The 243527-nt window shown below is 41.8% G+C and overlaps 4 protein-coding genes, 2 long non-coding RNA genes, 2 other non-coding genes and 1 pseudogene across 16 annotated transcripts; 4 read left to right on the forward strand and 5 right to left on the reverse strand.

Moving 5' to 3' along the window:
- Positions 1-14115: 14115 nt before the first annotated feature.
- Positions 14116-109773, reverse strand: INO80D (INO80 complex subunit D). Of its 5 annotated transcripts, none has more exons than XM_005574035.4 (11): positions 109391-109773; positions 88289-88382; positions 87937-88183; positions 82039-82784; positions 72776-72884; positions 49041-49265; positions 40438-40547; positions 38167-38300; positions 30136-30353; positions 27634-27791; positions 14116-25885 (listed from the first exon to the last, which is right to left on the reverse strand). In XM_005574035.4, the coding sequence occupies exons 3-11, from the start codon at positions 88152-88154 to the stop codon at positions 24720-24722; spliced, it is 3084 nt and encodes a 1027-aa protein (XP_005574092.1). In that variant the 5' UTR covers positions 88155-88183; positions 88289-88382; positions 109391-109773; the 3' UTR covers positions 14116-24719. The 5 variants fall into 5 exon arrangements, with proteins under 5 accessions (XP_005574092.1, XP_015288109.1, XP_015288107.1 ...); XM_015432623.4 differs by having other exon boundaries at positions 24179-25885; positions 87937-88092; XM_015432621.4 differs by lacking the exon at positions 109391-109773 and adding an exon at positions 108809-109106 and having other exon boundaries at positions 24179-25885; positions 87937-88092.
- On the forward strand, positions 66958-67370 carry LOC102124187 (large ribosomal subunit protein eL27-like; annotated as a pseudogene).
- A 9337-nt stretch (positions 109774-119110) lies between the features above and the next one.
- On the reverse strand, positions 119111-120027 carry LOC141408218 (uncharacterized). The gene is made up of 2 exons (XR_012421405.1): positions 119911-120027; positions 119111-119174 (listed from the first exon to the last, which is right to left on the reverse strand). It is a non-coding gene; the product is annotated as an uncharacterized lncRNA (long non-coding RNA).
- Positions 120028-130016: 9989 nt separating this feature from the next.
- LOC141408217 (uncharacterized) lies at positions 130017-133516 on the reverse strand. The gene is made up of 2 exons (XR_012421403.1): positions 132884-133516; positions 130017-132015 (listed from the first exon to the last, which is right to left on the reverse strand). It is a non-coding gene; the product is annotated as an uncharacterized lncRNA (long non-coding RNA).
- A 1996-nt stretch (positions 133517-135512) lies between these two features.
- On the reverse strand, positions 135513-170206 carry NDUFS1 (NADH:ubiquinone oxidoreductase core subunit S1). Of its 2 annotated transcripts, XM_045367554.3 has the most exons (19): positions 170122-170206; positions 166566-166630; positions 165397-165488; positions 162906-163013; positions 161805-161881; positions 160541-160622; positions 160319-160449; positions 159692-159877; positions 157384-157518; positions 156513-156627; positions 155193-155338; positions 154439-154567; positions 151301-151430; positions 144595-144755; positions 141881-142035; positions 139591-139766; positions 138521-138655; positions 138350-138422; positions 135513-135834 (listed from the first exon to the last, which is right to left on the reverse strand). In XM_045367554.3, exons 2-19 carry the CDS (start codon positions 166624-166626, stop codon positions 135743-135745), a joined length of 2184 nt encoding a protein of 727 aa, XP_045223489.1. In that variant the 5' UTR covers positions 166627-166630; positions 170122-170206; the 3' UTR covers positions 135513-135742. The 2 variants fall into 2 exon arrangements, with proteins under 2 accessions (XP_045223489.1, XP_045223491.1); XM_045367556.3 differs by lacking the exon at positions 154439-154567.
- Positions 170207-170676: 470 nt separating this feature from the next.
- Positions 170677-173712, forward strand: EEF1B2 (eukaryotic translation elongation factor 1 beta 2). Its single transcript, XM_045367557.2, has 6 exons — positions 170677-170841; positions 171362-171484; positions 172121-172247; positions 172811-172877; positions 173264-173389; positions 173513-173712. Exons 1-6 carry the CDS (start codon positions 170762-170764, stop codon positions 173665-173667), a joined length of 678 nt encoding a protein of 225 aa, XP_045223492.1. The 5' UTR covers positions 170677-170761; the 3' UTR covers positions 173668-173712.
- On the forward strand, positions 172652-172730 carry LOC123568154 (small nucleolar RNA SNORD51). The gene has a single exon (XR_006691374.1). It is a non-coding gene; the product is annotated as a small nucleolar RNA SNORD51 (small nucleolar RNA).
- LOC123568156 (small nucleolar RNA SNORA41) lies at positions 173004-173133 on the forward strand. The gene has a single exon (XR_006691376.2). It is a non-coding gene; the product is annotated as a small nucleolar RNA SNORA41 (small nucleolar RNA).
- Positions 173713-190860: 17148 nt separating the features above from the next.
- On the reverse strand, positions 190861-240004 carry CMKLR2 (chemerin chemokine-like receptor 2). 4 transcript variants are annotated; one of them, XM_045367559.2, is made up of 4 exons: positions 239849-240004; positions 235013-235127; positions 193600-193702; positions 190861-192803 (listed from the first exon to the last, which is right to left on the reverse strand). In XM_045367559.2, the coding sequence occupies exon 4, from the start codon at positions 192773-192775 to the stop codon at positions 191708-191710; it is 1068 nt and encodes a 355-aa protein (XP_045223494.2). In that variant the 5' UTR covers positions 192776-192803; positions 193600-193702; positions 235013-235127; positions 239849-240004; the 3' UTR covers positions 190861-191707. The 4 variants fall into 4 exon arrangements, with proteins under 4 accessions (XP_045223494.2, XP_045223493.2, XP_045223495.2 ...); XM_045367558.2 differs by having other exon boundaries at positions 235013-235131; XM_045367560.2 differs by lacking the exon at positions 193600-193702.
- Positions 240005-243527: the final 3523 nt, after the last annotated feature.

Genomic DNA, 243527 nt, shown 5'->3' on the forward strand with positions numbered 1-243527 from the left:
CCATGGAAACAAGAAGGTGGAGTGAACAGGAACAGATGTCTCTTCCAGTGAGGGAAATGTGGTGGGAGAATGTAGAACTTTTCTTCAATTGCTTAAATTTTCTGAGTGAAATAGGAAGCAACTATATCTGCTAAAGGTGGGGACAAGGTATGAGTTGAGGTCCAAGAAGAGAGGAGAAAGTATGAATGTATCGCATCGTCTAGGAGAGGGAGAAGAGTGAAGGGATGCTTTGCTGGAGGCATTAAGGGTATACTTGAATTTAGTGACCATAAAATCATCTCTCAGACCATATCTCAGACCCTTTATAATTCTTTTTTTTTTTTTTTTTTTTTTTGAGACAGGTTCTTGCTTTGTTGCCCAGGCTGGAGTGCAGTGGTACTGTCTCAGGTCACTGCAACCTCTGCCTCCCAGGCTCAAGCAATTCTCCTACCTCAGCCTCCTGAATAGCTGGAACTACAGGGTGCATGTCACCATGCCTATTAATTTTTGTACTTTTTGTAGAGACGAGGCTTCGCCATGTTGCCCTGGCTGGTCTCAAACTCAGGCTCTAGCAATCCTCCTGCCTCAGCCTCCCGAAGTGCTGAAATTACAGCCATGAACCACTGTGTTCAGTTTATAATTCAAATTTTTAAGGAATAATCTGAAATCAATAAATGGAAACACTGATTTGACTATACTCTAATCTAAGGACCCTAGACTTTTAGAACTAGAAGATACTGGGCCAGGCATAGTGGCTCATGCCTATAATCCCAGCACTTTGGGAGGCCGATGCAGGTGGATCACCTGAGGTCAGGAGTTTGAGACCAGCCTGGCCAACATGGTGAAACCCCATCTCTTCTAAAAATATAAAAATTAGCTGGTCGTGGTGGCACACACCTGTAATCCCAGCTACTCAGGAGGCTGAGACAGGAGAATTGCTTGAACCCGGAAGATGGAGTTTGCAGTGAACCAAGATCACACCATTGCACTCCAGCCTGGGCGACAATAGTGAAACTCTATCCCCCAGCCCCCACAAAAAAAAGAACTAGAAGATACTTTAAATACTATTATTCAACTTCTTTCTTTCACATAGAAAGAAACGGAAGACCAGAGAAGTTAAGACATTTGTTAAACAAGTCTGCAGCAGAACCCAGATCTTTATGATGGGGAAGAAAACTAATACTTGATGTGTGACTCCCAAATGCAGAATACACACCAATGGCTGGAATTTCTAGATTTCATCTAAGTATAAGACTTTCTTAATAGAGCTATCCAGTAATGGGATGGGCTACGTGAGAGGGAGTAAAGATAGAAGGCTTGGCCAGGCGCGGTGGCTCACACCTGTAATCCCAGCACTTTGGGAGGCCGAGGCAGGTGGATCACGAGGTCTGGAGTTCGAGACCAACCTGGGCAATACGGTGAAACCCTGTCTCTACTAAAAATACAAAAATTAGTCGGGTGTGGTGGCACGTGTCTGTAGTCCCAGCTACTCAGGAGGTTGAGGCAGGAGAATAGCTTGAACCCTGGAGGTGGAAGTTGCAGTGAGCTGAGATCATGACACTGCACTCCAGCCTGGGTGTCAGAGTGAGACTCCATCTAAAAAGAAAAAAAAAAGGTTAGAAGACTTCACACATGAAGGATGGTTCTTGCATTACGGGAGTTAGTCTTAATTAACCTTCCAGCTCTGATATTCCACACTTCAAATAGAGATAAACATATTTAAGAATATTGTGCACTGTTTATTAATAATACCGAGGCAGTGTTAGGACTATTAGAATAACGAAATCCCATTAGTTCTTTAAAAGCCTCCCAGGGGGTGGGGATGTAAAAAACAAACAAATAAAAAAAAAAGATTTTTTAAATAAAAGCCTCCTTCCCCTAAATTCTTCAATTACAACTTTGGAAGCATAAGTACTGACTGAAGTTCCTTATTTCCCCTACTCATATGTGCTTATACAGTATAAAATGTCTATAAGACAAGCAGTCAGTGGAGTAGTTGGAAGAGCAGAGAAGCTAGGGTAACAAGCAGAACAGATAATTAGTCCTTGAACAACTGATGAACTTAGGCTCCAAGGGCATTATTCTACAACATTCTTTTTTTTTTGGAGACGGACTCTCGCTCTGTCGCCCAGGCTGGAGTGCAATGGCGCCATCTCGGCTCACTGCAAGCTCCGCCTCCCAGGTTCACGTCATTCTCCAGCCTCAGCCTCCCAAGTAGCTGGGACTACAGGCGCCCGCCACCTCGCCCGGCTAGTTTTTTGTATTTTTTTTAGTAGAGACGGGGTTTCACCGTGTTAGCCAGGATGGTCTTGATCTCCTGACCTCGTGATCCGCCCGTCTCGGCCTCCCAAAGTGCTGGGATTACAGGCTTGAGCCACCGCGCCCGGCCAAGCCCCAAACATTCTTAGTGGTACTAAAACTACTCCAAACATTTTCCTGATAGCAACCAGTGACTGGATAACAAGTTTGCTCCAGAGGAAACACTTTTCAGAAAGGATGAGTAAGTTGCTTCCAATAAAGAGGAATGGCCACAGCTGAGAAGATGCCTTTAAAATACAATCGGGAAAGTACTCTCCAGTCTAATTTGTTTCATAGCATGTTAGTACTTTTAACATTTTTCTGCAGCATACTTGGAAAAAAATTGGAAGAGTAGCAGGGACAGATATAACATGTCCATTGGTAACTGCCATGTGTCCAGCAAGGCTGGCAGATCTGTCCAGTAGAGAAACAACAAGCCTTATAACCTGTTGAACTTAGTTTATTGCTTAGACATCAAACAACAACAACAACTCAAAAAACAAAAACCAAAGAGGCCAGTTCCTCATGTCCTTTGTGCCATAAGGCAACACTGAAACAAAAGTGGCCAGATGACAGCATGGATGATAGCACACTGTAGCTGAGAAGCCTGTGGCATGATGCAGCTAAGCAATTTTATAGCCTACAGCTATTCCCTACGGGTAAAAACAAGGCCTCATACCTCATCAGAATCCAAGAAGCAATGAGAGTGTCTCATGATGGCCTCCATGGAAGATTGGGAGGTGAGGGGAAAAGGCCTTAGGGCATCTCCTCAGAAGCTCTTCATGTTCTGGGACAATCACAGGGCATTCTTCCAAGACTTAGATCAGTTGTGGTTAAGCTTTGCCTATGTGGCCTACATGGAGACTTGCACAGATGACGAGGACATCATGGTGGAGTCATTCCCCTAGGCCATGGTGGAATTAAAGAGTCTCTTGGGAAAGATTATGAAAGAGAGGGAAGAACGACATGCAGAGGTCCGTAAAAATAGCCAAAAGGGCTCTGATTAGCAAGCTGAGTCATAGTTTGTCTACAAGGGAAAGAGGTTACACGGGCAGTATTGGTTCGTTAAGATGGGAATCTACCATGGGCAAAGGGCTAGTGAAAGCCCAACTGGACACAGCGTAACAGGGCACTTTAGACCATTCCTAACATAGGGATCTGGAAATGCTACTTGACATTGTGAGAAACAAACTCACCTGTCCACACCCAAAGAATAGACTCAGAGACCAGGAGAATCGCGAAAGTGAGACTTTTAATGATGGTCTTGCGAGATTGGGTGTCTGATGAGCAGGCACACCCAGTACAGTTTCAACAAGCAATTTGTCCCCTAGTGCGCATGTCCCTTCCCCAGTTCCTCATAGGCTGAGGACAATGGGGTCACAATCTTCCCAGACATCGCCTATTGATTGTTAGGTAGGGGAGTTAGATGGTTTCTTTAGGGTTGTCTTGCTGCATTGTTTTTGCAGCCCACAATGCACTGCAATCCTAGTTAGCTCAGGGCTTCTTCAAGTATTTGACTTATGACCTAAGTAGCTGGGCAGACTGATAAGAATAGACAAAGCAAGCTATTTTGAAGACTAGTAAACTTTCATCTTAGACTAAACTTTGGTTGGGGTGAAGGCAACTAAGGGGTTGACGGGGGAGGGAGGAAGCCGACAAGCAGGTGTTGGCTATCCAAGCAGAGGCCTAGTATAACCTGTTTCTTCTGTAGTTTGCTGACCTAAGCTGATTCAAGGCACTTTGTCTTGGAAATAGACCACTGCATATATCATTTCCTTTAACAGTAAAAAAAAAAAAAAAAAAAACCACATGGGCCGGGCACAGTGGCTCGCACCTGTAATCCCAGCACTTTGGAAGGCTGAGGTGGGTAGATCACTTGAGGTCAGGAGTTCGAGACCAGCCTGGCCAACATGGCAAAACCCCATCTCTACTTAAAAATACAAAAAAATTAGCCAGACGTGGTGGTGCATATCTGTTATCCCAGCTACTAGGGAGGCTGAGGCAGGAGAATTGCTTGAACCCGGGAGGCGGAGGTTGCAGTGAGCCGAGATCCCACCACTGCACTCCAGCCTGGGTGACACAGTGAGACTCTGTCTCCAAAAAAAAGAAAGAAAGAAAAAGGGAACTACTAATCTGGTCTAATTCTCTTAGTCTACAGATGAGGAACCAAAGGTCCAGAAAGGTGAGATGATTTTCCAAGGTTACACTTCTACTGTGAAGAAACGGCTTGAGCTCAACCATTTCCTCATGGTCCAAGGCTGCTTCTAGTGGACTACTTACTTCTAAATTGTGACACGTTTTTGCTTACCAACACAAAACTGCACCAGTTAGAAATTGTTCCAAAGCAAAACTGAAACTTCTGACAATGCTACTATTCTGAAGCTGAAATTATGCCTTTAAAAAAACACTTTTTTTACCAGACTAGTTCAATGACATCAAGAATTGCTACATTCTTAGTTATTTATTTTTTAAAGCATTGTTTTATCCAGATACTTAAGAAAATGTGATTTTAATATTTCATTATTTCATTGCATTTTAAAGCAAGGTTTTAATTTAGTCTTACAACCAAAACACTTTCCAAAAAGAGCATCTCTCATTTGGGCATTTGTGTCAATAAGAAAATACGACTAATTAATATAAATCAGATTTACTGCCAACTTTTCAGGAATACATTTATTTTGTTAAGTAGCCTGTTAATTAAACAGGAATATGATAAGAGAAACAAGTGATAATAATACAAGTAAATAGAGCTCCAAGCTTCATTATCATTTTCAGAGGGAAATGTAGGTAATATCCACAAACATTACATCACATTATACTTTTGATACCAAAATTCAAATACAATTTTGGCACTGCTATTCTATCTGTATATAAAAATTAAGTAAAACAAAAAAGGCGCTAGATGGATGTTCTTAATGATTAATATTCTGTGCATACTTTTTTCTGCACACAGTTTTTAGGAGAGGCAGAACACAGATTAATGAGATGCTGACAATCTAACATATGCTGTGACAAATTGGAGTTATAGAAAAAATTGCCAATTTTGAGTATCAAGATATATTTGAAGGTTCCTCATTCTCCCTCACTCAAAAAAAAATCAAATATATTGTTTGGCTTCTGCTAGCATCATAATGAGCAACAGTTTATCCAGGTTCTGCTATATGCATTGAACCATTATCTCCAGCAATAAGGATTTTTATTTGTATTATTTTTATTTTCTTTGAGACAGGGTCTTGCTCTGTCTCCCAGGCTGGAGTGCAGTGCTGCGATCTCGGCTCACTGCAGCCTCTGGAGCGATATCTGTTAGGAAATGATTGCCTGAGTTTGATCAGCAAGTGAGGAAAACCTGGAACACTGGGAGAAATCAAGATGACCACGGATACTGGTGTGAGTTGGGAGTCTTTCTATTTGTTCAATGAATGAATAAATAAATAAGCAAGTGAATAAAGGCAAAAGTTCACAGTGAGAGCTGGTCAAAAAGGAAAAGATGTTAACTTTGGATTTAGACAAGCTAAATTTATAATGATGGCTGGATATCAAGGTGGGAGTCCTCAGGAAGCAGCAGGAGATGTCAGGCTAAAGTTTGAGAGTAATCAGAGCAGTGGGTACAGGTTTCAAGTTAATCTCCAGGGAGGTCAATGTTTAAGCCAGGGCATAGAAGGATCCTAAACTGGGAGATCATGTACAGGGTGAGAACAACAGAGAAAGCTGAGGAATGATGATGAGGAATTGGAACTGACAAAGAGCCCAGAAAAGGCATAATATGGGAATAAAACAGAGAAAAGAAACAATGCAATGTCATCAGTCTTGACTGGTTCAAGAGAGGCTAAAGAGAATGACATCAAAGGGCATGGATGGCCTCAGAAACAATAGTTGTGGGAAAATCACAAGGTGAAAGCTAAACTGCAATGGGTTGAGGAGTGACGGTCAGTGGAAAGAGCGGGTATAATGTTGACCAGTACAAAGAAAGAACTGCAATTAAAGGAATAAGAAAGGGGAGGGAAGATTTTAGTCTTCAAGAAGAGACATTGGTACTGAGAGTAGTAAGCATTGTGGGACACTATATTTGGCCTCTATGTACTGTGGAGGTGACATATGGTCTGGCCTCTTAGATTTCTACTTTTTATTTATTTATTTTTTTTGAGACAGAGTCTCACTCCGTCATCCAGGCTGGAGTGCAGTGGAGCGATGTTGGCTCACTACAACTTCCGCCTCCTGGGTTCAAACGATTCTCGTGCCTCAGCCTCCAGAGTAGCTGGAATTACAGGCACCCGCCGCTACACCCAGCTAATTTTTGTAATTTTAGTAGAGATAGGGTTTCACCATGTTGGCCAGGCTGGTCTCAAACTCCTGACATCAAGCGATCCACCTGCCTCAGCCTCCCGAAGTGCTGGGATTACAGGTGTGAGCCTCTGTGCCCATCCTCTACTTTTTAGTTTAGCAAAAGTATCTTGAATTTGATGGAGCTTATGTTGAAAAATAGTTTATATTTTTTACTTTTATCTTTTTAAAATTTATCTATTTTTAAGACAGAGTCTCACTCTGTCACCCAGGCTGGAGTGCAGTGGTGCGATCTCGGCTCACTGCAACCTCTGCCTGCCAGGTTCAAGCAATTCTCCTGCCTCAGCCTCCCCAGTAGCTGGGTCTACAGAGGGACATGCACATCTTCTGATAAAGGACTGTCTACTAATTCTTTATACTTATAGTCATATTTTCGTTTCTTTCAGACATGGGATCTTGCTGTTTCCCATGTTGGCCTCAAACTCTTGGGCTCAAAGGGTCCTTCTGCTTCTGCCTGAGTAACTGTGACTACAGGTGCATACCACTGCACCCAGCTCTATATTTTCTTTTTTTTTTTTCTTGCGACAGAATTGCCCAGGCTGGAGTGCAATGGCATAATCTCGGCTCACTCCAACCTCCGCCTCCCGGGTTCAAGCGATTCTCCTGCCTCAGCCTCCCAAGTAGCTGGGATTACAGGCATGTGCCACCACACCTGGCTAATTTTTTGGATGTGTAGTAGAGATGAGGTTTCACCATGTTGGTCAGGCTGGTCTCGAACTCCTCGGCTCAGGTGATCCACCTGCCTCAGCTTCCCAAAGTGTTGGGATTACAGGCATGAGCCACTGCACCTGGCCTATATTTTATTTTCTTGAGTAGTTTCTATCCCAAAGTATCTTCTTTAAGTCAGGATACCATGATATATTTTCTTCCATTAAATGATGCTTTGTAGTATGTAAGATAAAATGTAGGAGAATTTTTTTAAGTTACAAAGCAAAGGCAAATTTATATTTTCTTTTTTTTTTTTTTTTTTTTTTTGAGACGGAGTCTTTGCTCTGTCACCCAGGCTGGGGTGCAGTGGCGCGAACTCGGCTCACTACAAGCTCCGCCTCCTGGGTTTACGCCATTCTCCAACCTCAGCCTCCCGAGTAGCTGGGACTACAGGCTCCCGCCACCTCGCCCGGCTAGTTTTTTTTTTGTACTTTTAGTAGAGACGGGGTTTCACCGTGTTAGCCAGGATGGTCTCGATCTCCTGACCTTGTAATCCGCCCGTCTCGGCCTCCCAAAGTGCTGGGATTACAGGCGTGAGCCACCGCGCCCGGCCCGCTATTTTCTTTTTTTCTTGTTTTGAGATGGAGTTTCGCTCTTGTTGCCCAAGCTGGAGTGCAATGGTGTGATCTCAGCTCATTGGAACCTCCGCCTCTGGGGTTCAAGCGATTCTCCTGCCTCAGCCTCCCGAGTAGCTGGGGATTACAGGCGTGCACCACCATGCCCGGCTAATTTTTGCATTTTTAGTAGAGACAGGGTTTCACCGTGTTAGCCAGAATGGTCTCTATCTCCTGACCTCGTGATCCACCCGCCTAGGCTTCCCAAAGTGCTGGGATTACAGGCATGAGCCACCACGCATGGCTTTATATTTTCAACAGGAGTCCCATAACTGAATGCATCCTAGAATATTTGGAAATTTGGTTAAGAGTAACCACCTATGCTGGTTACCCATATCCTCTTGTATTTAAAAAATCAGCAGCAGACATCCCTTATCATCAGAAATTTCTTCCCAAGCTCTCAGCCTATCTCTATCTTCCTCCTTTGCAGCTAACCTCTGTTCCCTTGTTCATTTCCCCAGGACACTTACTTCTCAAATTAGCCTATGTTGTTTATCTTCAGTCTTTCCCTCTAGTTATAAAAGAAGCATAACTAAAATTTACCTAGTACTTAGTATATGTCAAGGACTATTCTAAGTGCTTTACACAGGTTCTGTTGTTCAACCCTCTCAATGCAAAATGCATTTTACAGATGAGGAAACTGAAGAAGAGAGGGGATAAATGATCTGCCCGAGATCACACAGCTTGGAGTCAAGATTAGAACCTAGGAAGTCTGGCTCCCAAAGCCACAGCCTTAACCAACTGCTATACTGCTTCTCACTAGACCCCCCTCAGTCTCTTCAGAGTACTAACTTCATTCAGTAATATTTACTATGTGCTGATACTGGGAAGCAGGCTGTGCTAGGGACTGAGCTTTTTGGAATTAAGGAAGTAGATACTGGAGCATACCTTCCAGAAGGGGACACAAACAAGAAGTCATTACAATGAGAGTGAGGGGGAGGCAAGAGAACATGCTTAGGCACTTTCAAAGTCAGGGTTGGGGAAGGGGCTGACTTTCCCCCTCAGACAGCGTCGGGGAGGAGAGCTAGCCTGATAGCACTGGAATACTAGCTCCATAATTTGCTAGCTGGGAGACTCTGGAAACATTATTTAAGGTCTCTTTTTGGGCCTAAAATAAAATAAAATAAAATAAAAATAGATAACAGAGCTGTTCCCCCAAATTGTTCTTAGCTTTTTTCCTTGATTGTTTACAGCTGGCTTCAACATTCAATTCTATGCCCACAGCCTCCCCATCTGTACCTCCGGCTTGGGCCTCTCTTCTGAGTGCTAGCGGAAGGGGAGCTGGCCATCTCCCTCTGGCCCCTGATCCCAGCTCACACTATGTGTACTCAGAACCCACTGGCCCTCTCCAAACTGTAAAGTGTTCACAGCCATGCTGCCCACTTCCGTCGCTGGCACACCGCTCTTCCAGAAACCCAGGGGTGAAATATCTTTGGCTCTTTCCTTTCCCCTGCCCCCTACATCTTTATCACTGTTTCCAAGTCGTTTTGATTTCCCCTTTCCTTCACATTTTTACTTCCACAAGTAGGTGCGACTTCATTGTCTAGCCTGACTACTGCAGTAGCCCTCTCTCAAATCATGTCACGGCAATCTTACCTTGATCATGAGGAAAGATTAGATTTCCTGAGTGCCCGCTGATCATCACTCCCATTCCAGCCTTCCACACTCCTTATGCTGTCATGCATTAGCTTCTCTGCTCCTCACCACTCTCCCTCACACTACACTCCAGACAACCTGAACTGCTCAGTGTCCTTACACAAACCACAAGGTATCCTAACTGCTCATGTTGCTTGCTTCACCTGGAACACCTCCTCCATTTCTGAATGTCCAAACACTGCCCATCTATGGATGTCCTGTTCAGATCACTCGACTCAGGGCTGGGTGCAGTGGCTCACGCCTGTCATCTCAGCACTTCAGAGGCTGAGGTGGGCGGATTGCTTGACATCAGGAGTTCGAGATCACTCTCCTCTAGAAAATTTGCTCTCACCTTTGGTTGCAAATTCTGTCTTCCTGACTTGAGCTTACACAGCATTTTATCATTCTACTAGGCAGCTGACGGGGTCTTTCTTGTTTGCACAGATGGTTATGCAACACTCTCCTGCTAGGTGGCAGAATCCTTTGAATGTAGAATCCAGCTGTGATTCATTTTCATGTGTCTCACTGTCCCTAATACAAACTGCCCAGAAAAAATATAACTCAGTGTATACAAATGAATGGAAGGTCAGAAAGACAGAGAAAACTGGAAAGATGGGAGAAACAGCAATAGCATACTACCATGAGGCCGACTGAAATTTCAGGGTGCTAAGTGATGAGCACCATCTTTCCATCACAGGGATTTGAAGTAGGAAAAATAACTGACTATAGTCACATCATGTTAAAGAGGCCTTTTCCAAGAAGACATTTTGTGAAAGGAACAAAATAACATCACTGGTATGGTCTGACGTGTCTCAAATTCATGTGCTGGAAACTTAATCCCCAGTGCAAGTGTTGAGAGGTGGGACATTTTAGGAGAGTTTAAGTCATGAGGGCTGTGCCCTGATGAATGGATTAATGCCACTGTACAAGGGTTTGATGAGGAAGTTTGTCCCTCTTTGCCTTTCTGCCCTCTGCCAGGTGAGAACACAGTATTATTCCCCTATGGAGGACACAGTGTCCAAGGCACCATCTCAGGAGCAGCCCTCACCAGATGCTGGCGCCTTGATCGTGGTCTTCCCAGCCTCTGTAACGGTCAGAAATAAATTTTGGTTCTTTATAAATTACTCAGTCTCTGGTACTGTGATAGCAGCACAAAACAGGCTAAGAAAATCACCTTAATGTTTAGACCCACATATTGATGGAATGCAAGTACAAATTAATGCAAGTACAAATTAATGCATGTAAGGTTTTAAAATAATACAGACTTTAAAAAACAAAAAAGCAAGCAAACAAACAAACAAAAAAGAGAAACAGGCTTCACTTTGTTGTCCAGGATGGTCTTGAAGTCCTGTGCTCAAGCAATTATCCTGCCTCAGCCTCCCAAAGGTGCTAGGATTACAGGTGTGAGCCACCATGCCCAGCCAATACAGGCTTTTAAAAGAATTATTGTTAGGCCACGCATAGTGGCTCACGCCTGTATTCCCAGCACTTTGGGAGGTCGTGGGCAGATCATCTGAGGTCATGAGTTTGAGACCAGCCTGGCCAACATGGCAAAACCCCATCTCTACTAAAAATACAAAAAAATTAGCTGGGCATGGTGGCACACACCTGTAGTCCCAGCTACTCGGGAGGCTAAGGCAGGAGAATTGCTTGAACCCAGGAGGCGGAGGTTACAGTGAGCTGAGATCACGCCAACTGTACTGCACTCTAGCCTGGGAGACAGAACAAGACTCTGTCTCCAAAAAAAAAGAAAAAAATTATTGTTAGATCTTAATGAGGCAGAAGAAAGAACAAGGAGGTGGACATATACTAAAAAAGGGGAATTAATAAAAATATATTATCTTCTAAACTCCAATTTTTGCTTCCACTCACAATCCACAGGATCTCAGCATTACCCCTTTAAAGATGTTGCCTCAACTCAAATATTACACTAACAGGCTTGTCTCCTAAGGCTACTATTTTTTTCTTAATCAAGAATTTAGCCAGCATAATCTCAAAAGTTTGTGCAGAGATTTAGAAAGGAAGCAGCCTTAAGTAGAAAATAACAAAAGAGCTTAAAATCAGCTACCATATAACTGAAGAAACAGAACGATCCATTTCAAGCATTATCCTCTATACCTTGTCAATCTCCAGTACAGAGAAATGGAAAAAGTTCTGTGACTGTGGCCATTTTACTAGTACAGTGGCCATCTGCCTCTAGCCTCAAAATGTCAACTTCTTTTAGAGAAACAAAGCACAACTTTAGAATGTACCTTAAACATGCCTGGGTTAGAGACCAAGGAAAACAAGTTCAATTGCTCCACAAAAATTTTTAAAAAATTGGTGGGCATGGTGACTCACGCTTGTAATCCCAGAAATTTGGGAGCCCAAGGCAGGCTGATCGCTTGAGCCTAGTTGAGACCAGCCTGGGCAACACGGTGAAACTCTGTCTCTACAAAAAAACCCACAAAAACTAGCTGGGGGTGGTGGCACATACCTATGGTCCCAGCTACTTGGGAGGCTGAGGTGGGAAGATCACGTGAGCCCAGGAGGTCGAGGCTGAAGTGAGCTAAGATGGCACCACTGCACTTGCCTAGGTGACAGAGTGAGAATAGCTTGAGCCTGGGAGGTGGAGGTTGCAGTGAGCAGAGATCACACTATTGCACTCCATCCTGGGCTACAGAACGAGACTCTGTCTCAAATAAAAAAAGGTCACTAATTTTTGTATGTGAATTTTTGCCTCTATGTATACAACAAAACCATTTACACTAGAGCTTCCCTCAGCAACAAGAGATAGCATTAGAAAGTTGAAAAACAATTCCAAGTAATAGTTGTTAGTATCTGCGTTAGGCTGTTCTTACATCGCTATAAAGAAATACCTGAAGCTAAGGGTGGCGGCTCATGCCTGTAATCCCAGCACTTTGGGAAGCTGAGGCAAGAGGACTGCTTGAGCCCAGGAGTTCAAGACCAACCTAGGCAACACAGGGAGACTCCGTCTCTACAAAAAAATAAACAAAATTAGCCAGGTGTGGTGGCATGTGCCTGTAGTCCCAGCTACTCAGAAGGCTGAGATGGGAGGATCGCTTGAGCCCAAGATATCGAGGCTGCAGTGAGCCATGATGATGCTACTGCATTCCAGCCTGGGCAAGAGAGTGAGACCACAAGGCGGAAGGTAAAGGGGGAGCAGGCACATCACATGGCAGGAGCAAAAGCAAAAGAGAAGGGTGGGCGGGGGGTGTGTGCCACACACTCTTAAAACAATCAGATCTCGTGAGAACTCAACTATCGGCAGGACAGCACCAAGACATGAGGGATCTGCCCCCATGACCCAAACACCTCCCACCAGGTCTCACCTCCAACATTGTGGATTACATTTCAACTTGAGATTGGGGTGAAAACATTCAAACTACATCAATGCCTTAAAGAACAAGAGTGTCCCAGCACTTTGGGAGGTCAAGGTGGGAGAACTGCTTGAACCCAAGAGTTCAAGACCAGTCTGTGCAATATGGTGAGACCCCATCTCTACAAAAAATAAAAGGAAAATTAAGGGCTGGGCATGGTGGCTTATGCCTATAATACCTACACTTTGGGAGGACTGAGGCAGGAGGATCGCTTGAGCCCAGGAGTTCAAGACCAGCCTGGGCAACATGGCAAGACTCTATCTCTAAAAAACAGATTTAAAAAAAAAAAAAATAGCCAGGTGGGGCGGCACATGCCTGTGGTCCCAGCTACTTAGGAGGCTGAGGTGGGAGGATAGCTCAAGTCAGGGAGGTTGAGGCTGCAGTGAGCCATGATTACACCACTGCACTCCGGCCTGGGTGACAGAGCAAGATGCTGTTTCTAAAAAAAAAAGTTTCTTCCAGTTTTCTATTGCTTTTAAATTTTGGCTATAACACACGAAGTTGTTCTTATATTTGTGAAGCTACGAAAATGAAGACAGAAGAGGCTTCTGATTTAAAGAAATAGAAATTGGCTTGTAAGACTTCCATTATAGCATGTAACAATTTCAGCCGGGCGCGGTGGCTCACGCCTGTAATCCCAGCACTTTGGGAGGCCGAGGTGGGCGGATCACAAGGTCAGGAGATCGAGACCACAGTGAAACCCCGTCTCTACTAAAAATACAAAAAATTAGCCGGGCGCGGTGGCGGGTGCCTGTAGTCCCAGCTACTCGGGAGGCTGAGGCAAGAGAATGGCGTGTACCCAGGAGACGGAGCTTGCAGTGAGCCGAGATCGCACCACTGCACTCCAGCCTGGGGGACAGAGTAAGACTCCATCTCAAAAAAAAAAAAAAAAAAAATTCAAATGCAACTTCTGGTTGAACTTCAAGGCTGGATACCCTATCAAAAATCACTTTGGATAGTATTTGATTGATCCACAGTTATTACAAATATTAATTATTGTTAGTTCAACCATAAAAATCATGAATATATCTGCCTAGAGTTATTGGTGAAATACAAAATATTAAAAAATACTGTATTCAAATAAAGGCAGAAAAATACTTACCCTGGATTTGCAGCTTCCATCAATATCCCAGCAAAGAAAATTAAACTAAAAACAAGGCTACTTCACAGCAAGATTTATTAATACATCCAAAAGAAAGAAAGAAAAATGATTTTGTCACACTATATACAGATAATACATACAGTGTTTCATACACATATTACATCAGTTTTTACACAAGAAAAATATACATAAAAATGTAAACTTTTGTATACAAAAACCCTTAAACAAATTAAACAAGGACCAGATAACAAAAGGAGACCAATTCATTATTATTTCATCAAATTTTTTAAAACAGTAATACAGTACATTCATTGAGATATATATGGAAAATGTGAGCCATCTCTTCTTGTTTAAAGGGAAATTACAAACCAAAAGCCAATCGCCTCCCAAAACGTGGTCTCCCCCAGCAGTGCCGCACCCAATGCCACAAGTATGCCTCTCCACTAGAACTGGGGGCTCTTACCAAAACCTGCCCATCTCCTCATCTTGCTCCTACAGTCTGTGCAGAAACAAGTGGCTCCTAACTTTTGTGCATATAATTAAATTCGCAGCCACTATGAACACAAATACAGAGGAGAGATTCTCAGTTTGTAAGTTCCCTTTAAGCAGCTTTTATATTTTTGTATTTATTTTTAATGCATGGCCTGTTAAACATACTTGTGTGCCAAGGTGAATGAGAACACTGAAAAAGAAGGGCTTTGAGAACCGCTAGTCCTTGCTACCGTGCAGTTTCTTTGTTAGAAGAGATTTTAAAACCGTCCAACCTGTCTCATTTGCTGGTTTCAAATAAGCTACCTCACCTTTGATTTCCCACTGCAACTTGGTTTCGACTTACACTTCAGTACTCTAGTTGTTAGTACCATACAATTGCCAAGAGGCTTTTTGTTAAAGGCTACTTCTGATATCAGGTTCCAGCTAAGCTACTCAGTAAAATGGCTCAAACCCCAGCCTCTCTATTTTAGTCTTCAGGAGTACTCTTACTTTACTGTTTTTTAACATCTTACAATTTAGGATTGTCCATCTAACCCTCCTCTCTCTGCAAGTTCTTGAGATGTAATCTGCTGCCAACTCTTCACAAAATAAAATAATATTTAATAGTTCTTCCTTAATAGTCTTGCATTCAGTGTGTCAAATTGATGTACTAATGAAAAATACCTGAAACCATAGGGAATAAGAATTAAATCTATTTCAAGCACATGCAACTTGGAACTCGCCAAAAAAAAAAAAAAAGAAAGAAAAGAAAGAAAGAAAAAAGAGTTTGGGAGGGCCCTTAACTAAAATGTGCTTAAGACAGCTTCATGAGAGAGCTGCCTTCCTTCAAATTTGAATTTTGAACAAGGCAAAATAACAATTAGGTGATATATTTCCCTGCAGCATGAGAGTAGTTAACTTCCTCCAGGCAAAATGATCTCAATAATCATTATTTATTAATGAAAGGAGGAGGCAAATTGGTGAATTAAGTTGATCTAGGAGATGGTGGATGACATACAGTAATGGAAATATTAGGATCGCTTTATAAGTGAAATAAACAGTCTGGTCTGTGGAACATCTCCACTTCAGAGAGAGGAAAAATGCACAAAGCTCCTCAAGTGAATCTCCTGCTCTTTCTTACTCTCATGGGACAGATGGCATTTTTAAAATGACAGTCTCCCTTTCAGTTAAGAAAAACACAACAATAAAAGGAAAAGGAAGATAAATAAATAGTGTGTGGATGTCTTTAGATGAGACTTTAAATGTTCTTTAAATAACTTTTGATAATGTATTTTAAATCATTACATACAACTGCCACTGCAGTGACAATATTCCAGTAGGGGCAGCATTTTGCTAAATGTAAAAGATTGCCATTTAAAACTCATACATATACATGTGTATATACAGTTATATCAACACTATTTATATACATATATATCTAGAGAGCAATATTTCATTGCCTTTCAATATCTATATATCTACTCCCACAATATATACTAGAGACATACTGTGTGAGTACATATGAAAGCATATGTACACATGCTCTGACATGTATATATACACTGTTGTCTGTGTGTGCATAAGAGCTTTAAAGGCACAATATATAGGGATGCAAGTTTTCTAGAGAGCTGCAGCAAAGTTAATACAGAATGTCACAAACTGAGAAAAGTCAAAAGGAAATATAGCAGAATTCATCACACAGGAATTCATCAAAGCAGTTTCATCATGAGAAAAATGAGTTAGTTACAGAATTCAAGAGGCTTACATGTGACCTTGTATGCTTTCCATTAAAATGTAAATGAAGTTATGATTAAACTACAAAGCAAATAAAAATATGTAAATGACAAATTAATGACAGTAAGTGTGGAAATAAACCTAACACTAATATCAATCATAAAATCATAATTATGTTCTCTTCTAATTTAAGTAAAATGCCCCCACATTATTGAGGTAAAACTTTCAAATTTATTTTATTTGAAGGTTGGCTTTCTGTTTGTTTTTGAGACAAAGATGAATGCCCAATTCTCAAAATTACTATTGATAATATTACCAAAACTTGTGTCTTCTGGGAAAATTTGAGAGATAAAGATCTTTCAAAGAAAACAGAGAAGTCGACGAAATATGCTTAAGCCAAAAGTTTCTGGCTAGAAAAGACAGAATTAAGGAGAAAAAAACCACAATGATGTGTGATTTCTTTTTCTTTTTAAGTGATGAGAGACTGACCAGTAGAAGGTGGTGAAGATGAATAGTGGAACTGGCAAGTAAGAATTGTTCAGACAGGCATTCATTGTGTAATATCCATAAACAAGACTATAATCCAAAGGACTTCCATTTTACTGTTCTGATGATGTACTCTAGACTGTCACCTTCTCTGGCTTACAGAATAATCCAGAACTTTCCATAGACTTTAATCTTGCTTAACAAAGGCTGTTTACCTATTATACACACACATTTTTAAGGGAAATATATGTATATAGCTTTATCTATACACACACATATACATACGTGTATATATAGATTTATACAAATGTATAAATAAACATAATACTTTTCAATCTTTCCATTGACAAGGCAAGTTCACATTCAGCAAAGTGCCACCACATCCCATATACACATCTCTGTACAGATATACACATAAGGGTCTGTTTTCACCCTTCAATCGGGAGAATTTTTTCTAGCAAATCCCATTAACCAGCAACTGAAGGGAGAAATGGCACCAGTACAAACTCCCTTCTTTCATTTGCATGCATATGTACAAGAAATATGCAGATCAAAAAAAATCCCAAAACAAGAGTGAATGAAACCAGGAGATGCTGCAAAAATACAACTGTAGAAAAGAACAGCATATAGAGCTTTCCTAGGTCTTCACTATATCTAAGATGAAGTAAATGATGCTCAAGAGACAACTACAAATTCAGGTATATTATCAGAAGTTGTTTTGACATATTTTGAAGTACATGATTTTTTAAGTATTAAAAATAAATGTCATTGGAACATTTAATAACAACTCTAATTTTGACTATTTTAGACCACCAGATACTCCAGTAATAAATGTATAGCAAAATAACACCTTAAAACTCAAAATAAAGGGGTGTATTTTCTTTTTAATTCCATATGAATCAGGGGTAGCACAATTTTTCCTATAGCTAAAATATGGGGATGGAGCACTCTTAATAAATAACAGCAGAACTGAGTAAAAGTTTTTTGAAAAATTTTGGAAATGAAATCACCCCAGCTTTGAAATATGCACGGTGAAATGATCCCACCAACTCCTTAAACAAAGCAGCCCCTTCCAAAAATTCTTTATGAAAGGCCTATACTTTTTCTTAACTTCACCAAGAAAAGATGATCAACAATATTTTCTTACTCAGAATATAAAGAAATCTATAATAAACATAAAAAAGGTTCAACAGATCTCTGGTCCCATCACCACAGTAGAAAAACACAGCTCATGTCTGGGGCTGTCTGTCTCCCTCTCTTATTTTTATGCTCAAAAGTGAGAGGCTGATCTTAGAACCTCTATTTCTCATGTCATTTTATGAACATAGCATAATATAAGTTAATCCAAAGGTTAACATAAAATGCACATGATATCAGAGCTAGCCTTTTAACATAAGATAACATAATGATTAATTTGGTGTATTTATACAACAGAGACAATGAGAAAGTAACTCCAATACCCTCAACTAAATAAATCATGTTTCTACAATACATTCGGTTACCTTTATCTATTTTTATATAAGCACACATTCATATCTCTCACACACGTGCCCCCAATGTATATTTTTGCATGTGTGTAAAAAATACAGACATATACATGCACACGAGTAATTTAATTCTATTTTAAAGTCACAGTGGGAATTCCTTAGTGAGGAGGGATAAAAAGTTCCTGAATAAGACACTGAGAACATCTAGATTTATTATTTTCTCTATTTTACTTCCCAACTTACAGAATAAACTGTAAATTAAAGAATAAATCCATAGGAAATAAAAGAGGTCTTAAAAACTTAGTTTACAAATTCCAGCTACAGTAGTTGGAGTTTTACTTGATCTATGTATTTCTATGTACCCTGTAACTAAGCTTCTAGCCATCTTATGTAAACCACAGATCATTTACTAAACAACATGATTCTCAACAGTTCTAGGAACAGTTATAAATGGTCTAAAGGTGTTCTACATTTTGAGGCCCCAGGATATCCTTTTATTTTATATATCTGCAAGGTAGCAAAGGATAGCTATACACCTTGACACGGCAGAGATCCAGTGTAAAAAGGTGCTTCACTAGTTTGTTTTGTCAAAAAAAAAAAAAAAAAAAAAAAAGCTCATATATATTTAGCTATTAAACACATAGGCAACATAATTCATTACACTCAATACAGCTTTAGTATAAAACTTATAATTTATGAGGTGATGTTAATAGCATAAATTAATATACCTTTTCTCTTAAAATCTACAATAAGTATTCTGAAAGCTCATTGGGGAAGGAAATTTTTAAATAAAAGTTTTAAAGCTGTGCATGATGGGAAAGGATTCTGTATTCTGAAGCTGAGATGAGAGCCTGGAGGAGAAAGGAAAAAGTTCTATGCAAGACACTGTGGGCTACAAAACCAAAAGTTTCCTCTTTCTTCCGCTCTCTTCAATGATGAGTCACCTTTAGTTTCTTTTAAAACTATTTTCTTATTTTTAAAAACTGCCCTAATTTCCACAAGGAATCCCTGAGACATACTCAATACTATACAGTGAAAAGAACTATCACTGTTGAGAGGAACAGATTCAACCCTTCCAAACAGATGAAGACAATGTCAACAAGTGTCAGACTTCCCATCATTTCAGCACTAATCCACTGGAGCCAACTGTACCTTAATGATGCAGGTTGGAGTCATTTCAGGGCAAATCAGTCTATTCCCCTAAGTAAAAGCAATGGTGTGGCATTTAGCTGCATTGGAGCCTTCTGCACTGCGTGTTGAAAATTTTTCCAAGGGGAACTCTGGGTGCATATAGAGCTTACTTCAGTGGTCCCCAGCTTTAAAAACAAACAAAAACAAGCAAACGAAGAAAAAAGAAACAAGTGAAAGAAGAGGATTCTATGCCTCTTCGGCCGGGATGGGTACAGATCATGTGTGCATGTGCATTCTTCAGGACTGTAGTGGGCAGAGGCAAGCAGGCGGAAGAGAAGATGGAAAGCCGTGCTGCCCTATGGAGCTCACTGAGAGTTAGATAGATTTTTCTCTTATACGAGTATTGTTCTAAACTTTAGGTCACTCAAAACTGCGTTCAAAGTAGCCAAACATCCCCAGTATTGGGGAACATAGGGTAAAAAAAGTCATACCCAATTTGCTTGCTCTCTCTCTGAAACGTCACATTTCCTCTTATTAGCTCTGTATCACAGTGCAGAGAAAAACTAACAAAAAGATAAGGGCTGAAGTGAAAACAGAATTTTTGCTATGTAGAAATAAGGCTCCCTAAGTTTGACGCACAAACAACTGCAGCGTTAATGGCACTGTTTATTAGAAGAGACAGAACTATTCATTAAAGTTTGATGTTTTCTTTCCTAATTCATTAGTCAGGGAGAAATGCTTAACAGATATCCAAACATGTCTTTCACTGGCATTTCATTACAAATTATTGTATTTAAAACGTTACTTTAATCTACTAAACATGATTTTGGTTTCCTCCAGAATATAGGAAAATTTATAAAGATATTAAGACATTATTAAACTGTTTAGCTTTTCTACAGAAAGCCAGTGAAGATTCAGTTAATGTATTGGGAGGGGGGAAACATCTATGTTCTTTCATGTAAATATATATATAACTCTCCACCCCCAAGAAATATATTTTTTTGTCAGGAAAAATATCCTGAGAACAATGTAAATACTGGTAATAAAAGAGATACAAATGAAGACTGTTCAGTATGACTAACTTTTCTTTCAAGGAATCCTCTAAATTGCCTCATTAAACTGGAGAGTTCTTTAGAAGACCATAATATTAGATTTCTATATATACCAGATTAAGAAGAGAATTTTAAAAGAAGTCTAAAAGAAAGATGAAGAAACTGAAAACTAATTTTTAATGAATTTCAAACCTCTTAGTAAGTTTAGTGTTAATATACTCATCTTTTTGCAATACCAACCCATAGCGACCTTCTGAACTAACCTGGAGGAGAGGAGATTGCCTTACACGTGCACTGCCGACTGATGGCGCCCACTGACCATCACCAGCACCCCTAGGATGCCAAGGCACGGGAAAGATGGCGGGCAAGCACCGGCGGACTGACCACATGACATTTACTAGATATGCTCAAATTCTAATCCACTTTATAAAAACAGAATGGTACAGGTCAACGGAAAGGTCAATTCTTTCATGTAAGAAAAGTGTATGGACAGGGCACCTCCGTGCAGCACAAACATGGTTTCCTTCCTCATCAAAGAGCTGTCTTTGCTACTGTGGACTGTGATCACAGATTGAGAACAAGCTCTGATAAGGAAGAGCTTTAGTGTCAGTCACAGAAAATGATGATTCTTAACTTTCAGATGAGAGACTGGGCTTATTTTAAAAATAAATCTTATAAATAATTATTTGGCAAAGATAAAGTATTAGCTTTCTTTAGCCTTAAGACACTAAAGACAGTAACACCAATTTTAAGGAAAAAAAAAACCAATAACCTCACTTTCCAACTTGCTCCCTATGCCTACTATTTGTTTCTGATTATAGTCTTCTCATAGAGGGACACTAGACACACCACACTGCCTGCCAACATGAAATTGCTCAGGAAGTCATTTATAAAGCAGTTATATCACACATGGTAGGTTACCAGAGAAAATAATCCTTTGCTGTCTAAGCTATGTGACGATAATTAGAAAATTTTTCCATTGCATAGTCTGTCACTTGGTGGGTTAAGTATAATTGCTACTTACTATTATGAGTTGTTTACTAGCTACATAACCTACCCAGATGTGCAAATTGCTAAGCCATTTTTACAGAAGAAAAAACAATGTCTTAAGTACTTTAATTAAAATAATATTAATAATTATGTAGAGAGAGTAGAGAAAGCCCATCTTTTCTTCTGATGCTACTGATCACAGCCAGTGAATATCACACATTAGAATGGAATTCAGATTCTCAGAGAACAGAATGTATCCATTAACTGCAGCGACTTTGTAAATTAAATCACAGTAACACAATCTAACTGGCCTTTATAAATAGTCCCAAAGAACTGCAGAAACAGAGTGAAGCTTCTTTGCCACTATTTCTCATGGGTTTAACACTAGAATAACAGCTAGTTTCTACCTATGTGGGACCTTATATAAGATTTGTTTTTGATTCCAGTATTGCCTTATGATAGCATAAGAGCTACCTTAAAAGATACTAATTTTCATATTTCTGGAGTAAAAGACACTTCATTCCTTTCTATACATATTAATAGCAAAGTTACTACTAATAGACAAGAATGGCTCTATTAACTAAAAGAAAAACACAGATCTCTCTGGGCTTATAGATGTTCTCCTCTCTTCCAAAAAGGGACTCATAAGAAACAGCAAGAGCAAAGCAAATTGCAAACTTTGATATCTGTTTTGAACTAGATAAAACAGAGGAGAAGTTTGTTGTTGATAATTCCTCAACCACTTTCCTCAGCTTTCATCACGGGCATCCAAACGAAAATGTATTTACTCAAAGTTTTTGGTGTGAAGCTGTAACTAGCAACATTCCTGATAATTTCATGCCTCCTTACTAGAAAGCAGAGAAGGGCTTTTAAATGCACATAAAACAGAAAATTGCAAACAATAAAATGTGCAACTTACTGCAAACTCAGCTTTGTATCATAACTGAAGAATTTCAAGCAGCTAACATGAGGGACAAAAAGATAGAAAAAGTTCAAATCGACTACCCACGACTTTCCCTTCGCTGTCAAAGGGCTGATGAGGAAGTCAATGTGCTGCTCTGCGACAACCTTTAAATACACAATGGAGACTAAACTGAATTGCTGGGAATGGATAGTTACCTAGTGATGCTTACGATGGGTTGTGAAAATAGTTTAACAAACTAAATGACATTTTTGAGCAGAGGTAACTACTCGTGACCACTTCATTACAGTACATTAAAATAAAAAAGCTTACTAATATAGATTCACAGGTGAGAAATATTCAAATTATCTGTCCTCACCATTCAGAATAGAAATTTATGGTGATACCAAATATAATTTTGCTTTATGACATAAGTTATAATTTAGAAATTTTGCACTCTGCAAAAAAGGCAAAGCTATTAAAAATAAATCTTCCAATCAATTACCATGATTTTAAAAAAACTAAATATATTACAAACATATTTTTGGCCCACAAAAAGAAACATCAATAAATACAAAATAGGGCATATAATGATTTCATACAGTCATGTGACATTTCCCCTCCATAACCTCAGGCACGTGGTATCTGCATAATGCCTACTGATCACCATCATTCCTTTAAAAAGCAGAGAAAGAAAAGCTTTCAAAAGAAGGGACTGGTTAGAACTAGCATGGCATAAAGAGAATACATACAGGAAGTAGGAAAATACATCCAATCGTTACCTATTAGAAAGGAATTAAGATCAAATATTCCCTGACAAATGAATTACTGAACCACATCAATAGGTATGTTCTCTCTACTTAACTTTTAAAATATATATATATGTGAATTAGACTAGACTCAGGTATAAATAGCCAATGGTATCTCAAGGGACAGTGAAACTACTCAGCAAAAGCAGAGTAGAGATGCCTTTAAAATCTAGTTCCACCCTTCTCTGGGGGGAAATAAAAGGTAGGCAAGAAACCTCACAAATTCATTTCATAGTCACGAACTCCCTAAACTACCCAATATGATTTTTAACCCTAAAATCCTGGATTTTAAAAACATTTCCCAAAACTATTTTCAAATTTACTTAAACCCAAGTACTTAAATTATTTTAAAAGTACCAAAGGGCAAATAAAATTTATGTCTAATTTCCATACTCTGCTTTGAAAGAAACTTTAAAATGTGTATCCTTCAGATATCACACATCACTTCACAACTGGTACACTGATTCTACAAGTGTCTGCAACATTTTACAAATCTTACCAAAGAATCACTACTGTAAACATGAAAAATTCAAAAGCAAAAGATGGATCAAGGAGTTCACAGATCCCATCTTTTCAAATCTATCTGACCTATCCTGCTTTTTCACATCAAAATATTTTCTTTAATTACATCTTGCAAATGTATTCCACGAGAGAGAGATTTAGAAACATATGTCTGAAAAGACAAAGTGACCATCAGGTCCCAGAACCCCAGGAGTCTGCAGTCGTCCCACGCAAGCTTTTCAGGACATGCCTACCTCACTGACGGGAATCCAAGCTTTCTATGTTCTGTTTCTTCTTGGGCTAACTTTTAGCAGAAAAAGGTTGTGCTATTCACACGACCAGCCCACCACCCTCCCTATTCAGGAAACTTGAGGAAAAGAAGGACCAACCTTATTAGGATTGTGAGATGTAGGAGAGGAGAAAAGTAAGAGTCTTATACTCATTACAGAGGGGGAAAAAAACAAACAAACAAAACGCAAACTAATGGGACAGCCGCTTCCTGCACTGCACAAAAACACACGCGTGGGCACACGCATACTCACAGGCAGTCAAAAGACACATTTTTTTCTTTTAGTTAAACATGATCACAATTAGGAATGGAATCCTGGCCTCACTGTGGTGTTTAGCAGTTGGTGCTAAGTCAGTCTTGACCTGCCACACACCATTTGCTATCTCTTATACAGGAACTCAATTAATAAGATCATTCTATCTAGAACCACCTATGTAAAAACCTGGCAATAGAATGGAAAGCATTGATCTGAATACTAGGAAATAGTAAAGGGCACTGGTATTCTGAGGTATCTTCCACTTCTAGGACTTGCTGCTAAAAATCAATCCTATCCAGTCACTGTGCTGAACCACTAAGGAAACCACTGGGGCGGAGTGGGCCTGCCAGGAGGGAATGAGCACCAGTGCTAAGAAGCACATGTGAACACTGTAGCGAGGTCCACTGCAGGGCCACTCATTGAACTGGGAAGGGGGGTGCCCCTCTAATCCCCATCTGTTATATCTTCTTTCGGAAAAGGGGAGAGGGGTGCTAAAGAGGAAACAAACATAGAAAACACTGGGTTCCCCACCTGCCTGCAAACACACAGACACCCTCAGTTAGGGGAGGGAAAGGGAGAAGATGCATTATTGGTACTTGTAGCTGTGGCACCTGTTACTGTGAAGCCTGTAGGAGGGGCTATAGAGCTGTGGCTGGGCTGCAGGTCCTTAGGAATGCCACTGTGAGAACTCAGCTGGTGGCCGAAGGCTGCGCTGAACTGAGGGAGTTGCTGCTTGGGAGAGGTGGAGGCCATTAGTTCAGCAGAAGGCCCCATGCCACTGAAGCTGGTCTGTGGTAATCCCGGAAGCACACTGGAGCTGCTGGGGGTCACGGTGGCGAAGGCAGGCTGTGTGGTCTCTGAGTTCGAAGTGGTGGGTGGTGTGGATAGGGAAGTGGAAAGAAGATGTCCATCTGCGCCGAGAAGGTTGCTAAATGGAGAGGGGTCTCCAAGGTTGACGGGGAGATTGCCCCAGTGAGTTCTGGGGTTTACCACGCCTCCAAGTGGCACCTCAAGTTGGGTTGGGAGCAAGTGCTGCGCCATGATGGGCATCTCTGCTGAAAAGGTAGCTGCCATATTATCACCAGAGTACGATGTTGTGTGGGGAGAGGTGATATGGTCACTGTAGGGAGACGGCACATGCTCACTATCATAATGGCTTCCATGGGGCGAGGAGTGGGAGTGATCACTGCTGTATTGCTGTCGTGAGGTGATTAGGTCATCTGCCTTGCTCAGCAGCTGGGCAGGATGTGGCCTCTGGGAGGCATGGCTGCCGTCATGAAGTCCATGAAACTGTCCTGGGAAGGCTCTCTCCCCAAGTGCACTCTGGCTGATCAGAGTGGCAGAAGTAAGGCCAACGTTGGCTGGGGCAGAGAACTGCCCCTGGATCTGCCCTGCCAGGGGTGTAGGTGGGTTTGACAAGGTAGCAGAACGGAGCAGGTTCTCATCCAGCTCTAGACTAGAAAAATTATCATGTACTATACGCCCATTCAATAGCTCCCCTAGGTCTGTGTTCACCTCTCGGCTCAAGGATTGTATTCCTGAAGCTCCAGTACCTGTGGAGAACACCCCTATTCCTCTATCTGACAACTCCTGGACTGGCACACCATCTGACTGGGCAAGGACCCCAATGGTACTCAGGCACTCGAGAGAAGTTACAGCCTGCAAGGCCCGTTCAAGCTCCTCAGCCTCTTCGGTAGTTGGGAGGAGGTCTCCATTCTTCCCTGAGTCAACAAAAGCCATCAATAATCAGTAGAGCTTTTACCAGTCCTACATCACAAAAATCATACATTTGAATTATTTTAAACAATATTCTATTTAAAAAGAGTCCCTCTTGAAAAGAAAAGTTTCCAAGATTTGGATTGGAGGGAAAAAGTGAAATAATGATCTGCAGGACAGGGTCTAAAACGTCAGCTGTCTACGAACTTGAATCACCATCTTCAGTTGATTTACTGAAAACCATCTCAAAAGCCATCTTATCAAAGTACTAAATTCTTAGGAACTCTAAGGATTACAAATGTAAAACTCACGGTAACTATGTGATTATACATGATTTTTACCTAAAATTATATTATTGTCATTAACATAGAAAACATATAATATCAACTTGGATTTGAGACAAAAGGCTGTGTAGCACAGGTCCACCTTGCCTGTTCTACTCCTGACTCTCCCAGCTGGAGGGCAGCTGTGGAAGGTTAAAACACAGAAACTCATGCATCTATTTTAGCACAACACTAAGCACTCAGTTCATTTCATGGGTTATCTTTCAAAATGCTTTTGCTTTACTCTCTAATCCTTCCCCCTCATTCTTTTCCCATTTCTTACTAATTTTCATAAAATGGAAGCCCATGGACCTACTTTGATTTCATTTCTAATATTCAAAAAATCTATTGCTAGGAACTTGATTAATCACCATGGAAATATTTGATTTTTAATGGTGAAAGACACATTCTAAGAGTATAAAAGATTTCCCCTGAAAGCATGGGGGAACTGGCAGATTAAGCAAACTTCATTTTGGAAAAGTGCACTTCAGTTGAAGTACAGGGCGGGGTATAAAACTAGGGCAAGTTCTAAAAGACTTCAAAACTCATGTTCGGCTGGGCGCAGTGGCTCATGCCTGTAATCCCAGCACTTTGGGAGGCCAAGGCAGGTGGATCACCTGAGGTCAAGAGTTCAAGACCAGCCTGACCAACATAGTGAAACCCCGTCTCTACTAAAAATACAAAAATTAGCTGGGTGTGGTGGCAGATACCTGTAATCCCAGCTACTCGGGAGGCTGAGGCAGGAGAATCGCTGGAACATGGGAGGCAGAGGTTGCAATGAGCTGAGATGGCGCCACTACATTCCAGCCTGAGTGACAGAGCAAGACTCCGTCTCAAAAAACAAACAAACAAACAGACTTCATGTTCAAGATGTCTTTGTTCAAAAATAAAGTAAAAGTATTCACAAAGTTGGGCCGGGTGTGGTGGCCCATGTCTGTAATCCCAGCACTTTGGGAGGCCAAGCAGGTGGATCACTTGAGGCCAGGAGTTCAAGACCAGTCTGGCCAACATGGCGAAATCCCACCTCTACTAAAAGTATAAAAATTAGCCAGCCGTGGTGGCACATGCCTGTATCCCAGCTACTCAGGAGGCTGAGGCAGAAGAATCGCTTGACCCCAGGAGGCAGAAGCTGCGGTGAGCCAAGGTCTTGCCACTGCACTCCAGCCTGGGCGACAGAGTGAGACTCTGTCTCCAAAAATAAAAGAAACAAATTATAAACCTAGTCACCAAATTATGAGTTGGTTAAACAAACTGCACATTCCTTATCTTCTGAAAGGGGTAAAATAGCTGCAGTGGTATTATATTTCCTATCTACAGTGAAAGACATTACATGTGAGGAGGAGTATGACAAATACATCTCAAAACACTATTTCTTTTCTTATAAACTTATTTTTAAAACCAGTTTCCTTGAGCCAAAATATTGACTATACCTTCAAAAAAATCAAAATCTTGTAAGTCATCAGGTAGCCGTGGCAGGACGTCTGAAAAGTCCTCCTGGTTCAATTCCAAGTCATGTGGAATGTCAGTGATCTCATTGGCAATGTCGTCCGGCAACTCATCAGCACTCAGCTCTGGCGTGGATGGGCTCCTGGGAAAGAGGACACTGTTGGTCCCATAACTCCCTCTTTATCTTCACATCAATACCACCAAGCCAAGTTCATTCAACATGAAAAGAAGCTAATGTCAGGCAGGGCACAGTGGCTCACGCCTGTAATCCCAGCACTTTGGGAGGCCAAGGTGAGAGGATCACTTGAGGCCATGAGTTTGAGACCAGCCTGGTCAACATGGCAAAACCTTATCTCTACTAAGAATACAAAAATTAACTGGGCGTGGTGGTGCACACCTGTAATCCCAGCTACTCAGGAGGCTAAGGCATGAGAATCGCTTGAACCTAGGAGGCGGAGGTTGCAGTGAGCTGAGATCATGCTACTGCACTCCAGCCTGGGCAACAGGGCAGGACTCTGTCTCAAAAAAAAAACAAAAACAAAATAAAAAAACAAGCTAATGTCTTTTAGGTTTTTTTTTAAAAGGTCAGAAAGCCCTGGCAGGTCTTGAACCCAAGCACAGGGATTAGACAGATGGAAAGTAAGGAAGTAACCACTTGAGCTAAAGCCAATCCTAATGTCTTCTAGGTTTTTTTTTAGACAGAGTTTCGCTCTTGTTGCCCAGGTTGGAGTGCAATGGCGTGATCTCGGCTCACTGCAACCTCCGCTTCCTGGGTTCAAGAGATTTTTCTGTCTCAGCCTTCCAAGTAGTTGGGATTACAAGTGCCCACTACTATGCCAAGCTAATTTTTTTTTTTTTTTTTCAGTAGAGACGGGGTTTCACCATGTTGGCCAGGCTGGTCTCAAATTCCTGATCTCAGGTGATCCACCCACCTCAGCCTCCCAAAGTGTTGGGATTACAGATATGAGCCACCATGCCTGGCCTTTTTTTTTTTTTTTTTTGAGGCGGAGTCTTGCTGTCGCCCAGGCTAGCGTGCAATGGCACGATCTCAGCTCACTGCAACCTCCACCTCCCATGTTCCAGCTATTCTTCTGCCTCAGCCTCCCGAGTAGCTGGGATTACAGATGCCCACTACCACGCCTGGCTAATTTTTGTACTTTTAGTAGAGATGGGGTTTCACCATCTTGGCCAGGCTGGTCTTGAACTCCTGACCTCATGATCCACCTGCCTCTGCCTCCCAAAGTGCTGGGATTACAGGCGTGAGTCACCACACCTGGCCCTAGGTTTTTTATACTCACCAGAATCATGAGAAATTCTTTTTTTTTTTTCTTTTTTTTTTTTTAATTTATTTATTATTATTATACTTTAAGTTGTAGGGTACATGTGCATAACGTGCAGGTTTGTTACATATGTATACTTGTGCCATGTTGGTGTGCTGCACCCATCAACTCGTCATTTACATCAGGTATAACTCCCAATGCAATCCCTCCCCCCTCCCGAAACATGAGAAATTCTAACTTACAGTGTCTCCTCCCCCACTTTAAAAGAAGGAAATCTGAAAGTAGAATCACTGCAAAAATACAGGCCTTACCATATGCAGTCACGTATTTCTGCAACCTTCACCCATGTATTAAGAAGCAACAACAACTACTAGGTAATACTTTTACTTCAAATTTGTACAGTGAATCACAATTTGGTGTATCAAGGGTGTCTTAATGCTTTTTAGAAGAATTTCAAATCTGGTCGAAATAATAATTTTAGAAATGAAATTAGCAACAGGTAAAATTGAAATGCTTAGCTAAAACAAAAGCTTCATTCTCCTGGTCAAAATGTTTAACCCTGCCAAAATAAATAATGCCTCATATTTTTGATGGAATACTTCTGTTGGAACATATATGGAATTTCTGCTAAAATTTTTTAAAGTTAGAGGCCAGGTGCGGTGGCTCATGCCTGTATTCCCAGCGCTTTGGGAGGCCGAGGTGGGTGGATCACTTGAGGTCAAGAGTCTGAGACTAGCCTGGCCAACATGGTGAAACCCTGTCTCTACTAAAAATACAAAAATCAGCTGGGCGTGATGCCACATGACTGTAATCCCAGACTAGGGTGGCTGAGGCAGGAGAATTGCTTGAACCCTGGAGGCAGAGGTTGCAGTGAGCCGAGATCGCGCCACTGCACTTAGCCTGGGCGACAGAGCAAGACTTGGTCTCAAGAAAAAAAAAAATGTTTTTTAAGTTGACAGTATACAATTAAACCCAATTTCAGCATCTGTTCTCTTTATTGTAAGCAAAAGCTTAATTTTAGATCAAATATAGCCAGATACAGGTAAAATCTAAAATTTATACCAAACACTATTTTAAAAATCTAGGCTGATATATTAAATGGCTTCTGTAGCCTAGTGACAGCTTTACAATAACCACATGAAGCTAGATGTTCTGAGAAGAATCAGAAGATGTAAAGAAAAATTAGGTGCCAGTGGCAACACCGACCGGATCTGAGAGGCCTCCACTGGCAGTGAGACGCTGGCGGGCATGCTGAGGTTCCCTTGGGGGACTGCAGGGGGAATGGGTTTTTGGGGTCGACGAGGTCCACGCCTTCTCTTCTTCTTGTGTTTTTTGGTTAGTGCAGGAGGCTTGGTTTTTTTCCTGGGTTTCCTCTGCTGCTGGTGCTGAACTTTACGGGAGTTATCTCCTCTCAAGAAATTATCCTTTGGAATGAATAAATACATTTTTAAACTGAGATTATCTGGGAGAAACCTGACAGCTACCTAAAAATTACTTACATCCCTTAATATTTTATATTAATGCCTAAAACATACTGTATGCCCGAAACTATGTATAACAATAATGAAGACACCAAACTTCATCAATTCCAAGATCTACATTTTAATATCTCTGCAACTGGGAAGCATTTTAAATTGTCGGTATTTTACCATTGTGGTCAGCCTGCTGATGGTCATAATAGCTGCCACTGTCCAAACACACACACACACACACACACACACACACACACACACACACACAGTTCCAGTTCTTTGTCCTGGCATCGTTTCTGAATTAAGGTTATGTACACTGTTGGTACTACGTGTGGAGGAAAATTTTTTGTGAATGTAGAAAGGCACAGAGAGCAGCAGGCATAAAATATTAGTGGAGCACATATTCATTACTGAAGTACTGACCACAATTCTTTTTTTTTTTTCCCCCTGTAAGGAAACAACCAAGTGAAAAAGGAAAATAACCACAAAGTAGATGAAGTTGTTCTATTGCTGAAGTACGCAGAAAATACTCCCTTTCACATGTCAAGCAGCACAGCCAAAACCAGGAACAGTATATAAGATAAAAATCTATGTCTAGATAAGTCTTTTAAAAGCTCTTTAATAAGTCTAAAACAAAAATTCTAAATGATAAGAAAGTACCGCATCACTGGCAACATTTTTTTCTTTCTTAGTGGCATATAAAACAGTGGGATTTGCAATTGATGTCACCTTTAATTAATTCCCTAATAACTCTTATAGCTAAATAAAGATTTTAGACCATAGTAGTTTAAGACTAATAACTATCACTAGCATCAAAAAATGGAAAAGAAAGAATAAAATTGAAGTATAAATTCAGGAAATCTAAAACAGGTTTAATCCTACTCAAATGCTTGAATGTAAACAATTACAGATTAAGTTCCAAATACACAAATTTAAAACAAACCAAAAAAAAGGGGCCACTTCTGGCCAGACACAGTGGCTGATGCCTGTAATCCCAGCACTTTGGGAGGCCGAGGCAGGCAGATCACCTGAGGTCAGGAGTTCAGGACCAGCCTGGCCAACATGGCGAAACTCCGTCTCTAGTAAAAACACAAAAATTAGCTGAGCCTGGTGACACGTACATGTAATCCTAGCCACTTGGGAGGCTGAGGCAGGAGAATCGCTTGAACCTGGGAGGCAGAGGTTGCAGTGAGCCGAGATTAAGCCATTGCACTCCAGCCTGGGCAACAAGAGTGAAAGTGAGTCTCAAAAAAAAAAAAAAAAAAAAGGCTACTTCTCAGACTCTGTAGTTCTTTCTGTCTCAACACTTGAGGTCTACTTGTATTATGTCCACTATTTAACTCAAAAAATGGAGACTGCACAAGGACCAGTACCCGAACATGGTGCTCTGCATCCATTCCAGGCTTTCCCTCCAGCAACAGTGCTGATCTCAGGAGGAAGTTAGGGAGCTCTCACCCAAGAGAAAATAAGTCCTATCTATAAGACTCCCAGTGATCACCTGGGTCAGGTTTTCGGTTCCTGACTGATTCTCCTAAGCTTGTGTGGAGTGGCCTTGTGGCACTCTTGGTACTGTGCCAGATACTTCACACAGAACAGCCCGTGACTGATACCTGCCTTGCTCGCCTCCAGAGAGCCAGAGTCCCCGCTCCCTGAGGCTTTCCTAATGCCAGCTGTTCTTTTACCTAGCTTCAGTGCACAGTGAAATACTACTCACTCCCAACTTTTGTCTCATTCTACCTCCATGTCAAGGCAATGCACTCACCATCTGTCATAGGATCTTACAAACGTGGAATCCCACGTTCTGCCTGACAGCTGGGACTTCCTGCAGCTGGAGTCTCTTACCAATGGCTGTCACATTCTAGTTCTGAATCTTAACCCCTTACATCGGTGTGCCTAACCATTAATGTGGTCAACAATTACTTACTGAGCATCTCTAAGTGCTAGGGATACAGCAGTGAACAAAAAAAAATGCTCCTGTCCTTGTGAAGTTTACATTCTGTAGGAGAATACAGAAAATAAACACACTAATGAATAACTGTTAGGCGGACAAATGTTAGGAAGAAAAATGAGGTAGAGTATGAGGATAAAAATTGACAGAGTAACAGGCAGGTGGAAGACTTCTTTGATGAGGCGACACATGATAAACCTGAATGAAAGGAGTGAGCCATGCCAAAACTTGGGAAAAGGCCAGGTGTGGTGACGCATGCCTTTAATTCCAACACTTTGGGAGGCAGTGGCAAGAGGATGTGATGGGAAGCCATTAACAGGTTTTGATTATGGAGCTAATATGATCAGATGTATAGTCTAAAGGGCCTGCTCTAAAGGCTAATTACTACAGAATTCCCTTTCTATGACATTCTGGAAAATGTGAAATTATAGGGGCAGAAAATAGATCAGTAGGGATGGAGTAAAGGGATGACTACAAACGGGGTAGTATAAGAGAATCTGGGGAGCTGTTCTGTATCTTGATTTAGGTGGTGGTTATACAACTGTATGCATCTACAAAACTCCTAAGAGTGTACACTAAAAAGTGAATTCAATTCAAAGAAAGTAGAACATATACACACCCAGCCTACTCTGGCTGCTATGTAAACAACATACCCCCTGTGACAGGGGCATATGGTAAGAAAGGAGATCAATTAGGAGACTACTACAATAACCCAGGCAAAGATAACGATAGCCTCGACTAGAATGGTAGCAGTGAAACTGATAAAACGTGTTTGGATTCAGAATATAATATGAAAATAGAGGCTGGGCACAGTGGTTCAGGCCTGTAATCCTAGCACTTTGAGAGGCCAAGGTGGGCAGACTACTTGAGGTCAGGAGTTCAAGACCAACCTGGCCAGCATGGTGAAATCCCGTGTCTACGAAAAAATACAAAAATTAACTGGGCATAGTGGCACGTGCCTGTAGTCCCAGCTACTCGGGAGGTTACTGTGGAAGACTTGCTTGAACCCGGGATACAGAGGTTGCAGTGAGCCAAGATTGCACCACTGCACTCAAACCTGGATGGGTGACAAAGAGACACTCTGTCTCAATAAAAGAAGAAAAAAAAAAAAAGGCAGAGCCAAGAGATTTACACATAGTTTTCATCTCCCAGTGTCAGTCTCTCACAGGACTACTGATGGGGTACAAGTGCTTGTTACAGTCTCTTACGTAATTTTTAATCTAAAACAAAAATAGCTCAAACTAGTGCCAGATTCTTTAACTGTCTTCAGAGAGAAAACCATTTTCAAAAATTTGTATTGTAAATACTTTAAAAAATTTTGATTAGTATAATTGTGATTGTCATATTATTATATAAGATATATATTATTTTATGACTAATTTACATTATACTAATTCAGTCTTAGGTTTGCCTCATTGAATTTGCCTAAGTAGGAAAGTTTAGCCGAAAAGAATAAAACTGCGTTCAATTTCTCTAAAAGCGTTCACATAATAATTTTTATAGGAGGCCGGGCACGGTGGCGCACGCCTGTAATCCCAGCACTTTGGGAGGCCGAGGCGGATGAATCATGAGGTCAGGAGATCGAGACCATCCTGGCTAACATGGTGAAACCCCATCTCTATTAAAAATACAAAACTTAGCCAGGTGTGGTGGCGGGCGCCTGTAGTCCCAGCTACTTGGGAGGCTGAGGCAGAAGAATGGCGTGAACCCAGGAGGCAGAGCTTGCAGTGAGCTGAGATGGCGCCACTGCACTCCAGCCTGAGCAACAGAGCGAGACTCCGTCTCAAAAAAAAAAAAATTGTTATAGGAACCAAAAATTCACTCATAATAAGTTCCTAAAGCAGACACTGAAGTACAGTTTTTCTACTTAACAGTATCTTCCTACTCTTAGAAGTATGCTGGAATGGCAGAACTTTAAAATGAAAATATGCGGTCTCAAAAAAAATAAATAAATAAAAAAGAAAATATGTGGCTGGGATCATTTATTTCGTGATTTGAAAGCTACAGGGCCCCCATTACCACGGGTCTGTGAAATCATCAATGAAGGTCCACAAAAGTGGTTCAAAAAGCATATAGAAATTATTCCTTAGCTATGACAAAGCCTGAATAAGCTAAAAAAAAAAAAAAAAAAAAAAAAAAAAGCCTATATTCACTGGGCATGGTGGCTCATGCCTGTAATCCCAGCACTTTGGGAGGCCAAGTCGGGAGGATCACCTGGGGTCAGGAGTTCAAAACCATCCTGGCCAACATGGAGAAACCCTTTCTCTACTAAAAAAACAAAAATTAGCCAGCACAGTGGCATGCGCCTGTAATCCCAGCTACTCAGGAGGTTGAGGTGCAAGAATCACTTGAACCCAGGGGGCGGAGGTTGCAGTGAGCCGAGATTGCACCACTGCACTACAGCCTGGGTGACAGAGTAAAACTCCATCTCACACACACACAAAAAAGCCTGTATTTTAAATGTTTTTATATTAAAGTGGGAAAATAATTATTCAACATTTGTAATATGTAATCGTAATATGTACTTTAGTATACAAATTTTTCAAAACATATGGTCTGTAAAAGAAACCTAAAAACTAAAGAAGTTCTTGGTGAAAAAGCCAGTTGGTCAGGTTTGGCTCTGTGTCCCCACCCAAATCTCATCATGTAGCTCCCATAATTCCCATGTGTTGTTGGAGGGAGACAGTGGGAGATGATTGAATTATGGGGGCATGTCTTTCCCGTGTTGTTCTTGTAACAGTGAATGGGTCTCACAGATCTGATGGCTTTAAAAATGGGAGTTGCCCTGCACAAGCTCTCTTTTTGCCTGCCACCGTCCACGTAAGATGTGACTTGCTCCTCCTTGCCTTCTGCCGTGATTGTGAGGCCTCCCCAGACATGTGGAACTGTTAGTCCAATTAAACTCCCCCCCTTTTTTTTTAATTGCCCAGTCTCAGGTATGTCTTTATCAGCAGCATGAAAACAGACTAATAGAGCAAATTAGTACCAGTAGAGTGGGGTGATGCTGAAAAGATACCCAAAAATGTGGAACCAACTTTGGAGCTGGGTAACAGGCAGAGATTGGAACAGTCTGGAGGGCTCAAAAGAAGACAGAAAAACATGGGAAAGTTTGGAACTCACTGGAGACTTGTTGAATGGCATTGACAAAAAATGCTGATAATGATATGGACAATGAAATCCAGGCTGAGGTGGTCTCAGATGGAGATGAGGAACTTGGTGAGAACTGGAGCAAAGGTGACTCTTGTTATGTTTTAGCAAAGAGACTGGCAACATTTTGCCCCTGCCCTAAAGATTTATGGAACTTTGAACTTGAGAGAGATAATTTAGGGTATCTGGCAGAAGAAATTTCTAAGCAGCAAAGCATTCAACAGGTGACTTGGGTGATGTTAAAAGCATTCAGTTTTAAAAGGGAAACAGAGCATAAAAGTTTGGAAAATTTGCAGCCTGTCAATGCAATAGAAAAGAGAATCCTATTTTCTGAGGAGAAATCAGAAACCTGGAGGCCTAGGAGGAAAAGATGGTTTCATGGGCCAAACCTAGGGCTCCCTTGCTCTGTGCAGCCTAGGGACTTGGTACCCTGTGTTCCAATCGCTCCAGCCATGGCTAAAAGGGAGCAAAGCAGAGCTCGGGCTGTTGCTTCAGAGGGTGGAAGCCCCAAGCCTTAGCAGCTTCCACACAGTGTTGAGCCTGCGAGTGCACAGAAGTCAAGAACTGAGGTTTGGGAACTTCCACCTAGATTACAGAAGATGTACAGAAACAGGCTGGGCATGGTGGCTCATGCTTATAATCTCAGAACTTTAGGAGGCTGAGGCGAGCGGATCACCTGAGGTCAGGAGTTCCAGACCACCCCGGCCAATATGGTTAAACCCTGTCTCTGCTAAAACTACACACAAATTAGTCAAGTATGGTGGCACATGCCTGTAAGCCCAACTACTTGGGAGGCTGAGGAATGAGAACTGCTTAAACCTCGAAAGCAGAGGTTGCTGTGAGCCAAGATCAAACCACTGCACTGCAGCCTGGGTGACAGAGTGAGACTCTGTCTCCCCCCCCCAAAAAAAGATGTATACAAATGCCTGGATGCCCAGGCAGAAGTTTGCTGTAGGGGTGGGGCCCTCCAGGGGAACCTCTGCTAGGGTAGTGCAGAAGGAAAATGTGGGGTGGGAGCCCCCACACAGAGTCCCTCCTGGGACACCACCTACTGGAGCTGTGAGAAGAGGGCCACCATCCTTTCGACCCCAGAATGGTAGATCTACTGACAGCTTGCACCGTGCACCTGGAAAAGTTGCGGATACTCAATGCCAGCCCGTGAAAACAGTCAGGAAGGGGGCTATACCCTGCAAAGTCATAGGGGCGGAGCTGCCCAAGACTATGGGAACCTACATTTTGCATCAGCTTGACCTAGATGTGAGACATGAAGTCAAAGGAGATCGTTTTGGAGCTTTATGATATGACTCTCCACTGGATTTTTAGACTTGCATGGAGCCTGTAGCCCCTTTGCTTTGGCCAGTTTCTCCCATTTGGAACAGCTGTATCTACCCAATGGCTATACCCCCATTGTATCTAGGAAGTAACTAACTTGCTTTTGATTTTACAGGCTTATAGGCAGAAGAGACTCGCCTTGTCTCAGATGAGACCTTGGACTGTGGACTTTTGAATTAATGCTGAAATGAGTTGAGACTTTGGAGGACTGTTGGGAAGGCATGATTCGTATTGAAATGTGATATGGGATTTGGGAGGTGCCAGGGTGGAATGATATGGTTTGGCTCTGTGTCCCAACCCAAATCTCATCTTGTAGCTCCCATAATTCCCACGTGTTGTAGGAGGGACCTGGTGGGAGATGACTGAATTATGGGGCAGGTCTTTCCTGCGTTGTTCTTTAATAGTAATGGGTCTCATGAGACCTGATGACTTTACAAATGGGAGTTGCCCTGCACGAGCTCTCTTTTTGCCTGCCGCCGTCCATGTAAGATGTGACTTACTCCTCCTTGCCTTCCACCATGATTTTGAGGCCTCCCCAGCCATGCAGAACTGTGAGTCCAATTAAACCTTTCTTTTGTAAATTGTCCAGTCTCAGGTATGTCTTTATCAGAGGTGTGAAAACAGACTAATACACCAGTGAGTCACACACATTGAGACTGAGGTCCAAAAAGCCTGAATCCTTAGTCCCTAGTTATACACCAAGCTGGCGGCAAAGCCAGGATCACAGGTTCCAACTATTAAGTCCTGGTCTAATACCCATTCCCTCACCCTGAGAATCCCTGAAAATTGTAACATGCCTATAGAGGGCAGGAAGCATCTCACTTTCTAGTACATAAGATACCTAGGATATGTACATAAGATACCTAATACTGAAAGTATCTTGCAGTAACTGCCTGATGGATGAACACAATAAAAAGGAACTTCCTTTAAATGATTATATTTAATTTAGATATTCCTCGAATTCAAATCCGTCTCTCCTCCAAATTATTCTGAATTAATTAGGATTTATGATACTAGCATTAACTAAAGCAATTAATTACGTTCAACAGATTTCTAGAAAGACTGGGCCTTTGAAATTTTATGAACTATTCACAACATTTGTAGAACTGTATATAAGAAAGCAAAAACTTAGAGACATAGGAACAAAGAATATTTAGAAATTCTGCTCTGTATAAGAAACATATTTTAAGGGAATAAAATGTATCTTAAGGGAATAAAAATCCTGTCTCAAAACTTGTTTCAGTGATTTATATACATACACAGTTTGTGCTAAGTCACAAAATATTTCCTACAGTGGATAGCTACGAAAAGTTTGAAAGCCTCTGTTGCAGAACTTACCATTTTTTTGGCATGTTCTTCACACAGAGGTGTCTGATGTGTAATGTCAAAAACTGGCACAGAGCACTGCTGTCCATCTGCAAACTTGGCTGTACAACTTGAGAAGAGCTGCTGAGAGTGGTTCAAGAGGATATCTGGGTTTTTTTTAAGTTAGGAATAAAACACACTGAAACTCTAATTTTTCAATTTCTATATAAAATTTGCTTGTTCCCTTACGTTTAATAAGCACAAACTTTACTATCCATAATAAATATAAATATTACCCGTATCAGCACTAGCTCCACTACTGATATGGGAAAATAATAGTAGAATTTATCAGATGACAACTCTGAAGGGCTCTGTTTTGCTAATGGGATCCTGGCACCAGTCTCCTTAACGACCATTCTGAACCAAATTGTGTTATTTGGAAAAGCAGGGCCATTTCCTTCTTAACAGGTGAACTCCACTTAAAGTTCCACTCAAAGTTTTTGCTTTTCGTTTTGAGATGAAGTCTTGCTCTGTTACCCAGGCTGGAGTGCAATGGCACAATCTCGGCTCACTGCCACCTCCACCTCCTGGGTTCAAGCAAGCGATTCTCCTGTCTCAGCCTCCCGAGTAGCTGGGATTACAGGCATGTGTCACCACATCCGGATAATTTATCATATTTTTAGTAGAGACAGGGTTTCACCATGTTGGTCAGGCTGGTCTCCAACTCCTGATCTCAAGTGATCCACCCGCCTCAGCCTCCCAAAGTGCTGGGATTACAGGTGTGAGCCACCACGCCCAGCCCAGACAAGGTATTTTTTAGAGATTATGATTATTCACCACAAGCTGCCTAGCAGGTAGCCCAAGGATCCTGGATCAGCTTAGCCATATATCATCTTTTCTATCTGAATGCAGTATTCTCTTACCCACAACCATATGAAGTCTACACATATTCACTAAGAGTATTATGTAAAATACAAAATTGAGATTATAGGCGTAAGCCACCGTGCCTGGCCAATGGTTTTCTTTTTTTAAACAGCTCTTAAAAGGAAAAGTTTCTGCCTATGATACTTACAAAGAATAAAAATTTAAAGACATAATTATTAAAAACTCATCTTTCCAAATTTGAATATTTTGCTTCACATTTCCAGCACCAAACTCAAACTCACAACTTATGAAAAATTACTTTTAAATCAAAACTTTACTATTGGCCAGGCATAGTGGCTCACACCTATACTCTCAGCACTGTGGGAGGCCAAGGTGGGCGGATTTATTGAGCCTCAGGAGTTCAGGATCAGCCTGGGGAACAAAAAAGTATGAAAATTAGTCGGGCATGGTGGTGCATGCCTGTAGTCCCAGGTACTCAGGAGGCTGTGATCACCTGAGCCCAGGGAGGTCAAGACTGCATGGAGCTGTGATTGTGTCATACACTCCAGCCTGGGTGACAGAGTGAGACCCTGCCTCTAAACAAACAAACCTGAGCTTTACATCATCAATATTTTTAAGCACTCCCTGCTTTTAGCTACTACATTTCCTTAAGACTTACCTTATATCTATTAAGTACCTTTGTGTTTTTCCTTTATGTTTTTTAGGTATAACTATAAAGCCTTTATTACATAGAAAGAGCTGCTGAAAAAGCTGTTCCAAGAACAGAAAAGAGGGCAAAAATTAAATAGATGGTAAAGATAACTAATTGCTGCTATTTTTAAATGCTACCTAATTTTAAATATTCAATAAAAGTCACAGCAATAAGATTTCATCACTAACCTAAAGCTTCTTAACATATGTTTTCCTCAATTATACTTTAAAAGAGATCTTCTTTCCTAGTCAGTGATGTTTGTTACCTTTCATTCATTTCAAATCAGCACTGTACTCATTAAAAGGAGTAAACTAATCTTACAGGAAAAAGTACTATAAAAGTGTAAAACTGTGTAACTGTCTTAGAAGACTAAAAACAGATTTTAATAATGTGATTTGATTTTGTCCATCAATGAGTGTTATAGCTCCTTCTTAGAAGCTACCAAGAACCACCTGAGGGATCAGAATTCTATTAACAAAATATAATTAAGTGACAGACACTGGAGGAACCTGCTATTTGCTAACAATTTTGCTTATTTTTTGTGATTTTTGAATAAAACAGGAACAATTATTCAGAGGATGTCATGAAAATTATAAGTTACATAAAATTATTTTAAACATTAAATAGTTATGGTTTCAAAAGTAATTCACTTGATTTAAAAATGAAATATATAGCCCCAAATTAGGATGCACTTTTTCAATGCACATTCCATTTAGTTGAAAGGATACGTTGGAAACAATGTCTGGTGAATGGAAGGGCTTTGTTAGTGCACTGTTCACCCTTCACGGTTCCACTGCATGCTGCTGGTTCCACCTCCCTCAACTTGGTCCGGCTTATGCTAAGGAGAGAAAACCACAAAATTAATTTTTAAAAAATGCTTTAAGAATCCAGGGTAATTTTTTAACATGATGTCACAGCTCTGTAACACTCTCATTATAGTATTTATAACATCTACAGCCACTAAATAAAATGCAAATGTGAGTTAAAGAAACACGGTATTACAATTACCAGTTGTGTTATTTCCCTAATCTTCTGACATTCAAAGTAAATAATTACATCACAATATGTTTCAAGTATGTCTGTTTTTTTTTTTTTTTTAAGTGATGTTTTATTTCCCTTTTCTTCACAAAGAGGCAGTAGAGAAAAGTGATGAAGAACATGAGAGAAGAATCAGAAAGACCTAGTTCTAAATCTCAGCTCTGCCTCTTACTAGCTGTGTGACTACGGGCATGTTGGTAGGCCTCATTTAAGCCTCAATTTTCTCATCTGTGAAGTAGAGACAATAAGGTACCTTGAGCTGGCAGGGTTGTTGGAAGCATAAAAAGATTAAGCACATCTAAACCACTTATATACAGTATATAGTATTACACAGTAAACAGTCAGTGGTTGTTAGTCATGACTATGATTATCACCACTATTAGGAATTGATTGCCTCATGCTGCTAAACCCATAAATCTGCAAAAAACTCTTCATCTCAAACATGGGGAAGAGGATACTGAGATGCAGAAATGGCTGAGTGGCTTTTATCCTCCAAGGTGAACTCACTTTAGATCCATTTTTTAAAATTTTCTATTATATGTGCAATCCTTGTTTCATTAAATTTTATCTCCACTTTGTACACTTAATGTTTAAATATTTCAACTTATTTAAAATCTTATGAATAAGCAATGTATTCACATGAATCCATAAAAAAAATGAAAGAACGCTACGCAGTGAAGAAGCGACTTCTCGCCCTTGCCCCCTAATTTGCCAGCCCCCACTCCCTCTATAATATGTATTCATTTTATTAGTTTGCAGATCCTTCCAGTTTCTTTACACAAACATATAAAAACACAAATAAGTAACATTTAAATTCTCAGAAGTGGGCCAGGTGCAGTGGTTCACACCTGTAATCCCAGCACTTTGGGAGACAGAGGAGGGCTCCCAAAATCAAAAAGGATCACTTGAGCCCAGGAGTTTGAGACCAGTCTGGGCAACACAGGGAGACCCCCATCTCTATTAAAAAAAGAAAAGAAAAAAGACAATTCTTAGAAGTACAAAACCTATCCTATCTACGTGACTCTATAAAGCATCACAAACCATTAGGCCTTTACAAGTCTGAGTATGAAGAAAAAAATCTACTTAACGTACCAAGTTCAAGTCAGATATCACAAACAAAAAATCTTTTGAGCTGTTTGTTTCTAGTATCTTTCTCAGGGTTTCAAAGGAATGATTTACACTAATTAGGTTAAGGCCACACAGAATCTAAATTACATATGAATTCACACAAAATATAAATAATACTTCTACCATAGTTATTAATTTCACACAAACACTGTTTATATGTCCATGGTGCTGCCTTAAAACCTGCCTTAACTAAGATTTCTGCAAGATTTGTCAGGATTATAAGAGTAGGGAAGTGGATCATAGAACTAAACAGTTTATTCCTAATAGTTTATCATTTATTTAAAAAGTTTGCATTAAATTTAGCCCTATAAAAAGAATATATAATTTCAAATAAATAAACCCTTACTATTCTGGCAGCTAAGCTCAAATTCTCTTGGTCTAGATTTAAACAGAAGGGTCTCTATATTAAAGGGATACTTCTCTTTTTTTATTTTGAGACAGAGTTTTGCTCTGTTGCCCAGGCTGGAGTGCAATGGTGTGATCTTGGCTGACTGCAACCCCCGCCTCCGGGGTTCAGGTGATTCCCCTGACTCAGCCTCCTGAGTAGCTGGGATTACAGGTGCCTGCCACCACGCCTGGTTAATTTTTTGTATTTTTAGTAGGGATGGGGTTTCACTAAGTTGGCCGGGCTGGTCTTTAACTCCTGACCTCAGGTGATCCACCCACCTCAGCCTCCCAAAATGCTGGGATTACAGGCATGAGCCACCCACCCTGCCTAAAGGGATAATTTTCATTAAACACTCTAATAAACTGCTCAGCTATCTTCAAAGACTAGTGTACAATACATTCCCTTATTTTCTTTATTCTAAACTTGCAAAATAACTATTGATTTCATTTTTTAAAATTGCCTTATGTTTCAGCAACCCCATGGACAAATAAAGGTAAAAATGGCCAGACACGGTGGCTCACATCAGTAAATCCCAGAACTTTGGGAGGCTGAGGTGGGTGGATCACGAGGTCAGAAGTTCAAGATCAGCCTGGCCAACATAGTGAAACCTCGTATCTACTAAAAATATAAAAAATTTAGCCGGGCGTGGTGGCGGGCACCTGTAATCCCAGCTACTTGGGAGGCTGAGGCAGAAGAATCACTTGAACCCGGGAGGTGGAGGTTGCAGTGAGCCGAGATCGCACCATTGCACTCCGGCCTGGGTGACAGAGCAGAACTCCACCTCAGAAAAAAAAAAAAAAAAAAAAATGTAAAAATGCTTGATGTAATGTTAGATATATTTTATTATCCAAATAAGCCCAAGAAAACAAAGGGAATTACCAAAACTTTTTCATGTTTTTCACATTTAAAAAATCTACTACAGGATTCCCCTTGACGTACTCTATTGCATCCCCCATAAATGATGTTTTCATACAAACAACATTAGTCACTGTATGATTGTGAGCTGCAAGATACTTAATTTTGGTTCACATACTTGAAGCTATTTCAATGGCTTATTCCACTTACTCATCAATAAATACGACAAAGTTATTTGATAGGAAAAACTAACATTATTTAGCTTGTATACAAACTATATCTTATTTTACTGAGAAGGAGTCTCCCTCTGTCACCCAGGCTGGAATGCAATGGTGCAATCTCAGCTCACTGCAAGTTCTGCCTTCCAGGTTCAAGCAATTCTCCCACAGCAGCCTCCTGAGTAGCTGGGACTACAGGTGCATGCCACCACGCCCAGCCACCATGCCTGGCCAACAAACTGTATTTTAAAGGATCCAGGCCGGGCGCGGTGGCTCATGTCTGTAATCTCAGCACTTTGGGAGGCCAAGGCAGGCAGACTACCTTAGGTCAGTTGTTCGAGACCAGCTTGGCCAACATGGTGAAACCCTGTCTCTACTAAAAATACAGAACAATTAGCCAGATGTGGTTGAAGGGTGCCTGTAATCCCAGCTACTCGGGAGGCTGAGGCAGGAGAATCACTTGAGCCCGGGAGGCGAAGATTGCAGGGAGCTGAGACAGCGCCATTGCATTCCAGCCTGGGCAACAAGAGTAAAACTCCATCTCAAAAAACTGAAAAATTAATAAACGGTCCACATTAGAAGGCAGCCATTAAACTTTTAATTTCTAAAATATGTAATGCCAACCTTTTATATATCTTTTTTTTGAAACTGGGACTTTGATACCAAAAATATCAAATAGAGGGCAGCATGCAACTAAAAGTTGACTTTCGTGACCCTAGAATATAATGTAATATAAAAAGCTGCCGGCCAGGCACAGTGGCTCATGCCTGTAATCCTACCACTTTGGGAGGCCTGTGGAGGGCAGATCAGGTCAGGAGTTCATGACCAGCCTAGCCAACATAGTGAAACCCTGTCTCTACTAAAAATACAAAAAATTAGCCAGGCATAGTGGCGTGTGCCTGTAGTCCCAGCTACTCAGGAGGCTGAGGGAGAAGAATCGCTTGAACCCAGGAGGCGGAGGTTGTGGTGGGCTAAGATTGTGTCACTGCACTACAGCCTGGGCAACAGAGTGAGACTCATCTTTAAAAAAAAAAAAAAAGGCTGCCAATCACCAAAGAATGATTATGATACATTGTTACATGATTATCAGCCATACATTGGCCCATAAACTTTTCACTAATCATGGGTAACACAACCAAATATCATTCAATCAATCTGAAAACTGTAACAGGGTCCATCTTGGTGCTTGTTTGTTGTGGCAGTTATCATTCATGTTTTTTAAATATCGCTGACGTCACTTTGGAAGATGTTCTGAAAATAACCAGCTAAGAATCGTAGATATATACAGTTTTCCATACAAATGCCAAATTTTTCCAAACTCATTGTATAGTCTTTTACATCTCTGACAAGATCATAATAATATATTAGACTCAGCGTACATATTTACATACAAATTGGTTCATGCTGGACAATTCTACTAAAAGTATACACCTGAAAGCATTATATCATATAAATGTTAGATATCATTATTTTATAACCTGTGTCAAACTGAGTAAATTCCTTCAACAAATAGAGAACAGACCTTCATTTATTCAATTATATTCACTCATTCATCAATACTGGAGATTTAGGAACAAACTTGTTCCTGCTCTCATGGAAATTACTGTCTAGCATGAGAGACAGACATTAATATAGGTATAAAATTCTACAATTAAACAGAATACAGAGCACAGTAGGCATACATAGTAGAGGGAACCTATCATAGTCCAGGGAATCAGGGAATGTATCTCTAAGAAGATAAGTCTCTGAGTAAGCTGAGACCTGAAGGATGTTCTAGAACAGATACTAGATCCAGAGGACTGAGAGGTCTAGGAGTCAGGCAAGATGATTTGGGTGTAAGGGAAGAGTAGGCTGCAGCCATTACATATGGTATGTTAGATACTTCAAACAACTGCAACCTGTTCCACTTTTGGAAAACTCTTAAGGGCACAGTGCATCCATGTGAGATATGCAACTGAAAATTAAGTCACTTTATTACAACAAATGAAAAGCAAAATACACAACACTAAAAATATCAAAAAAAGGCATATAAGTAATATGACCAACAGCTACAAAATAAAGGTTATATTTTAACACTTTGTTTTATTTATTTATCTTTTTCTTGTTGTTTGAGACGGAGTCTTGCTCTGTCACCTAGGCTGGAATATGGTGTTCACAATCTCGGCTCACTGCACCTCTGCCTCCTGGGTTCAAGCGATTCTCCTGCCTCAGCCTCCTGAGTAGCTGGGACTACAGGCGCCTACCACCATGCCCAGCTAATTTTTGTGTTTTTAGTGGAGACAAGGTTTCACTATATTGGCCAGGCTGGTCTCAAATGCCCGACCTTGTGACCTGCCCACCTCACCCTCCTAAAGTGCTGGGATTACAGGCGTGAGCCATAGCACCCGGCCAATACTTCGTTTTAAAACCTTCTTATTTCCTCAACTGCCTTATGATCGTTACATAAAAATGAGACCATACAAACTAAGAATTTTTTTGTTTTATCAATAATCCCACCATCTAGAATATTTTGGTACATAAATTCCTAAATTTTTTCTCTCTATATATACTAAAAGTTGTCATATGAAAATATAGTAACTGGCCAAGCACGGTAGCTCACACCTGTAATCCCAGCACTTTGGGAGACCAAGGCAGGTGGATCACCTGAGGTCAGGAATTCCAGATCAGCCTGGACAACATGGCGAAACTCCATTTCCACTAAAAACACAAAAATTAGCTGGGCGTGGTAGTGAGCGCCTGTAATCCCAGCTACTCAGGAGGCTGAGGCAGAAGAATCACTTGAACCTGGGAGGCAGGGGCAGCTGAGATCGCACCATTGCACCACAGCCTAGACAAGAAGAACGAAACTCCGTCTCAAAAAAAAAAAAAAAAGAAAGAAAATGTAATAACTAAAAAGTGTGAAATAGGCTGGTCCATGTGCAGTGGTGTTTACAAGTAATTTATCACAACCAGTTACAGATTTCTTTCTTCCTTCTCCACTCCCACTGCTTCACTTGACTAGCCTTAAAAGAAAAAACATTTTTTAAAATGTGTGAAATAATAAAAAATAGCTGGGTGCAGTAGCTCACACCTGTAATCCCAGCACTTTGGGAGGCCAAGGAGGGCGGATCACAAGGTCAGGAGATTGAGACCATCCTGGTTAACACGGTGAAACTCTGTTTCTACTAAAAACACAAAAAATCAGCGGGGGGTAGTGGTGGACACCTATAGTGCCAGTCACTCGGGAGGCTGAGGCAGGAGAATGGCACGAACCCAGGAGGCGGAGCTTGCAGTGAGCTGAGATCCCACCACTGCACTCCAGCCTGGGCAACAGTGAGACTCTGTCTCAAAAAAAAAAAAAATAAATAAATAAATAATAAGTAATAAACTCAACAAAGAAGCTGGCCTTCTATCAGGAGGTTGAGGCTGTAGTGACCCATGATCACGCCACTGCATTCTAGCCTGGGCGACAGACGGAGACCTTGTCTGAACAACAACGAAAAGAATCAGAATTGAACTTTACTTCCTTAAAGTAAGACAATATTTTGAATTTTTTTTTTTGGAAAGCAGTCCCACTCTATAGCCCAGGCTGGAGCACAGTGGCATGATCTCTGCCCGCTGCAACCTCCTCCTCCCGGGCTAAAGCCATCCTCCCACCTCACCATCCCTAGTAGCTGGGACTACAGGCACACGCCACCACACCTGGCTAATTTTTGTATTTTTTAGTAGAGATGGGGTCTCACCACGTTGTCCAGACTAATCTCAAATTCCTGACCTCGAGTGATCTACCCACCTCAGCCTACCAAACTGCTGGGATTACAGGTGTGAGCCACTGCGCCCAGCCATGTTTTGAAATTTTAAAATTCAATTTAGTGTTTTAAATGTGTATTTCAGTTAAAAGTAATAACCAGGAGGGGCAGTGGCTCATGCCTGTGATCCCAGCACTTTGGGAGGCCAAGGTAGGCAGATCGCCTGAGGTCAGGAGTTCAAGACCAGCCCGGCCAACATGGTGAAAGCCCATCTCTACTAAAAATACAAAATTGGCTTGGCATGATGGCAGGCACCTGTAATCCCAGCTACTTGGGAGGCTGAGGCAGGAGAATCGCTTGAACCAGGGAGGTGGAGGTTGCCATGAGCCAAGATTGTGCCACTGCACTCCAGCCTGGGTTACACAGAAAGGCTCCATCTCAAAAAAATTGGAAAAAAAAAAAAAAAGAAAAATAACCATAATTAAAATATATATAAAAAACAAAATTCTGTTATATAAATATGTATTTATATATACACAACAGATACTACATATATTTATTTATATAGGAGATATTTTATGTTTATATATATATGACAGAATTCTGTAATCAGTTTAGAAAATATAACTTTGGATTTTTGAAACATTTTATATAAACATTTAATATAAACTAAGGTATTACTGTACTAAGGTTTTCACCATTACCACCAAAACGGTAATATGCCAAAATTTCTAAAATATCAGATAACTCTACATTTCCGATATACAGATTTTCATGAATGGAATATTATATAAACATGATGAATCATGTTTTCAAAAGAATCTTGAAGAACACAGGGAAATGGCTACAGTATACTTTTGAGGGAAAACTAGAAAACTCAAACTATTGTCATGAGAATTAATGTAATTAATTAATAATTAAGACTTAATGTCATGAGAAAGTGGTCATAATTCAGTGATAAACGAACAAAAGCATTTATGGAAATAAACGAAAATAATGTAGAGAACATGATCTCAATTTTGCTTTTTAATATAAACACATGGCTCAGTGGAAAATTTATACACACACACACACACACACACACACACACACACAAAGACTAGAAGGAAACAGAATCAAAATGTTAACAGTGCTCATTCTGTCTTGTGAATGACAACATGAAGATTTTTCCCTTCTTATTTGTGTATTTTTAAAATTTTCCACAATAAACAAGTATCTGCATTATAAACAGAAGGAATTTTTTCTTAAAAAAAAAATCAATGTAATAAAATACTTACACAAATAATCTGTGAGGTAATGTAAATATTAACAGAAAACAGACTGAAAAGGCCAGCTACAGTGGCTAACACCTCTAATCCCATTCTAATCCCAACACTTGAGACCAGCCTGGGCAATATAGGGAGACTCTCATCTCTACAAAAAAATTTTTTAATCAGCTGGGTACGCTTTCACGTGCCTATAGTCCCAGCTACTCAGGAGGCTGAGGTGGGAGGATCATTTGAGCTCAGCAGTGAGTTATGATCGCACCACTGCACTCCACCCTGGGCAACAGAGCAAGACCCTGTCTCTAAAAACAAAAAACGAAAACCAACACTGAAAAGAAACTCAAATAACACAAGTAAATAAACATAAAATACTACTTTTGTAGTTAAAAATCTATAAATGTTACTTTTAAATAACATGAAATTTCTAAGCATTGTATTTTTTTTTTAAGCCAGGTAACATTCTCAAATCTTTAATGAATAAATTCTAATCAAACTTCAGCAAACTTTTAGCAATGCTTTAATTTTATTGTTAGCTCATGGCAGTATTATTTTGACACCTGCAGCACTTTAACAAAGCAAGAAAACCAAAACACGATGCTTAAATGTTTGCGACTTAGTGGCCATCTCCCATTGTGCCTCAACTATCCTCTCACAAAATAAAGAAAGCAAACTGAGATGAGTCCCTTAAGAATAGGTTGCTGTGGCTCTAACCTGGTTCGACTGCATGCAGCTCTCCGCAGTTCTTGTATTAACTGACCAGTGCATTCTGGTTCTTTACTGGCCGCCTGCAGCAAAGCTTTCCTAAATGTATGCCGGCATTTCTTTTGACGAGATTCTGCCCGCTCCAGGCGGCACAGGTGCTTATATTTCTGCTGAAAGTAAGTGCAAAGTTGGGTCACCCTGGAGCTCCTACTCTCCGCATCATCATCATCTGACCTGGAAAGTGCAGGGAGAGAAATGAAAAACTGGTTACACATTAGGCTCGTTTTAGACAGGGGAAAAGAGAATTAGGAACTGTGGCCGAATGCACAGGTTTAAAACTTTTGTGGCATGTGAGCACATACTTCACACAATTAAAGTAAGAGAATTCCAATAGAGCTGAAATAAGTACAGTATTTCAACAATAAGGACAGAGTTAATCCAGTGCTTTCAGAAACAGCCTTCTTAGCGTGGCATCGGTAGACGCTTAATATGCCAGTGTCTTCTAAATTTTAAGTGATTACAGACTCTAGAGGAAAAAATTCATTTCTTTACCTTTACTTACTAAAATGTCTGAGTAAATGACATGACAGTTATGAGGAAACAAACAGCATAATTTCATAAAAGACAGGTCATACCAGAAATAGGGCAGCGAATTCTAACAGCTTATTATCTAAGAGCTGCCCTTTTAAACATTCTGGTTTTTAACTACCTTTTTCTTGCTAACCACCTAAAGAAACTTGGTTGTAGGGATAGCATCGATTCTACCACTTTTTTTTTTTTTTTGCGGGGTGGAGATAGTCTCGCTGGAGTGCAGTTCATGTGATCTCGGCTCACTGCAAGCTCCACCTCCCGCCACCACGCCAGCTAATTTTTTTGTATTTTTAGTAGAGACGGCATTTCACCATGTTAGCCAGGATGGTCTCGATCTCCTGACCTCGTGATCCGCCTGTCTCGGCCTCCCAAAGTGCTGGGATTACTGGCGTGAGCCATCGCGCCCAGCTTTCTACCATGTATTTTTTTTTAACTATGGAAGTATCCTAGACAGCATTTAATAAGTCAGGGATTACATACAGGATTTTCCATCACATGCTAATAATGTGATTAACTGGTGTCCTGGCTAAATGCTAGGTGGAAGTGATGCTGAAGGAACATCTAAGCTCAACGAGAAAGAGTGCTGAGGTTAGTTAGCAATGTCTACCACCAGCAAGGTCTAAAAGGCCACTTTTTTATGGAACAAATGTGATCTTACTTTTTACCGTTAGGGATAATGCACTCTGGACTTGAAAACTGACCTGTTATTTTAGCTTCTTTCTCTTCTATCATAAGTAAATACCACACATGTGACACCATGGACCATATATTATCTTACCAATCTTCTGCTATTCATTGCTTGGTTTCTCTTAAGTGATATTATTATTTTTTCCTTCAGCATAGCCTATAACAGCCTACTTTATAAATTTCTACTTAGTATCTCTCCTAAGAAGCACATTCTCATCAGTATAGTTTTTACTACAGATCTACAAATGGAAGGATTTTACTTCAATCTTTTCATTTACTCAACATTCAACATTTACTGTTTATCTATTATGCTCAGCACTACAGAAGAGAGACCAACATTTCCAAGAGTTTGCAATGCAATTTAGACAAGATAAACACTTACCAAAAGTTAAAACAATTCAAAAAAGAATAAAATCAGTAACAAAAACAGTGGGGCAGACAGGCCAATGATTCAAACATCTGACCACAAATCAGAAAAATCTGTGAGCACTTAAAAGTTTCAGACTCCTAGGAGCTACCCGAAATCTACTAAGACAGAAATCTCCATGGTATAGGGCCCAGGATTCTTCATTTTGAATTCTTCCCTGACCTCTGACAGAAGGTCTACACTTGCGAGTTCTCGTAGAGCTAGCAAGTGTGATAAATATCTTTCACACAAGACAGAAAACAGTAAAGTATCACAACAGAGGTCAGGGTAAGGTGTTACTGAAGTTCACTGGAAAGAAAGCTGGAAGGCCTGGATGCAGTGGCTCATGCCTGTAATCCCAGCACTTTGGGAGGCCAAGGTGGGCAGATCACTTGAGGTCAAGAGTTCTACTAACATGGCAAAACCCTGTCTCTACTAAAAATATAAAAAGTACCCAGGTGTAGTGGTGTATTCCTATAATCCCAGCTACTCAGGAGGCTGAGGCAGGAGAACCATTTGAACCTGAGAGGTGGAGGTTGCAGGAAACTGAGACAGCAACAGTGCACTCCATCCTGGGTGACAGAGCAAGATTTTGCCTCAACAAAATAAATAAATAAATAAATAAATAACTCTGCTGGAAGAAAAGAAAGGCTTTGCAGAGGAGGTGACAGCAGAAATGAACCCTGAAGAAAGAGGACCTCACACAAATAGAAAACGTAAGCCAAGATACAGAGATAGGATGGTGAAGGGCAAGAATGTAAGTAGCTTGGTGTGGCTAAGGTAAGGGGTCTATAAGGGAATAATGATAGGTAAGGTTAGCTTTCTAAACTTAAATATCAAATTAAAGAGTTTAACCTTTATTCCATAGGCAAAGCAGGAGACTTGTAATTTTTTAAATTTTGCACTCCTAACTGCTAAGCTTTGTAATTGTTAAGAAAACACAATAACAGAGGTGTGCCATGACAACGATCACAGTCAGCAGCAGATATAAAATCAATGGAAGAAGAGAGAGAAGAGTAAAACTCCGGGAAAGAGATAACAAGGATCCATGCTAGGATGGAAGGAGGAGGACTGGAGAGCGTGAGGCAATCTGCATGCATAAAGACATGTATAAAGACAAGCTTTGTCAGCTGGCAAGGACCAGGGAAGGGACAATAAGCAGGCAGCAGTTTCCACCAGCAAAGACTGGGAAGAAGAACAGTAACATAATGTATAAAACAAGGAACTAAAAATACAAAAAAATTAGCTTGTCATGGTGGTGCATGCCTGTAGTCCCAGCTACTTGGGAGGCTGAGGCAGGAGAATCACTTGAACCCAGGAGGCAGAGGTTGCAGTGAGCCAAGATCACAAGCCACTGCCCTCCAGCCTGGGCGACAGAACAAGACTCCATCTCAAAAACAAAACAAAACAAACAAACAAACAAAACATATAACAGCCATTATCATAATTGAACTAACTCACTTTGGTGACTCAGTATGAAGGATTAGAAAGTCAATGACTCAATGGCTCAGAATCTGCATAACTAGGAAAATAGAAGTCTCATTCATACAAAAAAGGAAAGGCAGGTCTTGAAGGGAAGGCAAAGCTTGGGTCGATAATCAGTTGCCAAAATTGTTACTTTAAAAAGATGCACCTGCGCCCCTGCCACTGCTATCACCACCTCAGTGTCACCTGGCTCCAGTCCCGCTCTTAGGACAGCACTGCCACAGCTGCATGGCCCTGCCTGCCTCCTGTGCTGCGCAGCCACTGCGTGTGCCCCAGATGGCGCTTCACCCCCAGGACTGGCTTAAAATAGCGAAGTGATCATCATCATGGCTGATGAGAGGCAGGACTGGATTGCAGCTCTGACAGACAGAGCAGAGTGCAGAGGCTTGCATAGTGAATTTTAGCTCCAGAACAACTGCAAGAACAAACCAGGAATCCCAAGAGGACCCACAGACCCTCTGAAGGAAGTGGACTGCTCCTGCAGGACCTGGAGACATTCCAAACACTGTGAGTGCCCAAACTGCAGAAGTAGGAAAGGGAGATCCTCTGCTCCGAACACACACCTGCGCTGGGGAAACTGAAGGTCTGGTTTACAGAAGTTTCCGACCTTACCTGGACTTGAGTCAATTTAGAGAGCTGAGCAAAATACAGGGGTAGAGGAAGCAGCGGGAAAGGTTCCGGGAGCTCACTGGTTCCCCAAGCAGGTCATTCCTGCCTGGCATCACAGAGATCTTTTGGGAGGGCAGTCAGAGGCATGGGGAAAATGCCACAGGGAGAAGGAAATCTCCAGCTGAACTTTGTAACAATCTGAACTGGGTGAGAAGCCTCCTGGCCAGAATGTGGGGGAGGCCACAAATCCTGTGTGCAGACTCCACAGGTGGGGAAAGAACCAAAGCCCTTTTCTTTCCCAGCTGGGAGGCAGGTAGCCTGGGGCAAGTTCTCAAGTCCTGCTCACCCACTGCCTGGAAACAGACTGGGCTATTAGGTGGGGCATGGTGGGAGTGAGGCTGGCCCTTCAGATTGTGTGGGAGCTGGGTGAGGTCTATGACTGCTGGCTTTCCCCCACTTCCCTGACAACCTACGTGATTCAGCAGAGGCAGCCATAATCCTCCTAAATACACAACTCCATTGACCTGGGAACCTTTGCCTAGACACATTGTCACCAGGTTATCCAAAGTTAAGACGAAGGAAAGAATCTTAAGAGCTGTGAAACAGAAGCACCAGGTAACCTATAAAGGAAAACCTATGAGATTAACAGCAGATTTCTCAAGAGAAACCCCACAAACTAGAAGGGATTGGGCCCTATCTTCAGCCTCCTTAAACAAAACAATTGTCAGCCAAGAATTTTGTATCCAGCAAAACTAAGCATCACATATGAAGGAAAGATACAGTCGTTTTTAGACAAACAAATGCTGAGAGAATTCACCATTACCAAACCACCACTACAAGAACTGCTAAAAGGAGCTCTAAATCTTGAAACAAATACTGGAAACACATCAAAACAGAATCTCTTTAAAGCACAAATCATATAGGACCTATAAAACAAAAATACACGTTAGAAAGTGAAACAAAAAACCAAAAACCAAAGCACACAGGCAACAAAGAGCACAATGAAAGCAATGGTACCTCATATTTCAATACTAACATTGAATGTAAATAGCCTAAATGCTCCACTTAAAAGATACAGAACCACAGAATGGATAAGAACCCACCAACCAACTATCTGCTGCCTTCAGGAGACTCACCTAACATATAAAGACTCACATAAACTTAAAGGCACAGAAAAAGGCATTTCATGCAAATGAACACCAAAAGCAAGCAGGGGTAGCTATTCTTATATCAGACAAAACAAACTTTAAAGCAACAGCAGTTAAAAGAGACAAAGAGGGATATTATATAATAGTAAAAGGCCTTGTCCAACAACTGCAGAATACACACGTTCTATTCAACAGCACACGGAACTTTCTCCAAGATAGAACCATATGCTAGGCCACTAAACGAGCCTCAGTAAATTTAAGAAAATTGAAATTATATCAAGCACTCTCTCAGACCACAGTGGAATAAAACTGGGAATCAACTCCAAAGCGAACCTTCAAAACCACGCAAATACGGGAAATTAAATAACCTGCTCCTGAAAGAGCATTGGGACAAAACCAAAATCAAGATGGAAATTTAAAAATTCTTCAAATTGAACAACAATAATGACACAACCTATCAAAACCTCTTGGATACAGCAAAGGCAGTGCTAAGAGGAAAGTTCATAGCCCTAAACGCCTATATCAAAAAGACTGGAAGAGCACAAACTGACATTCTAAGGTCACACACATCAAGGAAGCAGAGAAACAAGAACAAACTAAACCCAAACCCAGCAGAAGAAAGGAAATAACCAATATCAGAGCAGAACTAAACGAAACTGAAACAAACAAACAAAATACAAAAGATAAGTGAAACAAAAAGCTGGTTCTTTGAAAAGATAAATAAAATTGATAGGCCATTAGCAAGATTAACCAAGAAATGAAGAGAGAAAATCCAAATAACCTCAATAAGGAACAAAACAGGAGATGTTACAACTGATACCACTGAAATACAAAAGATCATTCAAGGCTACTATGAACACCTTTATGTACATAAACTAGAAAACCTAGAAGAGATAGATAAATGATAAATTCCTGGAAAAATACAACACTCCTAGCTTAAATCAAGAAGAATTAGATACCCTGAGCAGACCAATAACAAGCAGCAAGATTAAAATGGTAATTTAAAAATTACCAACAAAAACCATTCCAGGACCAGAATTATTCACAGCAGAATTCTACCAGACATTCAAAGAAGAATTAGTACCAATCCTTTTGACACTATTCCACAAGATAGAGAAAGAAGGAACCCTCCCTAATTCATTCTATGAAGCCAGCATCACCCTAATACCAAAACCAGGACATAACCAAAAAAGAAAACCACAGACCGATATCCCTGATGAACACAGATGCTAAAACCCTTAACAAAATATTAGCTAACCGAATCCAACAACTTATCAAAAAGATAATTCACCATGTCAAGTGAGTTTCATACCAGGGATGCAGAGATGGTTTAACATAAGCAAGTCAAGAAATATGATACACCACATAAACAGAATTAAAAACAAAAATCACCTGATCATCTCAATATATGCAGAAAAAGCATTTGAAAAAATCCAGCACCCCTTTATGATTAAAACTTTCAGCAAAATTGGCATACATGGGACATACCTCAATATAATAAAAGCCATCTATAACCCACAGCCAACAAAATACTGAATGGGGAAAAGTTTAAAGCATTCCCTCTGAGAACTGTAACAAGACAAGGATGCCCACTCTCACTACTCCTCTTCAACATAGTACTGGAAGTCCTAGCTGGAGCAATTAGATAAGAGAAAGAAATAAAGGGCATCCAAATCAGTAAAGAGGAAGTCAAACTGTCACTGTTTGCCGACGATCTGATCGTTTACCCTTGAAATCCATTAAGACTACAGAAAGCTCCTAGAACTGATAGAAGAATTCAGCAAAGTGTCTGGATACAAGATTAACATATGTAATCAGTAGCTCTTCTATATAGCAACAGCGACCAAGCAGAGAATCAAATCAAGAACTCAATCCGTTTTATAATAGCTGCAAAATAAAATAATAATAATAAAATACTTAGGATTATACCTAACAAAGGAGGCGAAAGACCTCTACAAGGAAAACTACAAAACGCTGCTGAAAGAAATCATGGATGACACAAACAAATGGAAACACATCCCATGCTCATGGATGGGTAGAATCAATATTGTGAAAATGACCATACTGCCAAAAGCAATCTACAAATTCAACATATTCCCAATCAAAATACCACCTCATTCTTCACAAAATTAGAAAAAACAATTCTAAAATTCCTAAGGAACCAAAAAAGAGCCCACATAGCCAACACAAGACTAAGCAAAAACAACAAATCTGGAAGCATCACACTACCTGATTTCCAACTATACTATAAGGCCACAGTCACCAAAAAAGCATGGTATTGGTATAAAAATAGGTACATAGACCAATGGAACAGAATAGAGAACCCAGAAATAAACTCAAATATTTACATCCAACTAATCTTTGACAAAGCAAACAAAAACATAAAGTGGAAAAAGAACACCCTTTCAACAAATGGTGCTGGGATAATTGGCTAGCCACGTGTAGGAGAATGAAACTGGATCCTCATCTCTCACCTTATACAAAAATCAACTCAAGGTCAATTAAGGACTTAAATCTAACACCTGAAACTATAAAAATTCTAACATTGGAAAAACACTTCTAGATATTGGCTTAGGCAAGGAGTTCATGACAAGAACCCAAAAGCAAATGCAGTAAAAGCAAAGATAAATAGCTGGGACATAATTAAACTAAAGAGCTTTTGCACAGCAAAAGGAACAGTCAGCAGAGTAAACAGACAACCCACAGAGTGGGAGAAACTCTTCACAATCTATATATCTGACAAAGGATATATAGATATTGATATATAGATATAACAATATATAGATATTGTTAATATCCAGAATTGACAACGAACTCAAATCAGTAAGAGGAAAACAAACAATCCCAATAAAAAGTGGGCTATGTTCAGCTGGGCGCAGTGGCTCGTGCCTGTAAGTCCAGCATTTTGGGAGGCCAAGGCAGGCGGATCACGAGGTCAAGAGATCGAGACCATCCTGGCTAACACGGTGAAACCCTGTCTCTACTAAAAATACAAAAAATTAGCCAGGCATGGTGGTGGGCGCCTGTAGTCCCAGCTACTTGGGAGGCTGATGCAGGAGAATGGCGTGAACCCAGGAGGCAGAGCTTGCAGTAAACCGAGATGGCGCCACTGCACTCCAGCCTGGGCAACAGAGTGAGACTCCATCTCAAAAAAAAAAAAAAAAAAAAAAAAAAAAAGTGGGCTAAGGACATGAATAGACAATTCTCAAAAGAAGTTGAACAAATGGGCAATAAACATATGGAAAAATGCTCAACATCACTAATTGCAAATTTGATTTGCAGGGAAATGCAAATTAAAACCACAATGCGATACCATCTTACTCCTGCAAGAATGGCCATAATCAAAAAATCAAAAATCAGTAGATGTCGGCATGGATGTGGTGATCAGGGAATACTTCTACACTGCTGGTGGGAATGTAACTAGTACAGCCACTATGGAAAACAGTGTGGAGATTCCTTAAAGAACTAAAAGAAGAACTCCCATTTGACCCAGCAGTCCCACTACCAGGTATCTACCCAGAGGAAAAGAAGTCATTATGCGAAAAAGATACTTGCACACACATTTATAGTAGCACAATTCGCAACTGCAAAATCATGGAACCAACCCAAATGCCCATCAGTCAACAAGTGGATAAAGAAAACTGTGGTGTGTGTATATATATGTGTGTGTGTGTGTGTGTGTGTGTGTGTGTGTGTGTGTGTGTGTGTGTGTGTGTGTGTGATGGAATACTACTCAGCCATAAAAAGGAATGAATTAATGGCATTTGCAGTGACCTGAATGAGACTGGAGACTATTATTCTAAGTGAAGTAACTCAGAAATGGAAACCCAAACATCCTATGTTCTCACTGATATGTGAGAGCTAAGCTATGAGGACCCAAAGGCATAAGCAAGATACACTGGACTCTGGGGACTTGGGGGGAAGGGAGGAAGAGGAACAAGGGATAAAAGACTACAAATAGGGTGCAGTGAATACTGATCAGGTGATGGGTTCACCAAGATCTCACAAATCGCCACTGAAGAGCTTACTCATGTAACCAAATACCACCTGGACCCCAATAACCTATGGAAAACGGAAAAAATAAAAATAAAAAAGATGCTATTACTGTAGAATGGAAGGACTAAATCAGTGCTTCTCAAGTTAAGTGCGGAAAGACGCACTTGAATGCTGAGGCATGTTACATGATTACACAATTTTCTAAAGCTTATTCATAATTTCCACACTTATTCTATCACAGACCAGTAATAAGCAGTTTGTAGACTGACACAGGTCCACAGGCCAACCCTTGCAAGGACATAATTTAGGGCCGGGCGCGGTGGCTCACGCCTGTAATCCCAGCACTTTGGGAGGCCGAGGCGGGCAGATCACAAGGTCAGGAGATCGAGACCACGGTGAAACCCCGTCTCTACTAAAAATACAAAAAATTAGCCGGGCACGGTGGCGGGCGCCTGTAGTCCCAGCTACTCAGGAGGCTGAGGCAGGAGAATGGCGTAAACCCAGGAGGCGGAGCTTGCAGTGAGCCGAGATCGCGCGCCACTGCACTCCAGCCTGGGCGACAGAGCGAGACTACGTCTCAAAAAACAAAAAACAAAAAACAAAACAAAAAAAAAGGACATAATTTAGAACATCTCCAGGATGCTTCCCACTTCTAAGATCAATGACAACGATATTTCAAACCTGGTTGCTGATGAAGAGTAGGAAACAGAAGAGAAAGGCCAGTTTCCCTTCATTTAGCAGTGACAAAACCTGGTACCTAGTGCATTCTCAGTATGTGTTTGTTTCCTTCCTTCTTTAACTTTCCATATCTGTGAAATGAGATACACCTAGCCTACCCCCCAAGATTGTTAAGAAAAAGGAGAGAAATGATACCTGTGAAGTGACAATATAAATACAGATATTGTTATTACTAAAATGTTATTAACAACCCTACAGAGCAGCAAATTCTACACCTGATATTCTAAGATTCCAGGCTTGTCCATAATCTCAAGGCATGACATGAACTTCTCCAAATGAAATTCATTTTAATTTACTTTATAAGACAACCAAACAGCAAAATGGTAATACCTCTAATAAAAACAGGAGAATCAGAAAGAGGCATACATATTAAGAAAAATATTGGCCGGGCGCGGTGGCTCAAGCCTGTAATCTCTGCACTTTGGGAGGCCGAGACGGGCGGATCACGAGGTCAGGAGATCGAGACCATCCTGGCTAACACGGTGAAACCCCGTCTCTACTAAAAAATACAAAAAACTAGCCGGGCGAGGTGGCGGGCGCCTGTAGTCCCAGCTACTAGGGAGGCTGAGGCAGGAGAATGGCGTGAAACTGGGAGGTGGAGCTTGCAGTGAGCCGAGATGGTGCCACTGCACTCCAGCCTGGGCGACAGAGCGAGACTCCCTCTCAAAAAAAAAAAAAAAAAAAAGAATGAGTTTAGTTTTAGAAATGCTGAATTTAAGGTATTGACCAAATACGTGATGAGAAATATCCAACAAGCAGTTCAAACTCAAAAGATTTATCGTTAGACATGAGTAAAAGATTTAGGAGTCATTCAGGCCGGGCGCGGTGGCCCACACCAGTAATCCCAGCACTTTGGGTGGGCGAGGTGGGAGGATCAGGAGGTCAGGAAATCGAGACCATCCTGGCTAACACTGTGAAACCCTGTCTCTACTAAAATAACTGGGCATGGCGGCAGGCGCCTATAGTCCCAGCTACTCCAGAGGCTGAGGCAGGAGAATGGCGTGAACCCGGGAGGCGGAGCTTGCAGTGAGCCAAGATCATGCCACTGCACTCCAGCCTGGGTGACAGTGCAAGACTCCGTCTCAAAAAAAAAAAAAAAAAAAAAAAAAAAAACAGATTTGGGAGTCATTCACAAAAAGGTAACAAGTAAACCCAGTTAGAATGGCTATCATTAAAAAGACATAAAATAACAGATAATGGCTACGAAGTGGAGAAACGGGAACTCTTATACACTGTTGGTGGGAATCTAAATTAGTACAACCTCTATGGAAAACAGTATAAAGATTTCTCAAAGTAAAAATATAACTATAGGCCGGGCGCGGTGGCTCACGCCTGTAATCCCAGAGCTTTGGGAGGCCGAGGCGGGCGGATCACAAGGTCAGGAGATCGAGACCACGGTGAAACCCTGTCTCTACTAAAAATACAAAAAATTAGCCGGGCGCGGTTGTGGGCGCCTGTAGTCCCAGCTACTCAGGAGGCTGAGGCAGGAGAATGGCGTGAACCCGGGAGGTGGAGCTTGCAGTGAGCCGAGATCGCGCCACTGCACTCCAGCCTGGGCGACAGAGCGAGACTCCGTCTCAAAAAAATATATATATATATATAACTATAGAACTACCATTCAATCCAGCAATCCCATTACCAGGTATCTACTCAAAGGAAAATAAGTCAATGTATCAAAATTATATCAGCACTCATATGTTTATAACAGCACTATTCAGAATCACAAAGAATAGAATCAACCTAAGTGTCCATCAGTGGACAAATGGATAAAGAAAATGTGTTGCATGTATACACAATAGAATGCTATTGAGCCCAAAAAAAGAACAAAATCATGTCTTTTGCAGCAACATATGTAGAACTGGAGGCTTATCATAAGTGAAACAAGCCAGGCACAGAAAGACAAGTATCACATGTTCTCACTCATAAGTGGGTACTAAAAAACATGTTCACATAGACGTAGAGAGTGGAGTGATAGACAATGAAGACTCAGAAGGGTGACGGGGTGGAAGAGGGGAGGATGATGACAAACTGGTTAATAGGTACAACGTATGTCATTCAGGTGATTGGTACCCTAAAAGCCCTGACTTGATCACTACACTATCTATGCATAACAAAACTGCACATGGCTGGGCGCGGTGGCTCATGCCTATAATCCCAACACTTTGGGAGGCCAAGGCGGGAGGATCACCTGAGGTCAGGAGTTCAAGACCAGTCTGACCAACATGGAGAAACCCTGTCTCTACTAAAAAAAATACAAAATTAGCCTGGCGTGGTGGCGCATGCCTGTAATCCTAGCTACTCAGGAGGCTGAGGCAGGAGAATTGCTTGAACCCGGGAGGTTGCGATGAGCCGAGATTGTGCCATTTCACTCCAGCCTGGGCAACAACAGTGAAACTCCATCTCAAAGACAAAACAAAACAAAACTGCATATGTACCCCATAAATGTGTACAAATAATATGGAAATAAAATTATTAGTCATCTGTTTTATTCTATTTTGATCTGTGTATTAGAATATTTGTGGTATAGCCAGGTGCGGTGGCTCACACCTGTAATCCCAGCACTTTGGGAGGCTCAGGCAGGTGGATCATGATTTCAGGAGATCAAGACCATCCTGGCTAACACAGTGAAACACCGTCTCCACTAAAAAAATACAAAAAATTAGCAGGGCGTGGTGGCGGGCACCTGTAGTCCCAGCTACTCAGGAGGCTGAGGCAGGAGAATGGCGAGAACCCAGGAGGCGGAGCTTGCAGTGAGCTGAGATTGGGCTACTGCACTCCAGCCTGGGCGACAGAGCAAGATCATCTCAAAAAAAAAAAAAAAAAAAAGAATATTTGGAATATTTGAGGTATAAAGATGAATAAATTGTGTTCTTCTTTGACCTTGAGGGTAAAAAAAGTTACCTGATAAAACTTCTAAAAGAAAAAAAGACAAAGAAACACTTGACAGCATATGGTAGTTTAGATATACGAAGAGAACTTACCCTTCTAAAGCAACTACATACTAGGTAAAATATATTTATGAATGCATTGTTGGTCCCAATAGGAAGTAGAGGAGATCTCTTCCCCTAACTGCTCATCAAAAAGTAAATAAATGATAAATAGAAAAAACCTGGGCCAGGCACAGTGGCTCACACCTGTAATCCTAACACTTTGGGAGACCTAGGTGGGAGGATAGCTTAAGCCCAGGAGTTCGAGAGTGGCCTGGGCAACATGGCAAAACCCATTCCTACAACAAAATGCAAAAATAGCCAGGCGCGGTGGTGCACACCTGTAGTCCCAGCTACTTAGGAGGCTGAGGTTGGAGGACAGCTTGACCCTGGAAGGTCACTCCAGCCTGGGTAACAGAGTGAGACCCTGTCTCAGAAAACAAACAAACAAACAAACAAATGAACTCAAAACTGAAGCTAAAGGTAGAAGCAGAGAGAAAAAGAGAGGAGGTAGGCTGATTTCAAAGTACTTGCTGATATAAATTATCATCCTAACAAGTTAACGTAGCTAAATTTGAGTTTCCAGGATAAGTCCAAAACCTATAAAACCAAGGATTACCATGCAAATAAGTAGGTAAGCCACTTTGTGTGACAAAAAGAAAAAACATGATAAATGACAGACTCATACTTACAAGGACCCAAAAGGTGGGACTTATGACACACAAAAGTTGTGTAAGAAAGGTATAAAGGGGCTGGGTGCGGTGGCTCACGCTGGTAATCCCAGCACTTTGGGAGGCTGAGGCGGGCAGATCACCTGAAGTCGGAAGTTCAAGACCAGCCTCACCAACACGGAGAAACCCTGTCTCTACTAAAAACACAAAATTAGCCAGGCATGGTGGTACATGCCTGTAATCCCAGCTACTTGGGAGGCTGAGACAGAAGAATCACTTGAACCCGGGAGGCAGAGGTTGCGGTGAGTCGAGATTGCGCCATTGCACTCCAGCCTGGGTGACAAGAGCAAAACTCCATCTCAAAAAAAAAAAAAAAAGAAATGTATAAATGATGTTCCAGCTATGGCTTAGTCTCTTGGTTCTGGGCTCAGTGGCACGGCCTCAAAATTTTATTTAATAAATAAACTCTTAAAAATAAAAAATTATTTTAAACCAAAATTTCATGGATGTTTTACCCAAAATAAAGGAAACAAGGCAATTATGTCCATCCTCACTCTTTCTATTCAATAATTTACTGAAAATCTTAGCCAGTACATAAGGCCAGAAAAAGCAATGCGAGGCATAAAGATTGGAAGGAAGTAAAACTGTCATTCACCATGACGTGATTGTTTACAGAAAAAATCATAAAGAATTTACCCAGAAAAGTTAGAATAAGTAAATTATCAAAATTGCAATACATATTGACAATTCAACCTAACAACAAATTATTTCTACATATAAGTGGCAAACAAATGAAAAATAAAATCATAAAAAAAATCGGTTTACAACAGCATTGAAAGCAAAATACTTTGAAATAAATTTAATAAAATATATGCAAGACTGTCACACCAAAAATTTAACTCTAATGAAGACAATTTTAAAAAACCTAAACTAGGCCGGGCGCGGTGGCTCAAGCCTGTAATCCCAGCACTTTGGGAGGCCGAGACGGGTGGATCACGAGGTCAGGCGATCGAGACCATCCTGGCTAACACAGTGAAACCCCGTCTCTACTAAGAAATATAAAAAACTAGCCGAGCGAGGTGGCGGGCGCCTGTAGTCCCAGCTACTCGGGAGGCTGAGGCAGGAGAATGGCGTGGACCCGGGAGGCAGAGCTTGCAGTGAGCTGAGATCCGGCCACTGCACTCCAGCCTGGGCTACAGAGCGAGACTCCGTCTCCAAAAAAAAAAAAAAAAAAAAAAAAAAAACTAAACTAAACTAGAGCAGTATTCCATATTCATGGATTGAAGACTTAATATTGTTAAAATGTAAATTCTCCACAAATCAACTTATAATAAAAACCACAATCACAATAGTATTGTTAGTGGAAAATGACAATTTGATTCTAAAATTTGTGTGTAAATAAAAAATACCTAGAAGAGTCAAAATAATTGTGAAAAATGACTATGTTGTAGGATTCAAACCACTGAATTTCTACAGGTACTCTATAACCACAATTAACTAAGTAAATAAGTCTGGAAGTAGTCTAAAAATTTAAAAATTAATCAATAGAACAGAAAAGACTTCAGAAATAGGTTCACACCTAATATGCTTAATTAATTTGTCACAAAGGCACCACAGCAAATAAATAGGAAATAAAAGTATTTTCAACAAGTACTTTTGCAACAACTAGATAGCCATATAAAAGAATAAACTTTGGTCAGGGGCAGTGGCTTATGCCTGTAATCCTAACACTTTGGGAAGCCGAGGTGGGCAGATCACCTGAGGTCAGGAGTTCGAGATGAGCCTGACCAACATGGAGAAATGCCGTCTCTACTAAAAATGCAAAATCAGCTGGGTGTAGTGGCTCATGCTTGTAATCCCAGCTACTCAGGAGGCTGAGACAGGAGAATCACTTGAACCCACGAGGTGGAGGTTGCAGTGAGCCAAGGTCGAGCCATTGCACTCCAACCTGGGCAACAAGAGCAAAACTCCATCTCAAAAAATAAAAATAAAAAACTTTGACCCCAACCACAGTACACACAAAAAATTATATAAAATGGGTCACAGACATAAATGTTAAAGATAAGTTAAACCTACAAAGTTTCTAAATACAACAGAGGTGAAAAACCTCCACAACTTTAGAATGGTCAAAGATTTTTAAAGTGGTATACAGAAAGTAGTAATCATAAAAGGAAAAAATGTAATAAACTGGATTTTTTTAGTATTAACAACTTGTACTCATCAAAAAAATATTATTAACAGGCCAGGTGAGGTGGTTCATGCCGATAAGCTCAACACCTTGGGAGGCTGGGGTGAGAGGATCACTTAGGGCCAGGAGTTTCAGCCTGGGTAACATAGCAAGACCTTGTCTCTATTATTTTAAAAATAATAATAATAATCTTCAAAAATAAAAAAGATATCCTTAACAAAATAAAAACTCAAGTCACAGACTAAAAAAAACACTCTCAAAACATATATGTAGGCCAGGAATGGTGACTCATGCCTGTATTTGCAGCACTTTCAGAGGCTAAAGCAGGAGGATCATTTAAGGCCAGGAATGTGAGACCAGCCTGGGCAACATAGAAAAACCTTGTCTCTACAAAAAATAAAATAGGAGGCTGAGGCAGGAGGATCACTTAAGCTCATGACTTTGAGTCTGCAGTGAGCTATGACTGTACCACTGCACTCCAGCTTCAGCAACAGAGTGAGACCCTGTCTCTAAAAAACAACAAAAATATATATGTACCAAAGACTTGTACCCAAAATATATAATTAACTATGACAAATCAATAATTTTTAAAAAATGTATTAGAAAGGGGGCACAAGTCTTGAAAAAATCATTTCCCAGAAAAGATCTTTGAATGGCCAATAAACACATGAAACGTAAACAGCAGCAAAATGCCAAGTGAAATGACAATAAGAAACCATTTCACACCTCATTAGAATACCTAAAACTAAAAAGACTGACACCACCAAATGTTGGAGAGGATATTGAGAAAATAGAATTCTTATACATTGCTGGTACAAGTATAAAATTGCACAAACACTTCAAAAACTATTAAACTTCTTGTGAGGTTAAATATCCATCTGGAGTATACTCCATGTTGCCATTGAAAAGAATATATATTCTACTATTCACACACAAATAGGCTGAAAGTAAAGAGACAGAAAAGGATATACGTGCAAACAGCAGCTAGAAAAGAGCTGGAGTAGCCATGCTAACATCAAGACAAAGTAGACTTCAAAACAAAAAAATGCCACTAGAGATGAAGAGGGGATATTTTATAATGATGAAAGTATCAATACTTAAGAAAAATACAGTAATTACAAACATACATGTACCTAACAAGAGAGTCCCAAAATACATGAAGCAAAAACTGACAGAATTGAAGAAAGAATCAGACAATTTAACAGTAATAGTTGGGAGACTGCAATATCCTACTCCAAATAACAGAATAAAATTGAAGATCAGCAAGGAAATTGAAAAACTGAACACCATAAAACAACTAGATCTAAAAACATTCCACCCAACAGCAGAATACGCATTCTTCTCAAGTGCAATATAAAAGATTCTCTACAAGAGCATAAAACAAGTCTCAATAAATTTGAAAGGACTAAAATTATATAAACTATGTTCTCCAACAACAAAAGGCCGCATATTGTACAGTTTATATGTGAATATATATGAAATATAAGCGGTCAATAAAATTGACAACCCTTTAACCTACACTAACCAAGAAAAAAAGAAAAGTAATAAATTAGAAATAAAAGAATATACATTATCTAACTTAAAGAAAGAAAAATGAGGCCGGGCAGGGTGGCTCACCCCTGTAATTCCAGCACTTTGGCAGGCCGAGGTGGGCAGATCACCTGAGGTCAGGAGTTCAAAACCAGCCTAGCCAACAAGGTGAAACTCCATCTCTACTAAATATACAAAAATTAGTCAGGTATGTGGGGCGCATGCCTGTAATCCCACTACTCGGGAGGCTGAGGCAGGAGAATCGCTTGAACCCAGGAGGTGGAGGTTGCACTGAGCCAAGATTGCACCACTGCACTCCAGCCTGGGCGACAGATTAAGACTCTGTCTCAAAAAAAAAAAAAACGAAGAAAGAAAAAATATTATAATGGAATGTCATTTTTAAAAACTGTATGCCAAAAACTTAGATAAAAAATGGACAAGTTCCTAGAGAGGCACAAGCTTCTGAATCTAACTCAAGAAAAAACATAAATAAACATATAACAAAGAGTAATCACAAAACTTCCCACAAAAAAAAGCCCAGGGCCAGGCGTGGTGACTCACACCTGTAATCCCAGCACTTTGGGAGGCCAAGGCAGGCAGATTACTTGATGTCAGGAGTTCAAGACCAGCCTGGCCAACATGGTAAAACCCCATATCTACTAAAAATACAAAAATTAGCCGGGCGTGGTGGTGCATGCCTGTAATTCCAGCTACTCAGGGAGCTGAGGCAGGAGAATCACTGGAACTCAGGAGGTATAGTGAGCCTAAATCGCACCACTGCACTCCAGCCTGGGTGACAGAGTGAGACTCTGTCTCAAAAAAATAAAGCCCAAGACCAGATGGCTTCACTAGTGAATTATACTAAAACATTTAAAGAAGAATTAACATGTTAGACATAAATGCAATAATAGCCTTCCTTTCTGTTGTAGCCCTCAGTGGTTGCTGTCAAAATGGGCAAGTGCATGAAACCTGGGAAAGTGGTGCTGGTCCTGGCCAGCACTATTCTGGCTGAACACAAAGCTGTCATCATAAAGAACATTAATGATGGCACCTCAGACTGCCCCTACATCCAGGCTCTCGTGGTTGGAATTGATCGCTATCCCTGCAAAGTGACAGCTGCCATGGGCAAAAAGAAGATTACTAGGAGGTCAAAGATCGAGTCTTTTGTGAAGGCTTATAACTACATCGTCTTAACGCCTACAACGTACTCTGTGGATATCCCCTTACACAAAACTGTCATCCACAAGGATGTCTTCAGAGATCCTGCTCTTAAACACAAGGCCCAATGGGAGGGCAAGGTCAACTCAAAGAGAGATATAAGACGGGCAAGAACAAGCGGTTCTTCCAGAGGGTACAGTTTTAGATGTTTGTTTCTGTCTTAAAAATTAAATAAATAAATGCCGTACTATAAACAATAACATTAAATTCAAATGGTCCAAACGCTCCAAATAAAAAGCAGACACTGTCAGAGTAGAGAAATTAAATGGGCAGGAATGAAAGGAAACTGTTATAGGTTCTTACTCGTGAAGTGGTTTAACACTTGAAGGTAGACTGTGGTAATTAAAAATGTATAAAAAAACCCTACAACAGCCACTACAAAAACAAAGCATATGAGTACAGGTAATAAGCTATGAAAGAGATAAAATACAATCATAAAAAATAATTTAAAAAACAGGGAGAAAAGAACAAAGAATAGACAAGACAAATACAAAAGACAGTAAATTTAAACCCAATAGTATCAATAATCATATTAAATTTAAGTTGTCTAAATATTCCAAATAAAAAGCAGAGATTGTCAGAGGAGATAGAAAAGCAAGATCCAGTAATACATTGCCAACAAGAAACTCACTTGAAATATAAAGATGCAAACAGGTTAAAGGCAAAAGGACTAAAAAAGATACCAAGCTTTCACTAATCAAAAGAAAGATGGAGTGGCTATGTTAATGCTACATAAGGAAAGATCTTAGAGAAAACACTGTTACTGGGATATAGAGGACCATTTTATAATAATAAGGAGGCTACTTCATCAGAACAATCTTAAACAATTATGCATCTAATAACAGAAATACAAAATATGGGAAATAAACAATGACAGGCTCAAAAGGAGAAATAACCAAATTCACAAAGAAAGATTTCAAGATCCTTTTCTCAGTAATTGATATAATGACTTGACAAACATCACCACAGATGTAGAAGACATGAACACTATTAACCAACTTGACCTAATTTACATTTATAGAATACTATATTCAAATGTGGTTTCTGATCACAGAATTAAACTAGAAATCAGTATCTGGGAAACCCCAAAATACTCAAAAACTAAATATCATTTCTAAATAGCCCATGGATCAAACAACAAATCAAAAGGGATATTTACAAAGCATTTTGGGGCTGGGCACAGTGGCTCATGTCTGTAATCCTGGCACTTTGGGAGGCCAAGGCGGGAGGATCACTTGAGCCCAGGAGTTTGGGACCCCATCTTCACAAGAAAATAAAAAATTAAAATTAGCCAGGTGTCTCAGTCACTCAAGAGGCTGGCATGGGAGGATCTCTTAAGCCAGGAGGTCAAGGCTGCAGTGAGCCGTAATCATGCCACTGCACTCCAGCCTGGGTGACAGAGTGAAACCTTGTCTCAAAAAAAAAGTATTTTTAACTGAGTAAAAATGAAAATGTCTTATTAAAATTTGTGGGACACAGCTCCAACCAGTGTTTACAGGGAAGTGTATAACATGAAGAGTCAATATTAGAAAACAATCAAGATCTCAGTCAACTGTTTTAAGCTGTCACCTTAAAAACTACAAAAAGACAAGCAAATTAAACTCAAAACAAGCAGAAGGAAATAATAGTAATTAGAATACAAAGCAATGAAATTAAAAACAACAATAAAGAGAATCAAAGAAAGGAAAAGCAAGTTAAAAGGTGGCTCACGTCTGTAATCCTAACACTTTGGGAGGCCGAAGCAGGTGGATCACCTGAGGTCAGGAATTTGAGACCAGCTTGGCCAACAAGGCGAAACCCCGTCTCTACTAAAAACACAAAAATTAGCCAGGCGTGGTGGCGGGTGCCTATAATCCCAGCTACTCGGGAGGCTGAGGCAGGAGAATCACTTGAACTTGGGGGGTGGAAGCTGCCATGAGCTGAGATCGTGCCATTGCACTCCAGCATGGACGACAAAGCGAGACTCCATCTCAAAAAAAAAAAAAAATCCTTTAGGGCTGGATACAGCAGCTTATGCCTGTACTCCCAATACTTTGGAAGGTCAACGCAGGAGGACTCCTTGAGGCAAGGAGTTTGAGACCAGCCTTGGCAACATAGTAAGACCCTATCTCCACAAAAATTTTAAAATGGTAGCCTGCACCTGTCGTCCCAGCTACTCAGGAGGCTGAGGCAGGAGGATCACTTGAGTCCAGAGAGTCAAGGCTGCAGTGAGCTATGATCTCACCACTACACTCCAGCCTGGGTAATAGGGTAAGACCCTGACTCAAGACAAACAAACAAAAAAATTCCTTATGGTACAATCCTGCATTAGCAAAAAACTCACAAAAAGGTTCTTTAGGCACAAACTTGGTGGCCAGACCACTGGCAGTTTTTCTTTCAAAAACTCAATGAACTAATTGAGGCATTTGGAATGGCAACACCCTCTTGAAGATATAATGAACAGCATAGGTAGGGCCAATTTTCCTTTTTTTTTTTTGAGATGGAGTCTAGCTCTGTCACCCAGGCTGGAGTGCAGTGGCGCAATCTCGGCTCACTGCAACCTCCGCCTCCCGGGTTCAAGCAATTCTCCTGCCTCAGCCTCCTGAGTAGCTGGGATTAAGGCGTGCACCACCATACCCGACTAATTTTTGTATTTTTAGTAGAGATGGGGTTCCATCATGTTGGTCAGGCTGGTCTCGAACTCCTGACATGATCCACCCACCTCGGCCTCCCAAAGTGCTGGGATTACAGGCATGAGCCACTGCGCTCAGCCAGGTAGGGCCAATTTTCTACAGCTCTCCATTTTCTACTACACTTAAACACAGCAAGGTACAACAAATGACAGGTAGGTGCAACAAGAAATTGGAATAAAGACAGAAGTTTAAAATACAGGTCAGGTCAGGCATGTTGGCTCATGCCTATAATCCCGACACTTTGGGAGGCTAAGGCAGGAGGATCCCTTGAGACCAGAAGTTCAAGACCAACTTGGGTAACATAACAGGACCCCATCTCTACAAAAAATTTAAAAATTAGCCAACTGTGGTGGTGCACACCTGTAGTTCCAGCCACTCGGGAGGCTGTAGGGGGAGGATCGTTTGAGCCTTGGAGTTCAAGACTGCAGTGAGCTATGATCATGCCACTGCACTCTACCCTGGGCAACAGAGCAAGACTCCCATCTCAAAAAATAAATGAATGAATTAATTCATTAATTAAAATACAGGACAGAGATTCCTCTTAAGAGAGCAGAGTGGCGGATACAAATGTGGAGTTACAGGAATAGACGCGTGGGTAAACCAACATGTTTGCCCAACATTAAAAATATAGAGTGCTTCATGACTGGAGCATAATAAGAGCCCAATAAGAATGTGCTGAATAAGTAAATGAACAAATGAATGAAAAATGAATGACTGAGTGAAGGAAAAGAATGAAGGGAAAAAGATGAAAACAACAGCTGGGCACGAAGTAAGGATAAGTATCTGTTAAAAAAAAAAAAAAAAAAAGGGAGGAAAACAGAGTAAAGGAAAAGAACCAGGAGAGCAGAGTATCATAGTAATCAAAGAGGAAGCAAGTTATGAAAGTGGCCAAGAAAGTAACATGCTACAGAGATAAAGAAAAATGAGGATGGCCACAAATCTAAAACAACAAAAGAAGTATTTGATAACTCTGCAAGAATAGAAGGCAGAATAGAATATACATTGTTCCCAATCAGTAGCATATACTGCCTATACTGATGTCAAGGTTACCTTAAGAATTAAATTAAGAATGATAACTACCATTTATTAATAATTTCCCATGTAACAGGTTTTTGCTGGATTTGTAAAATTAACCCAAAACATCACAAGTCAAATTAAGTTGATACGAATTACCATTAGGAAGTATGACTGATGGTATCTGTAACTGAAAAGCTTAAGCTCAATTGACTCTGTTGTGCTGTATCTGAAAGAACCTGCTAATGGTAAGGAAACAGTCTTGAATGACACATAAAATGGAACCCCAGCGTACGTAAGAAAAAAAAGGTGTAACATTCTCCAATACTATCTAGGGAGTAAGTAAGGCAGGAACAACTAGGTGGGAGATAAATCCCAAGAGTGGAATAGATGCATCATGTTATTATAATTTAAGACACTGACCATTACTAAAATCCAACTAACCCTACTTGCTCTAATTCCATATCCAAATAAGCTTCTGATAATTTGCTTCCTGTGCAGTTTTGTTCAGTGACCATTTGTACTACTTGATGATTATATTTCTCAGCTAAGCTGGCATTTTAGTGTACAGATTAGTCTCTAGTCAATCAATTCCCTAAGCCTAATCACATCTAGGTGTACTAACAAATCATATTTTTAATCCTATAAATTCAAAAACCATCACAGATAGCTGGTCTCCCTCTACATTGCTGAATATTCAAACCACAACATTTTAAATAAATAGTTAGCTGAGTGAGTGAGTCATATTTTGGCCCCACAGACAAGGATCTATCTTGGTATTGTCAAACTGCACCAAGTGAATCTGTAGAATGCTAAAAGCAGTCTCCTAAAAAAATTGGTTTTCTTACTATCATTGAAGGGGATGTGCATTCAACTTCTACAGATCTTAGACAAAGGCTTCTTTTCCGAAGACATAACATGGGGAAAAAAAACGAAGACAGCTGTCAGTATACCCAAACAGCTTTCCAATAAGGAAGGTACAAAGAAAACCCCTCAGGAGATTTATCCTAAAAAAAAAACAACATTGTAGCACAGTAGAAATAAAGAATGTATCAATGTTGCAGAAGATAGAAGTGAAGTAAAAAAGCACTATTTCTACTACTGTGGAGATATAGCCAAGGAAGATACAGAGAGGCAAGACAGTAGGACTCCACGTAGCCCTCCAAGAGACCACGTGCAAGTTCCTCAACCTATGTGGGCCTTGCTTTCCTCTTCTGTAAAATGAGGAAACTGGATCAATTAATCTCTAAGGTTCTTTTCAATTATAGGTTCTATTATAATTAATTCCTTTAATGATGAGCGGGAAAGGTACAGAAACAAATTTACCAAGAAAATTTAAGAGTAGCTTTGCTCAAACAATATAGTACATTTCCTCCCAAGTGGAATCTATTTTACTTCCAATTTCTTAGAGTGAAATCTATTTTACTTCCAACTTTTTTTTTTACCTTTATTTTATAATAAAACTAGATCTAATAACATAAAAGTATCAGCATATATAGCGAGAAATATCAATCTGCTACAGCGGTCATTCAAGAAGGAAAATAGGGCCGGGCGTGGTAGCTCATGCCTGTAATCCTAGCACTTTGGGAGGCCTAGGCGGAGAGATCACTTGAGGTCAGGAGTTTGAAACCAGCCTGGCCAACATGGTGAAACCCCGTCTCTACTAAAAATACAAAAAAATTAGTCAGGAGTGGTAGCGGGCGCCTATAATCCCAGCTACTTGGGAGGCTGATGAAGGAGAATTGCTTGAACCCAGGAGGCAGAGGTGGCAGTAAGCCAAGATCACGCCACTACACTCCAGCCTGGGTGACAGAGCGAGACCCCATCTCAAAAAAAAAGAATAAAAACAGAACCGAAGACTTACGCATGTCTTTGATATCTGAGGGTTTCCCGGATGGACCATGCAACCTGGTAGGGCGAGGCCTGCTCTGAGTCCTCTGGTTCCTCTCCGCTCTCTTCAGACCAGTCCAAACCTGGGGTAGACAGGAGATATTGCATTGCAAATTAGAAAACATTTACTTTTATTCAAAATTTGAATTAAAAAGCTACACAAAATAACATAACCCAACACACCTATCGCAAGTACTATCGTGGTGTGAATAAATGCCTCCTGATGAATTTCATTTCTGTTCATACAAAGATAATCGATTTGTTTTTGGTTTTGTTTTTGATGGAGTCTCACTCTGTTGCCCAGGCTGGAGTGCAGTGGCACGATCTTGGCTCACTGCAACCTCTGCCTCCCGGGTTCAGCGATTCTCCTGCCTCAGCCTCCCGAGTAGCCAGGACTACAGGTGTGCACCACCACGCCCAGCTAATTTTTGTATTTTTAGTAGAGACACGGTTTCACCATATTGGCCAGGCTGGTCTCGAACTCCTGACCTCGTGATCTACCCACCCCGGCCTCCCAAAGTGCTGGGATTACAGGCATGAGCCACCGTGCCCAGCCACACAATCGGGTTTTTTAAATGACATTACAACAAAAAGGTTAAGCTGTATTCCACAGATGAACTTCTTTTGTCAGACACTTCACTAATAGGGTAGAAACAACACAAGCAAAGAAAGAGTTCAGGTCACAAAAAGGTAGTATTTCTTTTTTTTTTCTTGAGATGGGATCTTGCTCTGTCACTTAGGCTGGAGTACAGTGGAGTGATCTCGGCTCACTGCAACCTTGGCCTCTCAGGTTCAAGCGATTCTCTTGCCTCAGCCTCCCAAGTAGCTGGTATTACAGGTGAGTACCACCACACCTGGCTAATTTTTGTATTTTCAGTAGAGACGGGGTTTCACCATGTTGGCCAGGCTGGTCTCAAACTCCTGACCTTAAGTGATCTACCCGCCTTGGCCTCCCAAAGTGCTGGGATTACAGGCGTGAGCCACCGCGTCCGGCCAAAATTTCTTTAAGTATCAAAACTTCATACACTAAAATGATGTCAGAAAAACATAAAATACAAACAAGAGGGTGAGAAAAGCAGCTCAATATACGTTCAGGCAAGAAAAAGGTTAATACCCGCTTCTGAAAGGTTTTATGAAACAACAACAAAAAGAAAAACGTCAAAAAGGACAGATGGAGTCACTCTACATTTCAACCAAGAAGGGCCCTACGATAAAGTGTCAAAGGCAGAAACACTCCAACCTCCTCTCCCAAACCATTCCCTGGTTCTTACCTTCCATGGGAAGATGGAAGGGTGGGATGGTAATGTTCTATTACTAATGAGGTTTGGGATTTCTTTCAATTATTTTAAACAAAAAATGTCAGACTTTGTGCTCCGTTACATAAAACAAGGTTAGAAGGAAAAGTGGATAAACATAGTGTATACTAATATTTTGTTAAAGGGTCTCACTCTGTTGCCCAGGCTGGAGCATACTGGTGCAATCTCAGCTCACTACAGCCTTGACCACCTGGGCTCAAGTGATGCTCCCACCTCAGCCTCCAGAGTAGCTGGCACTACAGGCAGCACTACCATGGCCAACTAATCTTTGTACTTTTTGTAGAGACAGGGTTTTGCCATGTTGACTAGGCTGCTCTCGAACTCCTGAGCTCAAGTGATCTACCTGCCTTAGCCTCCCAACGTCCCGCAATTACATGCATGAGCCACTGTGCCCAGCCAAATGCTATAATTTTTAATGACTGAATAATTTTTAGCTCCTGACATAAAAGTTTTACCCTTTTAAAAGTCTTGTGTCTTGGCCAGGTGTACTGGCTCATGCTTGTAATCCCAGCAGTTTGGGATGCTGAGCCAGGAGGACCACTTCAGGCAAGGAGTTAGAGACCAGCCTGGGTAACACAGCAAGACCCCGACTCTACAACAAACTTAAAAATTAGCCAGGCTGAGTGGTGCATGACTGCAGTCCTAACTATTCAGGAGACTGAGGCAGGAGGATCAATTGGCCCTTGAGCCCAGGAGGTTGAGGCTGCAGTGAGCCATGATCATGCCACTGCATTTCAGCCTGGTGACAGAGCAAGGCCCTGTCTCTAAAAGTTTAAAAAAAAAAAAAAAAGAAGTTTTATATCTTGAAGAGGTCTTAATAAAGACTGATGTTGCACAGCCTAAAGTGTAACAGTATGTGGGACTATGTAAGTTTAACATATTCATACCTCTATGAAACTTACTAGACACCTTGATAACTAGTATTTTATTTATATCTTCCTTCTTGAGAAACTCAAAAATTAAGAGTATCCTCATTAGACAGTTACATTAAAAAGGACTTCACAGATTGCTTCCATAGTTTAAATGAGTTTACATGTGCCAAATAGGGAAATTAAGGTTAATTAAAATGCAAATTATAAATGCTTAAGATTAAATAACACATTGCAATTGGCATAAAGAAACTTCAAATCTAATTCTAAGATGACTATCTAAAATGTCAGGTCACCTTTAAAAATGAGTTACTTTCTCTCAACTGAAATAATTAATAATTTGTAGGGGGAAAAGGTAAAAAAGCAATTAAATGATCACAACAGCATCAACTTCAGTGTGTTGAAAGGTAAAGTTCTTCAAAGTGGCATTTAAGGCACCAGTAAAAAACAGAACATGAGTTATCTTTTATTTGTTTCAATAGAATAATTTCTACTAAGACACCTATACTTTCTCTGAAGAAGTCAAGATCTAAGTCATAAAAACTAAGATGGAAGTGTTTTTCCTGCTGTGAAACTAACTGTCCAATAAAGCAAACCTTTGATCTTGGCTTCATTATCACTAGTTTTAATGTAACTAACTCATATAACTAGCCCAGACAGGACTATAAAAGCTACTAATAAGACTGAGTTTTTATTTAAGTACTCTTTGCTGACATGAATACAGACTATACTTTGTCATAAGGTTATAGAGTATATGCATTGCTATTTCTGGTTTCCCCAAAATAACCTTTGCTTTGAAATCTTAGGCCCTCCAATATGTTTGCATTTTTAAAAATTTAAAAGGGCGTCCGGGCATAGGGGCTCACGCCTGTAATCCCAGCACTGTCGGAGGCCGAGGCAAGTGGATCACCTGAGGTCAAGAGTTCAAGACCAGCCTGGCCAACACAGTGAAACCCCATCTCTATTAAAAATACAAAAAATTAGCCGGGTGTAGTGGCGTGCACCTGTAATCCTAGCTATTCAGGAGGCTGAGGCAAGAGAATCACTTGAACCTGGGAGGCAGAGGCTGCAATGAGCTGAGATCGTGCCACAGCACTCCAGCTTGGGCAACACAGCGAGACTCCATCTCAAAAAAAGAAAGAAAAAAAAATGTAAAAGGCTGAAAACTTTTTCTGTATGTTTTTATTCTGTTTAAAAATGATTTAAAAATTGCTGGGCACAGTGGCGCATGCCTGTAATCCCAGCACTTTGGGAAGCAGAGGCAGGCAGATCACAAGATCAGGGGCTCAAGACCAGCCTGACCAATATAGTGAAACTCTGTCTCTACTAAAAATGCAAAAGATTAGTTGGATGTGGTGGCATGCGCCTGTAGTCCCAGCTACTGAGAAGGCTGAGGCAGGAGAATCGCTTGAATCCGGGAGGCAGAGGTTGCAGTGAGCTGAGACCTCACCATTGCACTACAGACTGGGTGTCAGAGCAGGACTCCGTCTCAAAAAAAAAAAAAAAAAATTAAAAAATCAGCCCCTAAGATGACATAAAATTTCATCATTTCAAAAGCTAAAAAATTATCAGCATCCAGAAATAAATGAAATTATAAATAAAAATTTAGTAGATGATGCCGGTAAGTGTTGGAATTAGAGGCAAACTTTTAAAAAAATTGTTAGATCTCTGCCTCAAAACTAATGTCTAAATGTTCCAGCTAGATAGCTAAAATGCAAATAATGAAATGATAAAAGGACTAAAAGAAAATATGGGTGAATAGGTTTACACATTTTTGTGATGAAGAGAATCCAAACAAGGCAGCAAGCAAATCAAAACCCAGCCTCAAAAGAAAGAAATCTTAAAGAAGAGAATACATTAAAATTTTAACTTTTAAATCCCTACAATGGATATTTCTTTTCTTTTCTTTTTAAGAGACAGGGGTCTCAGCTCTGTCACAGTGGCATGATTATAGCTCACTGCCAGCCATAAGCTCTTGGACTTAAGGGCTCCTTCCGCCTCAGCCTCCCAAGTAGCAGAGATTACAAGTTTGCAACTGTGCCTGGCTATAACAGATACCCTGGAGCAAAAAACAAAGGAGACGAGGGAGAGACTTTCCAACAAATATAATATATGTACAAAAAGCTCTTACCAATCAATAGAAAATAAATATACGGATGGAAGAAGTGAAAGTCAAAATAAACAAAATGTCCAAAAATCATATGAACAAATACTCAACTGTATTATTAATCCAAAATAGCAGTTCTGAAAGTATGGTCCACAGATCACCAGAAGTCCTTGAAATATTCTTGGAGTATATAGGTCAACACTATTTTCTTTCTAAAAAGTTTTTTTTTAATTTAAATTTTAAAAAAGAGAAAGAATCTCACTATGTTTCCCAGGCTGGTCCCGAACTCCTGGGCTTAAGTGATCCTCCTGTCTTGGCCTCCCCAAAGTGCTAAGATTATTGGCATGAGCCACCTCACCTGGCCTCAAAACTATTTTCAACAAAATAATATTAAGACATTATTTGCCTTTTTCACTGTGTTGACACTTACACGGATGGTATAAAAGCAATGATGGGTAAAACTACAGGCTCCTTAATTACCATGAATCAAGGCAGTGGCATCAGACTTACTAGGAGTCACAGTATTCCTGATACCACACCTCACAGTTGTAAAGGATTTTTATTTGAGAATATTCTTGTTCATTAAAGATTATTTATTTTTATTAAATCGCCCCCGAGCACATGTCTTGATACTATTCTGTGTGTGTAAATGTGAATCTGCTGCAGAGGAAGGAAGTATGACAGCGACAGCTGTCCTGAGGAAGAGGACTTGCACAACTGTTTTCATTGCAACCTGACCAAACTGCTTTTTCTCATTCATCATCATTTTTTCGTTTTTGAGATGGAGTCTCACTCTGTAGCCCAGGCTGGAGTACAGAGGTGCGATCTTGGCTCACTGCAACCTCTGCTTTCCGGGTCCCAGTTCAAGCAATTCTCCTGCCTCAGACTCCCGAGTCGTTGGGATTACAGGCACGCTCCACCATGCCCAGCTAAGTTTTTGTATTTTTAGTAGAAACGGTGTTTCACCATGTTGGCCAGGCTGGACTTGAACTCCTGATCTAATGATCTGCCCACCTCAGCCTCCCAAAGTATTGGAATTACAGGCGTGAGCCACCACACCCAGCCTTCATCATCATCTTTATTTGAAAGAGAATCTGACAGGCCAGGCACGGTGACTTATGCCTGTAATCCCACCAGCACTTTGGGAGGCCACGACAGGAGGAGCAGCCTGGGCAACATAGTGAGACCCCATCGCTATCAAAAATTTGAAAAAAAGTTAGCCAGTTGTAGTGGTATGTGCCTGTGGTCCCAGTGACTTGGGAAGCTGAGGTCAGGGGATCGCTTGAGCCCAGTAGGTCAAGGCAGCAGTAAGCCATGATCGTGCCACTGCACTCCAGCCTGGACAACACAGCAAGACCCTGTCTCCAAAAAAAAATTATATTTTAAATTTCTCAGTTTTAGCTTCTAATACAGTATAAATAGATACAACCCATATACAAGAGCTTTATGGTGTCCTTATTAATTTTTAAGTGAAAAGGATCCTAAAACCAAATATTTGAGAAACACTAAGATATGTAAATTTAAGCAGATTTTCTATCTAATTTGCAAAGGCAATAACATAATAATACTACCCAGGGCTGATAAAAGATTTAGAGAAACTGGTTTTTTCACACACTGCTTAAAGAAGATAAGCTGACAAAATAATTCTGAAGAAAAATTTGGCAACATATATCAAAACTTTTTTTGTTTTTTTTAAAAGCTAAAGCTTTGAATCAGCAATTCCACTTTTAGGCTGAATTAACAATCTATTTGAAGAAAAAAATTAAAGATGTGGCAATAATTGTTTTACTTTAAGGCTATATACATCTACGACAGTTTACAAGGACATAAACTGGATACAACTTAAATGGAAGACAGAATTCAGTCATGATAAATTACACTGTATATTAAAAATTACCAACTTGAAAATACATTAGTATGAAAAATTTTAAAACAGGTTACGAAACAGCATGTATAGTAAGAACCCAATTTTATATATTGGAAAGAATATATCAAGGTATTAACAAATGGGTATTAATATGGCTTGGAGTGTTTTATTATTTTTGTTTATAAATTTTTTAACTTTTGTATTTTAATCACAAAAAGTCACAGATGGTTAAACAACAGGTTAAACAACAAAAAGCTGTAAGAAAAGTCACCACTCCCATCTCCTATAAAATACACCCTGTTCAATTCCATCCTCCCTAGGGTAGCTGATGTTAACAGCCTGGAAATATATATCCTTTTATACTTTTACCTTTGCTCACACCAATCAGGCAAACAGTCATATACTTAATCAATAAATATACTGATATCCCCTGTTTATTTACTTTGTTTATGTTTACCAAAATGGGATAATAATTACCTCTTGATTTTTTTTTCTACTTTTTAACATACCATGGACACATCCTGGTCAAAAGATACAGATATCATTTTCCTTTTTTTTTTTGAGACGGAGTTTCGCTCTTGTTGCCCACGCTGGAGTGCAATGGCACAATCTCGGCTCACTGCAACCTCCACTTCCTGGGTTCAAGCAATTTTCCTGCCTCAGCCTCCCAAGTAGCTGGGATTACAGGCACGCACCACCATGCACCAGGCTAATTTTTGTATTTTTAGTAGAGATAGGGTGTTGCCATATTGGCCAGGCTGGTCTCGAACTCCTGACCTCAGGTGATTCACCGGCCTCAGCCTCTCAAAGTGCTGGGATTACAGGCATGAGCCACCACGCCCGGCCTCATTCATTCTTTTTAATAGCTGTATAATATTTCTTTCTTTTCTTTTCTCTTTTTTTTATATAATGAGATGAGGTCTTACTGTGTCGCCCAGATTGATCTTGAACTTCTGAGCTCAAGTGATCCTCCCACCTCGGCCTCCCAAAGTGCTAAGATTACAGGTATGAGCCATTGCACCCAGTCTGCTACATAATATTTCATAAAACACATATGAACCATAGTTTAGTCAAGGTTTCCTATCAATAATTGTTGCTTTGCAGGTTTTTAATGCTGCGAACAATGTTTCAGTGAACATCCTTGCACATACATCCTTACATTTTGATTTTTTTAATCCACAGGATAGTGCCCCAAAAGTGAGTCCACTGGCTACAAATATATTTTGTTTGTTTGTTTGTTTGTTTGAGACAGGGTCTCACTCTGTCACCCAGGCTGGAGTGCAGTGGCGCAATCTCGACTCACTGCAGCCTCCACCTCCCGGGTTCAAGCAATTCTCCCACCTCAGCCTCTCAAGTAGCTGGGACTTCAGGTGCGCGCCACCACACCTGGCTATTTTTTTGCACTTTAGTAGAGACAGGGTTTCACCATGTTGGCCAGGCTGGTCTCAAATTCCTGACCTCAAGTGATCTGCCCACCTCAGCCTCCCAAAGTGCTGGGATTACAGGCATGAGCCACTAAGCCCAGCCTATACATACATTTTAAATTAGTAGATATTGCTAAATTACTCACCAGCAATGTACGAGATACCATATCCCGACCCTGACCAACAATGGATATCATTTTTGCCAATCTGGTAATTCATTGTCGCTTTAATTTGTATTTCCTGCCTGCTGAGAGGATTGAGGTATTCATTTGTTTACTGACTATTCACATCTCTTCATGTTCTATCTTTGCTCATATTTCTATTGCTGTCACATTATGCAAATAATTTTTCCTGAAGTGAAAATCATAGCTCATATTGCATTTGAGAATAAATTTCTTTTTTTTTTTTTTTTGAGACGGAGTCTCACGCTGTTGCCCAGGCTGGAGTGCAGTGGCGCGATCTTGGCTCACTGCAAGCTCCGCCTCCTGGGTTCACGCCATTCTCCTGCCTCAGCCTCCTGAGTAGCTGGGACTACAGGCGCCCGCCACCGCGCCCGGCTAATTTTTTGTATTTTTAGTAGAGACGGGGTTTCACTGTGGTCTCGATCTCCTGACCTTGTGATCCGCCCGCCTCGGCCTCCCAAAGTGCTGGGATTACAGGCTTGAGCCACCGCGTCCGGCCTTGAGAATAAATTTCAACTGAATTAAAGGTTTAAATGATAAAAACCAATCCAACTATTAATAGAAAACATAGAATATCTGTATAAACTTGGAATCGAGGAAGTTTTCTTCAGCAAGACAGGAAATTCAGAAGCAACAAAAGAAAAACAGACATGTGACTACATTAAATTACAAGTTTTCCCTGTATTTTCTCACTTTTAAATCATTAACAGGTACTGCCTTGCGAATTTTTTAAACAGGAAAAAATGTTTTAAAACTGTCAGCAGATATCAACAATGCTATGATCATTCCTAGAATAAGACACGCAAAGAACTTCACTGGATGCACAGGTGCTAAACTCATAAAAGCATACAACCAAACACAACTGTCTTTTAATGCTGCTATCACTACAAATAAAAGCTATGTGTGGAATTCTAAATTCCCAACTCCTATTTCTGTATCCTGTTCAGCAAGTATTACGCCCTCCAGTGTTGGCCCTCTGTATCCATGGGATCCACATTTGTGGATTCAGCCAATCGCTGATCAGAAATATTTGAGAAAAAAGATTACATTTGTACTGACCATATACAGACTTTTTTTCTTGTCATTATTCCTAAACAATACAGTATAACAACTGTTTTCATAGCATTTACATTATATTAGGTATTATAAATAATCTAGAGATGATTTAAAGAATATGGGAGGATGTGCATAGGTTATGTGCAAATACTATGCTGTTTTATATCAGGAACTTGAGCATCCTCAAATTTTGGTACCTGAGGGAAGTCCAGGAACCAATCCACCACACATGTAGAGGGATGACTGTGTTTATTTTAAGGTGGTCTACCTAAATACAGAATCTTCCATTGCACCGCTCTGCCCCATTGTGATTCCACCCCCATCACATATGGGGTGATTATGAAAGGGAAGCTCCACACAACAGAACACATTCTGTCATATTATGTATCTATGATACGATAAAATAGATAACTCACCTAAATGGGGAAACAGATCAGTGTCCAACTGATGTTTCTGGGTGCACAGTTTCACCAGTCTCTGCAGTCGGCTTATACATGAGAAGTGTGGAGAGAAGGCTGTGGCTTTCATGAGGATCCGGTCAGTCCTGGGTGGGTCCACAGTGGGAGCCCTACTGGATGGCAGGAGGGGCAGAGGCCTCTTGTGAGACAACTGCCGTGCTTGTGCTATAGTGTGTGTGGTGGGTGCCACTCCCTGCATTGGTAGGCTGGTGTTCTGAGGTTGAGGTGACTTGCAGACTGAACCCTGCGGTGGCGCTGGAGGTTTTAAAGAAGTGGATAAAGGTGACAGGTGGGAGTGCTGCTGCGGAGGCTGCTGCTGTGAAGGTGCAGGAGGGGGACTAAAGTGCTCTTGTCGAACTTTTAAAATCTCTGTCTCTCTCTGGCGCTGCCGATTCTGGGCCAACTTGCTCTGCAACTTCTTTCTCACAGTTGCCCCTTTCTTTAGGTCATCATCCTCCTCGTTGAAAGCAAATGGGTCTTCCAACTCAGTTTCCAGGTAGTGGAGAGGGACCCTTGCCCCAGGTGGAGAGAGGGACATTCCATCCAGTCCGTTGGGCATCTTCAAGGCCAACGTGGGCACTGTCAGGCTAAAGGCCATGGTATCCATCTGGTGCCTGACCTTCACCTCATCTATAGGATCATTCTTTTTCTTCCTCTCTTTTTTCGGGATAAAGCCAAGTACCTGCAGGTGGCTGTTGCAGTACCTTTAAAATACACACATACATGGGAAGATATTCATGATACATATTTTTTAAAGTAGAACATAAAACTACATATGAATCCTAATACGTTACAAACTGCATCACTATAGTGACTCTTGGCAGCCAGCGACTTAACATGCAAACCTCTACTACTTTCAAGCAATCCTCAAAGTCAGTGTAATTTTGATGAGGCAAATATGTGAACTGTACATGCACAGGGGTGGCCAGACAGAAGCAAGTCATTCAGTGACTGAGTGGCCCTGGATAACTGCTCAGCTATTGCTTCTCACATGGCTTTGTTATTCTCTATTCATAGCATACAAAGTAACTCATCAAGAGTCTAAAACATCACTTAAAATTCTCTTATAGAGAAAAAGATATATATTTTCTAAGGCCATTAAGGTATTTGGAGATTCACAAAGCTCTCATGACATAAAACCCTCAAGAATGTCAAGTGTCTACTGTGCTTTAGACACATATATACAGAGAGAGAGAAAGAGACAGAAGGAAAGAGAGAATGAAACAAGAAAGTAAAAGATGACTCATGGGGTTATAGGTGAAATGTCTTTTTCAGTAGCCAGATGTAAGTACACGAATTATCTCCTGTAGTATCTACCTGCTGTAGGCACTAAAATAATGCCCTTAATGCACACGAGGAAACTAAGCTTTATAGAAATTGATTAACTTGTCTGAGACTCTTTCCAGCTGAATCAAAGTTCATGAAGACTCTCATTAGTCTTCAACAACGAGCAAGTATATTGTTTGGGTGATTGGTGCACCAGAATCTCACAAATCACCACTAAAGAACTTATTCATGTAACCAAATACCACCTGTACCTCAGTAACTTATGCAAAAATAAAATAAAAATAATTTTTTAAAATGCTTGAGAGAATTCACCAGTGATGCCATCTTGACATGGACTTTTCCTGTGGAAACTTAAAAAAAAAAAAAAAAAAATGAGCAAAATTAAGTTCAAAACCGCTATTTCGAATTCTCTGTCTGAGAGATCACATATCTCTGTTTTTCCAGAATTGGTCCTTGGTGCCTTATTTATTTCATTTGTTGATATCATGTTTTCCTGGATGGTCTTGATGCTTGTAAATTTTCATCTGTGTGGATATTGAAAAGGTAGGTATTTATTGTGGTCTTCATACTCTTCATGCTATTTTTAAAACCTATAAAAGGGCCAGGTGCAGTGACTCACACCTGTAATCCCAGCACTTTGGGAGGCCAAGGCAAGTGGATCACCTGAGGCCAGGAGTTCGAGACCAGTTTGGCCAACACGGCAAAACCCCATCTCTACTAAAAATACAAAAATCAGCCGGATATGATGGTAGATACCTGTAATCCCAGCTACTCGGGAGACTCAGGCACAAGAATCGCTTGAACCCAGGGGCAGAGGTTGCAGTGAGCTGAGACTGCACCACTGCATTCCAGCCTGGGAGACAGAGTAAGACTCTGTCTCAAAAACAAACAAACAAACAAAAAAAACCCACTACTCCATGCTTAAATAAATTTGGAAAATGCTGGCTTAAACAAAATTAAAGAAGGATTTTGCTTTTTGTTACTGATGTGCAACTACTCAAAGCACTTTGTATATCGTACATTATGAAGATCCAAGAGGAAAATGTACCCATCTGGCAGTGTTTCCCAAAGTTATTTGAAAATGAAACCCAGGGCCAGCACTTTGGGAGGCCAAGGCAAGAGGATCCCTTGAGGCCAGGAGTTCAAGATTGGCCTGAGCAACATAGCAAGACCCTGTCTCAGTTAAAAAAAAAAAAAAAAAAATCCAAGAAAACAGAACCAGCCGGGCAAGGTGGCTCATGCCTATAATCCCAGCACTTTGGGAGGCCGAGGCGGGTGGATCACTTGAGGTCAGTAGTTTGAGACCAGCCTGGCCAACGTGACGAAACACCATCTCTACTAAAAATACAAAAATTAGTGGGGTGTGGTGGCGAGCACCTGTAATTCCAGCTACTTGTGAGGCTGAGGCAGGAAAATCCCTTGAACCCATGAGGTGGAGGCTGCAGTGAGCTGAGACTGTGCCACTGCACTCCAGCCTGGGCAACAGAGTGAGACTCAGCCTCAAAAAACAAAAACAAAAACAAAAGAGAACCTATTTTTATTGTAGCATATAGGTGATAGCTCTACAAACACAGTTTGGGAAAAGACCACTAAAGTAAAAAATGTCAATCCTCAAATTCACTGGGCTTCATCATAAAAATGTTTTTTTAGTAATTGCTAAAAATACAGATTCACCAAATAGTCAGAAAATCTCACATACACACAGAATATGTGTATTTTGTTGCTTCATCTTAGAAATACATCTATCAGATGCACTCTTTAAGACAGGCCTCTTAAGAAAAAGCTTTCTTTGTCATGTGCAGTCACTGAAAAAGAGAAAAAGGTTTCTAGCCAGCAAAGAGAATCTACACTGTGTGTGTGCGCGCACGCACACATGTCCTTCCCTAGCAGGTTTGAGGTAGGTCCCATACACATCTTAAAACAGAACAGATTCACAAAGCAATGGCCAGCAAAGAAAGAGGCAGCTGGGATAATTGCACTAACCAAAAAGTTTTCCAAGAACAGGAAAAAATTTAATAAAGAATAAATTTGGCCTGACATGGTGGCTCATGTCTATAATCCCAACACTTTGGGAGGCCAAATCAGGGGGATTGCTTGAAGCCAGGAGTTCGAAAGAAGCCTAGGCAACCTAGTAAGGCTCCATCTCCACAAAAATTTTTCAAAACTCAGCCAGCCACGTGGCTTGTGCCTGTAGTCCTAGCTACTCGGGAGACTGAGGCAAGAGGATCATTCGAAGCCCGAAGTTCAAGGCTGTAGCGAGCTACAATCATGCCACTGCACTCCAGCCTGGGCAGCAGAATGAGACCCCATCTCAAAGAAAAAAAAGAAAAGAAATACAAATTTATAACTTAGTACTTACGGCTGAGCGAAGTGGCTCATGCCTGTAACCCCATCACTTTGGCAGGCAGAAGCGGGCGGATCACTTGAGGTCAGGAGTTCAAGACCATCCTGGCCAACATGGTGAAACCCCATCTCTACTAAAAATACAAAAATTAGCCAGGCGTGGTAGTGTGCACCTGTAATCCCAGCTACTGGGGAGGCTGGTGCAGGAGAATTGCTTGAACGCAGGAGGCAGAGTTCGCAGTGAGCCGAGATCACACCACTGCACTCCAGCCTGGGCAACAGAGTGAGACGCCATCAAAAAATAGCACTTACTAAGCACAGCTTCTCTTGAGATAGAAACATGAAAGTCCTTTCCCTTATCTTGTTCTCAAAAGAGCAAACTATTTCAAAGACAAAGGTGAATACAGTTGCGTCAGAGAATATTTTGAAGAAATTCATAAGGACTCTCACTTGAATTCTCGTTTTTTTTTTTTTTTTTTGGATATGGGGTCTTGTTCAATTGCCCAAGCTGGAGTACAGGGGCACAATTACTGCTCACTGCAGCCTCGACCTCCTGGGCTAAATCAATCCTCCCATCTCAGCCTCCCAAGTAGCTGGGATTCCAGGCATGTACCACCACACCTGGCTAATTTTTGTATTTTTTGTAGAGATGGGGTTTTGTCATGTTGCTCAGGCTGGTCTTGAACTCCTAAGCTCAAGCGATCCACCGCCTTGAGCTCCAAAAGTGCTGGGATTACAGGTGTGAGCCATCACACTCAGTGCTTGCTGCTATTAAGATAATTCCTGCTTTGGCTCAACTGAAAATAAATCCAACACTGACAACTGTAACCATGATAAGCTGATTTTAAGATAAAATTTTAGAAATGTGTTTACAATGGGGCTTGATATAAAAAAAAAATTAATCCAAGCTCATCCATTCTTCAAGTTAAAAAAAGGCAGCAGTAAGAAATTACCATTTTCAGTCTGCTAAAAACTAACTAGATAGATATATTTAGCCTAATACACAGGTCCCTTTCTCACCTGAGATTAAAATTTTATTTCTTGCCCCACTAAGCAGCTGTTTCTAACTTTCAGGTATTGTAATCTGAAGCCTTAAGTGCTCATTAGAAATTCTAAAAGAGTATTCCCTAAATCCCCATTAAACTATTTGTACTCATTTTGGTGAGATCTCCACCAACACAAATTATTTATTTCATACTGCAAGCATAAAAAGTATTCATGACATAAAATATCTGATTCCTGTCCAAGCAATTTATGCAAGTCACATTTGCTAATGTATAGAAACATGGATGAAGGTTGTGTGTATGTTTTAAGATTCAAATTTTCTACCTAGAGATAACAAGTATCTTGAAACTTTTGGGAAACAAGCATGTATCTCTCCATGAAGTCCCTCAATGATCTATATAGTTTCTGGAGAACTGAAGAAAAAGAGGCACGGAGAAGAGATTATATATGAAAGATAGTGTAAATTTTCCTAACAATACGAAAGATGAATAACCAGTATAAGACTCCTTTAAACACAATTCCAGTCAGCAAAGCATAAACTCATCATTCTAGTGGCAAAACGGACCCTTAATGTGAAAATAGTGTTTCCAAATTATGGTAAACATACTCTATTTGGAACACTTTTTAATCAAAAAAGGTAAGGTTATAAAACATGCCAAACACTGGTGAGAAGTCTGATAGAAAATAAATCTAAATGAGCCAAGTAGTTTTAAAAAAATGTTTTTAAGTATATATCCTTTACTAACTTCTAGGCATAGATTTTAAACTCCAAAATTACTATCATTAATTACAACACCTAATTAGTTCTTAAAATTTTCTCTCATTTAGGCAAATGAGAAAACTAGGTAGAGAATCAGGAATTACTTTATAAGGCCACAAACCAAACAAATCCGTTTTAAGACTTCAAGCAGCAACTTTGAGGGAAAAAAAAATCTTTTAAAAATTCTAGAAGTCCATGAAATCAATTAAAAAGAAGACACTGAAACATATTTTAAGTAATCCCCCAAATGTATTACTCTATTTTTAAAAACTGCCATATGTCATCTTTAAAAGTATTCCATAGTTTACTTAGATTACCCCCAGAATTCAATATTTATATAAGTGGAGGAAGGGAGGGAGGGAGAAATGAGGAACAGGAGAAAAGAGAAGAAAAAACAAGAAAAGAAAAAATTCCAAGCCTGTTAATGAAATCAAGGATTGAGTCTCATGATTAGCCCTTACCTACGATCCTCTGATTTGGGGATGGGGTTGGTGCAGCGTTGGCTGTTATACTTGGCCACATATTCACATTGCTTGAAGGGGGCAGTCTTGTCCTCCAGAACGTGTCTGATACAGAAGGCGTAGCCGTTGAGTCGCCTCTGCTTGCACAGTTTGGGGCTATATGAGCACAAGGGCTTATTGTCAACCTCAGAGAAGTGTATATGTTTCCCTTCATACATCACGTGACTCTATTCCTTGTGAACATCAGCTAAAAGGCCACCACAAAAAAAGAAACCCAAATGATAAATCAGAGAGTATAAGGCAGATTTAAGTTGAAAATTTCACTGAGGGACTTCTGGCCCCACAGCCATACCTGATTTTAAATCTTCTGCACCATAGCAATGTTAAGAGAGCCCCCAAGGATACCACAGTTTGGAATGCCGCAGAATCAAGATGAAGCAGATTGTCTACAAAAATATCAAAAGGCCTAGTTAACAAACAGAAATCAGCAAAGCTAGTTCACCCAGGAAGCAAAATACTATGGTATCACCCTTACTAATGCAATGGATTCTTCACTGTAAATCAACATCCCAATAATGAGGTTAAATAAGAAAATAAGACATTATGAAACATTAAGTTGGCCGGGTGCCATGGCTCATGCCTGTAATCCCAGCACTTTGGGAGGCCAAGGTGGGTGGATCACCTGAGGTCAGGAGTTCGAGACCAGCCTGGCCAACATGGCGAAACCCCATTTCTACTAAAAATACAAAAATTAGCCAGGCATGGTGGCAGGCACCTGTAATCCCAGCGACTTGGGAGGCTGAGGCAGGAGAATCACTTGAACCCGGGAGACAGAGGTTGCAGTGAGCCGAGATCACACCCCTGGACTCCAGCCTGGGTGACAGAGTGAGGATCTATCTCAAAAACAAAACAAGACAAAAAATTAAGTTACCTTATCCCCCCAAATTGAACTAAATAACATTTGCTCTGGTTAAGTTTTACAAATACCTCAAAGCAGCAGAACTCTTCCACCAAATGAATGTCACAGGCAGTAGGTCTCTTTTTCATTACTGATGTTTGCATGCTATACTTATTTTCAGAACCCACATCCCTTTACAATGCCAGCAGAATAAATGGTAGACCTCAAACTTCTCTCAGAAATTCTACTTTTTTTGATATGATGGTAAAATATTTGGCAATTTATAAATGTTTCTATGAAATACAAAATAAAGCAAATTTCTGCCATTAAAAAATGTTCTTTCCCTTATATTTCCCTACACCTATCCCATCCAATCTCAATAAACTTCTCAGGCCCAAAGACTAGTCACTTGACCATACTTACATCATTCAGTTCAGAGTTCTGCACCATGTGGTGCTTCCAATCACACTAAGTAGTATAATAATCATGGCTTATGAGTCTTTTCAGAGTCAGTAAGAAAATGGAAGGAGGGAATTACACAATACTCACTACCAAACTACACACAAAAGGCCCAATGGTAGGATTTATATATTACAACACCATCTAGTCTATCATGAAACTGTGTCTATTTTGCCAAGTCAGGATCTTAGTGAGCTGATGGAGTCTCGCCCATCCTCTTCTGCACTTCCAGCCATCGAGATGGCTGATGGAACAGCTCAGATATTAGCTACTGAAAAAGTCCAGAAATACTCTCTCCTTTACCAGTGAATGACAAGATACATAAACGCTGGAGGTGTCAGAAGACACGGTTGTTCAAGTCTAAAATCTGCCACTTGCTGTGTTACCTTGAATCAATCATTTAACCTATCTGAATGTCAGTTTTCTCATCTGTAAAACAGGGATAATAATAGTAGCTATGTTATCATCAGGATGCTGGAAGGATCAAGAGATATAAAATACACAACATACTAAGTATCATCCCTAGTATATGGTAAACACTGGAGAAACAAATTACAATTCATAAGTATTCATTCTTGTAATACATGACTACATTCCACCTGCCAGTAATAAAAGTAGAGAATTTGTATTCTTCTCAAGAAATACTTCACTTACTGTAGCAGAAAAAAAAAAAACTCGAAAAATTACCTTAGTTAATAAAAATCACATTTTCTCTTCTGGAAGGAAAAAAATCACATTCATTACTAAGTAAATCTAATCACACATTAATGTAAAAAATAAGAGCTTTCTCTTTTCACCTTATGAGAATATAAGAAAAAAAAATTGGACGAGAAATTTAAATTTAGGTGCTAGGAAACTGGACACTCACATGCAAAAGACTGAAACTAGACCCCCACCTTTCACCCCATATGAAAATCAACTTAAAATGGATCAAAGACCTAATTGTAAGACCTGAAACTGTAAAACTACTAGAAGAAAACACAGGGGACACTGATGTGGGGAAAGATTTTATGAGTTAAGATCTGAAAAGTATAGACAACAAGATAAAAATAAACAAATGGGATTATATCAAACTAAAAAGCTTCTGCACAGCAAAGGAACGAACAACAGCACAGACAATCTATGGAATGGGAGAAAATATCTGCAAACTATTGAACCAATAAAGGATTAACATCCAGAATATATATAAGAAACAAACATCTCAAAAGAAAAAAATGCCAACAATTCAATTTTTAAATGGGCAAATGATCTGAACAGACATTTCTCAAAAGAAGGCATACAAATGGCTAACAAATACATGAAAAAATGCTGAACATCACTAATTATCAGGGAAATACAAATCAAAATTGGGGTAAGGCACCCTCTTACCCCGCTTAGGATGGCTATTATCAAATAGACAAAAAATAACAAATGCTGGTGAGGAAGCAGCAAAAAGGGAACTCTTGTACACCAGGAATGTGAACCAGTATAGCCACTATAAAGAACAGTATGAGCCGGGCACAGTGGCTCACGCCTGTCATCCCAGCACTTTGGGAAGCCAGGACAAGTGGATCACTTGAGGTCAGGAGTTCGGGACCAGCCTAGTCAACATGACAAAACCCTGTTTCTACTAAAAATACAAAAATTAGCTGGGTTTGGTAGCATGCGCCTGTAGTCTCGGCTACTCGGGGCTGAGGCAGGAGGATCGCCTGAACCCAGGAGGTCAAGGCTTCAGTGAGCTGAGATCGCACCACTGCACTCCAGCCTGGGACAGAGCGAGACTATGTCTTTAAAAAAAAAAGAAAGAAAGTAACAGTATGAAGGTTCCTCAAAGAACTACAAATAGAACTACCCACTACTAGGCATTTTTCCAAAGAAAAGGAAATAACACATCAAAGAGATATCTGTACTCTCATGTTTATCAAAGCACTATTGATGATACCCAAGATATGGAATCAAACTAGGTGTCCCACAACAGATGAATGGATAAAGAAAATGTGGTATATATACACAATGGAATACTATTCAGCCATTAAAAAGAATGAAATTCTCGGGCACCGGGCACAGTGGCTCATACCTGTAATCCTAGCACTTGGGGAGGCCAAGGCAGGCAGATCACCTGAGGTCAGGAGTTTGAGACCAGCCTGGCCAACATGACGAAACCCTTCTCTACTAAAAATACACAACTTAGCTGAGGGTGGTGGCACTCTGTAATCCCAGCTACACAGGAGGCTGAGGCAGGAGAATCACTTGAACCCGGGAGGCGGAGGTTGCAGTGAGCCGAGATCGCACTACTGCACTCCAGCAGGGGCGACAGAGCAAGACTCCATTCCCGCCAAAAAAAAAAGAAAAAATTCTCTTGTTCACAGCAATATGGATAGAACTAGAAGACATTATCTTAAGTGAAATAAATGACGTATGCAAAATTAAACACACATGTTTTCACTTATGTAGTCACTTAAAAAAGTTGATCTCCTAGAAGTAAAAAGCAGGCCGGGCGTGGTGGCTTATGCCTGTAATCCCAGCATTTTGGAGGCCAAGGCAGGTGGATCATTTGAGCTTAGGAGTTCAAGACCAGCCTGGCCAACATGGTGAAATACTGTCTCTACTAAAATACAAAAAGTAGCCAGGTGTGGTGGCGGGCGCCTGTAATCCCAGCTACTGGGGAGGCTAAGGAGAGTCGCTTGAACCCAGGAGGTGGAGGTTGCAGTGTGCTGAGTTGGCGCCACTGCACTCCAGCCTGGGCAACAGAGTGCAACTGTCTCCAAAAAAAAAAGAAGTAAAAAGTAGAACACAGACTACAAGATAAAGACTGGGAAAGGTAGGGGAAAGAAGAGAATAGGAAGAGATTTGTTAAAGGATACAAAATTATGGCTAGATGGGAGGAATAAGCCCTAATGTTCTCTAGCACTGTAGGATGGCTCTAGTTAACCATAATTATTACATAGTTTTGAATAGCTAGAAGGAGGATATTGAATGTTCCCAATACACAAAAAAATGATGTTTGAGATGACAGATATTCTAATTACCCTGCTGATCACTATACATTATATGAATCAAAACATCACTATATACCACACGAATATGTACAATTATTTTGTGTCCATTAAAATTTTTTAAATTTGAAAATTATAAAACATAAACATTTAAATTTAGCTGCCCTGGATGTTTGGGACAGGAAATATTTCAAAGTAAATCCATGCCATTTTTCATTTTTCACCATCTTTGCTCTACTCACCCACAAGCCAAACACACACGTATCTTTCACAAATTAGTTCAAAGAAACCTATAAGAACTTCAAGAAAAAAGAGGAATCTACATGTCTGTAGGTATGAGAGGATTTTACAAATCATAGAAAGAAATCTGAGGGTAGGGATAGAAGGATATGAAGTTGCAGTATGCCGAGATGGTGCCACTGCACTCTAGCCTGGGCAACAGAAGGAAACCCTGTTTCAAAACAACAACAACAAATGCAACTCAACTGATGCATTTTGTGATGAATTCAACCTTGTCTGACACAAATATTTGAACTATTGCTTTTTTGGTTTGAATTTGTCAACTGAGTCTTTGCCCGTACTTTTGTTCTCAACTTTTGAGGCACTGTGTTGTGTTTTATTTTTATTTTTTTATTTTGAGGACAGGGTCTCACTTTGTTGCCAGGCTGGATTGCAGTGGCATGATCATAGCTCACTGCAACCTCAAACTTCTGGGCTCAAGAGATCCTCCTGCCTCAGCCTCTCAAGTAGCCAGTACTACAAGTGCGTGCCACCATATCTGGCTAATTTTTTAATTTTTTTGTAGAGTCTGGGTCTTGCTATGCTGCCCAGGCTGGTCTCAAACTCCTGCACTCAAGATATCCTTCCGCTTTGGCCTTCCAAAGTGCTGGGATTACAGGCATGAGCCACTGTGCCTAGCCACATTATGTTTTAGATCACATGTCAGCAAACTAAACTATTTCTTACAGGACAAATGTGGCCCACTGTCTGTTTTTGTAAGTAAAGTTTTATTGGAACACAGCCATGCTCATTCATTTACATACTGTCCATGGCTGCTTCTGTGCTATAGTGGTAAAATTTAGTAGTTGCAACAGATATCATATGGCCACAAAGATAAACTATTTACTAACATGTTATTTGCTGATCCCTTTTAGATGCAACTCTTGTTGGGTTTGACTTTTTGCCCAATCTGAATCATTTTACTTTTGAGCAATTTTTTTTCTTTTCTTTTCTTTTTGAGGCCGACAGTGTCTCACTCTTGTCACCCAGGCTGGAGTGTAGTGGCACGATCACCACTCACTGCAGCCTCAACCTCCAGGGCTTAAGCAATCCTACCTCAGTCTACTGGGTAGCTGGGACTACAGGTACATACCATTACACATGGCTAATTTTCTGTAGTTTTTGTAGAGGCGAGCTTTCACCATGTTGCCTAGGCTGGTCCTGAACTCCTGGTCTCAAGCGATCCCCCTGCCTGGGCCTCCCAAAGTGCTGGGATTACAGGAGTGAGTCACCCTGCCTGGTCCAAGTCATTTTCTTTTAATAAATGAGTTTATCCAATTTATAATTTTATATTTATGACCTGTTTCATCCTAATCCTATTATATTTTGTATTGCCTTTAGCCTTTATACATTTCACTATATTCAGTACAAAGGTTTTAACTGTGTAGTTCTACTTATACGTGGATTTTTTTTCTCCTCTGCTACCCTGACAGTAAGACCAACCCTTCTCTTTTTCCTCCATCTAATGTGAAGACTTTTATGATGATCCACTTCCAATTAATACTAAATATATTTTCCTTATGGTTTTCTTAATAACATTTTCTTTTCTGTAGCTTACTGTTTGTAATATTATAACACCTATACAAAATATGTGTTAATCTGTTTATGTTTTCAGCAAGGCTCCTAGTTAACAGTAGGCTATCAGTTAAGTTCTTGGGTAGTCAAAAGTTCTAATATGGTCGTGTGTGGTGGCTCATGCCTGTAATTCTAGCACTTTGGGAGGCCGAGACGAGTGGATCACCTGGGGTCAGGAGTTCGAGACCAGCTGGCCAACATGGTGAAACCCCATCTCTACTAAAAATACAAAAATTAGCCGGGCATGGTGGCAGGCGCCTGTAATCCCAGCTACTCGAGAGGCTGAAGAAGGAGAATTGCTTGAACCTGGGAGGTGGAGTTTGCAGTGAGCCACTGCACTTCAGCCTGCACAATGAGAGCGAGACTCCATCTCAAAAAAAAAAAAAAAAAAAGTTATAATGTGGATTTTCAACATGTGGGGTTGGTACCTCTACTCTCAAGTTGTTCAAGGGTCAACTGTAGTCTGTTTTCTTAGAAGAATTACAGTCTATCTCCTTTAGATAACACTTTTTTACTCCACACTAAGAAAATTAGTATACTTATCAGCATTACTGCAATTGATCCCATGTTATAAATACTGAGAAAAATTTCCAGACTTGCAACGACCTACGCAGCCCTAACTCTCAAGGCTTTTTCCTGTTGTTGTTCTTAGTTCTACATTTAAATTTATTCAATGCAAAATAATTTTTTTAACTTAGTCTTCCATTCACTTCTTGATTTAATAGTTTATAACACAGTCTCCTCTCTTTTCTTTCCCTGCCAAGAGCTGATTTGTGGAAACTATAAGCCATGATTTTTCCATTTGAAAATACATGTTGGCCGGGTATGGTGGTGCACGCCTATAATCCCAGCACCTTGGGAGGCTGAGGCATGTAGACTGCTTGAGCTCAGGAGTTCAAAGCCAGCCTGGGTAACAGTGCGAAACCCTATTTCTATAAAGAATACAAAAATTAGGCCAGGTGCAGAGGCTCACGCCTGTAATCCCAGCGCTTCGGGAGGCCAAGGTGAGGTGGGTGGATCACTTGAGGTCAGGAGTTCAAGACCAGCCTGGCCAACATGGGGAAAACACCACCTCTGTTAAAAACAAAACAAAACAAAAATTAGCTGGGTGTGGTGGCACATGCCTGTAGTCCTAGTTACTTGGGAGGCTGAGATGAAAGGATTGCTTGGGCCTGAGAGGTCGAGGCTACAGTGTGCCAAAACTGCACCACCGCACTCCAGCCTGGGCAACAGAATGAGACCCTGTCTCAAAAAAAGAAAAGAAAACAAAAGATGTCAATTGGTGTTATACTTAACAGCTTGTCTGGACATAAAATTCTTGGGTTGTACATTTTTTAATCTACTGACTTTGTATATATTGTTTCATGTTCAAAAAGCCTGAGGCCAGTCTCTTGATTTTCTAGGGGATTTGATTTTTTTTCTTTCTTCTTTTTTTTTTTTTTTTTTTTTTTGCATTTTGACCTAACAGTAAAAGTCTATTTAAAGACTAGACACTGTTCTAAAATTTTAAATATTTTTCTTTTTGAGATAGAGTTTCACTCTTGTTGCCCAGGCTGGAGTGCAATGGCGCGATCTTGGCTCACTGCAACCTCCATCTCCTGGATTCAAGCGATTCTCCAGCTTCAGCCTCCTGAGTAGCTGGGATTACAGGCGCATGCCACCATGCCCGGGTAATTTTAGTATTTTTAGTAGAGATGGGGTTTCATCATATTGGTCAGGCTGGTCTCGAACTCGTAACCTCAGGTGATCTGCCCGCCTCGGCCTCCCAAAGTGCTGGGATTACAGGCATGAGCCACCACGCCTTTTTTTTTTTTTTTTTTTTTTAAAAAGAGATGAGGTCTCACTATAATATCCAAGCTGGATTGAACTCCTGGGCTCAAGCGATCCTCCACTGTAGCTGGGACTACAGGTGCATGTTACCACATCTGCCTTCAAATCTTCTTTTCTTGTGGGAAACTCTTCCTTAATGTGTTGACATTGCTTTCTGCTTGATTTATTCTGCCGACAGCCTCAGGGGTATCAATTATTGGCATGCTAGATTTACTGTATTCCCTATCTATCACTCTCTCTAGTCTTTCTTCATTTTTATTTGTTCCATTTTGGGTTGCTCAAATTTCTCAAGCTTGCCTCCGTCACCCCCAGCTACAGTTGATATTTGCTGCTTTGAATGTTTCTGCAATGTTACTTTTCTCTTATTTTGTACCCTGATTCCAACAGCTCACTCTTATATCCTTCTGTTGTCTTTTATTTCTTGAGCTTTTATAGCTCATTTTTAAACTCTAGTTTCAGAGGAGCTATGTCTCACCCCCACCTTCCACCATAGGAACTATTTTTTCACTTTCCCTTGAGGCTTGACTCCATGCTGGACTATGTTCCCTAACTCACAGGAGCCCACATGGCATAGATTTGGGGGTGGGGTGATAATTTAGGCTTTATTTCTCTTCACATGACCAAGATCAGCAGCTGAAAGGCTGCTTGCTGCCAGTTTCTCCTCCACTCTGAACTTCCTACAAAACTGGTAGGACTGCACGGTTTGTAACTCAGCCCAACCCCTCCTGCCACACAGGGAGCCCAACATACAGATCCAACTTTGCCATCCTTGCACGGGGATTACTGGTTTTGTCCTCGGGGTGTGTTACTTTCTTGGGAGAAAGTTTCTTCCTTTACTTTGCCTGGGTCTATAGAGGAAATCATCCTGTCTTGGCATCTTCTCTTGCCCTGGTTCAGTTTTCACTGCACTTAATAGTACTAATTCATATATTTTGGGTTTTTTGAGGGAGTTTTTGTTGTTTTTTTTTTGAGACAGAGTCTCGCTCTGTCACCCAGGCTGGAGTGCAATGGTTTGATCTCGGCTCACTGCAACCTCCACCCCCTGGTTCAAGCCATTCTCCTGCCTCAGCCTCCTGAGTAGCTGGGATTATAGGTGCCCACCACCACGCCCGGCTAATTTTTTTGTATTCTTAGTAGAGACGGGATTTCGCCATGTTGGCCAGGCTGGTCTCGAACTCCTATCCTCAGATGATCCATCCAGTTCGGCCTCCCAAAGTGCTAGGATTACAGGCATGAGCCACCGTGCCTGGCCATAATTCATATATTTTGGTTACAAGGTTACCGTAATTGTCAAAGCTTCAGTTTAGTTTCTGTTTCTAATTCTCCCTATTTTTAAAGTTGGTTTGGAGAAGGAAGAATAGAGATGTCAGTATTTGCTATCATTAACCACAAATATCTTTTAAAATTTTGAATAGTAAAATATTCCACAATAATATCAAAACCATAAAGCATACTTACTATAGAATTTTTTTACAACAAATACATTAATAATAATTTGTAATGATTTTGAAATCTAACTTTCTTCTTTCTTTTTTTTTCTTTTTTAAGAGACAGAGTCTTGCTCTCTTGTCAAGCCTAGAGTGTACAGTGGCACAATCATAGCTAACTGCAACCTCAAGCTCCTGGGCTCAAGTGATCCTTTTACCTTAGCCTCCCAAGTAGCTGGGACTACAGGCATGCATCACTGTGCCCAACTAACTTTTTAATTTATTTTAGACATGGAGTCTCACTACATTGCCCAGGCTGGTCTCGAACTCCTAGCCTCCAGTGATCCTCCTGCTTCACCTCCCAAAGTGCTGGGATTACAGGCATGAGCCACCACAACCAGCCTAAATTTCTTCTAATTGAGTATTACTGTAGTATCAAAATCACTGTTCTGTAAACTGGAAACCGATGAATATCTGGTCTTCTCTACGTTAATAAACTTCTCCTTTTTAAATAAAGAAGTTATGACAAACGCACTAAGGCAGTTCTCAGAAAAAAATCCTACATATTTTTCACTCTTTACCCCTAGCCTTCCACAGCTGGCATTTTTTACCCTGATTTTACTAAAGATGATGTTCACATAACTTTCACTCTTTGGCATTCAGTGCAAGATATAAATAAGAATGGAAACATACAATATATAAAGCCCATGTAATCTTAATCAAATGTCTTTTAGACCCTGATATATAAATATTATCGCATTTTCTTTCTTTCTTTCTTTCCTTTCCTTCTTTTTTTCTGAGAAAGGGTCTTGCTCTGCCACCCAGGCCGGAGTGCAGTGGTGTGATTACGCCTTACTGAAACCTTGACCTCCCTGGCTCAAGTGATCCTTCCACCTCAACCTCCCAGGGAGCTGGGGCCACAGGAATATGCCACCATGCCCAGCTAATTTTTCATATCTTTAGTAGATATGGGGTTTCACCGTGTTGCCCAGGATGGTCTCAAACCTCTAGGCTCAAGCCATTCACCAGCATCGGCCTCCCAAAGTGCTAGGATTATAGGCCTAAACCACTACGCTCAGCCTATCACATTTCCTAATTCATGCAACCAAAAGGCTAAAACTAAGCAACTATCTTTTTTTGTTTTTGTTTTTAGAAAAGGGGGGTGTCTCACTATGTTGCCCAGCCGGTCTCAAACTCCTGGTCTCAGTGAGCCTCCTGCCTCAGCCTCCCAAACTGCTGGGATTACAGGCGTAAACCACCACGTCCAGCCAAGCTCTACTTTTTAATACATGATGAATATCACTTTAAAAGGGAAGAAAAAAAAACTTAGCCAAACTAAATTTATTAATAATTCTAGCAAATATCATCCTCAGCAGTGGAGACAACTTGCTTAGCATATAAACAGACCTATGCTCCCTTAAAGGAGAAAATGCAGGTAATTAAGCACTGTAGAGCAGCAGCAGAATATACACTGTTATTACCAAAAAATGGAAATAACCATTACTGAGAATAGAAAATATTCAAGTCTCACAGAAGAAATATTTCAACAGCATAAATATCCATATACTAGAATTCAAAAGTAGGAAATAGCTGGGCACGGAGGCTCATTCCTGTTATCCCAACACTTTGGGAGGCCAAGACAGGCGGGTCATCTGAGGTCAGGAGTTCAAGACCAACCTGGCCAACGTGGTGAAACCCCATCTCTACAAACATACAAAAATTAGCCAGGCATGATGGTGGGTGTAATCCCAGCTACTAGGGAGGCTGAGGTAGCAGAATCGCTTGAACCCGGGAAGCGGAGGTTGCAGTGAGCTGAGACCACGCCATTGCACTCCAACCTGGGCCACAGAGCGAAACTTTGTCTCAAAAAAAAAAAAAAAAAAAACAGTAGGAAATATGATTAGGTTTAGGTTTAATAAAAATCCGCCTTGGGGCTAGGCACAGTGCCTCATGCCTGTAATCTCAGCACTCTGGGAGACTGAGGTGGGAGGATCAACTGAGGTCAGGAGTTCAAGACCAACCTGACCAACATGGAGAAACCCTGTCTCTACTAAAACTACGAAATTATCCGGGCGTGGTGGCACGTGCCTGTAATCCCAGCTACTTGGGAGGCTGAGGCAGGAGAATCGCTTAAACCCAGGAGGCAGAGGTTGCTGTGAGCCGAGATTGCGCCACTGCACTCTAGCCTGGGCAACAAGAGCAAAACTCCGTCTCAAAAAAAAAAATTTTTTTAAATCCTCTTTGATATTATACACCGAGTTTAATAGGAAAATTGAACAATTCATTTCCATAGCTTCTTACTTCTTACAAATACAGAGGAATAAGACATTATCAAGTAGAAAAGTAAGGAAGATACACTTTTAACAAAAGCAGCCAGCAGCCCTTTCAGTCTTCCAATGACCACCACAAAACAATTTGACAAAAATATGAACATTATTCTCTTTGGGACTACCACTTTATCACCTCCATGTGGAATCTATGTCATTGCTGTTCTTTTGATTCTCCTAGTTAAGAAACATGTTCATTTCACTGCCACACTATTTTTCTCTAATTGCCATCTGTAATTTCATATCCTACCACTTTTAAAGAGCCTAGATCTACGAAATACCTTATAATTTTTTTTTTTTTTTTTTTTTTTGAGAGACAAAATCTCACTCTGTTGCCCAGGCTGGAATGCAGTGGCACAATCCCGGCTCACTGCAACCTCTGTTGCCCTTTTTCAAATGATTCTCCTGCCTCAGCCTCCCAAGTGGCTGGAATTACAGACATGTGCCACCACGCCCGGCTAATTTTTGTATTTTTAGTAGACATGAGGGGTTTCAACATGTTGGCCAGGGTGTTCTCAAACTCCTGACCTCAAGTGATCCACCCACCCTGGCCTCCCAAAGTGCTGGAATTACAGGCATGAGCCATCGTGCCCAGTCCATACCTTATAATTTTTTTTAAACTGGCGTGAGATGCCAGGTGCAGTGGCTCATACCTGTAATCTCAGCACCTTGGGAAGCTGAAGAGAGCAGATCACTTGAGGTCAGGAGTTCGAGACCAGCCTGGCCAACATGGTGAAACCCAGTCTCTACAAAATACAAATATTAGCTGGGAGTGGTGGTGCATGCTTGTAATCCAGGTACTCCAGAGGCTGAGACAGGAGAACTGCTTGTACTCGGGAGGTGGAGGTTGCAGTGAGCCAAGATCGCACCACTGCACTCCAGCCTGGGCGACAGAGTGAGACTCCATACCAAAAAAAACAAAAAAACAAAAAAACAAAAAACCCTAGTGTGAGACTGGGCACAGTGGCTCACACCGTAATACCAGAATGTTGGGAGGCCACGGCAGAAGGATTACTTGAGCCCAGGAGTTCAACACCAGCCTGGGCAATGTAGTGAAACCCTTGTCTTTACAATAAACAAAATAAAATAAATAAAACTAACATCAGCCTACTAAATTATCAGAATGTTTGTTTTCTAATATACTTAATGCAAATGAAAAGAATATTTACTTATCCCAGAAAGAGTGGATCCTGTTAAAATCATATTTAGAGTATCATAAACTCTTAAAAACATTTTTCCATGTTATATCTTTTTTAAATGAGTTTTAATTCAACTTGATGAAGCATAAAAATGTAATGAGATACTAAACAGATGGCTATATTGATTTTAAGAACCTAACATCTATATTATAAATGTAAAAAATAATAAAATCAGACTGAGGAATGATGAAAATCTATCAACTGGTGTAACTGGAAGAGAGAGAAGCAGTGAGAAAACTGCTTATCACTCAAAAATATAAACAACATTCATTATAATCAAGTTCAAACCAGAATATTTTAAAATAATGCTTATTGAATGTCTAGTATGTGCCATATACTGTACTCAGAGACAGCACTGTACAAATAAGTTTGCATTAGGAATTTCAATGAACTTTACACTAGGTCCTTCCCTGCTCTATTAGAAAGGTAAGGATAGTTTATGCAGCAAAAGAGATCACTCATTGGCTCTGCCAGGTATCAGAGAGGGGGCTCAAATCTGGTTCTGCTAATTACTAAGTATAAGACCTTGGGCAAGTTATTTAGGCTTCAGTCTTCTCATCTGTAAAGGGAAGATTGTAATTGTATGTACCTCATTGAGTTGCTTAGGATAATTAAATTAGGTATTTCATGAACTGTAACCCCAGCATATAGTAATCACTTAATATTAACTACCATTAGAAGCCGGGCGCGGTGGCTCGCGCCTGTAATCCCAGCCCTTTGGGAGGCCAAGGCGGGTAGATCACGAGGTCAGGAGATCGAGACCATCCTGTTTAACACGGTGAAACCCCGTCTCTACTAAAAATACAAAAATAAAATAAAATTAGCTGGGCGTGGTGGCAGGCACCTGTAGTCCCAGCTACTCGGGAGGCTAAGGCAGGAGAATGGTGTGAACCCGGGAGGCGGAGCTTGCAGTGAGCCGAGATCGCGCCACTGCACTCCAGCCTGGGCAACCTGGGCAACAGAGAGAGACTCCGTCTCAAAAAAAAAAAAACTACCGTTAGAAGCAGTTAAGTAGTGGTTTATTTGTATTATCATTTTGATCTAGAATCTGTAGGACTAAAACACATTCTCTAGCTGTTAGTGGTTTTCTGAATAGTTTCCTATAATCCTCATTAAAAATCTAATATCAAAAATATTTCCTACATTCTGTAGAGCACTTAAATACTAATGTTCTTGGGATGGAAAACACTAGCAGAATGAGCACAGTTTGACTGATCTGGGTACAGTATTTATTAGTTCAGTTAATAATCCTTCACAACAAATGCTTTCTGAGTTCTTATCCATGTCACAGTCACTCTCTGTTGTTACAGAAACCCTGCATTACAGGACAAGAGGAAAGAAGAAAAACTAAGTTGCAGCTCTACTCCTCAAAGTTCTTTTGTTCTAAAAATCTGAAACTAATGGCCTCTTTGTTACTGAATTCCACATACACTTTTCCGTCTTCAGCTAACTGGACCTCTCTGCGGCATCTGACACTGCTGACCACTTTCTCTTTCTTGAAAATCTCTCCTTTCTGACCAGTCAGTGGGTTCTTTTCTCTTGGCCCCCTTGCTTCCATGCCAGTATACTCCAAAGTTCATTTAATCTTACTTTACAGGGGTGCAAGATGAAATGCCTACATGGGCTGGAAGAGTAGGCCAGGGGCATTCTTTGGCAAACTTTGCTCAAATTATTTCAGCAAGTTGTTGCAAAGTTTAAAAAAATAAAAAAGGTAGACCCAGAACTTCCAGCTCTTTCGTGTTTTTAAAAAAAGATAGGGCCGGGCACAGCGGCTCAGGCCTGTAATCCCAACACTTTGGGAGACCAAGGCAGGTGAATCACCTGAGGTCAGGAGTTCAAGACCAGCCCGGCCAACATGGTGAAACCCCGTCTCTACTAAAAATACAAAAATTAGCCGGCGTGGTGGCACGTGCCTATAGTCCCAGTTACTCAGGAGGCTGAGGCAGCCGGGCATGGTGACTCACACCTGTAATCCCAGCACTTTGGGAGGCCAAGGCAGGTGGATCATGAGGTCAGGAGTTCAAGACAAGCCTGGCCAAGATGGTGAAACCCTGTCTCTACTAAAAACACAAAAATTACCAGGTGCAGTGGTGGGCTCCTGTAATCCCAGCTACTCGGGAGGCTGGGGCAGAGAACTGCTTGAATCTGGGAAGCAGAGATTGCAGTGAGCCAATCGCACCACTGCACTCTAGGCTGGGCGACAGAGTGAGATTTTGTTTCAAAAAAGAAAAGAAAAAGACATGTAACCCTAAGTTATTTTATAAATCTGTTTCCTCATATATGAAAAGGCACTGATGAAAAATCAGAGACCATCCCAAAAAGGGTAGGTCAAACAAAACATTTCTATAGGCTTACTTTTATCTTTTTTTTTTTTTTTTTTTTTTTTGAGACAAGTTCTCCCTTTGCCGCCCAGGCTGAAGCGCAGTGGTGTGATCAAGGTTCACTGCAACCTTGACCTCCTGAGTTCAAGTGATCCTCTCACCTCAGCCTCCTGAGTAGCTGGGACTACAAAAATGCACTACCACACCTGGCTAATTTTGTATTTTTTGTAGAGACAGGGTTTCACCATGTTGCCCAGGCTGGTCTCAAACTCCTGAACTCAAGTGATCTGCCCACCTTGGCCTCCCAAAGTGCTGGGACTACAGTTGTGAGCCATGGTAACAAGCCTACCCCAGGTTTCAAACCAAATGTATACAACTGCATATGTGGATTTTTCTGGAGAAGTGTCTAACACTAAGAACCACTGACTAGCCCAAATTTATCTCCTTCTGCCATTTCAGCTGCCATCTGTGAGGATGAGTCCCAGCTTTACATCCAGTCCACCTGAGATCGCCTTACCTCCTTAACCTGCCTCTGCCGCCACCTCCTCTTAATTGCCATTGCCACCACCTTAGTTCAAACCCTCTTCAAATCTCTTGTCAGGAGCTGCTTCACTAGTCTAATTACAGTCTTGTTCTCTTTTTTCCTACTCTGTACAACTCAAATCCTCTAAATCTCAAGTAATTTATGTGGCCAAAGGCTTTCAGGGTGTGCCTGTAACATAAAAGAAATCCAAACTCCTTACCCTAACACAGAAACTCCTTAGGTCCTAGCCAGACTGACCTTTCCCTCTCACTATTTATTCCCCTCCTCCTCCAACTCCAGGGCGGTAACAGAACCATAATTTGCAACACAGGATAGTCTTTTGTCCCTAAACTGTGATTCCTACTTACAGGTCACACCTTCTGGAATGCCTAACTCCTCCCATTCGCTTAGGACAGAAACTTCCCCTGTAAAGCCCTCACTTTAAAACCTAGCCTGCCCTTTAGGCCAGAATAGAAGAATATTCCTCCAGGCTAAGCTATCACTTAACATTCACATTGACATTGTAAATGTCAGCTTATTTTTCTTCTCCAATAGACTAAAAACTCCTCAAGGGCAGAGAATGTGTCTTTGTATTGCAAAGCTCAGAGCTACAACAAAGAAGCTAATCTGTTAAATGAATGAACCGGCAGCTGCTCCTACCAATCAAGTCACGTAAACATGCCCAGGACTCTAAAGTGAGCCTATCAAGGCCACAAACTGCTCAGTGCCTTCAAAACCACGCAACACTATGGTTCGTGGGGACTCCCAAGAATACTTCAAAACCTGAAAGAGGGGAACAAAGAGTGAAGCAAACCCACCTTAAGCTCCTTTGCCCTTGGTGTACTTACCATACCTTTATATTGGCCAGTTCCAAATTCAAACAGCAGAGACTACACTAACACGAAGCCGCTGAAACTGAACATACTGCACAATTTTTTACTGGCAAAAATAGATTTATTTGCCCCATTAAAGTAATTATAATATTCTTTCTGTACTCAAATACTTATTAGTATTATTAATATATACTGAGGCAAGAACTCATTAAAAATTCACATCAAGAATATTAAAAATCTTAAAAAAAAAAAAGTTATGTACCAGAAAAAGTTATGCACCAAGAAAATATAAAGGTTATGCTCCAGGAACCATTCTAAAGGCTTTATGTTCAATTCCTCATTGAGTCTTCACAGCAACCCTATGAAGTAGGTACTATTATTATCCCCTTTTACAGATGAAGAAAACTGAGACTTAATCAGATTAAGTAATTGTCATGATCCACCTAGGGAGACTGAGGCGGGCAGATCCCTTGCATCCAGGAGTTTGAGACCAGCCTGGGCAACATGGGGAAACCCCGTCTCTACCAAAAATACAAAAATTAGCCTTGTATGGTGGCACACACCTGTAGTCCTTGCTGACTACAGGCACACTTGAGGAGGATCACTGGAGCCCAGGAGGTTGAGGCTGCAGTGAGCTGTAATCATGCCACTGTACTCCAGGCTGGACAACACAGTGAGCCCCTGACTCAAAAAAAAAAAAGAAAGAAAAGTGGGCTAGTGGAATTAACATTTAATTAATACTATTATGGGCCAAACACATGGCTATCTCATCTAACCCTTATATCGAAGAATTTTATTCCCATTTTCAGTTAAAGAAACCAAAGATTAAGTAAATTGCCCAGCGAAGGACTGGGATCAGAACTCAAAAAGCCCAGTCTAAAGGTGTCACTGTAGGATGTCATGCTACAAATAAAATTTCACCAAAAACTCGTCTTTTTTTTTTTTTTTTTTTTTTTTTTGAGACGGAGTTTCGCTCTTGTTGCCCAGGCTGGAGTGCAATGGTGCAATCTCGGCTCACTGCAACCTCCGCCTCCCAGGTCCAAGCGATTCTCCTGCCTCAGCCTCCCGCGTAGCTGGGGTTACAGGCATACGCCACCACACCCAGCTAATTTTAATTTCGTATTTTTGGTAAAGACGGGGTTTCTCCATGTTGGTCAGGCTGGTCTCGAACTCCCGACTGCCTCAGCCTCCCAAAGTGCTGGGATTACAGGCGTGAGCCATAAAGTGCTGGGATTACAAGCGTGAGCCATCGCGCCCAGCCTAAAAACTCATCTTAAATCACATTCTGTGAAAGGATGAGAACCAAGTAGTCTGTCACCTTACGTGCAAGGAGGGAACAGAGTGAGGCTTAAGGTTTTAAATTGAGTATTTCCTCAGTATCTCAAACTAGCCAGGAGCATTGTCAAAAATCAGCCTTTACAGTCAGGACCTCTGGGACAAACTCTTGCTTGAAGGAGTGAGGAGACTCTGCTGCTGTTTGTTTTGCCTAGCACAGAGCTGCATGTATAAGTTAAACTGACTTAGCATTGGGGACAATTTGCTGCCTCCAACCCAGTCTCACCTATTCAACCATTGTTTTACCAGTTACCGGGTGTGGGGGAGGGGGGAAGAGAATTGTCTGAGAATATTGTTCTAACTGTAATCAAATATAAATGACTTTTCATTAGCCATAACCACCGTACCAAACCTGGAGAGTGAGAGCTGCTAACCCTCAAAGAACATCTCAGGTATGAACAAATAGTTTAGCATTTTTTTGAAATGTCAATTTTGGGTGCTCTCAGAAATGTTTAATTCCTTCTAAACTAAAATTTTTTATTTCTCTAAAAACAGTAGCAACATAATTTGCTGAGAAAACGTCAGAATGGGGTATACAAATTTTCTCCTAAAAATCTTCCAGAGGAAAGAAAACTTGATTATTTCAGACTTGTAATTATACTAACCATTTACTTTTTAAACTAACATTTAATAGTAAACAAGCATATTCCCTTAGTAATTTAAAGTTAATTCAGTATTTGACCTGAAAATCTTTTATTAATTTCAAATGGAATGTAACTTTTAAAAGTATCAAACCTGTCATTCCTTCAGGAAATAAAGTAGCCCATTAGGAAATCAGGTTAGGAAATTAATACATGTTTGAGATAGGGTGGGAAAAAGTACAAAACTTTTTTGGTATTTGTACATATATAGTTTTGGAAAGCTTAGGAATGTGAAATCAACAATACACCTTTGAATACCAAATAATGAGGCAATAATTTTTTTCAAACCTTAAAATGTCCCAAGAAAAACGACTAAGAATGATTTTTTTCCATTCAGTATATGCTCTAAAAATAAGGACAAACTATAATAGAAGTAACGATTTTTGGCACACGTTTATGAAAATGTCCAAGTCAATAAGCAATTTCAATTAATCAACAAACTTAAAACAACCATTACATGTAATTTGCATTTTTGTATCAGATCCATACAATCTCAAATATCAAGATTTTCTTAAGCTCAATGCTAAATGACCGGGTATCTACCATTGTGGAGAAAAAGAATTTGATCTCAGGCAGACCAAAGGAAACGAAAGGCACACACCTAGAAGAATCACATGAGTCTCACTTCGAAGCCTCACAGAAGTCAGCACTGAAAGTCGTGGGTTACCCATTGCCCTGCAAGTGGCAGCTTTTCACTAACAGTGCTGGGGGTACTGAGCGGGCAGAATGTGGGACATCTCCTGCCAGCAAACTCCAGCCTGCTACCAAGCAGGACACCGCACACAAACACAACACTCTGCCCTAAGCTCACCAAAAAAAAAAAAAAAAAAAAGGAAAAAGCCAACAATTAAACGATGCAAAATAACCTCTCCAAACACGCCCACAATGGGGGCTGGCAGTGGGGGGTGGAAGGGTTCATTAACATTTCAATTTCAACACTCAACAACAACAAGGAGGTAAGCATAGCCACGGGAAACATCCTGTCCCTGAAAGCGGAAAATTGACATTTGAAAATTTATGTTTATTACTTTTAACGTTCAGAGCTCAGGGCACCAAAATAGAGCTAAAATTGAATCAATTTAAACAGAAAACATACGTGTGTGTGTGTGTGAAAATATGTATGTGTATATATATGCATATGAAATATATACATACACATATATATTTTATATTTTTTTCCGTTTAAATGTTATACATACACACAACCCCCGCCAAAACCAAAGTAGTTTTCCGAGGTTCCGAGGGCTCTTCCACAGACCCTTCGGAGTTATGGCAATAACAAGTTTAGGTTTCCTTAAAATCTCCATTATTCTATTTCTAGGTCGAATATAAGAATGTCACATAAATCTAAATAGTGATTATCAGAATAAATGAACTACTGATCCTTAAACTGTAGACCTTGTTTCGGGAGCTGCCCTGCCCACTTCCTCTCCCTCCTCCCAATCCCGGAGGCTTCCAAGCCATCTGACAACCACGTCTCCCCCTTGGGATCTGTTCCGGTGTTGGTTTTACCGGACAGTGACCAAAAAGGAGGGGAAACTCCTACATCTGGGGACTGCTCCAGAAACCCTGCCTGATCCTGCCCCTCTCACTGACAGTCTCCTCGCTGCTCCCTACATCTTCCTCTCCGCCGGAGCTGTCCAGAAGGGGGATTTTGGACCCAAAGGAATCGGGATGAAAGGGGGTGGGTACTCAAGCTGAAAATAACACCCCCAGTTGGTGGGGTAAGGGCTAAAAAAGGCAATAGGGAAAGACTGGCCGGCAGAAACACCACCTGAGTTTACCTCCTCCTTCCCACCCCAAAAACCCCAGTCACTAATAAAGCTAAGAAACCCCTTGCAAACTTTTCCAAACCGGAAGAGAAGGCCCTCTCCCCAACCTGGGGGGCTCTAGGGGGAACAGGCTGGAGTTAGCAGCCCCGAACGGGCTCGCGGGGAGTTGGGTGGGGCGCGGGCGAGGGGTGCAGGGGCGGAGTACCTTCTTCAATGGACAGGAACTGGCAAAGAGTTTCAAAATAGCCGAGTGCGCTCCCCCACGCCCTGGGGGGGTCCCGGGCGCTAGGACCAGGGCTCCCCGGAGAGACAGCGGCCCCCAATTCCGACCTAAAAGGAAACTTTCTGGGCCGCGGCTGCACCTGACTCCTCACCGCCCCTCCACCCGACCCCACGCCCGCCAGGCCGCCCGCCCCGCCCCGCCCCGGCCTGGCCGTCCGGAGCGCGGAGGAGGGGGATAAATAAATTCAACTCTTACCGGAATCTGGGGGGCGTCTGCGAGAGACCGGGGGAAAGGGGGGCCGGGCGCTCATTCCCCACTCCCCACTCCTAGGCCCTGACGCCCCTGTCCCGGCAGCCCGGGCCTGCCGCCCCGCGGGAGAGCCTCCGGGCCGGCGCGGGATTCGGCCCCGCAGCGCCGCTGTCCCACCTGGAGGCCCCGGGGGACTCGAGGGGGCGCGCGGAGGCCCGGGGTGCGGGGGCAGGGCGCGGCCCCCGTGGGGCCTACCGGCCCGAGGCCTACCGGCGCCCCCCCATCTCGCCGCACACCCCCACCTGGCCCGCGCAGGCCGCACCGCTCGCCCCACTCCGGCTCCGGCTGGACCCCTGCCCGCCCGCCGTCGCCGCCCGCGGGCGCCCCGGAGGCCCTCAGGCCCCCGGCCTCCACCACCCGGGCGCCGGCCCCACTCACCCTTTCATTCTCCGCCCGGGGCCTGGCGTGGGCCGGCGAATCCCCGGCCTCACGTAAGCGCGCTCGCCGCCCGCCCAGCCTGCGCGGCCCAGCCCGCCGCCCTACGGGAGCCCGGGGATGTGGGCCGGGCCTGGGGCCGCCTCTGCTTACCTTTCAGTTGCTTTTTTTTTTCTCCTTCCCCCCTGTTCCCTCGGCTGGGCTGACAGATCAGAGTGAGAGGCGCTGGCAATGGACTAGGAAGCTCGGCTGCCGCTGCTACTGCTCCCCCCTGGGCTCCGGCGAGAGCCTTTCCCTGTCAAGCAAGAGGGGTGAGGATCATATTTTTATTTTGGAAACTAAAAAGTGCTCCCAGGGTCGGTGATTATTAAGGGGAAATCCCTGAATATACTCTCCAGCCAAGAAGGCAGGGCTGCCGGGGCTGTACAAGAAGAGGCAGCAGCCTCCTACAGCACCACTACAGGCACTGCGAGGACATAACACCAGAGAGCTGCTCCTCTGCCCTCCGAAACGACAACTTTCCTACCATCTTGGAGGCAGAGCAAAGGGGGGCCAGGGGGAAAAGTGCACCCGCTCCCGATAAAGTACAAATTTTTACTCCTCATCTCTGGGAAAAAGTCCACACTGGCAGTCTACACCGGCGCCTGGGGGAGAAAGCAGGGAAGAAACTGGGGGTGCATGAGAAACGTTTTCATTTGCTCCAGGGGGAAAAATGTTTCTGCATCTTCTGATGGAAAGAAATCATTACAAGACACAGGTTTTCCGGTGATTACTGTATTCTGTTTTCTATTTCTAATTTTTTTCATGTTAGTGACAGTGATATTTTAATATTTTTTCAGGCCAATAATAATCTTTCTCCATTACAGGGCTAAGTTCTGTGGCTGGTGGTCAGTTTGTAAATTTGTACTTAAAGAGACTTAATAGTAACTTCATTTATTTGTCTAGTTGTTATTGTATATATAAATATTTACATGTTTTCATATATTGCATATGAAAATTTGTTACATGTTACTCTCAAAACTGAGATTGCTGTAAGACAATTGTAAAAAACATGTCTTTCGTCTCTGTCTCAAAGCAATGTAAATAAAACCTATGGACTGTCCAGAAAGGCATGATACAGTGTGTCATTTTCCACAGTGCAAATAAAGGCAGATATCACTGGGGATTTACAAACGACCCCTGTTTCTGGAAATTCTGTTATGAAGAAAGGATACAGTAAACCTGGAAAGAGATTTTAAAGACAGCTTTAGATTTTTCTTTAAGTAAAATAGTTTATTAAGAATTATATCCAGGCATTTAATTTTTTTATTTATTTAGATTCTTTAAACTCTAGCTAGATTTTGGTGTATTACACATGTTGCTGTCTGCTTTTTGTGTCACAGAATTGAGAAATGTGGCTATTTTTGTTAGTTAGTTCAGAACTTCCAATGTGCTGCCAGCATGTATGAGTGACTTTTTGTATATTGCAGTGGATGTCATGAATTTACTTTTTTAAATGAGCAAAGCTTAATAGATAAATGGGATCAGAGTTAAACAATGCTGTTAGCATAGAGGTGAGAGGGACAAAGGATACCCATTTGCATCAATTCCAATAGAACGCTTGTTGGAGGATAATGAATTGCAGAGACATTTTTCAATTTTTGTGAAGAAAGAGAAAAATAATAGAAAATGAATGGACTATCTTTGTATGTTCTACTGGGGATGATGATTTAAATCTTGTATTGAAAGTTACTTTTCTGACACATGTTGACTAACCTGGCAGGAATGAATTTGTTATATTAGTGCCCTGAATCAGTAGAATATTTAATTTCTTTGTAAAATTTATTACTCAGCATTTAGAAGTAACTTCCAAATTTAGAAATTGTCCTAATTTAAAAGCGAGTTGATGTAATGCATATATCGAATATTTATTAGTTTCTAGCTGAACCTTTATCATATAACTTTGAATATAGTACTTACCTAAATATTCTGGATTTTCTTCTGTGGTTTTTTTCCTCTCTGTTTGGTGGAAAAGTTAAGTAAAATTAACTGATTCTTACCATCTTCGAAAACTCAGTTGTGAAGTTATGTTCTATTTACAATATATTTTTTAAACATTTAGACATCAAACACATTAGTTATCACAAGGAAAATTACTTTCCTTCTAGTGAAATTGAAAAACGTGTTTTCTAACAACTTATTTTTCTTTATATAAGACATGACTTTATAGATATGTTTTGAATTTTTCAGGAAATTAAAATGTGTTTGGCCAGATTCCATGGCTTATGTCTGTAATCCCAGCACTTTGGAAGGCCTAGGTGAGAGTATTGCTTAACCCCAGGAGTTTGAGACCAGCCTGGGCAACCAAGCAAGACCCTTTCTCCAAAAATTAAAATTAAAATAAAATGTGCTTGTTTGCATTAAGCTGGCTACACCCTTTTTTGCAATACCCCTTGTGACCAAAGAAACCAGTGGATAGGGCTATGCTGCATCAGCTTAGCATTTCAGTGCTTTCCTCTTTATAAAGTTTGACTTCTGCTTAGCTATAATCTATGATACTTATCCATCAATTGAGCGAAATATTCAAGACTTGAGGCCAGGCACGGTGGCTCACGCCTGTAATCCCAGCACTTTGGGAGGCCGAGGTGGGTGGATCACTGAGGTCGGGAGTTCGAGACCAGCCTGGCCAACATGATGAAACCCTATCTCTACTAAAAATATAAAAATTGGCCGGGCACAGTGGCTCACGCCTGTAATCCCAGCACTTTGGGAGGCCGAGGCGGGTGGATCATGAGGCCAGGAGATCGAGACCATCCTGGTTAACACGGTGAAACCCCGTCTCTACTAAAGATACAGAAAATTGGCCGGGCGTGGTGGCGGGCGCCTGTAGTCCCAGCTACTCGGGAGGCTGAGGCAGGAGAATAGCGTGAACCTGGGAGGCAGAGCTTGCAGTGAGCTGAGATCACACCATTGCACTCCAGTCTGGGCGACAGAGTGAGACTCCGTCTCAAAAAAAAAAAAAAAAAAAAAGATACAAAACTTAGCTGGGTGTGGTGGCAGGCGCCTGTAATCCCAGCTACTCTGGAGGCTGAGACAGGAGAATCACTTGAACTGGAAGGCGGAGGTTGCAGTGAGCTGAGATCGCACCATTGCACTCCAGCCTGGGCGACAAGAGAAACTCTCAAAAAAAAAAAATTGCTATGTCTGATTTGTAGAATCTGCAAATGCTAACAAAACTGATACGATTTTTATTGTTTTTTTTTTTTTAATTTTTTAATTAATTTATTTTTTTTTGAGACGGAGTGTCACCACATTGGCCAGGCTGGTCTTGAACTCCTGACCTCAGGTGATCCGCCGGTCTCTGCCTCCCAAAGTGCTGAGATTACAGGCGTGAGCCACCACACCCGGGCTAAAACTACTGATACAATTTGAGGAAGCTATTTTTTTTTCCCAATAAAGTTTCCACTACTCAGATTTGGCTACATTATTGAGCACTTAATGCATCTTGATAACCTTGTTGGATGCTTTTATCTATGTTTTCTTATTTAATTCCTGTAAGAGCTCCAAAAAGTATTACATTTTTCTTTTCTTTAAAAAAAAAATACAGATGGGATAATTGTCTTTCCTGTCAGGGATCATGTACCTTCTTGGCCCAAAAGCTTTCCAGTAAGATTCTCAATTCTCCTGGTTTAGAGTGTCCAAGGTGCCTGTCACAATTCTGTGCACTATGCCTGAAGTGCTAGGTTCCTGCTCTACGCTCTTTGCCAAAAACAAACTGAGTAGCCAACTGTTGGAGCCCCCTTCCTTCATTGGTGGCAACCAGTCGCTTATTTCACATGCATGAAGTCTAGCACCTAATCTATCAGTTGTTTTGAGGAATGCAAATAAATAACAAAAATAACAAACGCATTATGATTAACAGAGACTTTATTCCTGATCCTGAAAATGAGCACTATACGTTATAAATCATTAACTTACTCTATTATGCCTTCATTTCACAAATAGCCGTTTGGCCTTTAGTTGAAGTAGGAAATGCTTGCCTTAATTTTTTTTTTTTTTTTTGAGACCAAGTCTCGCTCTGCCCAGGCTGGAGTGCAGTGGCGCGATCTCGGCTCACTGCAACCTCCGCCTCTGGAGTTCAAGCTATTCTCCTGCCTCAGCCTCCTGAGTAGCTGGGATTACAGGTACCCACCACCACACCCGGCAAATTTTTATATTTTTAGTAGAGATGGGGTTTCACCCTGTTGGCCAGACTGGTCTCAAACTCCTGACCTCGGCCTCCCAAAGTGTTGGGATTACAGGTGTAAGCCACTGCACTCGGGCAATACTTTTTTTAAAATTATTTTTATTATTATTTTTTACATAGAGATGGTGTCTTGCTATATTGCCCAAGCTAGTCTGAAACTCCTGAACTCAGGCGATCCTCCTCCCTCAGCCTCCCAAAAGTGCTGAGATTACAGGTGTGAGTCACCTTGCCCAACAACCTTAATAATTTTAATATCATTAGAATCTTTAATTGATCTACCTTTTGGTATTACTTATTTTAGTTTTCTTTCTTTCTTTCTTTTTTTTAAGACAGAGTCTCACTCTGTTGCCAGGCTGGAGTGCAGTAGCGTGATTGCAGCTCACTGCAACCTATGAATCCCAGGTTCAAGCGATTTTCCTGCTTCAGCCTCCTGAGTATCTGGGACTACAGGTATGCACCACCACGCCCAGCTAGTTTTTGTATTTTTAATAGAGAGGGGTTTCACCATGTTGGCCAGGATGGTCTCCATCTTGATCTCATGATCTACCCCCCTCGGCCTCCCAAAGTGCTGGAATTACAGGCATGAACCACTGCACGCTGCCTAATTATTTTCTAAAAATTGACCACATTACTATGTATACTAAAAAGTTATTAAGAAAATATCAGCCAGGCACGGTGGCTCATGCCTGTAATCTCAATACTTTGGGAGGCCAAGGTGGGCGGATCACCTGAGGTTAGGAGTTCAAGACCAGCCTGGCCAACATGGTGAAAACCCATCTCTACTAAAAATACAAAAATTAGCCTTCCAGCTACTAGGAAGGCTGAGGCAGAAGAACCTCTTGAACCCAGGAGGCGGAGGTTGCAGTGAGCTGAGATCGCACCACTGCACTCCAGCCTGGGCAACAGAGCAATACTGTTTCAAAAAATTAAAAATAAAAAAACTCCAGGGAGCCGGGCACGTTGGCTCACGCCTGTAATCCCAGCACTTTGGCAGGCCGAGGCGGGTGGATCACGAGGTCAGGAGATCGAGACCATCCTGGCTAACACGGTGAAAACCCTGTCTCTACTAAAAATACAAAAAATTAGCTGGGCGTGGTGGCAGGTACCTGTAGTCCCAGCTGCTCAGGAGGCTGAGGTAAGAGAATGGCATGAACCTGAGAGGCGGAGCTTGCAGTGACCCGAGACCGCACCACTGCACTCCAGCCCGGGCAACAGAGTGAGACTCTGTCTCAAAAAAAAAAAAAATTAAAATAAAAAAACTCCCAAGGAGATGAGGGAATAGAAATGGGGTATGTACATAGCCTGAAAGTTTTCAAAGCCACACTATTATGATGGCCATAGACTCAAATTTTTTTCACTTTAAAGCCTTTCTGTTTTGCAAACATTTGTTGGTAATGTTTCTACCTAAAACAAAGATTTTGGTTTTATTGTGGTTACAAGAAAGTATTTCTGAGATAAACACTGTATTTAGCCAACATACACATCATAGCTTTAGACTGACTATGAAATTTCTTTTCAAAGATTCAAGGCTCTGGGCATGGTGGCTCACACCTGTAGTCCCAAAACTTTAGGAGGCTGAGGAGGGAGGATCACTTGAGCCCAGAAGTTGGAGGTCACAGTGAGCTGTGATCACACTACGGCACTCCAGCCTGGGCAACAGAGTGAGAGCCTGTCTCAAAAAAAAAGGCCGGCGTGGTGGCTCACATCTGTAATCCCAACACTTTGAGAGGCCGAGGCGGGTGAATCATGAGGTCAGGAGTTTGAGACCAGCCTGGCCAACATGGTGAAACCTTGTCTCTACTAAAAATACAAAAAATTAGCTGGACATAGTGGCGGGCGCCTGTAATCCCAGCTACTCAGGAGGCTGAGGGAAGAGAATCGCTTGATCCTGGGAGGTGGAGGTTGCAGTGAGCCAAGATCACACCACTGCACTCCAGCCCAAACAACAGATGAGACTCCGTCTCAAAAATAATAATAATAAAATATATATATATACACACACACACACACACACTTATTATGTATATATATTTATATATTCAGCTGTAGTCAAAATAAACATGAGCATTGATCAGGTAATCTCCCTAATGCTAACATCTAACCTGAGGCAGTTAGACCTCTGATTTCATACCAGAAGCCAAGAAGTGGGTTTTTGGTTTTGTTTTTTTTTTTTTGAGACGGAGTCTCACTCTGTCGCCCAGGCTGGAGTGCTCAGCTCACTGCAGCCTTCACCTCCTGAGTTCACGCGATTCTCCTGCCTCAGCCTCCCAAGTAGCTGGGACTACAGGTGCCCGCCAATACACCCAGTTAATTTTTTGTATTTTTAGTAGAGACGGGGTTTCACCATGTTGGTCGGGCTGATCTCGAACTCCTGACCTCGTGATTCGCCTGCCTCAGCCTCCCAAAGTGCTGGGATTACAGGTGTGAGCCACCGAGCCTGGCCTGGTTTTGTTTTTAAACCCCCACAAAGGCCAAAAGATACCCTCCAGGAACCAGATGGTCAGTGTTGTGCTGCCTTTTCATCATAGTAAAGGCGGAAAATGTGACATTGTAGACACTGTATACTATAGGCATTCTTGGGCTATTTTACTGACTCCTAACCTTGGAAAAAGTAAAACAGCTCCCCAACTGAAGTCATGTTTTCAGTAATAATTAGTAAAAAGAAACACCCCAAAGCAGTATGAACAATTGGGTGGTGGAATCAGAAGTGATAGTCAGCCTTTTCCATCTAATGAAAAAAACTGTCCCAAAAGTGGTGGTTAGCTAAAACATAGAAGTAAGGCGAGAAATCCATTGAGACCTCAGAATAATAGGCAGAGGTTAACACAAAGGTGACAGTGTTCATTTCTGCTGCATTCCTAGCTAAGAAAGCTTTTGTAGACCCGCTGGGAATTTAACCACTATTTCCATGGGAAAATAAATTCCAGGTTCCAAACAACTAATTTACAGTGATGTTCATGGGAACACAGCCCATTAATAAGTTTGGACTTCCTGTGCTATAACATCTTCGCCATGTTGTTGTTATAGACTGCCAGAGTTTGATGGTAAGAATGGGAAAATGCAGGGAAAATCCTCGCATTCAAACAAAAAAGAGTAACTATGAACACAACCCAAATAGCCTGACTTAAACTCAGGTCAAGGGAAAGATTATCAAAGATATTAAATGGCAAAGCCAGTTCTAGTACCCCAGGAAGGAAAAAAAGACCTCAGTAACTGAAAATTGTACTATTTACTCCATATACATTGAAGTTTTGCTGCTGTTGTTTTGAGATGAAGTCTTGCTCTTGTTGCCCAGGCTGGAGTGCAATGGTGCAATCTTGGCTCACTGCAACCTCCACCTCCAGGGTTCAAGCGATTCTCCTGCCTCAGCCTCTCGAGTCACTGATACTACAGGCGCCTGCCACCACGCCCGGCTAATTTGAATTTTATTTATGCATACCTGGGTGCCATATGATAGTATTATAGGTATTTGCATTTTCTTCTATTCTTAAAGAAAAAACAGGCCGGGCACGGTGGCTCACGCCTGTAATCCCAGCACTTTGGGAGGCCGAGGCGGGCGGATCACAAGGTCAGGAGATCGAGACCACGGTGAAACCCCGTCTCTACTAAAAATACAAAAAAAAAAAATTAGCCGGGCGCGGTTGTGGGCGCCTGTAGTCCCAGCTACTCGGGAGGCTGAGGCAGGAGAATGGCGTGAACCCAGGAGGCGGAGCTTGCAGTGAGCCGAGATCGCGCCACTGCACTCCAGCCTGGGCTGGGCGACAGAGTGAGACTCCGTCTCAAAAAAAAAAAAAAAAAAAAAAAAGAAAAAACAGATAAGAGTCTACTAAAAATTACTAGATCTCATCCTTCTACTAGGTTAATGTTCTTTTTGCACCACACATCTAGTCATGGCCATTCTTGTTCTCATGCCTGTATTCTTGTTTTGGTGCTCTCTGTTCTCAGCTCTGCCAATTAAATCCCACTCTGCTCTGATGACTTGCTCACAGTCTTGTCCCTGAAGCCTTCTGATGCCAAGCTGTCTATACTGACCTTATTGTTACTCTAATACCTTGAGTTGTTTTCTAGCTTTTGTTAGTTTTGGGGGGTTTTTTCTACATGTGCAACAGGAGCTGTAGTGATTAATAGCTTGATCTCTGGAGTCAAGGCCATCTGATTTGGAAACTTGGCTCTACCATTTTCCTACTGTATAATCCTGGGCAAGCTCCTCATGTAGTCTGTTTTATGCTGCTATAACAGAATGCCACAGACTGAGAAATTTATAAAGAAGAGAAATTTATTTCTTACACTTCTGGAGACAGGAAGTCCAAGAGCATGGCGCTGACATCTGACAATTGTCTTTTTGTTGTGTTATCCCATGGCAGAAGGCAGAAGGTCAAGAGAGCACATGTGTGAGGGGGGAAAGTGGGGAGGAAGGAGAGGAAGGTGGCAGAACTTATCCTTTTATCAGGAACCCACTCCCACAATAACTCACCTACTTCTGTGATAACAGCATGAATCCATTCAGTAGGGCAGAGCTCTTATGACCTGATCACCTCATAAAGGTCCCACCTCTCAACCTCATTGCTTTGGGGATTAAGTTTCCAACATATAAACCTCGGGAGACACATTCAGACCATAGCACTTCTTACCCTCTCAGTTTCCTCATTTGTAAAACTAGAGATAATAATAGTACCTGCCTCACTGGGGTATTCTGAGGATTAAATGGCATAGTGGGTAAAGCACAAGGTTCCAGCATTTTAGTAGAGGTGGGGTTTCACCATGTAAGGATGGTCTCGATCTCCTGACCTTATGATCCGCCTGCTTTGGCCTCCCACAAAGTGCTGGGATTACAGGCGTGAGCTGCCGCGCGCAGCCCCAGATAGTCTTAAATACCCAGATAACTGATAGAATTTTAAGTTTAGCTGAGATTTTGGTGCCCTTCAGACTCAATCAAGGTCTTAAAATACAAAAAGGGGTTCAGAAAGAGTACATAGAGAATACACCACAAGCCAGGCACAGTGGCTCATGTTTGCAATCCTAGCACTTTGGGAGGCCAAGGTGGGAGGATCACTTGAGGCCAGGAGTTTGAGACCAGCTTGGCCAACATAGTGAGACCATGTATCTACAAAAAATTTTAAAAATTAGCCAGTTGGCAGGCCAAAGCAGGCAGATCACCTGACGTCAAGAGTTCGTGACCAGCCTGGCCACCGTGGTGAAACCCCGTCTTACAACATAGCCAGGTGTAGTGGTGCACACCTGTGATCCCAGCTGCTCGAGAGGCTGAGGCAGGAGAATCGCTTGAACCTGGGAGGCGGAGATTGCTGTGGGCCTAGATCACACTACTGCACTGCAGCCTGGGCAATAGAGGAGACTCTGCCTCCAGTATATATATACACACCTATACACACACATACACACACACGTATATACACATACATATATACATATATATGTATATGTGTGTGTGTATATATATGTATATGTATGTGTGTGTATACATGTGTGTGTATGTGTGTGTATATTTTGTGTGTGTGTGTGTGTGTGTGTGTGTATATATATATATGCCACTTGTGGTGGCATGAGCCTATAGTCCCAGCTATTTGGGAGGCTGAGGCAGGAGAATCACTTGGACTGAAAATTTACAGAAGTGCCTGTAAATTACTTACAGTGTGCTAGGCACAGGTGGTAAAGATATTGGGGAAACAGCTCCTGTCTGCGAGTGTCTTCGGTCTGGCAAGAGACAAAAGAATTATTGCTTTAGGGTTATTTATTTTTATATAGATCCTTTTGAAATGTAAGCTTTTATAAACACAAGCTTTTAAAAAATACAAGCTCCATGAAGGCTAGAGATTTTGTCTTTTTTTGTTTTGTTTTGTCTGGTTTGTTCATTTGGCCTCTTGAACAGTGCCTGGGATGAAATATACACCATATATATTTGTTGGATTAATGAATATTTGAGATTTTGGATTCTTTACTATTTGATAATTAAGATATGGCTTTTAGATGGTTAAATGAGAAGGAGTCTGAGGAGTCAAGCTTGGACTTTCTAACAAACTTCACTGCAGAAGTCCAAGATGATTAGCAAAATATCTGTACAATTGAAGTTATTTCAGCCACCCTCAAGAATTATATTCCAATTGGCCATACTCTAATCTAGTTTAAAAATCTGGGAGTGGTATTAAGTATTCTTTTTCTTTTCTATTGACCTATTTCTGTTGTGCATTTCTATTGCCAAAAATACTCAAAACGTGTGCATATCCTAGGTTATTTTAAGATTACTAGCTCTACAGGTCAAAAAATTTAAAAATAGAATATAAGAGAATCACCTGGAATAAAAAGCAAACATACAAGATGAAAAAATATATATGGTTGCCATTATTGCCTTTTGTGTGGAAACTCTAGCATATTTGAGCAAACATCTTTGAGTATTCCCTTTTCATATTTTGAAGGATATGATCAGATATACCATCTGCTCCTCTGGGTAACTTGGCAGCTGTTGACTGCATTCCCTGAGTTCTGTTGTCACCATCAGTGGTTCTAGAACATAAGAACAAAAAAAGATTGTAAGAATAGCTTTCATAATCCAAGTGTCCTTTAAATCATAGAGAAAAAAAAATAAGAACCTATATTGACCAACTGGGAAAAACTAAATGAATATTTACATAATCATAAGTCATTTTAATTTTCTCTAAGGCTATTACTACGATATATCTAAATATTTTAAATGTATATATAAAGCAAGAGCAATTAAGTAATTTAATACCAACAGAATTTATACTTCAAATAGGGGGGAAAATGGATCATCTCATTTTGTGGTAAGATATACAGATGCTTCCTGTTGCCCTGTCCAGAATGATGTTAACATTAACCTCAGAGGAGGCCGTTAAGCCAGCACTGAGCTAGCCAGTAACCATTATGTCTCTCTCTATTGAGGAGGAGGGGAAGAATGATATTACCTAAATTTATGAGCTGCAAACTGAATACTTCATACAATGATCATCAATGATATGATAAGTTATCGTTCAATTTCTACAGTTTGTGTCCTTCTCTCTGAAATTAAGCTAAGAAAAAAAATTGTAGGGAAATAACAGACTCCCGTTTGCATTATTAGAAAGCTCACGTAACTGCGCTATGCAGGCCATTTGTCATTTTTTTTTTTTTCTGTTAGAAGGGAGTTTTTATTTTCTCTGAATCAAACTATTAGAGTAATACATTACTGAGTTCATTTTTGCTTCTATCTCTTTATCTTGAGTTGAGTTCCGAAAACTTGGAACATGTTCATTCTTTTAAGCTGTCTGAAAGGATTTTGTGTATTTATGGTTTTACATGCCGAGCTATTTTCCTCAGAAATTCTGACATCAAATGTGTGAATTTTTTCTCACACCAATTCTCCAACTTTCTGGACACCAACGGGGTATCCTACAATTCAATTCAATTCTGACATTAAGGACCCAGCATTAGCAGCAGCCTCCACAGGTTTTAGAGGGTCCTCAATTCCAATGCCATTCGCAAGTATCGGGTCCCCAGGTTACCCACACACACTTCTTGGCTACAAAGTCAGGGAGTTCCCACAACTTTCCCCCTTCAGTTTGATTATTTGCTACAATGACTCACAGAACTCAGAAGCACTCTTATATTAATATTTACTGGCTGTTTATAAAAGATACAACTTGTGAACAGCCAAACAGAAGAGATGCAGAGAGCAAGATATTGGCAGGGGTGCTGGAAGCCCCACGCCCTCTCCGGGCACACGACCCTCCTAGCACTTTGATGTGTTCACCAACCCAGAAGCTCCCTAAACCTGTTGGTAGGAGTTTTTATGGAGGTTTTGTCGAATCAGCATGACCAATTATTAACTCAGTCTTCAGCCCTTCTCCCTTCCCCACATATTGAGGGGATGGGCTGAAAGTTCCAGGCTTCTCATCAAGGCCTAGTCTTTCTGGTGACCAGGCCCCATCCTGAAGCTATCTAGGGCCCCAGCAAGAAACCTCAGTAGACCAAAGATGCTTCTATCAACCAGGAAATTCAAAGAGATTAAGGAGCTCTGTGTCGGAAACTGGGGACGGAGACCAAATGTTAGAACAAACAACGCTCCTATCATCCCTATTGCTCAAGAAATTGCAGTTTTAAGAGCTCTGTGTCAAAAAGCAGGGACAAAGTGCAAATAGATAGATAAATATATATATATATATATATATATATATATATATATATATATTTCTTACTATACCACACATGCTAACTCCTTATTCTGAAATAAAAGCAAAAAGCAAACACCAAACCAAAAACGAAAAGCCTCCACAATGTACAGGTGTTTTGAGGTCACATCATGATAAACCTATTGCGAATTGGAAATATTAAGTGAAAAATGCATTTAATGTACCTAATTCACCAAACATCATAGCTTAGCCTAGCCTCCCTTAAATGAGCTTGGAACACTTACAATAGCCTACAATTTGGCAGAATCATCAAACACAAAGTCATTTTACAATGAAGTGTTGGCTGGACGCAGAGACTCATGCCTATAATCCCATCACTTGGATACTGAGGCAGGAAGATTGGGTCGGGCACGGTGGTTCACGCCTGTAATCCCAGCACTTTGGGAGACTGAGGCAGGTGGATCACCTGAGGTCAGAAGTTCGAGACCAGCCTGGCCAACATGGTGAAACCACGTCTCTACAAAAAATACAAAAATTAGCTGGGCATGGTGGTGGGCACCTGTAATCTCCCAGCTACTCGGGAGGCTGAACCCAGAGACTTGCTTGAACCCGGGAGGCGGAAGTTGCAGTGAGCCAAGATCGTGTCATTGCACTCCAGCCTGGGCAACAGATCAAGACTTCGTCTCAAAAAAAAAAAAAATGGACAATTTAGTACAGATGGCCCCTGATTTACTATGATTTGATTTAGGATTTTTCAACTTTACCATGGTAACCATACAACTATTCTGTCTTTCAGTACAGAACTCAATGAATCATCCGGGCGTGGTGGCTCACGCCTGTAATCCCAGCACTTTGGGAGGCCGAGGTGAGCAGATCATGAGGTCAGGAGATCGAGACCATCCTCACTAACACGGTGAAAATACGTCTCTACTAAAAATACAAAAAATTAGCCGGGCAAGGTGGCGCGTGCCTGTAGTCCCAGCTACTCGGGAGGCTGAGGCAGGAGAATGGCATGAACCTGGGGGGCGGAGCCTGCAGTGAGCCAAGATCGAGCCACTGCACTCCAGTTTGGGTGACAGAGCAAGACTCCGTCCCAAGAAACAAAAAAGAACTCAATGAGTCACTTTTTTTCTTTTTCTTTTTTTTTCTTTTTTGACAGAGTCGTGCTGTGTTGTCCAGGCTGGAGTACAGACCTTGACTCACTGCAGTCTCGACCTCCCAGGCTCAAGTGATCCTCCCACTTCAGCTTCCTAAGCAGTGAGTAGCTGGGACCACAGGTGCTCCACTATGCCTGGCTAATTTTTTGTTTTTTTGTAGAGACAGGGTCTCAATATGTTGCCCAGGCTGGTCTCGAGCTCCTGGGCTCAAGCAATCCTGCCAAGTAGCTAGGATTATAGACATGTGCCACCACGCCCAGCATATATTTACGTTCATTAATCTGTACTATTGCATCGAAATTATTATAATGTTGAGGCATGTTAAGGTTTTTGTTTTTGTTTTGATTTTGTTTTTGTTTTGTTTTTGTTTTGAGACAGTTTCACTCTTGTTGCCCAGGCTGGAGTGCAATGGCACAGTCTTGGCTCACCACAACCTCCGCCTCCCGGGTGCAAGCGATTCTCCTGCCTCAGCCTCCCGAGTAGCTGGGATTACAGGCACATGCCACCACGTCCGGCTAATTTTGTATTTTTAGTAGAGACGGGGTTTCTTCTTGTTGGTCAGGTTGTTCCTGACCTCAAGTGATCCACCTGCCTCGGCTTCCCAAAGTGCTGGGATTACAGGCATGAGCCACCTTGCCGACTGCATGTTAAGTCTTTTGAAGCAGTCCGGACGCGGTGGCTCACGCCTGTAATCCTAGCACTTTGGGAGGCCGAGGTGGGTGGATTGCCTGAGCTCGGGAGTTCAAGACCAGTCTGGGCAACACGGTGAATCCCATCTCTACTAAAATACAAAAAATTAGCTGGGCGTGGCGGTGTGTGCCTGTAATCCCAGCTACTGGGAAGACTGAGGCAGGAGAATCTCTTGAATCCAGAGCTTGCAGTGAGCCGAGATTGCGCCACTGCACTCCAGCCTGGGTGACAGAGTGAGACTCCATCTCAAAAAAAAAAAAAAAAAAAAAAAAAAGTCTTTTGAAGCACACTAACTACTAACTCTTCCAAAATTAAGCTATCTTTTTTTTTTTTTTTTTTTTTTTTTTTTTTTTTTTTTTGAGACGGAGTCTCGCTCTGTCGCCCAGGCTGGAGTGCAGTGGCCGGATCTCAGCTCACTGCAAGCTCCGCCTCCCGGGTTCACGCCATTCTCCTGCCTCAGCCTCCCGAGTAGTTGGAACTACAGGCGCCCGCCACCGCGCCCGGCTAGGTTTTTGTATTTTTTTTTAGTAGAGACGGGGTTTCACCGTGTTAGCCAGGATGGTCTCGATCTCCTGACCTCGTGATCCGCCCGTCTCGGCCTCCCAAAGTGCTGGAATTACAGGCTTGAGCCACCGCGCCCGGCCAAAATTAAGCTATCTTAAAGGGAAATAGAATTATTAAAATGAAAACAGTAAGCAACATAACTGTTACTATTTCAGCTAAGAATCTTAAAGCACATTAGACACTTTTCATCTTAACAATTGGAAAAAACAAGTACTAGCAAGTGAATTGCTTAAGATTACATAGACTGGCCCAATTCTAGAGAGAAATAATTCAAGTATATTTTATTGTCATCTTGTTAAGTACAGACATATTCAGATTTCACCAGTTTCCCACTAATGTTCTTTTTCTTTTTTCTTTTCTTTGTTTCTTTTCTTTTCTTTTTTTGAAACAGTATCTCCCTCTGTTGCCCAAGCTGGAGTGCAGTGGCACAATCACAGCTCACTGTAGCCTTGAACTCCTAGACACAAGTGATCCTCCTACCTCAGCCTCTCAAGTAATTGGGACTGCTGACTTGAACCACCATACCTGGCTATTTTTTATTTTTTAGTACAGATGGGGTCTTGCTGTGTTGCCCAGGCTGGTCTTGAACTCCTTGATTCAAACGATCCCCTTGCTTCAGCCTCCCAAAGTCCTAGGATTACAGGCATGAGCCACTACGTTCGACCTACTGTCCTTTTTCTCTTTCGGAGAGTTCATCTTTCCTTGTCTTTCATGACCTTGACATTTTTGAAGAGTTCTAGTCAGTTACTTGGTACACTGTCTCTGAGTTTGGGCTTGTCTTATGTTTTCCCATGATTAGATGAGTTAATACATTTTTGGCAAGAATCTCAGACATAATGTCCTATCAGGGAGTACATGATGTCAAAATGTGTTATTACAGACAGTTTGTGTAGTTTTGTTTTCTTTCTTTCTTTCTCCCCCCTTTTTTTTTGGAGACTGCATCTTGCTCTGTTGCCCAGGCTGGAGTGCAGTGGGGCAGTGACAGCTCACTGCAGCCTCCACCTCGTGGGTTCAAGTGATCCTCCCACCTCAGCCTCTTGAATAGCCGGGACTACAGTCATGCATAACCACACCTAGCTAATGTTTTATTTCTTGTAGAGATGGGTTGCACTATGTTGCACATGCTGAGTTTGAACTCCTGGGCTTAAGCCATCCTGCCGTCTCAGCTTCCCAATGTGCTGGGATTACAGGTGTGAGCCACTGGGCCTGGCCACCAGTCGTATAGTTTTATATTGCTGCTGTAACAAATTACCTCAAGCCTAGCAGCTTACAACAACACCCATTTACTATCTTATCTCAAATCAGCATCTTCATAGGTTAGATGCAGATTAATGAGTTTGTTTCCACTTGCTGTTCTAACAAATTACCACTAATTGAGTAACTTAAAATAAAACAAATTTTTTGTCTTACAGGTCAGGAGGACAGAAATCTGAAATGGGTTATACTGGGTTAAAATTAAGATCTCAAAAGGCCTGCATCCCTTCTGGGGGCTATGGGAGAATCCATTCCCTTGCTTTTTCCAGCTTCTAGAAGCTAACTGCATTCCTTGGCTCATGTTCCCTTTTTCCATCTTTAAAGCCAACAGCATAGAATCTTCCAATCTGCTACCTCTGATCCTCCTGCCTCACTCTCATACAGATGTTTCTGATTACATTGGGCCCACACAGATACTCCAGGATCATCTCCCCATTTTAAGATCCTTACTTTAATCACATCTACAGAAATCCGTCTTGCCAGCTGAGGTAACATATTCACAGGTTTAGGGAATTAGAACATGGGCACTTTTGGGAGCCATTATTCTGCCTACCACATGAATATATTTAGACTAATAAGACAATCAGTCCACATAAATCAGGCAAAGGTAAAATGTCCCTTAAATAACATGTTTCTTTTTACTCTTCCTTCTTATTCCAGTGAGTAGCTTTTTTTTTTTTTCCAAGGCAGTCTTGCTATGTCATCTAGGCTGGAGTGCAGTGATGCGATCTTGGCTCATTGCAACCACCGCCTCCCGGGTTCAAGCAATTCTCCTGCCTCAGCCTCCTGAGTAGCTGGGGCTACAGGCATGAGCCACCGTGCCTGGCTATTTTTTGTGTGTGCATTTTTAGTAGAGATGGGGTTTCACCATGTTGACCAGGCTGGTCTCGAACTCCACTTCAGGTATCTGCCCACCTCCGCCTCCCAAAGTGCTGGGATTACAGGCGTGAGCTACCACTCCCGGCCGTGGGTAACTTTTTTAAAATCTGCAATATATTTGCACATTTATCTAGCTCCATAAAAGTAATGTCATTAATCTTCCATTGGTAGCATATTGACTTTCATTTGTCCTCCAGCAACAGTGAAGAACTCTTGTTAATCCATCTGTCTGTCAGCTCAGATTTTTACCAGTTGTAAAAGCAACAATTACAATTTGGCATGATGCATTACTCTGCTGTCCAGAGAGCTCAGTTTATATGACCTGTATTCAGATCATTGGTTGGGAATTACATTGCCAGACCTAAATGAAAAAAAAGTAAACATTCTCTTCATATTCTTGGCTGTAAGTGTGCTTTTACTTTTTATTCATTTATTCGTTGAACAAGTGCTTATTGAATATCTGTGCAAGGTACTGCAGTAGGTATTGGTGATATAAGGTCGTAATTCAAAATATGGGGATATTGCTTTTAGTAGCTTAACCTTAAGTGGTAACTCAAGTACTATCTCATATTTATATACTTACTTTCTTTTTTCTTCTTTTTTTTTTTTTTTTTTTTTCTTTTTGAGACAGTCTCACTCAGTTGGCCAGGCTGGAGTGCAGTGGCGTGATCTCGGCTCACTGCAGCCTCCACCTCCTGAGTTCCAGCAATTCTCCTGCCTCAGCCTCCAAAATAGCTGGGACCACAGGCGTGTGGCACCACATCCAGTTAATTTTTGTTTTTTTATTTTTTGAGATGGAGTTTCGCTCTTGTTGCCCAGGCTGGAGTGCAATGTCGCAATCTTGGCTCATTGCAACATTCACCTCCCAGGTTCAAGCAATTCTCCTGCCTCAGCCTCCCGAGTAGCTGGGATTACAGGCATGCACCACCATGCCCAGCTAATTTTGTATTTTTAGTAGAGACGGGGTTTCTCCATGTTGAGGCTGGTCTCAAACTCCTGACCTCAGGTGATCCGCCTGCCTCAGCCTCCCAAATTGCTGGGATTACAAGTGTGAGCCGCTGTGCCTGGCCTATATACTTACTTTCTGTCTGGGAGGTAGTTTCTAAAATCAAGGTTTTCTCATTATTACTGTTGACTGACTGGAAATAAAATTTTTGATATAAAATATTATGTGTAAAAAACAAAATATATTATGTGTAAAAAGTCATTTAATGCTTTATATTCTAGTACTGAATTACAGATTGGTTGCATACTAATTCACAGAATACTCAGTGTTCGCTTTCTTTCTTTCTTTTTTGTTTAGAGACAGCGTCTTGCTGTGTTGCCCAGGCTGGTCTCAAACTCCTGGGCTCAAGTGATGCTCCCGCCTTGCCTCCCAAAGTGCTGGTATTACAGGCTTGAGGCACTGTGTCCCTCCTCATACTTTTTAAAAGATGAAATTCTTAGAAGGAATTTTTTTTTTTTTTCTTCTTCTAGACAGTCTTGCTCTTGTTGCCCAGGCTGGAATGCAGTGGCGTGATCTGGGCTCACTGCAACCTCCACCTCCCGGGTTCAAGCGATTCTCTTCCCTTAGCTTCCCAAGTAGCTGGAACTACAAGTGTGTGCCACCATGCCCGGCTAATTTTTGTATTTCTAGTAGAGACAGGGTTTCACCATGTTGGCCGGGCTGGTCTCAAACTCCTGACCTTTGGTGATCCGCCTGCCTTGGCCTCCCAAAGTGCTGGGATTACCAGCATGAGCCACCACGCCTGGCCCAGAAGAATTTTTTTAAGTGTCATGCAATAAAAACAACTAACATTTATTAAGCACTTACTCCTGCCCAGAACTTTACACAGATTATTTAGTCTTCCAAAGACCTCTGTGAGGTAGGTGTTGTTATTATCAACATCCCCATTTCGTAGGTATTAGTAATAGAGATGACATAGCTGGGGAGTGGTAGAGCCAGAATTTAAATCTGGGGAACTGATCCCATTACTTCCTCCCTTAACACACACATCAGTGTGTACAATATCTCATAATGTTGCCACTCAGTAAATAGTGTAGGATATAATGATTGCTCCAAATCCTGCTCATAGATTGATCATTTTGCCCAATTTTGAAATATCATTGAAAAACGATAACTTCAATGGGTTGTAAAACATGCAGGTATGGAAATTTCAGAAAGAGCCTAAGTGCTACACAGACTTAGTAAGTCAAAGTCCTGTTAAACATACATACAATAACTAGCACCCAGGACATTGCTGACTCAAGTTCATCATTGCTGCTGTTGAAATCACCTCTTTAATTTGATGACGTGACTCAGGGAGAATGCAGCTTCAGCACAGTTATTCAGAGTAAGGTGACTATATTCTAGTGCCTGTTTTACCATTAGCAATTACTTTCCCATAATTGAGAAAGATTGCTGTCAATTTAGTTATTATTTTTCCAGTTCTTAGAAAATTCCTGAAGAAAATACTTGGGTGTGCTGGGCGCGGTGGCTCAAGCCTGTAATCCCAGCACTTTGGGAGGCCGAGACGGGCGGATCACGAGGTCGGGAGATCGAGACCATCCTGGCTAACACGGTGAAACCCCGTCTCTACTAAAAAAATACAAAAAACTAGCTGGGCGAGGTGGTGGGCGCCTGTAGTCCCAGCTACTCAGGAGGCTGAGGCAGGAGAATGGCGTGAACCCGGGAGGCGGAGCTTGCAGTGAGCTGAGATCCGGCCACTGCACTCCAGCCTGGGCGACAGAGCGAGACTCCGTCTCAAAAAAAAAAAAAAAAAAAAAAGAAAAGAAAATACTTGGGTAAATAAATTTTGGCTGCCTAGTGATGATTCTTTTTTTTTTTTTAAGATGGAGTTTCGCTCTTGTCACCCAGGCTGGAGTGCAATGGCATGACCTCAGCTCACTGCAACCTTGGCTTCCTGGGTTCAAATGATTCTCCTGCCTTAGCCTCCCAAGTAGCATGCCTGCCACCATGCCCAGCTAATTTTTTGTATTTTTAGTAGAGACAGGGTGTCACCATGTTGGCCAGGCTGGTCTCAAACACCTGACTTCAGGTGACCCACCCGCCTTGGCCTCCCAAAGTGCTGGGATTACAGGCATGAGCCACCGTGCCCGGCCACATACCTGGCTAATTTTTAAATTTTTTGTAGAGACAGGGTCTCACTGTGTTGCCCAGGCTGGTCTCAAACTCCTAGCCTCAAGTGATCCTCCCACCTTGGCCTCCCAAAGTGTTAGGATTACAGGCAGTAAGCCACCATGCCTAGTCCTAGATTCTTAAAAGTATATTCCATTCATACCTAATCAGAAAGAATGGTTTTCATGTTTGCTTTATTTCTATATTTGAATACTTAAATATTTCATTCATAGAAACATGTAATGTTTTCTAATCCAGGACACTCAAGTTTATAATATTTCCATGATGAAGTTCATGGAAATATTATAATATATATATATTTATAATATATATAAAAAATATATATATTTTTTTTTTTGTGACAGAGTCTCACTCTGTCGCCCAGGCTGGAGTGCAGCGGTATGATCTCAGCTCACTGCAACCTCTGCCTCCTGGGTTCAAGTGATTCTCCTGTCTCAGCCTCCTGAGTAGCTGGGATTACAGGCATGCACCACCACGTCCGGCTAGTTTTGTATTTTTAGTAGAGATGGGGTTTCTCCATGTTAGTCAGGCTGGTCTCCAATTCTCGACCTCAGGTGATCTGCCTGCCTTGCCTTGCAAAGTGCTGGGATTACAGGCATGAGCCACCGCACTTGGCCACAATATGTTGTTTTTTAAAATTACAAAGCAATATATTGTAAAATTTTTCAAATGTTTGATCAAGGTATAAAATTCATTTCCTTATACTATACCACGTTAATTGATCCAGGGGTAATCACAATTAAGTTTTTATTGTATCTGCTGAGATACTTTCTATACACACATAAGCATATACATATATACACACATTATTGTACACTTAATTTATGTCCTTAATACATTCTGAAGCTCTTTCCATATTAGCATGTTGAGATCTAGCTCATTAGTTTAAACATCTGCATGTTTCATTTTGAGTATACAATTTTTTAAGCAGTTCCCTATTGATGGATATTTACATATTTTTGTTTTGTCTGACATGACAAACATTGCAAATGTACATCTTTTGTCTCATGATGAATCATGCCTTGAGTCTTACTCATATCTGATTTAGATGAGACTTTGGACTTTGACTTTAAAGTTGATGCTGGAACAAGTTAAGACATTTTGGGGGCTATTGGGATGGAATGAATTTATTTTGCATGTGAGGACATGAATCTGGGGAGCCCAAGGTGTGGAATGCTATGTTTTGAATGTGTTGTCTCCAAAATTCATGTGTTGGAAACTTAACCCCAATGCAACAGGGTTGAGAGGTGGGGCCTTTTGGGAGATGATTAGGTCACAAGGACTCTGGCCTCAAATTTGATTGATGCCATTATAAAAAGGGCTTGTGGGAACATGTTGGTTCTCCCTTGCCCTTCCATCTTCTGCTATGGGAGGACAGCAAGGCCCTTCCCAGATGCTGGCACCTTATCATGGATGTCCTGGCCTCCAGAATTGTAAGAAGTAAATTTCTTTTCTTTCTTTCTTTCTTTTTTTTTTTTTTTTTAATGAAGAAGTATTTTATTATTTTGCTGCAAAGCTGTTGCTTCACTGTATAAAAGTAGCACCAGCAAATGCAGTGTATTGCAAAATTAAGATAGTGTTGTTATTCATCTGACATTGTACAAGCAATAAAAACTTCTTCACTCCCAGTTATTTCCAATGGAAAGATCATTAAGTATTTAATCCCAAATCCAGGTATGGACATACACAAGTTACAATATTATATGAGGCTTAAAAATAACAATGTTATCTTTTAATTATGTAATTTTTATAACTAATTTTTACCATGGATAATTTCATGAATTCTGATTACTAAAGCTTAGTCTAAGAATGATAGGATATTGTGAAACAGACACATATTATGTTTATCTACAATCATTAGAAAGTTAAAATGCATTTTCTTTCATTAGCAGTGTTAACAGTAGTTTTTTTTCCCATCGGTAATGCTAAAAGTTGCTATTCTAAGTCTTCTATCCACTACTAATTTAAGACAACTCTGCTGCGTTGCGTTATTTCACACTAGTTTATTTAGGGGTTCCATTTTCACTCCTCAATAGATTTTTACGTATTTCTCATACGCTTCTTCACTCATAAGTTCATCTAGTTATGAAGGGTTACTCAGTGTCATCTTGATCAGCCAACCATCTTCCTAACAAGATTTGTTTACAAGTCCTGGATTTTCTGCAAGAGCTTCATTAATTTCAGTTACTTTTGATAAAGGAGAACAGAGTTCACTAGCAGCTCTCACACTTTCCAAAGCACCAAACTCATCTTGTTTGTTCAATTTTGTCCCAACTTCAGGCAGACTACAGTAAACATCTCCCAACCCTTCCCAAGAGCAGAGCGGGTCCCATGCGCAGCAGCCGGACGGCGCCCATCCCAAGCTGCCAGGGCCTCAGTGGGCAGAGCGCAACTCGCAGCGCCATGTCCCAGGGGTGCGGGGGTCGCAGCACTACACCTCAGCCACCCGCGCGGGGAGCCGCAGCGGGGCGGGCAGAAGTAAATTTCTTTATAAATTACCCAGTCTGGGCCTGGTGTGTTGGCTCACATCTGTTACTCCAGAACTTTGGGAGGACAAGGTGGGAGAGCGCCTGGGCCCAGGGGTTTGAGATGAGCCTGGGCAACATAGTGAGACCCGTCTCTATAAAACGTTTTTAAAAATTGGCTGGGCGCGGCGGCTTGTGCCTGTAATCCCAGCACTTTAGGAGGCCGAGGCGGGCGGATCACGAGGTCAGGAGTTCGAGACCAGCCTGACCAACATGGTGAATCCCCGTCTCTACTAAAATTACAAAAATTAGCCGGGCATGGTGGCACACGCCTGTAATCCTAGCTACTCAGGAGACTGAGGTAGAACTGCTTGAACCTGGGAGGTGGAGGTTGCAGTGAGCTGAAATTGTGCCACTGCACGCCAGCCTGGGCGACAGACTCAGACTGTCTCAGACAAAAAAAAAAAAAAAAAAAAAAGATTAAAAATTAGTGGGGCATGGTGGCTCACACCCATAGTTCCAGCTGTTCAGGAGGCTGAGGCAGGAGAATTGCTTGACCAGGGAGGTTGAGGCTGCAGTGAGCTGTGATCATGCCACTGAACTCCAGCCTGGGTGACAGAGTTGCCTCAGTCAGTCAGTCAATCAATCAATCAATCACCCAATCTGTGATATTCTGTTTTAACAGCAGAAACAAAGACAACTAGCCATGCCCACTGTGTTATGTACATACCTCTATTAGAATATGTTATGTCATTACTATAATTGATGCCTACGTATCTCTTTTAGTATACTGTTGGCTTCTTGAGGACATTAGCTAAATTGTATTTCTCTTTGTAGTCTTGGGTAATTAATGTACTTGACACACAGTAGATACTCTGCAATTTTTTTTGTGTGTGTGAGATGGGGTCTCACTCTGTCGCCAGGCTGGAGTGTAGTGGCACGATCTGGGATCACTGCAACCTCCGCCTCCCAGGTTTAAGCAATTCTCTGACTCAGCCTCCAGAGTAGCTGGGACTACAGGTGCCTGCCACCATGCCCGGCTAATTTTTGTATTTTTAGTAGAGACAGGGTTTCACTATCTTGGCCAGGCTGGTCTTGAACTCCTGGCCTTGTGAGAGCCACTGCGCCCAGCTGATATTCTGTAAATGTTTAATAGATGTTGGAGCTGAATTTCAGGCTTTGTAATGTCACACAATCAGGCGTCAGAAGAGCTGATCCAAACCCAATATCTGCCCCTAACTTGCCTCTTATTCTTTCTGGCCTCTATTTCCACAATTATAAAATGCAGGTATAATACTAGATTTTTTTTTGTATAGTCCTTTACAGATCCAAAATTATGATTTTAAGAAGGAAATTAATAAGTTATTCATCTCAGTATCTCTTTAGGTACCAATATTATAAATTAATCACCAGTCTCAGACTATACATTGCCATTTTCAACATATGCTTTTAGTGTGAGTTATTTAAAAATATTAAGATATCAGATATTTTGAATATCAGCAATAGGTAAGTCAATCTCTAAACATTTTCAGTAGTAAAAAACACAAAAAGACACTTTAAGCAGAGGGTATTTGGTTTTGGAATCCTTGTTCTCTTAAAATCTATGATCTGAAATCTAGTCAGTTTTCTCATTAACATCCTTGTCCCTTGGGCTAAATTATTCAGCAAACTAATTAAAGTGCTATATAACTATTAAAATATTTTAAAATATTGGTTATTTAAAACTTATTCGGGGCTGGGTACAGTGGCTCATACCTGTAATCCCAGCACTTTGGGAGGCTGAGGCAGGCAGATCACTTGAACTCAGGAGTTCAAGACCAGCCTGTGCAACATGGTGAAACCTTGTCTCTACAAAAAATACAAAAATTAGCCAGGTGTGGTGGCATGTGCCTGTAGTCCCAGCCACTTGGGAGGCTGAGGTGGGAGGATGGCTTGAGCCCAGGAGATGGAGGTTGCAGTGTGCTGAGATCATGCCGTGCATTGCACTCCAGTCTGGGTAGCAGAGCCAGAATCTTATTAAGGAATTCTGACATCTTCATCTTTTTATAAAAGGTGGCCAGATTGGGCGTGCTGGCTCACGTCTGTAATCCCATCACTTTGGGAGGCCGAGGCAGGTGGATCACCTGAGGTCAGGGGTTCAAGACCAGCCTGACCAATATGGTGAAACCCCATCTCTACTAAAAATACAAAAATTGACTGGGCATGCAGAGCTCACACCTGTAATCCCGGCACTCTGGGAGGCTGAGGCGGATGGATCACCTGAGGTCAGGAGTTTGAGACCATCCTGCCCAACATGGTGAAACCCCACCTCTACTAAAAACACAAAAATCAGCTGGGCGTGGTGGTGCGCGCCTGTAGTCCCAGCTCCTCGGGAGGCTGAGGCAGGAAGATCGCTTGAACCCAGGAGGCGGAGGTTGCAGTGAGCAGAGATCGTGCCACTGCACTCCAGCCTGGCGACACAGTGAGACTCTGTCTCAGATAAAACAAACAAAAAGGAATGCACTTCTTAATCAGCTGGAGATTATTTTAGGCATGGCTTTCCCTCATAGTCTATGAAATTTTCCTATAATGATCATCCTCAGTTAGCACATGGGGCATTTACTATCACGGCACAATCACGGCTCACTGTAGCCTCAACCTCCTGGGTCAGGTGATCCTCCCACCTCAGCCTTCCAAGTAGCTGGGACTATAGGTGTACACCACCACACCCAGCTAATTTTTGTAATTTTTGTAGAGATGGGTTTTACCATGTTGCCCAGACTGGTCTCCAACTCCTGGGCTCAAGCAATCCACCCACCTCGGTCCCTCAAAGTGTTGGGATTACAGGCGTGAGCCCACCACACCCAGCCTTAGATTGAAAAAAAAAAAAATCTACCTTTAATTATCTTCTAATTGTAAAATTTTTACTTCCTTTAAAAAAAAAATTCTCAGTGATCCTTATTCTGATTCCTTTTCGTTTTGACAATTAAAACTTATGAAAGCTGGTTGTTTTGTCTCCTATTACTGAAATAATTTAGTTGATTTAACACTACAGATGGTGTTAGGATAATGAATACAGAACATCAATGAGAATCTAAATTATGTCTCTTGAGACCTCCCTCATTCCAGAGGAGATCTCATAAGTATACATGCATACATGTATAACTTATACAAAAAAAAAAAGCCACATAAATCACCATAACATTACAGAAGCAGATTCGAGAGAAAATAGAAAAATGTGTTCACCATTAAACTCAATACTAATTTTTAGAAGTAACAACCTATAGAATCAATATTAATGAGAGGAAATAATATGCTGCAGTTAAGAACAACAGACTTGGGAGTAAATAAGAAGTAGGTTTCAGTCAGTGACTTTTGCTGCATGGCCTTGGGCAAGCTATTTAATATACCCAGGCTTCAGTCTTCACCAGAAAAATGAGATAATATTACTATCTCACAGGGTTGTAGCAAGAACAAAAGAAGATAATACATGTAAAACCAGAGTGCTCAGCAAACATCATAAAGCTAAATTATCATTAGCCATTGTTACTATGATTATTATTAAATTATCCCAGATACATGTCTGAGCATGATTATATATTTTTCCTATTTACCCAGCTTGACAAAGTGCTTAAATCTTTTCTTTAGCACTAGAAAAAAGTGGGTATTAACTGGAACTCTTTTCATTTCATCCATTTTATAGACATAAATTATTTACGAAGATAAGTCAACAACTCATACTTTAAGGATTTCTTTATATGCATCACAAAGGTTATCAATGCTTTTAAGAGCATCTGCATAAAGTTTTATTATTTAACCTTTACACACAATACATGTTTTTCAAACTGCGAAGTTGATAACTAATATCATTTTCAAATAGGCATAGTATAACCTTAAATATTACATGATTCAGATTTTTTTTTTTTTTACAAAGAAATAAACCTGTAAAGGATCACTGCACTATAGTTGTTCATCAATTATCTGCGGCAAAACTGGGATCCTAGTAGATACTTCAGCATATGGATGGTTCCTCTACTGCCTGGGCACCCTCTGTGACAGCTTTGACACATTTGGCCATTGTCTGTGAGGCTCTGCTAATTGAATCTGAAAGATATTAATAAAATGCCATTTCAATAATACAACTTTTTAAAAGGCACATACTAAAACTTTAATGCTGCACATATTCAGGAGGAGAAAAAGATTATAAGGCCCTATGCAAGTATATATAATTATATATAACCAACAGATTCCAACGATAAACCCCTTACTGGCCAAATGCTTTCAATAACTATCCCTGGAAACAATCAAATAACTATAGAACAGCTAGACAGTGCACCAGTATGCAGCCATTAAAAAATTATTAAAAAGTATTAAAAACATAGGAAGGGCCGGGCATGGTGGCTCAGGCCTGTAATCCCAGCACTTTGGGAGGCCGAGGCGGGCAGATCACGAGGTAAGGAGATCGAGACCATCCTGGCTAATATGGTGAAACCCCATCTCTACTAAAAACAAAAAATTTGCCGGGCGTGGTGGCGGGCGCCTATAGTCCCAGCTACTCCGGAGGCTGAGGCATGAGAATGGCGTGAACTCGGGAGGCGGAGCTTGCAGTGAGCCGAGATCGCACCACTGCACTCCAGCCTGGGTGACACAGCAAGATTCTGTCTCAAAAAAATAAAAAAAAAATAAATAAAATATAGGAAAAATATGTACAATACTATAATTGAAAAAAGGTTACAAAACAGCATATGTACTAAAATACATTGAATTGTGTACTTCATGAGTAAATTTTAGGGTATGTGAATTATATTTCAATAAAGCTATCAACCCGAACCCCCAAGTGAATAATCTCACTTCCAGCCTGGTCTGAAACTCCTGGATTCAAGCCATCTGCCCTCCTCAGCCTCCCAAAATGCTGGAATCACAGGCATGAGCCACTGCACCTGGCCTAATCTTTTTGTTTAAATAAAAAATATATAGGCCAGGGGTGGTGGCTCACGCCTGTTGTCCCAGCACTTTGGGAGGCTGAGGTGGGTGGATTGCTTGAGTCCAGGAGTTTGAGATCTGCCTGGGTAACATGGTGAAACCCTGTCTCTACAAAAAATACAAAAATTAGCTGGATGTGGTGGTATGCGCCTACAGTCCTAGCTACTCAGGAGGCTGAGGTGGGAGGATCGCTTCAGCCCAGGAGGCAATGGTTGCAGTGAGCCAAGATTGCGCCACTGCTCTCCAGCCTGGGTGACAGAATAAAATGTCATCTCAAAAATTATACATACACATGTACACGTATATAGTAATAATTACATATAAATAACAATATATAATTATTAATATACTATTATATGTATATAATGTATATGTATGTCCCTGGAGGAAGAGTGACTAAAATGTTAAAAAAATTATAGTTATTTTTTGATAGTGGGAACGTAGTGATTTTTTTTTTTTTTTTTTTTTTTTGAGACGGAGTCTCACGCTGTTGCCCAGGCTGGAGTGCAGTGGCGCGATCTCGGCTCACTGCAAGCTCCGCCTCCCGGGTTCCCGCCATTCTCCTGCCTCAGCCTCCTGAGCAGCTGGGACTACAGGCGCCCGCCACCGCGCCCGGCTAATTTTTTTTTTGTATTTTTAGTAGAGACGGGGTTTCACTGTGGTCTCAATCTCCTGACCTTGTGATCCGCCCGCCTCGGCCTCCCAAAGTGCTGGGATTACAGGCTTGAGCCACCGCGCCCGGCCTTTTTTTTTTTTTTTTTTTTAAGCTTTTAGGTTCAGGGGTACATGTGAAGGTTTTTTACACAGGTAAACTCATGTCACGGGGATTTGTTGTACAGAATATTTCATCACTGAGGAATTAAGCCCAGTACCCAAGACTTATCTTTTCTGCACCTCTCCCTCCTCCCACTCTCCATCCTCATGTTGACTACAGTGTCTGTTGTTTCCTTCTTTGTGTTCATAAGTTTGCAGATAAGTATTGTAGAAGTGATTTTTTGTTGTGCTTTTGAGCATAGCTATTATTTTACAATGAAGGTAATCTTTATCATCTAACTAAAATACCTATTAAAAAAATCTTAGATACAAACTATATAAAAACATTAAAAGAGTTCTATGTGCTTTTAGAAAATTAGTTAAAATAATCTATCAACTATTAAATACCTCATAGCCTAGATGCTGTATCAACTGTTCTAAGAATCTGCAATAAACAAGTTTCAGTTTGTCTGCGTTCCTTAAAAACATTCCTAACACTTTACATCAGGAGCAGTGTTTAACATGTTTCACATTTAAATGTTTTGATTCTTCCACCTATAATTCTCCGAAAAATCTTCAGGTATTTGCCACTTTGGAAAATTCACCCTAAATTGCTACACAGTGACTTTCCTTACAACAGCAAAATTTTATATTTAAAATCTATTAATTGTTTGGATTTTCAAACTTTGCTTACATTTCAGAAACAAAAAAAACTAGAGTAGAATCAGAAAACATGCTTACGTTAGTTACAATGTTTAAAAACCTTCAAAGATTAAGAATTGCAAACACTATCAATCACAAATTGGAATTATAACACCAAATGAGGTGATCTGATTACTCCTTACCTTTCATATTTGGCAGAGTCATGTTGACAATTACATACCTGTCATGTAGAAGTCTTTTATAGTTAGCTGAGGTGGAACAAGTGGGTCAGCAAGAAGCTGCTGGTTCACTAGCTGCACAAAAAACAAGAGACCAACAATAATGTGAAAAACTAGTACTGTTACACCAGTAGACACAACATTATGAAAACTGCTCATAGGCAAGCTGTTACCTTTGAGAGCTCATTTGCTTGCTGGAAGTAATTAGCTCCTTCAATATCATCATATCGAACAAGATTAGGAGAGACTTCTTCCAATCTGTTCCTTACTTGATCCAGAGTATCATATGGAAGAGTTATTCCAGCAATCTACAACATGTCAGGTCCCCCAAAACAACAAAAAGCTTTAATACTTTAAAATGTCAAATAATAGATAACTGTAACTATGGTGAAATAATGCAGCACTACTGAAAAACCTATTGGTGTCCATTAATAGACATATATTTATGAAGGAAGCAGTTAAACAGGGAACACAAATTAGTGACTCCATGAAATAATTAAAGAGACAATGCTATGCTAAATCCAATGTTTCTGCTAACCTGTTATTAACAATACACAAAGTTTACGATGCATTATTATTTTAAAAGTCAGGATGCTTACTTTTACATCAATAAAGAACAGACCTATTTTCAGGCAAAAGACAAGTCAACAATTTTCAACAATAAAAGCACCAATTTCAGGCCAGGTGCAGTGGTTCACACCTGTAATCCCAACACTTTGGGAGACCGAGGTGGGAGGACTGCTTGAGGCCAGGAGTTCGAGACCAGCCTGGCCAACATGGCGAAACCCCATCTCTACTAAAAATACAAAAATTAGCAGGGCTTGGTGGTACATGTCTGTAATCCCAGTTACTCGGGAAGTTGAGGCAGAAGAATTGCTTGACACCGGGGGATGGAGGTTGCAGTAAGCCGAGATCACGCCACTGCACTCCAGCCTGGGCAATAGAGGAAAACTGTCTCAAAAATAAATAAAATAAAATAAAATAAAGGCACCAATTTCAAATTCCTTTATTTTTTAAGAGACAGGGTCCTACTCTGTCCCTCAGGCTGGAGTGCAGCGATGCAATGAGAGCTCACTGTAACCTTGGAATTCCTGTTTCTGAATACATGTTTCCTATAGAAATTATTCAAATCATCTCTGCATTTCAGATAGGCATCTTCCTTGACTTTGAAAATCATTCTCAGAGGCTAAAATATCAAATATCCCTTTAGTAGCACCACTAAGAAATGACTCAGAAATTATACCTCAGAGAGTGCTCTTATAATTTTCCAGTCTTCTCTTGCCAAGCCAGGAGGTGTCACTGCTACCTTAGTCTGCTGAGCTCTACCCTCAGTGTTGACATATGTAGCAGACTTCTCTGTGTAAGCAGCTCCTGGGAGAATAACATCAGCTATGGGAGCCCCAACATCACCATGATGTCCTGTACAAAGATGGAAAATGGCAAACCAAAATTTTATTAAAAACTGATTTTCTACTGTACATGAAGACAGTATATATCATTTTAAATCCCATTTTGTAAAGCCACAAAAGTTTTTAAAACTAAAATAAAGCAGTAGTGAAGTAATAAAAAATTAAAGCCCACCTCACTCCTAATTCAACTTCTTTCCCAAATAAAATTATTATTATTATTTTGAGATGAAGTCTCGCTCTGTGGCCCAGGCTGAAGTGCAGTGGTGCAATCTCAGCACACTGCAAGCTCCGCCTCCTGGGTTCATGCCATTCTCCTGCCTCAGCCTCCCGAGTAGCTGGGACTACAGGCGCCCGCCACCACGCCCAGCTAATTTTTTGTATTTTTAGCAGAGATGGGGTTTCACCATGTTAACCAGGATGGTCTTGATCTCCTGACCTCGTGATCCGCCCACCTCAGTCTCCCAAAGTGCTGGGATTACAGGCATGAGCCCCAAAGAAAATTATTGTTAAAGCATTTGGGGGGCCAGGCGTGGTGGCTCATGCCTGTGATCCCAGCACTTTGGGAGGCCAAGGCAGGCAGATGACTTGAGGCCAGGAGTTTGTGACCAGCCTGGCCAACATGGTGAAACCCCATCTCTACTAAAAATACAAAAAAATTAGCCCAATGAGGTGGTATGTGCCTGTAATCCCAGCTACTCAAGAGGCTGAGGCAGGAGAATCATTTGAATCCATGAGGCAGAAGCTGCAGTGAGCTGAGATCACGCCACTGCACTCCAGCCTGGGTGACAGAGTGAGACTCTGTCTCAAAAAAAATTCTTTTAAAAAGAAAAAAAAATATCTTCTCAGACTATTTTATGCAAATACAAACATGTATAATACCATACACACATATAAAATAGGCAAATAAGTATACTGATGCTTACAAAGTAGAAATGCTTGCAAAGTAGAACTGCTCAGATCTACCAGTTTGTGAAATTTGGTAAAGTAGACTGAAATGGGGGGGGATGCAAAGACAGGAATATGACAGTAATACTGAAAAAGGCATAAAAAATTACAGAAAAATTTGGAAACACTACCACCCATTAATAACAACTAGCAGAAGAAAGAAGTTATTTTATTCAGAAAAGAAGACCTTTAGAAACATCTGAATCAAATGTAAGAAAGTTGTAGAATAATACATAGTTTAATATAATTTGTGCACATTTGTGTATGCGTATGAAGATGTTATGAAGTACATATATCAAAATTGTCATCAATGATTATTTCTTAAAGGACTAAAAACAGGATTTTAGTTTGTTTATATTTTTATTTAAAATAACATTTTTTTGTTGCTCTATCACCCAGGCTGGAGCACAGTGGCGTGATCATGGCTCACTGCAGCCTCAACCTGCTGAGCTCAAGTGATCATCCCACTTCAACCTCCTAAGTAGCTGGGATCATAGACATGCAGCATTATGCCTAGCTAATTTTTAATTTTTTGTAGAAACAGGGTCTCCCTACGTTGCCCAGACTGGTCTAGAACTCCTTGGCTCAACGAATCCTCCTGCCTCAACCTCGCAAAGTGCTGGGATTACAGCATGAGCCACAGCACCCAAGGAACAAGATTCAGTTCATATATTTTTGTTTAACTTTTTTTTTTTTTGAGAGGGCGTTTCACTCTTATTGCCTAGGGTGGAGTACAATGGCATGATCTTGGCTGACTGCAATCTCTGCCTCCCAGGTTCAAGCAGTTCTCCTGTCTCAGCCTCCCGAGTAGCTGGGATTATAGGCACCCGCCACCACGCTTGGCTAATTTTTATATTTTTAGTAGAGACAGAGTTTTACCATGTTGGTTAGGCTGGTATTGAACTCCTGACTTCAGGTGATCCACCCGCCTTGGCCTCCCAAGGTGCTGGGATTACAGGTATGAGCCACCGCACCCAGCAGGTAATAATTCTTAAAAGCAGTATCAATTATGTAACTAATAACACTTGCGGTTTGTTTAAAAAAAAAAAGAAGGGGGAGTAGGGGGAGGCAAAATTCTCAAATGGAAAACATTCAATTCACTAAATATATTACTAAATGGTTTCTAACATACACAATGTACTACCCTCTTTTGTTTCCAGTGTCACAGGTGATACTTACCTTGATAAATAATGAAACAATCCTTTGGCAAATCCTGTCGTGTGATACAACCTCCATCTGCTCCCAGGAGAAACAGCACCTTGGGAGGGTTCTTCCGAATTGCTTCCACCCCAGGTTTATAGCCAAGGTCCAAAGCAGCTACTTGACTTGCAATCCTGCAAAACAATTACGGAATTTTACCATAACTGCAGTGTTTTCAATGTAAAAAATTAAATGTGATTCTTGGAATAATTTCCTTTCAACAATGTCAAAAAACCCATTTTATTTTATTTTTTTATCGGAGATAGAGTCTCACTTTGTTGCCCAGGCTGGAGTGCGTGGCATGATCTTGGCTCACTGTAACCTCTGCCTCCTGGATTCAAGCGATTCTCCTTCCTCACACTCCCAAGTTGCTGGGACTATAGGCACGTGCCACCACACCCAGCTAATTTTTGTATTTTCAGTAGAGAATGGGGTTTCATCATGTTGGCCAGGCTGGTCTTGAACTCTTGACCTCAGGTGATCCACCCACCTTGGCCTCCCAAAGTGCTGGGATTACAGGCATAAGCCACCACACCTGGCCAAAAAATCCCACTTTTACCCATTTAAAATAGATGCCAAAACCAGAAACAGCAGTCTTTTACTGTTTTGCAAATGGCAACCAAAGAAATGTCAGATTCTTAGGACACTCTGTCTCTCTATGACATAGCATTGAATGAAATAATTCTAGAAATTTTATGCCAACTGTAATTGCTTTAAGTCTGATTCCTATTCAATACAGTATGACATAAAACATGATAAGCCATACATATTCATAAGAGAAAAATCAGATGATTTCAAAAATCAAAAGGGAGAAACTGAAAAACCACTCATTAAACTATAATTCAGAGAAAACCATAATGAGAAAACCAAAACCTTACGGAAATTTTTTCTATGATATACATTACTTTTATAAGCAGAAAATAATTTTTTAAAGAAGAGGTCTAGAATAAATATACTTTGAATAGCAGGATTGTTGTTTTGGTATAGCTTGCTATTTGTTAACTATCTAGAAATAGTAGCCATTCTGAAGACCTAAAACAAGTTGGAAGCATGCTTTGAAAGGCTCAGGAATGGTTATCCTGTGTGCCCTAACAGTTTTACTTCTAGAAATATTTCCTACGAAGATAATTTCAAGTGCAAATGTATCTGTGTATCACTGTATTATCTAAGAAGTTAAAAACTACTATCAACATACATGTTAAAAAGAAGAAAATGGCTAAAAAATTTTATAGTATATTCATGATATCAATCAGCTATTATTGTTTTTTATTTACAAACAATTTCTAGAAAAAAACTTCTGACCATAGTAGGAAATTCTTATTTGGCAACTAAAACCTATTAAAACCAGGATACAAAATTGTATCCACAGTATAATTTCACCTATGTAACTAAAAAATATTACATAGCTGCTAGGCACAGTGGCTCATATCTGTAATCCTAGCACTTTGAGAGGCCAAGGAGGGGGCGATCACCTGAGGTCAGGAGTTTGAGACCAGCCTGGCGAACATGGTGAAACCCCGTCTCTATTAAAAATACAAAAAATTAGCCTGGCATAGTGGCACGTGCCTATAGTCCCAGATACTCAGGAGGCTGAGGCAGGAGAATTGCTTGAACTTGGGAGGTGGAGGTTGCAGTAAGCCGAGATCGTGCCATTGCATTCCAGCCTGGGTGACAGAGCAATACTCCATCTCAAAAATAATAATAATAATAATAATAATAATAAATAAAAAAATTAGCCAGGTGTGGTGGCACATGCCAATAATCCCAGCTACTTGGGAGGCTGAGGCAGACGGATCACTTGAACCTGGGAGGTGGAGGCTGCAGCAAGCCAAGATCGTGCCACTGTACTTCAGTCTGGGCAATAGAGTGAGACTCTGGTCTCAAAAAACTAAAATAAAATATTACATAGGGTAAAAAGAAAAACTAGAAGAAAATGAATGAAAATAGCAATAATAATTATCTACACATTGTAGAATAAGGATCAGCTCCATTTCTGCACGTTTGTCTCTTTTCAACTTACCTAAATTAAACCTGCATTATTGATGTGGTTAGAAATAAAGGCCAGGTACAGTGCCTCACGCTTATAATCCCAGCAGTTTGGGAGGCTGAGGCGGAAGGAGCGCCTGAGCCCAGGAGTTTGAGATCAACCTAGGCAACATAGTGAGACCTCATCTCTACAAAAACAAAAAATTAGCTGGGTGTGCAGCATGCACCTGTAGTTTTAGCCATTTAATACTTGGGAGGCAGGAGTGGGAGGATCACTGGAACTCAGGAAGTCAGGGCTACAGTGGACTATGAATACGCCACTGCACTGAGACCCTGTCTCAAAACAAAAAAACAAATAATTAAAAAGAAAAAAAAGAGAAATCCTTCAGCTGAGTTCTCATATTAGCTTACATTTTTATCATTTAAATTAAAGAACTTGTTGTAATTTTTGAACCAAGGTATAACTAATATAACAATTTATAAAGTACTTCACTTTTTTTCTCAACACTTACTCTATTTCAAATATTTTTAATATTTCTTATCATCTTGGGCTCTTCTCACAGAGTAAAGGTCTATATTTCACATGTGTAACTGGGATAATGTTGCTAAATGTTGTTTGTAAATTAAATTTAACAGTGTATCAGGAACACATACATATATACAAAATTACTTGAATTTATAGTATATAAAGCAATTACTCAACAAACCTATGAAGGATATTCATAACTTTCCAATCGCCAGTAACACCACTAGTCATCCGAATCTTTTGTGCAATGCTAGAGACAGCTGCAAGAATTGCTGCTCCATCATTTCTTTGGAGTGCAGAACTGCCTAAAACCACCATTGGTTTTTTAGCTTCCTTTAGGACCTATTAAAAAAAAAAAAAAAAAACTTTGATTTTAAAATATTACAAGTAAGCTGAACATCTAACCACATTTGCCTCAACAATATACGTTGCCCTAATTCTTAGGTCTAACATGAAGGTTTTCAATTTGCTAGCCCAACATATAGACACACATATACAACCAGATTTAGTTTAATCCAAAGCATCTTGCCAATGCTACTGTGAAATGCCTGAGTGAGTATCAGCTAAGACATGTTTTCTAAAAGTATTTATTCAAATAGTATAAATACTATTTTTTTATTTTGAATAAAAAGTATTTTATTCAAAATAAAAAGTATTTTATTCAAAATAAAAAGCTTAGCAAATTATCCTGTGGTCAGAATAACTATGGGCAGGTTCCAGAAAAATTGGGGAACTTCTCTTCAGAGATTCAGATGGTATTAAAGAATAGGAAAAACCATGCTTAATATCACGTCTACTATCTTCCATCTACTTACCATGCCACAGACAGGGAGGAGGAGGCAGGGAAAGCAATGATCACTAGAGCACAATGTTAAATACCTACAATTTTAAGCCTTTGTTTTAAACCATAGTAACTCTGAACGACAAAAACTGGGAGAATGCATCCCAAGAGTAAAGGAAACTACAGATTTCACAGAAGATGGCAAATAAGATGTAAAGTTATAGGTTGGGTGCGGTGGTTCACGCCTGTAATCCCAACACTTTGGGAGGCTGAGGTGGGTGGATCACTTGAGGACAGGAGTTTGAGACCAGCCTGGCCAACATGGCGAAACCCCGTCTCTACTAAAAATACAAAAAAATTTACCAGGTGCGGTGGTATGTACCTGTAGCCCCAGCTACTCAGGAGGCTGAGGCACGATAATTGCTTGAACCTGGGAGACGGAGGCTGTAGTGAGCCAAGATTGTGCCATTGTGCTCCAGCCTGGGCAACAGAGTGAGACTGTTGACGAAACGAAACAAAACGTGTAGAGTTATAGAATACACATCTCATTTTCCCACTCATCCTTTGTGTCACTCTTCAGTAAATAGCTGGCCACAAAGAATCAGCATGGAAATTATGCTGAGATATTATAAAGAGGAATACATTAATAGGAACTTGCCAAGGAAATGTGAATAGTTGAGAGAAATAGTTTTTAATAGTCTCAAAGATACTGAAATATAACACACTCTTTCTCACTTAAAAACTCAAAGAAGCAACACTATAGAGAATATTATATCGTAAGGAGATTTTAATCACCGAATTCAGGAAAGAACTGGAAGAGAAACAAATAATAGAGATAAATACCAGTCCAGAAACAATAAAAAACTAAATAGGCCAGGTGCAGTGGCTCACGCTTGTAATCACAACACTTTGGGAGGACAAAGTGGGTGGATGACTTGAGTCCACGGGTTCAAGTGCAGCCTGGGCAACGTGGCAAAACCTCGTCTCTACAAAAAATTGGCCAGGCATGGTGGTGTGCACCTGTGGTCCCAGTGGCGGCTGCAGTGAGCCAAGACAGCACCATTGCACTCCAGCATGGGTGATAGCCAGACCATCTCAAAAACAAAAAACAAAAAAACAAAAAACAAAAAGAAAGGAAAAGAAAGAAAACATGATTAAATACAGGGACAGGAAAGACAGGGTACAGGATACAAAATAAATGGAAAAAGAAAAAAAAACACAGATATGAAAAGCCAGGCAAGGTTGGCTCATGCTTGTAATCCCAACACTTTAGGAGGCTGAGGTGGGAGAATCACTTGAGGCCAGGAGTTTGAGGCTAGACTGGGCATCACAATAAGCCCCATCTATACAAAAAAATATAAAAATTAGCTGGGTACGGTGGTGTAGGCATGCAGACCCAGCTACAGGGGAGGCTTAGGTGGGAGGACTGCTTAAGCCCAGGAGTTTGAGGCTACAGTCAGCTACAATTCTGCCATTGCACTACAGCCTAGGCAATAGAGTGAGACCTTAAAAATATATATATAGAAAAGAAGATTCAACATCTGCATTATTAAGAGTTCTTTTTTTTTTTTCTTTTTAGACAGGGACTTACTCTGTTGCCCAGGCTGGAGCACAGTGGCATGATCTCAGTTCACTGTAGCCTCCACCTCTCAGGTTCAAGCTATTATTTTGCCTCAGCCTCCCGAGTAGCTGGGATTACTGGCACGTGCCACCATGCCCAGCTAGTTCGTTTTTTTTTTTGTATTTTTTAGTGGAGACAGGGTTTCACCGTGTTGCCCAGGCTGGTCTTGCTCCTGACTTCAGGTGATTTGCCTGCCTTGGGCTCCCAAAGTGCTGGGATTACAGGTGTGAGCCACCACATTAAGAGTTCTTTTTTGTTTGTCTGTTTGTTTTTGAGACGGAGTCTCGCTCTGTCGCCCAGGCTGGAGTGCAGTGGCCGGATCTCAGCTCACTGCAAGCTCCGCCTCCCGGGTTCACGCCATTCTCCTGCCTCAGCCTCCCGAGTAGCTGGGACTACAGGGGTCCGCCACATCGTCCGGCTGGTTTTTTGTATTTTTTAGTAGAGACGGGGTTTCACCGTGTTAGCCAGGATGGTCTCAATCTCCTGACCTCGTGATCCACCCGTCTCGGCCTCCCAAAGTGCTGGAATTACAGGCTTGAGCCACCGCGCCCGGCCTTTTTTTTTTTTTTTTTTTTGAGACAGAGTCTCGCTCAGTCGCCCGAGCTGGAGTGCAGTGGCACGATCTTGGCTCACTGCAAGCTCTGCCTGCCGGGTTCACACCATTCTCCTGCCTCAGCCTCCCGAGTAGCTGGGACTACAGGCGCCCGCCACTACGCCCAGCTAATTTTTTTTTATTTTTTAGTAGAGACGGGGTTTCACCATGTTGGCCAGGATGGTCTCGATCTCCTGACCTCGTGATCCGCCCGTCTCGGCCTCCCAAAGCGCTGAGATTACAGGCGTGAGCCACCGCGCCCGGCCCACATCAAAAATATAGCCAGGCGTGGTGGCGGGCGCCCGTAGTCCCAGCTACTCGGGAGGCTGAGGCAGGAGAATGGCATAAACCCGGGAGGCGGAGCTTGCAGTGAGCTGAGATCCGGCCACTGCACTCCAGCCTGGGTGACAGAGCGAGACTCCGTCTCAAAAAAAAAAAAAAAAAAAGAGTTCTTAATGAAGGTTACAGAATTAACGAAAAATATATTTAAATCTGTTATAGAAGAAAATGTTCTCAGGCCAGGCACAGTGGCTCACGCCTGTAATCCCAGCACTCTGGGAGCCCAACATGGGCAGATCACGAGGTCAGAAGACCGAAACCATCCTGGCCAACATGGTGAAACCCTGTCTCTACTAAATAAAAAAATTAGCTGGGCATGGTGGCATGTGCCTGCAGTCGCAGCTACTCGGGAGGCTAAGGCAAGAATCGCTTGAACCTGGGAGACTGCGGCTGCAGTGAGCCGAGATCACGCCACCGTACTGCACTCCAGCCTGGGGACACAGCAAGACTGTTTCAAAAAAAAAAAAAAGAAAAAAAGAAAAGAAAAGGTTCTCTGAAAATAGTAATCACCTACCACATGGGGATGGAAATTAGAGAGGAGAAAGGAAGATTTGTCACTGAATATTTTTAAATATTTTTGATCTTTTAATCATAATTTTTTTTCTACTCAAAATAAACAAGTTGTGCTTTGCTACTTCATCCTCTTGCACATCACCTTCTTCCCTACACCTGAGACTGTTTAAGTGAAGCAACCATCTTGGAACCACAAGGAGAAAGAGACACACAATCACATGTGAGCAAGCAAATGAACTGACAACAGCAAAGCAGGAAGGCAGGCTCTCTAGATATCCTTGGACAACTGCATCAGCTTTTTTTTTTCTTTTTGTTTTTATGAGATGGAGTGTCACTGTCACCCAGGCTGAAGTCCAATGGCGCGAGCTCAGCTCACTGCAACCTCTGCCTCCCGGGTTCAAGTGATTCTCCGGCCCCAGCTTCCCAAGTAGCTGGGATTACAGGCGCGGGCCACCACACCTGGCTAATTTTTGTATTTTTTTTTTTTTTTTGGTAGAGGCGGGGTTTCACCATGGTGGTCAGGCTGGTCTCAAACTCCTGACCTTGTGATCTGCCCGCCTCGGCCTCCCAAAGTGCTTGAATTATAGGCATGAGCCACCGCACCCAGCCTGCATCAGCTTTCAATTGCCTACCTCCAGATCCCTTTGTGTGACAAACAGAAACTCCTTAGTTTTTAGGGGTTTTTTTTCTTTTTTTTTGAGATGGAGTTTCACTCTTGTCACCTAGGCTGGAGTGCAATGGCATCTCAGCTCACTGCAACCTCTGTCTCCTGGGTTCAAGCAATTCTCCAGCCTCAGCCTCCCGAGAAGCTGGGATTACAGGCACCCACCACCACACACAGCTAATTTTTGTATTTTTAGTAGAGATAGGGTTTCGCCATGTCGGCCAGGCTGGTCTCAAACTCCTGACGTCAGGTGATCTGCCCACCTGGGCCTCCCCAAGTGTTAGGATTATAGGCGTGAGCCACCGCACCTGGCCAGAAACAATTTAGTTTTGTTTTTTTGTGTTTTTTTTGAGACAGAGTTTCGCTCCTGTTGCCCAGGCTGGAGTGCAATGGCGCAATCTTGGCTCACCACAACCTCCGCCTCCCAGGTTCAAGGGATTCTCCTGCCTCAGCCTCCTGAGTAGCTGGGATTACAGGCATGCGCCACCACGCCCAGCTAATTATGTATTTTTAATAGAGACTGGGTTTCTCCATGTTGGTCAGGCTGGTCTCAAACTCCCAACCTCGGGTGATCCACCTGCCTCGGCCTCCCAAAGTGCTGGGACTACAGATGTAAGCCACCATGCCCGGCCAGCTCCTTAGTTTTTTAATCAGCTCCACCACTACACATATATTCTAAAATAAAGAGAACCTTGTATCTTTAGACTGAAAGTACATTCTGTCTTATAGTCTTATAGTGAGGTCTTCACCTTTAAGACATATTTTGTTGAAGTTCCTGAATTTCAAGAATGATAATCAGAACCCCAGCACTTTGGGAGGCTGAGGTGGGTGGATCACAAAGTTAGGAGTTGGAGACCGGCCTGGCCAATATGGTGAAACCCCATCTCTACTAAAAATACAAAAATTAGCCAGGTGTGGTGGTGCATGCCTGTAGTCCCAGCTACTCGGGAGGCTGAGGCAGGAGAACGAACCAGGGAGGCAGAAGTTGAAATGAGCCAAGATCATGCCACTGCACTCCAGCCTGGGTGACAGAGCAAGACTTCATCTCCCCACCAACGAAAAAAACAAAGAAGATAATCAGGACAGGGTATGGGGCGGGGCGGAGGAATAAAGTTTACATGCTTCTTCACTGACCTATAAAACTCAGAAAGGGGGGAAAAAAAAGTCTGACCCTGGAATTTCACATCCTGGTAAGCTGTCTCTTCAGGAACAGACACTCTCAAGCAAGCAAGAACTCAAAGAATACAGGCACCCATGAGCCACCTTTGGGAAAAGCAAAACAATAAAGGCGAAAACAAAATGAATTAAAGAAAGAACTCAAATGAAAAAAACATTACCTCAGAAATGAAAATTGAAGGACTGGTAAAATGTTAAGGAATAACTCCTTTTGTAGTAAAGAAAGATTTAATTGAAGTTAAAAGTGCAATTCTTCCAGTTTTACTTTGATTTCTTTTCAGCTAATTTCAAGAAAATTAAACTCTGGTAAATAAAAACTGCATGTACAGTATGATCTCATTTTTGTTTGACTATTCAGCCATCTTGCTTTGCTCTCTGTATAAATGGAGAGATGATTATGTTTTATCAGTACCTGTTTTGGGGTAGTGGGATTTTAGGTAATGTTATACTTTCTTCCTCATGTTCTTTTCTGTATTGGTATAAGTTTTTTGGGGGGTGGGACGGAGTCTCGTTCTGTCTCCCAGGCTGAAGTGCAGTGGCGCGATCTTGGCTCACTGCAACCTCCGCCTCCTGGGTTCAAGCAATTCTCCTGCTTCAGCCTCCCAAGTAGCTGGTACTACAGGCGCATGCCGACACGCCCGGCTAACTTTTTTCTGTATTTTAGTAGAGACAGGGTTTCATCATGTTGCCCAGTCTGGTCTTGAACTCCTGACCTCAGGTGATCCGCCTGCCTTGGACTCCCAAAGTGCTGGGATTACAGGCGTGAGCCACTGCGCCCAGCCTGGTGTACGTTTTAACACTCACATAAGCCAGGCGCGGTGGCTCACGCCTGTAATCCCAGCACTTTGGGAGGCCGAGACGGGCAGATCACGAGGTCAGGAGATCGAGACCATCCTAGCTAACATGGTGAAACCCCATCTCTACTAAAAATACAAAAAATTAGCTGGGCGCAGTGGCGGGCGCCTGTAGTCCCAGCTACTCGGGAGGCTGAGGCAGGAGAATGACATGAACCCGGGAGGCGGAGCTTGCAGTGAGCCGAGATCGCACCACCACACTCCAGCCTGGGCGACAGAGCGAGACTCTGTCTCAAAAAAAAAAACCAAAATACTCACATAGGATTATTACAAAAACAGTTGTTTAAATAATAATAATAATACTAATAATAAATCAACAAGAGTAGATACATATAAGTTGAGAGCACCTGGCTAAATGGATGACTTCCCGAAGCAATGTCTTGAAGAATTTTGGGGGAGTCTCCCAGGTGGTCGTATCTGTAAGTGAGGTCCACTGGACTGCCTATAAGGGCCACTTTTAAGTCATTATGCAGCCAGCTGAAATAAAAACAACATTTTTAGAAGTAAATAACTAAGCTAAGCAGTTGCTGGTCTCATTGATCCTAAGTGATACATCTGTTTACAAAATGTTAAAAGCACAGACAATACATTTAACAGATATGATCTACTATATACCTTTCAAAACAGTGTTACAAAAATGCATGCCAAGGCGATTCAATGCATTAATTTGCTGTGTAGAAATGCTATCTAGACCAGGCACAGTGGCTCACACCTGTAATCCCAACACTTTAGGAGGCTGAGGCGGGTGGATTACTTGAGGTCAGGAGTTCGAAACCAGCCTGACCAACATGGTGAAACCCTGTCTCTTCTAAAAATACAGTATTAGCTGGGCGTGGTGGCACATGCCTGTAGTCCCAGCTACTTGGGAGGCTGAGGCAGGAGAATCGCTTGAACCCAGGAGGCAGAGGTTGCAGTGAGCTGAGATCGGGCCACTGCACTCCAGCCTGGGCAACAAGAGCAAAACTCCGTCTCAAAAAAAAAAAAAAAAAAAAAAGCTATTAAGCCAGCTATAAAAGTTATTTATTTATTTTTCTTTTTGAGAGACAGAGTCTCACTCTGTCGCCCAGGCTGGAGTGCTATGGCGCGATCTCAGCTCACTGCAAACCTCTGCCTCCCGAGTTCAAGCAATTTTCCTGCCTCAGCCTCCTGAGTAGCTGGGATTACAGGCGCCTGCCACTAGGCCCAGCTAATTTTTGTATTTTTAGTGGAAGGCAAGCTTTCACCATGTTGGCCAGGCTGGTCTTGAACTCCTGACCTCAGATGATCCACCTGCCTCAGCTTCCCAAAGGCTGGGATTATAGATGTGAGCCACTGCACCCAGTCTAAAAAAAAATTTTAATTTTAGAATTAATCTGTAATTTTTATTTTGCAGTATTTACATGGCAAGGTCAATTATCTCTTAATTATCCATTAAGGATATTTAAACATTTTCATAATTCATAAAAATATACTATGTTATTCAGATTTATTCTCTACAGCAGGGAACTATAGCTCCAGTTCTTCCAAAAAGTTGTAAGTGCAGTAACTATATAGTCTGGTTTCTCTGAGATAGTGCTGTTTTTACCTGTTATCCTGATATAATTATTAATTCCCTCTTTCACTCTCCTAGTTCAGACAAAAACTATATGGCTACCCTCTTTATCTCTAAGATGTAAATTTAAAAGACAGAAAGCATGCTACAAAATAACTGGTTTGTGTTCTTAAAAAAAAAGAAAAAAGTCAAAAAAGGGACCAGAAGAGCCATGAAACTAATTGTAAACTAATAAAAAAAAAATGAAAACTAATTGTCATATATGACTCCAGAATGGATCCTGAGGAAAGAAAAAAATTGCTATGAAAGAAATTATGAAAAAAAAAAAAAGAAATTTAAATATAAACGGTGACTTATGAAATAATACTGTATCAAAACTAAATTTCTGGCTGGATGCAGTGGCTTATGTCTATTACTCCCAGCATTTTCAGAGGCCGAGGCAGGAGGAACACTTGAGCTCAGGAGTTCAAGACCAGCCTGGGCAACATAGGCAGATCCCATCTCTACAAAAGGTATTTTAAAAAATTAGCTGGGCATGTTGGTGCATGCCTGCAGTCCCAGCTACTCAGGAGGTTGTGGTGGGAGCATCATTTGAGCCCAGGAGGTCAAGGCTGCAGTGAGCTGCAATCATGCTAATATACCTTAGCCTCTGTGACACAGCAAGACCCCTAATACAATACTAGCTGAGCATGTTGGCATACGCCTGTATTCCCAGCTACTTGGGAAGCTGAAGCAGGAAAATTGCTTGAACCCAGGAGGCAGAGGATGCAGTGACCCGAGATCGAGATCTCAAAAACCGAAAAAACTAAATTTATTTTTTTTGAGATGGAATTTTGCTCTTGTTGCCCAGGCTGGAGTACAATGGCGCAATCTTGGCTCGCCACAACTTTCGCCTCCCAGGTTCAAGCAATTCTTCTGCCTCGGCCTCCTGAGCAGCTGGGATTACAGGCATGCGTCACCACGCCCAGCTAATTTTGTATTTTTAGTAGAGATGGGTTTCTCCATGTTGGTCAGGTTGGTCTCAAACTCCCAACCTCAGGTGATCCGCCTGCCTCGGCCTCCCAAGTGGTGGGATTACAGGTGTGAGCCACTGCGCCCAGCCTAAATTTCTTCATTATTTAAGAGAATGCTCCTTGTTCTCAAGAAATCCACACTGAGAATTTAGGTATAAAAGGGCACTATGTCCACGAGAAACTTCCAAATGACTCAGAAAATTAGATTCACACATATCTATATATATATACATATGTAGTGTATGTATATACACACACATACACTATATATATACACACACAGACACTGAGAATCATAATACAAACATGGCAAGACGTTAACATCAGTTAATCTACGTGAACAATATACAAAATGTATACAAAGACCATCTCAAGCGTCTTGAATTATTTCAAAATAAAAAGCTAACAAAATAAATTTAAAAACTGGTAAGGAGAGGAGAAAATGGACCTATTAGAAATCATAGAAACTGGGCGTAGCACTTCACGCCTGTAATCCCAGTACTTTGGGAGGCCAAGGTGGGAGGATGGCCTGAACCCAGGAGTTTGAGACTAGCCTGGCAACATGGCAAGGCACCATCTCTAAAAAATTAAAAAAAAAAAAGACTGGGCACAGTGGCTCACACCTGTAATCCCAGCACTTTGGGAGGTCAAGGTGAGCAGATCACGAGGTCAGGAGAACAAGACCATCCTGGCTAACATGGTGAAACCCTATCTCGAGGTGGAGCTTGCAGAGCCGAGATCGCGCCACTGCACTTCCAACCTGGGTGACAGAGTGAGACTCCATCCCCCTCCAAAAAAAAAAAAAAAAAAAAAAAAATTGTCTTCCAGTTATCTTTTGGAGTCTCACTACCACTAACCTATTAGGAAGATGTCATTTTTCACATATAAAACAAAAAAATTACGTAAATATTTTTAAACCTTGAATAAATACTATTACCAACCTCTTTCGAATTCTAGCATTAAACAGTGGTGCCTCAAAACGTGGATTTGTACCAACCAGAAGTACAACATCTGCCTCTTCCACACCAGCAATTGTAGTATTAAGAAGATAATTGGAACGCAAATCTGTGCTAGAAATACAATATATAAAATGCAAATTTACTTTAAAATTAATACATACAGAGAATCCATGAAATAGTCTATTCATCAAACCCATTGCATTTCCAAACAAAAGATTTTATGAAGTATTTCTAAATTAAATAAACATTTCAGATACTTTTTTTTTTTTTTTTTTTAGACAGAGTCTTACTCTGTCGCCTACTCTGGAATGCAGTGGTGTGATCTTGGCTCACTGCAACCTCCACCTCCCAGATTCAAGCAATTCTCCTGCCTCAGCCTCCCGAATAGCTGGGATTACAGGCGCACACCACCACGCCCGGCTAATTTTTTTCGTACTTTTAGTAGAGACGGGGTTTCGCCATGTTGGCCAGGCTGGTCTCGAACTCCTGCACTCAGGCGATCTGCCTGCCTCAGCCTCCCAGAGTGCTGGGATTACATGCGTGAGCCACCATGCCCGGCCTGAGATACTTAGTGATAAATGGATTCCTCTATTTCCTACAACTTCTGGTTTGATCTTGGTCTATATGTGAAAATAAACTGGGGGATATGTTGGAGAATCCAGATTGTCACATTTTATACATAACTTCTAACTAAAAGAAGAAAGAAAAGCCTAGATCCTAGCTTCATATTTCTCACCCAGCTCCTGCAGTGGGGAAGACCTCTTCAGTGCATAAGGTGTCAGAGTCCACTCTATTAAGTAAATCTTTGAGAGCTACTAGGGCTTCAGCATCCACCAAGCCACCTGCAATTGCTGCCACATCTTTGCCTTGAAAACTCTGCAACTAGAAACAGATGAAAAGGGCATCATCAAGAAACCTACATGCAGCAAAGACCACAGTGAAATGTTCAGAAAATAAAATGGTAATTGTTTTCAAGTATAGAAAAAATTAACAGACTTCTGATTAAAAAGGTTTACAACACGGCCAGGCACGGTGGCTCATGCCTGTAATCCCAGCACTTTGGGAGGCTGAAATGGGGGGATCACCTGCAGTTAGGAGTTCGAGACCAGCCTGGCCAACATGGTAAAACCCCGTCTCTACCAATAATACAAAAATTAGCTGGGCGTGGTGGCATATGCCTGTATTCCCAGCTACTCTGGAGGCTGAGGCAGGAGAACTGCTTGAACCACGGAGGCAAAGGCTGCAGTGACCAAGATCGAGATCACGCCACTGCACTTCAGCCTGGGCGACAACAGTGAAACTCCACCTCAAAAAAACAAAAAAAGTTGTACAACAATTATTAATTAAAGTGAAAAGCTGCAGAGGTGTCATGTGGGGCCACAGTTAATAACATCAGCTTGGAACGAAGCTGTTTTATATTTAGGAACAAAGGCACCTCAAAATGAGGTCTGAAGTGGAACTATAGTTACCTTAAATGCAACCTCCTCTGAAGTATCTGCCTTTCCCTCTAGTGCTTTATGTTGTCTTTCTCTAACAAGAAAACTATTCCCTCCACTCGTACTCTGGCAAGCTCATATTAATTCTCAGATTCTTTAAGAATCACCTTTTTTAGGAAGGCATCTTTTTTTTTTTTTTTTTGAGATGGAGTCTCGCTGTGTCACTCAGACTGGAGTGCAGTGGTGCGGTCTCGGCTCACTGCAACCTCCAAGGAAGTCATCTTGATTTGCCTGTCCTAGTTAGGCATTCCTCCTACATGCTCTCACTCATACTACTCCCTATATAATTACTCATAGCTGCATATAATAATTGCTGAATTGTGCAACTTTCTCCAGTACAAGATTGTAGGATGCAGGAATAACATGTCCGTGGTCTTTATATCCCTTAATCTAGCATAATATCTAGCATATGTCCTCAACAGATGTCTGTAAAATGGAAGATTAAATCATAATCTTGGCAAAAGGAAAAAAGGGAAGAAACATACATCCCCCCTCTTCATGGCAAAGATGTTTCTTGATAATCACAAACACTATTTAACACTATTTATTTCAATTTTTACCATTCCAGCTACACGAGAGAGTGCATCCTCCCAAGAAGTATAGGTTAAAAGCCCTTTTTCATTTCTGATCATCGGCTCGGTAAGTCTTTGACGTTTTAGCCCATCATAGGCAAATCTAGAAAACAGAAATTACATGATTGTGGAATCTTGCTAAAGAAGTAACTATAATTTTCACGTTAAATCAATGAGAAATGTTATTTAAATATAGTACTGGTTAAAGTGTCAAATATCTAAACACCTAGATAGAAGTAATTATTTTAGATATTTTTAGAGATGAACTAATAGATTTTAAGAACTTCACCTAAAACTAAAATACCATCTGAAAGTTTGATTTCTTCCCTTAAATACATACAAAAAAAGTTTGGTTTCTTATACTTTTAGCTAACTGAACAATCTTAAAATTACAACACAAAAAAATCTGACAGCTAAAAAAGGCAAATCATTTTTGTTTACAAAACATGAGTATCTCTAAATATTTTGTCAAAATTACATTGTGCAAACTCTTATATTTAGCTTCTTTCTCAAGCAATCATCCCGCCTTGGCCTCCCAAAGTGCTGGGATTACAGGTGTGAGTCACCACGCCCAGCCTAGCTTCTTTTCTCTAAGGAATAAACCGAAATAAGTTGAGAATATATCGATCTACTTCAATTTCTCCATGTGGGATGGAAAAGTATCTTTCTCAAAGTAAACACAATATCCAGGAATTGACCTAGGACTATTAAAGTCAGTATTATGTTATATAAGCAGCTCAGATTCCAGTAGTCTATATTCAGTAACTAATTTGCAAATATAAAAGATAATTCTTTAAAATTATCATAAAATTTCCTTTAAATAAACTGCAAAAGTTAAGGAAAACAATATAGCATATACCTGGTTTTATCAGAGATCCACTCTTCATTGATGTCCTCATGCATACGTGGCAAAATCCTCATCACTTCTCCAGTTCTTGTGCTAACCACAATATTACTTCCAACTGCATCCATTACATCAATGGATTCTGTCTTTCTGAGAAACACATATGGTGTTTACTATGGTGCTTTTGAGAATAAAGAAAGTTTCTGTTACCTGGTTTACCAAAAACAAATTTTTACAATTAATTCCCTTTCTGAATTACTTTAAAAAATGAAGCTCAGAGGAATTGCAATTAAATAAAAGAACCCCCCACACTTTTTTTTTGCCATGGGGTCTCACTCTGTTGCCCAGGCTACAGTGACATGATCACTGCAGCCTAGAACTCCTGGGCTCAAACTATCCTCTCACCACATTTTAAAAATTTTTTGTAGAGGCAGTGTCTCATTATGTTGACCAGGCTGGTCTTGAACTCCTGGTCTCAAGCAATCCTCCACCTTGGCCTCCTAAAATGCTGGAATTATAGGCGTGAGCCACTGCTCCTGGCACACCCATATTTGAACACGTAAATTCCTGGCACAGTAAGGAAAGCTTTAGAACTATTATCTGACACAGAAGCTAGTTTGAAGGGGTTCCAACTAGGGGACGATTCAAAAAGAGGGGCAGGATTTTTGTCTATGGGAGGTTAAGGAGCTCAAAAAACCTTCCCACTGAAAAGCAAAAGTAAAGCTGGACAAAAATGGCAAAACCCACCATTTCAGCAGTTTAGAAATGTAAATGCATACAAGAATGTGTTAAGCTTTTATGCACTGAAAAACTGGTGGCTGGGCTCGGTGCTGCTCCTATGCTCCTCTCTACCCCCTCAAAATGGAATTTCTTCGAGGCTGGGGCAGGCTGTGAAGACGAGAACTTCTTTGGTACAGATGGAGACAACTCACTTAATTTGGAGCAACAGGCAAACTTGTCTGTGGAGGTGAAGCTTTGGAGGTCATTGTAGCTGAGGATAGCCAAAATTTTACTAGCCTAAGTTTGTAGTGGTAATTGCGGCCAGCATTCCTAGCAGCGGCTGCCACATGTGCAGGTGAAACCAGAGACGGCTCAATCTATTCACAAACTCCTGGATAACACTGAGACCCATAGGGCCCAGTGCAAAGTAATAGCTGGGCAGACTTGAAAACAGCCTGAACTTTGAATATGCTCCTCCATCCACATACAGATTCACTGGCAAAGAACTAACTCGTATTAGGTCGAGGTGTCTGAAGTATAATTATACCTGATTACTAAACTATGCAGACACAGGGGAACTCCTAAGAAGCCTCACTTTTTTTTTTTTTTTTTTTGAGACGGAGTCTCGCTCTGTGACCCAGGCTGGAGTGCAGTGGCCGGATCTCAGCTCACTGCAAGCTCCGCTTCCCGGGTTCACGCCGTTCTCCTGCCTCAGCCTCCCGAGTAGCTGGGACTACAGGCGACCGCTACCTCGCCAGGCTAGTTTTTTGTATTTTTTAATAGAGACGGGGTTTCACCATGTTAGCCAGGATGGTCTTGATCTCCTGACCTCGTGATTCACCCGTCTCGGCCTCCCAAAGTGCTGGGATTACAGGCTTGAGCCACTGCGCCTGGCCCCCAGAAGCCTCACTTAAAAATAAAACCAAGAATATTAAAATACGTTCAAAGAACCAAAGAAAATAATGTTTAAAAACTGGAAGGGATGTATGACAACCACGAATTAGCAAGTAGAGATTCTCAGTAAGGACACAGAAATTATATGGAAACAAAAACCCAAATCCCAAAGTTGAAAAACATAAAGTTTAAAATTGAAAGATAATTTGTTATGCTTTAAGAACCTTAAAAATATTCACACCTCTTGCATCTATCTACTCCATTTCTCGGTTTAATCAGGAGAATGAGAGATATACACAGAAATTTATAAACAGCAATGTTTTTTACAGATTTGTAATCATAAAGAAATATACAAGCTAAATGTCTATTAGCAGAAACTGGTTAAAGAACATGACATTCCTCATAGTTGAAAACTTAATAAACAACAACATGGGAGACTATAAATTTAAAATATCAACACTATTAAACTCCCTGGAAGAACACATAAAAAAATAATTTTGTGGTTGAGTACTTTAGAATTAATTTCCAAGAAAACTACAGTTAATTTGCACAGGTTCGATCCATTCTAACTACTTACCTTCTATTTAAAGGGTTTTACTTAAACAAAAAGTCAACAGACCAAAACAACTGAAACTCAGGAAGAAAATGAACCTTTTGAATAGCAATGAATTAAGGACAAAAAACAAATTGTCATAAAATACAAAGATACCTTGTTTCCCAAGGCCGGGCAGTAAAGGCATAGGGCTTAGAGGTTAGGGCACCTACAGGGCAGATATCAATGATATTCCCAGACAGTTCAGACATGAACATCTTTTCAATGTATGTGCCAACTTGCATATCATTTCCTCTGCCTGTTGTTCCCAAATCATCTACTCCTGCAATCTCACTTGCAAACCTACAAGATAAAAAATGTGCCACCAATGGTTAAGTCCAGCCAAATTATTTCCTTTCTTATTCATGATCACAGAGATGATTTCCAAAACACTAAAAAGAAATGAGTATATTTCCAAAGGTGAGCACAGTCCTAGAATAAAAAATAATGAAATGTTTACATTTAATTGAGGTGTAACTCACATGCAGAAACTTGTACAAATCATATGTGTACAACTCAGCAAGTTATGAGTGAAAGCAAATGCTTATATATTTTAATTTTTAAATCCACCTGAAGTTGGTACTAAATGAAAGTGAACTTATTTTATTGGTATATCAAATACAGCATCCCTCTTCTCCCACCCAACAAAAGTAGCCATTCTTTCCAATGTTATTATTCATCAAATTATGACTATTAAGTATACAATTATATTCTATAATAGAAGAAAAAAGGAAAAAAAGTTACCTGATGCAGCGAGTACACTGTATACATCTTGTCATGATGGTCTTTACCAATGGCCCAATGTTCTTGTCTTCCACAGCACGCTTCCCCTCTAAAAATCGGCTCCTATCATTTCCAAACATCATGGACTGGTCCTTAAGTAGATTATTAAAGAGTCAATCGAATGCTGCTAGTAAAATTAAAACCTGAGACAACCAAAAAGATTGACAGAATTCTACTACATACCTGCAGATCACATTCACCTCCTTGGTCACAAATAGGACAGTCCAGTGGGTGATTCGCTAATAAGAACTCCATCACACCTTCCCTGTATGAAAGTTGTAACATATAAAATGACTCTCAAATATACACACACTGACATAAACTGCTGTCACTCAAAATGACCTACAGACTTTACTTTTTTTTGAGATGGTGTCTCCCTCTGTTGCTCAGGCTGGAGTGCAATGGCACGATCTTGGCTCACTGCAGCCTCCAGTCTCTGCCTCTCGGGTTTAAATGATTCTCTTGACTCAGTCTCCCAAGTATCTAGGATTACAGGTGCCCACCAACCCACCTGGCTAATTTTTGAATTTTCTATAGAGGCAGGGTTTCATCATGTTGGTCAGGCTAGTCTCGAACTTCTGACCTCAAGTGATCCTCCCGCCCTGGCATCCCAAAGTGCTAGAATTGCAGGCATGAGCCACTTTGCCAGGCCCACCTATAGGCCATTTAAACAACCTACCTAGATGTATTTTTTTTTATACAATTAATAGTAATTTTACATTTAGTATCAGAAATGCCAACTATCTATCATTCTGGTAATATTTTTTTAAGAGACGGGGTCTTGCTATGTTGCCCAGGCTGGCCTTGAGCTTCTGGGCTCAAGTGATCCTCCTGAGTATCATTCTGGTAGTATTAAACACACAATCTGGCAAATGCTTAGAGGAGCCTAGAATAAAGTATAACTAGAGAACACAGAAAATTATGATTTTTGGTCAGGTTTGGTAGCTCACGTCTGTAATCCCAGCACTATGGGAGGGAGGTTGAGGCAGGATGATCACTTAAGGCCAAGAGTTCGAGACCAGCCTGGACAATATAGTGAGACCTCGTTGCAAAAAATAAAGAAAATTGTAACTTTTAACAACACCGAATGATCAAAAGTTGCTGAATGGTCCTCAGAAAATATTCACATTAATTCAAAACAAAACCAAACACAAGCAGTCCCGGTACAATATAGCAATAGCTTAATAAGTCCAGATTAACCCTTCATCATAAGTTGAGCAAGTTACTAAACGAGGATTTTTAATGCTGATCCTAAGGCTCAATACCATAAACTCCTGACTGGACCTCCTCTACTATGTAGTACTCACTTCTATTGCTCCTAGAAGCTGAGCACACCAACTTCTTCAGAGTTTGATATTAAATTCTTAATCTATGGGAAGGTCCAAATACCAAAATGTGTAACTTTCTGCTTTATGAAAGGGTACTACGTTGAATAACAATAAAGTACCTGGCTTTCTTGGATTTTTCTGAGTTTGTTAGGATATTCCAGCCCTTCATTACTGGCATGGCACAAGCAGCTACAACCTGGGATTTCAATGAAAAAAAAAAAGTGTGTATTTGTATTTATTTGTAATTATAAGCAACTCAATATATAAAAATGTTAAATTATATAAAAACATTAAATTATATATTTGATAACAGGCAAAGAACAAGGTATTTTTTAAAACTGAATTTTTATTCATAATACTATGACCTGGTACTTTGCATTTATCCCAGAAATAAAACATCCTGGTTTTTAAGTTTATTCTAATAGTCAATGCAATTTTTTATTCTGCTCTGAAACAGAACACCAAAAAACTGCTTTGACTAGCAGACACTATTGAATAAAAAAATTGCATACACCGGCCGGGTGTGGTGGCTCAAGCTTGTAATCTCAGCACTTTGGGAGGCCGAGACGGGCGGATCACGAGGTCAGGAGATCAAGACCACCCTGGCTAACACGGTGAAACCCCGTTTCTACTAAAAATACAAAAAAAACTAGCCGGGTGAGGTGGCGGGCGCCTGTAGTCTCAGCTACTCAGGAGGCTGAGGCAGGAGAATGGCGTAAACCCGGGAGGCGGAGCTTGCAGTAAGCTGAGATCCGGCCACTGCACTCCAGCCTGGGTGACAGAGCAAGATTCCGTCTCAAAAAAAAAAAAAAAAAATTGCATACACCAAAATGAAATTAAACTACTGAAAGTGAACTTCTTCCCTGCAACCCTTTTCTCTACTAAAAATAGCAGGGCATCAGCACTTTTAATGTGCTACTTGGCAACTCTACATCCTGGTTTTATATTATACAGTCATCCGGAAATAATGACAGCTATAAATCACCTTTAATTTCTAGATATGTTACAATTATATGGCACATGTGTTTATAAAGCACTTCCATCTATGTGTTCCCAGTTTTGAAATGAAGACAGTCAATTGTACAAAATAATTAAATTTATAGATAGAAGTAAAGAGGGCTAGGATCTCCACTACAATATTAATTCTAAATAAAGTTTGCTGCAAGATTGAAAGTTTTCTACCTTCTACAGCATGGTGTAGAATTTTAGGTATCAAGTACCTTGGGGGCTTTCTCAATTTCAACAAGGCACATCCTGCAGTTTCCAGCAACAGACAACCTTTCATGATAACAGAATCGAGGGATCTGCATGCCAACCTTCTCACAAGCCTAGAAGTAAAAAAAAAAAAAAAAATTGCATGAGAATAACCTGACATCACTGCTGTTATTGATGAAACACACACATACGGCATCTTATTACTACTATCTATAATAATCTTAATTCATTCTTATTTCAGTCCCTTTCTTTGCCTTTCATTCTAACCTGTCTCCTCTGAAGCTGCCTCAGAGGATCTCAGGATCCTTGGCATGACTTCACCTTATGTGGAAGAAACTGGATAAAGTATCCTTCCACTGTGCTGAAGACCTGACTTCCCATATCCGTTCTGAACCATTGTCCACAATGTCCCCTCAAACTCTGTCCCAGTGGTTTCATACCTGGACTTCTTCTTTGCCTAGCTCCCCTCCTTTGGATTAGAGATTTCACTACACACTATCTAGCTGGCTATCTGTTTTTGGCTCCTATATCTCATCCAGGACTCACCTCCCACTGGGCTGAAGGTTATAACTATGTTCAGATTTCCTCTAGAGTTAATTCCTCCATCCTCAGCCTTCGTTCTAAAGCAATGTCATCAATTTCCAATGTTTAAACTGGTTAGCAAAAATGTGTTCAGTGTTTCCTTTGTGCAGGATGCAGGTACAGTAGTGAACAAGACAGACAGTGTCCCAGCCTTCATCCTAGCTGACATTCCTTATGATGATTATGTCCAAACCTTCATCTGCAGCCGTGTTAGTTCTGCACTTCTCCAAGCTTCAGATTTACAGGACTTTGCATGTGTATGTTCCACAGACAGCTTAAATTCCAATGATTTCTCTCCGCTCTATACACTCCAAAATAACCTAACAAATGCAGAAAACCACAAAAATTCCTCTGGTCTCTTTGAATTCTAAAGAACTACCTGTCTCTGTGTCTCTACTGAAACTTTGTGGGGTTTTTTTTCCTCACCGTTAAAGTAATATTGAGAAGTTCTGTACAACGGGGGAAAAAATTCCTCGGGTCTTCATCATTCCTGAAGGCCTGTCTACATGTCATTCTCCCTTGAATCTACTCTCTTGCTTTCATTCTCATAGCCACTATCTATTTTAGGGCTTTTCATAGTATCCTGTCCCAATAATACAAAATGCTTTTTCCTTGTCTCTTATTCCAGTCTTGCTATTCTCCAAACGATCATCCTCTACAGTCACTGTCACCCTGCTTAAATAGGCAACAGAACTCCTGATGGATCAAAATATAAACTCTTCTGCACAGCAGATACTGTATTTCATGACTGGACCTTCCCTTCCTCAATAACTTGACTTCCTGTGATCTCATCTTCTACTTAGACCTTATGTTTCATCAATATTAAACTAGGTGAAGTTTTCAAAAAATGACAAGTTATCTGCCTTAACTTTTACCATAGGAAATGCAAGCATGTCCTTCTTGTACACATATGAACACACCTATTCATCCTTTAATACTCCTCAGGGATGACCTGAGGCACCCAACATCTCTTTCTACTACCTCCTATCCCTGCCACAACTTTTTGCTGTACCTTGAACATACATTTATTATATCATATTTTGTGCTTTCATGTCTGTGACTGGCAGTCTAGAAATGACTGCTAAAATGAAAAAAGAACATTTAGATCTGTGACAACTTACAAATGGAGTGAAGCATCACTTCTCTATGAACAATTTATTATTTCTGGAGGAATATGAAGAAATATTTAGAGCATGAATTTAAGCACATGCTACCCTCCGCTTACCTGCTTTGTAGGATATATTCCTATGAATATTACTAATCACAGAAAGGTTATATGAAAATGAAAAGCATCAAGCAGGCCCAAACAAATGAAGGATATATTTTCACAAACTTACCTATAGTAACCAATTTAAGTTACTTCAAATTTCTTTTTTTTGAGAGAGAGTCTTGCTCTGTTGCCCAGGCTGGAGTGCAGTGGCACACTCTCAGCTCACTGTAACCTCCGCCTCCTGGGTTCAAGCGATTCTCCCGCCTCAGCCTCCCGAGTAGCTGGGATTACAGGCGCGCATCATGATGCGCAACTAATTTTTTGTATTTTTAGTAGAGACGGGATTTCACCATGCTGGCCAGGCTGGTCTAGAACTCCTGAATGATCCGCCTGCCTCAGTCTCCCAAAGTGCTAGGATTATAGCCATGAGCCACCGCGCTCGGCCTTCAAATTTCTTAATGGGTATTCATTTGGAATGTAAAAGTGAAACAAAAGAACTACCATAATTCACTAAAAATGTCACAGACAAATAAATGATAGTTCACTTTGAAGTGCCAAGATATAAAATGAAATAATTTTAATATAACTTTGCTATGTATAGTTATTTTAAGGAATTATTTACTAATAATCAGTATAAAGGAAATAAATTAGTATTTTTAAAAAAATCAGAACACACACACAAAATAGTTAGAATGTATGCCTACTTGGAGGACGGTCGTTCCCGGTTCCACCATGACAGACTGACCATCAACAAATACTTCAATCAAGTTGCTTGCTGCTGTGGCAGTTGTTCGAACTGACCATCAAAGATATTGAAGTGAAAAACAAATTAACAGTTTATTATAGCAGATGATAACGGATGAATTAACTCTAACTACAAACCTAAATTTTTCATTCCTTGTTATTCCTCTGTATTGCTCTGGATGCAAACTAATGGTTGTCTACTTTTGATAGTAGTTTAAACTGAAACTTCTTTCTTCTTTTTTTTGAGAGGGAGTCTCGCTCTGTCACCCAGGCTGGAGGGCAGTGGCACAATCTTGGCTCACTGCAACCTCCACCTCCCTGGTTCAACTGATTCTCCTGCCTCAGCCTCCCAAGTAGCTGGGATTACAGGCACTCACCACAATGCCTGCTAATTTTTGTATTTTTAGTAGAGACAGGGTTTCACCATATTGGCCAGGCTGGTCTCAAACTCCTGACGTCAAGTAATCCTCCCGCCTTGGCCTCCCAAAGTGCTGGGATTACAGGCATGAGCCACCGCACCCAACTTTAAACTGAAACTGTTAATGCCACTGAAAATATGTTCATGGGAAGATCACTTTTCAAAAACAATGTGATTTTTCCATTTTGGCACTGATGTGTGTAGTTCCTAATACTTTCTATTCCATGATAATTCCCATAAGCTGTTCAAAGTAAAATTATATTTTGAAAATTATTCAACTTAGATAATTTCTTTTTTTTTTTTTTTTTGAGATGGAGTCTCGATCTGCCTCCCAGGCTGGAGTGCAGTGGCGCGATCTTGGCTCTATGCAACCTCCACCTCCCGGGTTTAAGCAATTCTTGAGCCTCAGCCTCCCGAGTAGCTGGGATTACAGGTGTGCGCCACCATGCCCAGCTGATTTTTATATTTTTACTAGCGATGGGGTTTCACCACGTTGGCCAGGCTGATTTTGAATTCCTGGCTTCAAGCAATCCACCTGCCTCAGCCTCCCAAAATGCTGGGATTACAGGCATGAGCCACCACACCCAGCCTGTTGCTATTTTTATTTTTAAAAAGTATGGGTTTAGGTCTTTGATAAACTATTCCACAGACTTATAAATTTACAAAAATAAGGTCTAATATCCACAAATAAAAATTTAAAAAACTACTCACCACATCCTTTAGGAGATTTAGAAAGGCCTACTAAGGCCTTTCTTACAGGTATCCTCAACATATTGCTAAAAATAAAACAAAGAATTATATTATTGTAGGGGAAAAAACAATCACCAACTGGTAATGTTTTATGGCTTTAAATTATTTCACATACATTATGTCATTGAATACTCATAGGTTCTGATATTTTCCCTCCAAGTCTGTAGATGAGAATTCTCTGTCTCAGAGACACTGACTTGTACAATGCCAAAGAACTAACCAGCAGCAGCTATTGTATACATTTGGACTTTCTAATTCTATGCAGAGAGCAGTTTTGCCATTTAAAAAAATTACATAGAAAGGATCAAACTTAAAGCACTACCACACAGTAAAATAAACTGCAAGACTAACAGCGAGCTTATCATTAATGGTTATGTAAAATAAAGTCATCTTTTCTGCTTTCATTTCCTACCAATACCCATTCTATCATTTCATGTTCTAAGCATAGCTGTCTACTAAATGCTCATGAGATATTCTGAGATAGCTCACCAGCCCAAAAGCCTTTGAGGTGTCTTGATTGCTATTTTCTAGTACACTTACCTTACAGATTTCCAATTATGTGTTTATAAGCCCATTCTGCCCTCACTGCATTAATTCCTTGAATTTTTCTATCTTCGTACCTATCCACCAGGCTGGCACAGAGTAAGCTCTTAAACAATGGCTCTCAACTGAGGACATTTGCTCCCCAGGGAATATTTAGCAATGTCTGAACACACTGTAGTCACAAACGAGGGGAAGTTACTGACATCTAGTGGGTAGAGGACAGGGTGCCGGCTATTCTACAATGTACAGGACAGTCCCCAACAATAAAGATAATTATCCAAAGTGTCAACAGTGCTGAAGTTGAGACACTGCTCTAAAAGGCTTGCTGAATTATTGAAATAAATGGGGGTGGATTATATAAACACCAAGACTTAAAAACACACAAAACAGAAAAGTTACCAAAATTTATTTTTTGTTTGTTTGTTTGTTTTTAAGATGGAGTCTCACCCTGTTGCCCAGACTGGAGTGCACTGGTGCGATCTTGGCTCACTGCAACCTCCACCGCCCAGGTTAAAGCAATTCTCCTGCCTCAGCCTCCAGAGTAGCTGAGACTACAGGCATGCACGACCACGCCAGGCTAATTTTTGTATTTTTATTATTTATTTATTTTATTTACTTATTTATTGAGATGGAGTTCTGCTCTGTCGCCCAGGCTGGAGTGCAGTGGTGCGATCTCAGCTCACTGCAACCTCCGCCTCCCAGGTTCAAGCGATTCTCCTGCCTTGGCCTCCTGAGTAGCTGGGACAGGTGTGTGCCACCATGCCAGGCTAATTTTCTGTATTTTTAGTAAAGACGGGGTTTCACCGTGTTAACCATGATGGTCTCCATCTCCTGACCTCATGATCCGCCCGGTTCAGGCTCCCAAAGTGCTGGGATTACAGGCATGAGCCAACATGCCCAGCCTATTTATTCATTTTTGAGACGGAGTCTTGCTGTCACGCAGTCTCACTCTGTTACCCAGGAGTGCAGTGGCGTGATCTCGGCTCACTGCAACCTCCGCCTCCCAGGTTCAAGCGGATTCTCCTGTCTCAGCCTCCTGGGTAGCTGGGATTACACGTGCCTGCCACCACGCCCGGCTAATTTTTGTATTTTCAGTAGAGACAGGGTTTCGACATGTTGGTCAGACTGGTCTCGAACTCCTGACCTCAGGTCATCCACCCGCGTCGACCTCCCAAAGTGTTGGGATTACAGGCGTGAGCCACCGCGCCCGTCTGACAATCAGTTTTAAAGTGCTCTTTATTTGAGCTCTTTTTCTTTAGTAGCAGTACACACTGTGTATATATTTTTATTGTTCTACTTACTGAACTGTAGGTTAGTAATCAATTTTAGTACCTACCAGACTCTAAGCTCCTTGAGGACATTCAGACATTTCCCTTTTTTGAAGACCTAGCACAGTATCCTTATGAAAATAACCACCAAATAGTCTTATCACCAAGTTCTAGAACTAGAGTAGCATCTGTCCTACTAAAAACTACTGATGGCATAAATGTAAACCTAAACTTACTCCATTAGAGCACTGACAGATTTGAAATCAACAATTTTAAAACTTTAATACTTTCTTATCTCCAATACGATATAAAAATAGTACTCACTTTGGATAGGAAATCAACTAGAACTAGGCTGTTGACATCCAGGATCAAGGCATAGCCCAACGTAAGAAATACAGATTTGCAACACTTCGATATGTACTTTGAACAATGATATACCAAGTAGCAATAGAAATAATTATATCTTTAGATGGAAAAATGTTAATGACTAAAATGTCATTTCTAAAAGTAGACTGGATACTTTTCCGTATAGGGACTATACTATTCCACGTTCTCCAACATGGATTCATCCATCTACTTTCTGCCTTCCAAGGTACCACCCTATCCCAATCCACCATCACTCCTTGCCTGGAGTATTTCAATATCTTCTTAACAGGTCACCAGGCTTCCACACTATTCCCACACAGCCCCTCCCCTCTTGACACTGGCAGTGACCTCGGACTGAAATGTTCTTCCCTGGCCCCTCCTTATCCTTCAAATCTTGGCTTCGAAGCCTTTTCTCAGTTTCATTGACCAGCCTATCTAACATTTCCTGACGATTCCCCAGAATATCACCCATTTTATTCTTCTTTACGGACTCATTTCTGGCTCGTAGTAAACGTTCAGTAACTGTTAAGTGAACTGAATCTCTAATTTCTGGTCGTTAATTTGTAGGGACCACTTTCCCGGATTTAAAAAGTGCAGGTGCTCTGGCAGCGTTAAGTCGGTGAAAACAAGAATATTCCGCAAAACAAAAATAACCTGTTTATTCATCAAAAAGTTATTGTTACACTTCTATACTGTCAATTCGTGTGTGAAGCTGTGTCTGATCCAAGACCTCACAGTACAAGCATAGATCCCAATAACTTGTAAACAATATTTTGTTATTCGCAATGCAACCCTGAGCTAACTTTTCAAAAAGTCATTTTTCTCAATTTCCCGTTAGTGAAAGGAATTTAAAAATTCTGTCCAACGTGGTCAATGGACAAAACAAATAAGGACAACAGAAGCGTGAGCCACTGCTAACACAACAGCGACCAAACAATCATGTACTGTACCAGGCGTGTAAAAATCTGGGGGGAAAGGCTCAGTCTTAAGGCTTAAGTCATCGGACACTGGTCCTCTCCCGGGGAATAAAACGGCCTCCTCTGAGAGGGGAATGTCCTGAATTTTCCCTGCAGAGGGAAGGTCACCTACAAGCCCGCATTCGGGCCAGCGCTCCCGAGGGCCCCCTAATCCTCATCTTCCTTTCTGCTCCATCAGACCAGAGACCGTGGCTAAAAGCCCCACTTGCCGGCTCTCAGAGGCTTCCGAGGCGGCGGGGCGGGAGGCGGCTGCCAGTCAAGGACAAGAGAAGACTAAGTCGCGTGGGCCAAAGGAAACAGTCCCGTCAATAAATAAGCCTCTGACCCATGCACCTCACCCTTCCCATCCATACAAGACCTCACCTTCTCCCCGGAGCCGCGGAGACTGTTCTGCTAAACTGTCTGGACCACAACTACCCCCTTGGAGGCCGGGTCGCTTACTCAATATGGCGGCCTCAGCTAACTCTGTCAGCCGGGCCTGGAGAACGGAAAGCCCGGAGGGACTAGAATCCTTGCATTCGATAAGTTTGTCGGCAATTTCCGTCAGCCGACCAGAGGGCGGAGCTGAGGTCGGCCCAGCCCGGAGGCGGGAAGGACAACTTGGACCCGCAGTTCCGCCGGAAGTGGCCGGCAGCCTCGAGGCCGAGCGTCTTCGGTCATCTCCGGCGCTTCTAGGGGCGGTTCCCGTCATCTTCGGGAGCCGTGGAGGTATGAACTTAAGACATGCCCATTTTATTAATTTATTTCCAAACGCAACGAAAGATCCAGGGACAATTTGTGAGCCGTTTAATTCAGGGCCCCCAATTCGTACGTGGAGAAGTGGGAATGCTAACGTACTTTGACCTTTAACCTTCGGTCCGGCGTGGTGGAGGGAAACGCCTCCGTCTCTATATAAGGAATTTTCCGGCTTCTCCGGGCCCTTTTTCCTCTCTTAAGCGCGGGGAGCCCACAACTTGTGCGCTCTCTTTCTGCTGTTTCCCAGCTCTCGGATACAGCCGACACCATGGGTTTCGGAGACCTGAAAAGCCCCGCCGGCCTCCAGGTGCTCAACGATTACCTGGCGGACAAGAGCTACATCGAGGGGTGAGCGGACCGGCTGAGTCGGGGTGGTGGAGGGGTTTCTGGGACCGGGGCCGGGGCCACGTGGCGCAGCGTGTCGGCTGCCGCTGGAGGGAGGGAGACCGGGCCCCAGGGCCCTTTCGAGGATGACGGGAAAGCGCCCCGTGGCCATCTCCCAAGGCCCTCGTGTGGTGCGAGCCCGGCCTCCGGGGAGCGGCTCACGAGCAAAGGAAGGTTAAAATGTGCTTTATTTACACTTAATTCAGCCAGGTGTTTCCACATCGCTGCCCAGTTAATACATGTTAGGTTGTAGATAGAGCAACGTTAGAGATTGCAGTATTTGAGGTCTGCAGACATTTCTCAGGATAGCGCGGTGACCCAAACATATGGTTTGATTTTAAGGAGATAATAAGAAAAGAAAAGCATTAAAGCAATCCTACTGGAGTTAGTGCCCACTAATTAATGTGATGCATAGGCACTGATTATTTATTCGCTGGCGTTTGTTTTTCAAAGGTGTGTGTGAATGTCTCTGTGTCATTGGCAGGTATGTGCCATCACAAGCAGATGTGGCAGTATTTGAAGCCGTGTCCGGGCCACCGCCTGCTGACTTGTGTCATGCCCTACGTTGGTATAATCACATCAAGTCCTACGAAAAGGAAAAGGCCAGGTAAAATCATCTTTGTATCTAGCTGAAGAATAAGACTACTCTCGAAGCTTTATCAGGATGTTCACATGACAAAACTAGACCCAGGCTACTTTAGTTTTGTTGGGGTATTGTAAGCTAAATTTTTCTGTAACCTGAGAAGGCCAAGAGACTGAAGCCCTCCATTTTTTCACAGAACAGGTAGAACATGGACAGCAGCAATTCAACTTTTCCCCACACTGCCCTGCCAATGTGCCTCGACCTTGACCTGGGGGGCCCACCTCTGGGGTGAGAGGGTGGCTCATTCATTCAGTCCTTGGCCATTCTTCTGAAACTGCCAACAAGGGTGGAAGTTTGGGGAAGTGGACTCCAGTTCACTAAGAATGGAACTGAGCATACTTAATGAAATCTCAAACAGAAATGTTCATACTGAAAGAGTAAATCATAGTGAGTATTGAAAATAATGTCTCACATGGTACTAATGCTTGTCGGGTGAGGAGTTGAACATATGATAGTGTTTACCTGGGAGCATGTGAAAGGGTAAATTATTATTGCAAAAGGGATCTAGTGATAAGTAGTGATTAAAACAAGTTATTTTGTATTGTCTGGAAAAGTATGTTATACTAGCTCAATAGTGGTTGAATTTAAATGTTTTTCAAGCCTGCCAGGAGTGAAGAAAGCTTTGGGCAAGTATGGTCCTGCTGATGTGGAAGACACTACAGGAAGTGGAGCTACAGATAGTAAAGATGATGATGATATTGATCTCTTTGGATCTGATGATGAGGAGGTATGGCATCTTCTATAAAGAATATATCGGCCAGACACGGTGGCTCACGCCTGTAATCCCAGCATGTTGGGAGGCTGAGGCGGGTGAATCACGAGGTCAGGAGTTCAAGACCAGCCTGACCAAGATGGTGAAACCCTGTCTGTTCTAAAAATTTAAAAAAATGTGGCGGGTGTCTGTAATCCCAGCTACTCAGGAGGCTAAGGCAGAGAATTGCTTGAACCTGGGAGGCGGAGATTGCAGTAAGCCGAGATCATGCCACTGCACTCCAGCCTGGGCGACAGAGCAAGACTCCGTCTCAAAAAAAAAAAAAGAATACATCGATCAGCAATTTTATCAATGTGGTTAAGCCAAATTGCCTGGATTTGAATCCTGGCTTTAACTTATATGCCTTTTTCAAATTCTGACTGGTTGCATGATGAATAAAATCAAATCACCATCTTTCGGCTGAGTTCGTGATGGATTTGCTTTTTTCTGATTAAGCCAGTCTTTTTTGTGATGACCCCACTAGCTTTAAGCAGAGGACAACCGACTTTCTGAAGTGGATTAATTTTTTTTCTTTACAGGAAAGTGAAGAGGCTAAGAGGCTAAGAGAAGAACGTCTTGCACAATATGAATCAAAGAAAGCCAAAAGTAGGTCATTTGTTTTTAACTTCATTTCATGATAATGTAAGTAATCTTTTTCAAAGCTTGACCTTTAAGTAATTTCCTCCACATTCCTTGAACAGGTCAATATTTTAAAACCTCCTGTAGAAGTTCTTCCACAGCTACTGGTCTGCAGCTGTTCTTATGGTAGCAGTTGTGGCATTCCTCTGTGGGAAAGAAACTGTTAACACAAACACCTCTTTCTTAGCAAAACAGAAAGTGGGCATATGTGTGACAGACACAAGATGTATCTGTAGTTTTGTTTGGCTAAGGAGATAGTCAATCTCAAAACAAATTGAGGTGATTTGTTTGTGTCTTGGAGTAAGGTAACAAAATACAGTTCATTATTTGAATAATGCTGTTTATTTTTTTAGAACCTGCACTTGTTGCCAAGTCTTCCATCTTACTAGATGTGAAACCTTGGGATGATGAGACAGATATGGCAAAATTAGAGGAGTGCGTCAGAAGCATTCAAGCAGACGGCTTAGTCTGGGGCTCATGTGAGTTTAGGCTTTGCCTTTTTTTTTTTTTTTTTTTGAAACTGACATCTGGAATTTGTATACAGCTTCAACCTTCCTCTACAAGACTTTTCTAACTAAGATTTTTCTTAATGCTCTTTTTAGCTAAACTAGTTCCAGTGGGATATGGCATTAAGAAACTTCAAATACAGTGTGTAGTTGAAGATGATAAAGTTGGAACAGATATGCTGGAGGAGCAGATCACTGCTTTTGAGGACTATGTGCAGTCCATGGATGTGGCTGCTTTCAACAAGATCTAAAATCCATCCTGGATCATGGCATTTAAATAAAAGCTTGAAAGATTACCTTTGGCTCTTGAGTATGTTACATAGGAGGGTGGTGTATATATTCCTTTCATTTTGAGGGAAGGAATTAAATGAATATGTGATTCCTAAATAATAAAAATTTGGTTCGGCTTTGTTGTTAGAAAATTGTAGTGCAGGCCAGGTGTGGTGGTTCATGCCTGTAATCCCAGCAATTTGGGAAGCTGAAGTGGGTGGATTGATACCAGGAGGCTAATACCAGCCTGGGCAATGGGGAGAGATCCTGCCCCTACAAAAAAATACAAAAATTAGCTGGGCTTGGTGGTGCACCCCTGTATTCCCAGCTATTGGCAGATTGAGGTGGGAGGATTGCTTGAGCCCAGGAGGTTGGAACTGCAGTGAGCCAAGGTTGTGCGACTGCACTGCAGCCTGGGTGGAGCAAGGTCCAAAGACCAAAAGAACCAAAAGGCTCTTTTGACAGCAAGGTCCTGTCAAAAGAAAAAAAACTGTAGTGCAGCTTTACCCATTTGTGATGTCCTTAGCAATGCCTGATGATGTGATTTGTTGTAACCTGTCATCTTTGCATTGGGAACTTGAAGATGTGAGATGTGTGACGCTACTAGAAAACACCTAACCCAGAGGAGGGAGGGCTTCCCAGAATTTGGCATGAATTATAACTACTTAACAGGTTACAAATTTAAAATGATGACTCATGTTGTAAATAAACCATCTTTTAAGTGTTGGGAATGTGATTTGGAGTATAGCACTGTGTCCTGGGAGGGGGATTATAAAGGTAACTGGTTCCCAGGCTTCCCAGGAAAACTTGACTTTGCTGTGAAGATTCATAGGTGCTGGGTTGTGGAGGTGGAATATTTTACTTGGATTTGGAAATCTGATTGGTCCTCATGCAGCAGGTAAATACTGGGATGAGGGTAGTATGTTGAGTAAAGTGATAGTCAAGTATTGGAAACAGCTTCATCTTGACAGGGAATTTGAGGTCTGGCTAACATTTGATAGTTTTTTTGTTTGTTTTTTGTTTTTTTAATAGTAGTTTTACAAAAGCAGTGCTTGGGAATTGCTGATCTCAAATGATCAAAAAATTTTAGGTCAATTTTTTTTTTTTTTTTTTTTTGGGGGGGGGACCGAAGTCTCGCTCTGTTGCCTGGGCTGGAGTGCAGTGGCACAATCTTGGCTCACTGCAACCTCCGCCTCCCAGGTTCAAGCAATTCTCCTGCCTCAGCCCGCTGAGTAGCTGGAATTACAGGCATATGCCACCACGCCCAGCTAATTTTTATATTTTTATTAGAGATGGGGTTTCACCATTTTGGTCAGGCTGGTCTCGAACTCCTGACCTCAGGTGATCCACCCACCTCGCCCTCCCAAAGCGCTGGGATTACAGGCATAAGCCACCATGCCTGGCCCCTAGGTCAATTTTCTAATAGAACTAGACGGTGCTATTTCCTCTCGGTCTGATTTTATGTTTTGACTGCCATGACTGTGGGAAACTATATTATAAGGAAGATTTATTTAACAGATATATACATTGAATAATATCTCTAAGCAATATCTCCAACCAGCAGCCTAAAATGGGAGACATTTTCAGGTTGTCATTATCATGAGAGCCAGCAGAGGGCAACACTACATTTTAGGGAAAACCAGAGAGCCTGGAAATTCTGAAAACGCCTTAAAAAAAAAAAACAAAACCGCAAACCGTGAATAAACTGAAGTGAATGGTAATACGAATTCGCAATTATTGACATGGTGAAGGGGGTGAGTTCCAAATAGCTTGGCCAAAATGTTAAGTATCAGCAGATAATAATTTGTTTAAAGGTAGTCAAAAAATTTAGAATGGTCATTTCAAACCACAGATGTCTTCAGAATCCTACAGTGATGAATGATGAAGCATACCATTTTGAAATCTTGATTCCATACCCTTGAATAAAAAATATTTTGATGGTTATCTTTTAACTTCATATTTAAAAAATAGATGGCTGGAAGTGGTGGCTCACACTCGTATTCCCAGCACTTTGGGAGGCCGAGGCGGGTGGATCACGAGGTCAGGAGATCTAGGCCATCCTGGCTAACACAGTGGAACCCTGTCTCTACTAAAAATACAAAAAATTTGCCAGGTGTGGTGGTATGCGCCTGTAGTCCCAGCTATTTGGGAGGCTGAGGCAGGAGAATCGCTTGAACCCGGGACGCAGAGGTTGCAGTGAGCTGAGATCGCGCCACTGCACTCCAGCCTGGGTGACAGAAGCGAGACTCCATCTCAAAAGAAAAAAAAATAGGTAATATACCAACAGTTCAAAATTCAAGAGCGAATACAGTGGAGTCTCTCCTGTCCCCTAGGCCTCCAGTTCCACTCCATCAAAGCAGTATTACCAGGTTCTTTCCAGAGCTACTATAAGCTTATGCATAGACTAATTGTAACATACCACATAGACTTCTACACCTTTCATTTTCCTTAGGAAAATGAACACCTTGGGGCTGGGCACGGTGGCTCACGTCTGTAATCCCAACACTTCCGGAGGCCAAGGTGGGCAGATCATGAGGTCAAGAGATCTAGACAATCCTGGCCAACATGGTGAAACCCTGTCTCTACTAAAAATACAAAAATTAGCTGGGCATGGTGGTCCGCACCTGTAGTCGCAGCCACTCGGGAGGCTGAGGCAGGAGAATCACCTGAATCTAGGAGGCGGAGGTTGTAGTGAACTGAGATCTCACCACTGCACTCTGTCTCAAAAAAAAACAAAACGGCCAGGCTCAGTGGCTCATGCCTGTAATCCCAGAGGCAGGTGGATCACGAGGTCAGGAGTTCGAGACCAGCCTGGCCAACATGGTGAAACCCTGTCTGTACTAAAAATAAAAAATAAAAAAAACCAGAAAAGAAAATGAACACCTTGGAGATTATGCCTTGGATATCCCATTAATAGTACATCATTATTTAATAGATGCATAATTCATGTTCTCACTTCATAATTCACTTTCTCATAGTTCATTTAGACAGTCTCTTGTTGATTGGATCCTTAGGTTGCTTTTAATGTTTTGTTATTATGGGCAGTGCTGCAGTAGAAAACCCTGATACTCATTTTCTTGAGAGCCAATATACTGAATGATTTGTTTTGTTTTGTTTTGTTTTGTTTTGTTGAGGTGGAGTCTCACTCTGTTGCCTGGGCTGGAGTGCAGTGGCACAATCTCAGTTCACTGCAACCTCTGCCTCCTGGGTTCAAGCGATTCTCTTGCCTCAGCCTCCCGAGTAGCTGGGATTACAGGCTCCCGGCAGTATGTCCAGCTAATTTTTTGTATTTTTAGTTTGATGGGGTTTCACCATGTTGGCCAGGCTGATCTCGAACTCCTGACCTCGTGATCCGCCCTCCTCGGCCTCCCAAAGTGCTGGGATTACAGGCGTGAGCTGCTGTGCCCAGTCCATGAACTTGTTTTAAACCAATAGCTCAGAAGGCACTGGGTTACAAAAGAGACAGACCTTTTTTTTTTTTTTTTTTTTCCTTTTCCTGTTTCTGGCTTTAGAATGGAAGGAAGTAAAGATAAAAAAGAGCCTACTTTTTTTTCTGCATTCCCCATAAATGATTATAATGACTATGAAAGTTTTTCTTTTCTTTTTTTTTTTGTTTTTTTGAAACAGGGTCTCCTGAATCTGTCATCCAGGCTGGAGTGCAGTGGCACGATCACAGCTCACTGCAGCCTTGAACTCCTAGGCTTAAGCAATTCTACCTCAGCCTCCTGAGTAGCTGGGACTACAGGCACATGCCGCCATACCCAGTTAATTAAAAAAAAAAAAATTTTTAGAGATGGGGTCTTGCTATGTTGCCCAGGCTTTGAACTTCCGGACTCAAGTGATCTTTCCACCTTGGCCTTCCAAAGTACTGGGATTACAGGTGTGAGCCACCGTGTCCAGCCTGAAACAATATTTATCATGTTCAGCATCCCTAGCAGAGGGCTGGGCACACTGTGGGAACTCAAAACTGATTCCTTCCATATTGCTTTGTTAGATGAAACAAAAAAACACAAAAGAAGAGAAGAAAATTAGTATAGGCAGGCAATTCAAACATAAAATTGTTAAAAAATAAAAGTCATTTGTTTGGGGATGAAGCAAATAATCTAAAAGTTCAGAAGGTCAGAGAAGGCTAGAATTGATGAAAAGTTTTTTGGAAGAATCGGATATAAAGATCTGGGAAGGAATTAGACAAATTCATGAGATTTTGCAGTGTGTGTTTGGAATCTTAGATAGGATGCGGCCAGCCTGTAGACACATTTGAATTACAGACTGGCATGTTATATGAGGTTTCCAAACCAGAGAATATTAACATTAAGACAGCTTTGATCTGGGGGTGATGTGAACGAAAGCAAGGAGATCAAATGACTTATAATTCTCACAGATGGAAATGTCTAAATTATGGCATATGTATTCAATGAAATATTTTATAAACTTTATTTTTTTGAGATGGAGTCCTGCTCTGTTGCCCAGGCTGGAGTGCCATGGAACGATGTCAGCTCATTGCAACCTCCACCTCCCAGGTTCAAGTGATTCCCCTGCCTCAGCCTCCCAAGTAGCCAGGATTACATGCGTGTGCCACAATGCCCAGCTAATTTTTGTATTTTTAGTAGAGATGGAGTTTCGCCATGTTGGCCAGGCTGGTCTTGAACTCCTCACCTCAAGTGATCCACCCACCTCGGCCTCCCAAAGTGCAGGGATTACAGGTGTGAGCCACCACGCCCAGCCTAAACTTTTTATTTTTTAAAAGTAAGTCTATAGCAACATTGAGAAATGCTTGATATTTCATGGACTATTAGTATGAAAAGATATGCTTATGGACAAAGGCATAAATACAAAAGAGTTACAACAGTGTTTGAGAATATATGTATAATTTTTTCCAAACAAATGCAATTTGGCAATGGCAATTGTTTGTAGAATAAAAACTGTGCCTCATATACATTTTCTAATTTCAACCCTACTTTATAAGCCTGAGATAAACCAGGCAGACACTGTTATCACCATTTACAGATGAGGAAATGGAACTCTGAAAGATTATTTGTCCATGATTAGTCAGTAAATCTACAAAGTCACAAGTAAGTGATAGAGGAGGAACATAAACCAGGGTCTTCATAGGCCAGATGATGTATTGGTGACAGAATACGGAAGGTTCTTCATCCCTGCTTTTAGACAGTTTAATCCTATTTCATCAGTGTAATCCTTGTTTCATATTCTCAATTAAGGTGAGGGATAAGAAAATATCACATAAGGGTAAACTTTACCTTGTGTAAATTGAGACTGATAGACATTCTCATTACATACACTGTATGAATCATAATGGTTGCATTCAGGAAATGTCTTTTTTTTTTCTCGTTTTGAGACAGAGTCTTGCTCTTATCACCCGGGCTGGAGTACAGTGGCGCAATCTTGGCTCACTGCAACCTCTGCCTCCCTTGTTCAAGCTATTCTTCTGCCTTAGCCTCCGGAGTAGCTGGGATTACAGGCACCCGCCACCACGCCCAGCTAATTTTTGTACTTTTAGTAGAGTCATGTTGGCCAGGCTGGTCTCGAACTCCTGACCTCAAGTGATCCACCTACCTCAGCCTCCCAAAGTGCTGGGATTACAGGCGTGAGCCGCCGCGCCCGGCCCAGGAAATGTCCTTAACTGAGGGTCTGTTATTTGGAATATTATTAGCAGGCCTGAATAGCTTTCAGTAGAATAAAAATCAAAGCAAAATAGACTTCTCAATATGCATCCCAAAAGAACAGTACTGCCCATATGTAAGAGTACTGAAGAGTTATTCAAACCTGACACTAGTTTGTAAATCTTATTTATTTATTTATTTATTTATTTAGAGACAGAGCCTCACTCTGTGGCTGAGACTAGAGTGCAGTGGTGCAATCTCGGCTCACTGCAACCTCTGCCTCCCAGGCTCAAGCAATTTTTGTGCCTCAGCCTCCCAATTAGCTGGCATTACAGGCATGCACCACCACGCTTGGCTAATTTTTTGTGTTTTTAGTAGAGATGGGGTTTCGCCATGTTGGCCAGGCTGGCCAACTCCTGGCCTCAAGTTGATCCATCTGCCTCAGCCTCCAGAGTGCTGGGATTATAGGTGTGAGCCACCATGCCTGGCCTTTTTTTTTTTTTTTTTTTTTTGAGACAGGATCTCACTCTGTTGCCCAGGCTGGAGTGTAGTGGCATGATCATGTCTCACTGCAGCTTTGACACCCTGGGCTCAAGCAATCCTCCTACCTCAGCCTCCCAAGTAGCTGGGATTACAGGTGTGTGCCACCACACCTGGCTAATTTTTTTTATTTTTATTTTTATTTTTATTTTTATTTTTTTTGAGACGGAGTCTCACTCTGCTGCCCAGGCTAGAGTGCAGTGGCCGGATCTCAGCTCACTGCAAGCTCCGCCTCCCGGGTTTACGCCATTCTCCTGCCTCAGGCTCCCGAGTAGCTGGGACTACAGGCGCCCGCCACGTCGCCCGGCTAGTTTTTTGTATTTTTTTAGTAGAGACGGGGTTTCACCGTGTTAGCCAGGATGGTCTCGATCTCCTGACCTCGTGATCCGCCCGTTTCGGCCTCCCAAAGTGCTGGGATTACAGGCTTGAGCCACCGCGCCCGGCCCATTTTTTTTATTTTTAGTAGAGACAAGGTCTCACTATGTTGCCCAGGCTGGTCTCAAACTCTTGGCCTCAAGCAATCTTCCCACCTTGGCCTCTCAAAGTGCTAGGATTATAGACATGATGAACCACTGTGCCAGGCAGAATCTTCTATCCTCACTCTGTCCCTATAAAATGGGACTAGTCTCTTTTTTCTGAACATAGTCCATGGTTTCCAATCTCTGAACATTTGCTATTGCTGTGTCACCTACCTGAACTATCCTCCTTTCTCACCTGCACTTGTTAACATTGTTGGCACTCTTCAAGATGTCCTTCAGATACCTCTTTCAAGAAACCTTTCATTCCTCTCCTTCCCTACCCCTTGCAGCTTGCTAGCACATAATACTTCTTTTGTAGCACTTATAATAACTCTTGTTTTAGAGTTATTTGTGTGGTTTCCTTATTCTTCTGGTGAGCTTGTTACAGTCATTCAAGAGGAGGAAGTGATCTAACATTTATTGAGCAGTTACTATGTCAGAAGGTGCCAGGCATTTCATTTAACAAGTATAATACCAGCTATTACTCTGGAAGCTGAGGCAGAGAAAAGAGCCTCAAGGATTGCTTAAGCCCGGGAGCTCAAGGCTGCAGTGAGCTATTATCACACCACTGCATTCCAACCTGGGCAACAAAGCAACACCCTGTCTCAAACAAACAAGCAAGCAAACAAACAAACAAAACACCCGCCGGGAACAGTGGCTCATGCCTGTAATCCCAGCGCTTTGGTAAGCCAAGGCAGGTGGATCACTTGAGGTTAGGAGTTCAAGACCAGCCTGGTCAACATGGTGAAACCCCATCTCTACTAAAAATAGAAAAATTAGCTAGGCGTGGTGGCAGGCGCCTGTAATCCCAGCTACTTGGGAGGCTGAGGCAGGTGAATTGCTTGAACCTGGGAGGCAGAGGTTGCAGTGAGCAGAAATCGCGCCACTGCACTCCAGCCTGGGCATCAAGAGTGAAATTCTGTCTTCGAAAAAAAAAACACAATAACAACAAACCCAGCTAGTATATCTATCAAGTATTTCTAGAGCTAAAACACTGTTCTAAATGCTTTACCTGCATTAACTCATTTAATTTTCACAGTAACCCTATCCCCATTTTCCAGATGGGGGAAATGGAGGTCTAGAACTTGGAATTAATTTAGCCAAGGTCACAGGACTAGAATGTGTTTAAGTCATAACTCAAATCCAGATATCCTGCTTCTGTGGTCCTGGGACTCACCCTCTATTTCAAAGCACTTCCTTTCATTGAGAGGGAGGCAAGTCTGTCTCATCAGTTCTATGCCCCAGTAGAAAGTATGCCTCTTCTCCAGCCCCTCTGTCCTATAAACGGTCAGTCATCCTGTTCTTCATTAGATCTTTGGAGATCCCTTTCCCTCCCTCACCGTTAACCTGATTCCAACCACCAGGGAAGAGGCTTGGAGTCCCCACGCCTGTGTCCAAGCTTGGGGTTTTATGTTACTCTTTGGATCTTTCCTTAAACTGAGAATTTGAAAAATTAACTCCTGTTTCTGCTGAGAAGTGCCTACACTATTTGCTACTTTCCACTGGTGGATTCATGTTATATCCCAACTATTAGCTATTTTAAAAACCACCAAAACTAGGGTTCTTAAACTGGGGTCTAGGGACTCCCTGAAGTTTATTTAAAAGCATTTTTCTGGGGAAACAAACTATAACTTTCATTAGATTCTCAAATGGATTCAGAATTCCTCTGAGACTTGTAGAAGACATTTTTCTTTTTGGAAGCTCCACTGCTCAGATCAAACACTGAAACATTTTTATATAATTATGAAGTACTTCATTTGATTAATTGACATAAAGGTATATTTTATAAATGTGATTAAGGATTTATTAGTTTTGACTTTCAAGTTTTCTTTTTGTATTCTAGAGCCTATATATATACATATATATAGTTTGGGGTTTTTTTAAAAAATTTTTTAGAGACAGGGTCTTGCTCTATCACCCAGACTGGAGTGCAGTGGTAAAATCATAGCTCACTGCAGACTCAAACTCCTGGGCTTAAGGGATCTTTCTGCCTCAGCCTCCCAAGTAGCTGGGACTGTAGACACATGCCAATCCCAATACATTTTTTAAGGTCTCAAATATTTTCTTTTTTTTTTGGAGGCAGAGTCTCACTGTGTCGCCCAGGCTGTAGTGTAGTGGTACCATCTCAGCTCACTGCAACCTCCGCCTCCCGGGGTCAAACGATTCTCGTGTCTCAGCCTCCCGAGGTTAGCTGGGACTACAGGTGCACACCACCATGTCGGGCTAATTTTTTGTATTTTTAGTAGAGACAGGGTTTCACCATATTGGCCAGGCTAGTCTCAAACTCCTGACCTCAGGTGATCTGCCCACCTAGGCCTCCCAAAGTGCTGTTATTACAAGCATGAGCCACCGTGCCCAGCGCAAACATTTTCTTAGGTCCTTAGAAAGCCCACATGCCCATAGTGTGTGCTGTGCCCATAGTGTCTAATGGGAAAAGTGGCTCTGATGAAGGTTGGGAAGCACGTCCCTGGAGTGTTACCTTCAGAAGACCCCCTGCTGCATAATTCCCTTCTGCTTCTGGTTGCTTAGTTCCCTTCCTCCTCCTCAGTCTTCCTCTTTCATCTAGGGCCTTGAGAGTCTCTCCTTTTACCCAAACTAAGGATAAGTTGACAGAATTCTAAGCTTTTTTGGATCTTCTTTTCTCCTGATCCTGGGAACCCCAGAGTGCAATATTTCAAACGCTGGTTGTGGAGGGGGCAGGGTTAAAGCCTGCACAAAGGGCTGGAAGCTCAAAATGGACTGTTTTTTTTTTTTTTTTTTTGAGACAGAGTCTTGCTCTGTCGCCCAGGCTGGAGTGCAGTGGCGCGATCTCGGCTCACTGCAAGCTCCGCCTCCCGGGTTCACGTCATTCTCCTGCCTCAGCCTCCCGAGTAGCTGGGACTACAGGTGCCCACCACCACGCCCGGCTAATTTTTTGTGTTTTTAGTACAAACAGGGTTTCACCGTGTTAGCCAGGATGGTCTGGATCTCCTGACCTTGTGATCCGCCTGCCTCGGCCTCCCAAAGTGCTGGGATTACAGGCGTGAGCCACTGAGCCTGACCAAAATGGACCTTTTTCTTCCTGTTTTCCCTTCACCTATTTTGGATATGGCAGAAACCATGAAGTTTGGGAATGACAGATGTTTAGGAAATGATGAGCTATGCCACAATTTTTTTTTTTGAATAATGTCTGAAGCCAGATTTGATTGTCACATGAGGTTAACAGTTAAAAACATAGCCACTACATGGTCTAATGTTAGCATTCACAAGAAGCTAAGAAAATATATGTATTTTTAAAGTTACTGATTCAGCCAGGCACAATGGCTCATGGCTGTAATCCCAGCACTTTAGGAGGCCGAGGCGGGCATATCACAAGGTCAGGAGATGGAGACCATCCTGGCTAACACGGTGAAACCCTGTCTCTACCAAAAATACAAAAAATTATCCGGGCATAGTGGCATGCACCTGTAGTCCCAGCTACTCGGGAGGCTGAGGCAGGAGAATCGCTTGAACCCAGGAGGCGGAGGTTGCAGTGAGCCAGGATCATGCCGCTGCACTCCAGTCTGGGCAACAGAGCAAGACTTCATCACCACAAAAAAAAAAAAAAAAAAAGGTTACTGATTCCAGAAATAACACTGTGTGTATCAGTCCATTTGCTGATGAAGACATACCCAAGACTCAGCAATTTACAAAAAAAAAGAGGTTTAATTGGACTTGCAGTTCCACATGGCTGGGGAGGCCTCACTCATGGTGGAAGGTAAGGAGGAGCAAGTCACTTTTTTTTTTTTTCTTTTTTGAGACGGAGTCTTGCTCTGTCACCCAGGCTGGAGTGCAGTGGGGTGATCTCAGCTCACTGCAACCTCCGCCTCCTGGGTTCAAGCGATTCTCCCGCCTCAGCCTCCAGAGTAGCTGGGATTACAGGCTCGTGCCACCACAATTGGCTAATTTTTTGTATTTTTAGTACAGATGGAGTGTCACCGTGTTAGCCAGGATGGTCTTGATCTCCTGACCTCGTGATCCACCCGCCTCAGCCTCCCAAAGTGCTAGGATTACAGGCATGAGCCATTGCACCCAGCCTCAAGTCACATCTTATGTGAATGGTGGCAGGCAAAAAGAGTTTCTCTTGTGCAGAGAAACTACCACTTTTAAAACCATCAGATCTCGTGAGACCCATTCACTATCACAAGAACAGTACAAGAAAGACCCACCCCCGTGATTCAGTCATCTCCCACCAGGTCCCTTCCACAACACATGGAAATTATGGGAGGTACAAGATGAGATTTGTTTTTTTGTTTTTTTTTTTTTTGAGACGGAGTCTCGCTCTGTCACCCAGGCTGGAGTGCAGTGGCCGGATCTCAGCTCACTGCAAGCTCCGCCTCCCGGGTTTACGCCATTCTCTGGCCTCAGCCTCCCGAGTAGCTGGGACTACAGGCGCCCGCCACCTCGCCCGGCTAGTTTTTTGTATTTCTTAATAGAGACGGGGTTTTCACCGTGTTAGCCAGGATGGTCTCGATCTCCTGACCTCGTGATCCGCCCGTCTCGGCCTCCCAAAGTGCTGGGATTACAGGCTTGAGCCACCGCGCCCGGCCAAGATGAGATTTGGATGGGGTCACAGAGTCAGACTATATCATTCCACTGCTGGCCCCTCCCAAATCTCATATATTCACATTTCAAAACCAATCATGCCTTCCCAACAGTATCCCAAAGTCTCAACTCATTTCAGCATTAACTCAAAAGTCTAGAGTCCAAAGTCTTATCTGAGACAAGGCAAGTCACTTCTGCCTATGAGCCTACAAAATCAAAAGCAAGTTAGTCACCTCTTAGATACAATGGGGATACAGGCATTAAGTAAATATAGCTGTTCCAAATGGAAGAAATTGGCCAAAACAATTTGGGGCTACAGGCCTCATGCAAGTCCAGAATCCACAGGGCAGTCAAATCTTAAAGCTCCAAAATGATCTCCTTTGACTCCATGTCTCACATCCAGATCATGCTGATGCAAGAGGCAATAAGTTCCCATAGTCTTGGGCAGCTCCACCCCTGTGGCTTTGCAGGGTACATCCTCCCTCCTGGCTGCCTTCACAGGCTGGCATTGAGTGTCTGCAGCTTTTCCAGGTGCATGGTGCCAGCTGTCAGTGATCTACCATTCTGGGGTCTAGAGGACAGTGGCCTTCTTCTCACAGCTCCACTAGGTGGTGCCTCAGTAGGGACTCTGTGTGGGGTCTCCCACCCCACATTTCCCTTCTGCACTGCCCTAGCAGAGGTTCTGCATGAGGACCCTGCCTCTGCCGCTACAGGAAACTTCTGCCTGGGTATTCAGGCATTTCCATACATTTTCTGAAATCTAGGCGGAGATTCTCAAACCTCAATTATTGATGTCTGTCTACTCACAGGCTCAACACTACATGGAAGCTGCCAAGGCTTGCGGCTTGAACCCTCTGAAGCCATGGCCCAAGCTCTACGCTGGACCCTTTCAACCATGGCTGGAGTGACTGGGATGCAATGCACCAAATCCCTAGGTTGCACACAGTATGGAGGCCCTGGGCCTGGCCCATGAAATCACTTTTTCCTCCTATGCCTCCAGGCCTATGATGGGAGGTGCTGCTTCAAAGGTTTTTCTGACATGTCCTAGAGACATTTGCCCCATTGTCTTGGTGATTAACATTTGGTTCCTCATTACTTATGTAAATTTCTGCAGCCAGCTTGGATTTCTCCTCAGAAAATGAGATTTCCTTTTCTATCGCATTGTCAGGCTGCAAATTTTCCAAACTTTTATGCTCTGTATCCCTTGTAAAACTGAATGCCTTTAATAGCACCCAAGTCACCCCTTGAATGCTTTGCTGCTTAGAAATTTCTTCTGTATCATGCCACTGCAATCCAGCCTGGGCGACAGAGTGAAACTCTGTCTCAAAAAAAAAAAAAAGAAAAAGAAATTTCTTCTGCCATGATATGGTTTGGCTGTGTCCCCACCCAAATCTCATCTTGAATTTCCATGTGTTGTGGGAGGGACCTGGCAGGAGGTAATTGAATCATGGGGGCAGGTCTTTCTCATGCTGTTCTCATGATATGCAGTCATGGGTATGTTTTACTCATGATTTAGGGTATCTGGTGGAATAAATTTCTAAGCAGCAAAGTATTCAAGAGGTGACTTGGGTGCTGTTAAAGGCATTCAGTTTTATAAGGGAAGCAGAGCATAAAAGTTTGGAAAATTTGCAGCCTGACAATGTAGTCGAAAAGAAAATCCCATTTTCTGAGGAGAAATTCAAGCCAGCTGCAGACATTTGCATAAGTAACAGGGAGCCGAATGTTAATCACCAAGACAACAGACAAAGGGAAAATGTCTCCAGGGCACATCAGAGGTCTTCATGGCAGCCCCTCCCATCACAAGCCTGGAGACCTAGGAAGAAAAAGTGGTTTCGTGGGATGGGCCCAGGGTCCCCGAGCTGTGTGCAGCCTAGGGACTTGGTGCCTTGTGTCCCAGCTGCTCCAGCCATGGCTGAAAGAGGCCAATGTAGAGCTTGGGCCATGGCTTCAGAGGGTTTAAGCCTCAAGCCTTGGCAGCTTCCACATGGTGTTGAGCCTTCAAGTGCACAGACATCAAGAATTGAAGTTTGGGAACCTCTGCCTAGATTTCAGATGTATGGAAACACCTGGATAACCAGGCGGAGGGGCAGGGTTCTCATGGAGAACCTCTGCCAGGGTAGTGCAGAAGGGAAATGTGGAGTGGGAGCCCCCACACAGAGTTTCTACTGAGGCCGCCTAGTGGAGCTGTGAGAAGAGGGCCATTGTCCTCCAGACCCCAGAATGGTAGATCCACTGACAGCTTACACCCTCCGCCTGGAAAAGCTTCAGGCACTCAATGTCAGCCTATGAAGGCAGCCAGGAGGGAAGCTGTACCCTGCAAAGCCACAGAGGCGGAGCTGCCCAAGACTATGGTAACCTACTACCTCTTGCATCAGCATGACCTGGATGTGAGACATGGAGTCAAAGGAGATCATTTTGGAACATTGCCACTATGCCCTGCTAATTTTGTATTTGTAGTAGAGATGGGGTTTCTCCATGTTGGTCAGGCTGGTTTCGAACTCCTGATCTCAGGTGATCCACCCACCTCGGCTTCCCAAAGTGCTGGGATTACAGGTGTGAGCCACTGCGCCCGACCTGGACTGTGGACTTTTGAGTTAATGCTCAAATGAGACTTTGGAGGACTGTTGGGAAGGCATGATTGGGTTTGAAATGTGAGGACATGAAATTTGGGAGGAGCCAGGGGTGGAATGATATGGTTTGGCTGTGTCCCCACCCAAATCTCATCTTGAATTTTCATGTGTTGTGGGAGGGACCCAATAGGAGGTAATGGAATCATGGGGCAGGTCTTTCCTGTGCTATTCTCACGATCGCGAGTAAGTCTTACAAGATCTGACGGTTTTAAAAAGGAGAGTTTCCCTGTGCAAGCTCTCTTCTCTCACCTGCCCCATGTGAGATGTGCCTTTCGCCTTCCACCATGATTGTGAGGCCTCCCCAGTCAAGTGGAACTATAAGTCCATTAAATCTCTTTCTTTTGTAAATTGCCCAGTCATGGGTATGTGTTTATCAGCAGCCTGAAAACGGACTGCTACAAGTCAGATACCCTAAATCATCTCTCTCAAGTTCAAAGTTTCACAAATCTCTAGGGCGGGGCAAAATGCCACCAGTTTCTTTGCTAAAACATAACAAGAGTCATCTTTGCTACAGTTCCCAACAAGTTCCTCATCTCCAGCTGAGACCACCTCAGCCTGGACCTTATTGTTCATATCACTATCAGCATTTTTGTCAAAGCCATTCAACAAGTCTCTACGAAGTTCCAAGCTTTCCCACATTCTCCTGTCTTCTTCTGAGCCCTCCAAACTGTTCCAACCCCTGCCTGTTACCCAGTTCCAATGTCGCGTCCACATTTTCAGGTACCTTTTCAGCAGTGACCCACTCTACTGGTGCCAATTTACTGTATTTGTCTGTTTTTGCGCTGCTGATAAAGACATACCTGAGACCGGGCAATTTACAAAAGAAAGAGGTTGAATTGGACTCACAGTTCCACATAACTGGGGAGGCCTCACAATCATGGTGGAAGTTAAGGAGGAGCAAGCCACATCTTCTGTGAATGGTGGCAGGCAAAAAGACTGCTCCCTTCATAATTTTCAAAAGAAAATTGAGAAATTGTAGAAACTGAAAAATGTTTTTATACTTGTAGCAAATAGCAGAGTCAGACAAGACAGACTCTAGCAGTGACTGGAATAAGAGGCAGATCTTTGGGAAACCTCAAAGACAAGGATATAGATTTCCAGTGTTTCTTCACCTCCACAGCTGGATGCAATCTCTTTCCTCTGAACAATCTGCACTTCTCCTTGGCTCTGTTATGGCACTTATTATTTTCTACCTTATTTTAGGATTTTTAATGCAGGTTTAATCTCACTTTCTAAACCCATTCCACGCTGTGCAGGTCTATGCAAACCAACCATCAAAGTCTGAGGAAGCTGAGAGGCTAAAGAGGCTGACATATCCAGTTTCTCAGAAAGAAACACCTGATAGAGACTTACGAACAGAAGCCATATCTGTGTCTTGGATGGTGGTGAGACAAGATGGTGGATCCCTGTACCATTACCCCCAAGACCCAGGGCTTATATACCTTAGGGAAAAAATAATTTGGAAGGGATGTGTAGTCTAAAATTCAACAGATTTGCACCATGAAGAGGTCACTGACCTAAAGGTATCCTTTATTGATCTTACAGTGGTGTCTATATAAATATAGGAATAGAAGGTGGAAATATATCAATATGTCCGTGATTTTTCTGAAATCATTCTGAAATTAGACTAATCTGCTTGCCATCTGAATGTCAGTGTTTTCATATATACGCTTAGTTTATACACGTTTACATACCCATTCCCTTTTTTTAAAATTTCAACTTTTATTTTAGTTAGGGGGGTACATGTGCAGATTCGTTACATGGGAATATTGTATGATGCTGAGGTTTGAAGTATTAATCCTGTCACCCTGGTAGTGAGCACAGTACGCAACAGGTTTTTTGTTTGTTTGTTTTGTTTTTTGAGATGGAGTCTCACTCTGGTGCAGTGGTGTGATCTCAGCTCACTGCAACCTCCACCTCCCGGGTTCAAGTGATTCTTCTGCCTCAGCCTCCTGAGTAGCTGGGATTACAGGCACGTGCCACCACGCCCAGCTAATTTTTTGTATTTTTAATAGAGACAGGGTTTCACCATGTTGGTCAGGCTGATCTTGATTCTTGATCTTGTGATCTCCCCTCCCTCGGCCTCCCAAAGTGCTGGAATTACAAGTGGGAGCCACTGAACCTGACCTTTTTTTTTTTTTTTTTTTTTTTTGAAACAGAATCTTACTCTGTTGCCCAGGCTGGAGTGCAGTGGTATGATCTCGGTTCACTGCAATCTCCGCCTCCCAGGTTCAAGTGATTCTCCTGCCTCAGCCTCCCGAGTAGCTGGGATTAGCGACTGGCTAAATTTTGTATTTTTAGTAGAGATGGGGTTTCACCTTGTTGACCAGGCTGGTCTTGAACTCCTGACCTCGGGTGATCCACCCACCTCGGCCTCCCACAGTGCTGGGATTACAGGCATTAGCCACTAAGCCCAGCCTTAGCTCCCACTTACAAGTGAGAACATGCAGTATTTGGTTTTCTGTTCCTGCACTAATTTACTTAGGGTAATGGCCTCCAGTTCCATCCATGTTGCTGCAAAGGACATTTTTTGTGGCTGTGTAGTAGTCCATGATGTACCACACTTTCTTTATTCAATCTACCATTGATAGGTACCTGATACACAGAATTTTCTGAAAGCATTTCTGTTTATAATGATACTGTAGAGGATTAAAGATGAGTGCAATTTTTTTTGACATTCTTCTTGTTGAGAGGTGGGGATCTGTGTCTCTTCCCCTTAAACCTGAGCTGGTCTGTGCCTGCTTTGACCAATACAATACAGTAGAAGTAATACTGTACCTGTACCAGTCATAGCCTTTAAGAGGACTAGAAATGTCCACCTTGGCCTCTTGGAGCCCTGAATTGCCACATAAGAAGTCTGGCTACCCTGAAGTGCCATGGTGGAATAGCTGTGTTGGGAGGGGAGAGGGAGGGAGTGAAGGGGATGTCTTAGGCAGCTTCCAGCTGTGATTTGCATCATCTCAGTCCAGCTGATGCTCCAGATATTACAAAGCAGAGAGAGATGAACCTCCCTTCTGACTTCTTTGAATTCCTGACCCTCAGAATTGTGAGAATAATATCACAAGTATAAATTGTTTTAAGAACTAGGGTTGGGAGGAGTTTATTAAGCATCATTAGTTAACTGGGTTTTTGGAGTGTAGCGACAGTATCTGTGGACACCGTCTCAGGAACACGAGCTGTCATATCCCCTCCTCTTCCACTTCCCATCACAATCAATAAAGGCTGTTCCTACTATAAAAAACAAAGAGAGAGAGAGAGGGAGAAAGAAGAAAAAACTCCCAAATCATTAACTAAAACAGATGTTTTAAGATCACCAACAATTACTTTAATTCATAAATGTATATACATAGATTACATAAAGAAATTAAGTATACATGTTGCATTTTAAAAATGTGTCTAGTAGGTTATTTGTACAAAATTAAAATGAATTTAAGAAAACATTGTAATGTTTTAAAAATTAGTTAATGATATATTTATTTATTTTTGAGATAGAGTTTTGCTCTTGTTGCCCAGGCTAGAGTGCAGTGGTATGGTATCAGCTGACCACAACCTCTGTCTCCCAGGTTCAAGTGATTCTCCTGCCTCAGCCTCCCGAGTAGCTGGGATTACAGGCATGTGCCACCATGACTGGCTAATTTTGTATTTTTAGTAGAGGTGGGGTTTCTCCATGTTGGTCAGGCTGGTCTCAAACTCCCAACCTCAAGTGATCTGCCCGCCTTGGCCTCCCAAAGTGCTGAGATTACAGGTGTGAGCCACCGTGCCCGGCCAATCATATATTCAATATTAAGACTTAAGGCTTTAGAAAAGTTATTATTTAAAAAATAACTGATATTGCTTCAAAAGTGATTAATTCACCATGGTATAATTAGCAAGAATGATGCATTTCATTTAAGTTGCAGAAAAAATTATGTGGATCCTTCCTAAGTATTTTCAGTTTAAAAAAAAATTTTTATTGCCACATCACAAGGAGTCAAGAGGATCCTTCCTAAGTTTCATATCCACACAAAAATGTGATGCCTATATAGTGACCAGAAACAGTAACAATAAAAGTAGAGTCAGCTCTCTATCTTGGAAACAATTTTAATCTGAAAGCATCAGTCAGAGGACCCACATAAAAAGCCATATACTGATTTGTGGAAAAGTAATAACTTATTGGGCTGTTTCCAGGAAACACAGATTCTTGGTTTCTGAGTTCCTGAGCTGTTCACTCACTGTGCCAGAACAGCTGACTTCCCACAGTGTGTACTTGAGTATCTCAGCAACTGAGGACCGGAAGCGAGCTTGGAACTTCTTACTAATTAGGACATAAAGGATGGGGTTCAAGCAACTATTGAGGAATGCCAAACCAGTGGAGAGAGGGATTCCAGCCTGCATCACGTGGTGGGAATAGCTATTGTGGTGAATGGTGAGCTCCCAAATGCTAAACAGGTGATAAGGAGTCCAGCAAACCACAAAGGCCACAACCACAGCCAGAATTGTCCAGAAATGCCTACTGGAGATCAGGATGCTTCGCTTCTTCACCTTGAAGATGAGACACAAGTAGCAAATACTCATTGTTAGCAAAGGGAAGAGATAGCCAACAATAAATTTCACCCAGGTCAGAACATGGTGCCTGATCACAGTGAGGTCAGGATCATGCTTCTGAAAATTGTTATAGCAAAGAGTATGATTATTAAACTCCACAGTGTCCCGGAAGTATAGGGCAGGACCGCCAATTAGAGAAGCCAAAAGCCAGATGAATATAATGACAATCAGAGAGTTCTTGAGGGTTCGATGCCGATGAGATAAGACAGGATGGATCAAGTGGATATAGTGGTCCAGACTGATCACTGTCAGGAAAAAAACACTGGCAAACATGTTCAACTGGGCAGTGAAGGAATTGGCTTTGCACAGCCAGATGCCAAAGGGCCAGTGGAAATTCATGACCACATAGGAGATGTACAGGGGCAGGAAGAGAAGAAAGATGAAATCCGCAATGGCTAGATTGAGGAACCACAGAGTGCTGACTGTCTTCTTCCACTTGAACCCCGTGAACCAAATAACAATGGCATTTCCTGGAATTCCCAGGACAAAAGATAAACAATATAACACCAGGGAGACCCAGTGAACAACTCCCAGCTGGACTTTTTCCTCCAAATCAGACTCCAGAGAGTAATAGTCTAGGGCATAGGAATAGTTTTCAAATTCTTCAAATAATGTTTCCTCCAAATCTTCCATGACCTTGCTAAATGGAGAATGAAGAAATCTGTAGAAGCAAATTTGAAAAGAAAGAAAAAAAAAATGTTTAAAGAAAAATAAAAGTTCAGTGAATGATAAGGAACATGAAGATAAAAATATTTCAGGTTATGGACTAGACATAGTATTTTTTTTCCTTTTTTTGAGACAGGGTCTCACTCTGTTGCCCAAGCTGGAGTGCAATGGCATGATTTTGGCTCACTGCAACCTTAACCTCCTAGGCTCAAGTGCCTCCTACCTCAGCTTCCCCAGTAACTAGGACCACAGGTGCTCACGACCATGCCCAGCCAATTTTAAAATTTTTTTAGAGACAAGGTCTCACTATGTTGCCCAGGCTGGTCTTGAACTCCTGGGCTCAAGTGATCCTCCTACCTCAGCCTCCCAAAGTGCTGGGATTACAGGCATGAGCAACTATGCCCAGCAAACACAGTATATTTTTTGATAGGACTTGTGGTTATACTCATATGTTCAAGTCTTGGTGAGCCTCAGTTTCACTCTGATTATCATTCTCCCAGCATGAGAGTTCATTTCTGTAAATTATTTAGTAATTGGTAAATTAAAATGACAGACTACAGTTATAATTCTTCTGTTTGTAATGCTTGTAGGGCTGACTAGAGAGAGTCTAACATTCAACAAGCATTTATTAGATTCCTATATGCATTATGATTTTATGCAAAAGAAAACAGATTAATGCAAAAGAAAACAGATTAATACTTACAGAGTGATAACTTCACTCTGTAAGATTAATACTTACAGAGTGATTAATACTTACAGACAAATGCAAAAGAAAACAGATTAATACTTACAGAGTGATAACTTCACAATCTGTATTTCAGCCAGGCACAGTGACTCACATCTGTAATCCCAGCACTTTGGGAGGCTGAGGCAGGGAGATCACTCGAGACCAGCCTGGAAAATATAGCAAAAATCTGTCTCTACAAAAAAATTTTTTTTTTTAAATAACCACGTCTGGTGGCTCATACTGTAGTCCCAACTCAGGAGGCTGAGGCAAGAGGATTGCATAAGCCCAGGAGTTTGAAGCTGCAGTGAGCTATGATCAAGCCACTGCACTCCAGCCTGGGTAACAGAGCAGGACCCCACCTCAAAACAAAAAATTTTCCTGAAAAATCTGGATTTGTTGTTGCCCTGACTACTTAAACTCTAGATAAACAGTTCCAACTACTTCCTAATCAATCCACCTGCAGGTGACTGGAGATTTTGACCTGAGATTTTGCATCCAAGGATGTTTTGAGTCCATGTTTATGAAAGCAAACATAGTAATCAGAATTATATCAATATAGATGGCTTCTCATCCAAAAGGTGGCTTTTGGAGTAAATTTGATTATGACCACTTAATTTCTATATTGATATATATATATATATATAATTCTATAGAATGCAATTAAGCTTTATTTAAAATTTTACCTTATTGAAATAATTCTTTTCTATAATAATTTATGACAAAGATTAGATTTTTTTTTTTGAGACAGCCTCCTGTTTTTTATTTATTTATTTATTTTTTTGAGACAACCTCCTGTTACCGAGGCTGGAGTGCATGGCGTGATCTCGGCTCACTGTAGCCTCTGCTTCCTGGGCTCAAGCAATTCTCCTGCTTCAGCCTCCTGAGTAGTTGGGATTACAGATGCCTGCTACCATTCCTGGCTAATTTTTGTATTTTTAGTAGAGACAGGGTTTCACCATGTTGACCAGGCTGGTCTCGAACTCCTGATCTCAAGTGATCCACCCATCTCAGCCTCCCAAAGTGCTGGGATTACAGGTGTAAGCCAGAGTGTCCGGCCAAAGATTGTATTTATTAATCAGTTTTACTTTAATTTTTGCCCATACCAAATTTTGTCTCTTAGAAAACTACCAAAGTAAGTTTTATTTTGTGCCCACCCCCCTGCCCGTTTTTTTTTTTTTTTTTTTTTTTGAGATAGAGTTTTGCTCTTGTTGACCAAGCTGGAGTGCAATGGCGTGATCTCGGCTCACCTCAACCTCGCCTCCCAAGTTCAAGCAATTCTCCTGCCTCAGCCTCCTGAGTAGCTGGAATTACAGGCATGTGGCACCATGCCCGGCTAATTTTTGTATTTTTAGTAGAGACGCGGTTTCTCCATGTTGGTCAAGCTGGTGTTGAACTCCCAACTTCAGGTGATTCGCCCGCCTCTGCCTCTCAAAGTGCTGGGATTACAGGCATGAGCCACTGCATCTGGCCTTTTTTTTTTTTTTTGAGACAGAGTCTTGCTTGTTGCCAGGCTGGAGTGCAGTGATGCCATCTCGGCTCATTGCAACCTCCACCTCCCGGGTTCAAGCGATTCTCCTGCCTCAGCCTCCAGGTATTTTTAGTAGAGACGGGGTTTCACCATGTTGTCCAGGATGGTCTCAATCTCTTGACCTCGTGATCCACCCACCTCGGCCTCCAAAAGTGCTGAGATTACAGTAATAAGCCACCCCGCCCAGCCCCTCTGCCTTTTTTCTCATCAAGGCCAATTTTCTGGGTTAAGAAGACTTAAATGTCAGTTTTTCAATCAGCACAAAAGTGTACTGTGTGCAACTCTGTCTTCTTCCATTTTATTTTGTGCTATTTATATCTGCAGTATTGAAGATCAAGCAGAAAAAAGATTAATAGTTATATTCATTTCATGGAGCTACAATCATACATGAGGCAAATATGTAAAATTTTAGATTATAGTATAAAGAGGTCAAAACATCCTGTGTTGCTCACAGTCATCTCAAATTCAATTTGACTATCACTGAATTCATCATCCTACCTAAAACCTTCTGAGAAATCTAGCAGGGCATAATTAAAAAACAAAAGCAATTTTTTCCCTTCCTCCCAACCCTAACCCAGCAACTTTTTGTTCTTCAATATTCAATTCAAATGCCACCTTTCTTAGAAAATTTTCTGACTTACATTCCTGCAGATAATAATAATAATAATAATTATTATTATTATTAAAACAATTTACAATAAAATAATAGTCAATGTTATTGTGAATTTACTAGATGCCAGACATGCATGATCTAATTTGATCCTCATAAGAATCCTACATACACTTGTAATCCCAGTGCTTTGAGAGGCTAAGGCAGGAGGATTGCTTGAGCCTAGGAGTTTGAGACAAGCCTGGGCGACAAAGTGAGAAACCGTCTCTTAAAAAAAAAAAGATCTTACATTGTAGGTAACTACAGGTGACCCTTGAAAAACATGGGGGGTACCTAGAGGCGCTGACCCCACACACAGTAAAAAAATTTACATAAAGCTTTTCATCGTTATTGAGACATAGTCTCCCGCTGTCACCCAGGTCAGAGTGCAGGGACACAATCATAGCTCAATGCAGCTTCAAACTCTGAGGCTCAAGTGATTCTCCCACCTCAACCTCCCAAGTAGCTGGGACTACAGAAGTACACCACCATGCCTGGCTGATATTTTTATTTTTGTAGAGATGGGGTCTTGTTATGTTGCCCAGGCTGGCCTTGAACTCTTGGCCTTAAGTGATTCTCTTGCCTTAGCCTCCCAAAGTGCTGGAATTATAGGAGTGAGTCACTGTGCCCAGTCTATAATAATAATAATAATAATAATAATAATAATAATATAATATAATATAATAATATAATAAAAATATAATATAATAATAATTATTATTATTTGGAGACAGTGTCTTGCCCTGTTCCCCAAGCTGGAGTGCAGTGGCGCAATCTCAGCTCACTGTAACCTCCGCCTCCCGGGTTCAAGTGATTCTCTTGCCTCAGCCTCCCTAGTAGCTGGGATTACAGATGTCCACCACCGTGCCTTACTAATTTTTATATTTATAGTAGAGATGGGGTTTCACCTTCTTGGCCAGGCTGGTCTTGAACTCCTGACCTCAGGTGATCTGCCCGCCTTGGCCTCCCAAAGTGTTGGGATTACAGGCGTGAGCCACCATGCCTGGCCTTATTATTATTATTATTATTATTATTATCATTATTACTGAGACCTCTCTTGCTCTGTTGGCCAGACTGGAGTGCAGTGGTGCGATCTTGGCTCACTGCAACTTCTGCCTCCTGGGTTCAAGAGATTCTCCTCCCTCAGCCTCCCAAGAAGCTGAGACTAAAGGCTTGTGCCACCATGCCTGACTAATTTTTGTATTTTTAGTAGAGACAAGGTTTCACCATGTTGGCCAGGCTGGTCTTGATCTCCTGACCTCAAGTAATCTGCCCATCTCAGCCTCCCAAAGTGCTGGAATTACAGGCGTGAGCCACCACGCCTGGCCCTATTTCTTTTTTTTTTAGAAACGAGTATTACTATGTTGCCAAGCTGAACTCAAATTCCTGAGCTCAAGGGTTCTTCCTGACTCAGCCTCCTCAGTAGCGGAGACTACAGAAACACACCACCAAACTTGACTTGCATATAACTTTTGACTCCTTCAAAACGTAATTATTAATAGCCTTCTGTTGATCAAAAGCCTTACTAATGACATAAAGCATCAATTAACACATATTTTGTATGTTTTATGTACTATATACTGTATTCTTGCAACAAAGTAAGCTAGAGAAAAGAAAATGTTATTAGGAAATCATAAGGGGCTAAGAGCAGTGGCTCTTTCCTATAATCCCAGCACTTTGGGAGGCCGAGGTGGGTGGATCACCTGAGGTCAGAAGCTCAAGACCAGCCTAACCAACATGATGAAACCCTGTCTCTACTAAACATACAAAATTAGCTGGGTATGGTGGTACATGCCTGTAATCCCAGCTGCTTGGGAAGCTGAGACAGGAGAATTGCTTGAACCTGGGAGGTGGAGGTTGTAGTGAGCCAAGATTGTACCATTGCACTCTAGCCTGGGCAACAGGAGCAAAACTCCATCTCAATTAAAAAAAAAAAAAAAGGAAATCACAAGGAAGAAAACATGTATTTACTAGTCATTAAGTGCAAGTAGACCATCATAAAGGGCTTCATCCTCATCATCTTCACAACAAGTAGGTTGAAGATGAGGAAGAGGATGGGTGGGTCTTGCTGTCTCGGGGTGGTAGGGGCAGAGGGAAAAAAATCTATGCCTAAGTGAATCTGCACAGTTGAAACCCATGTTGTTCAAGGGTCAACTGTACTATTATTGGTCTCATTTATAAGAAACAACACTGAAGCTTATAGCAGCTTAGTAACTTACTCAAGATCACACAACCTGCAATTGCAGGGTCAGGATCTAAAGTCAGATCTGTTGGACCCATGGCCTGAGCTCTTAACCACGACAGCATTCCCCTCTTCTGTCATACTTGTCTTATCACACTTAACACATTATGTTGTCATTAATTTATTTTTAATTTCTCCCCTAATAGACTGTGAACTCTTTGAGAATAAGGACTGTCATTGCTGTACCCCCAGTGCCTTGTATATCTTAATATATCACAGGTGATTAACAGATGCTTAATAAAAGATTGGCTCCCATTCCAAACCAAAGATAATTTTAAAATTTTAAGTGAGATTTTGTGAGTTCACCCCTACGTCAGTGTCACTGCCAGACTCTCTCTAACCTTGACCCAAGTTCTGGTTGTTTTTTTTTTTTTTTTTTTTTTTGAGATGGAGTCTCACTCTGTCACCCAGGCTGGAGTGCAGTGGCGTGATCTGGGCTCACTGCAACCATCGCCCCCCGAGTTCAAGCGATTCTCCTGCCTCAGCCTCCCAAGTAGTTGGGATTACAACTGCCACCGTGCCCGGCTAATTTTTTTTTTTTTTTTGTATTTTTAGCAGAGACAGAGTTTCACCATCTTGGCCAGGCTGGTCTTGAACTCCTGACCTCGTGATCCACCCGCCTCGGCCTCCCAAAGTGCTGGGATTACAGGAGTGAGCCACCACGCCCGGCCAACCCACAGTTCTATCACCAGGATCTTGGCTTATTCCTCGACACCAAATCCCTTCCTTCGCGGGTCCCACTCCAGTGAGCAAGAATTGGCTCCTGTGGTGGTGCCCCATTCTTTCAGGCCCGGGATCTCGCTCTGCCCTCTCACTCACTCCTTCTGGTGCCTGACTCTCCCCAGTGTCAGATCCTTGCCAGCTTAGTCTAAAACTTTGTCTTTTCTGTGTACTAGGACATCCTTACCTTCCAGCTACCTATGATCTGTTCCTTTAGGCTATTAGCAATTCAGAAGCCATATGGCCTATGGGGTGGTCTGAATCACCTTATAAAACCCTAAACAGAATCTCATTCCCCAAACAAAGAAAAGCCCATGGAAGACCCCTAATAGCTTCTAACCACTATCCTCACCAAAAGTCAGGAGCCTCCCCTTCCAATGTCATTACTGACCCTGCTGGGACAGTGTGATCATCTCAGGGCCTGTTGAAGGCAAACATCTTCTTCTGCTTTCTGTTGGGGAAGGGGGTTGGAGGGTGGGATAGTGGTATGTTTACATGTGTGTGCGTATGCCTTGAGGATGAGTGATCTATCTGAACAGAACAACTTCAAACAGAAAGCCCTGCACCAGAGAGGTTCTAATCTTCCAGGAAGCAGATTGCATTAGATTTAAGGTGTAGTTCAGGCTTGGAGAAAAAGCTTCAAGAACAGCTGGTTGATGCTCACCTGAATCTTTTATGGGAAACAGGAGCTTAGGAATTCCCCCAAGACTTACAGCAGATGTTTTTGTGTGATGGTGATGGTGAGGGGTAGGGACAGAGTGGAGAAAAGAGAGACGGCAGAACTTAGCAACTGTCCTACTGAATCCTTGAGTGGACACAGTTAACTTTTGAAGACATACTCTTGTTTACCTATTATACTATGTTTGGCTATTGCTTTACAGTTTTCAGGTACTTCCCGATCTAAGTAAGTTTCCAGACCTCATTTAGACCTTTCCAAATATCTAGAGACTAAATGTATTCATTTCCTAGGGCTGCAGTAACAAAGCACCAGAAACTGCTTGGCCTAAGACAACAGAAATATATTGTCTCACAGTCTGGAGGCTAAGTCTGAAATCAAGGTTGTTTCCTTCTGAGGGCTGTCCTGGAAAATCTTTTCCATGCCTCTTGCCTAGCTTCTTGTGGTTTGCTGGCAAACATTGGCTTTCCTTGGCTTGGACACGTGTTACACTGATCTCTGCCTACATCTTCACATAGCATTCTCCCTGTGTGACTCTGTGTCTAAATCTCCCCTTTATATAAAGACAGCAGTCATTTTGGATTAGGGCCCACCCTTACCTCATTCTATTTTCTATTCTATTGCCTCTGTAAAGACCCCATTTCTCTCTCCCTCTTTTTAAAAATTTTTATATATTTTTTTATTTTTTATTTTTTTAGACAGGGTTTCGCTCTTGTTGCCTAGGCTGGAGTGCAGTGGCATGATCTTGGCTCACTGCAACCTCCATCTCCTGGGTTCAAGCGATTCTCCTGCCTCAGCCTCCTGAGTAGCTGGGACTACAGGCATGCGCCACCATATCTGGCTAATTTTTATATTTTTAGTAGAGATGGGGTTTCACTATGTTGGCCAGGCTGGTCTCGAACTCCTGACCTCGTGATCTGGCTGCCTCAGCCTCCCAAAGTGCTGGGATTACAGGCATAAGCCACTGTGCCCAACCTAGACCCCATTTCAAATAAGGTCACAGTCTGAGGTAATGGGGTTTAGGACTTCAACATATCTTTTTTTGGTGAGGGAGGAGAGTTACCATACAACTCATAAGACTAACTCAGGAGTGGCAACCACCATTTTTGAATCCCGATCACTCATTCATTCAGTCAATATTTGGTGTGCTCACATTGTTCAGGCACTACTCTACTGAGATACTTCACTAAATAAGACAACTATTTCTTCCCTCTTAGATTTTATATTTACCAGGTAGGGATAGATAGTAAAAAAGTAATTAAAATTACATAGTATATTAAAATACGGTAAGTGCTATAGAAAGATGAAAAAATTGAACAGGATAAAGGGAATAGAAGGTAGTTTTAACTTTCTTTCTTTCTTTCTTTTCCTTAAGACAGATTCTTGCTCTGTTGCCTAGGCTGGAGTGCAGTGGCATGATCTCAACTCACTGCAGCCTTCGCATCCTGGGTTCCAGTGATTCTCCTGCCTCGGCCTCCGAGTAGCTGGGGTTACAGGCATGAGCCACCACAGCCAGCTAATTTTCATATTTTTAGTACAGATTGGGTTTCATCATGTTGGCCAGGCTGGTCTCAAACTCCTGACTTCAAGTGATCTGCCTACCTCAGCATCCCAAATGCTAGGATTACAGGCTTGAGCCATTGCACCCAGCCTGGTTTTAATTTTCAATAAGGTGGTCTGAGAAGGACTCGTTGAGAAAATAACAGCAAAGGCTTGATGGAGGTGAGGGAATTAGTCGTGGATATTTCCAGCAAGAGTGTTCCAGGCACTCTTGCTATGGCAGAAGTGTGTCTAACATATTCTAGAAGCAATAAGGATGCCCGTCTGTCTAGGATAGAATGAGAAAACCAAGCAAGAGGAAGATGAGAAGGAAAAAATTCAACAAGAACGTAGGAGGTTACATCATATAGATGCTTGTCAGCCTTTGAAGGATTTTTGCAAAGGGAAAAAGCAATCTGATTTTTATTATAGAAAGATCCCTCTTTCTGCTCTGTTGAGAATAGACTGTTAGGTATAATGGTGGGGCAAACAAGTAAGAAATAGGCAGACCAGATGGAAAATTATTGCAATAATCCTGGCCAGAGATGACAGTGGCTTGGAATAGGTGGTAGCAGTGAAGGTGATGGGAAATGATTAGATTCTAGGTATATTTTGAAGATAGAACCAACAGTTTTCTTGAAGTCAAATATAACCCCTGACATTGGAGCCTTCTGTACCAGAGTCCAAGGACTTCTACATCCCCTTTCCTCCTCTTCTCGTGGGCTAGAATATAGATGCAGTGATGAGCCACCTTGCACCATATAAATGAAGAAAACATGGTTTTTCATTTATAGAAGTTTGGGCCCCTGGGTGACCTCATGGAACAGAGCTGCCCTACTTTTCTGGACCACTTCCTTTAGATTACTAAGTGAAAATATTCTCCTGGAATCCTTTTGGGCTATTTATTTTTTTCTTACAAAACTGAGTGGGTCTGTGGAACAGGCTTTTTTTTTTTTTTTTTTTTTTTTTTTTGAGACGGAGTCTCGCTCTGTCACCCAGGCTGGAGTACAGTGGCCGGATCTCAGCTCACTGCAAGCTCCGCCTCCCAGGTTCATTCCATTCTCCTGCCTCAGCCTCTAGAGTAGCAGGGACTACAGGTGCCCACCACCACGCCTACCTAATTTTTTATATTTTTAGTAGAGACAGGGTTTCACTGTGTTAGCTAGGATGGTCTCAATCTCCTGACCTGTGATCCGCCCATCTCAGCCTCCCAAAGTGCTGCGATTACAGCCTTGAGCCACTGCGCCTGGCTGGAATGGGCTTTTGTTAAAGCAGCTGAACCTGTATCCTAACTAATATGACTTTCTAGGCCCTGCCTTTGAGCACTGTGGTGGAGCCCTGGCAGTGCTCACCTCCTGTGACAAGATGTTATAAGAAGTCTTTGAGGTAGGAGCTATTTCTCACAATGGTTATGGCTTCAGAAGCTCACTGGAGGAGGCAGAGGGGAGCTTCCCTTAGAGGGGACAGAAAGGGAAAGAAGCTGGCCTTATGAGGAGGAACTCTTACCCCAGCAATGGTTAGGGAGGTATTTAGGAAATCCCCTTTTTAGCCATGAAGACTTAACATGAAGGAGGTTTTGCAGTTGACTATGGTGGGTTAAAGAGGTGCTGCTGGTAAGACTCTGCTGCCTTTTTTTCTGCTGCCTTTTTTTTTTTTTTTTTTTTTTTTTAAGACAGGGGTGTTGCTCTGTCACCCAGACTGGAGAGCAGTGGCAGAATCATAGCTCACTAGGCAGTAACCCAGTTACCCTGATTAGAGAATGAAGTAGGCCAGGCACAGGGGCCCACACCTGTAATCCCAGCACTTTTGGAGGCTGAGGCAAGGGCACTGCTTGAGCCCAGGAGTTCAAGACCAGCCTGGGCAACATAGTGAAGACCCTGCCTCTATGAAAATAAGAATACATTTTTTTCCAGAAAAGAGAATGAAGGCCAAGCCTGGTGGCTCATGCCTGTAATCTCAGCACTTTGGGAGGCCAAGACAGGCAGATCACTTGAAGTCAGGAGTTCAAGACCAGGCTGGCCAACATGGCAAAACCCTGTCTCTACTAAAAACACAAAAATTAGCCAGATGCAGTAAGGCGGAGGTTGCAGTGAGCTGAGATCACACCACTGCACTCAAGTCTGGCAACAGAATGAGACTCCATCTCAAAATATAAAATAAAAAAAAGAATGAAGTAGAAGTGGGTGAGGTGTCTGCTAAGTTGTACTTTGAACTAGAAACATGGTTGAGTGTAACTTTGGGGCAGAGCACAGCTTACAGGTAGGAACTGACAGACCCAATCTGTGGAGATTAGAGGGTGAAAATGAACTGTGTAATAATGCAATCTCAAAGTAATATCGGTGCTTTCAAAGGCAAAATGTGTTTACAAAGAAAGCTTACTACCTTGAGCATTTCTGCCAACTTAAAGGGCCTATAGAGATGTTTCTTTAAATTATTAAAAAGTCGTATTACACTGTATAATCAATCATGTCGTGTCGTAGTTCCCTGTTTATTTTTGGTGGGATAAGAGAGAAAGGACAAAAAGAGACACAAAAAGAAAATGGGGGAAATTTTTCCTCAATTTAGCCGTGTGAAGATATACATATATACATGCACACACATATATACATATGCATATATACAAATAGTTTTTGAGGGCTGATGGGAGGATGTGAATGAAGGATCAGAGGTAAATAGGAGGGATGTCTGGGCGATAGAAAGAGGCTGTGGTGGGCAGTAATCAGAAATGAAGACAGATAGTAGGTGGATATTAGGTCTCTTTTTTTTTTTATTTTTGAGACAGAGTCTCTTTCTGTCATTCAGCCTGGAGTGGAGTGGTGCAGTCTCAGCTCACTGCAACCTCCACCTCCCAGATTCAAGCAATTCTCACTCGAGAATCAAGTGTGAAAAATCAAGTGATTTTTGTGCCTCAGCCTCCCAAGTAGCTGGGATTACAGGCATGCGCCACCACACCGGGCTAATTTTTGTATTTTTAGTAGAGACAGGGTTTTGCCATGTTGGACAGGCTGGCCTTGAACTCCTGACCTCAAGTGCTCCACCCCCTTTGAACTCCCAAAGTGCTGGGATTACAGGTGTGAGCTACCACGCCCGGCAGCATTAGGTCTTTAAATCCAGGTTTAAAATAAACAGGATCATTAAAAAGGCAGGATCAAGTGGTCTTGGTCGGCAGTGACTTTCCATTGAGATGTCCATGTAGTCTTCTCAGTTTGGAAGAGCACAATAACAAAGCCAGGATGAGGCTTTTCAACTTGACAGAAAAGAGGAAATGGCTACTGTATTTGTCTTAAACCATAGGTGCTGCTGAAAGGCACATAAATAATTCTGACTGAAATAAAGACTAATAAAGGTCTCTATGAGCATAGAAAGTTTGTGTAGCCACTTAACCGCCAAGCTGTACTGTGAACAGGGATATATGTAGGGCCTCCCAAGTCTATTAGAAGTGTGTGAAAAATGCTTGGTGTGAAGCAAGGTTCAGAGAACCTCCATGAAGCCTCTGGTTTAAGTTCCATAGAAAGTGAAGGGACATATTTACTGCAGGGATTCAGCTGCTTTGAGGACCCACGTTATCACATTCCTGGGTTACTTCTACCTAGATACTCAAATGGCAAATCGTGTGCTTGTGGAGTATAGGACTACCTATTGAATTAAACAATCTGGTGTCTGATCTATTCAGATTTAATAGATGGCAAAGCTGAAACTCTTTTCTAAATAAATAAATTTTACTGCAAGAGGTCTGGCAGAAAGTGTAATAATAAACAGTCTATAAAATCCAGATGATTTTGGGGAAGGACACCTGGTAGGGGTGTGTAACATTAAACTTTTAAGTGTGGCTTTCAACAAGGCTTGGCTATAGAGGGAAACATTTTGTTCATCTACCTTGACAAAACACAAAGATTCTTTCTGGCAGAACATTTGGTGAATGAAGAGAGGTTTAATTTTGTTCTGTATTGTTGAGTTAGATGGGTTTTCATGGACCACTGCAAAAAACGTACACCTCAAAGAATCTTAAGGCAGTTTAGGCTCTAAGCTGGTTTGAACAGAGAGAAGGACTTGATATTGTGAACTTTGTCTACGTAGGTTGCCTGTGTAGAGTTCTCCACACACTCTGGTAAAAAGAACTCAAGCTCTGAATATGTCTCCTGTTAACACCACAGCAGCTGTTGGGGGAACATGTATTTTGCTTCTGACTAGATAACAGGAAGGAATAGAAAAGGCAGGGAGCAGTGGCTCACGCCTGTGATCCCAGCACTTTGAGAGGCTGAGGCAGGCGGATCACTTGAGTCAGGAGTTCAAGACCAGCCTGGCCAACATGGTGAAACCCATCTCTACTAAAGATACAAAAATTAGCCGGGTATGGTGGTGCGTGCCTGTCCCAGCTACTCAGGAGACTGAGGGAGGAGAATTGCTTGAACTCGGGAGGTGGAGGTTGCAGTGAGCCAAGATGGTGCCACTGCACTCCAGCCTGGGCAATACAGTGAGACTCCATTTAAAAAAAAAAAAAAGAATGAATAGAAAGAATTGATGGACACAAGAGAGATTTCTCCAGTGAAAACCACAGATCCATGACCTATCAAACATATGGTCAGCAAGCTGTTTTTCAAGGGCTGTCTTCTTAGGGAAGAAAGATTTTTTGAAACATGTATATGTGTGTTTTGCCCTGGGGAGGTAGTATTTGGGACATTGCTGAGTATTTTCCACTGTCAAACATAAACTATACTACACCCCACAATGCACTCAAGATGTTTGGCATCAGTAGAGTATTTTGTTGCCATTCAGATGAACGATCTCTGCTTGGAAGGCGTTGAGGCACAACAACACTTTAAAAAGAGACCCTCTTTATTCACCCAAGGGAAGGAAAGGGAGGCTAGATGGAAATTGAAGGTTGGGTGGTGATATTGTCGCTGCTGCCAGTTGGGAGGTGGTAGAATAACCCTCACACCCCAACCCCTGGCATAGCTTATCCTGTAATAGAGACGCAGCTTGCCTAGCTGTAGCTCCTGTGTCATTTATTACTTAATGCCAGGCATTAAGACAAATGACAATATTCTTTGGTATATTAGGAAGAATGAAAGTATTTTGATTTGGCTCGAGAAGGGATAACATCAATGGGAGTGTTCTGATGACAAAGGCCTTTGAATGTCATGCTTAAGGGTTTAGATTTTATTCCATTGCTCCCAAAGCACGTAAAAATGTTTGTAGCAGGGAGCGACGTGACAGAATATTTGTTTTTGTAAAGATCATCTGGTAGCAGTTTGCAAGATGGTTTGGAAAAGAATTTGAATGGAAGTAAGACAATCATTCAGGAGCCTATTACCACAATTGAAGTCAAAGATGGAAGGGCCTTACACAGTGAGAGAATTGAGATGAGGGAGATGTATTTGAAAGACACTGATTTGAGAAATGAATAGAATCTTTCAGGAAGCTTAGATGAATTGCGAATAATCTTCACAATAACGTTTTTCTTGAGTTGGCATTGAAAACCTTGAACACAAAAGCGAGCTAATTTTAGGCATACAAATGTTTTATCAGTTTTAAAGGCAGTGAGATTAGGAGAGAGAAAATTTTTCCTTTTCAAAGAATAATTGAATCAAATGGAAATTAATAATACCTATTTTCATGATGCTGGGATCGAATTCTTGTCATAAAAGGCATTTGCAGCCTCATCCGCGCGTCAGCCCCCATGCTTCACTTTGACAGTTTGAAAAAAGAGAACACAGCCCATGTACGGGAAGTCAACGCCCACTTATGTACCTGTTGTTTTAATGCTCCACCCAGAAATTAGTGTTCTAACTTGTACAATCTGTATGGCTCTGTTAATTGCTGGGGGTGAATGATTATCCTTAGGTTATGAAGAAACTTTTAGGCTTAATTCCTTTGCAGACTTTAAGATCATTAACACACATGTATAATGTAAATATCAGGCACTATCACGGTCTATGGGTTGTAGAATTAGACTGCCCGCTCTCAAATCCCAGTTCCTCCTGTTTCTGGCTGTGGGATCATGGACAAATCACCTGCTACCAAGAAACCTGTTTCCTCCCTTGTAAAATGGGAATAGTAATAGCACCTAACTCATAGGGTTGCCGTAATGATCACATGAGGAAATCCTTAAAAAGTGGTTAGCTCAGTGCCTGGCACACAAAGCATGCTCAATAATTGTAGGTATTGATCATTATCTACAAGTTTTAGCTTAGGACTTTTAAAAGCAGTGGATAATAAAAGGGAAGCAGAGAGAGAGAGTGGGACTTCTTTGAGTTACTTCATGAAAAGGGTGAGAAGATAGTATACTATTTTATATCAGGGACTTGAACATTCTTGGATTTTGGTATGCATGGGAGGTCCTGAAATGAGTCTCCGGTGGATACTGAAGGATAACTGTACTAATTTGGAGATTTCTATCTATGATCAAGACTTTCAAACATTACATTGTTACATTATGATTCTTTCCAAGACTTGAGATAAAGCTTGGGAAGAAGTTACCACTTGTTTCAGTTTATAAACTAGAAAAAAAAAACCTATGCACATCATCCCATTGACTTTAAATCCTCTTTAGATTACTCATAACACCTAATACAGTATAAATGCTATGAAATAGTTGTTGTATTGTTTAGGGAATGACAATAAGAAAAAAAAAGCCTGGGCATGTTTAGTACAGATAGAGCCATTGATTTTTTTTCTTCTGAATATTTTTGACCTGTGAACCTACAGATATGGAGGGCCAACTGTGTTTTCTTCTTTTTTGAGACCAAGTCTTGCTCTGTCACCCAGGCTGGAGTGCAATGGCACAATCTTGACCCATTGCAACCTCCATCTCCTGGGTTCAAGTGATTCTCTTGCCTCAGCCTCCCGAGTAGCTAGGATTACAGGTGTCCGCCACCATGCCCAGTTAGCTTTTATATTTTTAACAGAGACGGAGTTTCACCATGTTGGCCAGGTTGGTCTTGAACTCCTCACCTTAGGTGATCCACCTGGCTCAGCTTTTCAAGGTACTGGGATTACTGGCGTGAGCCACCACACCTGGCCCCAGCTGTGTTTTCTTAAAAAGAGATCTCTGTGGCCGGGCGCGGTGGCTCAAGCCTGTAATCCCAGCACTTTGGGAGGCCGAGGCGGGCGGATCACAAGGTCAGGAGATCGAGACCACAGTGAAACCCCGTCTCTACTAAAAATACAAAAAATTAGCCGGGCGCGGTGGTGGGCGCCTGTAGTCCCAGCTACTCAGGAGGCTGAGGCAGGAGAATGGCGGGAACCCGGGAGGCGGAGCTTGCAGTGAGCCGAGATCGCGCCACTGCACTCCAGCCTGGGCAACAGCGTGAGACTCCGTCTCAAAAAAAAAAAAAAAAAAAAAAAAGAGATCTCTGTTTATACAAGTCACTTTTTATCAGGAAGAATATGGGCACTGAATTTGGAAACCTTGATGGCACAGAACTTCTGTAACTTTACATTTGTAGGGCATGTGACTGGACAACTGTTAGAGATCCGAAATGTTTAGCTTATGTTGCAGATACGTTCATCCATATAAACAGTCAGAACTAAAGCTTTCATCCTCTTTAGTGTCTTCTGGGCAATGTTATGTATTGTAACATAACAAAGAACTGATTTTGGAAGCAAGTATCACGGCAGGGTACCTACCAGATTATAAAACTTCTCATATATAGATATTACCCATGGTTTAAAAATTTTTTTAAAGGCTACAAGTGACTATGTCTGAGACTAGAATATTTAATCATGACCTGAAATCTCTACAGGCCAAGACAGGCTTCTGAAAAGCCCAGGAAACATGGTGGAAATTTGTATTCCTGTATCTCTGCCTTCTATTTCATTATTGTTTGGCACTGAAGATGTTTTCGTTCTCAATCACACACTGTCAGTGACATTTATAGAAGTCCAGGGAGAATATCCGGTTTAGGCTGGAAACTGAATTGGTGGTCAATGTATTCTTATTTTAATTTACATCAAGATACTTCCTCTCTTAAAGAAAGAAAAGGCTGTCTCCTAAAGGGGAGGGAACAGTAATCAGGGAACTTGCAGAATATATTGAGATTGCAGCCACTTCACAAAACAATACTGTTCATTATCCAGAGAGGTAATACGTGAACTCAGTGAAGGGGAGGGGAGGGAAACTTGTTTTTGTAGCAACGGTAACGCTGTTTCAACACAGCAGCAAAAGGAGGGGGAGGAGGAAAATTCTAGAACTTCCTTTCATTCGTACAGAATGCTTGAAAATATTTTTGCCTTTTTTCCTCCTAGGAGGAGATACAGAGGAGTATAGGATAAAATGTAGACATAAAAGATAAACCACAGGTTAAAAGACTTGCTTGTTGATCACAACTAAACAATGGGGGTGCCAGATTCATTATTGTGATGATTTAATGTTTTAAGATATTTGTTATGGGCTTTTATTTTATTTCATTTTTTTGGAGACAGAATTTCGCTCTGTTACCCAGGCTGGAGTGCAGTGGCGTGATATGGCTCACTACAACCTCCACCTCCCAGGTCCAAGTAGTTCTCATGCTTCAGTCTCCCAAGTAGCCACGCCCGGCTAATTTTTGTATTTTTAATAGAGATAGGGTTTCGCCATGTCGGCCAGGCTGATCTTGAACGCCTGGCGTCAAGTGATGTGCCTGCCTCAGGCTCCCAAAGTGTTGGGATTACAGGCATGAGCCACTACACTGGCCATAATAGACATTTTTTTTTTTTTTTTTTTTTGAGACGGAGTCTCGCTCTGTTGCCCAGGCTGGAGTGCAGTGGCACAATCTCGGCTCACTGCAAGCTCTGCCTCCCGGGTTCATGTCATTCTCCTGCCTCAGCCTCCTGAGTAGCTGGGACTACAGGTGCCCACCACCACGCCCAGCTAATTTTTTTTGTATTTTTAGTAGAGACGGGGTTTCACCATGTTAGCCAGGATGGTCTCGATCTCCTGACCTTGTGATCTGCCCGCCTTGGCCTCCCAAAGTGCTGGGATTACAGGCATGAGCCACCATACCTGGTCCATCATAGACATTTTAAATTATTTTATGGTAATGAAAAAAAAGCTGGTAACTGCAACACTCTATTTTCTCATGGCCAATCTATATTTGGAACAGATTGTTGAGTTCTGCAAAACAGACATTGGAGGGACCGTTGGAAAACAAAAGCAGTGCAAAAGAAAGAACTCTGGAGGGTTATGGAGGGGACTTGAAATTAGTCTTTGTTGGAATGCTTAAGGAACCAGTGAGAAAGGAAGACTTAAGCAGTTTGATGACTATCTTCAGATACTTGAAGATGCCAGGGCAGAAAATGTTGGCATAATAGTCAAGAACATTTTGGCTTAAAAGAAGCAAGAAGTTACATCTGTTTAATATTGAGAAAGTTAAAAGTCTACAAAACAAGCAAGCAAGCAAGCAAGCAAGCAGAATGCATTGCATTGGGTGGGCACTAAGGGAGTTTGATCACAGCCTGGATACTGCTGGCTGGGGATACTCCAGAAGGCACTGACTCATGCATTAAGCGACTTTTCACATCATCCTTCAAGGGCAAGACTCTATGATAATGGATATCATTTTTGAGCTCTTATTCTCTATTTACAGATTAGGAAGCTGAAGGTCAAGAAAATTAAAAAATGTATAAAAACTATTCAGAGGCCAGGTGCGGTGGCTCACGCCTGTAATCCCAGGAGGGGATTTAGGAGGGGATTTGGGAGGCTGAGGTGGGTGGATCACCTGAGGTTGGGAGTTCAAGACCAGCCTGACCAACATAGAGAAACTCCGTCTCTACTAAAAACATAAAATTAGCTGGGAGTAGTGACGCATGCCCGTAATCCCAGCTTCTAAGGAGGCTGAGGCAGAAGAATCACTTGAACCAGGGAGGTGGAGGTTGCAGTGAGCCGAGATCACGCCACTGCACTCCAGCCTTGGCAATAGGAATGATACTCCATCTCAAAAACAAACAAACAAACAAAACCCCAAAAACTATTCAGTGGCGTGTTTAGCATTCTTGTCTAAATTGGTAAATGCCTATGTTCTTAACTACCAGGCATTTGGGGCACAAGAATCCTTCTTCAAAAGTCCTTAAACCAGGCTGCATGCAGTGGCTCACACCTGTAATCCCAGCACTTTGGGAGGCCAAGGCAGGCGGATCACGAGGTCAGGAAATCAAGACGATCCTGGTTAACAGGGTGAAACCCCGTCTCTACTAAAAATACAAAAAAATTAGCCGGGTGTGGTGGCGGGCGCCTGTAGTCCCAGCTGCTTGGGAGGCTGAGGCAGGAGAATGGCATGAACGGCATGAAAGGCGGAGCTTGCAGTGAGCTGAGATTGCACCACTGTACTCCAGCCTGGGCGACAGAGTGAGGCTCCGTCTCCAAAAAAAAAAAAAAAAAAAAAAAAAAAAAAAAAAAAAAAATGGCCGGGCGCGGTGGCTCAAGCCTGTAATCCCAGCACTTTGGGAGGCCGAGACGGGCAGATCACGAGGTCAGGAGATCGAGACCATCCTGGCTAACACGGTGAAACCTCGTCTCTACTAAAAAAAAAATACAAAAAACTAGCCGGGCGAGGTGGTGGGCGCCTGTAGTCCCAGCTACTAGGGAGGCTGAGGCAGGAGAATGGCGTAAACCCGGGAGGCGGAGCTTGCAGTGAGCTGAGATCCGGCCACTGCACTCCAGACTGGGCGACAGAGCGAGACTCTGTCTCAAAAAAAAAAAAAAAAAAAAAAAAAAAGTGCTTAAACCAGGCCAGGTGTGGTGGCTCATGCCTGTAATCCCAGCACTCCGGGAGGCTGAGGTGGGTGGATCACTTGAGCTCAGGAGTTTGAGACCAGCCTGGCAAACACAGTGAAACCCTATCTTTACTAAAAATACAAAAATTAGCCAAGGGTGGTGGCACACACCTGTAATCCCAGCTACTTGGAGGTTGAGGCAGGAGAATCGCTGGAACCCTGGAGACGCAGGTTGCAGTAAGCCAAGATCACACCACTGCACTCCAGTCTAGGTGACAGAGCAACACTCTGTCTCAAAAAAATAAATAAAAATAAAAATAAATAAATAAATAGTGTTTAAACCAGGAAAGAGCGATGCTGAATTTTAGAGAATAAATCTACATTCCTTTTCTAGAACTGCACCTGTAGCTGAATGAAAAAACAAAACAAAACACAAAATAAACCATTCTTTCCTGCAGAGGAGGATGACTTGATAGGAGGAAGCCCAGAAGAATGCATAGAAAAGAAAGCGACTTTGGTTCTTTCTTAGACTCTTCCTCATCACTCCCGTCTTCTCATCTCCACCTCCAGACCCAGTGGAACAGCCAGTTTGTAAGAACAGTTTTTAATTTTGAGCTTTTATCATAGCTTTATTTTAGTACTATATCAGAAGTCCACATTTGCCCAGGGTCTGCTGTGTTCCTTGGGCTGGTTCTGACTCTGTTGTTAAAGTCACTGCAGGATGACTTTACAAGAACCAAATTGCCAGACATAAACCAACTCTCATCCAGCCTCTGCAAGCTGGATTCTGAGGAATAAATGAAGAGAGGACACTCAGGCAAATGCATATTTATTCTTTTTTTGTTTGTTTTTTAGACCGAGTCTTGCTCTGTCTCCCTGGCTGGAGTGCAGTGGCGTGATCTCGGCCCACTGCAACCTCCGCCTCCTAGGTTCAAGCAATTTGTCCTGCCTCAGCCTCCCAAGTAGCTGGGACTACAGGCACACACCACCACACCCAGCTAATTTTTGTATTTTTAGTAAAGACGGGGTTTCACCATATTGGCCAGGCTGGTCTCAATCTCTTGACCTCATGATCTGCCAGCCTCGGCCTCCCAAAGTGCTGAGGTTACAGGTGTGAGCTACTGCGCCCAGCCCAAATGCATATTCTTTACTGCTCCGGAGCTGGTTAAGTCCCCAATGCCCTTTCAGCCTCTCTTGGTGACCTGTAGGACTCCTATGTGAACCTGTAGGATTGCATTTGTCCAAGGGCCTGTCCTTTCCTCTGGGACCCAGTGTGATTGCTTTTAGGTTTTTTCCTTCTAGGTTTTCTAAGGGCAAGGGTACTTCAGATGGTGCAAATCCAGGTGCTCGTTAACACTTCAGGCGCAGGACATGGATGAGAGAGAAGAAAATCAAACACGGAAAGAAAAATTTTAACCCAGTATCTTGCTCTAATCAAAGCCTTCCAACTAAATCCCTTTGTAGGATTCTGGGGATTCCATTCTGTGCTCTGCCTAGCAGTGCTCTTGAATGGAATGGGGTTCATTCTGGGAGCAGTGCCCTGTAGAGGTTATGACCCACTGTCACATCTTGAGTCTCCCCTTTACTCTTCAGTTTCATTTTAAAAATGTCATTGTAATTAAAATTTTTTTTTTGTAGAAATGGGGTCTTGCTATGTTGCCCAGGCTGGTCTAGAACTCCTGGGCTCAAGCAATCCTTCCACCTCAGCCTCTCAAAGTGCTGGGATTACAGGTGTGAGCCACCATGCTCAACCCAGTCTGTTTCTTTTTGTAGTTTTACCCTCAAAACTGCCATCACTTCTTTATTAAAACAAATGAGAGCCATTTTCTCTCAATACACTATTGTGCACAAAGGTTTGTGATCCATCTTCGAACACCTGGACAGCTCGCTCTACACATCCAGGGATTCCAGCCAGTGGAATATTTTCCATGTTGGTTTTCCCCCTTGATCCACCCAAAAGTTTAGATTGTATGATGGAGGGCTGAGATTAGAGTGAGACAGGTGAAGCTGGGTTATGGAAGAGCAGGGTAGGACCTTGTCTTTGTTTAAAAATTTGGTATTTTGTTAATCGTGGATTATTTTCTGTTAATTTTAATTACTGAGGCTTTTGGTACCTGTTAAATTTTGCCTCAATTGCCTTATCCTAGTTCTGACCTGCCATAATGCTTGATCCTGTTTAAGTCTGTGGATATTAGGCAGTCCTGTGTGTTGAAAAAGCATTGGAACTTAGGAAAGATGGTTCTAAAATGTAGCTCTGAATATCACTAGCTATGTAACTTTGGGTGGGTCAGTGGCCCAATTGGGACCCCAGGTATCAAATGTGGAAAATACAGGTGACATCTAATTCTAAACTTTTATGATTCTGCCCCTAGTGTTTCCTAACTGAGAAGCTCAAAGATAGCAGCACCATATATTCTAGCTCTTGTATTACTCTCCATTCCTCAAACAAGCACCAAATCCAGTCCCTTGGACATTCAAACAACGTCTTCCAGTAAATGGTTTTTTGCACATTGGAACAAAAATATAGATCAAGGTCCAAACCAAAAAGCCTACACAAATTAAAAACATTCTGCAAATGAAAACAAAACCTTCCCAAACAAGACTATTGTACCTCCCTCATTCCTCCCACAGAAAAGAACCAACTGAAATCATTAGTGTTTCTGATTCGTTAAAGTATGGCAAAGTCTTACTGCTTCCCCCACCCCGCCCCAGGAAATATTCTATTCCAATATTTCAGGTTTTGAGTGAAGCAGACTTATGTAATCATCCTGTCCTTGGGGATTTCTGTCCATCTAAAGATGCTAGAACCACCCTAATGAGTCACAGTTCATAAAATGTAACATCTGTGAGAGAAGGTTATAAACATCAGCGGTGCCCAGAACAGCTGTAGAATTTTAGAAGAAACAGAATTTCCACTTCCCAACTAGTTCTTCATATTTCAGTTCACATAACTAGAAAGCAGGGAGAGAGAGCATTAGTGCGTATAGCCCAAACCCCCTTTTCTTTTCTCCTCTTTTTTCCTTGAGAGAGAGAGAGACTGGGTGCAAGGCCTCACACCTGTAATCCCAGCACTTTGGGAGGCCCAGGTGGGCAGATGACTTGAGGCCTGGAGTTCAAGACCAGCCTGGTCAACATGGTAAAACCCCATCTCCACTAAAAATACAAAAAATTAGCTGGGCGTGGTGGCACATGCCTATAATCCCAGCTACTTGGAGGCTGAGGCAGGAGAATTGCTTGAGCCTCAGAGGTGGAGGTTGTAGTGAGTCAAGGTTGCACTACTATACTCCAGCCTGGGCAACAGAGTGAGACTCTCATTTAAAGAAAGAGAGAGAAAGGAGAGAGAGAGAGAGAGAGAGAGAGAGAGAGAGAGAGAGAGCAAGCATGAGTGCGAGCACATGCGCAAGAGTGCCTGGAGGGAAAGAGGCAAAGAAGGAGGGAAGGGAAAAGATCCTGGTTCAGTGGTAAAATACATGACCTTAAAATAGAAAACGTATTTTAAGAGCTCTTTTCTTTTTTTTTTTTTTTTTTTTGAGACGGAGTCTAGCTCTGTTGCCCAGGCTGGAGTGCAATGGCGGGATCTCAGCTCACTGCAAGCCCCGCCTCCTGGGTTCACGCCATTCTCCTGCCTCAGCCGCCCGAGTAGCTGGAACTACAGGCGCCCGCCACCTCGCCCGGCTAATTTTTTTTGTATTTTAGTAGAGACGGGGTTTCACCGTGTTAGCCAGGATGGTCTTGATCTCCTGAACTCGTGATCCGCCCGTCTCGGCCTCCCAAAGTGCTGGGATTACAGGCTTGAGCCACCGCGCCCGGCCAAGAGCTCTTTTCTTTATTCTTAGCCTATTTTGTATTATGGCTTATTTTTATTTATTTATTTATTTTTTTGAGATGGAGCCTCTCACTCCGTTCCCCAGGCAGAGTGCAGTGGCTCAATCTCAGCTCACTGCAACCTCTGCTTCCCGGGTTCAAGCGATTCTCCTGCCTCACCCTCCCAAGTAGCCAGGACCAGCTGGCACCCGCCACTATGCCTAGCTAATTTTTGTATTTTTAGTAGAGATGGGGTTTTGCCATGTTGGCCAGGCTGGTCTCAGGTGATCCACCTGCCTCGGCCTCCCAAAGTGCTGGGATTATAGGCGTGAGCCATCGTGCCTGGCCCTATGACATCTTTTCCACATACCTATTCTCTAACCAGTGGTAGAAATGAGAGGGCAAGAACCACTTTAGAGAGACCTCTTGATATATTATAAATTGCTTCTGGACATGAAGAATATATACCAATAGCTGTATAGTAAGTCATTTTAATTTACTTAATCTTTCTTTCATAGTTGATATTAATCACATTGTCCCAGAAACAAAGGTCTTGTACTTGAGGGAAAAAAAAGTGACCTTCTAAAGGCCATTAAGAATGGTGGGTCATAGAAAGGATGGATATAGGCACATATCTGCATTGTCTATGGTCTCAATACTTTAGACAACTCAAAAGCCAAGTACATCTCCAGGTATTCAAATTCAAGAAAGTGGTCACAAAATATCTTGATACTTATACCAGTAATACAATATATCTTCACTGAAAGATAACACAAGCACTTTTCCTTTTTATGTTTCTTTTTTATTTTTATAGAGATGGTTTCTTGCTATGTTGCCCAGGCTGGACTAGAACTCCTGGCCCCAGAGATCCTCCCTTTCAGCCTTTGGAGTAGCTGGGATTACAGGCACACATCGTCATACCTAATAGACAGTTTATTTCTGACAAGGAACTTGGAAGGAACACGGTAAAAAACCATCTGATACAAGAAAATTTTGTTTAAGAAATTCCACTTTTAGATAATTTCCTGTATCTTTTGTTCTCATCACAGATTTTCTCTAACAAGGCAAAATCAGACAAAGCATGTTTTCTCCTTTTCTTTTATTGATTGATTGATTGATTGATTGATTGTATTTTTTAGTTGAGATGGGGTTTCACCGTGTTAGCCAGGATGGTCTCGATCTCCTGACCTTGTGATCCTCCTGCCTCGGCCTCCCAAAGTGCTGGGATTTCAGGCGTGAGCCACTGCGCCCGGTCTCTTTCATTTTATTTTTATTATTATTTTTTAGAGGCAAGGCCTCACTCTTTCTCCCATGTTGGAGTGTAGGGGCACAATCACAGCTAACTGCAACCTCAAACTCCTGGACTCAAGGGATCCTCCCACCGTAGCCTCCTGAGTGATTGAGATTATACGCATCCACCACCACTCCTGGCTAATTTTTTTTTTTTTGTAGCGATGGGGTTTTACCATGTTGGCCAGTCTGATCTCACACTTCTGACCTCAAGTGATCCCCCCAAAGTGCTGGGATTATAGGTGTGAGCCACCGTGCCTGCTCAACGTTCTCTTGTTAAGCAGCACCTTCACTGAACTTTATGCCAGTTGCCATGCAAAGCAAATAATCTCCAACAGGTTTTCCTAGCAGATAATGTGTCTAGGCAGCAATTGCAGGCCCTGAGTTATTTCCTTAAAATGGATTTCATAATTCTACATTAAAGAGATATGTAATATTGACTAATGGCTTATTTAGTGACTTTTCACATAAGAAGGAAGTAAATGTAGTGTACCCCAGCGGGGTCCCCATCAACCACTTTTCATATACATTTCCTTTGAACACACACCATTCACCAAGGACATCAAAATTAGTGCCCTGTGATGACCTGTTCTGTGATTTAAACATCCTAAATTTCTGCCCAAACACAACCTTTCTCCTTGACCTTGAGCTCAATGTGAGTCAACAATGGGATAAGACAGCTAAAAAAAAAAAAAAAAAAAAAAAAAAAAAAAGTAACTTTGCCCTTGGGCTGTCTTAATAGAATTGGGGGAGTGTTTATCCAATTCTACTTGAACTGATCAGACAGCACCTAGGGGTACTGTGTTCTTTTCTGGGAATTACAGTTTAAGAGAAACAATGACAAACTGAAATATATCCAGGGGAGAGGGAACCGGATGGAGAGAAACTATATCATGTGAGGAGCATTGAGCAAACTGGTGGAAGCTATTTATACTGGAAAAGAAAGAGCAGGGTAACAATTTTTTCAAATGCCCAAGGGCTGGCATTTGGAAGAGGGAACTGTTCAAAGTGGCCTCAAAAAATTGAGGGACGCTAATGTTAGCTCAATGTAAGGCAGAATTTCCTAAAGATTATAGTTGTTAAAAATTTAAAAACTAAATTAAATGAATAATTTATTCAGCACCTACTATGTATTCTAGGCCCTGGAGAGAGAGTAGGACACAGAACTTACGGATCTTTCGTTCTACTGTAAAGCTATGTCAGAGGATAGTACATTTCTCATACTTGGAGATGTTTAATGACACAATCATAAAGTGAGGAGTTTTAAGCAGGAAATCAGACATTACACGTGATTGGACTTGTCATGTCTAAAGTTCAGTCAACGCTGAAACCCTAAGGTTCTGTTAGGTTCTACTAAGTTTTTTGAAGGGATGGGGTGACATGGAGGGTAGGTATATAGAGAGGACTGTATGAAATATACATATTTTTAATAATCTTGAGGCTGTTTGAAAAGGGGTGGAGTCAGATTGGCTAAAGATCATAGGATCACAGCCTTGGTTTTGTGTGTGTGTTTTTCCCTTTGATGGGTCTCGCTCAGTTGCCCAGACTGGAGTGCAGTGGCGCAATAATGGCTCAATGCGGTTTCAACCTCCCGGGCTCAAGCGATTCTCCTGCTTCAGCCTCCTGGGTAGCTGGGACTGCAGGCACACCACCCCGTTCCGCACTAGCCTGGTTAAAGCTGGATGGCGTCCATAGCTATTCGCCCAGGGCGCCCGCCTCATTCGGGTGGGGATGGGGGAAGTGGGTGGTGGCAGCGGCGCGGGGGCGGGGTTTCAACTCACCCAGGTCAGGTGGCCAGTTTTCCTTACTACAAAAGAGGAAAACTCCGCTCCTGTCAATACCTAGGTCCACATGGCACTGCGGACCTCAGATGCTGCCAGCCCCTCCAAGCCTGTCACCCCTCCATGCACTGCGCCCACTCCAGCGCATTTCCTTTCCTATCGCAGACACCTCCCAAACTCACCTTCCGCCCTAGTTCTTTCCTCCTACCAGATCGACCTCTTCCCTCCTAGATAACCCTGTTTTATGCCCCTTTGTAGGCACAAACTTGAACCTTGCTCCGTTTGAAAGAGCCCAGGCTGGGCACGGTGGCTCACACCTGTAATCCCAGCATTTTGGGAGGCCGAGGCGGGCGGATGATTTGAAGTCAAGAGTTCAAGACCAGCCTGACCAACATGGTGAAACCCTGTCTCTTTTAAAACTCAAAAAAAAAAAAAAAAAAAAAAAAAAAATTTGCCGGGCCTAGTGGCGCATGCCTGTAATCCCAGCTACTCGGGAGGCAGAGGCAGGAGAATTGCTTGAACCCGGGAGGTAGAGGTTTGCAGTGAGCCGAGATCGCGCCCTTCCACTCCAGCCTGGGCGAAAAGCGCGAGACTCCGTCTCAAAAAAAAAAAAAAAAAAGCGCAACGCGGGTGTCTTGTACTAATTACAAATCGTATCCACAACCCACTCCCCAACTTCCACTTCCAGGGGAGGATTGGGGGCTGGAGATTGCATTAATCTCCAATGGCCAGTGGTTTAATCAATCATGACTAAGTAATGAGCCTCCGTAAAAACCAGAGCTTCCGGTTTGGCGAACACACCAAGGTCCTGGAAATGGTGGCGCGCCCAAAGGGCATGGAAGCTCCGCGCCCCTTCTCACAGACCTTGTCCCGTGCATCACTTCCATCTGGCTCTTCTTGAGTTCTGGCCCTTGTAGTAAACCTGCAGTCTTGTAAGTACGCCATTTTCCCAAGTTCTCTGACCTGATCTAGCAAACTAATGAATGTGAGGGGCGGTCGTGGGAAGCCTGATTTGTATTGTATTTTAGAAGAACAGGTAACAACCTGGACTTGCAATTGGCTTCTGAAGTGGGGGCAGTCTTGTGTAAAGAAGCCCTTGATCTACGTGGGTCTGTGCTATCTCCAGACAGAAAAGGTCAGAACTGAGTTAATTTTTAGGACACCAGTTTATGTCCAAGCCCGGCAAGGTGTCTCATGCCCGGAATCCCAGCCAGGCGAGAGGATCGCGTGAGGCCAGGAGTTGGAGACTGATTTGGGCAACATAGCAAGACCCAGTCTCTAAAAAACATTTTTAAGAAAAAATTTTTTGGCCGGGCGCGGTGGCTCAAGCCTGTAATCCCAGCACTTTGGGAGGCCGAGGCGGGCGGATCACAAGGTCAGGAGATCGAGACCACAGTGAAACCCCGTCTCTACTAAAAATACAAAAAATTAGCCGGGCGCGGTGGCGGGCGCCTGTAGTCCCAGCTACTCAGGAGGCTGAGGCAGGAGAATGGCGGGAACCCGGGAGGCGGAGCTTGCAGTGAGCCGAGATCGCGCCACTGCACTCCAGCCTGGGTGACAGAGCGAGACTCCGTCTCAAAAAAAAAAAAAAAAAAAAAAAAAAAAAAAAAAAATTTGAGACTAAATGTCGCTGTATTACCTAGGCTGGAGTGCAGTGGCAGGATCTCGGCTCACTGCTACCTCTGTTTCTTGGGCTCAAGCAATCCGCCCACCTCAGCCTCCTGAATAACTAGGACTACATGCATGAGCCACCTGTGTGGCTAATTTTTTTTTTTTTTTTTTTTTTTTGAGATGGTGTGTCACTCTCACCCAGGCTGGAGTGCAGTGGCATGATCACGGCTCACTGCAGACTCGACCTCCCCAGACTCAGGTGATCCTCCTACTTCAGTTTTTGTAGAAACAGGGTTTCGCCATGTTGCCCAGGCTGATCTTGAACTTTTGGGCTCAAGTGATCCGCCCACCTTGGCCTCCCAAATTGTTGGGATTACGGGCATGAGCCACCAACCTGGGCCCCAAAAATTTTTTTTAGGTTAGCTGGATGTGATCGTGTGTACCTACAGTCTCAGTCACTTGGGAGGCTGAGGCAGAAGGATCACTTCAGCCTAGGAGTTTGAGGCTGTAGTGAGTTATCCTACCACTGTACTCCAGACTAGGCAGACCAGTCCAGACCTCACAGTCTCTAAAGGAAAAAAAAAAAAAAAAAAAAAAAAAGATGGGCGCAGTGGCTCAGGCTTGTAATCCCAGCACTTTGGGAGGCTGGGGGGTGGGAGGATCACTTGAGGCCAGGAGTTTGAGACCAGCCTGGGCAACATGGTGAAATCTTGTCTCCACAAAAAATTAGCCAGGTGTGGTGGTGCACACCTGTAGTCTCAGCTGCTTCGGGAACTAAGACAGGAGAATTGCTCGAACTAGGAAGTCGAAGCTGCAATGAGTGGAGATTGTACCAGTGCACTCCAGCCTGGGTGACAGAGAGACCCTGAATAATAATTAAAAAAAAAAAAAAAAGAATTAAAGAATTGCTTGATGTGGGAAAAACTCTCTAACCTGGTGGCAGAAGTATTGAGAATATTTTGAGTGTAGAAAAAGTTTGTTTATCCCATCATATACTCAGGATATATAAACTATTACTCTAATTTTCTTTTCTATCTCGAGTCCCTTCCAATTTCCTATCTTCCCTCTATTTCTAGTGTCCTTCTAGTTCCTATGTTCTTTTTCTTTTTTCTAGAGACAGGATCTTGCTCGGTTGCCCAGGCTAGAATATAGTGGCTTGATCATACTTAATTGCAGCCTCAACTCCTGGGCTCAAGTGGTCTCGCCTCATCCTCCCAAGTAGCTGGGACTCCAGGCATGTGCCACCAAGCCCAGCTTAGTTCCTGTTTTCTTATTTGTAGATACTGCTTTGCATGGTTTTTTTAGCCCAGCATAGATACTAAATCAAATACATTGATCAAGCTTACCATATAAATGTTTTGGTACAATCAGTTTCTGTTCCTTCATTGATGATCTAGGGAACTGGGGAAGAAACCATGACTAAACCGTTCTAAGTTTATTGTGAATGACAAAAGATGATATATGTTAGGGCACAGCACAGTGTCTGGATCATAGTAAGAGCTCAATAAATGTGCAATATCATTGTTATGACTTTACTTGATTCTTTCATTAGAGTGTATTATGAAATATTTCACATGACTTACATGACTTTGCTGAAACATAGCAAATTCTTGGGTTTCTAGCTAATTTAACGATCAATGGTTCTAATCAGAGAACTTATTTGTGGTTACATTTTTTTTTTTTTTTGAGACAGAGTCTCACTCTGTCGCCCAGGCCAGAGTGCAGTGGCATGATCTCGGCTCACTGCAACTTCTGCCTCCAGGGTTCAAGCAATTCCTCTGCCCTCAGCCTCCTGAGTAGTGGGCATTACAGGCGTGAGCCACTGCACCCAGTTTGTGGTTACTTTTGATGGCATTTTGGATCTGGGTTTCATCCTACGAGAAAACATCAACTGAAAGACTGCTGTGAGCCACAAAATAATGGTTTCCTGCTGTTACAGTAAAGCTACACTATGTTTACTCCATCCTTGACAAAGTGGCACATTCTGATCTTGTGATAATGTTCCACCAAAGGAGTTTATTTATTTTGCAGCAAAAGATTTGCATAGATTAGTTCATTTCTTGTGATGAATATCAGTACAACATAACCACGCTACTTGCTATGATCTCACTGACCTCCTATAATCCAGCTGGCTCAAAGAAGCAATCAGTTGTTTGCCTTAGCAAGAGATACATTTTGTTTACTCTCTTAAGTTTGATGAATATATCATTTACTGATTGCTTGAGAAAAAAGTAAAAAGAAGTGGTCATCATGTGGGGAATTAGTAAACAGTATCCAGTGATTCTGAGCAGATTGCATTTACCATACCTAGAAAATATGTCTTTATTTTCAAAAATCAATATTTTATTTATTTAAGGCTGAAAGATGTGTGAATATTCTTGTAAATGTTCAAATAACAAGTTAAAATAGCTAAACTTTTTTTTTTTTAACTTCATTTTGGGAAATCTAATATATTTCTGAGGAAGTCTCAAAATATGACTTTTTTTCTTTCTGTTTTTGGAAACAGAGTCTGTCTCCAGGCTAGAGAGCACTAGCACGATCATAGCTCACTGCAGCCTCGAATTCCTGGGCTCAAGGGGTCCTCCCACCTCAGCCTTCCCAGTAGCTGGGACTACAGGTGTGCACCACCACATGCAGCTAATTTTTTTTTTTTTTTTTAATTTGGGGTAGAGAAGGGGGTTTTACTATGCTGCTCAGTCTGGTCTTGAACTCCTGGACTCAAGTGATCTTCTTGCCTTGGCCTCCCAAAGTGGTGGGATTTTAGGTGTGAGGTGAAAATGCCACTTTCACACAGTGTTTGGTGTATTATTATTATTATTATTATTGTTTTTTGAGACAGAGTTTCGCTCTTGTTGCCCAGGCTGGAGTGCAATGGCGCGATCTCGGCTTACCGCAACCTCTGCCTCCCAGGTTCAAGCGATTCTCCTGCCTCAGCCTCCCTAGTAACTGGGATTACAGGCATATGCCACCACACCCAGCTAATTTTGTATTTTTAGTAGAGGCGGGGTTTCTCCACGTTGGTCAGGCTGGTCTTGAACTCCCGACCTCGGGTGATCCGCCCGCCTCCCAAAGTGCTGGGATTACAGGCATGAGCCACTGCGCCCAGCCTGTTTGGTGTATTATTATTATATTATTATTATTATTATTTTTTTGAGACTGAGTCTGGCTCTGTCGCCCAGGCTGGAGTGCAGTGGCCGGATCTCAGCTCACTGCAAGCTCCGCCTCCCGGGTTTACGCCATTCTCCTGCCTCAGCCTCCGGAGTAGCTGGGACCACAGGCGCCCGCCACCTCGCCCGGCTAGTTTTTTGTATTTTTTAGTAGAGACGGGGTTTCACCGTGTTAGCCAGGATGGTCTCGATCTCCTGACCTTGTGATCCGCCCGTCTCAGCCTCCCAAAGTGCTGGGATTACAGGCTTGAGCCACCGTGCCCGGCTTGTTTGGTGTATTATAATCCTGCCTACAAGACAAGCAGTTTTCAGTGTGTGCTGAAATACACCCTTCCCCACTCAACTGCCAAAAACCCAAAAGGAAGATCCTGGAGAAACACCATATTTATCCATGAAATATCATTCCAGAACAAGGAGTCTCTCCCAGACAAGAAAGAAACCATTTCATTTTACCATCTAAATTTTTCCCAACTTGTTTGTTGTATGTAAAGAACTGTAATTAAATACGCATTTATATGTGTGTGTTAATAGGGATAAAATCATTCTAAAGGTGGACGGTTTTATTTTGAATACAGTTAATAAAATGAGAGTCCCATTGGGGCACAATGACAAATGGAAAGGCCATGTTTAATGTTATCAATACAACTGGGTGATAGAATAAATAATTTATATAAACATGGCATTTTCCATATAGCAACCAAAAATTTATTTGACTAAGCTTTTACCTCCCAAGCTTGCTGGTGGTTTTGGAATTAAAGAGAAAATCTCCAGCTCTTCTAAAGGGTAAGTGGTACTTTTAGATGTTACTTCCCTAAACAAACTCTTCCCTGCCTCCACAAACCTATGCCCCCGCCTAAATCAGGGCCCCTACTCTAAGCTCCTCACTTAGAGCAACTATGATTATGTATGTGGAGGCTTATTTGAAGAACGTCTGTCTCCGCCAGCAGCCTGTGGTTTTGCTTACCTTCACACTCCCAGAGCCTAGCACCGTGCCTGGCAAACTGTAGGGCTCAAGAGTATTTACTGAAGAAAAGACTATTCAGTAGGTTTTGATAAGGGCATTCCTGTGCCTGGGCATCTTGGCAATAACTATTTCGTCTGAGAAGACAAACATGAACTGAAGAAGAGAATTTGAATTTTTGATTATCATCAAATCCATTATTACCAAACCCACCTTGTTTTTTTTTAATCAAAAGCATTAAAAGAATGTTGAATACCTAGAAAAGCCAGCCCCGCTCCTGAGAGGTGTGTTCAATCTGTTTAGTCACTTCCCTAGACCAGCACTTCTGACTGACAACAGGTCCCATTTCCAGGAAAAGATGAGATTTTTCTCTAAACTGGTATGAGGAGCAAACCAGTTCACTATAAACCATTGTCACTGTCATGTGTTGCTTATAATTTTTTTTTTTTTTTAGACAGAGTCTCTTGCTTGTTGCCCAGACTGGAGTGCAGTGGCATGATTTCGGCTCACTGCAACCTCCGCCTCCAGGGTTCAAGTGATTCTCCTGCCTCAGCCTCTAGAGTATCTGGGACAACAAGCGTGTTCCACCCCACTTGGCTAATTTTGTATTTTTAGTAGAGATGGGATTTTGCCACGTTGGCCAGGCTGGTCTCAAACTCCTGACCTCAGGTGATCCACCTGCCTCGGCCTCCCAAAGTGCTGGGATTACAGGCATGAGACACCATGCCCGCCCTGTTGCTTCTAATTAAAACCAGTTGACCTAATTCTACTCAAAGGAAGCAAGTACCAACCACATCTAATTATGCAAATAGCACTTAACACTTATAGTAATACTCAGCATTTCCTGAGTGCTTGTTAAGTACAGTACAATGCTAAGCAATTCACATGCATTGTCACATTTAACTCTCACAAGAATCCTGGGAGGTACTGTTATTATTTCCACAAGGCTAAGAGAGCTTTGGCACTTAGCAAAAGTGGTGAAGACCAGACTAAACATCTGGGTCTGTCTGACCTCAGGGCCTTTATTTTTTTTTATTTTTTTGAGAAGGAGTTTTGCTCTTGTTGCCCAGGCTGGAGTGCAATGGCGCGATCTCGGCTCACCGCAACCTCTAGCTCCTGGGTTCCAGCGATTCTCCTGCCTCTGTCTCCCAAGTGGCTGAGATTATAGGCATGTGCCACCATGCCCAGCTAATTTTGTATTTTTAGTAGAGACAGAGTTTCTCCATGTTGGTCGGGTTGGTCTCGAACTGCTGACCTCAGGCGATCCGCCCACTTCAGCCCCTCAAAGTGCCGGGTTTACAGACGTAAACCACCGCATCCAGGCAGGGCCTTCCTTCTTAATCCCTGCACACACAGTCTCTCTGAGGAATGATCTGTTAAGGTGTTCATCTCCCTTACTAAACCAAGAACATCCAGGGCAAGGAATAACTTTTACTTATCCTTTTATCTCACAAAGAGCAGAGTGCTCAGTAGGTGCTCAATGAATGTCTTGTGAAAGAAGACGGAAGTGCTTTCTCAATCATCAAAACTATGTTATGTTTAGGCTGGGTGTGGTGGCTCATGCCTGTAATCCCTGCAGTTTGGGAGGCAGAGGTGGGAGGATTGCTTGAGGCCAGGAGTTTGAAACCAGTCTGGGAAACATAATGAGACCTCCGTTTCTACAAAATCGAAAAAGTAGCCAGGCATGGTGGTGTATCCCTAGAGTCCTAGCTACTGAGAAGTGGGAGGATTACTTGGGCCCAGGAGGTCGAGGTTACAGTGAACTGTGATAGTGCTACTGCACTCCAGCCTGGGCAACAGAGAGAGCCATGTCTCAAAAACAAACAAACAAACAAACGTTATGCTTACTATGGTTTTAATGTGTAGAAATACACAAAACAAATATTTATATAAAATGAGGCAAATATTTACATATATAAATCTATGTAACTTTTTTTTTTTCCAGACAGGGTCTCACTCTGTCATGCAGGCTAGAATGCAGTGGCATGATCACATCTCATTGCAGCCTCCACCTTCCAGGCTCCAGCAGTCCTCCTGCCTCAGCTTCCTAAGTAGCTGGGACCTCCTGCCTCATCTTCCTAAGTAGCTGGGACTATAAGGAATGTACTGCCATGCCCGGATAATTCTTAAATTTTTGGTAGAAACAAAGACTCACATGGCCGGGCGCGGTGGCTCACGCCTGTAATCCCAGCACTTTGGAAGGCCAAGACGGGAGGATCACGAGGTCAGGAGATCGAGACCATCCTGGCTAACATGGTGAAACCCCATCTCTACTAAAAAAATACAAAAAACTAGCCGGGCCTGGTGGCGGGCGCCTGTAGTCCCAGCTACTCGGGAGGCTGAGGCAGGAGAATGGCGTGAACCCGGGAGGCGGAGCTTGCAGTGAGCTGAGATCCGGCCACTGCACTCCAGCCTGGGCAACAGAGCGAGACTCTGTCTCAAAAAAAACAAACAAAAAAAGAAACAAAGACTCACTACGGTGCCCAGGCTGGTCTTGAACTCTTGGGCTCAAGCAATCCTCCCATCTTGGCCTCCCAAAGTGCTGGGACTACAGGTGTGGGCCACTAGGCCCAGCCTTCTATTTTTATTAAAATTTAATCCACTTTTTATGTCAAAGCATAAGAAATTGCCATTTTGTTAGATCAAAAATGGTCAAGGTCACAGTCAGTCTCGGTGGCTCACACCTGTAATCCCAACACTTTGGGGGCTGAGGTGGGTGGATCACTTGAGGCCAGGAGTTGGAGACCAGCCTGGCCAACATGGTGAAACTGTTTCTTTTTTTTTTTTTTTTTTTTTTTTTTGAGACGGAGTCTCGCTCTGTCGCCCAGGCTGGAGTGCAGTGGCCGGATCTCAGCTAACTGCAAGCTCTGCCTCCCAGGTTCACGCCATTCTCCTGCCTCAGCCTCCCGAGCAGCTGGGACTACAGGCGCCCGCCACCTCGCCCAGCTAGTTTTTTTGTATTTTTTAGTAGAGACGGGGTTTCACCGGGTTAGCCAGGATGGTCTCGATCTCCTGACGTCGTGATCCGCCCACCTCGGCCTCCCAAAGTGCTGGGATTACAGGCTTGAGCCACCGCGCCCGGCCGAAACTCTGTTTCTATTAAAAATACAAAAATTAGCCAGGCATGGTGTCACACGCCTGTAATCCCAGCTACTCTGATGGCTGAAGCGTGAGAATCGCTTGAACCCAGGAGGTAGCGGTTGCAATAAGCTGAGATTGCACCCATCGCACTTCAGCCTGGGTGACAGAGTAAGACTCTGTCTCAAAAAAAAAAAAAAGCACTTTTTTGTTGTTGTTTGTTTTTTTCAGCTTTTAAGTTCTGGGATACAGATGTAGGATGTGCAGGTTTGTTACATAGGTAAATGATTTGTGTCAGGGTGGTTTGCTGCACAGATCAACCCAGCACCTAGGTATTAAGCCCAGCATCCATTAGCTGTTCTTCCTGATGCTCTCTTTCCCCCAGCCCTCCCACATGCCCCCAGTGTGTTGTTACCCCCATGTGTCCATGTGTTTTCATCATTCAGTTCTCACTTATAAGTGAGATATAAGTGAGAACATGCCGTGTTGCCAAGTTTGGTTTTCTTTTTTCTTTCTTTCTTTTTTTTTTTTTTCTGAGACCGAGTCTCACTCTGTCACCCAGACTGGAGTGCAGTGGCACAATCTTGGCTCACTGCAACCTCTGCCTCCCAGGTTCAAGCAATTCTCATGCCTCAGTCTCCCAAGTAACTGGGACTACAGGTGTGCGCCACCATGACTGGCTAATTTTTGTATTTTTAGTAGAGACAGGGTTTCGCCATGTGGACCAGGTTGGTCTTGAACTCCTGACTTCAGGTGATCTGCCTGCCTCAGCCTCCCAAAGTGCTGGGATTACAGGCCTAAGCCACCGTGCCTGGCCCCGTGTTTGGTTTTCTGTTCCTGTATTAGTTTGCTGAGGATAATGGCTTCCAGCTCCATCCATGTCCCTGCAAAGGATATGATCTAATTCCTTTTCATGGCTGCATAGTATTACATGGTGTATATGAGCCACACTTTCTTTATCCAATCTATTACTGATGGGCATTTAGGTTGATTCCAGGTCTTCGCTATTGTGAATAGCAAATAGCATTTTTACTCTTTTTTTTTTTTTTTTTTTTGAGATACAGTTTCGCTCCGATTGCCCAGGCTGGAGTGCAATGGCACAATCTCAGCTCACTGCAACCTCCGCCTCCCAGGTTCAAGCAATTCTCCTGCCTCAGCCTCCCAAGTAGCTGGGATTACAGGCATGTGCCACCATGCCGGGCTAATTTTTTTGTATTGTTAGTAGAAACAGGGTTTCTCCACGTTGGTCAGGCTGGTCTCGAACTCCCGACCTCAGGTGATCTATCCGCCTCAGCCTACCAAAGTGCTCGCATTATAGGCGTGAGCCACTGTGCCCGGCCTGCAAATATCATTTTTATATGGCACAACTGAATAAAGAAAAGGCTCTGTCAACTCTCACTTATACAATTAAGTAAAATGTTTCATTGCCAGATTTTTCTACTCAATTAGAGGTTTATCATTATAAACTGTTAAAGACAGAGTTTTATGAAAAATTAAGGATGTCATATCTATATGCCATTTTTTCTAGGTTCAATGATCTAACATTGATTCAACTTCGTATTTTATTATTTTTCATGCCATTATGGACAATTTGGTCCTAATGAAAATTCAAGCAGGCACATACATATTCCTACTTGGGTTCTCCACTTTTTTCAAGCTGCCAGGTTGTCTACCTCCTTTCAAACTCGCTCTCCATGAAGTCTTTTCTTTTTCTTTCTTTTTCAGATTAACTCCACCTTTATCCCATGCCTGACCCACCCCTTAGTGTTCCTCGAGCACTTTCATAATGATGATAGTTCACGTGTTTATAGTGATCACTTTTTGTTGAATATTGGTCTCCACTGTATCCAGTTATGTAAAGCACTTAACATGGAGGAACTGTACCCAATTCATTCAGTTACTTTTTGTTTTGTTTTGTTTTTTGAGACGGAGTCTTGCTCTGTCTCCCAGGTTGGAGTGCAGTGGCACGATCTTAGCTCACTGCAGCCTCTGCCTCCCAGGTTCAAGCAATTCTCCTGTCTTAGCCTCCCGAATAGCTGGGACTACAGGTGCACGCCACCACTTCTGGCTAATTTTTGTATTTTTAGTAGAGACAGCGTCTCTACTAAAGGCTGGTCTCAAATTCCTGGCCTCAGGTGATCCGCCTGCCTCGGCCTCCCAAAGTGCTGAGATTATAGGCTTGAACCACCATGCCCAGCCTTCATTCAATTATCATACTAGGAGATTGACTGGTTGACTTGGAAGGTTAACTTTTTTGTATTTTGTATAAAAAGAAACATAAAATTAGCATTTCAGAGAGTGACCTTGGGTGCCATTTTAAGCACATGTGAAATCTGCTTTGCTTTTGCATGATTCCGGAGGGAAGACTACAACCTCTCCTTATTGAATTCCTTATGTGCTAAACTTTGTGAAAGAAATTACTTTTTCCATTTCACTTTACATAAGACTTTGTCATCTAGGGACTGCCAGTGATAACAACAGGGCCTCCTGTTTCTGGTGTTCTAAGAACACCTCCCAGCCCACTGGTAGGCCTCTGTGGAATTTTAAAACCCCACTCGGTGCAAACAATGGGAGCTTCCTGATCCTAGTTGGGTGACCTGGCTTTGTGCACAGCTGGATTATCTGGCCTAGTTAAATTCTGAAATTGTATATACAGATCGGCAACACTGGGGTTACAGGATTTAAAGACTTAAGCCAGAACCTTCATTACACGTTTGAGTTAGATGTATATTTCCTAGAAGATAGTAATGGGCAGTCTTGTCAAGAATAGACAGTGAAAAATGTCAAGTGCCATACAAATATATTTTGGTTGTAACCTGAAAAATTTCCTCAGTTGACAGTGGGTACAAATGGGGTAGTATTTACAGTTGTAACTCAGGAGTCATTGGAGTGTCCCCATTGACTGGTACATTGACTTCTGTGTTTGCCAGAGAAACATGCTCGAAAAGAGTTCTCTAAAAAAAGTATTTGCAGTCCCAGCTACTCAGGAGGCTGAGGCAGGAGAATCGCTTGAACCTGGGAGGTGGAGGTTGCAGTGAGCTGAGATTGCGTAACTGCACTCCAGCCTGGGCAATAGAGCGAAAACTCTGTCTAACAACAACAACAAAAAAAAGTATTTCCAGGGCCAGGTGAGTTACATGTGTTTGTGTACAAGTCTGCTCCTCCTTGGGTGCCACGTTTCTACAGGTATGCTGCCATATCACTGGGCTTCTTGTCTTGTCAAAATTGGGTAGAGTTGGCCGGGCGCGGTGGCTCAAGCCTGTAATCCCAGCACTTTGGGAGGCCGAGGCGGGTGGATCACGAGGTCAGGAGATCGAGACCATCCTGGCTAACATGGTGAAACCCCGTCTCTACTAAAAATACAAAAAACTAGCCGGGCGTGGTGGCGGGCGCCTGTAGTCCCAGCTACTCGGAGGCTGAGGCAGGAGAATGGCGTGAACCTGGAAGGCGGAGCTTGCAGTGAGCAGAGATCGCACCACTGCACTCCAGCCTGGGTGACACAGCGAGACTCCGTCTCAAAAAAAAAAAAAAAAAAAAAAAATTGGGTAGAGTTTTAGGATGAAGTGAAGGTAGGAGGCCAGAGAATTCCATTCTCTTATGATATATATATATATTTTTTTTGTTAAAGTTGTCCCAAAATAGGGCTGCCTGTGCTCTGAGATTTTAGTGGAAACAACTCTTTCTATTTTTATTTTTATATATTTTTTTGAGACGAAGTCTTGCTCTGTCACCCAGGCTGGAGTGCAGTGGCGCAATCTTGGCTCACCACAACCTCCGCCTCCTGGGTTCAAGTGATTCTCCTGCCTCAGCCTCCTGAGTAGCTGGGATTACCGTGTGCACCACCACGCTCAGCTAATTTTTGTATTTTTGGTAGAAATGGGGTTTTGCCATGTTGGCCAGGCCGGTCTCGAACTCCTGACCTCAGGTAATCCACCCGCCTCAGCCTCCCAAAGTGCTGGGATTATAGGCATGAGCCACCGTGCCCAGCCTTTCCATTTTTATTTGCATGCTGATCTCACATTTCCTCTCCTCTCAGAGGTCAAAGGCTGTGCCAAGCTCCTCCCTCCCAGTAAGTTCTTCCGCAAGGCTACTCAGGCCAGGAAGGACTTCTGGTATGCCCCAGCAGCTGGCCAAAGTCCAGATCTTCTCATCTCACTAGGACCTATGATGGCACACCAAAACCCTCTCACCTTCTCACCTTCCCCATGAACTGTGAGCCTTCATACTTCAGTTCAAATCCAATCCCTTTCTTTTCTGAACTCTATATTCTCTAGGCACTACACAGTTTTAAAACTTCTTAGTTTATGAACTTAATTCTGTGTCCCAGGCAGCACAACTCAAAGCTTTCTGAGGTTAACAAGTTACCATTAAAATCCCCTGTCTTCTCCCATCACACTAACTGAGGGTTCAGTCAATATTTGCTTGATTGACAATGACAAATACAGGTAGATTCTCTTAGTTAATGCTAAACACCTCTCTGACAGGGGAAAATATTAGACTTCCAAATAAGTAACCCAAATTTTACAGTTTCCATCTTCCTCTGCCTGACGATGAAGGTGAAAACTGAGAGTAAAACAAAAATATTACATCATCCAAAAAGCCCTAACATACCTTATTTATTTGCTTTGTTGAATTCTTTTTATCGCAAAACAAGTCTTTATTTGCACCTGTCCTGTAGAGAGTTGCTGTTTGCAATGTTTCACACACTCGATTTACATGGGCTAGCTGAGTTTGTTTGCTGAATAAAAGGCAACGAGACCAAGTTTGGGCAATTGGATCTCCCCTAGGTCAATTTGCTTCGCCCAGAGATAAACTTTTCTGTAGGCAAAGCCAGGTCCCATTCCTCACCCCTGCCCTTCTCCACTCCAATGAAGGGAGGATTGCGTAATTTCTAGCAAAAATTCGTGCCTGATTCATGTTATATTTTATTCCTATTGATGCCACTTTCTTTAACAATGAAGAACATTTTTCCACTTATTTGAGTCTCAGTAAAATAATCGGAACATAATAAGATCAAGTTCATGTTGAAAAATATGAAAACAGAGTCTGAATAGAAGATTTTTTTCACTAAATATTAAGTACCCATTGTATATGCTAGATAACCCATTATATAGATCACATTGAGTAACGACTTAATAAGAAGGGGTAAAAAAAAAAAAAACCCAAAAAGGAATTGGAGAGTTTTGGAAGGAATCTTGTCCATTTGATTTATTGTAAAGGAAAGGAAGCTGAGGTCCTGAGAGTTTACACTGCCTCATGCCATGAGACAAGTTAGAGGCAAAGCTTGGGACGACTTGGCAAAATCAAAATTACAAGTGTAAAGATACTGTGCAGTTATAGATTTGAGGCATATTTGGAAATCGTCCAAGTTCAAGAGAGTGCTATGTTATTAATCTTGATTTAACTGGTTATCCCTTTTCTACCTTTTAATTTTCTACTACCAGTTTTTATTGTGGCATAGTGTCTATGATGAGGTAGTAGCCATACTGAAGTTAATGTCACCAAAGAAACCAGGTGAATTAGGACTGAGTATCACCACCAGATTTAAAAGTTTAACTTTGTGGTTTATATGGTAATTCATACCTGAAAAAAAATAGATGGTTATTTTTTTTCCCTAGAGACAGGGTCTCACTATATTGCCCAGGCTGGACTCCATCTCTTGGGTTCAAGAGATCCTCCTGCCTCAGCCTCCTGAGTAGCTAGGACTCTAGCTGCACACCACTGCACCTGGCAATATTATAAAGTTTTAACGTTATAAAAATAATGTACCATTAGACTAAGTTTGGGGAAAAGGAATGGATATATTGCCTGAAGCAGTATAGAATACACAAGGGTGGCATAAAAACTATTTTGAGCAGAAGGGATTTGAGTTCTGAAATCTCTTATCTGCCTAAAAGCAGAGCCTTCCAAAAGAACTCAAGAAACCTTAACTTGCCATAGATTCCCTCCCTGGAAGCAATCAGGGAAGACTGACCCTTATCACCAGAGATGAGAAGTCTCTACACCACACCTGAACAGATATTGTCACCAAAACTATCATATCACTGGTCTGTTCTCCTAAGGACCCATTTATGTTTCCAAAAAGTCATTTGTTTTCCCTAAGTGCCCTTCTCTTCCATTTCTCCTATTCTATTAAGATGGCATACATAAAACAAAACAAAAACAAAAAAACACACACATTAAAAAAAAAGAAAAAAAAAAGATGGCATGTAAGCCCCAAATTCTAACTGCCCATCTGAGTCACTTGTTTTTTTTTTTTTTTTTTTTTTTTTTTTTTTTAGATAGGGTTAGGTTCTGGTTGCCCAGGCTGGAATGCAGTGGCACAATCATAGCTCACTCAGCAACCTCTGAGTCACATTTACTTGGGAACGCCCATATCTACATACATACAATTAAATTTTGTTTTCTCTTGCTAATCTTTCTTCTGTCAGTTTCATTTGCTGGTGCCTAATAACAAATCTAAGAGGGAACAGAAGTTTTTTCTCCTTGACACATCTATAATCTCACCATCAGAGTAACACATCTCTTATCAGTTTTGCATATTCAATCTTTTCTACTTCATTTATTTTTACATGATTATAATTCTGGTTAACATGATCTGTTATTAAATATTTATCTCAGGGACATGACAATTAGCGGTCAAGTAACAGAAAATGTATGACCTTTTATAAACTAAGTGACTTAAATCAGATAAAATAACAAAATAGGCCATGAAAAACATAATAATCTAGTGTCTGGAAGATGTACAAATATGATGAGAATTATTCACTAAGAATAATTACTTGTAACTTGAGACCCAGGAAAGGTCCCTTGGCCTTTTTTGTTTTGTTTTGTTTAACGAAAATACCATCGGATTCATGTAACAACAGGTTTGTGGATTCTTGAGTGAATGAGTCTGCCTTAAGTGAAAAAGGCAGTTTAAGAGCATTATTGCCAGTGAAAGTTCTGTTATCAAACTTTATTTGGTTTTCATTAGCTTTCTTTTGGAGGAAAAGATAAAAGGCAATTGGTGCTCACAGTTTCTGACTAGAAAAGGAACAACTGAATAGCTGAACTCTTCTCTCCCACGGTCTTCCCTGCATTTAGCCATCTACCCCTTGTTGGGAGAGCCCAGATACCAATTATTCTAACAAGAAATTGATAGCGAGATTCGACAAGGCAACAACAACAAAGAAATGGGAGAGCACAACAAATCACAAACCTTTCATCATACAAATGGGGAGCCAGTGGCAGGGAACCGCAATACAACTCAGTTTAGAACTTTTTTCCCACCTTGTAATCTAAAGAGGGCGATACCAGTTTTCCTCTCGGAGTACCAATTTTTTCTACTAGTTTCTCAACAGTGAGTCTTCCACAAATGATGTTTGACTATTTCTAGATCACAACTCCTTAAAAGCCAGATTTATGAGCTGTAATTATGTAGGTAAAAGCTGAGAAAATTACTGAAAGTTCTTCTTTGTCCGCCCACCCCAGCAACATGCTCATTTTCTCTCTTGCAGTGTTTTAGGATTAATCAGCAGCTGTAGCGAACCCTGAAGGATCGTCCCTAAACACTTTTGCCAAGACCAAAAATATGAATCTGCAGACAGAGCATTTTGTAAACGATCAGTAGTCCTTTTCCTTTTTTGCCAGCTGGTAGTTAGTCAAATACTGTTTTGTAAATAAATCATCTGCAGGAATCCTCATCAGGTCAGCTGTAAATGTGTCAGCTTGAGGAAAACAAACAGGACAGCACTTACCAGTTAATTTTCTGTGAGGAGAGAAGCTATTGTCATGCCTGGGTGTACCTTCCTGGTTCCAGAATGAAATGGAGGGTGGTGTTCAGAACGGCTGCATTCCTCATTCCACTTTTATCTGGCTTTTGAAATGACAGTGTAGAGAAGAATGATGTTGGGTTTTGAATGTGGTTCTTCCCTTCCCCCACCACCCTCCATAAAAATTCATCATGCAATCCTAGAGAAAAGTAAGCCATGAACATACTGTACAAATTAATTCTTTTGACCAGCATGTGTTGGTGTAACAAGTTTGTTTTTTGAATGGAAATCACTGCTACTAGCTGTTCTGCAGGCTGAAAATCAGTTATGGATGGGGGCACCCACCCCTCCTTTCTCTGGGTAGGCTTTTGCTTATGAAAAGTTAAGTTAAATTAGCAGAGATGGAATGTTCTTCAAATGCATGGTATAAGGCTCATCAGGAGATTTTACTTTCTGTGCTTCAGTGTGTCCTGATAGTGAAGAGATGGAATCACATATTGGTTAATTGTGAATTTTAACTTTTTTTTTTTTGAGTTGGAGTCTCGCTCTGTTGCCCAGGCTAGAGTGCAATGGCACAATCTCGGCTCACTGCAACCTCCGCCTCCCAGGTTCAAGTGATTCTCCTGCCTCAGCCTCCTGAGTAGCTGGGATTACAGGCACCCGCCACCATGCCCGGTTAATTTTTGTATTTTTGGTAGAGATGGGGTTTCACCATGTTGGCCCCGCTGGTCTTGAATTCCTGACCTCAGTTGATCCACCCACCTCAGTCTCCCTAAGTGCTGGGATTACAGGCATGAGCCACCATGCCTGGCCTTAAAGATTTGATTTTTTTTTTTTTTGAGATGGAGTCTCGCTTTGTTGCCCAGGCTGGAGTGCAGTGGTGTGATCACGGCTCACTGCAACCTTCACCTCCCTTGTTCAAGGAATTCTCCACGTCAGCCTCCTAAGTAGCTGGGATTACAGGCATGCGCCACCATGCACAGCTAATTTTTTTGTATTTTTAGTAGAGATGGGGTTTCACCATATTGGCCAGGCTGGTCTCGAACTCCTGACCTTGTGACCCACCCACCTCAGTCTCCCAAAGTGCCCGGCCTAAAGGTTTGATTTTTTTCCCTGGTCACCATCTATGGGCCTGGCAGATGTGGGCACATCTGTGTACCTGAGGCAGGACTTAGAATTCATAAATTCAAGGGATGAGAAGTATGGAGCTGGAAGGTAGGCACGCCTTGATGTGGCGAGCTTACCTCTGACAGCTAGTTATCTTTATTTTTTATTTTATTTATTTATTATTATTATTATTATTTTTTGAGATGGAGTCTTACTCTGTTGCCCAGCATGGAGTGCAGTGGCACAGTCTCGGCTCACTGCAAGCTCCGCCTCCCGGGTTCATGCCATTCTCCTGCCTCAGCCTGCCGAGTTGCTGGGACTATAGGCGCCCGCCCCCACGCCTATATATATGTGTGTGTATATATATATATATTTTTTTTTTTTTGTATTTTTGGTAGAGACGGGGTTTCACCATGTTAGCCAGGATGGTCTCAATCTCCTAACCTAGTGATCTTCCCGCCTCGGCCTCCCAAAGTGCTGGGATTACAGGCGTGAGACACTGAGCCCGGCTGCTATCTTTATTTTTGTATAGTCTAACTTCAGCTTAACCATGTGATACCTGAAAGTGCACATTGTTAGACCGTGAAAGGTCAGCTGCCAGAGAAGCACAGGCTTTTGTTTTTGTCCACTGTTAAAGACCAAGTCTAGGAAATCTAAAGCAGGAATTCTCACGGTGGGGGTCGGAAAAAGTGGGGTGCACTTTTTCAAACTACAAATATCCCTCTGCTTTATGAGAATATATGCTCTTCCACACCTACCCGCAATCCCTTGATTCAATCTTGGCATATTTTTCAGTGTTTTGTGAGACTGGATGAATAGATGTGGTCAGTGAAGGGGGTACTTAGTAGAGCTCTGCTAGTTTCCATTCCTTTGCATTAGCAGTATTAGTATTTACTATAGTCTATACTATGTTCTGTAATCACACAAAATCACAATTTCATCTGTAAAAGCCATTATTGAGGAGAATCTCAGGAAGTTGTGGTTACTTTATGAGTTTATTTTTGGCTCTAGAGCAGGAACCATTGAGTAGCAAAGAATATAAAAAGCGACAAGAGAAATGCCATTGATCAAGGACTGTCCTATGTGCCAAGCGTAGTTTAAGCACAGTACACAATGAAACCCAGGAAAGTGTATGCGTTTTTATGTTTTAGCCACCACCTAAAACAATTAAAACACATGCTTGCTTAGCTTTGAAATTAGTCTAAGAAACAATAAATAAAAGGAATAATAAATAAAATATATCTGCAAATGTGCCTTATAGTTTGATGTATGTTTGAAGAGCTTCCGTTAGACACCCTAAGGCATGACTTGCAGTTGATCTGTTATGCAAAAGAAGCTGAAGTGCTCAGGTGTACTAGAGATAAGCTACTTGCCACCTCGGAGCATTAAGGGTATAGTAGATACCAGCCAGGCTGTTTGGTGCATTGGTTAAGCTGGTGGGCCAGTTAATTGGAGATCTGTTAAGAGAGCCTTTCGTGTAAGTGGCAGAGTTGGGGTTTGGTTCCAGACGTTCTGACTTCAAATACCATTATCTTAAGAGACTTAATCATTGGGCTATCCATCTCCTTATTGGAAGAGATATTTACAGAATTGAGTGTATGAGAGGAAGGGATAGCAAAACTTCTGCCAGGTAGAAGGATTTCAGGACAGTTTTGCCACTTTTTAAAAAATCATTTGCAAATTTTCTGAAGGCTGTTATGGCTAGTATTTCAAGGGGTTTCTTTTTTTTTTTTTTTTTTGAGACGGAGTCTCGCTGTGTCTCCCAGGCTGGAGTGCAGTGGCGTGATCTCGGCTCACTGCAAGCTCCGCCTCCCGGGTTCACGCCATTCTCCCGCCTCAGCCTCCCAAGTAGCTGAGACTACAGGCGCCCGCTACCACGCCCGGCTAGTTTTTTTTTTGTATTTTTAGTAGAGACGGGGTTTCACCATGTTAGCCAGGATAGTCTCGATCTCCTGACCTCGTGATCCACCCGCCTCGGCCTCCCAAAGTGCTGGGATTACAGGCTTGAGCCACCGCGCCCGGCCCAAGGGGTTTCTTTTTATAATATACTTTTTTATTTTTAAAAATAGAGACAGGAGCTGGGCGTGGTGGCTCACACCTGAAATCCTAGCACTTTGGGAGGTGGAGGTGGGTGGATCACCTGAGGTCTGGAGTTCGAGACCAGCCTGACCAATATGGTGAAACCCTGTCTCTACTAAAAATACAAAAATTAGCCAGAAGTGGTGGCGTGCGCCTGTAGTCCCCAGCTACTTGGGAGGCTGAGGCAGGAGAATCGCTTGAACCAGGAGGTGGAGGTTGCAGTGAGCCAAGATAGTGCCCACTGCACTCCAGCCTGGGCGACACAGCAAGACTCCATCTCAAAATAAAAATAAAATTAGAGACAGGGTCTCACTGTATTGCTCAGGCAGGTCTTAAACTCCTGGGCTCAAGTAATCCTCCTGCCTCAGCCTCCCAAAGTGCTGGGAGTACAGGCATAGGGCACCATGCCTGGTCTTAATGGGTTTTTGACAGGAGAATGTGTGCAAGGAGGTCTATAGGGCCACCTGGGCTCAGAGATGGAAGATACACAATGCCACTATCATATTATTCTGGGGAATAGGATCTCCCATTTCATACAAATAGCATTTCTCCACTAATGCTTGAAATATCACTATTAGAAAACTGTTCTTTTGAAGATATTACATTGTAAAAGAGAAGATTCATATTAATCTAATGAAGATTTAATAGTGAGAAAGGGTTGGGCGATTTTAAGTAGGTTATCCCCTCCCCTCCCATCAACCCCACGAGAAAAATTGGGGTTGCTAACTTGGCCTTTCATCTTTTGATATCATTAAGGTATTATTCTTGCTCTTTCTTGTGTGATGGTAAAATAGCATATTTCCCCCAAACATCTAAAAACTCTGATGATAGAAATTTTAGAAATAGACATTTGGGAGAATATGATATCATCAGGTCATATTAATTTTTGTCAATTATCTTTTCTAACCTTTTTGCTGTTGTTTGAAAAAGAAATCTGGAACAAAAGCATTGGAAAAGAGATATACAAAAGGACACTTTCTTACAAAGAAGCTGATTAATGAGAAACAAAGACACTTCAGTTTTTTCCTCCCGTCGTACAGGGTGATGACTATCTTGTGTAAATGCCTTTCTTAGGCCTGGCTCTTCAGGGTAGTCAGGAAGGAGATTAGACTTGGGGGGCCCTTACTTGGTTAAACTGTGAGGCTGGAGACACACAAAGCTTTTTCCAGAGACTGAAATGGACTCACAGTGGCAGGCTCAGTAGCCCTGGGGGTCACAGCAAGGAACCATGGCAACCCAGCCATACAAGGAAGTTTTCATCCACTTAAAGCAGAGAATTCTTAAAGGCTTCTAAATGAGGACAAAGCCTTGTCTAGATTCTTGCTTCTAATTCTGTTTTGCTCTGTGTAGAAAGTGAGTCTTGAGGATACTTAGTGGGAAAGTCTGTGGAGGACTTAGTTCTCCATCTCTTCCACTAAGATTTCTGAAGTTCTCATTACCTGCAGAAATGCGGGGAACAACTTCTGTTTTATCTCTAATTTGAATAAACCTTACTTTTAATATGTCAAATGCAAATTCAAAAGAGATCCAGATACAAAGCATTTTTAGGTTGGTTTTCTTAACTACAATCTACTGGCTCAGACACATGGCATGCAGGCGGGGTGTGAAGCTTTGGGGGGCAAAGCAAGCACTCACCTCTCAGAAGTTGCCGGTGCCCGTGGCTGCTGCGGGAAAGCGCGTGACCAAAGTTTTCAGGGCTCTGGGCTCTGTCTGAATCCTTGTGGTTTAATGATTTCTCTGGGAGAACAGGTCACAGCTGCCCTGAGTCTAGGAAGTATTTCCTCTCTCTGCAACAAAGGGAGATACATAATCTTTTAAGTTATTGCCCTGGAAAAGGAAATGTGGTTTGCCAGTGGTTAAGTAAATCTGTTGTACATCAGTTAGTCAACAGCATCTGGGTGACACCATTGTTGGCCCTGATTTAAGAGAAAGGGCTGCTGTGGACATTCAGGTCACTCCCAATTACCTACTCTAATTATGCTACTTTTCTCATTAAACTGCAAATAATTGTGGCTATGATGTAAGCATATCTGGAGTTTTCCAAAATGCCACATTTTAGGAAAGGAAAAGGATCAGATAAAACAGCATATTTTCTCAATCTCTTTAAACTTGTTCAGCTGCTACTTTTGCATTTTTCATTAGGAAATTGGTAGCCTGAGGGCTCACTGCAGCTGTGAATGTGTTTTGTTTGTGAAGCAGTGTTTTCTAGAGTTTGAATTAATTTCCAACCTTTAGAAGTCAGGAATCTTAGCCATCTAGATTATTGGCTCCTCATGAAAAAATCAGCAGATTTGGGTACACTGGACCCATGTCCCAACAAGGATACTGTTTGAGCTGCCTGCGTAGTGGCTTACTCCCAGTACCACCTGCCCGCTTTTGGCAGGGCATTGCATCCCGGCTCCATACCTTTCTCCTCTGTCCTCCTCACTCATGGACACTGTCTGGATCCTCCAGCAATTTGCACTTTCAATTTTTGTATCTCTTTCTAATTCTTTTCCTATTGAGTTTCTTCCATTTAGGAAAATTGAATATGCAGAATGGTAAGTCACTGGATGCTTATTTTGATTGCATAAGGAACTTTAGATTTGTTCATTAAAAGAAAATGAATCTCCAATGTTTCCCTACTAAAACCTGAATGCATTATAAAGCATTATGAAATTAACAAAACCAACCATGCCAAGCTTAACTACGGAATGGAGGTATGATGAAAGGTCATGTAGTAGGAAGCAGTCCACCCAGGTGTAGGCAATAAAGGGACTACTGTCTGTAGGGAATTTAAAAAACGATAATAAAACCAACTAAAGCCCTTCTGCTGTTTGTTGGCACCATGTGCCAGCAATTCTCAACTCAATGATGAACTACTCCTCCCCTCAAGAGACCTCATGTTGATTTTGGTTTAAGTTGTGAACAATTACTGTGATTATAATGAGCTGTAGTTTCATGAATATGTATAATCTACTCTTAAATAGAGAATGTATTTTACATAAAAAATAACTGTTCTTATTTTAATTTTTGTTACTTCTCTTTAATTGACAATGTATTTTACACTGAAGATAACTGAAACAACTCCCATTTAGAAAGATGCCCCGATGCTGTGTGTTGATTCAGATACGCTTTCTCTTGAGATTAAGTTGATAATGGTTCCAAAACATTGGCACAGCTTGTATTTTCCCATTGAGATCTACATGGGCCTGCATTCAAGCAATAGATTCAAAATACATAATGATAGCACAACCATGGCAAAATAAAGAAGCAGAAGTTGGCATTTCAACTTCTTTATTCCACATTCTCTCTTGGAAGTTTTAGTTTTTAAAAATTTTAAACAGTGAAACAAAAAGTGCTTCAAGGTGTACTATTTTTTTTCCCCTTTGGCAATTGTAAATTTTAGTCCATAGATGAAATTTTTGGCTGAATTTGGATATTTTTTACGTTAAATTTTTTTTTTTTTTGAGATGGAGTCTCACTCTGTCGCCCAGGCTGGAGTGCAGTGGAACGATCTCGGCTCAGTGCAACCTCTGTCTCCCGGGTTCAAGCGATTCTCCTGCCTCAGCCTCCCCAGTAGCTGGGATTACAGGCATGTACCACCACGCCCAGCTAATTTTTGTATTTTTAGTAGAGATGGGGTCTCGCCATGTTGGCCAGGCTGGTCTTGAACTCCTGATCTCCGGTGATTTGCCTGCCTTGGCCTCCCAAAGTGCTAGGATTACAGGCATGAGCCACAGTGCCTGGTCTAAAAATTATTTCAAAAAATGGTCCCTTTGGGAGCTGAGGCAGGAGGATCACTTGAGCCCAATAGTTCAAGACCAACCTGGGCAACAAAATGAGACTCTGTCTCTACCAAAAAAAAAAAAAAGCTGGGTATGGTGGCTTGTCCCTGTGGTCCCAGCTACTTGGGAGACTGAGGTGGAAGGATCACTTGACCCTGGGACTTTGAGACTGCAGTGAGGTGTGATTGTGCCACTCCATTCTGGAGCCTGGGTGACAGAGCAAGACCTTGTCTCAAAAAAAAAAAAACTTGAAAAAAAGAGGAAGGAAAAAGTTAAAAAAAAAATTTTTTTAAAAAATATTCTATTTTAAAACTACAAACTGAATCAAGAAGTAAAGGCATATGGCAATGATGTGACTTAGTAGTTGCCTAAGTTGTATCTTCTGCAGACATTTCAGTTTTTTAAAAATTTAGTTATTAATTGCTGGACAATTATTTGCATAAAATATTATTATGTCGTACTGTAACCAAGAGATCTATGGTCAAATTGTTAGTTAGATATAAAAACTGGGAGGAAATCATCGTCCATTTTTTCTTTTCTTGTACTGTGGCTATATATTACTCATTTATTTTTAATTTAGCTTCCTGGTATAATTATATATTATGAGGTTCAATTAAAAAAAATTCTGTGGTAGCTCATGCCTCAGTGTGGTAGCTCGCACCTGAAATCCCAGCACTTCGGGAGGCTGAGGCGGGAGGATTGCTTGAGTGCAGAAGTCCGAGACCAGCCAGAGCAACATAGTGAGACCCTGTCTGTAAAAGTCAGCGTGGCAGCACATGCCTGTAGTCCAAGCTACTTGGAGGCTGAGATGTGAGAATTACTGGAGCCCAGGAGGTTGAGGGTGCAGTGAACCACAATCGTGCCACTGTACTCCAGTCTGGGCAACAGAAGGAGACTCTAAAACAAACACACGAACAAAAAAACACCTCACCATCTGCAGTTTTTGTTTCATTTCATGATATTACTGAAATTATTCTGGTCATATTGAAAAAGGGGGTACTAAGAATTGATCTACTATAGTTGCCAGCCTAGATACAACACTGCAAGGCGCGGTGGCTCAAGCCTGTAATCCCAGCACTTTGGGAGGCCGAGACGGGCGGATCACGAGGTCAGGAGATCGAGATCATCCTGGCTAACACGGTGAAACCCCGTCTCTACTAAAAAAAATACAAAAAACTAGCCGGGCGAGGTGGCGGGCGCCTGTAGTCCCGGCTACTCGGGAGGCTGAGGCAGGAGAATGGCGTAAAAACCCGGGAGGCAGAGCTTGCAGTGAGCTGAGATCCGGCCACTGCACTCCAGCCTGGGCGACACAGCGAGACTCCGTCTCAAAAAAACAAAAAAAAAAAACAAAAAAAAAAAACAAAAAAAACACAAAGTAATGTAGGAGGAAAAAGTTCCTGTGTACCCTCTTAAATTTGGAAGCTGGGGCTTGCAAACTGAACTGACAAAAGACAGATTAACAGGAGAAAAGATTTATTTCACGAGCACACAGGGTCTTCACAGAAAAGAATTAAAAACCCAAAGAAGCGGTTTGGAGCTTACATGCC

This window comes from Macaca fascicularis, chromosome 12, assembly GCF_037993035.2.
Source record: "Macaca fascicularis isolate 582-1 chromosome 12, T2T-MFA8v1.1".
Lineage (NCBI taxonomy): Eukaryota > Metazoa > Chordata > Mammalia > Primates > Cercopithecidae > Macaca > Macaca fascicularis.

What these genes read in the sequence shown, in the direction of transcription:
- INO80D (XM_015432621.4), bottom strand. Translation starts at nt 108,863, where the DNA reads ATGAGCGCCCGGCCCCCCTTTCCCCCGGTCTCTCGCAGACGCCCCCCA. An exon ending in TGATCTGTTTCCCCATTTAG is followed by an intron (nt 72,885 to 82,038) that starts GTGAGTTATCTA and finishes TGTCTACCCCAG; the next exon opens with GTTTGGACTGGTCTGAAGAG. An exon ending in CACCAGACATTGTTTCCAAC is followed by an intron (nt 38,301 to 40,437) that starts GTATCCTTTCAA and finishes AAAAAAACCCAG; the next exon opens with ATATCCTCTTGAACCACTCT.
- NDUFS1 (XM_045367554.3), bottom strand. Translation starts at nt 166,626, where the DNA reads ATGTTGAGGATACCTGTAAGAAAGGCCTTAGTAGGCCTTTCTAAATCT. An exon ending in TAAATCTCCTAAAGGATGTG is followed by an intron (nt 165,489 to 166,565) that starts GTGAGTAGTTTT and finishes TTTGATGGTCAG; the next exon opens with TTCGAACAACTGCCACAGCA. An exon ending in AAAAGACTTCTACATGACAG is followed by an intron (nt 135,835 to 138,349) that starts GTATGTAATTGT and finishes AATATCTTTCAG; the next exon opens with ATTCAATTAGCAGAGCCTCA.
- EEF1B2 (XM_045367557.2), top strand. Translation starts at nt 170,762, where the DNA reads ATGGGTTTCGGAGACCTGAAAAGCCCCGCCGGCCTCCAGGTGCTCAAC. An exon ending in TTGGATCTGATGATGAGGAG is followed by an intron (nt 172,248 to 172,810) that starts GTATGGCATCTT and finishes TTTTCTTTACAG; the next exon opens with GAAAGTGAAGAGGCTAAGAG. An exon ending in CGGCTTAGTCTGGGGCTCAT is followed by an intron (nt 173,390 to 173,512) that starts GTGAGTTTAGGC and finishes TGCTCTTTTTAG; the next exon opens with CTAAACTAGTTCCAGTGGGA.
- CMKLR2 (XM_045367560.2), bottom strand. Translation starts at nt 192,775, where the DNA reads ATGGAAGATTTGGAGGAAACATTATTTGAAGAATTTGAAAACTATTCC.